The following is a 278,322-nucleotide window of genomic DNA, read 5'->3' on the forward strand; positions in this document are numbered from 1 at the left end:
TGGGGTGGTACTGTACGGTCTTATAATTTGATTCCTAAGCCTTATTTTTTGTTCAATTCGGGGGCAAAAACGACAGATAATCCATCACTAGGTTTCGACTAATTAAATGTTGGTTGACAATACTATATAATGAAATGATCGAAAGAAGCCACTAGGTTGGAAAAGAATTCGAAAATAATTTGCTATTAAAAGAGCAGGCATCTGAAGTGGAACACACGGAATGGAGCGTGTAATCTTGAAGGAGTAGCTAGCATAGAAATACGTATAGTATATAGTTTCTACTTTCTTCTCATGATCATTGCAGTTAAAACATTTCAGTTTAATTTTACATTTTAAGCATTTGCTGGAACTTACGAAACCGCTCTCTGTGTCTTGCAAGTCTAGACTTAAAACAATAGTTATTCATTCTGATTGCTTTTCGCGTATATAGTTTGCATGTGAAAGAAATCCTTTAAGGAGACAAGATTAACGATCCAACGCACTAAGTATCAGCCCTTTTTATGTGAACTGAATGATGATTTGTAACAATGGTTTGGTATTCAGACGGTGATGGTAAAAGGCGTTGGAATGAATTTGCAAAATAGCACATGCATGCAAAAGCTTGCCTCGCTTTTCTGCACTAACTTTACAAAAGCAGCCGTTTTTTGAATAAAGCTCGAGTTTCGCAAACGTCTTCTACGTTGATGAGAAATGGCTTAAATACAACAATTCTTGTTCAGAGTGAAACCAGTGAGGGTAAAAGGAGGAATGAGTTTGCGGAATGGCATGTGGCATGACTTGCGGAATGGCAAAATTATGCGGAACGTCTTCTGTTTACGAAATGGTAAATTCAATAGTACAAAAGAAAAAGGTGATCCATTGTTACACAGTCCGTGCTGGTTAACATACCAGAGTGTCCAGAACTGAGCAACTCAAACTAAATCATAAACACTTAAAAAACATAAATGCCAGTATTAAAAAACTACTGACCAGGTCGGTACTTGCCTGTTGGGTCGAACACGATAACGTTAATTGCTTGGTTTAGCTGGATAAAGCCAAACAATAGTTGTTTACGAAAAGTAATCAAATCTATCTGGAATCAAAGGATTAGGGCCTGGATTAGGGCCTGGAATTTTCCAACGAAAAACCTTTTCCAGCTTGAAAAACAAAATGTAAATTGGTGTAAGAACGTGTGTATAAATTCGTCGCAGGTTCTGGCACGTGTGCGTTGCATAGTAACGATCTGGTATGGATAAACAATACGTCAGATGTACAGATCACGTTTTTGGTACTTAAAAATTATCATAAATCTCTTGAAATGTAAGGAATCAAATAAGATTGGGTGCTTTCCATTTTCAAAGCACGACCGGTGGGTCAACAAGAACTGATCGTTGTAAAATAGAACGACATTTTTCCGATTAATCCGGGCCAACCGAGTGGAACGGTCCTTTCCATTTTGCATTCCTTTCCCCAGTGTCCCGCGACTGTAAGAAGCGACTGAACTAAAGTAAGACAACTGAAAAGTTTGTCAAAATGGAACGGTAAATTTTGGTCCGACCTTTCCGACCGGCCAAAGTGAACCACCTGCAGAGGTGGTCACGACCATTTCGGTCAGACCGAACCAAAATGGACCTTTCCATTTAATTTGACTTCCGACCAAAATCTCCGAAATATTTGGCTTAATGGGAAGCACCTATTGTTTGTATCGATTAAACACGCGAAACCGCTAAAAACTTGAATCGACTAGAATTCTAAAATGTTGCGAATAATTCCGAGCTAAAACGATGATTAGAGCGGATAAGAATATATAAATTTGAATTAAAAAAAAATGTACAACAACTTTTAGTTTGTAACAAGACATGTTTCGTTCAACGATCATCGTTAGTTGTGAGTTCGTTAACAATTGCGGTTGAATTTTTACAAGCAATGGCGTAACATTTCAAACGTGATACATTTTAAAGTTAACGTACAGCATTTAAATGCGCAAGACATGGAACAATGCGCGCGAGTCTAAATACACGGCACAGAATTAACCAGTATAATTAACAAAGTAAATTACAATTATTACTCAAAATGACGGAAATAAATTAAATTAAATTTCAAGATTCTTATGTTAAGAAAATAACATAATATTAAAACGAAAGAGTTAACATGCTGACTTAACTCTTTCGTTTTAATATTATGTTATTTTCTTATACATAAGAATCTTGTAATTTAAGCTAATTTAATTTATTTTCATCATCTTGGTGATTTAAAGCGCGCGAGGGCACTTCTAAGAGTTTTCGACTCGTGTACAAAATACAAATATTTACACAAGGCATGCAACTTCGACATTGAAGAATCGGGTACCGCCTCTGGAATGTAGCCGGAAAAACATTTTTTCTTAACTCGCTTTTATCGGAGATCTCTGCCCTCGAAAGAAAAGTCTTCGAACTATAGTCTGGCCTAATTTGAGTGCAATCAGTTCGCACCGTTGTTATTTTAAACTAGCTGGAATATCAAATTAGGTCGTGAATTTGCCAATTTACGATGATCTGTTACACCTACTTGGACAATTTATGCAATATTTTCTACAATTGGACAAACTTACTGTCTATGCCCTCCCCAGAAATCAAAACGTAGTGGGGCCATCCTATGGAATGCTGTTTCGTCGTATAATACAGGATCCCAATTTTCGGTTTTCTATCGAAAAGTGAAAAATGACAATTATATTAAGGAGCTTAATTTCAATGCTCAGTCGGTTCAGTCGCTCCCTAGGCATTACAATGACTTTAAATGTTACTGATTGTTATGTAATTAATTATTTTTATAGTAGATACGATCCAATTTAGTATATAAGCATTTAGTTGTAATTTAGAAATCTATTAGTTTATTAGTATTTTGTAATATTAAGTATAATACACGACCCCACAAGCATTGTGCTTTAAACCCTATCGTGTGTAAATAAAGGTTTTGATGATGATGATGATGATGATGATGACGTGTTTCACTTCAAAACGTCTTCTGGGGTACCCCAAGTACTGTTCGGAAATCAAGACGGCGAGGCCATAGACAACGTAAACTGGAAATTTAAATTGCGTCTCCACTCCCAGTGTTTATCGACAAAACTTTTATGGCTCGCTTGCTTGCAGCCAACCATGGTCAAAACTCTTTATCTTTTTCTTAGCTCTCACTTGCTCGGAACCGTACTGGAAAATACGGACCCTTGGTCTTTTTTTTACGGACCTCGCAGTCCTCTGTCACGACCTCAGACCAATATTGCCCAGCACGCCCCTCGCGCTTGGTTAGTTATTGGTTAAAACAGGCAAAACTTGGCGATTTTCACTCTATGTTGCTAATATTCTCAGAACAAAATTAATATTAAAACACATATATGTAAATAAACCACTGAATGCAATGGTCACACGACACATCTCCACGGTCTGCCCAGGACCTGTACGCATGCGCACAGCTTATTAACTGTGGAATGGCAGCCATGGACAGCTGTTTCGTTCTTGTTAGGGTTAGGGCCTGGCTATGCCATGCTGATGAGTCCTAGCAAGGACGAAACAGCTGTCCATTGCATTCTCGTCCCCAGAGGCTGCGATCATTCTGGTTAGCATCGTCAGCATCAGGGATTCCCCCGTGTGCTGACCAGAAGGATCGCGGCCTCTGGGGACGAGAATGTTGTCCATGGCTGCCACTCCACGGGTAATAGACTGTGCGCATGGGTACAGGTCCTGGCCATACCGTGGAGATGTGTCGTGTGAGCATTGCATTCAGTGGTTTATATGTATGTAAATGTAAAGGACATTGCTTTTTTTCTTTTTGTAACAAAAGTAAAATTTTGACCTTCAGTTCCAAAGGTGATGATCACCTAATTGTTTCTTCAGACAGGGAGGCAGGAGGGCTGCTCCTCTACGTGCTTTGCGCGCCTAATATTCTGCCTGAACTGAACTATATTCGCGCTTGGAACTGTTTTGCCAGGGAAAAAATGTTTACTTCTTTTTCGGAGTCTTCCATGATGCAATTAAATAAACCTTAATATGAAATATTTTTTTCACGATGCCACTGAATTGGCCTATACGGGGAGGCTCCGCCCGAAAGGGGTACCTTTTTCAGGCTTCAGGTAAATTTCACAAGTTTAGGTATACGAAAGGGTATAGAAATCTGTTTTAGGTTTTTGAAAGGGCCTCTAATTAAAATATTTCGAACAGATGCAATTTATGGCTGTATTATTTCAATTTATTAAGCGCTACTTGAAAATGACAAGAAAACGTCATGTTTTAAGTCTATACCATGACTTTCAGGTATATGAAAGGGGTACGTTTTTTCATTAAAAGTATATGAAAGAGGTACAATTTCTGGCAAAATGGTATATAAAAGGGTAAGGGGTTAGAGCTCGGGGCGGAGCCTCCCCGTAAAAAACTTTTTTGAGTACCCCACCCCCCCCCCCCCCACATTTGAATACACCCACATTTCGAACCAATAGCAGTGGCGTAAAGTTATGTGGGTTATGTTCCGCGCGCCATATTTAATCATCCGTTACATTCGGATACTTCTTTACAGAGACCCGACAGAGAGCATAACGATTTCAGATTTAGTAACGTGGAGACACGGACCCTGCAACCTAAGGGGACACAAAAAAGCGGTTGTCCCACGATTTTCAACGTTAGAACTCAATCCAGCACAGAGGTGCAGTCTTATGGAATTTTGTGTCAAGCTACTTTAATAACGCTACCAACCACAAGCAGTTTTGCAAAAAGCAAGAATGGACCCCATATTTAAAAAACTTAATTTTGGCAGTTTGTCGATCCAGACAACTCCGAAACACATGTGTGATTTTCATTTTTAAATCTTAATTCTTATTAAAATACACTATCGTTTATTTTAGTTTACTACAATGTAATATTAATTTTTCTTAGGTAGGTAGTTAGTCACACGTACACACGACCCCTCAAGCATGTATTTGCTTAAAACATATCGTGGTGAAAAAAAAGGTTCTATTATTATTATCATCATCATCAGCATCATCATCATCATCATTATTATTATTATTATTATTATTATTATTATTATTATTATTATTATTATTATTCTAAGAGCTAAGAATTAGGTAAACTGGAACACTTTTCATTCCAACCGAGGTGCAAGCCTCAGTCATCGCGCTTGCAGTCTGTTAATGTTAGTGCGAACCGGAAATTGTGTTCCCTTGCACGCAATCCATCCATGAATATGCTTGTAATGATGTCGTGACAAAGATCCAGTAACGCAAGTAACCTTATTTACGACCGGATATTGTAAAGAAACCTAATATCTTGTGGTCGAGGTCTCGCCAAGCACACAAATACGGTGGTATTTAAATGATCGAGCACGATGTGCGAGTTATTTGGTCTAAAAAGTTGGGTTTTTCTCTTGTTGTTAGCGTTCTGCTTTGACCTCTCTGCAGGTAGGTACGATGGGTTATGTATGATCTTTGTTTTATGAGGATAAGCTGTTGTTTAGATGTATTCTCGAGCGGCAGGAGAGAAACAGTTTTTCGGACGTGAAGTTTTAATACACAAAGAATAATCAGCCTTTCACGTTTTGAAGGCTAATGACAGAAATATATCTTGTCTGTCGAAAGTTCGAGATAGTGGAGTATACGCAATGGTACGAGAAATATGACATTTATCAGACTGGCGAATTAGATCTAAGATTGTTTACTAGCTGCCCGGCGGATTCGTGTATTGTATAGATTGTAGCGACTGAAAGTGTAATCTCTTTAACTTCTCGTGTTTCTCTCATTGAGACTACTTATGCTCTTATGAATGATAAAACAGTAAGCGCATTCTTGAACTATTAGTTCATTGATAGATAGCTGGCGAAACATAGACAATACATTTCAACGCTAAATGAACCTAAATGAACTGAATATTCAGTTCATTTAGCGTTTACGATTCCGAACGGCCAGGCAAACTGCTACTAAAAAAACCTTAATTCTAAATTTTTTCTTGTATCAAGACTAATCAATATAGTAACGTCTATTATGAAATTGTTTCACTTAAGTTTTCAGCGATGTCAATGAACATTTGTTATTCTAATAAGCTAGCCAGACGCAATAACCGGATAAGTATGCATAGCCACATTAACTGACCCCCCAATGGAATTTATTTTCGCTAGGAATGACAAATCCCCTCTGTCGCATTTTAAAGAGCTCCACGGATCCATTATGCTTGGTGATAAAAGGTCCTGCTCTCATATTTAATTAACAAAAACAAACGGAGACTGAAGCGAATACGCGAATCGGTCGAGAACAACTGACCACCAACGATTGTCACGGAAGAATCGTGCTAGAGTCTAGGCTTTCTTGGGGAATTCCAGACGAAATTTTTGTGCGCGCTTATTTTTCACAGATCGTCCTTTGCACTTGAATCAAAATGGTCCAGGTTTAGCTGAATCCTTTCTTATATTTTGGACATTTCTGTTACCTGTTTATTAGAGCTCCACTCACTGGAATCGTCGTTGCAAAGTGGAACCTCGATAAAACAAAGTACAAGAAGGACTGAGAAAATCAGTTTGTTGTATATTGTATGAGTATTAGAATTTTGCTCCATACTTTTTATATACCAGAGACTAACAGAAATCTTCGTCGGCGTCAAATTCTCTGAACTATCTAGAAACCTCGGAGTTGACCCGTATTTTTAAAATAATTACAAGTATTTGATCCAGTGATGTCACTGATGTCATGCGATGACTTTTTTTAAAGCTGTCATGAGATATAAATAAAAACAAGGGATTATATGAAGATGCATGTAAGCGCTGATTTTGAACAAAATCGTCACATTGGTAAACAGAATTAATGAAAATTCGAAAATCTCCAGAATGGCGATGTTCCTTTAATAAATCTAGCATCAAATTCTCAGAATTTGTACAGCGAACAGTATTCGATATTGGGATTTTTAAAAGGGTTGAGAATTCGACGCGTCTCCAACAAACAAGACATCTATTATGGGGTGGGGTGAGGGTAATTTTTGTTTTTTCAAGTTCCTGATTCATTTTAATAATAGATTTGAAATTTAAAGTGCACCTGACTGGGTGGTAAAGTTCTCTGAACTCTTTCGCAAGCTGATCTCGACGAGTTACACACCAGTGTTGCGGTTACCAGCCACAGAGGAACCGAAAAGGGAACTTGGTATTAATTTTTTCCGAACCTGACCTTTTGAATGACTTTGAACTCTTGATTCACAATAACGTTGATAAATTGAAGACAATTGGCACGTGTTGCCACAGTCTGTACCGTGCAGCAGTTAAGCAACTGGTCACACACGACTCCTTAATCTTAGCAACTTTTCCAGGAGTTTTGTTTTCCATGCTTGATGCTTTCCATTGTTTTTTTTGTTTTGTTTTGTAGATTTGAGCGGGCAAAAGGGACTGTTTTTCATTCATGTCATAATTTATTATCTAGTCTGTCAATAATAAGTCATTTAACCCCTCGCTTGTAAGAGTAAAGTTGGCATTAAACGGTCTAAACTTGACTTTTCAAACAAATGTTGAATGCTGTTGTGAACTTCTTTTTTTAGTTTTCTAATGAAAGCCTAAAGTAGTTTAAAACTGTCTAATACTAGATTGGTCTGGTATTCGAAGCGTGTTTGTATATATTTAATTGAAAGGAATAATGGTCTAGTCGTACATGCTGTCTTAACCATTTCGTTAAAACCTTGTGAAGGAAGACATGGGGGCGGAAGTCCTGGAGAAAAGGACTGGATCTTGGAAGGCGGGAGAAAAGAGGGCGGGAAGCGAAATTCCTAAGGTGGCGGGAACTTGGGGAAAACGAGTACAATTTCGCAACATTTCGTTAAATTTCACAATAGATGTGGGATAAAGAGGAGGGAACCACTACCGAAAGGGGCGGGAAGCGGGAGTAAAAAGTACGGGAGGCGAGAGGTTAAGACCCCCCTGTACCCATCAACCTTGAAAGCATGTACCAAGTATTTGTTTCGACGAGATCAGAATTTTAATCAGGCGGTCATATTTGAGTTGTTAGGAACAGGTTGAAGATGTTACGCACTGAATGTCGAAACTTGGGAGTGTGTAAAATGACGGCCCCATATTTAGTTAGCTCAAAGCAAAGGGTCAAAGAAATTGAAAAACAGATGAAGATGCCAGTGCGAGGAAAGTATTACGATCATGTCACTTACAGTAGCGATGCCTGTGTAATGATACTTTTCTACTGATGCCGTCTTAATGTCTTATATAGCACTGTTATCAAAAGGCGTTTACGATTCTGTCACCGATTTACCAATAGCTGAGATTCGCTTTATCTCAATGATTTTCAGTTAAAAATAGAATGCACTGTGCCCATCAAGTAGTCGATAGAACGATATAATCTATATTGCAAAGAATGTTCCAGCAGGGTGCATTTGCCAAAAGCATTCATTGTTCCAGCGGTTAAGAATGGGTTGTTTGTTCCATGTGCACTCGAGTTCGCATCGCATTCTAATTGGCTATTTGGTTAGCTAGATGAATGTTTTTCACGATATTAGCTTTTATCGACTTTGTTAGCTGGCAATAATCAAGTGATATATAAGGACACCGCATGCTTCTGGAGACTGCAGTATCATAGTTCTACGGTCTTGCCTGCAATTACATTTACTGCTGTCATGTGTCATAATATATAGATTTAGGCACGCCTAAAAGCGGAGCTCCCCATTTATTTAATTTTCACTGGAGCTTACAATGTTTTCATTCTAGTGAATAAGCGGCCAAAGTACTAATGTTTAGCTCACGGTTATACTGAATGTCAGCAGTACAACAAAAATAATAATCTAAAAGCGGGGCAAAATCATTACTCATGGCACGAAAAATTACTTTAGAGTACAGTAAATTATCTAGCAATAGAAAATAGTTTCGCGATCCTGTTATAGTTTCGCAGCAGTTTAGTAAACTCCACAATATCTATTTCATTGATATAGGATATATTCAACGTGCATTACAGAATCTGTCGGATTAGCTCAATCGGTAAGGTGCCAGTCTGCGGATCCGGAGGTCGTGAGTTCAAATCCCAGCGGGTCAAGATTTTTTTTTCTTTTTTCCTTCTTTTTTTTTTTTTTTACCCCGTAGCAATAAAATGGTTTGTTTATTCTATCAACCCGATTTAGCTTTCGAATGCTGCTGGCTTTACAGATAGACACGAAAGTCATCGATCGATTATGGCTCTCAATGTCTACTTTTTTGGCGGTCGATTACTTTCTACACGTAATTTTCAGCCACATTTTGTTTCATTGCTTCTTGTTTTTCTTTTCAAACCTCTTTACATTTTAAAGGCCGCCTTTATACGGCCGCCTTTATAAGGCCTTCTTGCTTCACTATGGCCGCCATGTTGCGCGACCCCGTACGTATGTACGCCGTACGTACGCGCCCGCGAACCATACCGCTCTCCATGTTGACCATGAAAACTCATTTCGATAGTGTTCCTTCTTTCATGGTTATGGTGCTACGCTTAGGAGCTCCGCTATTAATTAACGGCACGCAATGCATGCAAAAGCGATGGCGTTTGAGAACGGGATCTTTAACATATGCGTTTCAATAAAACTATCAAAAATACTACGCATTCCATTATAGTTAGAGGGAAAGTCAGCGTTTGGAAGAAATAATGGCCTAAGACTGCTAAGACAAAAGTTTAATGTATAAATTAGCTTCTAATACATGTCAATAATAATACGTTCAACTTATTCGTAGGTAACAGGGTGAAGACTGCTCGCCGCCTCAGAAGACAAGTTGTTAAGGAGGGTCGATGCCCATCTTGGAACCTTATCAGGAACTGTTCGTCGCTTGAACAATGCAGTTGGGACGGGGACTGCTCCGGTACTCAGAAGTGCTGTAAGAGCACCTGTGAAACACGATCCTGTCATGAGCCCATTTTGGCAATAGGACCCGGTGAAGGTATTATTTTTAACAAAATATAAAGATTGCTGGACTTCAACACTGACGCAAGAAAAATATATATATTTTTAACTGCTACAGTGGCTATCTGATGGTCGGCATCGAGAGCACGGACTTTGGCTAAGTTCGATGTTTTAATCAAACGCAGAGTGTTCGTTATCGATGATCAGCCAATCAAGCTTTGAGCAGAATAAACTCTGAGTCTGCGTACATTGACCGGAAGTCCGTGCGTAGCGGACTTTCAGGGCGTTCTTAGTGCTGACCAAACGAAAAGCGGAGTTTGGGGACGAAATGTTATAATGACAATTAGTTTGAACGGGTGGGTTTATTTAAGTAAGTTACTTGCAGGGTTGAGGTTAATTTGTGCAATTAATTCCAAAATAAATACACAATTAGCAAGATATCATCAATTACTTCCTGTTTTGGTCGTTAATTTCCTTTCGTCTTTTGCGAAGGTTTTCTAAGTACTATAGTTATTGTTGTTTGTTTCAGATGCCTGCCCAAAAGACGAAGCCGCAATAACGTCAAATAAAGATGATTCTAATTGTCTTCCTGGAAGGACTAGATTTTGCTTTAAAAGCAACTGCAAAAGGTAGTTTTTGCTTTTTAATGTTCGTCAGACCAGTAACACATGATAAATAATATTTGTTTGTTCTGTTGTTTTAGATGCTGCCACCACTATAGCACATGTAACCCTAATCCGGAACTTCTTATGTCCAGAGACGAATGTCAAAAAGGTATCCTTTCTTTAAAGCATGGTGGCTTTGACACCATGGTATCCTTGTTTGTAGGATAAAGATTTTTTATTCTTAAGGTTTAATGTTGTGTAGTACTCAAATATTTCTATTTGCTTGAATGGAATACTTCCATGGCCATTTTTGCACCACGTTTTTAAAGTTCCAAGTTCCTGTTAGTTTTACACTGTTTTAAAAACATAGTGTATGGGATGGCAGTCCATCTACCTACATAGACAGGAAAACGTGTTAGGAGCATCTAAAATGGGTGGACCGGAATTAAGGAAAACGAAACGCTACTTTTTTTTTATGGGTAAGGCGTATTTTTAGCACTTGCTTAGAATAGAGTACTTCTTTTGCAGTTCTTTGTTCTCCGAGGGTATGTAAGTTTCCAGGGGAAGTTTGTGCCTTGGACAAATATAACTCTCCTAGATGCTCCTGCTTGTCAAAATGCCCCAAGCCACGGCCAGAAGAAAAAGTTTGCGGAACTGATGGCATTCCCTACAAGAGTGTGTGTGAGTTGAACAGAACAGCTTGTATTTTGGGAGTAACTGATATCAAGATTCATAACCATGGAGGATGCAATCAAAGTAAGTAAATCATAGTATTTGTTTTCAATAAATGGTCAGCGACGGTTATTGCATTTTGTTGGTTCCACACGTCTGTTATCAGTGTTTACAATTTTGTTATTCTCGAAAAAACTTTGAAAAATTTATAAATACAAAAACCATTTGCCTATTAACATACAAACGACAGAATACACCACAAAATATTTTTCTTAAACATCCGAAAAATAACACATTTTGTGCTTGTTCTTATTAACTGTTTATTGTATGTAAGCTGATGTTATGACAGCTATTGTTACTCCGATTACGTCATCATTTTGCATTTTTTGTAAGGCCCTTATTTGGTATTTAACCGGCGTTGGAAAACGCACATGTTCTGGTTTTCACTAGGCTCGATTTCCAGCGGCTTTTTCGGGAAAATGAGCCCGCGGTCATCCCCCCGAAAGCTCGGAGAGGAACAAAAACCGGACCCGAGAAGGCGGCGAAAATCGAGCCTAGGTGAACATAGTTATTTTGTTTTTGCCAATTAACGTTTCCTTTTGTTAAAATTGATTTTATTCAGATGGAGGAAAGATTGAAGTAAGTGGAGCTCATAAGAGCAAACAAATTCTCCCAGCTTACAAACAAGGTGAACTCACGTGCCGTTTTGAGGGAGATCCTGTGAGTATCACGTGGAGGAAAGTTGGACTTCGTGCTCTGCCAAACCGAATGATACCACGTATGGACAAGTTAGATATCCTAGATGTAGACATGCGCGACAGTGGAATGTACAAATGTATGGCGTACGACGGTTTTTCCACAGCGGAGGCGGAAATAAATGTCATTGTTAACGGTAAGATTTAAAGATGACAAATTTTGGTTTTTGTTTCGTTTTATAGTTAGTTCCTTGATTTGGTATTTTTGTACTAAAGTATACCAGTATTTTAGGTTTACTCTATTTGAAGGTAATACTTTTTTAACACACCCATAAATACGATAAAAAAAGAAACAAGAAACGAAAAACGAAAGAAACAAAAAACGATTTTTAACTTCGTAGTTCTCCTAAAGTTGTTTTATTATTAATATTATTTCTGGGTCAGGATCAATGATCCAAGATCACTCGGATCATGGTACATCAAAGGAATCGACGAAACCGCTCTGGACATGGATTAATCGGTACCTATGATGCACCCCGATCCTAGTGATCTTGGATCATTGATCTTGATCCAATTCACCCCAAGAAACGCACTATAAATGAAACAGAGTGGCACACCGCTCTTTTATGCTTGTTTTTCATCTAAACCATCGATCGAATAACACCACTGAGCACTTAGCCACTCAATGAGGGAATATAAGGGTTTAGGTTTGCTAATTATTTACAGATGCTGCCCAAACGGCAGCTGAGGACAGGCGCTTCCAGTAAGAGAAATATGTACGAATTTGTTAACCTAGTTTAACTGGGAACATCAAATTATTATTAAACTTTTATGTTTGCTTTGACTTCCAGGGCCATCTCCTCCAAGTAAAGGAAATAACATGTCTCGCGCAGATTGTTTACAACCTCGAAATACTGGGTACTGTAAAAAATACGCCGTTCGCTGGTACTTTGATGGTAAAGATGGAGTCTGCAGACCATTTGCTTACAGCGGTTGTGGGGGAAACAAAAATAATTTTCATTCGCAAGCGGCGTGTAGCTCGTCTTGCAGTCATGCAGGTATTTTTCAACCTCGTTTATATCGATGCAAGTTCCTAGGATAAAAGGCCCCTTGACGCGTTCTTTGCTTGAATACGAAACTCCGATGGATTGAAAAGACTTACTTTCTTGAGCTCTCGACGCTTGAATGGCGAGGAAAAAAAATCTTATTGGTTTAGCTTTGTACCTGGAACGAAACCTCCAACGGATTATCAAATGAACATGCCTCGACATAAAAACATTATGTCTAGACATAATGCTTGGATTTTTAGAATGAGTCAGGCGTCACACCAAGGAAAGAGCCCCCTTTTCCTCAATGTTTCCGCCATCTTGGAAGTTGGTACTTTTCATAAAAAAACTTAAAGCCAATTAAAAAACTTCGAACTCTAGATTGCTATTGCTATTTATCTTGCAGCTGGTGACATCTGTACTTTACCAATGATCGAGGGTCCTTGTAGAGCCTTTATACCACAATGGTTTTACAACTCGAAGAAAGGACGATGCGAGCAGTTCATATATGGCGGCTGCAGTGGTAACGCCAACAGATTTAACACCAAAAAGGAATGTCAGCTTCGGTGCATTGGTAAGTGAACAGAAAATACAAGCAATCCTGGCAAGATAGAAAGAAAATTAGAATAGGATACCTTCATCAAAATAGTATTACAGGACAAAGTATGTAATAATGCAGTGTTAAATACCATTAATGATAACTGAAATCGATGATGTTTGTTTCAGTGGATCCTTCGGCGAACACTCCTTGTTTACGTCGACAGTTTGAAGCCAGGCGCAATAAACGTCTTGGCGTGTTTGTACCAAGATGTCTTCCCGATGGAGGATATGATAAGGTTCAGTGCCATGGAGCCATGTGCTTTTGTATGGACCAAGAAGGAGAAGAAGTTCCTGGGACGAGAGCTTATCGGAATCAACCTCTCAACTGCACGGGCACACCTCCTCCCCCTGGTAATGCGTGCTGCTATACTTATAATAGTAAAGTAAAAGAATGTTAAAGGAGAAGTTCATTCCAAAATGACACTTTTTTCTTCACGTAAACGAAAAAGTTATTCTAAGATAATTATGTTAGTCACCAAAATTTCAGCTTCTAAGGAGCATTCAAACCCTATGAAATCTTCGTCGAAAGAAGTCTGCTTGGAGTAACTTAGCAGCCTGGCTATGTATGTGTGACGTGAAAGAGCTCTATGTGTAAATAGAACTTTGTATTCCGATTAAGAACTGAAAGTAAAAATGGGATGTTGGACTGGAAGAGAGGCAAAGCAGTGTCAATGTTTTCCAATCTGGCAATTAAAAGCTCTGCAAAGGTCTTCAACTCACTCACCCACACTCATCTCCTAAAGGGCAGCAACTTGCCCAATTCCTGTACGGCTTTTTCCCAGGCCCTTATGGCCCTGCTCGTTTTGGTGACGTATCCGGGGCGAACGGCCGGGGAAAGCTCTCACTTTTTCGCTCGTTCCACGTGACCCGAAACGGATTGACCGCGACGAAAATAGTGGCCTAGGAACTAGGCAAGGCGGCAAGGTTTTTCCTTTCCAACCGGTATTTTTCGGTCCTCTCGATTGAGCTCCAACACAGACGATGCCGTTAGAGCTCTTTAAAAGTCTTCAAGTAGCAGTAAAATTGTTATATTTTTTTAACTGACCAGCAACAAAGTCAAAATTGTTATTTCGTCTTTTGCAGTTGATGGTTTGTCTCCGTGTCAAAGAGCTCAACAAAATGCTAGCAGTGTACCTTTTGGTTCTTCTTACCTGATTCAATGTAAGCAGGACGGTAGCTATGAAGAGGTTCAGTGTGATGGATCAACGGGTTACTGCTGGTGTGTAGACAAAAATGGCACTGAACTCGCAGGATCGAGGTCTAGAGGACCTTTACAATGTCCTGTTTTGGGTAGGTATGCGAACGTTATTGATTTCTAGTTTGATTTTAATACTGCACTTATTATTTACCTTATTGCTACTTATTTTCGCGGGACTTAATTTTCGCGATTTTCAAAAAATCGCGAAATTTAAGGCCCGCGAAAAAAGGTTCTCGCGAAAAATAACGACGCGAAATTTAATACCTTCCATATAACTCGTTATGAATATTGAACGTTGCCGTCAGTTTACTACTTAATTACCTTGGTGCAGTCGTCAAACTAGCTATACTTTATTGCAAAGGAACATGTCAAACTGTTTTTAAAACATTATGTTTTTTTTTTGTTCAGTGTCATTGGAAACTGTTGGACCAATTTTGAGACTTACTGTAGACCAGTATTTTGACAATTTTTGCGAAATTTAGTTCCTGTTATCGTACTTTTTTTGGCCAAATCGCGAAATTTAAGTCCCGCGAAATATGGCCGTTCCATTTTCGCGAAATTAACTGCCCGCGAAAATAAGTAACAATAAGGTAGCTAGAGATTAGTTTGAATACCAATAAACGCACTAGATAAATTAGAATAGTTGCGAAAATCTTGAGTAACTTAAAAATTCACTTTTTAGTCGACGTTGTCGTCAGTGTCGCCGTCATGGTTTTGTAAGGTCCCTATTTGTGAAGTGGGAGACGTACGTACGGACGTACGCGCCTGCGAGCCATTCCGCTACCTGTGATGAACATGAAAACTCGAGCTTGTGTTTTTTTTCTGTCGATTTTATATGGTTATACACCGAATGCAAATATGGCGGACCACTCGGTCGGTGCCTGGGACAAGCTACATGAAAGCGAGGCTAGTCAGGCTTCGGTGTTGTGACAATGCTCTCGTACAGAAGTCTGGCTTATTCATCAATCTGGTGTGTTTCTTTTCGCTGCTCCTACGAGTTGCTGTGTTTCTGAATGCAACGAGAAGTGATAGAAGTGTTCACTGTTTGCCTCTAAGGGAAAAGGTGGATCAATGCAATTCGTTGAGACGAAAGAAAGGAAGTCGCGATCGCCGCGGGAACTACCGGTATTGAGGTTTGTTCGCTACATTTCAGGTTCGAAGATCTTAGGAAATTCGTTTCAATGACGAGCTTATGTGGTGTCTGGTGGTGTTCCAGCACGAGTTACATGGCCAGTACCTTTCCCAAGGTAAAGAAAAGCTCCACTTCCAAAACATCCTCTGTCTCAAAAGAAAATGTTCATGTCCGGCTTTGTTCGCGTCCGATCCACTCGCATGGAATCGCACGATCAAATACTAACTAAGTGAATGAAATTCAACTGCCCCGATAGTTAAAGCTAGTGAAAGCATTGAGCCAAATAAGAACGACTTGGAGCTAAATGTGATCGCTTACACATTTTCTAAGATCTTCCAACCTGAAATGTAGCGAACAAACGTTATTAAAAGTTCCAGTGACGATCGTGAACTCCTTTGTACTCCTTTCACTCGTCTCAGCGAATTGCATTGGTCCAATTTTTGCCTAAGAGGCAAACAGTGAACACTTCTATCACTTCTCGTGGCATTCAGAAACACAGCAACTCATAGGAGTAGCGAAAAGAAACACACCAGATCGACGAATAAGAAAAACTTCTGTACGAAAGCTTTGCCAAAACAAACACCAAAGCCTGACTAGCCTCGCTTTCATGCAGCTCGTCCCAGGCACCGACCGAGTGATCCGCCATATTTGCATTCGGTGTATGGGGCTCCGCTCTGCGGCCCTTTGGGCCGCTGTGGAGCTCCGCTATTATGATAATACGAAACATTTCTAGATACATTTTACGAGGGTGAAATCAACTACCACTTTTAATTTATTAGTCCTTAGACCAGTGGTAAAGGGTCTTTATACTTTAAGAACAGAACATTACGAAAAATTAATGCTGAAGCGTGAAATAGGATGACGAATTATTTGCCCTATAAACCTGCACTACGCTCAGTGCACTTAAAAAGGAAGGCTGCAGCAGGATTGTCATCATTCTTGCTGCTTGCAGGTATTCGTTTGACGCTCTGTCAGCGTCAGTACCTAGAAAATTCCAGAAGTCCGCGACAAGACCAGGAAATACCGAGATGTCGGCCCGATGGAAGCTTCGAGGAGGTTCAGTGCCTGGGAGTGACGTGCTTTTGTGTCGATCCAGAAAATGGAAGGGCGGTGAAGGATACCAACATCAACACTTTATTTGGAGAACCGAGTTGTGGCGATTCAGGTAGAGATAGAAACACGAGTGAATCGTTAAAGCAAAGCGGGAATTTTTTTAGAAAATTGCCGCGTTACGCAACCTTACAAATCGTGAACTGAAGTGTTAAAATAAATTTTCTGGTAACATGCGTCATTTGTAGCGTCTTAAATTGTAAGTAAGGCTAAGTAATTAGTATTTTAATTTGAAGGTGAGCTGTATGCAAGATATTATTGTATAAAAGTCGCTTTAATTATAAACTGTTTAATATGCAAGAATTGTGATAGAAAAAAAACTCGTTAAAAATATCAGCACCGACAGCTGACATCCCATCTACCCTTTCCTACCTCGATTAGAAGAATCGTCAACAACCAGCTTCCTAAAATAAACACAGGGTTTGTTTAGGCCATAAATTAGCAAACAAGATGTCACCCTCTCCCCTTCTATTAATTGTTTACTTTTTTCCATTTCACCCTTTTTTACTTGTAAAGTGTTTTATATAACGTTTTATCGTGTTGTTCTATAATTGTAATGTAATTGATATGCATTTTTTATTCAAATGAATAAAGAAACTAATGTTATTATTATTAGTACTAACATCAACTTGTTTTCCATGGCACTTGTTTTGTCTCCACGTAGAATGAATGACCCTTCCTTCATAAAGCTATTATCCTCTCTTTATAGGTCACGGTCTGACGCTTTGTCAAGGAATGCACCAAGCAGCCCTTAGCTCATCTGAGCAGGACACTTATGTTCCACAGTGCAATTTAGATGGGGGCTTCGAGGAGGTTCAGTGTTACGGAGCCAGCAATGAGTGTTGGTGCGTGGATCAAGAAGGAAGTGAACTAAAGGGAACAAGACGTGAAGGGCCTTTGAAGTGCGCAGGCTTAGGTCTGTTTAACGTTTGTTGTTGATACAGTTGCAATTTTGTGCTTTACATGTTCGCAGCTGCAATGAACCTACATAAACTTGAAGCCTAAATCCTTGTGCAGCGTTCTCTTGCTGGAAAGATTTGAATTATATTTGTTTTGCAGAAAAGAAATCTTTCACATTTGGCGACTAAAAGTAGCTGAGGAAATGAAACGGTCTTCAACTTTCGCGTCCTAATTGAAAGGCGTTGTAATTGAGGCTTGCCAGGTATTTTCAGGGGGAAAACAAAAACTTCGCACGAAACATCGCACAATAAACCCGATTACCTTAAGAAACTTAAAATGTTGATTTATTCATGCCTAACAGCGGAGGTCCACGTAATTTCTTGAGGGCGGTGCCGAATTGTAATCGAATAGGCGTGTTTACACAAAATTGTACGGACCCGACAGAAAATCGGTCCGGACTTGATCACTTTTGCAAAGAAACAGTAAGCAATAAATGCTGTTTTGGCGCCGTTCCATAGGACAGCCCCTAACTGCTTGTCAGAAGGAATACCAGAAGAACTTAAGGCACGGGGAGCAGTCCTTGAGTCGATATGTGCCACGGTGTAGCCCGGATGGTAGTTATGAAGAGGTACAATGCACAGGAGGAGTTTGCTATTGTGTCACTCCACAAGGACAGGAGATTCCTGGAACAAGGATAGTTAATTCAGCCAGGCAACCGAAGTGCACACACCCAGGTAATCTTTTATGTCACTTAAGTCAAAGAGAACGAATCTAAAAGTATTTGCAAAACCATTATCGAAAGAATTTTTTACGTTTGTTATTTTTTTCTTATTGCGTGTTTGTTTTTTAGATGCCAACATCACGCCTTGCGAGAAAAAACGTCGAGACTCTATTTTCTATTCCAAGCAGTTTATTCCTTTCTGTAACCCTGATGGGAGCTGGACTGAGATTCAATGTAATCGTTCCTCGAGAGATTGTTGGCGCGTGGACAACGATGGGAATGAAGTTTCTGATACTAGGAGTACTGATCTGGAAAAATGTCCTGACTTCGGTTTGTATTCGTCCCTAAACATATTTCCTTTATCGCAAGCGTATTGTTCTCATTGCCCCCCTCCCTTCTCCGCCCTCTTTTCGCCTGTTCTACATGTTTGACTATATAGTTATTGTTGTGGTGACCATTTTAAAATGGTGACTCAGTTTTATCGTGATTTATACGAGGGCTTCTTTTATCCATTGTCTGTACAACACTATAACGGAAATGAAGCATATTGCATATTTTGGCAAAGAGCAGTTGCATTAATTCTTAACTCTCAAGAAAATTAGACGAAAATGTCATGCTTACCACAAAAGTGAGCACCTCTCTCTTACACATAGACGCGGTAAGCTGGACGTGCTTATTTTTAAAGTGATACTCGAGTAGGCGCGAACCCTTCGACTCACTCTGTCATTTGCTAATTTCCTTTTGCTTTGTTTCCAATTTAGTTAAATTAAGCTCTTGTAGAGAGAGATTGTTAAACTGGATGGAAAGCACCCATCGAGCTAAAAAATTTCCATGGTGCCGAGCTGATGGTTCATTCAACCCGATGCAGTGCTATGGATCATACTGCTACTGTGTTGATGAAAAGGGAAATGAAATGCCTGGAACAAAGATAAGAGTGTCGGTTGGAAGACCAGCCTGCACTTTTACTAGTAAGCCCTATCAATGTTTGTAGAATACATTCCTTTAACATTTTTAAGGCGATGACGTCAATCTATCGCCTTATGTCATGGGCCGTCGACCGCTATTCCGATCGACGGACCGAATAGGACTGGGAACTAACTACAGGAATATAGAAAAATATATAAAAGTAAGACGTGAACAGAGATTAAGTTTAGCACAACCAGAGATCGCCGTGAAGAACACAAAGCAAAGTACTCCTGGAAAGTTTAAAAGGACTAATACAAATTATAAACGAATGAGTAGTTCTTTTAGATTCATTAAACAGGCATCTTCTACAATTGGCCTGTGTAAAACAACGTTATTACGAGACCGCTTTTGTCCTTGGTCGCTCGTGGAAGTATTGTATATATATCGATTATGAGGCTTATCGTATATCAGGCTTATAGCAGATCACACGCTACAAGATAATGCAACTGTTGTTTCGATTTTGCTGAACAGTCATTCAGTATAGAAGTTGCAGCTACTTTGACAAACTTCCGGAAAATTATTTAAGACCCCCTTGGAAAACGTCATCGCCTCTGCATGCACTGCATTCCGTTTATCTTTTCGATAGTTAGAAAAAAACTGGTAGACATTTTAGGCTTAACTTCTTAAATTTGTCTTTCCAGGTGGTACGGTAACTTCCTGTCAACGTAAGTTTCGCGAGGCATCTTTGAAGTACTTCCAGGGTGTATCGGTTTCTCAATGTAAACTTGACGGACAGTACGAAGAGGTGCAATGTCAAGGATCCACTGGAGAATGCTGGTGTGTGGACAGTGACGGAAATGAACTTCCAGAGACGAGATCAACTGAGCCAGTTAAATGTCCCATATTAGGTAGGTGTTTGAGTGGTGTCTTTTTTCGTAGGACTTACAGTTCACTCCCCCTTTGTTAAACTAGTCCAAAGATCGAAACCTTGCTTCAGTTGCTTGCCTTTTTTCTAAGATCTCTTGAGTCTCTTCTCAGATATCCTGGCACTTATTAAACGTTGGTTTTTGCAAGAAAGCAGAAACCAGAGCCTTATTACCAATGTTTAAGACGATTACAAATGGATTAAAACCAGCCGGTTTGCTACAATGGAAAATGCTCCTTACATAATATTTTGATTTGTTGAGTTCATGCAGTGCTTGTTTGGTTTGTTTTATCTGCCAACAGGAGCTCGTTTGTCCACCTGCCAACAGCTGTACATAAATTATGCCAAGAATACGCTTCCTGGAGAAATGATTCCTAGGTGTAAGGAGGATGGGTCTTTTGAGCGCGTGCAGTGCCAGAGCCTCGCTTGCTTTTGCGTCGACGAGGATGGAAATCAGATAAACGGTACCTCTGTGCCTGTTAGACTTGGAAAACCTAAATGTGACCTTTCAGGTATGTTTGTTTAGTTTGTTTAGGCCAGTCTGTGTACATTGTATACAGAGCGAAGCGCTTCTATGTGTCAGTTTAAACAATTTTGTGTTTGGTCATAACTCGCCTTATGTACCAATATTTTATAGTCTACCACTTAAAATAATTTTTCTGCGTCTGTTTCTTTTTGGACACGTGAAGATCCGCTGTCCACTTGCCAGAAAAATTACAAGGAAGCTTTGCAACTCCCAGCCACACCGTTACGATTTATTCCTACGTGCAAACGTGATGGCAGGTTTGAAGAGATTCAGTGCCTTCGAGCCACACGTGAATGTTGGTGTGTAGACGAGTCAGGAAAAGAAATCACAGGAACGAGGACTACTGATTACTTGAGCTGTCCATCTGCAGGTTTGGATTTTTGTGTACATTTTTTTACACTTTTTATTAAGAGGGACTGTGTTACCTCAACAAATTTTGATCTAAAGCGTTTCGTGTGACGAATAACTATGAGGTGTAGAAGAACCAATGAGAGAGATATTTAAACATTATTATTTTCACTTAAAATTTAAATTGTTATGTTGTTTAAAATGGGCAAAAAAATTAGATTTAAAAATATCAAGTACTTTCCGTTGGTGTATACCAGACGTAGAGTAAATCTCTTTAGTGCCTCTTTCCATTTTCAATGGTGGTTTATATTGGTATGTATAAAATGTTCATTTGCAGCTGGTGCCTTAACTCCGTGCCAAGGAGAGTATCAAGACCGACTCAGAAGCTGGCTTTTACCAGGCTCATATATTCCTCAGTGTACATACGAGGGAAAATACGAGCCTGTTCAGTGCCAGGGATTTTACTGCTACTGTGTCAACGAATATGGTGTGGAATTGGTAGGCAGCCGAGTGGATATAACTGAAGGACAACCGAAATGCAGTGCTGGAGGTAAAACAAGACAGAGGCATTTCATTAGAACGATTCACAGAGGACATATTTTGGTTTTGCCTTACTAGGCTTAGTGATTGTTTTTAGTTCTTTTTTTTAAAAAAAAAAGAAAAAGAAAAATTCTCGCCACTTTCTCAACTAATCAGAAGTAAAACCAAAACCAATCTTGATCCGCTAAAATAAGTTTTCCCTTGTTTCGAGAAAAAGAAATAGTAAATGAATGGCGAGGAAGCCTCTAAGAATAAATATAATGGCAAAACTTTTCGACTTCCACCGACGGCGTTAGAGGCTTAGCAGTGATGAGGGCTATCAATTTTACAGGTTACAAGTTGACTTTGTGTCAGAAGCAATTTCAGGACTATCTTAGACATCCCTTGCTGGGTCGTTTGGAGCCTCGCTGCAGTAAGAACGGAGCCTTCCAGGATATTCAATGTCATGGATCATCTTGCTTTTGTGTCAACCGTGAGGGAATTGAGATACCGGACACGAGACAAAAACTGGCGATGGGTAAGCCAGTCTGCTCCAGGCCAGGTAATTCTTCGGACTAACTTTTTGCCAAGGTCTAAATCCTGAAGTTAGGTTTCGAACGTTTGGCAGAAAAGTCTATATTTTAGTTACGCGAGTTAAGTGCCGTAAGTAGCGGCTCGCTGCTCGCTGGCATATACAGTCATTCATGCAAAACTCAGAGTTTTCCATCTCTCTCATTTTTTGTTCATAACCTTTACATTTACGCATAAATATTGTCTATATTTTTGACACGAGATCTTTTTTTATCCAGTTATCTCACTGACACAGTGTCAAAAGCAGTTACAGGAGGCAATAAACCTTCCATCGGACCCGGGAAGGTTTGTGCCACGTTGTAAATTTGATGGAAGTTACGAGGAAGTACAGTGCCAAAACTCAACTGGACTGTGTTGGTGTGTGGATCGAGACGGGAACAAACTGCCCCTTACAGCCACAAATCAGACCGTCTCATGTCCTACCATTGGTAAGATTTTTTTCACGTTGCTACTTTCTTTTATTGATCAGATAATACATTTATTTTAAAATTCACCAGATTGTTGAATAGTCCTCTCGCTACTTGATATCTAAAACGCCATGTGATCGCCTGTGTACTCGCCCTAAAAAGGTTTTCATGAGCCAAGTGGCCGATAGATGGGAAGCTTTTTGCCGGTTTCAAAAGTATGAAGCAATGAAACGAATGGTATGCCGGTTTATCACAGATTGCTTCCCACCATTTTGCCCGATTACTCTGACAATTCGCCAATACTCTTAAATAGCACTTGGTGGGGAGGGCAAGGCCATTTAAGGTGACTCGAGCGAAATAAATGGTGCACTGTGTGCCGGGTTAAAAGCTCTAATAACTTTTCATTTTATACTCAATTTATTGAGGAATAACATGCATGTCAATATGTCGATACAATGGTCACGTCATGGTCACGTTGAACACCACTTTTTGAATAAAATTGCATTTTATACTTCTGTATTTAGCTCATAATAACATCTTACCATGACTCTTCAAGTTTCTGCAGAATCTTCGGAATAGAAATCCGGTACGATTTGAACATTGAAATTTTAACTCCGGGCGAACTTCTAGGCTTGAAACGCTCCAGCGCTTTTGCACTTCACCTAAAAACACAATAACCAACGAAAAAATATAAAATTATAAAATTATAGACTTTAATAACCATAATATAATTTTGAGATGTTGTTATGAGCTATATACATAACTTTAATTAAAATCTTAGCGCAGGGTTGTTTGTGAGTGTATAATAACGTGTTACTTTGTTTTGTATAGACGATCAATCATCCTGCTGGACTCGCTATCAAAAAAGCAGCCGAATCACTTCAACTGGCTCTCATGTTCCATGGTGCAGACTTGATGGAAGCTTCTCTCCTTTACAAGTGCAGGCGTCCCAATTTTTCTGTATAAATGATAGAGGTGATGAAATACCAGGCACTAGTGTGGACGTTAGCCTTGGAAAACCAGACTGTAGAGCTGCCAGTAAGTGTCATAATTGTTAAAAATAACCATAACCACGTATTAAAAGAAGCAAACAAAAGGAGTCCCAATTTGTAGAAGGTATATTCAGTTATATTAGAACTTGTATTCAGCATTGTCATTTTTGATTTTTATTCTTTCAAGCTTACTTGGCTGCTTGTTTCAGTCATTAACTATGCGATCAACTGCCCCTCTTTTTATGTCAAGGGGGTAGGGGGGCTGGAGGATGGGGGGGGGGGGGGCTGGGACTTCCAGTGAGATCTTTAATTATTTTGGTCCACTAAAGAACCTGAAAATAGCTTTTGCTAGCTGAATGACTGACTAGCCCATTGTAGTATGCATGCCAGCAAATGCTAAACAAGAATATTTTTGAGTGACCCCGAATAAGTCTAGTCTGCAGCCAACTGATTGGTCTTATATGGGTTTCACAACCGCTGAGTTGACATTTTCTTGAATTACGTTTCATAGCAACTTGAAGAATCGGTGAATAAAGCATTTCCTTTTTTAACCGTTACTATCAAAATCACAAAAAATGTTTTTATTTTGGTAGCCTCTCGTGGATTCATACTCACACCCTGCCAACGCGAACGCAGCCGTCGGTTGCATCTTCCATTAATGGCGGGAAAATATGTCCCCCGTTGCCGAGTTGACGGAACCTATGATGAAGTACAGTGTGACGTCACGACAGGGCAATGTTGGTGTGTGGATTTAGATGGCAGAGAGATAAGAGGGACTAGGAGCGAAGGCATTATTCAGTGCCCAGGTGAAGGTACGCATATAAGGACTATAATAATGGTATTTTAAATTAAGTTAATTTTACCTGATACCCTTCAACGTAGAAATTACTGACTCTCTAAGTTAGAGTTGCGAAACAGTAGAATGACACGTTTGTGTTGAATGCTAACGGGTTTTTGTAAAGAAATTGTATCCTTTTGTAGACCTTAGTTATAGTTGGCTCGATGCAGCATTGATGACACGTAAAGCCGGTATCTCTTTAAGCTCATTTTTTTAAGTTTTGCAGAACTTATCTGTAGATTGATCAGTCGTTATGTGCAGACGCTAAGGATAACTGGACACACAGTGTTCCTCGTTCCTTCAGTTAGCATTATTGCAAAGTTAAAGATGTATTGTTAATTTTGCTGTCGTTCATTGTTTCACTAAATAGGAAATCTTACATCTTGTCAAAAACGCCAAAAGATAGCCATAGAATTATCTTCAAGTGGGCCTAATCCCTGGAACTTTGTACCGAGGTGTCGAGAGGATGGCGGCTATTTTGAAGTTCAGTGTCACGTCGGTACAGGACAGTGCTGGTGCGTGGACATAAACGGGAATGAACGCTGGGGCACAGCAGCTCGGGGATTGCCTGACTGCTCAGGTAGGTTGACCAACTGCTGCCTTAATATTGTCAGGAAAGTAAAGATATATCTAAACAAAATTTCCTTAAGGCAATTCATTTCTCGCAGTGATACTTGTGCAAATTGGTAGTATATCGAGATAGAGTCCCTCATGGAAAGGATTTCACACTAACAACATATCTGCCTCAGGGTCTGAAAATATTGTTTGAATAAATAATGAATGCGTCGATGAATCTTAGAAAACTTAGCAGCTCTGCTGTACCATAGTGTTTATAAAAGGAGAAAGAAAGCCCGAGCTGTAAGTGCTTTCTTTTGTAAGGGCAGTTTCGCCGACTGCGCGTTTTCTATAGACCAAACACGTGCGTGGTTTTTTTACTCATCATCATCATTGTTCCTTACCGCCCTCGTGGGAGCATAGGGCGTTTACCAGTTTCATCCAGCGCACACATTTCTTTACTAATGCTTTGGCTCTTTCCCAGGAGTAGCCTACTTTTTCTAACTCCTGCAGCATGGATCGCTTCCAATTGTTCCTAGACCGTCCAACTTTCCTCTCTCCTTGTGGGTGGTAGTGCAAGGCTTGTCTCGCCACATTGTTACTTTCCTTCTGAGAGTGTGGCCAATCCAGCGGCATATCCTGCGCTTAACTGATGTCCCTATGGATTCCATTTCCTTTTTTTCAGTTAATATAACAGCTTGCCAACGCCACAGAACACGAGCTCTTGGTCTGGCTGGAAATCCACCTCCAGGTACATACGTCCCGCACTGCAAACCTGACGGAAGTTACGATGACGTGCAGTGTCATGGATACACGGGCCTTTGTTGGTGTGTGGACGAGAAAGGCAATGAAATACTGGGAACCAGGAAGTGGGAACGACCTCATTGCGCTAGACTACCACCAGGTGAATGGAATATTGTCATACGAAAAATTACAACAACAACATCAACGACGACGACAAAGGACACTTGTTTATGAAGTCTACTCCGAATACTTGTGCTTTGGCGGCTTTGGTTCTAGAATTCGGTCACACCCTTAACGAAAATGTTTACATATGAACGATAAAGGCCATCCGTAAAATGCCGTACTGCATACCGTAAACTGTTTGGCAATGAATTGATAGGAAACGACTTTTAGACTCCCATAAGCGATAAATTGCAATAAAACCACTCATAGTAAACGTTTGCTCCGCAATTTACCTGAAGAACGTAATATTATGGCGTAATTCTATTTGGAAAACTGTCTTGTCAGAATACTAGTTCAATTTTACATTGAAAAGCTGTACTTGGGTGGGCTTTTATCTGTGGATGCTTATAATCGGGACGTTATCTTCGTTAGCAGACAGATTAGCCTATAACTCAGGGGATGGGGAGCTCGAGGGAGCTTAGCTTATAACCGGCATTTTACGTTATGGTATATATCTGATGTTATATTTGTTGGGCATCTATAACAAAAGGTGGAAACACTGATTCTGTGTTTTCTTGCCTTTTGCAGACCATGAAACTCCAATAGATCTTGGTATCTTGATCGATGGTTCAGACTCTGTAACAAAGAAAAACTGGCCGAACATGTTGGAGTTCGTTTCCTCAGTTGTGGAGTCTTTTGACATCTCACCCAGCGGAACTCACATTGGACTAATTGTGTTCAGTCGTGATGCAGAAGTACCACTGTATTTTAACAATTTACAAGGAAAAAATCTCACTGCTGAGAACGTGACTAAAGTTGTAAACAATCTTCGTTACAAGGAGGGGTGGAGTCGGTTTGACTTAGCTATGTTACTTGCTGAAGAAGAACTGTTTAACGAGGCGACAGGAATGAGAAGTGAGATACCTAAGGTACAGCAATTGTTACTTTTTAAGATCGAAATACCTAGCGGGGGGAGGGGGGGGGGGGGGAGGCACGTTATGTTTGCTTTGAAGCAAGAATTGGTATTGAGAAATATTGATGGCCTTCTGGTAATTCAAAACTCAGGTTGACCATCTTATCGGCAAGGCGTGTGGCTTGCGCAGTCTACAGAACAGTCAAGAAACGTGATTTTTTCATGCGTTGTTTCCGGTTTTCGGTCTAGTCTTTGTGATCCGCGCGAAATGGCTTCGCCCCTTGTGGTGACGGTCCTCGGCTGCCAAAGAGAAATCTTCCGCAGCGCAGTAGAAAAATCCTTTGGTGCCCAGGGTAGAATTGCGCAGTAGTGTTCCGCGATCCGAATTCCATAGTATTCAATTTTACAAGAACATATCTTTTTTTCTTAGCGCACCGTATTGAAAGTCGGTGTAGGTAAATAATGTATTCATTTTTAATCTATCGTAAGCAAGGAGCTATAGTCTCAAGTGCTGTTACTAAAGTAAATATGTATATTGTGTGTGATAAGTAACATCTCACTGTTTTTTTTTATTTTACCGAAGACCCTACTTATTCTGACAAGTAGCAAACAGGAAAAAAAGCAAGGACCTTACACCCCTTTGTCAGCTGCAGCTCAGGGACTGAGGGATAGAGGAGTATCTATATACGTTATTGGTATTGGAGAAAAAGTGAAAGTACCTGAGCTCATGGATTTAACGTCAGACTACAGAAATATGTTAACTGCTGATGATTTCAGTAGTCTTCGTGACAGGGGTATAGTGGTGATGGAAATAATCAAAAATGAAACTAAGGATGCATCTAGAGGTAAGTTGAATATCAACTCAAAGAAATTCTGATAAATGTCTTGCTTTGCAAGAAGTTCAGACACACACGCAAGGCTGAAATAATATTTGTAGTAAATATTTTCTTCTATCCGGGCCTCTGTCCGGGCAAGAACGCAGAGATGTGTTGTGGTTGTGTTGTGGAGATGTGTTGTGGCTCCTGGTTTATCTTGACATTTTTATGTCCTAAGACTGCATCCATATTTAGTGGATCCACATCTCCATACGCATTGCCGAGACTGTTCTACAGTCCCAGCCACAATTCTTATAGGGATTGTGTGGGAGTGGGGATTAAAGCAACCTATGTCCTTCGAGTTAGGCTCTTGAGTTAACGGCGAGGTCGTTAATTTTATACGAGACCCTTTCGCCTGGCTTTGCCATACTGATGAGTCCTAACAAGGATGAAACAGCTGTCCATGACAGCCACTCCACCACGTGTTATAGGCTGTCCGCATGCGTACAGGTCCTGGCCAGACTGCGGCGATGAGTTGTGTGACCATTTGCATTGAGATGGTTAATCTTATGTAATTGCAGTTCAGACTAATAGACTAGACATGACAAAGATGCTATGCATTGTAACACAGCTACCCACAGTAACAAAATGGACTTTGAAAGCATTGGAAAACTTTTCTATAGATTGTAAAGGTTGTCAGACGCCAACTTTTGTGCGTTTTTTTTATGCTAAATTTCATTTCTTATCGGAGGCAATTGATGACCCTCTACTAGACTAACAAACGTTTTTTTTTTTCGAGACAAGGTACTACACATTTTTTTCTCCTTCACCAATTCTTTATTTTTTTAGACTGGATATGTAACCTCGCTCCCGAACCTGGTCAGCTTGGTTGCTTGGCATCAATATCTGCGCACTACTTCGAGGCAAGCTCTGGAGAATGTCATACTTTTATATACAGTGGGTGCGGAGGAAACGCCAACAACTTTCCATCCTATGAAAAATGCATGAACAAATGTAAAGGTGAGAAAACAAGTAAAATTTAAGATATCGTTGCACTAGACAAACGTTTGCAACTTTTTTAGGAACGCTGAAGGCGTCGCACCGTTATAAGACGAGAAAAAAGACAGAAAGCAGTGGTTACAAGGCAGTTGAGTTCGTCGTAATATATTTGCAAGATAAACTACATACAAATTTGACTGGTGTTAAATCGGTTCAAAACCCTCCTTTTAGGTTATACGGCAAACGGCAAACGCGAGCTCGCCTTTCATTTTGTTACCTTAATATCGAATTTTAAAATTAATCCCTCATAGAAATAGGGAAAAATCCCGCATTCACAACAAACAAAAAACTACTCATTTCCGCGCACGAACGCCAAACGGCAGATAGCAGAAGTTGAATTTTTGCCGTTATTTCGCGGGAAAAATAAACGTCATGCTTAATCTCTCTAATATTGCCACTTTATTTCGTGTGGAAATGGTGGGAAAAAATTAATCAAAATAAATAATGAAAGAGATAACAATAAGGCAGAAAATAACTAAGTAACAGAAAATAACCAGGCTGACATGAGCACCACCTTTCCCTCAGTATTGTTTTAAATACCTCAAACAGGAGTTCTCCCATCCTGTCTCGCCGAGCAGAAACGTGTGTCTAGTTTACGACTGGGTCACTTTGTTCCGAAGTGCAGATCAAGTGGACGGTATGAAGACGTACAGTGTTACAGAAAAACAGACTACTGTTGGTGCGTTGATGAATACGGCAAAGAAGTAATGGGTACTAGGGTTACAGGAATCCCCATTTGTAGCCTAGCAGCAGGTACGTCATTCAGGAAAAATATAATATACGCTTTTGTTGTCCAAATAAACGAAATGGCGTTGGTATTGTAACTGGGTGGTCGCAGGTCCACTTGACATGACAGTGAAACTTAACTTTTTTCTGACCCTGTTTATTGTTTTCCAAGGGTCCGGTGAGCTAACTCCCTGTCTTGAAGAAAGACGAAACGCTTTGGGCTTCAACGGCGTACCCTCAGTTGGAAAATTTGTCCCAGAGTGTAAACCAGATGGAGGATATGAAGAGATACAGTGCTTTGGAAACACAAACTTCTGCTGGTGTTCGGATGAGCTTGGTTACGAGATTGCTGGCACACATCGTTGGGGCACACCAAAATGTCCTGCTCAAAGTAAGTGATTGTGATCGAATAACAGTGGCCCTTCACTACTCGGTCCACTGTTAAGTTTTGATAATGAAATATCCACCGTTTTGCCCGTTGTCTGAAAGGACTGCTTACAAAATGTTTTCCAAGTTCTGTTATTTGCTCAAAAACGTCGTGCAACCTGATCAATCAATAAAAACATTTAAGATGCAAAACCAAAATTAGGTTCTAGATCTTTCTCACCGATTGCAAGGATTACTGCGGAGCAGATTGGTCCATTGCAGTTTTCATGCGCATTGTAATCAGATACATAATTACATTGGCTTAAAAAAAAAAAAAACGTAGGAAGATCACACTATGCTGGAAACCACTTTTCTTGAAATATGCCAACTGTTCTTAGTTCGTCCAGGGGTGTGCCCGTATGTATCGGACCCAGACCGATGCCCAGAAGAAATGACTCAGCAGTCATGTTCACAGGACAGTGATTGTCCCGAATCTTCCAAATGCTGTGACTGTGGATGTGTTAGGCGCTGTACGCGTGTTTCGTCAAATAAACCAGGTATAAACAATCAATTTGCAAGCTTTATAAAAGCTGCATGCTTCTGCAAAAATAGTGGAGATCCTTTTATTCCTACATTCATTGTTATCACCGGGACAATGACGAGCCCCCTCCCAGGGGGGGAGGGGGAGGTACATGTTCCCATGATCTCTTAATCTTTTTGGATTTCATTCCTTGTTCCCCATTAATAAAACCCCTTGTTCCCAAAAATGTTTTAGTCCATGTTCCCTTGACCCCGAACGTTTTTGCTTTGTTCCCTTGTTCCCCAAAAAATGTTTATCATAGTTCCCCATATTTGTTTGCTTGTTTTACAATGATGTTTTAAAAAACTGACTGGCCAAATACGACTCCTATTGGTCAAGATAATAAAACGTTGTCACCTTCAAAATTTTGCTCTAACGAGTGTTTCCTTTAAAGACCTCCCCTTCTCAATTTTTTGAAACATAATTACAAACATTCCCAAGATACCTTGTGCAGCTCGTAATAATAATCATCTCGCAATTATCTCGCCTGACACTCAAGTACGTAATATATTTTATATTTTAGTAGCTCAAGAGTTGCTTTGTTCCCTGAAAATAATTTTAAAATATCCCCTGATCCCTGAAAATAAATGATCCAGTTCCCTTGTTCCCTAAAATCCCTAGGAGGGTTTCAATGACAGCTGAAAAGGGGTCGTTGAATAAGGGGCTTATTTCGTGTGTCGGAAGTGTTCTGGGACAATTTATTATAGGTTTAGGTACGGAAACAATATAAAAAGTGAGTAAAAATTAAGTAATTCGTCATGAACTGAGGTGTTTGCTTCTATAGGTTTTTCTTGTGTTGTGTTTTTTTAACGCGAGGTACATTTCATGGTAACAAGATAACAGCTGATATCTTGTCTTCATGAAAAATAGCTTTTGGTTAACTAAATTTGTCCAACAACACCAATTGCTCTTTTATCGAGTTCCCAATACCTGTCATTTAATTTATGTCCGTTAGATGCAGCTTGTTTCAGTGAGCATGTCAAGTCGTTGTCATCGTCGTGCCCTCACGTCCGTATTAGTGACCGTTCGTTTCCAAGTTGTAAACTTGACGGTGGCTACGGGGAAGTGCAATGTGCTGAGAGTTATGGTGTCTGCTGGTGTGTCGACAAAGATGGAAATGAGATTCCTGGGACTAGACAAGCTGGAACACCCAACTGCACAATGCAAGGTATGAAAAGATAATTGCCAAAATTGGCTAATAATTTGATGGTCTACTTCGAACAGTGTAGGATAGGAGGATAAAAAAGGATAGGAGGGTAGACGAAAGGAGGAAATTTAATTAAAGTTGCTGAAAATTTCACAATTTTTCTTATTTGAAGTTGCCATGAGACCGTGTCAGAGGGAGAACAAGAGAGCTACGACCATGCGCAGTAGGACGCCAATTGGTTTATTTGTCGCAAGCTGTCAGCCAGATGGGTCATTTGAGACGGTTCAGTGTCATGATATGACAGGCAAATGTTGGTGTGTGGACAAGCATGGAAACGAACTGGCAGGAACTCACCTTTGGGGGAAACCCAACTGTACTGATATCGGTATGTAAGAGACAACTAAATCGAGCGGATAACACCTCGTGCATTTACTGCCATTAACCCGCATCCCTGTTTCGAGATGGTCAAAAAGGTGTTGCCTTGCGCATGAGTAGGGTTGTATTTTCTTTGGGTCCTTGTCATATACTTTTGCTTGTTTAACATAACAGTAAAAAAAAATTACCACCTTACGAAAGTCTTTCTTCTGGGTCCCTGTATAACATTTCCACAGCCTTTCCAAAGCCTCCTGGTATTCTTTTGACATCTCAATCTTTTCCATATTGATGGACAACGACTTTTTTGATCTACTTCCTCCTTTTTGAAAAGTTAAAACAGTCTTCACCCCACAGGGTTGAAGAGAGGTAAATTATTAGTAAAGTACACTGTGAGACAAATTTCTTTGTTCATTTATGAAACAGATAAAAACATGACTGTTTGTCAAGCCCGTCGTGAAGAGTGCCTTGAAAATGCTCCACCCGGACACTTTGTTCCACGCTGTAAGGCTGACGGTTCATACGAAGATACGCAGTGTCTCCAAACCACAGGGGAGTGCTGGTGCGTTGATAGAAACGGAAATGAAATACCGAGGACGAGGTCCAGAGGAAAGCAAGATTGTTCCTTTCTTGGTTAGTACAGGCCGCTGTGTGAGATCAGGAATTTATAGAAAGCTGACTTGTCAACTGTTACCTTTAAGGCTGTCGCCTTTCCTTTTAATCTTAGGCAAGGCTGTTCTTGTTATTTGAAGTGATATGCTTTCTATTTTCCTACATGTACTTATTCCCGAAACTAGTGACTACCCAAACGCGGCGATGTAAGATTTAGGTTGTTAATAATGCTATGATCCGCTGAAAGTAACTTTTCTTCGATAACAATGCTTGGAGCGATTTAGTGTGTCCACAATGGGCAGGAAAGTTATTACAAATATTTTACGAAACAAGCATTCCTTACTCTAACGGAAAGAGTATGAAAGAGAAGATACCTGATTATTTAAATAAAATTGTGCGTGTTTCACATGTTGACTTGACCTAATACTCCGGCCACACCTCAGTAGCATCCTGAAATTACCGACCTCGTGAAAGAAGAAACTACATTTGCAAGCCAAGGACTTTTCAAAAACCAAATTAAACCAAATTAACGGCAATCGTGTCTTTTCGACTTTGAACTTTATTTTGATTTGTCTTTTTCCAGCCTGGCTCAGCCCGTGTCAAATCGAGCGACATCGAGCCCTGGGCAAAAGAGGCGTTCCTGTTGTTGGGATACACGTACCGGAATGTAAGGCAGATGGAGGCTACAACCCAGTCCAGTGTCACGCGATATCGGGGTACTGCTGGTGTGTGGATGAGTATGGCTTCGAAGTGAAGGGAAGTCGCATCAAAGGAAGGCCCATCTGTGGTAAGGAATTTTATGTTACCATTAGCACTATTATGTATTACCGTACCCAAATTCGCAAGTAGCCAATCAGAAGCGCGATCTACTGTCCTGATATCCTACGGTATCAGTCACTGACCTGATATGCCACCATATCACGGTCACTTTGATGTAAAGTAGTGTTATTGTACGATGAATGAAAAGAGGTTTTACCAAGAAAATAGAACTCCGTAATTTAAATTTAGCGGTGTTTAGCAGTCGTAAAAAGAGAAAAACTTTCCCGCCAAAACTAAACTTGAGCGCGCTCGCCAATTTCGCGATGTTTGCCGACGAGACATTCAGACTGAAAAAATGGAGTTAGAATTTCCAAAATTTTCGCTTTATTTTGATTTTGAAAACTAGAGAATGAAACTCTAAACAATCGAGTGGAAAAAAGGCAGAAGAACTTGGTAAAAGTGTTGAAGACCAAGTCAACACAATTGAGACAATTTGCAGCAGGTACCTTGCAAGCATGGCTTCAACAGAGCGATATATATAACCGGATTTTGGGCGAATTTGGGTACGGTAAATCCTAATCGTCTGGTACGCTTCGGCTGCATATCAGTCCGTTTGGTCTCGCCTGGGTATTTTGGCTCGACTGCGTCTCGCCAAAATACGAACCATGGCTCGACCAAACTCGCCTGATATGCTACCGAAGCGTACCAAAAAGGTACGATTAGGTATAAGTATCTCACCTATCGGCGTATGATTTTCATGTTGTGGGTTTTGGCATGAAAGCTATGCAAATTAAAATACGAACGTTTTATTTGCGTTGGACTAATTTTCCGTGTGCTTTATAACAGATTAACAGTTGATCTATATCCACCTATTTACTTATTTATTTAAGAAAGGGCGAAGGTGAGGAGTGTATTTTGACCTGACTTTAAGTTTTCTCAGTATATTGTTAACAATTTACTAACATGCTTATTGGAGGACTTTCAGTAATTTGCGGAAGTCGGGGCTTACTAGAAGGCTTACAACAGCGTTGTTTATTGATAATGATATTTGTGTTAAACACGTAAAAAGACAAACTGTGAATACTTTCTTTCAAAAACTGAGTTTTTTTCATTGTACTGAAACGACTGTGTGTTAAATAGGTTTCTTCTACCTTTGTTTGCTCGCACAGGAAAAGAACCGCCGTGCAAGAAGGAATATGGCGAGATTTTAGCTTCCTTTCCACAGCCCCCTCCGGGGATGTATGTTCCGCAGTGCCGCGAGGACGGTGGGTACCAGACTACTCAGTGCCACGGCTCTACTGGATTCTGTTGGTGCGTAGATGAGTATGGGAACGAGTTAACGGATACACGAGTTCGTGGACGGCTTAACTGTTCAGGTAATATATTTTTTAAATTCTATTTTGATTAAAGCTAGATTCAATTTCAATTCAATAAATTCAATTCTTTTATTTGCCACTCATCTATTTCAACATTGTGATATTAAATAAATAACATTTTAGAGTAGCAGGAGATCCCGGCAAGCCCATACAAGCTTTTCAAGGGAGATCCCCCTAATTAAATAACATAACTCAACAATAACATTTTATAATATATGGTGGCCATATAAATCTGTGTCCACAAAACAGCAATAATAAAGTTAACGAGTTTAAATTTATCTAATAATCAATATTTTGATTAAGCACGAAAGTTTACAATTTCTTTCTAAACATCTGCAAGGACCTTATATTCTTTAAAACATCATTCCAAATCATAGGACCTTTATATTTTATTGAGAATCTTCCATAATCTGTTCTTTTGAATTTCATATGAAATTTTCCAGAAGACCGGCCTGGTATAATGTTGATGAAAAGTATTATTCAGTGTGAAATACATTAGAGTGCTTGTCGATGAAAGTTAGCTTTCAAATTCATATTGGGTGATAGCTCGACTGAACAATGCAAACTACTGAATCGAAAAACAAGCAAAATAAACATGGGGGATTGAGCGAAAAAGGTCTTCTATTGCTTAAGTGGGTGAGCTAACTAGCCAACGCTTGAAATCAGTGATATATAGTTGAATTTAGGCCCTAGCTAGGAGATTTAACCACAAATGACAACAAAAAGTTTAATTCGTGACATTCGGTATTTTTTGTCATCAAATTTTGTTTTTTGATTAACTCGGCTAGAAAATGGGCTAAAATGAACGTGTTTACATTTTCTAGCTTTAACAGATCGCAGGCTGTCGTTATGTCACAGTCGCTACAACGAGGCTTCTGAAGTTAACGAACGCGGCCACTATGTTCCATTGTGCGAAAGTGATGGATCATATAAAGAAATTCAATGCAACTCAGGAACCGACGAGTGCTGGTGCGTTGACAGTGGAGGAAGAGAAAAGCCAGAAACCAGAAAAATTGGAAAGCCAATTTGTGATTCCAAAGGTATGTTTTCTGGTAATTTCTCCTTAAACAAAACCCCTTTTAAATAAAGTAAAATTTGAAGATACTTCTTTGTGGCTTTGGAGAGTACTTGAGGTACATCCTTATGATAGTTTGACTTGGGTTTGAGGTTTACTCAAAGTATTCCTTGAAATATTCTGTTAGTTTTAGTATGCTATAAAGTATTGTTTTAGTATGCTATGAATTATAGTTTTGGGGTGAGTTTCTTCGGATACTTCGCTCCCAAATAAGAAGAATCCAAACATGTCTTCTTTGCCATCACAACCCTGAAAACACTTCGCACAGCAAATAAACTAACAGTACAAATTTATTTTTCGTCGACTGTATCCTAGTCAAAATAATTTTTCAGGATACAGAGACCTTCGCAAAAATCACACTTCGGAGCAGTTTTTCTTTACCCTGAAGAATACTGTGGCGAGGAAGCATCTGAGAGCGAAGAATTCTATGAAAAATGAACAATGCAAACTTCCCTCGCCGGCGTGACAATAAAAAGAATACAACTTTCAAAGGCACACGGTGGGTGTTTTAGAAAACCTGCATCTAGTTTAAAATACAGCACTTCATACTGATCAAGCTAACGTTACCTTTAATAGTGAATTATTTCTGTATTGTGATCGAAATAAGCGCTTGAAAACTTCAATACCGTAAAGAAATAGCGAAACTACATTTTTAGAGCGTAGTACTCTGGGATAATGACTTTTTTCGAATCTTTCCCCGAACAAACGAACGGATCACGAATCCAAGAATCCGTATTCAGATTTGATCTGATGCATCCACTCGGAGGGTGGATTCTTCAGATCACCAATACCAGATTAATTATTTTTTTAATTTTTTCGGATTCTGGAAACAAAATCCGGATTTGCATTTTTCCAAAGAAACGCCCCTTAGAAAATGTTTTAAATATAGTTTTAGTATTCTCTATACTTTTAACATAAGTAAAATTTAGTATAATTTAAAGTTTCTTAATATTTATAATTGCAGAGGAAGTGAAAAACTGCACATTAGCGCCAGATCCTGGACCGTGTAAAGCATTCGTGCCTTCTTGGTTCTTTAACAGCACAGCTGGAGCATGCTCAGTGTTTATTTATGGAGGGTGTGATGGAAACAACAACAGATTTGCTAGTTATTATGATTGTCAATCGAATTGTGATGGTGAGTTGGAATTTTCAGTTAATAGACGGAAAACTACACAAATCGTGTACAAGTCAAAGATATCAAGATTTGTTTAACGCATGCTATAGTTTTTCTTAGTTCTGAAAGTGTGATCGGCCGGGCGCGGGTAGTTCTGATAACAGCTGTTGTTGGTTACTGACATTTTGAGAACCTAAGCGGAAGTCATCTTCTGAGTCAAGTGAAAAGTTGTTGTCAGTCGATGGCGTTTTAAGTCTGGTCCTTTGAAGCTAACTGTTCAGTTAAGCCGCGATGTTTTTGCATGTAAACCAATACAACCACGGTTAAACTGATTGCAAACTAGGTTTAAACCTTTTACAGTGTTCAAGCAATTTAAAGTGTAGGACTGGTTATGTTTGACGCTCCATGAATATGTTACAGAAGACTTTTGATTTTGATTTTTTGATTTTTTTAAACTAATTAACAGTACCTTTTGTTGGCTTCAGGTCGAAATTTAACCTTCTGCGAGCTGCAACGTGAGATAAACACCGGGCGTTCCGATGAGTTTATTCCTCGCTGCAAAGCGAACGGCGAATTTGAACCAGTGCAATGTCACCGTATATCTGGCGTGTGCTGGTGTGTAGATGAAATCGGCATAGAAATTCCTGGTTCAAGAACAACAAGTGGCTTGCCAGAATGTAACGGTTTGAACGGTAAGCTTGATCATGTGTTTCAGTTCTTCTTTATTTGTTTGTGCTTTTAACTCTTACAATACTAGCACCAATCAGCGTAACATTTACTCACCAAGGGAACATTACCGAATTCACGCGTCTTGATATGAATCGGGATCTTGTTGAGGCCGGGGAGAGAAGAAGGTCTTCGCTCGGGAGTCACCTGATCGCTCACTAGAATGCAATTACATTTAAAGGAGTACGTCACGGACGGTGCATTTTGAGAAAAGAACTGGCAATTTTTTTTCAAGTTTATCTTGGTTTTTATTTATGCATTGGAGTTTTTCTACATTGCAAAACTATTATTTTAAGGTTTCCTTAAATTTGAGAGTAATCAGAAAAATGATTTGATCGTGACAATATTGCTCCTTGAAAAATGTGATTCCTTTCTTAGTTCTAGCTGTAGGTGGGCCTTTTCAACTCAAACACAATTTTGTCTTATTTTTCCAGGAGAAATTGGAGGCCGACGACACAGATGAACTATATACCTGAGACTTCACAAGTGATGCAGCAAGGGATTTATGCTTTAACATAAAATATTTTAGCATTTTCTGTTCTTAAAAAAACTCCACAAGCACTACTTTACTTTCTTAAGCCACAGTTAAGCTAATTTTATTAAATGGAACGCTGTGTTAAGTTGTAGAAAGAAATTGATGTTTCTCAATCCGCTGATCAATTGTCCGGAAACTTTTCAAAGCGGAACAAGTGACAAGAACGGAGGTGTCTAAAAGATGCAGGCAGTATCTGTAAAAAAAATGTCAAATATTTTTTCTTATGAAGGGAAGCAACGAAAGAAACATTGATGCATTAAAGAAGCTATGTCACGAAAGTCGCATTTGTGGAAAAAATAACCTTCATTTTTAAGTTTGTCGTTTGTAATCCGCCGCGATCGTAATAATCCTTGTTATGACTATCTCTTTAGCGTTGTTCTTTATACCAAAGTACTCTTTTCTTTTCAATATTCAGTTGAAGGCCATTAAAAATATGAATGAAGATGCGCTTGCAGCTTGAAAGGGACCTCTCCTCTCCTCTCCTCTCCTCTCCTCTCCTCTCCTCTCCTCTCCTCTCCAGAGTGTTGTTAGTTTAGGGGGATGATAGTAAGGGGCCCTCGCGTTTTACAATTTTCTCATAAAAAACTGGAGATGAGTGAAAATCAGTGTTTCTTTTACGTGGCCAACATGCGGGGCTCCAATTTCCTTGGTTCTTATCCGAGCCGCGAGCAAACGTCGTACATTTTGGTCTCGCATGGAATCCTCCCACTACTTTGCGCTCTTACCATGGCTATTAACTGATCTTGTCAGGCCTCAGTCATCTACTAGTACCTTTAAAATTGCGTTGGAAAAATTTCATCAAAATGATCATATTTTTTCTTCCATGATCTGTTGTGACGTGTCAAAAAAATGCAACATGGTAGACAATCGTAAAATGGAAAATAACGATGTTAAGTTTATACGTGTGGCTTTTCAGCATCATTTGAAAAGATAAATCAAGTTTATACTCTTATAGTAGAGATAGATTGAAGTACCCATTAGACTTCTTTTTAGCGTGGGTTGCAACATGTCTTCGTGTCTACCGCTCACTTGTGTCAACTACCGTTGGCATCCTTGCTCACTTGCTCCATTAATTTTCTGTGTGTCAGCTTCTCTTGGCATCCTTCGAACTTGTTGAACCTGCAGCGCCAGCGGGGATATCTGTGTCCGAAACATATTCTTTAAAATTCTTCTAAACTCAGGTATTCGGGCGTAATACACTATGGGATTTATAAATGAATTGGCCAGCTGAAGACATCTTCCGGTGTAATGAAGTGATTTTTTAAGTCGGTCCGACACCACGTAGGATATAATGTAACCAACTGTTAAAGGCAGCCATGTTAGCACTGACAAAAAACTCACAATAAACAAAGTCATGGCAAGTTTCTTGTTTTGTTCGCGTCTGTCAATTGGTACCCTCGTATCCTCGTTTGTTTTGGATATCCATATCGCCAAGTATGAGCAGGCTATAATAATCAAACAGAGCATCATAAAAGATGTGGCAATTAGTGTGGCGATTGTCATGCTGATGATTTCGAATGCAAAACCGCACAAGTAAATGACAGTTATTACGCCCGGCAAACTCCATGCAACTACAATGGAGTAAATACAGACCTGCGTTGTCGTTGCTCTGTGCCGATAAGGCCAGGCAATGGCGTATAATCTTTCCATGGCGATTAGCGCTAAAAATGCCAAAGAAGCCAAACTAGAAAAGACGTCAAAAACTGCAAAGTTACCCCAGAATCCTGGTTTTGAATGTACAAGATACCAAACGTTACTAACTAAGTTTTCGATTTCTCCAATACCAACCAAGAAATCAGCAACTGACAGGTTAATCAAGAGGTAACAATTGCAAGTTCGTTTGAGAGTTGATCTTTGTTTCTAGAAGACAGCAATGGCGATAGCATTTCCAATGAAAACTGCTAACATCTCCAAAGTTAATACCACAGAGAATGCTAATCTTGACTTGTCAATGGCCATTGAACTTGTGAGTTGTTGAAAACCAAATGAAAGCTGTCAAAACGAGTATATACCCTTATTCAGTAACAAGCCCGATAATACGTGAATTATAATACAGATAAACTCTATTTGGTAACTAACAGCCGGCTGCTTTCAATTTCTGACTTTTTTTCATGTTTTTTTTTTAAGGTTCAGCTACGGTGGTAAAACAGTATATTAATTGAAAATAATACTAAAGCTGTCTTACCTTCTATCTTTAGCTCTCAAAGTGCGTTACTTTTCCTCGCGGGAAGAACGTAAGTTTTTTTGTTATAGATTTTCAGGTGCTTTATAGTTTGCCGGCAGCTTTGTTCCCGCCTCCCTCTAGAATAATGATATTCAAAATTTTATTCCGTCTTATTGAAACGTTAGTCAAATGTTTGTGTTTCATTGAAAAGCCAAACTCATATAATTAATTTCCATTACTTTGAAATTATATAGAATCCTGTGAGAGCACCTATTCATTGTTTTTATTTCTTTTTTTAAAAGATAAAATTTGATTTTTTTTTGGTTCTGAAATGCAAGGATCAAAACTGATAAATTTACTTTAAAGTTCCCATGGATCGGAAATAAAATACCCATCGCGTCGCTGTAAAACTGGGGTAAATATGTTTTACGCAGCTCGTTGAAAATCCCAATAAAACTGATGGACAACTTTTCGGCTCGATCTAAGTAAACACTCTCGCTTTAAAATACAGTAATTAATTAATTCTGTTTTTAAAACTACACCTTCTCTTTAATTTCTAGAACAATCAGTTTCAGTTATCACAAGAGATAAGGAGTCTACCTTGCCTTGAGTCTTTAATTCTTCGTGCCTTTTTTGCCTCTCGTGTGTGGTAAAATACTTACATATTCTCCCCCCTTCTGCGCAAAAACAGGAAAGCGCAAAGGTGTGCTTTATAGTTTGCCTCCAGAAATGATATTTTATTTCATTTAATTTCATTGAAACGTTCGGCAAATGCTTATGGTCATGTGAAAAAAACTTGTAATTATTAGTTTTCATAACCCGGAAATTATAGCATTCATGTGAGACCTCAAGCGCATTGTTTTCATAATAACACCAATTTTTTTATTTTTTATTTTAATTTTTTACGAAAATCAAGCAACCAAGTAAAATAGCTATAGCATTTGTAATAGCCTATTTTCTAGGAAAATACACGAAAGCTTGCTATTAAAAAGCTAGAGTGAACATAACTGGTGCGTGGCTTTTCAGACAAAACCTACTAAAATGAATCACCTAGTAGTATAAAGAGTGATCATAGTAAAAAAAAATGATGTTTCTAATAAAGCACGATAAAATTGCAAATCGTGCGCATCATATTATTACTTCCTCCATGCACTTTATCAAGGGTTATTAATTTTAGAGCATTAATTTTACTAAATTGACCAAAAAACGGTAAAGGCCTGTAAATTGTGCGTATCTTATTATTACCTCCTACATATACTACTTTGAAATTATTACTTTTTAAGAGCATTCATTTTAAATTGAACAAATAATGGTAAAAGCCTGAGAATCGCAGACTAAAATTAGAGACCCAATTATTACAAGAAACAAAATTAAGTTTGTTTAGGACAATCCTGGAGTCAAATTGTCAGTAGCCGGTTGATAGTAATGGAGAACAACCACATATGTATAATAATAATAATAATAATAATAATAATAATTTAAAAAAAAAAATTTTTTTTTTCGAATAGTCAAATCATTGTAATTCTTAATAATAATAATAATAATAATAATAATAATAATAATAATAATAATAATAATAATAATAATAATAATAATAATAATAATAATGACTTTATTGTAGCATATCCACAGTCAAGTGGCTCTTCATCTACAATACATTAAGAAATTAAAAAAAACGGTAAAGGCCTGTAAATTGTGCGTATCTTATTATTACCTCCTACATATACTACTTTGAAATTATTACTTTTTAAGAGCATTCATTTTAAATTGAACAAATAATGGTAAAAGCCTGAGAATCGCAGACTAAAATTAGAGACCCAATTATTACAAGAAACAAAATTAAGTTTGTTTAGGACAATCCTGGAGTCAAATTGTCAGTAGCCGGTTGATAGTAATGGAGAACAACCACATATGTATAATAATAATAATAATAATAATAATAATAATAATAATAATAATAATAATAATAATTTAAAAAAAAAATTTTTTTTTCGAATAGTCAAATCATTGTAATTCTTTATAATAATAATAATAATAATAATAATAATAATAATAATAATAATAATAATAATAATAATAATGACTTTATTGTAGCATATCCACAGTCAAGTGGCTCTTCATCTACAATACATTAAGAAATTAAAAAAAAAAATTAAAGAATACAATATATACATTATACAATAACTAATCAATACTGTAATTTATATATACAAGTGGTAGCACATAATTATGCGCAAGTTTTTCACACAGTTGACGCTTAACTCAAGTTATTGTAGTGACAAGCGACCAAGTAACCCTAAATGTTATTGCTTCATCAATTTGGCGGTGACCCATAACTAAAACTGTAAATGTACCTTCTTTGAATCCCTAAGTCGTATTTTTAATTCTGAATTATTCAGCAACAGTCAAGATATCGTTTTTAAATAGGGAAACACATCCTCTGAGACCCAGGGGCAGTCAGTGGGGGTAAGAGAAACGCAAAACTTCTAGAAAAAATAATCGGCATAGAAAAGTTGGAGCGATTGAAAGGTGCCCCTGGGGAAAGAGTCTTATGTCCGTCGGCGGATCCTAAGGCATTATGAACAACAGGCTCTGAGACACATGATTTGATTGGCTGGATTTTAAATAAAGAAAATTTATAATCTAGCCAATAAAATAAACTATTTTAAAACTCCTTCACACAAAGAGATTTTAAAACGGTCGATTTGTTTGGCTAGATAATAAATGGTGGTCAACATTAATACGGGGCTGCTATTTTTTTGGGTGCTTATCCGAGCCACGAGCAGGCGTCGTGTGTATTAATTTTGGTTCCTACATTTTTGGAATTCGCTCTGAGTCCTCAGTGACCCCAAATTGATCTAATCAGGCTCCGGTCACTTACTAGTATTCATTCATCGGCTTTAAAATCCCTTAACCTTAAACCCTTAAGTTCCTGTGGAACATAGGTCGTCCACCAGAGATCTCCATCTTCCCCTGTGCTTGGCCACTTTTTCCAGTTGGTTCCAACTCATCCCAGTCTGTTGTACTTCAGCCTCAGTTGATCTTCTACATGTTGTTTTAGGCCTTCCTCGGTTCCTTTTACCCTGAGGTGTCCATCGAAGGGCATGCCTCGTGACATTGGCAGAGGGCTTCCTCAGCGTATGGCCTAGCCAGCGCCATTTCCTTTTCCTGTCTTGCAGGTGGAGAGGTTGTTGTTCTGCTCTAGATCTCGGCTCTCGGCTTTAAAATCGCTTCGGGAAAATTTTGTTATAAGCCAAGACGTGTTTACTGAAACGAGTAGTATCTTTGTTCTTACGATCTGTGAATAACTTATAAAATGCCAAAGTAGATGCAAATAATCGAAAGTTGGAAGAGAACGATGCTGAATTAATACGTTTGGCATTTTAGTGTCTCTCGAACAGATCTTGCGATGGATTTACTCAGAATTTAAACAGAAGAAACGCGGTGAAGTACAAAGTCTATGAACCATCTCGGTCTCGATTTCGAAGTGAGTTAGAACATCCCTTCCTGTCTTGTTCTGATAGTCTATGTCAGCTCCTGTTGGCACCCGCGAACTTGTTGAACCTGCAGCTCTGCCGGAGATATTTGTCTCAGAAACATGTTCTTTAAACTTCTTTTAAACTCAGGCATTCGGGTATAATATACTATGGGATTTACAAATGAATTGGCCAGCTGAAAACACTGTTCGATAAAGTGAAGAAACTTCTTAAGACTGTCCTCTCCATGCACAGTGTAGGATATTGTGTAACTCACTGTTAAAGACAGCCATGTTAGCACTGACACAAAGCTTACAATAAACAAAGTCATGGCAAGCTTCTTGTTTTGTTCGCGTCTGTCTATTGGTATCCTTGGATCCATGTTTCGTTTAAATTTCCATATTGCCAAATATGAGCTGAGGATGAAATAGAAACCAAACAGAGCGCCAAAAATGCTCCGATTAGGGCGGCGATTTTTGCGCTGATCATCTCGACTGCAACACCGCAAATGGCAGTTATCACGGCTGGCAAGCTCCATGCGACAACTATGAAGCAGATGTAAACTCGTGCGGTCGTTGCTCTGTGCTGGAAAGGCCAAGCAATAGCGTATAACTGTTCCATGGAAATGAGAGTTAAGAACGCCAAAGAAGCCAGACCAGAATAGACGTCTAAAACGAAATATTTGCTCCCGATTACAGGTTTGGAAAGGTTAAAGTACAAAATGTTATTTACCAGGGTTCTAATTTCTCCAATGCCAACCAAGAAATCAGCAACTGATAGGTTAATCAAGAGGTAACAAGTTCGTTTGAGAGCTGACCGTTGTCTCCAGAACACAGCAATGGCGATAGCATTTCCAATAAAAACTGCTAGCATTTCCACAGCTAAAACCACAGTCAATGCTAATCTTGCCCTGTCAATGGCCATTTTTATTTTGAGAGCTAATGGTTAAAGGTACGTCTAGGCTTCGAGAACGGGTAAATACGGTATTCAGTATCTTTCAGGTGACGAAAAATGGAAATAAGTTTCTTTTCAGGTGCCCTCATACCTTTTTGAACAGTAGCAATTCTTCCCTTTCTGTAAGAAAAGTCTCCGTAATTAATAACCAACACGCTAGTGTACCTTTAAAGATAGTATGATCGGGATTTTTTAAGAGTTTTCCACATTATATTCGGTCTACAATAAGCCACGTAGGTCATGTTAACTCTAGTTTTACAATCGCTTAATTTCGTTTATTTTCTTACTCCCGGAAAATCGTTATAATTTCGGCCCTATGGCTGCACTCCGTAACAAAAGAAAGAGAAAAGAACAAAAAAAAAAACAATCCAATTTAATTTTTACATTTTTAATTTGGGTAGTTGACAAAAAATAATTTGGTCCCCACATGTGTGCCATAATTGCCAAGTTTCGAAGCAAATGATACGAAAAGCATTCGACGAACATTTCAATGGGGTAGAAAAAAAAAAAGGAATATTATCATTTCTAAATGAAGGCCAAGGCAAAGTCGCTAAATCTATGCAGTAGTCACGATACGTTTATTACTTCTTTAGTATGTAATTGGAAAACAGTATTAATAGTAATAATAAAGCTCTTTCCTCTCCGCATAATATAATGGCATGGATGTACATGCTGTTTGCCGGAAGCCTTGCCTTAACCCCCCTCACCTCCTTTGAAAACGTGGTATTTATTGTATTTGTCCTTATCGAGACATTCTTCAAATGCTTTTTAGTCGGTAAAAAGCTTTATAAACCTTGTTTTATTAGTTTCCACAACTTCGAAATTGTAGCAATCCTGTGGGACCTCGGGCGAGTTCTTTTTTCCACTAATTAAAAAAATATCAAGATGTGATTGTTTTGTTTAATTTGTTTTGTTACCAAGTGCAATTCATGAAAGATATATAGAAGATAGCTATTATAAAGCTATGAAAAAACACGATGACAGCGAAAATCACGTTTTAATGAAGGGTGATACATTTCTAATCGAGCGTACTACGTTAATTTTTTAGTCTAGATACATACCTCGCCTTGGAGTTGCTAAATTTAGAACATTTATTTTTTCGAACAAATACATGATGGTAATATGGATCATATTTTTAAGGCTTTAAGCCGTATAATGCTCTTACTGCTGTTTTTAAGTTGTTTATTTGAGTTATCTTTCAGATATATCAGGATAAATGAAGTTCTCAAAGCAAGCAAGTAAATGTAATGTACATAAAGTGACTTAAAAAACTAGAATAAATAACAGCAACCTTTTGCCTATCGTATAAAGTTACGGATAACAAACTTATAGTAAATTACAATGTAATTATATTGTGTAACTTTTGATCAATATAATTCTGAACTCTCAACTAAAATGGTCCCTTGATCATCATATACCCAAAACACTTGAACTTTTTTATAATCTACTCGGAAAATGTAAAACTAGGGGTGGTAAAATTTAGCACACAACATGTAAATATATGTAAATAACAGCTTTACGTAATGAATACAAAATGGTAGCCCTTTAGAACTTTGGACTAACTTTTTTAATTTTTGTTTTGTTTTAAAAAATTTTCCGTTCTCGGTATTTTTCCGAGGTTTAAATTTATTTTCAAATCGATGTTTCCAAGAGTTTTATTGGTCTTCTTCAGGCTTGATGTAAATTTAAAATTTAAAAGTTCAATATGGCAGATCTCCTTTAGGAAATGAGAGGTAAAAGTTCCGGTCATACGTATTTCCTTTTTTTTTTTTCTTCCTACGGGGCCACCATCAGCAATAAAGAAACCACTGGGAGTTTGTTCGTTGCCAGACCTTCTGTTCTCTTATTGGTTTTAATCAAGAGCCACGTGCTCTTTTTCTCTCCGTTAACACGGTAACGTAATTTGCACCAATTTGAACCAAATTGTACGGATAAAAAGTTCGAGGAATGAGATAATTCAAATGCCCTCGAGTTCAACTGGTTTAAAGGTGCTATGTCACGGTATTTAAGGTAATTTTATTTATTTTCGTTAATTAAGAGCTCTAACCTTCCAATTGGCAGAGCAAAAGTCTTGTATTGGCTAAATCATGGCCACATAACAAACAAATATGATTTTCGAGCATTGTCAATGACACTTTCATACAAATTGAGATAAACTTGAAAAAAGTAGGCCAACGTTTTTCAAGTTTACCCGAACGCAATCCGATTTAATCGTTGCGAATTTTGCTCATCCATGCCTCTTTTTGGCCTTTCTGTGTTTCTTTTGAGTTCTTCTACAGTTTTAAGCCGTTATTGTGATATTTCAGTTAATTCTATTACTAGCTGGTCATCGCCTAAAATTGCATGACATAGCCCCTTTAAAGTGCCGTGATTAAAGACGTAGCTGATTTGAGCGATATCACCGCCAAGCTATCTGGCGGAATTATCGATTCACGTTTTTGTCTTCTGAATGTGCTTCTGAATCTGAATGTGCTTCTGAATGAGCTTCTGAATCGTGAAAGTTTCATGGAGTATATCACAGGGCTCACGAAAGAACAGAAAATTTTGAGAAATGCCATGAAAAATATTGCATTACATGGGAGAGCCCAAGTAAAATGCGATATTCCTTCGAGAATCTGAACTGGTAACCATATGGCAAGATAGGAAATGGCGCAAAAAGAAAACGCTTTTGGAAGTTCGAAGTTTGGTTTGTTAACCCTCCAAATAGGTGAGTTTCCTCTACATCTGAGATCGTGCCAAATCAGAAGGTAATTGGTAAAAATAATAGTCAAATTAATAATCTGAACAAACCAAACTGCTACATCGGCAATAAGAAGTTGGTAAAAACCAGCCAAGGCAAAAGCGTAGGTCATTGTAATCACCATTGATACAATCCAAATGAGAATGTTGGTTGTCATGTAGCATCTTACACGAGTGAGCTTGTGTGTCAGGGGCCAGAATGTCCTGTAATACATGTCTAAAGAGATTGCTGCCAGAAAGCACAGTGAAAATACATCACAGAGCGTTTGTAAGGTGAGATGCAGTTCTTGATAGTCCACACGGCAGTTAAGTCCGTCTGACTGCAGCAAACCAAGCACGATCACTAAGGCAGCGAAACCTCTGATTATTTCCGTAAAGGCAAGACTGACAGTAAAGTATCTGACGTGATCAAAATGTCCTCTTATAAGAAAAACAATGGCGTAGATATTTCCAAAAATAACAAGAGCAGCCTCCACAGAGAATATTACCCACCAGGCGGTCAGTACGGTTGAACCAACGTTGCTTGCTTCTTCGGTTGATGTTTTTGTGGACGAGCTTGTCTTTGCGCCCAAATAGGTACTCATTCTTTGAAACTGAAAACTGAGCCAGAATAAATACAGTTAATGTAATATCGATAGAAAAAGGCTGTAACTGACTGTATTTGACGCACATCAAATCGCTGTGAAAGGTGACATCAGGGACTTGTTTACCTTTGACATCTGTGTCAATGTAAGTCATCCACCTTTCAAAATCAGTTGTGTGAAAGTTACATTTTTGTGCAGTGTTCAAAAAAACTAAACGCGAGGTTCGTTCACTTGCAAGAAAGACCTCTCCTAGTACCGTCCTAAACTAGTTAAAGTTAATAAATTGTATGGCTCTGTCTGTTACTCGCTTTCTGCCAGCAAATCGGGCACTACCATTGTTTATAATACTCGTGCGCATTACGGAAAAATTAGTAGTGACTGTAAGTTAATCTCAGCACACGTTTTATCTTAACAAGGTCTTGGCATCTAATAAATCGCACTTGTTGACTGTAGACAATAAAACAGAGGAAGTAAAAGTTATCTTTCCGTTTGTTCGGTGAGGATTCAATTTGATTCGAACTCTTGACTCTTTCGTCACAAGTGTAAAGCTCTACCTGCTGAGTTTTGAAGCAGTTCGTTGCAGGCCAACTGCGAGCTCTATTTATTAGACTTCGTTTCACGAATTTCTGCTGTTTCAACGTTGGATCTCCTTGGCTAAACACCGACGTATGCAGAATTAGGCAAGTCAGTTTTTAAGTGTAAAAAATGACCCAACACTTCAGTACTTAAAAGACGCAACTTTCTTCAAAATAAGCAAATTGTGTGGAAATCGCAGTGAATCAAAACTTTTAAAATATTCATGGCTTCATTCTTCTAACCTTGTAGCGAATTTAGTTATTGTTTAAAAGCACATTAACCCATCAGAACAAATTTTCTCGATACTTCTTACAAGATCAGCTATTTAGCTGTTTCATGCAGAAGTAATCGCCTTGATTTTCTATTGGAGTACTTTTCTAAAATGAACGGTAAATTTGAATTTTATTTTAAAATGCAGTAGAAATTGATGAATAAGTCGTCAATTGTTTTTACCCAAACCGAATGTTAACTAACAGTGAATCAGAAAACATTTTGGTTCTTTATTGCGCCACAGTTCCAAAACTTGATGTGAATTTTATTTGAAGTTTGGAGGAAAATGAGCGAAAATTTCCTTTGACATTGCAACAGAAAAATGCGAGGCATAGTTATCCTGCACAAGACCTGTTAAACAGATATCTTACCTTGAAAGATGTGTCTGCGAGAAGACGGCAATAAACCTTTAGGAAATCAAAAAAGTCTGTTGTGATCAATTTTGGTAATTTCGATCTGAGCACAAATTCGGAATCGTCTTGAAATTCGCTGCTGGTTTAAATGTTTTTAGTTTCGTTCTCGATCGACGCTCGCTCTAATCAAGAAAAACACGACAAACAGTCTGTGTGCCTTGGGCTAAATTTATCGAGCTCAACGTCTATTGGTCAAATATTCACCCGCTCCCCAGGTACAAATGATAGAGGCTATTGTTAGCAACTTGTTAATTATTTAAGCTAAAACTTGGGAAAGATCGATAACACGGTTAGCGTAAAGAATTTGCTGCAATTAAGAATGGAAACTATCGAAAAATGTTTTTTGTGCCAAATTGGTGGTATAAGAATTAGATGTGCGACTGTTCGCAATATATGTTTTTCAGTAACGTAGTAATAAGACATAACCCTGCAGGAAAATTTGAAGGAAAGCGAATGTACTGTGTTATTCATAACATACTAGACATGCAGAATAAAAGTTTTTCGACACACATTCACATTTCACTACTCTTTTCATCAAAGCTAAAAATATAACTTTTAATTGTTTTGCGTGGAACGCATAGAAATCATTTTCAATCTGCCTGGGCCAGTCTTTATGTGCAAATATCATTAAGACTGCATTTTTCTTAAGAAAGTCTGTTTTGGTGAATTCTGCCTGCTACAGTATATAAGTAGAATTCACTAAAACAAAATAGCTGCTTATGGTGAATATCCATGCAGTACAATACTTCTTGTCTTTGCAATAAAACATCTGTTCAACGTATGCTAAACAGGCCAAAGTTTGTGAAATTTATTTTGTTACTTACCTGCTGATTAATTAAAATTCAAAGGACACCGAGCAAACAAGTCCATGCAAATATAGGTGAGACATGCCAAATATAGGCCTCTCAATTATCACTAAAATAACTATTGACAGTACCGTTAATTTTCTGCTTACGGGAACAAAAAATACGGGACCAGTGGAAAGAAGAATAAAATATAGCCTTGTAACAGTTCAGTTGAAATGATTTTTCACAGATGTGACAGATGCATAATAAGTACAGTGGTATCGCGTTCAATTCGTCTTATCTTTAAAAACCTTTCTAAAAAAAAGGTGAAGATCAAACTGGTTAAAATCTAGGAGGGTAGAGACTATTAATTTTTTTTTTTATAAAAGAGAATAAGAGGGCGTTGCTGTTTTGGGGCATTTTGTAATAACTTCGCATTTTGTAATACCTTATGCACTATTTATAAAAGGTTTCAGCACTTTGTAATAATCAACGGCTTACGCAATTTGAAATAACGTGGTGACGCATAACGTTTGTGTTATCATTTTGTACAAATGTAAAAGGGCGTTTAGGCAATCGAAACCAGGAATTTGCGACAAAATTTTATTTTTGGTTTATCTTCTTTGGCGTTCTTAACTCTATCTTCGTGGAAATGTAAAACAACCGCAAAACAAGTTTATATTTCTTTTCTTGCATGACCGTGTCTCAAAAAGACTGGGAACCACCTAGTTTACGCATTTGTTTGACAAAGATCTATATTGACCGCGGTCTAGATTTTCGATCATTAAAAAAAGAGACTCGCTGCTTTAAGTTCGGTCTGTACTAAACGACCTCGGACAAGAGTCTTCCATACACACCTCCTGTTCAGAGATATATTTTAGTCTTTAAAGTGACCATTCGTACCCCTGTGTTAAAGAGTGGGCATTGTGATTTATGTATGTCGAGTCTCATTAAATGAGACTAATAGCTTCTGGCGGGTGGTACTGGTGACTGGTGCATTCTAGTAACTACCTCGAATAAGCCGGATGGCATAATACAGCATTTATTCACTGTTTCAAGCCAGAACCTTTTAGTTTTTAAATGTTTGACGTTCCGTGAGTTGGCTTATAAATGGAGATTTTAATTTTAAGAAATTATAAGCCGTCTTATAAACACCTTTTCCTTCTTCTCATTTTTTAATTACACCCGGAAAGCAGTAGCAGTGAATTTTAAACGAAGAAGGAGGCAGATGCCTTGGTGCATGTTTTAGAATCACTAAGATCAGTTGATTTTTTCATTTATGATGACAATAAAAAAATCGATGACAAAGAGCTATAAAGCGACTTCTAAACAAACGCTAACAAGTGACTCTAAGTTTTTTAACTAACTCCATGAAATGAAAAATAATAATGAGTTTGATCTCTTAATCACAAGCTTCATGTTATACTTATGTTATAACAAATATTAACACAGAGTTCTAGAAAAACAAAGCCTCATATGATTTAAGACTGCATGTATTTACAATGTCATGAACAAAAGAACAAACGGAAATAAAGGAAACGTTTTTTGTTTTTTTGTTTTTCTGATTAAGAATAAGGTACGACTAGATTAATATTTACACTACATGAAAACCAATTCACGCTTTATTAAGTTTTTACCGTTGGTCGATATTTATTCATGACGAAAGGGCAAGGTGTCATGTCTCCAGGTAAGTGTTTAGGTACAATTCACAAACAATAACAAGAAAATATATGGCAAATAGACATGTAAAAAAAGACCAGTAGCTTTAAGAAGTTGCAAACGCAAACCAAACAGTGCCTGTGATAAATAATGAATAATCAAGTTTAATTTTTTTTTAGTTTTGTTTTTACTGTTAGGGGAACCATAAAAATAACTTTTGAGATATTTGATCTCTTCAAATTTTTCTTCAGTAGAAGTTTTTTTTCCTAACGCGGGGATGATAGCTGATGGGGTCGTAGTCACAATTGGTTCAGTGTTACAATCGACTTTGTTTTGTTCCACTCGACATAAATGTGAACTTTTCAAACCACCTAGACATTTTGGCTTATGTGTTTGAGTTGACATGAGCGTAGCCTGTAAATATTAAAACGTTTAGACCTGCTTCGTAATTCGAACCTTTTTCCTTATTCTTTATAAAATACACTCTAAAAATCAAATATTTAAATAACAATGACTTTGAAACCAACAATGACAAAGGTGCTTGACTTCATTGGTATTACTATCTTTGAATTTAATAAAGTTCTTCTTGCGATGACAATAAAAATTTCGATGACTTTGCGACCTCAAAATGATCGCAAACAGAGTGACTCTTCAATCATTTATGCTCCAATAAACTTAAAGTTAAAGACACTATTTCTCTTGCCAGGAGTAGAAAAGCTGTCAAAGGGTAGGTCTACTGGTAAAATAACGCAAAAACAGAAAAATAACTCATACCTTTTTACCGATTGTTCTGAATTTGTATGTTTCATTGCTCTAGGCAATGATTTAGTTGAAATATTTAAGTGAATGTGAACCCTTTACCCATTTCTGCAGGTTAAAAAAAAAATTCCCTCCTTCGCTTGAATAGAAAGCAACCATCACATGTTCCTGCTAAGATGGGAATTGACAAGGAAAAACTTATATGGACAGTATTATTTGCTGTAGAAATGCTTATTGTCATCATTGGAAATAGTTTAGCCATTGCTGTTTTCTGGAAACAGAGATCGACTCTCAAACGAACTTGTTACCTCCTGATAAACCTTTCAGTTGCTGATTTTTTGGTTGGTATTGGAGAAATAGGAAACCTGGCTCATAACATTACGTCTCTTATAAAGTCGAAACCAGGAAGCTGGGACAACATTGTAGTGTTGGATATCATTTCTGCGTTAGCTTCTTTGGCGTTCCTAACACTCATCTCCATGGAAAGGTTATACGCTGTTGCTCGGCCTTTCCAGCACAGAGCAACAACCATGCGGGTTTACATTTATTTTATTGCAGTCGCGTGGAGTGTACCAGGTTTGGAAGCCATCATTTATATGTGCAGTTTTGGATTCGAAATCATCAGCAAAAAAATTGCCACCTTAATCGGAGCATCTTATGTGGCACTTTGTTTGGTTATTATCTCATGTTCATACTTGACAATATGGAAATACAAACGAAACGTGGATCCAAGAATACCAATAGACAGACGGGAACAGAACAAGAAGCTTGCCATGACTTTGTTCATTGTAAGCTTTGTGTCAGTGCTATCATGGCTACCTATATCAGTGAGCTATATGATTTCCTTCGTGGTCGATGGAGCAGACCGACTTAAGAAATCACTTCATCACACCGGTAGATTTCTTATGCTGACCAATTCAATTGTTAATCCCGTGGTGTATTACGCCCGAATGCCTGAGTTTAGAAGGCACTTGAGGAACATAATTGGGAGGCAAAAAACTCCTAAAGAGCAACAAGATCGACAGATTCAGAATATTTTAAAAGGAGAAGTTTCCATTCCTGTTCTTCTATCTGTTTCATCATTGAATACGGCTTTTTAATGAGAGCTTAAAGCGCCTAACTTGTTTTAATCTCTGAACTGACCCAATCTGCCTAAATCTGAAAGAAAATATAGCCAGTTAAAGTGCACTAAGAAAGAAAATCACATTTTTTTTAAAGATGATTTCAAGATGATTAGACTATGTAAAAGCACAAGAGTGATGCATCCCTGGTCATCTTGGGAACACAGTCACCCCAAAACAGGGTCAAAAGATGAAGCACTTTTGCCCCTTGTGCTATGTAGGAGAATGCGCGCTAGACTATTTCTAACGGACAGTAGTTACTTTATCACTATTACCGGTAAGTAACTCTTGTCGTATTGAAAGATTGCCACAGCAAGAAAATAGGATATGCTAAATCGGAAGTAACACTTACGTAGCTATGATGTTGACTTTTGAGAAGTTTTAGACCGCCTCTGCAATTTTACAGCTTTTCCTTCTTCTCTTTTTATTAATTGCGCTCTGGGTAAGAGCAAAGAAAGGATGTACTTGAGTTGGCATGAACGTATAACTTGCCCTATTCTTTACAAAATACCCTCAAAGAAGCAAATATTTGAAAAACAATGTGTTTCAAACCAACAACTACAAAGGTGCTTGACTTATGTTTGAATATAATAAAGCCAGTCTTCTTGTGTTGACAATAAAAATTTCGATTACTTCGCGACATCAAAACGAACACGAATAGAGTGATTCTTTAATTTTTGTGCAGGAATAAACTAGAGTTAAGGTGCTATTTCATTGCCAAAAGTAGAAAATCTCTAAAGGTTAAATTTCACAGAAAATAGAAAATCGTTAAAAAAGAGTGGAAATTGATTGTTCGGACTTTAAATATTTCATTGCCCTGTGCGGTAATTTAGTTAAAATAATTTAGTGAATGTACAAAGGCCAAAAAAAGGGACATGCTAAAATGGAAATTGACAAGGAAACGCTTACGTGGACAGTAATATTTGCTGTGGAAATGGTGGTTATCGTCTTTGGAAATAGTTTAGCCATTGCTGTTTTCTGGGAACAAAGATCGACTCTCAAACGAACTTGTTACCTTCTGGACCTTTCAGTTGCTGATTTCCTGGTTGGTATTCAAAAAAATAGAAAACCTGGCTCATAACATTTCGTGTCCTATACAGTCGAAACCAGAAAAGTAGGATAACATTGTGGTGTTGGATGTCATATCTGCCTTAGCTTCTTTGGCGTTCCTAACACTCATCTCCCTTGAAAGGTTATACGCTGTCGCTTGGCCTTTCCAGCACAGAGCAACAACATTGTGGGTTTACATTTATTTTATCGCAGTCGCGTGGAGTTTGCCAAGCTTGGCAGGCATCTTTTACATGTGCAGTTTTGGATTTGAAATCATCAGCAAAAAAATTGCCACCTTACAGAGGGTTTCACAAAACTTTTGACGCACGGTTCCGAAGTTTGTTCGGAACTTCCGAAGTTGGCGACGAACTTGGCAATTTGATCACGTAGTTGCAACTCAAGTTTCGAACTTCGCCACGAAGTTGGGAACTACGTTGCGAACTTCGCAACGTAGTTCGGAAACTTAGTTTGCTGAAGCGGAGGTATAATTCTGAATCCTTTCACCCGGCAAAGTAAACCTTTACCAAATAATGTGAGGGAAAAATTGTAGATGACTGGTTACAAGGTAAAGAGCCAACAGAAATCGGAAAAGAGCTGAAACTCGACAAACAGACCATTTCTAGTATTGTTGACAACTTCGTTCGCAAAGGACATGTCGAGCCGAGAAAGGCAGGAAACAAAATACGCTCCGCTCGAACTGATGATGTTAACTACTACGTAGAGTACTGCAAGCAAATACAACCCGTATTTATCGTAGCGAGATTCAAAGGATTGGTGGAAAATAACGTCTGTTTACCGCAAAATGTTCCGTCACGTTCAGCAATTAGTGACCACGTGCAAACTTGTACATGTCCAACTTACTTTGCGTGTTTCTGTAGCCGACAAAGTTTCGTTTCCCTGTACTTCCTTCCTTCGTTCTTTGGTTCTCGTTGGTGACGGCGATTCATTCTTCAATAAATCGACATGATATATAAGAAGAGCTTTCGCTCCCAGCGCGAGAACTTTCGAAAACATGTAGTCGATTTGATTTGATGTCGGCAACATTAGTTGAAGCCTTGAGGTGAACTGGTTGGCTACTAGAGTTTGAAAAATGTAATCGTAGGTTTTGTGGTGTAGTTTGTCCCTAAATAGCGACATCCAATTTTCTAAATCGGCCATAACTTTGGATAATCGTAGCAAAGTTCGCAACTTCGTGGCGAAGTTCGAAACTTGAGTTGCAACTACGTGATCAAATTGCCAAGGTCGTCGCCAACTTCAAAAGTTTTGTGAAACCCTCTGTAATAGGAGCATCTTTTTTGGTGTTCTGTTTGGTTATTATCTCATGCTCATACTTGACAATATGGAAATCTAAACGAAAAGTGGATCCGAGGGTACCAATAGACAGACGGGAACAGAACAAGAAGCTTGCCATGACTTTGTTCATTGTAAGCTTTGTGTCAGTGCTATCATGGCTACCCATATCACTGAGCTACATGATTTCCTTCGTGGTCGATGGAGCGGACTGACTTAAGAAATCACTTTATCACACCGGTAGATTTCTTATGCTGACCAATTCAATTGTTAATCCCGTGGTGTATTACGCCCGAATGCCTGATCAGTTTTAAAAGACAGTTGAGGAACAAAATTGGGAGGCAAAAAACTCCTAAAGAGCAACAAGTTCGACAGCTTCAGAACATGTCAAAAAGAGAAGGTTCCATTCCAGTCCTTCTTTCTTTTTCACCATTAAAAATGGCGTTTCGTTGTGACAACTATACTAAAAGCGTCTAACCTATATTTAAACTCTAAACTGCTCCACCAGTTGTCTTCCATTTGACAGCAAATTACAGTCAGTATTGCGACTAAGGAATGGCATCATTTTTTAAGCGAAGAGTGTTCCTGGATGATTAAACCAATAAAAGCACGAGAGCGATGCATTCCTTTTCGATCAACTTAGGAACACAGCCACCCTTAAAGAGGGCTGGAAGATGAAGCCCTTTTGCCCATGTGCCAAGAAGGAGACCATGCGCGCCAAGCTTTCCCTATCTCGCACAGTCAGTAGTTGCTTTGTCATTATAAGAAGAACCCTTGTCGCTTTTAATAATAGGTTGCCACCGTGCACGAAAAATTGGCAGACGCTTGAGCGGAAGCTGCCTTGCAACGTGACTTTAATCCAATTCCAGAACACGCTTTTATCTTTTTCAAGGTAATCAATCGGTGTTTCTGCGACTCATATGTAAACCGGGGTTACAAGAAGGCCCTATCAGAGGTAAAATCTCGCTACACAAAAGTAATAGGTGACGAGGTTGTACTAACAAATGATGCAATGTGCTATAACTAAATGACTTGTATACAATACACTCAGCTTTTTATGGTTTCTTACAGCATTTATGCAAACTTATTTAATGAAACATTCAAAAACATTTTGGCTTTTAATATAAGTATCTGCGTGCTGTTTGAGCTGGGATGATGGATATGCTTCATTTTGAGAAGGTTTCGACCGTCTTCGCAATTTTACAGAATTTCCTTTTTCTCCTTTATTAATTAAGCACAGAATGAGTGATTACAGCGGTTAATTTTAACTAAAAAAAAGGTAGATGTCGAAAAAAATATCACCAACTTTAATTGCTTTCTTTTCCCTGTGGTAACAATAAAAAAACTTGATGACATAGCGGCTTTTTAACAAAATAATGTGAACAACTAGTACTGTGAATTTTCTATTAATAAACTAGAAAATTAAAACTAATTCATAGTTTGATCACTTGTGGCCTCATATTATTTTACTTTGGGGTTGTAATCAAAATTAGTGCTGTATGCTTCCGTACAGCCGACTTTGTATTGTTTCATTCAACATTAATGTGAAATTTTGAACCACCCAGACACTGACTTTGATGTGTTTGAGTTTATATGAACCTATCCTGTAAACATTAAAAAGCTTTTTCATTATTAATACGAATAGATTGCTGTAAGTTTATTATTTCCTTTTTTTTCATCAATACACAGGTTTTTCTTTGACAATGAAAACCTTTTGTCATCGCTATAAATGTTCCCAAGCAAACAGCTGGGTAAAAGATAAATTATGTATATTGTAAACGTTGAAAAAGCCTTCTATACCTTTTATGAGGCGCTGCTTTTTTAAGAATAGAACAATAAATAAAACTTAAAAAAAAAAACGTTTGATGGTATGTCAAAGTCATAAGAAGAATTGACGCTTTCCGCTTCATAAGTTATTAAGCAAATGACATTGAAAACTATCCCATACGATCAAATTAAAGCTTCTTTTTATTTCCATTTTTCGATGGGGAGCCGCTGAAGAAGGTAAGCTTTCCGTTTTGTCTTCTCACATCGTTAAGCTTCTCGTACTAAAATTGAGTTTTAAATAGTTTACTTCATTTGATAAAATAAATCAAAAAATAGTTTGGTGTTCTTAGAAGTGATTAACTGTCCTAAAAGAGACCTTGTCACCAACGCTCCGGGCATCTAATTTGAACTTTTATATTCTCAGTGATAATGCCAGGACATAAATTCCTTTTGGCCCTCTGGTTAAAACATATCAGCATCCAAGCCGAAGAAGAAAACACCAGAATATCTCAACACAGAAATAAAAATCGAAGAGTTTTACATTTTTTGGCATCTTTTTGATTGCTTCCTCAAGGGTTCATCGCTCGGTGGTGTATTCATCAAAATTCTAAAATCATTTTATGATCATAACAAGCACCTAAAATTGCAAAGCAACGTGGTTTTGAGGTGAATTGTGGTTCATAAATGGGAAGAAATTTGCAAGTTGTGAGATTCTCTTGTTTAATTCTTGAAACTGAAAAAAGCCAAAACGACAGAAAGGACCAATTTAATAGCTCGCAGGAGTACCAAATAACGAGTGTAATTTCAGATGAATTTCTGTTCACAAACCAAGCACAAATCAATGCGAACAAGTAGCTATTTCTAAAAAAAAGATTTTTGTTTCCGGATCGCAGAAAGTTAAGCATAGTAATAATATAAATGATAAGTGGAGAAAGATTGAGAAGAGATAAGTTTGTGAAATTTTTAAGAAGATCCTCGGGCTAGAATGAGTATTACGAAAGATTACGAAACACTGCAGATTTTTGCATGCATTCAATTTCCTTTGCCATTCGCTTTGCTTTTGCTGGGGATGGGGGTGAATGGGTTTGCGCGTCGACGTATTTGGTTTTAAAACGCAGCCGGATTGTGTATTTTTTTCGCTAGACCTTGAGCGGACTCGCAGACGTTTAACTTAGGAGCGGTTGCGGATAAGCTGAGTATTTTTGCGCGGAATCCGGACTTGTCATGTCAGAAAGCTCTGATCGTGGGTTCCAAAACGAAGTTCGGATCACTTTGGTCCGTCTTCGTTGTTGTGTTTGGCGTAATTGTCACAAAAAAAAAACAATAAAACAAAACGTCGTAGAAACTTGGCATTAAAAACAACATCTACTGGCCGCTGCAGTGGAACTATACAACCCAACGTTTTCAAGTTATATGGATTCGGATTTTTGCCGAAAAAATAGCACGGATCGGCGGATTTGCGTACCCCTATTCACCCCCTCATTTTAATTTGTCCTTGAGCGGGAATTAATACTTCTGTGAGAGCAAACCCGAGACAAATTTAAAATGTCAACAATAAGGCATAAAGTTTACATAACATTAAAAACACAGAAAGTGCTCACTTAACATTTTTCACCAATACATCGCTTTAATAGAACTTAAAAGCATTGCAGTCGTCAGAAACTTTTCTTTTTAGTTAGTCTCAACCGCTTTTCGTCTTCCTGCTGATATTTTTTTCGATATTTGAAGAACATCATTTAACCAGGTTGTTTGCCTTGACTGTTGTCATTGTGGTTACAAGCGTTTTTCTGATTGGATAGTAGCCCCCGCCAGGAGCCCATGAGTGTGAATAGTTGATATCGAATCGAAAACAATACCGTTTCGTTTCTGAGGAAACGAAACAAAAAGGCAAACTGCTTATCAATGCACTTTATCAAGAGGGACGAAAATCACCAAAATCTTTATTATTACATGCCGTAAAAATGTTTTGCAATAATCAGATAACTAAGGTTAAAAGCATTGCAGTCGTCAGAAACTTAAGTCTCAATCGCTCAATGTAGTCCCGACTTATAATAAGTATAAGTAGTTTTTTAATTTTTCAATTGTATTTTTATTAATTTTACTGCGAATTTCAATTTTATATATTTTTAGTCGTATCGTTCTTAGCTTTTAGGGGTTTTTAATCAACTTTGTAATAATTTCGATTTTTAATTCATTTTTTTATGCCATTATTTTTTATCTCAGGACCTCCCTGAAAACCACACTGGTGAGTGGAGCCTCCTGTTAAAAGATCATCATTATTATTATTATTATAATGGCTTTTTTTCCTTTCGAGTCGATGCAGATAGCAGATAATACGACAAGTAACATCAAAGCACAATATTAAAGGTTTAGAATTTGCGAGAACGAGAAAAAAACCGTTTAAGTTAATCGTACATCAAATAAGAACTGAAGACCTTCAAACCAATGCAAAGTTGATGTTATTTTAGTTTAACTACAACCAAATACGTGGTTGTTTAGTTCATTTAACGACCCAAAGCTGATCTTACGTTAAGTATGTTTTTTGGAAAAGTCAGTGGTTGTCTTGAGCTTCCTTGTTGGTAGACTCATCAAACCAAAAAAAAAATTGGTTTTTCACGGAAAAGGACTAGGACCACTTTCCCTTGATTGTGGTTCCTACGAGTCCTACCGGAGAAATTACGTAAAAACAGTTTCGTTTCGTCGAGGGTTACTTGTCGTTGAAGTTTTTAAAAACACTGCATTACTTCAGATTTTTTTTTCTGTTGAAAAAAAGACCTGGGCATTTCATTTCGACCTAATCGAGGCGATTGTATAAAAAGGCGGGAAAAATCATTGACGTGCTATTGAAAGCCTGATAAAAGGCGTAAAGAAAGCGAACCGGAAAAAAACATGTTTTCGTTAATATTTCACGCTTTATCTCATCTACATCATGCAAATTCAGGACAAATGATTTAAGTTAAGGTCATTCTCCAGTATTGCTTTACGCATCCCGTACTACGCATTATTTAACACGTGATTAGCGCGCGCATATTAAGAAAATGGCGGCTTTTTCTATACGGCTTGGCTCGAAAGAGAGATAAATCGTGGTTTTCTCGTTAACGTGTACCAAGACCTAGCATTTTCCCCTCTTTTCCTGAGTCTAGTAATCACCTTCTTTCTATAAAATAAAATGAATATAAAAAATTCTATTGTAGCAAAATAAAAAAAAATCGACGGAAATGTGAACTAAGCCAGTACTCGTAATAATATAATTGTGACCTCGAGAGCACTGCATGCTCGGAATAAGTTAAATCAGTGGCGATTGAGACTGTGTGCCTTTATCACTCAACTTTATTGAATTTTTCCTTAAAGTCGATGCGGTACATCTATAGTTATATTTTGCGTTTCGCTTTCTCCCTACTTTATTCTGCTCTCACGAAACGTGAAGAGAACGATTCAAATATAATGTTTCAAAAAGCTGATGTTGTAAGGAATTTTAAGTTATATTGAAGATCTTCCTGCTCCTAAACGAATACCGGGACCCCTCTTTTTATTTTAAAAGTATTAACAACCATTAGGAAGAGTTTGAAAGGAAATCTATTGTCAGTTCTATTTCCATGAAATGACCTCAACTGGAAGATCTTAAATAATTTCTGAGCCGAACATGATATATTGTACACAAGTCAAAAAGAGCGAGTCAGAGTAAAACAGGCGTTGAGGTGTACCGTTCGTGCTGCTGACCAAGAATAGAAAATAAATACACCTGCGAGTTGTATAGTATTTGCGTAGTAAAATACGAGCAATAAGCAGAATATCCCCACGTTTTGTATGTTCGACCATCGAATTAAAATAATTATTGCGCTATTTCTCCCATTGAGTTTCTGTCGATTAGTCCATCCTTTTTTTTTTGCTCCGCTTCCCGTCAGCATTTTTGCCTTGTTCTAAGGTGAAATAACGTACGTGCCATATTTTGCACGTTCTTTGACCTAATATGGTAAAATACATATGGCACAATCATCATCATTGGTCCTTTTCGCGCCATTGGACGCATAAGGCCTCACAGTGGTGGAATAATATTTGAACTATTAAAAATGGCTGTGAGCTCACATGAACAGCTGATCAAGTTCACTGAAGCAAAAGATAAAGGAAAGTGTCAAAAGACCGATATGTAGTTGGATAGAAAGAATTATAACTTCGCCATACTGAACTAGGGAAGCTAAGCTCCGGATCGATTATACTTTTAAGTTTGCTGAGAGTAAAGGGCAAGACTCAATATATAAAGGTAACAAACTTTACTGAATTGCTGCTAAAACCTAATTTTATAACGAAAAATTAATATGTTTTTACTTTCAGAGTGAAATCGCTTAGCTTCCTGTAAGTTCTTTGTTTTTTTTTTGTCGAATTTTTCCCTACATTTAATCGCAATTATTGTATATGTGCATGAATTGGTTTTCTTTATTGCATAAGTTGATTTCTTTTGAAAAGGCAAAATGGTAGAATGGCATAAATTTAAAACCCAGCTTTCATGCGGTTAGCTTTTAACCACCAACAAATTAAAGCAAACCGCAAGCAAACCGGTGTGAAGCATGTAAGCCGTAAGCATGCAAACTAGTGCCATAACGTCATTCCGAAATTCCGCCGAATTGGGTCACCCCTTTTGACGGTTGATTATTGTTTGCCGTGGGTTGTTTTTTTTTTGGCCGTGAGTTGATATTGTTTTAATATCAAAGTTTATTTTATATTGTAGTGATTTTTCCGACTTTAAGCCGTAAACTTTTTCTCAGAAACTAAAAACAATAAATACAGTGTTTCTATGTGAAGTTTTTCGAAGGGCTGAGCGACAACAAAACAGAAAGCCTGACCAAAATTTATTTTGTTAAAACTAAGTTGTTCCGAAAATTAATATTACGTGCGTTCGGTGCTTTAAACAAACACCTGAACAAGCCGTCACTCTTTTTTAGGGCCTATTTACATGGAAGGCGGGTGCCCCGGCTAACCGAGTTACCCGGCTAACCGAGCTACCCTGGGCGAGCCAACTTTTCATACGTTTCTTAAGAAAACGTATTGAAGCCTTTACATGCTAGAAGGGTAACCCGCCTTGCCGGGGCACTCGGTCTACTTGCCCGGCGCACCCTTCTAGGCGGGACAGCTTTTTGCCATGTAAACGGTTATGACCGAGCTATCCCGGCTTGCCGGGATAAGGTTTCGCGCGTGTTTTTGAACTAAATTTGAAGTAAATGGCATAAAATGTATAAATTCTGGACCCAAACAGTGCTATTTGATCAAAATTAGTTTTATGACTTTTATCGGTTGGCTGGAAAATATTTCTTTGAGCAATAGCTAATTAATTCGAAATTTTCGTGGGAATGATTATCCTAATTCACGACACAACAAATTTAATTTCAATTTGACAGCCAAATACTGTTGAATTTCGATTGAAATTCGCCAAAAATGAACGCAGTAAATTTCTGAGAACTTGCACATCAAATTAAAATAGGTTTGAAGACGAAAAGCCTTGATTATTCAGTAAAAAGTCATATTTTTCTTCAATCATTTGGAGCTACAATGTCTTCTCACGCCGTGACACGCTTCAATGACGCTGTCTCATCTCGGGTAGAAGGGCTGTGAATTCTGCATGTAAAGGCGGGCTATGTTTCATCCCTTCTAGCCGGGTAACTCGGTTAGCCGGGGCACCCTCCCTCCATGTAAACAGGCCCTTAAACAAATTGATCCCCCTTCATTAAGCTCTCAACTGTCTCAACTACACTGAATCTCTTGTAGAGATGAACTTGGATACAGGCGTTGATCGAGCTGTGCACACGACAAGAGAGATTAAATATTAATAAAACCATCGATTAATCGCAGAAAAGTTAAATACGTATTCGGCCTGAAACGTGAGACAGCAATACTGCGATTGTCGCTTCCTTCGTAAGCAAAAGCATAAACTATTCAACATTGCCGTGATTTTAGTTTTTTCTGCCTCAAGATATAGTTTCTTCAATCTGCCGTGTCCATCTTTTGTTGTACCGTAAGATATTCAGTCTAACAGTGATTGATTTCCATAGGGTATTTCCTAGTACCCTTTGCCTATGTTTCAAAACGAGTCTACGTCCGAAACCATTCACAAGAAGATGAGTTTCACGAAAAGGGTCTATTTTCATGCAAATCAAACTCGTTTTTATTTGAATTGTTTCGCACGTAGACTCGTTTTAAAACAGAGGCAAAGGGTATTTCGGAAATGGTCTATTTATCTCTCATACATGAGCCACTGAATTTTTAATAGAGTGACCGCTAATTTACCAGAATGGAAACATTACTGCTCTCCAGTGAAAAAAGTAAATAAATAAGGAACTCCGCTTTTAGGCCTTGTTAAATCGATATATAAACGATATTTTGGTACGATGAAATATTTTTTTAAATAAACAATAATTAATAATGAGAAAACTAACTGCTGCAAAAATAGATATATTTATAAAAGTGACGAACTAGTTTATCAAAGATCAATATAATAAAAGCAAATTGAATTGTACCATATATTGAACAACGAGTCTTATGTAAAATTATTTTGTATGACGTATTTTGCGCAGTTCGGTGACACATTACTGTACTTCGAGTATACAGTCGTATTAAATGTAGAGCACATTTTTGGGGGGGATTTCGCACTTGCTATTGTCCAAGATAAAGAGTTGCAGGGGAAAGTTAAAGAGTTGCAAGCGAAAGTTAGTAGACTGGTCTTGTTTAAAATATACTCGCTTAGCGCGAAAATTTTTTTCTATTATTGCAACAGCCACGACAATATCGAAGGAGGAACTTTTGAAAGTCAGATTGAAAAGGTGGAGGAACTTATGATAGTGAATATTATTCGAACGAAATACTCATGCAAAAGAAAACGTCCACACGAAACTTTTATTTAGAAATATTTGGATTAAATAAATAAAACGCTTTGCCTTGCGTCTCACGTGGCAACCTACGAAGCATTTTAGCCATCTCTATTTTTTTACAACAAGTGACTTTTATAACAATTCTTAGAGCAATTCATAGCTGCAATAACTCATTAATACTAACCAAAAAGCATCAGCAGCGACTTGTTATCCTTTTTTTAAAAAAAAATTGTTTAGCGAGAAGCAAAATACGAGACAGAAACGGTTAGAGCTATGGCTAGATATATTTTTCCTGGTTTTCTCTTTGGATTTACGACAGCTAGATATAAAACAACACATGGTTTTTTCAAATATTTCAGTTATTCAAACAATACAACAGAATCCTTTATCAAATGATTTTTAAAACATGATTCTTAGTGTTTACGGATATGTATATTGTTAATGTAATAAAGATTAAGAAAATGAAAACTTCCATAAAGAGAAACCATTATTTTTTTTCCGTTCTCCTCTATTTAATATCGATAATATTATTATTATTGATTTGAAGCAGAGTTTCTTAAGGCATATACCCACACATGCAATGATAAAAATAGAGTGAAGGGTAGTAATAGTGTTTTATCAAATGAAGCTTTCAAAGCAGAAAGCCCGGCCTTATGTTAATTATTTCTTATCGAACTGATGGCCCTGGGGCGGAATATACCAAGATTAACAGAGATAATAATAGGCAGTCTTTTTTCAGCAGTGATTTGTATGAACGTCTCTCTTAAAAAGCTTTCTCCATCGTTGATCGGTTTCTATGCTGTAAGAACACCGATAACAATCCACACCACCAGAAGACAAGCCTCCAAATATAAGACAGAAAATCGTCCGATAACAAGAAATTAAGTAATGTTTAATAAACGAGCAGGAGTGCTTTATTAAATTTAAACACGTCGCGCAGCCGAGTACTGTTTTAGACTTGAAAAAGCACGAACTGTGAGTTTATTGAACGGCTTCATAAACCTTCGACGACGTAGATCCTTTCACTCTTGCACTGACATTTTGATTTTGGGTTATTTTGGCCACGAAAATTGGACATAAAATTTAGCCATGTTTTTATCAGATCAAAAGACACTAATTAAACAATAGTTCCTTTGCATTAGTAAATGAGTTTTTGAAATTTTGGAGAACTGTCTTCAAAACGTTGCGTCTCAGTCATCTTAAAGTTTTTGCAAATAGCCTTCCATTAATGTGGTGAAACTTGATGATTCAGTCTGCATTATGCATTCTTACATGGTATATAGCAAGGTGACGTTCACATATCTTTACTCTATTTCATTAAAAAATAGCCATTCCTGAATTTTGATTGGTCTATTGTGTCTCAGTGATGAGAACAAAAAACATCAGCCTAAACATATTGCATTGGTTCTCCCGTGGCTAGTTTGAAACTTTTCTCCATTCCAACACGGCTTTAACATGTGATAGAAACAACTTGGTTTCTTGACATAAATTATATTCAAGTTCATTACATGAAATTTTCCTTAGGGAAAATTCGGTCAAATTTCAGTCTGTTCACTCTGTTAGCTGCCAGCAAAAACTGGAGAAAAAGTACCTGGGGAAAAAATTCCGTCACATTCTTAATTTCAGTTTCACTCGGTAAACTGCCAGCAAGTCACTGGATTGAAGGGGTAACCAGAAATTTCAAAACTGATAGCCAATAGATGCTCTTCGGTGATCGGTGAATCAAATGCAATGATGACAGATCCGGGATTACCTCGATGTGTAGAAATAACGTCAGCTGGACAAAGACCAATCCTATACCTGTAGATATAAAAACACAAGTTTACTGATGTTAGTGTGAATAGGCTGTATGCTCTTAGCCAATCAGAATAGGGATAGTCAGCACAATACATATAAACGTCATTTTAGCAAGCCTCGATAAACTTGAAGAAGAATTTCCCCACCGACGTGGCTACTTCCCATACAATCAGAGACTGATGTTTCTCTATTAATTGTTGTTTGTTTTCAGTGTTGTAAAAACCCACAGAAACAAAGAAAGTTCATCTGAAAGATAACAAGAATGTGTACAACACTTGATGGAAATAACTTATCTTGGATCGTTATATTAGGAGTGGAAACCCTGATCATCGTTCTTGGAAACACCGTCACAATTATTGTGTTTTGGAAATATAGATCTCAGTTGAAGCGGACCTCTTATCTCTTGATAAATCTATCAGTTGCTGATTTGATGGTTGGTGTTGGTAACATTGAAACCCTAGTCAATAAAATTTGGAAGTTTGCGAAGTCAAGTTGTAACACATCTATAACTTGGGGTGAATATGTTGTCTTGGAGGAATTCTTTGGCGTTGCTTCTATTACCTTCCTCGTTCTCATTTCGCTAGAGAGACTACACGCCATAGTGTCGCCTTTTCGCATGAGGGCCATGTCAACGCGAAAATACATGTGGGCCATTGTGGTCGTGTGGATTCTATCGGGAATAATAGCCGCTCTCCAGTTGTTGCAAGCATCTTCGATATTGATAACTCAAGTCGTCTTTGCTTTGTTCACATCAGGGTATGCGCTAGTTTGTTTAATAACAATCTGCTGTGCCTATACAGCAATTTGGTACTTTTCCAAAAAGGAAAATCCAGCACTGCCACTAGACAGACAAAAACGGAACAAGGACCTGGCAAAGACCCTGTTTATTGTAACCTTGTTATCTCTAATAACATGGCTTCCTTTCATAGTGATTAACACTGTGCGCCACACCTTCGACATTCACGCTGATACTAGGTCGGTCCTTGTCGATGTTACTCGATTCCTTCAGTTGGCAAATTCCTTTATCAATCCAATAGTTTATTGCTTTAGAATGCCAATGTTTAGAAATACAATAAAAACTATGTTTGCTAGGCCAAAACCAAAAGGGTTTCAGATTCGTGGACACAAAAGGTGTTCGGAAGCAAATGCCGTAGTTCTGCTCTGTGTTTATAACTTACATGAAACTGCGTTTTGAATCAGATAACAACAGACTTTTAAACTTTATAGTTTTACCTTTGGCCAAAGGGAAGCCTTTTATAACCTGAGGGAAACTCTTTAACCCTGGGGCAACCCGTTGGCTGCGGGAAGGCCGGGATCTGTTACAGCAGACAAAATCTATGGAGACGACTAGAACAGTAGACAGAACTTGGGTCCAACATTTTTTCATTTTTTACAACATTAATTACTTCCAAAGTAGAACAGGTGGATAACAGTTAAACAAATGGCTAGTGCAGGTTACAGTTACACTTCAACACCACTTACACTTATGATCCGACACAACAACGGGTAGTGGTTATGGCTTACTACACTGAAAACTAAAGACATATTTTCTACGTTGGCTTTTATATTTTTTCTTTTCTTCATGTATTTTCTTCCCTCACATTTAAAGAAATATTTTCTTCGTTGACTTTTATATTTTTTCTTTTCTTCCTGTATTTTCTTCCCTCACACCGCGAGGCTTGGTGGAACATAAGACGTAATCATGCATTAGGGCTTTTAAAAAAAGCAATGTAGTAATTCCCCTTGATCTATTTTAATGTTAAAAAAGTCGACATAATAAAAAAAACATTATATCTAGTCCAACAATCTTGGATAAACGAATCCAGGCAAACAAATGTCTCACACAAATATCAATTTTATTAAAAAAAAAAAAAAACACTTCTATCTGACAAGATGGTGAAGATACCCACTTTTACCTCTGTCCAATTTTGATTCAGGGGAAAGCAAGATATTCATCTTGCATTGTCTTTAGGCGTTGCAAGCACTTTATTTTAAGTGATTATGTAAGAAACGCATATTTCTGTTAAAAGCAGAACTGGAAAATATGCAAAAAAGAAAGCAAGTAACATAAAAAAGCTTGATGTAACGCTGTAGCTTTCTTTCAGTGAGATCTAGGCCTATCGTATTTAAGATTACCATTATGTATATTTATCTAAAAAGAAGCCATGCGCTTCTTTTGTACAAAAAAGTAATTCATCTGTAAATCCAATCCTGAAGATTTTTTTCTTGTAAGTCTTGTTTCACATTAAGCTAGTCTTGTAAAATAATGTTGTACGTATTTAATTTAATTCATTATTTTGATCTATTTAATTAGGCTTATTGTTGTAAATGGACAGTGTTGTTAATAAAGTGCTTGGTTATTAAAACAAATAGTGGATGTGGTTGCACGAATAAGCTGCTAGTATTTTTACTGTAGTCTCAACAGTTTTCTCCAGGTTGAGGATATTGGTAAAAGGGGCTGCACTGTTTACCTTACAGTGCTTAACAAAGTCATCGAAAATAAAACTGGATTTTGAGGGGGGGGCAAGTAAAAATTTTCCATGAAGAAGGGGGGGGCCATTATATGTAACAGTGACTATCTATCAAATCCCACCAGCCCTCCCCCCCCTTCCCCATCAAAAATGAATGGTCCCTAATGGGAGTACACACATATATGGGGAGGGTTCTGGCACAAATTCATTATTTTCAATCCTATCCCATTTTTGCCCCATTTTTAGCAAAGTCGAGTTCTGATTTTTCCCATTTAAACCGTTTTTTAGCTAACTTAGTTATTTTTTATGTTTTTTTCTTTTTTGCTGTGCTTTTTTGCTGTGCTTTTTTAACCTTGAGCTCTCTCAAATCTCAAGCTGACTTGCTGTGCCAGAATAAAATCCTATTGAACAAATGTTTCTCATTGGTATAAACGCCAAGATGTCTGCTGCAAGTTATTCGCAAGAAGTTTTGCAAGCACTTATGAAGGAAATTCGTGAATTTCAAAAAAATTCACAAATGAACGAAACGTTTTTATTGGCCCAATCCGATTACAATGAATGGCTACGCGTGTGGAAAATGACCATACCAGAAGGAAGCCCAATCAGCAAAGACCTTTTTGCATTTGAAAAGAAAAAAAAAGTAATGTTTGTTGATTTGGTAGAGAATGAAATAAGAGATTTGGAAAGCGTTAAAATAAGCTTTGAGTTGCAAATAAAGTTTACAAAAGAAAATTTTAAGACTGGTGTAACACAAGAGATGGATCATTATTTTAAAGAAAAAGAACCGAACTTTTTTAACGAACATAATAAACAACAGATAAAACAAGAGTTTGATAGATTTATTGATAGAGTAAAGGGGCAAATTGAGGCTTGGTCAGAGCGTGGCTCAGGGTGGGTTCTTGAAAGAATAATGGCTGCCTACTTAAATGTTGCAAGATATCAGCCATTGCGGGGAGGAACTTACTTATCTCTCCCAGCCAAATTGGCAAAAAAGAAAGCAATCATTAACGTAATAAACAGGGATAATGAATGTTTGAAGTGGGCTCTTAGAGCTGCTTTATTTCCGCCAAGTGATGGGAAAAATCCACAAAGAACAAGCAAATATCCGGTTAACGACGGAATTAACTATGAAGGAATTGTCTTTCCTACACCTGTAAACCAGATTGACAAGCTTGAGGCGCAAAACAGCAACCTTGCGATAAATGTGTTCGGCTGGAGATACAATCGTGTGATTGTGCACAGAATGAGCGAAAAAGAAAAAACCATTCCTCGTATTAACCTTATGTTAATTGAGTCAGGATTAATTCACTGTTGGGAAGTGTTTTTGAAGCATCTTTTAAATGAAGAGAAAAGAATACGAAGTAGTTTGAAAATACAAAAGCCACTTAAGATGACGGCCAAAGATTGGAAAGAACACAAAAACGCAACAAGTTGCCACATTTGCAATAAAAGTTTGATAAGAGATTCCTTTTTTGACTCATTTCCTGTTTGGGACCATGACAAAGGTATTTATTGCGGCCAAAGCCACAAATGTTGTTATTACGAGGCACTCAAAAAAATAAATTTTGTTGGGCCAAAAAGAGAAAGAAAAGAAAAAAACAAAATAGACCAATGGATTGCAAACAATCAGGAAAAATGTTTGTTTTGCGCAGAACCTTTTACGAAGCAAAATTTCAAAGATTCTGTCAAAGATCATTGCCACATAACAGGTAAGTTTCGAGGATCTGCGCACAACGCATGTAATCTGAAATTGCGAATAAACCCAAAGACGGACCACATACCAGTTGTTTTTCACAACCTGAGGGGCTATGATGCACACCATTTAATGCAGGCGATGTCAAAGCTGCCGTTTGCATCAAAGAAAGAGGTGAAATGTGGTGCCAACAACATGGAGGTAAAATGTGTTGCCAACAACATGGAAAAATACATTACATTTTCATTAGGTGGTTTGCGTTTTATTGACAGCTTAAACTTTCTTCAAGGAAGCCTTGATTCACTTGTAAGTGCGGCACCAAAGGAGTCATTAAAAATAACAAAATCTCGTTTCTTCACAAAATTTTGAACTTCTTTTCAAAAAGGGGATCTATCCTTACGAATACATGGACTCATGGGAAAGATTTAATGAGACAAGTTTGCCTGAAAAAGAAAAGTTTTATAGCAAGCTTAACGATGAACACATAACTGACGAAGAATACGAGCATGCAAATAGTGTGTGGAAAACTTTTGGGTGTAAAACGCTTGGAGATTACCATGACCTTTATATTGAAACGGATGTAACTCTTTTAGCTGATGTTTTTGAGAACTTTCGCAATATATGTAAAGAAAAGTATGAGCTCGATCCAGCAAACTATTTTACTTCTCCTGGACTTTCTTGGGACGCACTATTGAAAAAGACAGGAGTACAGCTTGAGCTACTGACAGACTACGACATGCATCTTTTTGTGGAAAGGGGAATAAGAGGAGGCATTTCCATGGTAAGCAAGAGATACGCAGAGGCAAACAATCCTTACGTTAAAGGCTACGACCCAAGCAAGCCAAAAAAACACATAATGTACCTTGATGCGAACAACCTTTATGGGTGGGCAATGAGCAAGCCACTGCCAAAAAGTGGTTTTAGATGGAAAAGAGTTATGCCAACAGAAAAAGAAATTATGATAAAAAAGGAGTTTGAAAAACCGGCTGGATTCTGGAGGTAGACCTCGAATACCCTGCAGAACTTCATGAAGAGCACAACAGCTACCCATTAGCACCTGAGAAAAAGAAAATAAATAAGGACTTGTTTTCACCCTACCAAAAAAAATTAATAAAAGACCTTGATCTGGATCCGCCTGACTGTGAAAAGCTAGTGTTAACTCTTGAGGACAAAACTAATTATGTTGTGCATTATCGAAACTTGCAGTTTTATCTGAAACAAGGAATGAAGCTGAAAAAGGTGCACAGGGTGTTAGAGTTCGAACAAGAATGTTGGATGGAGCCGTACATCAGGATGAACACAGAATTCAGGAAAAAAGCGAAAAACGACTTTGAAAAGAACTTTTACAAACTCATGAATAACTCAGTTTTCGGAAAAACAATGGAAAACCTGCGTAACCGTGTTGACATAAAAATAGTGCGAAGCGACGAAAAGAACAAAATAAGAAAACTAGTTGCTAGTCCATTATACTCAAGACACTTTCTGTTTTCAAACGATCTGGTCGGAATTGAAATGCGAAAAAGCTTGCTTTTTCTTAACAAGCCTGTCTACACTGGCATGACTATCCTTGACAACAGCAAGATACTGATGTATGACTTCTTTTACAACCACCTGAAAAAAAAATACGGTTCACGTTGTGAGCTGTTGTACACAGACACAGACAGCCTTTTGGTAGAGATAGAAACAGAAGACGTTTACGAAGACATGAGTGTTGACAAAGAAAAATACGACACAAGCGACTATCCAAAAGATCATCCACTCTTTTGTGATAAAAACAAAAAGGTCTTGGGAAAAATGAAAGACGAATGAGCAGGAACCCCCATTGCAGAGTGTGTTTGTCTAAGACCGAAAATGTATTCAATACTGACAGAAGACCAAAAAAAATAAAGAAAGCTAAAGGAGTAAAAAAGTGTGTGGTAAAAAAGAAAATCTTGCACGAAAATTATTTAGAAACGCTTTTTGGAACAAAGCAGTTATGGCATGGAATGAACATACTTAGAAGCGAGGGCCATGAGATTTACGGAATGCATCTCAACAAAGTTTCGCTGTCGCCTTTTGACTCAAAGCGATGGATAGAGGACGATGGGATACATACAAATGCTTACGGGTATAAGTTTTGCGAAACAAAGCCGACATAAACAGAACGTTTATAGCTTTTCTGGTGGTAACTGTGTATTTGGAGGAATAACAAGCAATTCTTCACGCACGAAGCCGCGCTTTGGACCATCGTGCAAGTAATAAAGCACTGGCTGATCAGGTTTAGTAACAGACCTTTCGATGCTGTAGACTTTTAATGACCAAATCGGATCTGTTGCCCTTTTTACGCCGCCTTCTAGCTCACAAGTTTGGTAGAGATAGCGCACATTAACGAGAGAGGGTATTTTTTTTCTTTCTTTCCAACAGGCCTTGTATATTTTGAGGACGGTTTGGACGAAACAGCCTTTTCTTTGATTGCGGCAGCAGGTTTTTTTCCAGTAAGACTGGTAACTTCGTTGTTCAGAGCGGTAACAACTTCGGGAAGCCTTTTTACCCACGCTGTCGACCGCTGGCCAGATGGCAGGTTCATCTCGACACCGTACTGATAACCAAACAGGCGCCCTGCCAGTGTTTGATTAAAACGTTCAACAATAACTTGATCTCTGTGAATGTTAAAACGCCCGCGTCTAATATAGGTTTTGTGATTTTCCATTTCTTTGGTAACAGCTCCCATAAATTCGCGCCCGGGGTCAACTTGAAGCATCTGTGGCCATTTTAGTGCACTTCGCCTGTAAATTGTCTGAAAACCTTTTGCAACCTCAGTTGAATCTTTGGAGGTCAAAGGCTCGGCCTCTTTGTAACGGCTGGCAACGTCAACAACAGTCAGCGCGTATTTGTAAACTTTTCGCCCTCGCGGCAGTTTGTCGTGTGGCAGAAAAAGAAGGTCCGCCTGGTGGACCGCGTTTGGAGTAGAAACATCGAATTTTGGGCGAGGAACGTATCGTGGTGCTGGAAGGTAGATTTGCCAAAGGGCCTGCTTAACTAGCCACTTTTTTGCGGCATCTTCGGAAACCTTGGCAGCCTCGGCTAATTTTTTTATCGCTGCAATTCCCTTCCAGTAGCCCTGGGGGCTATAGTAGACTTTCGAGATCTTTGCGTCCATGTGTGTATACAAGAAAAAAAGAAAAGTTTAAAGAAACCGAAAGGCAGCGTACCCAAGTGCAAGCGCGCCAGCGCCAACAAACATCAGTTCACCTTGTTTCTGCTGCTCACTTGGCTGATAAAAGTCAGAGAACTTGGGTTCTTTCGGAGGAATCATTTGTTTGTCAGGATGTGCCTGGTTGTAGAGTTTGAAAGCGTAGTCAGTGTTCGTGAAGTTTTGTTTCGCTTGCTGTTTGATCTCATTGTTGGTTTCGATCCAGTCGAGAAGCTTCGTGCGGTCGCGAGAGTACTTCGCGTAAGCTGCCTGGTAAGCCTCAAGAGCTTTGTCGTGTCTTTCTTTTTCTTTCAAAGCGGCGTCATCTCCGCCACCCAAAGCTCGAGCAAGGTAGTTGCCGCCAATGAAAGCAGCAGCGTTCAAGATAGCTCCGCCAGCCATAATCGCGATGCTTGCCATAGTAGAACTTTGTTATTATATTATGCGAATTTTTTTTAATTGGTGGGGAGAATTTTCTGGTCCTCGAGATACTGTTTAAGTGCAACGCTGCCAGCCATGACGGCCGTGAACTTTGCATAGTTCATAAAACTGCTGCTTGGGTCGGATGTAAAGTTTTCTTTTACAACTTTTTTGGCAACCCAGCCAATTCCGGCGACGAGACCGGTAAGAGTGGCGGCATCCATGAGTGTTTTCACGAGCTTGTTGTCGGACATGACGGTTCAGTATAAAATAATAAAAAAGTATTCAATTGAAAATTTATTAATCCATCGGACGAATACCTCTTTTTGGACGCGGAATTCTTGATGATAGCTCTGCTGCTTGAAGCTTTGGAGCACTCGATGGATCCGCAAGCGGCAACGCTGAAAGCGCACCCGGTGTCTCAGATTCTTGCACAAAGTTGCTCTCTCTATTTTTTTGCACTTCACGGCTCTTCTTGAAAAAGCTTTTGATGTCTTCGCGTTTGACATAAGTTGTTATAATTGCAACGCCAACACTTAGCAAAGAGATCCATTGATTAGTGGTGAAACCGCTGGATTCCGGCGGAGCTTGTGCCGAGCTCTCAGGAGCGGGCGAGCCTTTTGGGCTCGGAGTTACACTACGTTTAGCAGATGCAGATTTCTTTTCCTTTTCTTTTGCAATTATTGCAGCAGCCTCGACAGCAGCTTTTTTTTGTGCTTCACGAGCCTGTCTTGTTTTTTCAGCTGCAAGCTTACCAGCAGCTACTCGCTTTGGATTTTTGGCAGGCTTCGTTGCAGGAGTTGTTGAAGTAACTTGGTTTTGAACTTCAGTACGAATTGCTGGCTCACTTGGGGTTTGTGATTGACTTTGTTGTTCGAGCTCGGCCATTTATAATAATAAAAAAAAATATTTAAATAGAAAATTGCTCAGCAAGATTTTTTGCTGAGCAATTGCTAAGCATTGTTCAGTAATTACTTAGCATTTTCTTAGCATTGCTCAGAAAAATCTTCAGTAGTTGGTGTTTCTTTGGTTTGCAACTTTGTCGCTTCGTTTAAATCAATGTGCTTTGTTGTGATAAGCACAGCATTGGCAAGGGCAAGAAAGCGGCCGCATTTCAAAGCCAGACCGCCTGCCACAGTGGACAGCTCTTTGCTGATGATGTAGTCGTTTTTGAGTTCCTTCTGATAATCATTGACGTCCTTGATATTTACGGCCATACCAACGACTTTGGTTACAAGAAAAATAAAGCTGTCAATCAAGCTGTCGGTTGTTTTGGATCCAACGTATGCCTCATATCTCTTGAAGTACTTTTCAACTTCTTTATCTGTCAAGCGCTTCACCTGCTCGTATGTCAGCTGCACACCGATTGCTTCTTTGGCTTTTCCTGTTGAAACAAGGATTGCAAGCCGTTCACGCAAAGCAGGAATGTCAGGGCCTTGAATGGATGCCATAGCGCTTTCTGTACTTTCTGGTTCAGCTCCTAGCAGTTCCATTACGGAAGCTAATTCTTGTTCACTTGCAGCGCCCTTGACGCTCTCGGGAGGAGAAGTTGCGAAAGGGTCAGCCATTTATTACTATAAAAAATATGTTCAATAAAAAAAATTTGTTCCGTAAGGGTGGCGATGAGAAATAACAAGATGCGAAAACTTATTTTTTTTCAGCCTTGAAATGAGTTCTTTGTTATCCTCATTGGCAAGTTCGCCAGCGTAATCCTCAAAAATTGCCTTCGTTGTCTTGGCAGAGGGGGTGTAAAAGAAAACGATTGCCGCTACATTTTCGCGGAATGAGGCGGTTATGCTTGTCATTTTTTGAGTCAGCACCCAAACGCTCAAGCCTGCATGGCGAGCAGAAAAAGCAAGATTTACCAACTCCCCTGTTCGACCTTTCACATCTTTTGATGCAGCACAGTCGTCGAGGATGATAAGCGTGTTCGTACCCTCAAAAAGAAATCTTGAAATCCTTAACCAAGATTCAACCTCGTGCTGCTCGCAAATGAAAACATAAAAGTGAGGATCTTCCTCAGCAAAGCGATAATAAGTCTTGTTGTGCGCGAAAGTCGGGCAGATGAGCACGATGTAGTCAAACTTACCTCGGAAAGGGCCACAAAGCTTATTAACCAAGTACCTTGTTTTTCCTGAGTTAGTTGGTCCCACAATGAGAGCGTTGAAGGGTATATTGCCTGGGTCCATGCTTCGCTTTGCGAAAGCTATATCAATACTCAACACTTACTAATTCTTTATTTACAATAGAAAATTGTGCATCAGCGATAGCGAAAATGCAGCATTTGACATTCCCTGATCCTGAGGCTGTTCTCTGTATCTCTAAATTAACGCCATCCTTTGTGTTCACCAAGCGGAGCCCGCTGCCGTGCATGTTGTTGTCGCTCATGGAGCGAAGGTCAATGAAAAGCCCGAACTTTTCTTCTGCATAAAACTTGTGGGTTATTAAAATTTTTGGTCTGCGTTTTTGCCAAAGAACCTGAGAACTTCCTCCCACATGTCTCTTCCTTCAACGCCCTGACTGTACACCTTATTTGGAACGCCGTTCACGCTGATTTTTACATTTGTTATGTCAGGGTTAAAGAAAGATTCTGTATCTCTTGCACCTGCGGCGTGGGGTTCAGGAAAAAGAAGTAGAAGTCCCTTCAAGGAGCGCTTTGGGACGTTAATGCTTTCGTTTATTATCGTGTCAGTAGCTTTTTTTACTGTGATCGTTTTGTAATTATGCACATGCTCGTAAAAGAAACTTTTGCCGTTAATGTAAGTGCTTTCTACTTCTCTTGAAAGTTCTTTGTGATAAATAGCCTCGTATTCGAGTTGGATGTCAGTTAGCTCATAGCCAAGTTTTGATGGATCTGTTCCTCTTACAACCACATCTGGACTGTTCAGTTTTATCTCGAAGACAAGCTCGTCTGCGAGTGCGCGCGGATAGAACACGCCATGGTCTCTCAAAATCTCGTGATCAAGCGGGATACGATACTTGTTTCCATAAACTTCTGCCAGCTTCTTTTCCGCGTCAACTCCTGAGGTTTTTTTGTCACCAGCGTTTGAACGGATTTTGCATAAATCCTCGGACTGGATACCTTCAAGAAACATGTTGCTGCGCTTTTCTTCTGGCAGAAAAAGGTCCTCGAAAAGTTTGTATACGTCGTAAGCGTTCGTATCCTGCAGCGTTTCTCCAGCAAACCTGACAACTATCCTTGAGACAAGCGCCCGGGTGACGTTGTTAACGAGAAAGTTGTTGGCATGGCCGCTCACCGTCAAGTTGAACACAAGAGCCAGGGAGCCTGGCACGAGAACGACGCCTTCTTCAAGCTTAGGCACAGCAACTCTCAGAATTTCTTCTGGAGACGCTTTATTCGGGTTAAATGTAACGCGATGTCGCACTCTGTCTGCCTTGAGCGCGTTTGGTGTTTTCTCTTCGAACGTTGGTCTGTGTCTTTCGCTCACGACAGCCATTGTATATTTAAATTAAAAAATGTATTTATTTAATATAACATGGCGGCAGAAGGTGGCTTTGGTGACAGAGATCCTCTTTTGGAAAATACAGACGACCGTAACGACCGTAATGACAACGATGACGGCGATACAACAGCCCCATTCCAACCTGGAGGGGCATCAACGCCCGGATCAAGCGAACAAATACCATTACAAACGATAACTACCACGATGAATAGGCCGCCCGAGCGAGGCTCACGAACTGCGGAAACCTCTTTTATCGAGGGTGATGTTTCTGGAAGACAGGTTCACACCGAGGGTGGCACATACGATGCTGCGCAAAATGCGTTAAAAGAAAAGTATCCAGATGCACCTTTAACAGAAATAGAAGCGAGTTTAAGCAAAACATGAAGACTACAAGTAAGTCTGCATGAAAGTATAACAGGGAAAACAGAGAAACCTTACTATTTAACAACCAAAGACAAAAAAACCGGAGAAGAAAGATTAAATCCTTTACTTCCAAACAAAATAAAAGAGCTTCTAAATTGCACAAAAAGAAAAAGAAGAGCAAGAAGTTATTGAAAGAATCCAACAAAATGAAGAAATCGCTAATGACGAAAATGAAGATCTATCTGTCAGAGAACGAGCTCATACAAAAACCCGTGAAAACAGACTGACGCTAAATCAAATACAAAGGGAAAAAGATGAACTCGAGGAAGGTCTTTCTTTACGAGAAAAAGTGAAAAGGATCTTCAAAAAATATGGCTTCACAGTCACAGCAGTTTTGCTTGCCGTTGGCACGACTATTGGCGTAATTCTGAGTTCTCTCTCAAACGGTTTAAAAGATGTAGCAAAAGGTGTTGGTAACGGTCTTCAGACACTTGGCAAAAAAATTGCAGGTATTCTGCCGGGCCTCCTTGGCGCGATTGTCAGTTTTGTGTTTCGAACGGCCGGCCAAGTGATCAGCTTTCTCGGCAAGAATGCTTGGCTTTTGATTGTCGGTGTTGCTATCTTTCTTATCGAGCGAGTTACAAAACGAAGCGAGCGCTAAGCTCTCGAGCTCAAAGAGCTCGGCTGACTGCAAACGCAAAAATAACGGCACCAGCAATAAGGTAGGCCCTGTTTCTTTCGTGTGCTGTATCTTCAGTGTCTGGCTTCTGCGATTCATCTGTTTTTGACACAGTACCCACTGAAGACGTTTGTGGTGCCGGCTCTTTTTTTGCAGCTTTGTTAATCGGGTTTGACGGATGACTTGTTGGTCTATTAACTTTTGATGGCCCACCGCTCATACTTGTTGCGCCCACTTTTATTGTGGAGGCATTAACATCATTATTTACTCCAACTTTCATTCCTCCTACAGCCTGCTTAAGCTGGTTGTTGTAACCAACAACGCTTTCTGTATTTATTACCATACTGGCTGGCATAAGCCAGGCACCCGGGCAGACGGCGAGGTTAAGCCGAACCTTGGCCTCATCAATGGCAAGTTGGTATCTTTGAACTGACTTTGCCAGATCAGGTTGCCTTATAGCGTCTTCAACCAACACGAGAAACTCACTTTGCGCTTCCTTTGCACGGCCGCCTGTGCCAAGTATGCTACTTCGAACGTTCACCTGCGAACCGAGAATACAGTAAACAAAAGCCTCTATCGACTGGTTTACTCTCGACAAACCTGCTTGGGTCAACCCTTCCGTGCCGTTAGGACAAAACCAGTCTGCCTGTGCATATGCAGCGTCGTCTGGCTCGATGTATTGAATCAAGTTACCTTTGCTTGCCGTTCCGCCTTCATCTGAAAATTTATCGTAATCGGGGTATTTTGCTCCTGAATTTTTTGGACCAATATTTGTGATCCAGATATAAACGTCACCAAGTCCGTGGTTTGCACCTCTTGTGAAACGAAAATCGCTTGACGGGTCGACACCAAACTCAGCGCATATTCTTTTGTACGAAGCCACGTCGTACTTGTTGTCGAACTGGCTAAACGTTGGGTCGCCAGGCAAGGCGCTTACGCTCTGAATTCCACCCATCTGAAACAATATTCGCCTTATTGTAAAATAAACGTGAAAAACGTAAAAATTACGCACGACCGGCGGCAAGCTGAGAGCTGAGTGCTCTTCATCGAAAATCTCTCGACTGATCCCACTGCCTGTTGTCGCGCACCAGACAGCAAAGTTAAGTTGCTGAGGCCAGTAGCTCATATTAGGGCCAGCAAGCCACCTTTTTGAGTCTTTTCCTGATGTATGCTTTAGTTTTGTTTTTTGAAAAATCTCTCTTAATTTCGTTGTGAAATATTGGTCTGGTGTGACGAAGATGTTAATTTTGCTGTTAAATATTTTTTTCAAACTTGGTGCGGCTTCGTGAAATCCAACCGCGGGAATTGGCAAAGATGAGCCTTTTGCGCCGCTTGGTGACAGCTGTTGTGGAAAACCGCCTGAAATTTTATTTACCCCCAGTGCTTTTTTCATATCCTGGCTCCAATATTTGCTGTCAGAGCCAAAAACATTTATCAAATGGCCTTGCCCTAGGCCTTTCTCGATTATGCTAGCATTTTTTTCGGCATTTTTTGGGAAAACGAGCATTTTTTTCGTTTTTTCTTCAAAAAAGAATTGCTAGCATTTTCTGTCACTTTTCATGACTGTGATCCAGATTTTCAGCACTCAGAACTCAGAAGGATAAATAATCCTAAAGATTTACAATTTTGATTACATAATTTGATTGTTTTCTGTCTGTTTCGACTGTTTGTGCGTTGTGTTACTTGTGTTGTGTTACTTGTGTGTGTGTGTGTTTATTTATTTATTTATTTTTAAAAAAAATAAATAATTTATTTATTTATTTTTTTATTTATTTTTTATAAACAAACAATTCAGGGGCGTAGCTAGCCTATAGGCCCGTAGGCCCGGGCCTACAAATTTTTCAACTTACTCGTATTTTTTAAATGTACAGTAGAAAAACTTCAAGGTGATGCACTTTTAAAATGAAATAGAGAGCAATTTTTAACATATCTTAGCATGATATGTCTCGCAACTCCCCTTTCCTGATGAGATCAAGGCTCATCTAGAAAGTGCAAACTGTAAAACCTTCTGGGTTAGCCATGTGGCTGGCAAACGCACAACTCCATGTGCTGTTGAAGAAAAGAGCGTTTATTTACGAACGAGCGAAATTAGGTGCAATTAATATTCCTTGTCATGTCATGTTAGAACTATAAGCTGTCAAAATACACGCAGAATCACCAAAAAGTCGGAAGGAGAAAGTATATGGTCTTTATCTCAAAAACCTCCCCGGTGGACCCCCCCCCCCCCCAATAAAAAAAAAAAACCTAGCGATCGACCAGGCCTACAATTCTTTAAAAGCTGGCTACGCCCCTGCAATTGTTAAGTATCACCTGTTGTTGATATGAGCATATAATGTGAGAGTTTGTACGTTTTGTTTGAAATAAAACAAAGCATTTTTTGGAATTCAAGTGGCATTTTTTAAGGAAATCAGGCATTATTTTAGCATTTTTTTGGCTTTATGCGAGAATTTCTAGTAGCATTAAATGCCAGTTTTACTAACATAATCGAGAAAGGCCTACCTTGCCCTGCCTTGTAATAAATGTCTGCCGTTGCTGTGTTGTTGTAAGCGAATTCAACCTGTGCAACAAATTTGTTCTTTCAGCGTTTGGATATTTTGCAAGAAAAGGTTTCCATGCGTTATCTTTAGCTGCTTCAGAAATTTTAGTTGCTTCTGGGGTTTTCATCCACTTCATAAAATCTCTTTCTTTGGAATCAAGAAAAATTGATTTAGAAATGTCATCAGCTCTCGGAATGGGCGGGGCAATTTTTATATTAAAGATTTATTTTTCAAAAGAAAATTATAAAGATGGTTGTGCTCACTGTCACCACAACAAAAAATCCGAACACTGTTTATTTTGACCAGCCTATTCCAAAACCAAGCTATATCCGGCTTTTAAGTTGTTCTCTTTACAACAGCTGGAATAGTTTGGAAAAGGATGGAATAGTTTTTTATAAACAAGTGAACAAGGAAGAGAAGGCGCGTTATATACGGCAAGGAAACTACTCACTCGATGACATTGGGAGTATTTTTGAAAAAGGATTTCCAGAGAAAAACATGTTTTCTGTAACAAAAGGCATTGCAGGTCGTTCATTGATAATAAAAGCAAAAGAGCCCAATTTAAAAACTTTTGGACTGAATGGAAGTCTTATTAAGTTCTTTAATTTGCCTGGGTTTGAGAATTACGCAAGTATTGAAAAGGAATATTTTGAAACAATTGAGGTAAATAATGTTTCAAATCCTAAAAATTACTTCATCAACTGTGACCTTATCGACAAGCAACAAAGCTTGCTAAATGGTAAGCCATCCAGCCTTTTAGCGTTTTTTGACATACGTGGAAAACCGTATGAAAAAGTTTATTACCAAAATACACATCTTAACGTCTTGTGCGACGTTTCTGCTGAAGAAAATGTATCATCTCTGACTCTTTCGATTAGAGATGAGAATGGAAATCCATTCGATTTTAACGGCTCAAATCTTACATATGAGCTGGAATTGAATTAAATTAAATACAAAAATAACTTTTATGTATATGACCATGTCATCTGCTAATGTGCTACCGAGTGCCCCTGCTTATGGTGTTCACGAAGAAGACAGCGTAAAACACGCGGAAAGTCAAGCTTTATATCCCGCTTTACCGCAACAGAATGACTTCCGTTTGCAAAAAGCGAATGAAGTTTTGAAATATTTAAGCGAAGAAGTTGACCACTATCGGCTGGTTGCAAAAAAATACAAGCGAACAAAGACAATTATCAACTACGCTTGCTTCATTGCTGGTGGCGTTTCTGGTGCCCTTTCAGCAGGGGGGGGGGGGGTGCTGCAATGACAGGGATTGGCATACCTGCGTCTCTTCCGATTGGCATCGTCGCTGCTACGTTCGGTGCCAGCGCTGCAGTGTTAACCGGTTTTTACAAAAAACTCGAGCCCAAACTTATTAAGCACTGCAAAATCATGGCCCTTGCCATGTCAAAGTTTGATACCGTCAACCGAATTCTTTCCAAATCTCTTGTTGACGGCAAAATAACAGATGCTGAGTTTCAGAGCGTTCTTAATGAGAAAGAGGGTTATAGATTTCAAAAAGAAATCTTTCGAAAAGGCACACTTCCAAAAGAAAGTAAAAAGCAAAGAAGTCCTGACATTGAACGGCTGAGACAGGAGATAAAAAAACAAGAACTGCAAAAATTAAAAAAACGTCTTGCAGCCGAGTCGAAATCAGATTTAAGAAAATAAACACTGGATTTCATCTGAGTGTGCAAAAAAATAAAATTAACGCATGACACAAATCGTGACATTGTGTTACACACAGCGTGACATTGTGTGACACAGAGCGTGACAGTCACGCGTGACGTTGCGTGACGTGACATAAAAAGGGACAAAACCCTAGTCGTGGGTGCTCGTTGGCTGTTTCTTTGCCTAGCCCCGGCTAGGACTTTTTCCCCGCCGCTGACAAGGCGGCTGTCCCGCATTTTTACCTCTGCCGAGGTTTTGAATCCCCGAGGGAACTCTGAGCACCCACTGTGACCAGTTAGGGCCGGAGCGGGTTCACCCGGAGGTACCGTCCAACTGGCGGACATCCCCCACGACTCCGTAATTCACCATCCGCACAACCCCTAAAACAAGGTTCAGATAGCGGCCAACTATCACCCCTCTCAGGATTCACCGGAATTTGTGAACTAACAATAAGTTACGGCCGCATTTACTTATATATAGTTCACTTTGTCACGTTTTTCACTTGTGGTACCCTTTCACCTATTTTAGCAAGTACGCATGCGCTTTTGGGCATCAGGATGATGTCATCATTAATTAGACACTTGGTAAAGTTTGGTAAATAGGCTAAAATGTTGGTGCTTTTCCACGCGATTTGCTTTATTTTAACCGAACTTTCTACACCATTTTGGCAGAATGAGGTCAGACAGATAACATATCAAGTCGTGGAAGCGATGCAAGAAGCAGAAAAAAAACAAACAGTCTCTCTTGAGTCAGTTGTTCAAGAAACTTCGCTCGATCGATCGATAAACTTCTGTGATCAAATCCTGTTATTTCTCGATTTATTCTCTTCGCTTCACTTCGCCAGCTTCTGTGGGGGCACAAAAAATTACAGCGCGTTAACTGAGCGTATTTTTTTTGTAATATCTGTTCTGTTTCGTTTTTATCGGCTCAAATACTAAATCCTGATGCCGACCGCCATGTTTTTTCTTTCTGCTAGTCCAAGGGCCTGAGAACTAGAAATATGGTTTCCAGACTCTCTCTGAAAATGTCACGCAACTCACGTAAGTAGCTCGCGATTTTTGCGTGCCGCTCGCGGGGCAACCATTTTTCAGTCAAAAAAAAAGTTTTTGCACTTTGTCAGACAATGTTTTGCATGTTTTTAACACGTGTTGTTGGTCAAAAAGTTTGCAAGACGCTTTTTGTCAACTGATTTTAACAATTCGATGGTTTCTTCTCTTATAAAAAAAAATCTCATTTTTTTTTGTATTTTTCTGGTAATTATAAAGCATGATGTATTGTTCTTTTTTGTAATTTGGAACTTTTTTTGCGCATATTGTTAAGATTGATTTCCTTCCTTTTCCCATTTTATCTTTATTGTGCATTTGTTCAATAGGATTTTATTCTGGCACAGCAAGTCAGCTTGAGATTTGAGAGAGCTCAAGGTTAAAAAAGCACAGCAAAAAAGCACAGCAAAAAAGAAAAAAACATAAAAAATAACTAAGTTAGCTAAAAAACGGTTTAAATAGGCAAAATCAGAACTCGACTTTGCTAAAAATGGGGCAAAAATGGGATAGGATTGAAAATAATGAATTTGTGCCAGAACCCTCCCCATATATGTGTGTGGAGTTAAAATTTATGTCAAGCAACCGTTGCTAATCTGTGATAATTACTACAAGTGCCAGATTCAGCTGTATTTGAACTGAAAGACTCGATGAACAAGAACGTTTTGATGCGTACGCGAAGAAGAACCCAACTAAAATACACAAGGGCTGTCCGCGTTAACTGGGAGCTCCGCTTTAAGGTTGCTTAAATCTATTGATGTGAAATTATAAAAGTGAAAACTGAATTATCGAAAAGCAATAAACTAGCATAATTTTATTTAACTCTACTCGCATATATTAACTAGCTTTTTTTTTTTTTAAAAAATTCAATTAACAATAATATCATGACAATATCATATCAAAACGTGCGTTTTAACACGCTTTATTTTGAAAAGACCAACGTAATGAACTATTCTTGCGTATATTAACTAGATATTTGTTTTATTTTTCTTTTGACAATGATATCATGACGAAATCGAAACGTGCGTTTTAACAAGTTTTATTTTTAAAAAGCAAATTGAATATTTTTAAGTATTGACGTAGCTTTATCTAAGTTTGTTTTGCATGACTCATTTTGCGCAGTTAGGTGATAGATTACTTCGAGTACAGTCGTTAGAGCTTTAAGAAAGAATTCCTTTCCATCGTAAGAAGGAGATGTAGACGATTTTCACTCGTACTTGTAGAAGTGAAAGAAAAAGAAAAAGATTCGCAGCTGAAGGTGGGTAGACTGTCCATTTCTTTAATTTTACAACCTTAGGGCCGAATCGCACTAGCGGACAAGTTTTAAATGTCATGACATTTTTGACAAAAACAAATTGTCGCGACAAGTCAGAGACATCTTGAAGAGAACAAAAGGTGAAATTATTAGTACAATAGCTTTGCACGTGCTTCTGGCATCCCTGTACATTTCTCAGCACGGCCGTCTTGGGCAAACATTTAATATGCAGTACCACGCGGTAAAAAAATTCTAAAAAAATTTGCATTTAGAGCACGCGTGTTCTCATGCAGTGGAATAATGAGTCGTCTCAAGATAACTTTTTCTTTTCTCATTCTTACATTGGGCAAATACTTCGCTTATAAACATGCCTTGCCTATCGCAGAATTTTGCGGCTGAATTATGATAGTGAGAGCCACATCACGGTGCATACTATCGCAAACATTTTGGTGTGCGTGTTGTTATTAGGTCCAGTTTGGGCCAAACACAATAGCCAATCAACAACGTATTGTTATCTGGCATTACGAGGACATGGGAATGCGACTTGTCATGAAATGTCCTGCCTCGAGGCAGGACTTCGGCCCCTTTGATGATTTGTCCGTTTTGACAAAATTTGCCCTTGTCCAACAAGTCGTACGCACTTGTTTTTGCAATTGTTTGACAAAATGTATCGCGCGTGCAACGCGGACCAATCATAAGACAGCTGCTTCTTTGTTTTCCTAAAATGTTGGACAAGTTGTAGGTCTCGAAAAACGTAATCGCACTTGTGTTCTGCAACAAGTGACTCATTAATGATGAAATCTACCATTTGTTACAAAATTTGTCCGCTAGTGCGATTCGGCCCTTATTCTTACAAATTTTCGCGCGTACTTAATTTCGCGAAAGTTCGGGAGTGGAATTTCGCGAGTATTAATTTTCGCGATTGCAAGAAAAATTAGAGCAAAAGTGTATTAAATTTCGCGATCATGTCAGTGTTTTATTTATCAGGCGTCAACGATAAAGGAATTAGTAGAAATATACAAAGGTCTGGCTCAATGTAAATACAAGGAGCCTGCAATCGTAAACTTTGGTGCTTTTACTAAAGAGGTTTTGGGGAAATTACGAACTGCATGAAGAACTGAAAACAGTAATCAGCTGAGAAAGGGCGCTAGTCAAAAACAAGACTGAAAGATATTTTCAAGGGTAGATAGTTGCAGCTACAAACATTTAACATTTTTCTTTTGATAAAATATATTATGGTTCTAATTTTCGAGTGTTTAAATTTCGCGATTATTTTGAAATCGCGAAAATTAGTACTCGCAAAAATTAATAAGAATCAGGTAATAATACTAGGTAAGGACGAACATTTCTGAATAGAAAAAGGTGAATGAAGGGACTGATACTGATATGATAACCATACGAAAGAAAACTTTCACTCAGAGATGGCGACCTACTAAGTATTTGAACAAGCTCTTTGCGACGATTCTAACAATTCCTATAGCAGTATATTATAATTCTGCAAAACCGCAACATCACTTCAAGGCTAAACCAAAGCGTCACTTGCGACTCTCCTGCTCTTTTTTCTAATTGTTTAAGCGTGAAGTGAATTACAAGAAAGAAAGATTTACGATAGCTATATGTAATTATTTTCTTAGCTTATTTTGGCTATTCAAGCAACATACGATCAAGACAATACAATGCGTTATCGAACGATTTTAAAAACATAGTTCAAAAATGTTAATCGATATGTATATTGCAGTGAAAAAACTTCGTGATAATAAAGATTAAAAGTAATCATTTTTCCAGTTTTCCTATAATTAATATTTATTAACAGTCGGACAGCAGTCGTGCTAAACAAAGCGTGCCCCTCTAGAGTCCTCTAGGATCCGTTAGACTACGTTAGTCAATTCCAAGAATACATAGCGCCGATCGATTTTTGAATAAAATTTTCTTTCCGTTCACAGACCGAACGTTTTTACGCTTATTAGATGAAACAAAAAGAAAGACAAATTCATATTCGCAACTTCTCTTTGTTTTAATATCGGGCGGCTGTGTTCGTAAACTAAATTTTGATTTAAACATTGATCGGCAGTTTGCTTGGAACTAATCGGGCCGAAAAATCGTAACGCGTAAACCGGCCTTAAAGGGATTCTGTCACGGCTGAGTTAAGTTTATTTTATTAAGTTTTGCCAAAAACTCCCTATGAAACTTAATGTTTGCAAAGAAATTACTTCTATGGATCTAAATGACAAAACCATAGCTTCATTGCAATCAAATGTGTCTCCTGGGCGTTATAATCTAAAGCTACCATCCCAACAACATTTCAAAAACCCATATCGCAATTCGTTTTAATCTTCGTCGCTTTTGGCCATCGGTACCTTCTTTTGTATCTGTTGTGTTCCTTCGCCAGCTGTTTTAAGAAGTCATTTTTATATTTCAACAAATTTGATAGTCATTTCCCTAAATTTAGCTAAAATCCGTGGCACAGTCCCTTTACGTACGGATTCAAATATCAGATTGTCTTCTTTTGGGCATGCCCGTGCTCAACGGCACCTCTCCTACTAGTATCGGGTTCACTTTCTTCATGTTTCACTTATGTTAGTCGCACATTAGTGACGCGTGTTTTGAGGAGCCTGTTGGGGAATCAATCAATTCCGCTTTAAACTAAATTAGTACTAAATACATGTGTACAATGAAAAAAAAGGTGTATTAAATAAAAAAGCTTTCAAAGCCTAAAAGCAGGTAGACTGCCGTCATACCTGACCCAATGCCTTTCTTTACCAATCTGGTGGACCTGAATCGGCTTAAAATCGTTATGGTATTTGGAATATACCAAGATTGAGATATACCAAGAAACGGAACGTCGGCAACTATCTTACCATTTGAACGGTTTCGAGGTTCCATTTTTCCTTCAACGGAAAACAATAATAAGAAACCAAAATTATTACATCCCCGCCGATCATTACTTTGCTTATTTCGGAAAAAAAACTTACCGTTATGCAATATTTTGTCATCCCAACCGGTTTCCTCCGACGCATGGTAAGCTCATTGATAAACTTGAAAGAGCATTTTCCCAGAGCTATGCATATGGGTACTTTCCATACAATCAGAACCTGATGTTTCTTTTTAAATTTTTGTTTATTTTCAGTGTTGTAAGAACTCATAAGGATAAAAGTTTACCTGAACTGATAACAAGAATGTATACAACAAATAATGCAATCAAGCTATCATGGATCGTAATATTTGGAATGGAATCACTGGTCATCATTCTTGGAAACACCGTCACAATTATTGTGTTTTCGAAAAATAGATCCAAGTTAAAGCGGACCTCTTATCTCTTGATTAATCTATCAATTGCCGATTTGATGGTTGGTGTTGGTAACATTGAAAGTGTGGCCAATAGAATATGGGGGCTGGTGACGTCGAGTTGTGATGCGTGTACAAGTTGGGGAGAATATGTTGTCCTGGAAGAGTTCTTTGGTGTTGCTTCCATTACTTTTCTTGTTCTCATTTCTTTAGAGAGTGTAGTAGGATGAATAGTTGTTGTTTTGTTTTTTTTTTTTTTTTTTTTTTACTGTACGCCATTGTGTGGCCATTTCGCATGAGGGCCATGTCAACGCGAAAATACATGTACGGTATTGTGGTTGTGTGGATTCTATCGGGAATAGTAGCTGCTCTTCAGTTATTGAAAGCATTCTCGATATTGATAACTCTAGAGGGCTTCGCCTGGTTCGGATCAATGTATGTGCTAGTTTGCTTAATAGCAATCTGCTGTGACTATTCATTAATTTGGTTCTATTCCAAAAAGGAAAATCCAGGAATTCCACTAGGCAGAAAAAAAAGAAACATGGAACTGGCGAAGACCCTGTCTATTGTGACTTTGTTATCTCTTATAACCTGGCTTCCTTTCACAGTGATAAGCACTATGCATTACGCCTTGGACGTCTATGGTGACGCTGGGGCAGTCATTGCTGATGTGACCCGATCTATTCAATTGGCAAATTCCTTTATTAATCCAATAGTTTATTGCTTCAGGATGCCACTGTTTAGAAGTACATTAAAAAATATGTTTCTTAGGCAAAAACCAAGAGGGCTTCAGTTTCGTGGACACGGAACCTTTACAGAAGCAAATGGCGTAGTTCTGCTCTGTGTTTCTAATTTGAATGTAACTGCAAACAACGTGAATAGCACTACACACCCACGTATGCTGTAACTTTGAATCAGATAACAGCATCCCAGGCCATTTACAGTTAAATTTATACTTTTACAATTGTATGGGGCTTCAAAATAGATCAATTTCTCAAAGGAAATGGTTCACCTCATATATTTATTTATATGTATAAAACACTGCATTTTCTCCAAGGAAATGATTCACTGGCTTATATATTTCTCTATATGTATAAAACACTGCAAACATAATATATATTTTTTTCTTTTGTTTCTACTGCAGCAGCAGCGTGATATGTTGAGCATGTGTCATATGCAATACCCAAGTCTTTGTTGCCGTTGGACTAGTCATTTTTCATGAAACGGGGCTGTAGTATAGAACACCGAAGTTTATATTCGTCAAAGCGATAAAGGGGGATATAGTAGTTTTCATAGTTTCTGTCTGCTTCTGAGATGATTGATTATCAAAGCTTTTAATAAACGTCCGTTGAAATAAAGTAAACTACTTCGGCAATTTTTGACAAATTTATTGTGTCAAACGAATATTACGCAAATATATCGCACTTTCTCAAAAACAGTAACTGACTTTATTTCAACACGGTAAAAACATCAGGACTTAAATTACATAAAACATTATTTAAAATTACTTTATACCTATTTTTCTAAATAATAAATAAATTTAAATTGCATTAGTCGTCTACAGTGATTAATTATAATAAATTATAATAAAAGAAATGCCTGCTTTCCATGAATGCCGTGTGTTGTTAATATTTACATTGATTCTAGCCAAAAACGAAACTGCTGCAGCCGGATTTAAAGCTAGTGAGAGTTTGTGCTTGCCGTAGGTCGACAGGTAAACAAAAAACACTAATGAAGATGCTAAATATCCTCGGCCCTTCTACCCCGTTCTAGTGTCGATTCAGTGGCCTGCTTATTGATTTTGCTGTGGTTTTAAACCACAGGAGTTTTGCATAGGGGACGGGGTTGTATTGAATAAGCCGCTCAGGCACGCAGTACTGAGTCGCAACTGTTTTGCCCAGAAGTGGAAGTTATTGCGGTTTTCAGTGATATGCGAACTCTGAAATTCAATTCTCGACGAACGGCTTACGCTTTTTACTGCGGTCAGTCATCTTAGCGGACATCTCGGGAAACAGAAGTTGACTCAACCGTGTCATAGGTCACGTCCGTCAGTTGTGATTGGTAGATTTCCATCCATTTTGTTTGTTTCTGTTTTTCATGGTTCGTTGGCTGTCGCCATAATCATGATTGAGGGGAAACGTCAGTTGGACTTTGAATTTCAGAGTTCGCATTTCACTAAAAACTGCAATAAAAGAACATCAAATGCAAAACTTGAGGAAAACGTAAGTCAGCGATTTTGTTGAAAGGAGTTAAGCCATCTGCAAATTTAAGAAAAAAGTCAGAAAGAGGAAACCGTGCAATGTTTAGCACAGTCACTGTTATTATTGTAATAGCAAGTAGTCTACTTATAAGCCAAAGGCTATGCACAAATACCCACTTTTCATAGCTTTCTTTAAAAACAACATCCTTTTAGCTTGATAAAAGGAATAGATTGGTATAAACCTATAACAGTGGAACCCCGATATAACAATCTTCGATATAACGATATTCCCGATATAACGATGAATATGTTATGTCCCCGGCAATAGTAAAATGTATGGGACGAAACCCCGATATAACGATTCCTCGATATAACGATATAATTTTACTGCCCCCTTGGCATATCGTTATATCGGGGGTACACTGAATTTACTTTTTTATCAACTTGCACGTTTTTCTTCGGCAATGAAAACCTTTTGTCATCGCTTTAACGTCCCTCACGCTTCCCCAAGCAGCTGGTTAAGGGATTAATTACATATATTTAGGTTTAAGAAATCTTTAAGCCTGTGACTAGGCACACGTTAGAACAACAAAACAATGAAACTCGCTTTTTGATGAGATGACGGTTCGGAATATTTTCCGCTTTCACTTCCATACAAATTATTAACAAAGAGAGCGTTTTTTAATAGTCAAGTTATGTTGACATAATCAGATCTAAGGGAAAAATCTCATTAAATGAAGTTCTTTTTTAAACGTTAATATACGGCTGCTAGACAATACATATATATAAAGGCTTTGTAGGATTAAAGGCTTTGTTGGATTAAAGATCTAAATCTAATAGTGCAGGAGAAGGGTTACAGCAAAGGTAAGTTTTTTTAAATTAAAAGGCAAAGGTTCAGCTAGCTGTTAGTAACGGGAGAAGTAGTTAGGAATAGCAACAAATAAATATTCTTAGGAACGCCTGTCGTTGGTATAAACAGCACCTTGCTGGGAATACTATTGTGAAGTCTACATCTAGAACACCCGGGCAAACGAAGTCACACATGTACACATCATCATCAACTTCAATGTGTTTTTTTTTTGGGGAAAAAAAAGGGGAAAAATTTTTCAAAAAAAAGAAAATATGAAACAAAATACCATGAAAATAGAAGTTAAGAGGCCGTAGATAAATTTCTAAATTAAGAATAGACCAAGTGTTTCCTGTATGATAGTTGAGTATCGCAATAGTTGATGAGTATTAGAAATTTCTCTTTCGATAGGAGTATGATGTGCAACACCGCGGAATTATTTTCCTGGACGGTTATCTTCGCTGTAGAATCCTTGGTTATCATTGCAGGAAATATTATCACTATCTTTGTATTCTGGAAATTGAGATCTGTCCTCAAGAAAACTTATTACCTTTTGATAAACCTAACGATAGCTGACTTAACTGTCGGTTTTGGAGCTATAGAAATTTTGACCATAAACATTTACAAACTTAAAACCTCTGAAGAATTGAAGTGGAGAAAGTTTATATCTCTGGATGTTTTTTCTGGGTGCGCCTCGCTTATCACTTTGCTGCTCATCGCCGTGGAAAGATGGTACGCTGTTGTCTGTCCCTTTCGTCACAGAGCATTAACCAGACGCATCTACATTAATGGTATTGCCTGGGTGTGGCTTATGGCTGTACTAGCAACAATTACTAGCTTGGTTTCGAAATTTTTCTCCAATTCAGTCATTACCGTCGCCTCTCCTTGGATTTTTACATCTGTGGCTGCGATGGTTATCATCACTTTTTGCTGTGTGTACACAAAAATCTGGATCTCATCCAGGAAGGATGATCCAAGAATACCACGAGTTAAACGCGAGCAAAACAAGAGACTTGCTAAAACCTTGTTTATTGTGACAGCGTCTTCTGTCGTAGCGTGGCTTCCTTTTGCTGTAACTTTCGTTTTACCACATTATGTTAAAAGTCATAAAAACTGCTCCTTACGCAGTTTATTTGATGCTGCACGTTTTATGCAGCTTGCTAACTCCTTCCTTAATCCAGTAATTTATTGTTATCGCATGCCGGAATTCAGCAGGATTCTTAAAGAAGGTTTGCTCAGAAGTAAAAACGCAAAAGTGAATATTCGGTCTGCTCAAATAACTGTATAAAGGAATATAAAAATCCCTGCTCCTAATTTAAATGAGCATTATTCACTACAACTATTAGAACGATAGATTGCGACTGCTTCAGCTTGTATGCAGTCATTTTTTTTTCTAATTTCTTAAACAGAATATTGAGTAAAAAGCACCGAAAGTTTTGGTAGTTTGTGTTAAATTGACTTGTACTAAAAATGCATAAGAGTTTGGTTCGATCGAAGTTTAGTGCTTTCAAAATATGTTGTTAGAGAAATAATATGTATGCAAAAACAAAATAAAACAATATATGAGCGATTGAAAACTTTATTTACCTTCGGTATTATGACTCGTGTAAGGCCTCCAGCCTCTTGCATGAAAATAGATTTATAAGTCCTCAAGTAATTTTAAAATAAAATAACTGACTTAAAATGTAATAAAAAATGAGAATTCTATAAATAATTTAGTCGTTTATAAGTCGATTCTCCTTACTGCTTTTTAAATAAGGTTGTCTGGCAAAGAGTTCTATGCCTTAGCGGCTACACAAGAAGTTGCTTTAAACAATTCCAGGTTGACCTAACTCTAAGATTCTTCTAATAATCCTTTAGCGTGAACAAAGATTAAAATTATATGAAAGTAATCTATTACTGAGGGCCTTAAAAATGATAATAAGCATATCCTGAATGCGTCTGCAGGGTGAGTGTCTGTAGGCGCGGGCGGGCGGTCGGGCGGGCGGGCGTACGCTCACTCGATTAACAAATCTTTTTCGGCTTCATGGGTTCAGCCATTGTGCTCCGTTGGCGCGCATCTCGCGCTAGAGCTCCGCTAAAACGATTTTTAATGGTTTCAGGTCAATTAACCCTTTTTGAGCCAGCTCAAACTAGATCGAAATGGCAACCTCGTTGAATTTGTCACAGAAGAACGTGTTTTCAAACGGCCTTTTCCGGTTAAAACGTTTGATCAATATGCGACAATTATTTCACCGATATCAACGAAAAAAGGTTTTATTTTACGATGAAAACTTCTCCAAGGCAACCAACCCTTCGAAAATGGTACGTTAGTCTCACGAGAGCTTATATTTAAAATCTTTGGCTCGAACAATTAGTTTTTTTTTTAAATCAGGAGCTCAGCTGATTAATCAAATAATTTATTCTTTAAAAATGAATGTTGAAGTTTAGAAGAACATCAATAACTTCGTTTGTTTGAAAATGAAATGAAATCCAGGACTGCAGATTTGTTTGCACTCAAGCTGCCAGGGTTCTGCTCCGTGTAAGTTATTTGACTTTACATTTGCAGTAATAATATTTTCGACAATTACCATCTTGTTATTTATTTTCTTGAAATGAAAGTGGTCGTATCCACAATTTTTACTTTAAGAAAACTTAAGCAAAGAATGTGATGAAAGAGTTCATATGTTTAATATTATATGGTCCCTGAAACTTTTGTTTTGTTTTGTTTGTTTTTTATAAAAGCAATCTTCAGAGTTAACAACTGCAAGTTTTTAATTAATTTTTGGCTCGATGAAGACAACTTCCTGATGAGCGTTGACATTGCCTAATAGAGGATTGGTATAATTTGTTGAGTGCTGTTATTAAGCAGTTCATAAGAGCGGGAAATAATGGTCTTTAAAAGCTTTGTCACCTGAAAGCTTTTATAGAAAAGCCGGAAAGACAAAAATATTGAAGGAGTAACGATGACGCGTTTTTTATTAATTTTGGAACGTTTTTGGCACCTTTCGATGAGGAAGTCGACATTGCTATTTTCCATTTGTATTTTTTTTTGTTATAAATAAATTGCTGTCTGTTCTAAGAACTTAGAGAACATTTAAAGTAGTGTAATAAAAGGGCTCAAAAGTGCCGGTACTGGAAATTTTGAAGCCTTTAAAATGCATTTATGCCAGACGCAAGGTTTTGGAAAGAGTACTCTAGGGTTAATAGTGAGGCGTTTTTAAAATTTTATTGACATTATTGGCAACCTTCCGGTGGTTTCAAGTTCATGTAAAGAGAAACGCACTTTTTTCATTGTTTCTGTAAATGTTTTTGCCAATGTTTTAATTCTTTGCAAAATTGTCATTCAAGAAACAATAACTTTGCTATTGCAAGGAAACAAAACCAGAATAATAAAGAAAACATATTTGATGGCTCGCAAGAATAAAATATTATATGTCGACCATTTTACTTTTAAATGATTTTCGGTTCGCACTAGTCTTCAAGAAGCAAAACACGTAGATATAGATCAATAAATGCCCGCCGCTACTGCTGCTAAATTTACGATTATCCTTAATCACACACTTCCGCGCATACACTCTATTTAACAAATCGGCAGTTTAATATTCTTGAAGTCTTCCTTGGCTTCATCCAGAACAACAACATCAAGTAGATTTTTCAAGACTGGAAATTAGCCAGTAATGAGTACATAAGAACCCGTGAGATCTAAAAAGTGAAGCTGCTGAGGTAACTAATTTATATAATTGTACAGATACTGTTGTTCAGTTGCCTTAAAAAGCAGAGACACAACCTTAAAAAGGTTAAAATAATATTAGGATTTCAAAGTTCACAAATGAATATTCCTTATAAAACCATGGTGCTATTTTGAGGTTTTTTTTTAAAGAAACATGTTAGCAAACAGGCACGAGCAAAATTAAATTATCCTATCTGCATATACACTCAAAATGTATAGTAACATAACAAAGGTTGAATGCACGAAAATATATGGATGTTAAAGCACTTGTAACAATAGATTTAACACAACATATATTTCTTGTAGAAAATATCAGCAAAACTACGATGTGCAATGCTGCTGAATCACTTTCCTGGGCCGTTGTATTTGCCATAGAGTTCCTGGTTATTATAGCAGGAAACATCATTACCATCGTTATATTCTGGAAATTAAGAGCTCTTTTAAAAAGAACTTATTACCTCTTGTTAAACCTAACAATTGCTGATTTAATTGTTGGGTTTGGTGCCACAGAACTTGTGACCAGTAGTATTTTTCAACTTAAAACCACTGCAGATTTAAAGTGGACCAGATATATTCCTTTGGATGTTTTCGCAGGAACCGCTTCAGTGACAACCTTACTTCTCATCGCTGTAGAAAGGTTCTTGGCCATCGTTTTCCCATTTCGTCACAGAGTTTTGAGAAAACTTACATACTTTAGATGCATTGCTGGAGTGTGGGCAACGTCTGTACTCATAACAGCCATAACTGTGGTGCCCCGGATTTCTGAAAATTTGTTTTTTGTCAGTTTTTCTCACTGGAGTCTTGCCTGTTTCACAACTATTTGTTTGGTCGCTATTTGTTGTTTTTACATAACGGTATTTGTTTTCTCTAGGAAAGACAATCCTAACATTCCTCGAGACAAACGCGAGCAGAACAAGAGGCTTGCTAAAACATTATTTTTTATAACAGTGCTGACGTTAATTACTTGGATTCCCCTTGCAGTTGCAACCCTCTATCCTCCAAGAAATGAAAAGTGCGTTATGCCAAGCTTTCGTTTCGTTGCGTTATTCCTCCAGCTGGCCAATTCTGCTCTCAATCCATTAGTTTACTGTTACCGAATGCCTGAATTTAGGACAACTCTTAAGCGTATTGTCCAAAAGTGTAGTTACAGAAAGGCGGATTCTCGATCGATTCAGAGACGTTTATCAACAGATTTTGTGGAGCTTTACATTGTTTCAAACTTAAAATAAGGTTATGTTTTAAAATAATCACAGTCTAAAGGTTTTTCGCCATTGCATGCAGTAAAGTTGCAACTAGGTTTCTAGCCGAAATGTATTTAGGACTGATAAAATACTGCTTGGAAGGGATGTGGACATAATATAAGTATAAGCAGATAAAGGGGACTTTATTTATACGAGCTTGATTCATGACAGTAAAAAAATATAATAATAAACTTCCTGTCCTAAAAAAGAAACAAATAAAAAGATGCCAAAAATTTCGGCAGTCAAATAACCATGCTATTCCGAACCTTTCGTATTCGATCATTGAGCAAAATGTTCGCTTAAACCATCAAATATGGAATTTATTATTCCATTATTTTTCCATTAAGTTTGGGTCCGTATTCCGTAAGTTTGTCTGTCCGTATTTTTGCCCTGTTCTACAGGTAATAACGTGTTTGCGCAATCTTTTTGGCTAAAATGGCGCAATAGTGGAATAATAAAATGTTCTATATTGTTAATTTCTAGTTACAGTCAACTTTCGTTACAGAGGACACGCTCGGGGCGTCCTTTAGTGTCCGTCATGATAGGGAGATTCCGTAATAGCCGAAGTCATTTCCAGTCAAACATCTTTCACCAGGTATCTGGATTTTGTCCGTACTGATCATGAATAGCGAGTGTCAGCAATAGCGGGATGTCCGCAAGGCGAGTTTTGACTGTACACAGTGACTGCTTTATTGCAACATTAGTAAAATTAATTCCAAATTTTTGTTTCCTTTCTCAATGTTTGCTAAGGGTGTGTATTTTCAATTTCCGCTGATTATTCAAGAGCAATATACCGACCTGTCAATCTTATTTTGCTTTATAATTGCACTATGAGGAGTACGCCGTGAAAGCAGACAGGTTTTCTTTAATGGTCTATGCACTTTTCTTAAAACATCTACGTTATCGATGGTTGCAACAACGTATTAATACAGAGCTATCTTGGTCTAAATGGGCTAACATAGCGAAAATCAAGTTACGTCCGGCAAGATTAAAAGATAGAAATTGAGATTAAATGGTTGCGATTAATTGGGGGGTTAATAGCAACATTGCCATACTGTGGCAAATGCGAGGAGAGAATGATGAAATTAAACAACATATTTGCCCTAAAAAAGCTCAAACTTCATATTTTTGTATGGCTGCGTGTTTTTACCCATATCCTATTGAGCTTGAGATGATCAGGAAATTGAAAATAGATTTTCAGTTATTCAGTTGTCTGATTTTTACAGAATAAAGCATGATGTTTTTATTGTTAGGGCTGAGTGTTTTTTGCTAGTCTGCAAATGAAGTAAAAGTGCTCAAACTATTTGCAGTAATAAAAAATTTCTTAAGAAAAAAATAAATATTGATGCTAGAAAGCATATAACGTTATTAGTTTTTAGGTAAACACATGATTTCGAGTGCACAGTCACGAGCAAAATTTTTCAAAGGCTGGGGGGGAGAAAAATTTTGTAGGTGTTAAATCCAGGGAGGGGGGAAGAAACGAGGTCGGGGACCGAGTAGCGATCACAACTTGCAACGCGATCAATTCACGATGTAGTCAGCGGTTTTTGGACGATGATGCAACAGGCAATATTTTCCCGCGAAATGGAAGCTTTGGCAATCTACCATGCCGTGGAATCACTTATTATAAAGGGGTTCAATTCTCTTAACTAAAATTTTAAAAGCAGTGTGTTTATCCGAAAATTTCGTCATCGTCGTGTAGTTTTAAGAACGAAGAATTTTGTGATGCCGTGCTTCTTTTCAGCGCTGCTGAAATGCAAGTTGTGAGAGCATCGCTTAGATTTCATATAAGAGAATGTATGGGAAGTTGCTTCCCCCCCCCCCCCCCCCCTGGTTAAATCATTTAAAATTGTTCGAGAAAAATCATGTGATTGCTTGTTAATAACACATTTGAAAAATAGATATTTTCACGGCCTCAAGCTATTCTTCAATCGGTCAATAAGGCAGTGAGAAGTGCCAAACTTTCTCCAAATATCTTTGGAGAATATACGAAAGTAGTCTTTGGAAATCGTCGGACTTTCTATAAGATCTTCGGCTATCTTCGAAAGGCTGTAGTGTAACAGAACAACGTGTGTACATGTTTTTTTTTTCAGATTTTTATTATTATTTCACACTATTTACAACAATTAAACAATATTAACACTATTTACAGAAAATGCATTAATTAAAATAAGGAAAGTATACAATACAAACAAAACCAAAATAAAATAAAATGTGCTCAGTGACCAAAGAAGCATATGCTATCGTGTTGGACACTGACACGTTCAAACATTTACGTTATCGATGGTTCCATATTTTTGTACATTACGTAGGTCATAACGTAAGTCGCTTCTATTAGTAAATGCAGTTTGGCAAAATGTTGGTAATTTTTATATGCGTTATTTGTTTGAGACAACCCAGCCACCTAATGAATAATTAATGCTCGGGTATTAAAAATCAAGAAACAAAGCATAAAAAGAATTGCGAAGAAATGAATATGTTTAAAACAAATATACAAATATAATAAAAATAACATTTAATTGGACTGCTTGTCAAACTTCCCACAGATGTTAATCCGCACAAATTTTTATAAAAAAAAAGTACCAGGGAAAGTCTTAAAAACGCCTGTAAAGGGTAAGTTTAGATCAATATCGAGTTATGTTTAGCTCTAAATTGGCGAGAGTGGGGGACGCGGTGGCTGAACAGTTAGTGCGCTGTACTCTTGATGAAGCGATCTGGCTTCTACCGCCAGGGTTTGCTGGGTTGTGGTTGGACAAGCATCCAATTCAGGGGGAGAAGCAATCAACTGTTGGCTTTTTTGAAGCTTCAACCTTATTTTTTTACCAAAATCACAGGTATCCCAAGCATGATATATTAGTTTCTGTTGTATGTTATTACGTAACACTCGAAAAATAAGGATTTGTATGGTTAAACGGTTAAACTTAAAAAATAGAAAACATAAACAAGTTTAAAACAAAAATGTATATATCTTACCTCGCCTCAGTCGTTTTTCGTTATGTTTCCAGTGAGGATGGTGTCCATAAACGGTTTTCAGTCCCTTTGCTTTGCCCTCTATATATAAGGGCAAAGCAAGGAAACTGAAGACCATCTAAGGCCATCTAAGGCCACACTGGAAAAAAAAAAAAAAAAACAAGGTAAGATAATTTTTTATTTCAAGCTCGTTGATATTTTTTCTATTTTCTAACTTTTAACCGCCCCCACCCGTCCAAAAAAAGAAAAAAACCTTTAATTTTTAAGTGTTGCGTGATAACATAAAACATAATTTATACAATTCAAGCTCGGACTTCCTGTCCTAAATTGGTTTGAGTTACAATTTTTTTGGCCAAAGCTATAACTTTTTCGCATTCACGCAGTAATTCCAATAAAAATATCGGGTATAATTATTTTCTGTTTGCAGAAAGCTCACGTCGAACATAAAAAGATGTGCAGCAGAACCTCAATACCATGGATCGTAATATTTGGAGTGGAATCACTTGTCATCACTCTTGGAAATATCATCACCATTATCGTGTTTTCGAAAAATAGATCTCAGTTAAAACGAACCTGTTATCTCTTGATAAATCTATCAGTTGCTGATTTGATGGTTGGCGTTGGTACCATTGAAGAAATGGTCAGTGAAATATCGGTCGGTATAAAACGCAGACCATGCAGACTGCAGACTGCAGACTGCAGACCGTGCAGACCGTGCAGACCGTGCAGACTGAGTATTTTTTTCTTCTTTTTTTACATTGTGTTTCACAAAACTTTTCACGAACGGTTTCCGAAGTTTTAAATCGCGTTCCTACGAACTTTAGGGGAATTTCATTAAGTAGTTGCAGAAGTACAGAATTACTTTGGTAGTTTCAATAATACAAACTTCGAAAGAAATTGTGAATTTCACGTGCAGCGAAGTTGAAAGGTTGAGAGTCGCAAGTTGAGAAGAAGTTGTCAGTTATTGAATGAATCCGTTCACGGTAAAGGAAAGGCAATTTCAAGTCCAGGAAGGCAGGAAATCATCTAAGTTGGCTCAAGGTCAAGGATTTTTTTTTAGCTTCCAGCTTGTTGAGTTTTCTTCTACTGTCAAAGAGCGCGTTACATTAAAATTGGAAATTTTAAGTTATAGGTAAAGAACTGGTCGGAAAGAGTTTTTTTTAAGTTCAGGTTTTAGTTCAATTTTATAACGTAAACAAATGCTTCGGTTGGTAGTTATGCTTTGGGAATACAGGGTTTTCTTGAGAAATCCCCCAAATTTTTTTACACTTCCTTAATATAAATTAATTAATAATCACATTTCAATTTCCAAAGCAAGTGATTTTATTAGTAAAATTTTTTTACCAAAGCTTATTTTTTGCAAATTAATTATTTCAGAGGAAAGATTTATCACGAACAGACAGATGCGGATGTTTGTGTAAAACAGAAGTATAACAACACGGGAAAGTTGTTTTCCGCAGATTTTCCAAACTGATTGTATTCAAGAAGGAAAACGTTTTTCTCTTAGAAGATTTTACGGCACACACAAACAGTATTTTTATATGTAAACCGGTTCATCTGTTGAAATTTTTCCTTCGAAACTGCACACGGCAGAATTGTAATCTATTTTTAGTCGGGTGTCGGGTGAAATTGGGAAAACTCAGTTGTAACATTCACAAACCATTTTCAGGGCAGCCTTGCTTTTTAGTCCGTTGATGTCCTGCCTTACTGGACTTGGGATTGCTTTTTGCTGTACTGGGAACGGATTCATTTCACCAAATTAAACAAACTGGACGAACTTCTTCTCAACTTGCGAACTCCTCAACCTTTCAGCTGCACGTGAAATTCACAATTTCGTTTCGAAGTTCGTATTTGATTGACAACTACTTAATGAAATTCCCCCTAAAGTTCGTAGAGAATTTCGCGATTTCGCGAATTTTACGCTTCGGAAACCGTTCGTGAAATGTTTTGAGAAACACAATGTAAAAAAAGAAGAAGAAAAAATTACTGAGTCTGCACGGTCTGCACCGTCTGCACGGTCTGCAGTCTGCAGTCTGCAGTCTGCATGGTCTGCGTTTTATACCGACCGGTGAAATATGGAAGCTGACGTATTCGAGTTGTAGTACAAGTTGGGCAGACTACATCGCGCTAAACGAGTTTTTTGGTTGTGCTTCAATAAGTTTTCTTGCTCTCATATCTTTAGAGAGACTTTATGCTATAGTGTGGCCATTTCGCATCTGGGCCACATCCACACGGAATTATATTTGCAGCATTGGAGTAGCGTGGATTTTTTCGGGAATATTCGCCGCTGTTCGGGTAATATTGAATGCTACTGCGAGCTCGACATCGATATCTAAAAGCTTTTTCACTTGGTTTCCACCAATGTACATGTTAGTGTGCTTAATAACGATCTCGTGTGCGTATTCAGTAATTTGGTTCTGTTCCAAAAAGGAAGATCCAAGACTTCCACTGGACAGACAAAAACGAAACAAGGAACTGGCAAAGACGCTGTTTATTGTAACTTTGCTATCTGTGATAACTTGGCTGCCTTTCACCGTAGCATACACTTTGCGGTACACCTCAAAAGGCTATATTTTTAATGTCGCTCGATTTCTTCAGTTAGCAAATTCCTTTATCAATCCGATAGTTTATTGCTTAAGGATGCCACTGTTTAGAACAACCTTAAGAACAATGTTTGCGAAGAAGAGGACAACAGCGCTACAAGTACACATACGTGAGCACCCAGCGTGCTCAGAAAATAATGCCGCTGTTCTCCTCTCAATCTCAACTTTAAACGTTGCTACGAATACTTACAATACTAAGCACAATTTAAGCCATCCAGTTATTTCGTCTTTTTAAATAAGGAATCCAAAAAAGGCCTTTAAACGAACGACTATGGTGACAAGTATTTAAAATCTAAGAAGCGAAAAATTATCAAGAGCTCGAGGTTTATTATAAAGTTCTATTTATCTCCGTATTTTTAGTTTGCATAAGAATAGCTTTAGTTGTTTTGTTGTGACATCCCATCATGTGGGCTAGTATAGTTTAAATTAACCCTTGGTGTTTAGTTTGTGTTCAAGTGTCGATGTTGTTAAATTTTCTCTGCCCTGAATTTCTTTTGTTTTGTTTTTACCAGCTTATAAGAAAGCACGGGGGAAGTTAGCCCAAAGAGTTTTAGCGACTTATTTCTTTGCAAAACATCCTCATATTCTTCGTTTTGTATTAAAGCAGGAAAATAATCAACATGAAAAAATTTAATTAACTTGATTTCTTGCACCGTATGTGAAAATTGCAAATCAGTTTTGAAACAGCTGGAATATACCAATAGATAGAGCTCTTTTCCTCATCCTTTTATGACTATTTCATTTCTATTTCTAATTAAAATGCACACAGAGAGCCCAATTGATGTTTTTGTGCGCTGTTCATTGTCCAACTTATGTTGGTGTTTGCAGGATATTCGTTAAATAAAAAACTTATTGTTAATTAAAATTTTGTATGGAGCATAATTTTATATATTCATCATATCTGCCCTCCGTAGAGGTTATTTTGCCCGGGTTATTATAATATGAATGTTATGAATATGGACAGTATGAATTATATAAATGCATAAAAACAAAAACAAAAATCAAATTTGTAAAGGAAAGTTCTTATTCGAACCAATAAACTCTGCGATTACGTTCCAGCCTTTATAATTTTCAAGCTTACTTTCTGTTGTCGTGTACGTAATTGCGATGTTTTCACGTCTAATTCTTTAACCTATAGTTCTGAAGCCATCTAAAAAGCTGTAAAGCGACCCAGAGGCGTCACGGTAAACATAAAAAAACGAATGAAGCGAGGTAAGATGTACGTTTTGTTTTATTTCAAGCTCAATGATATTTTCTATTTTTAACTTCACCCTTCCCCACCCCCCCCCCCCCCGTTTTAAAAAACCCTTATATTTTTAATGTTGCATGATAACATGCAACATATACTAATTCTATCTTGCACTACCTGTGCCTAAATTGGTGAGAGTTACGAACACCGGGTATATTTTCTGTTTGCAGAAAGCTCACGTCGAAGATAAAAAATGTGCAGCAGCACCTCAATACCATGGATCGTAATATTTGGAGTGGAATCACTGGTCATCATTCTTGGAAATATCATCACCATTTTTGTGTTTTCAAAAAATAGATCCCAGTTAAAGCGAACCTGTTATCTCTTGATAAATCTTTCAGTTGCCGATTTGATGGTTGGCGTTGGTACCATTGAAGAAATGGTCAGTGAAATATGGAAGCTGACGTATTCGAGTTGTAGTACAAGTTGGGCAGACTACATCGCGCTAAACGAGTTTTTTGGTTGTGCTTCAATTACTTTTCTTGTTTTCATTTCTTTAGAGAGACTTTATGCTATAGTGTGGCCATTTCGCATCAGGGCCACATCCACACGGAATTATATTTGCAGTATTGGAGTAGCGTGGATTTTTTCGGGAATATTCGCCGCTGTTCGGGTGATATTGAATGCTACTGCGACATCGACATTGCTAAGTGAAAACATTTTCAAATGGTTTACATCAGTGTACATGTTAGTGTGCTTAATAACGATCTCTGGTGCGTATTCAGTAATTTGGTTCTGTTCCAAAAAGGAAGATCCAAGACTTCCACTGGACAGACAAAAAAGAAACAAGGAACTGGCAAAGACCCTGTTTATTGTAACTTTGCTATCTCTGTTAACTTGGCTGCCTTTTACCGCAGCATACACTTTGCGGTACACCTCAAAAGACTATATTTTCGATGCTGCTCGATCTCTTCAGTTAGCAAATTCGTTTATCAATCCAATAGTTTATTGCTTCAGGATGCCACTGTTTAGAACAACCTTAAGAACAATGTTTGCGAAGAAAAGGACAACAGCGCTACAAGTACAAGTACGTGAGCACCCAACGTGCCCAGAAAATAATGCCGCTGTTCTCCTCTCATTCTCAGCTTTGAACGTCGCTACGAATTCTTACAGTATTGAGCACAGTTAAAGCGATCCAGTTGTTTCGTCTTTTTAAATAAGAAATCCAAAAAAGGCGTTTTTGTCAGGCCTTTGAACGAACGACTATTAAAGACATTTAAAATCTAAGAAGAGAAAAATTTTCAAGAGGTTTTGTTATGTAGTTCTATTAATTTCCTTATTTTGAGTTTACATAAGACTAGCTTTTGTTGTTTTGTTTTGACATCCCATCATGTGGGCTAGTATATTTTAAATTAACCCTTGGTGCTCAGTTTGAAGTGTTGATGTTGTTTAATTTTATCTGTCGTGAATTTGGTTTGTTTTTATCAGCTTATAAGAAAGCTCAAGGGAAGTTAGTCCGAAAGAGTTTTAGTGATTTATTCCTTTGCAAAATAATTTCATTTTCATCGTTTTACATTTAGACAGGAAAATAATCAACATGAAAATTTCTCATTAACTTGATTTCTTGCACCCTATGTGAAAATTGGAAGTCAGTTTTGATAAAGTTGGAATATACCAATAGGTAGGGCTCTTTTACTCATCCTTTAATGACTATTTCATTTCTCTTTTTAATTAAAATGCACACTGAGAACCCAATTGATGTTTTTGTACGCTGTTCATTGTCAAACGTATGTTGGTGTTTGCAGGATAATCATTTTATTAAAAATTCACGGTTAATTAAAATTCTGGTTAGCGCATAATTATATATTCATAATATATCCGTCCTCCGCTGAGGTTCTGTTGGCAGAGTTATTATGGCTTTTAAAGGGAAGGGGCAGAGGTATAACCACTGTTTATTTTCTTTTTTTTTATTAATTTTTGGCATATATGTTATGTTGTACATCAAAAGGTAAAAGATAAAGTTATATATATTAATCACTGTTGCCTGTAATAACTGCACGCCATAAGCGTTTTCTTGGAAACAATAAAAAAAATACACTAGATTATATGAATGATATGTATTATATAAATTTTCAATAACAAAATAAATTCAAATTTGCAAAGGAAAGTTCTTATTTGAACCAATAAACTCTGCGATTACGTTCCAGCTTTTATAATGTTTTAGCTTTCTTTGTGCTTAGGTCGTGTACGTATGAATTGCGATGTTTTAGCGTCTAATTCTTTAAGTTATAGTTCTAAAGCCATCTAAAAAGCTTTATAACATAGATAGGAGTCTACGCGCGCTCTGATTGGCTAAAAACCTATGTTTTATCAGAGTGTAAAACATAGAAAAATAATGTTTTATTGTTATTGGTCGGCTTTCCTCGAGTGTTTCGCGCGTCGTTGACTGTTCGTTGGCTATAACCACTCGTATCCAACAAGGGCGAATGGAATAATTGTTTTATTAAATTCCTTTTTTAAGTATAAATCCACTGGACATTTCATTTTGATGTAAACGAAGTGAGGCGGGAAAAAATTGTGGCGCGGTGTTCACTGCTTGAGTTGAATGAAACCCGCAAGGAAAGCGAACGAGAGAATTTTCTTTCGAAAATTTTCTTCGACAATCTCCTCTTAAATCGTCTATTGATCTTGGAACTTGATTGTGACAGCAATGAAGGTTTACGGAAAGATCGGAAGCAATAGCTTTTCTGGAAATTATACGCGTTGTTCAAGTCGAACGAAGCAAGGAAGGGATGTCATCGAGACTACTATAATATGCTGAGACGAAATTGCACTCAGAGTCGGTCAAGTTTATTGAAGTTCAAAAAGACAAGATCAAGATTGAAAGGTAACAAACTTACCTGAAATGCTTAGTCTTATTTTACGTCGAACACTGAATGAAATTGTGTCAGTTTTCTGGTTTTCCCGTAAATTATTTTCTGCTTTTCGTCTTCGTTTACTCGCTCTAGTTGTACATATTTTTAATTAAACTTTTCACTCGCGGTGTCTAAAATCTATATCATAAAGCAAATAAAGAGAGAATTTGAGAAGACTCGAGAAATGTAGAAAACATTCGCCTGCGGCTCATGTTTTCTACATTTCCCTCGTGTTCTCAAATGCCCGTCGTGTTTTATGACAGTATAAAACATGGCTTAGGCTTCTTCATTTGTTAAATAAATCGACCCAGAGGCCTCACCGTAAACATAAAAACAAATGAAGCGAGGTAAAATTATTTTTTTATATTTCAAGCTCAATGATATTTTCTATTTCTAACTTCACCCTTCTCCCCCCCCCCCCTCCCACCCGTTTAAAAAAAAAACGTTTATTTTTAGTGTTGCGTGATAAAATATAACATATACTTATTCTATCTTGGACTTCCTGTACCTAAATTGATGAGATTTACGAATGCCGGGTATATTTTCTATTTGCAGAAAGCTCACCTCAAACATAAAAAATGTGCAGTAGCACCTCAGTACCATGGATCGTAATATTTGGAGTGGAATCACTGGTCATCATTCTTGGAAATATCATCACCATTATTGTGTTTTCGAAAAGTAGATCCCAGTTAAAGCGAACCTGTTATCTCTTGATAAATCTTTCAGTTGCCGATTTGATGGTTGGTATTGGCAATATTAAAAATGTGGTCAAGGATATATTGAAACTGACGTATTCGAGTTGCAAGACAAGTTGGTTAGATTACATCGCGCTAAAGGAGTTTTTTGGTTGTGCTTCAATTACTTTTCTTGCTCTCATTTCTTTAGAGAGACTGTTTGCTATAGTGTGGCCATTTCGCATCAGGACCATATCCACACGGAATTATATTTGCAGCATTGGAGTAGCGTGGGTTTTTTCGGGAATATTCGCCGCTTCTCGGGTAATACTGAAAGCTACTAGTGCGACATCGACATTGACTGAAAATTTGTTTTCTTGGTTTCCGTCAGCGTACATGTTAGTGTGCTTAATAACGATTTCGTGTGCGTATTCTGTAATTTGGTTCTGTTCCAAAAAGGAAGATCCAAGACTTCCAGTAGACAGACAAAAACGAAACAAGGAACTGGCAAAGACGCTGTTTATTGTAACTTTGCTATCTGTGATAACTTGGCTGCCTTTTACCGTGACATTCACATTACGGTACAACTTGAAAGGCTATATTTTTAATGTCGCTCGATTTCTTCAGTTAGCAAATTCCTTTATCAATCCAATAGTTTATTGCTTAAGGATGCCAATGTTTAGAACAACCTTAAGAACAATGTTTGCGAAGAAGAGGACAACAGCGCTACATGAACACGTTTGTGAGCACCAAACATGCTCAGAAAATAATGCCGCTGTTCTTCTCTCATTCTCAACTTTAAACGTTGCTACGAATTCTTACAATATTAAGCAATATTAAAGCAATCGAATTATTTCGTCTTTTAAATAAGGAATCCAAAAAGGTCGTTTTATAGGCCTTTAAACAAACGACTATGAAAAATATTAAAAATGTAAGTAGAGAAAAAATTGCAAGAGGTTTTATTATGTAGCTATACTTATTTCCTTACTTTTAGTTTACATAAGACTAGCTTTTGTTGTTTTGTTGAAACATCCAATCATATGGGCTAGTACAGTTTAAATTAACCTTTCGTGCTCAGTTTGAAGTGTCGATGTTGTTCAGTTTCCTCTGCCTCAATAATTTTCTTTTGTTCTGCTCAGGGGAAGTTAGTCCAAAGAGGTTTAGAGATTTATTTCTTTTCAAAACATTCTCATTTTATTAGTTTTGCACTCAAGCAGGAAAATACCTATCAACATGACACGTTTTCATTAATTTGATGTCATGCACCGTATGTGAAAATTATAAATCAGTTTTGAAATAACTGAAATATACCAATAAGTACGGCTCTTTGGCTCATATTTTAATGACTAATTCATTTCCTTTTTTAAAAATAAATTCACTTTGAGAGCCCAGTTGATGTTTTTGTACGCTGTTTATTTTCAAACGTATGTTGTTTGCATAAGTTAATTAAAATTTTAGTTAGGGAATAACTAATTATATTTATTTTTAATATATCTGCCCTCCGCTTAGGATATTCCGGTAGAGTCATTCTGACAGTTAAATCTTAAATTTAACTTTTTTATTTTCGGCATGTATTTTGTTTTACAGCAGTAGGAAAAGGACATTGTACATGAGGTCATTTTTTTTCTATTGATCACTGAACCCTGTAAAAACTGAACGCCTTTAGTGTTTTCATGGAAAGGCTAATAAATAAAATCACTAAATAATATAATATAAACTATATGAATACTGAACAAAAATGTAAAATTGTAAAGGGAGGTTCTGATTTGAAACAATAAACTCTGCGATAACGTTCCAATCTTTTAAATAATTTCTACACTTCCACCTTTCTGCTTAAGTCGTGGTGGTTTTCATCAAATCCTTTGACCAATAGCTACAATATATGATAAATCATATATTGACTTATTACTTAGTTTTTCATTTTTATTGCAAATACAATGTGCATTTGTCATTGTTATGCGTCAGAATCATTCAAGCAGAGGCAAATACTTCATGGTTATATGCTTCTATCTGCGTGCATTCTTTTAGCTATAATTTTTTACGTTTGCTAACTCGACACATTTAGCCGTGAGAATTGCAAGAGAACTGACAGCTTCTAATTTTTAGCGTCAATTTTCATAATAAGTAAATGGATTTTGAGAAACAGTTTGCTTGATAATATTCAGCAGTAGTGTACGCTTCGAGAGCTTTTTAGTTTACCTATAATAGGTACTTAACCCTCGGACGTACAATGCAAGATGCCACCCCCCATAAGGTTTTTTCCAAATTTTGAAAAAAAAAAATTACTCTACAATGTTGAAACTTTCAGAAGCTATTCATTCATCCTTGCGGAAATTTTAATATGTCAACCATGTATCCATGATATTTGACGTTGCCACGGCAACGTCATAAATACAATCAGGTCTTGTCAACATTTTTCTTTTTTTTTCCAGTTTTTTGAAACATAATTGCACGATTTGTTTATTTTAACACTCCATAAGCATTCTGGCTTGACTTTGCATCAATTTCCCTTATTTTGTGACTTTCTAAGAAAATATAATAAAAAACTGCAATATCACAGCGACAAACCGATTAGTGGTGCCGGATCTATTGAAGACCTGGATCAGTAACTTAGTTAAAACGGAAAATATAGACGGCAAACTGATCCGACGGGTAAAGCGGTCAAAAATAAACAAAGTGGATAAAAAAATGCATTTGAAATCCAAGCCGGCGGAACCAAGCTGGCGGCTCTATTAACGTCACGTGACGTGAGAGGTTCCACCCCCCCCCCCCCCCCACACGATGGTGGGTGTATGAATTTGCTTGCCCATCCGAGGGTTAATAAGTAGCAAATCAGACCGCGAGTTTACAAATTCATGGTCGGTCACTGTGTTAAGTTGCGCGAGTAATTGTTCCATTCCATGGTTAAAAGAAACCCGCAGAACTTAACGTATAAAGCTAAACGTTGAATCTTGTTTTCAGCATACTCATACTTTCCCTTTCGAGTTCGTCAGAGCAACACTTTCAATTTACCCGGCTCAGCATTTGTGCTTAGCGTTTTGCCTTTCCGTAAATGACTTGTGAAGCAAACTATCCAGCTTATAAAAGAGAAGAACATAACTTTCGTTATGAAGTTACAAACACGAAAACCTGTAAAATTGAGGTAAATGTACTGAAAAGTATCCCCTAACCTAGTAACATTCAAGTTAGGATACACGTTGGTTATGTATCAATTCGAATGCGACTTAAAACGTTTATTTGGCCCAAGAACTTTTATTCAGTAGATATTAAGGGTGGATTTATTTGCAACATACGCGTAAAGGCGTCACAGTTGCCCGTTGGAATTTTTTATTGTTTTTTAGCTCGAAACCAATACAAAATTCCAACGGGCAAATGCGACGCCTTTACGCGTATGTTGCAAATAAATACGCCCTAGAAATCATGAAAACTTGTCATTAAGCACTTTTCACTTAATTTAAGTCCACAATGGTAAGAAAACTAATGACAAAATAATGCTAACTTTATTACTAAAAAAAATAGACTTCATACGAAACTAGCATGCAAATTCACAAATGTTGGTAAAAACATCTGCATGTATATTTTAAGAAATTATGAATTGCAAGGAAAAGCTATGTAAGTGAAAATAACTGGGTAAGGTAATTTAAAGGAAACATCTCAAGGAACTGCAAATTATATCATATTGTTCACAGGGTTCACAGAGCTTATCCCACAATTATTCATTGCTATGGAGGTAAGTTATATTAATTTTGTTAGAGTAACAAAGTCAATTGATTAGGGTGTTGCTTTTGTTGACAACGGCTTGAATTTATCTTTGTGAAGTATTCATTTGCCCAGACTGTTTTACCGTTTGGTTAACCCTTTTAACAAAGGGTGAAGTCCTAAAAGCTGGTGAAATGCAGAACAGAGATGATTGATTTATTAAAAATGAAAAAGTAAGTGTATTCCTGACACAGGGGTCGATTTCTTCTAAAAATTAATAAACGACATGACTTCATCAATCGAGTTACCTAACTGGTATCGGCAGAGATTAGAAAATAGTGATCAAAATCGACAGAGGAGTTCTTTACATTTTTAGGACGAACAATATTGCTGACTCGTGTCCGACATTTATTTGGACCATGGACAGATTTAGCCAATTGTGGTCCCATAGACAGCTGTACGTTCGGTCTGCGTGAGTGTATTAGTTGATTGCCTCTGGGGGCAGCTTACTTCAATCCCCTTTTGCATAGGGAACAACACATTTTTTAGACTTGAAAATAGCAGAGAAAATACACGAAACAGTAGAATTAAAGCAAAAGTATTGGCGAATATATCCTACAAAAACTGATAATCAGTGAAATGAAATAAATTCTGATTATATTAATTTTTTTTAAAACAAAAAATGCACTTGTCTCTAAAGCCTTTAGCAAACTCGCAAGAAAGTTTGGGAGAATTCTATGTACTTATATAAACCGGAGCAGAAGGTACGGATTCACAAAAACACTTGTTTGCAGAAGGTTTTGAGAGCAAGAAGCTAACATAATGCAACGATACGTCATAATGGTGTACAAATAGTGAGCCTCAAGCGAAAGACTACAGAGCGCTTTTAATGATCAATTTTTTTTTAAATAAACATTGTAAAAACAATATCTTTCAGGCCTAGATTTTGATGTCTAAAATCTAAAATTTAATTTAATACATATTCAAGGTATTTGAACTACCGGCTTCAGGCTTAATACATTGGATAACTTTGAAACCTGTCAGCAATTCCTGAGGCAATTGCAAATGCAAATCATATGGTTCTTTTCAAGCAATTAAACGGTAAACATTTAAATACCGTATCAAGCTAGCATGTTAATTTCTGAATGTTACAAAAATCTCTTTTATGCATATTTAATAAGTCAATTTTGAATTGCGAAGAGACGGTCAATAGTAAGCGTAAAAACCTGAAAGGAATACATCTTTGGGTGTATACATTGTGCTGTCCAAATCCGTTAGGTCTTAACTGGCTTCCCTTGGGGTGTAAGCCAAGTAAACCACTAAGGTGAGTTTGTTGTGTTGGAATAATATGATCAACGAGTTCAGTGGAAGTAAGTAATATGTTGAGGACTGGCTAAATTAATTTTGGCGAAGAAATCATTTGCTCGGACCCTCTGGCCGCCGTATCATAACATTTAAAAAACCTCGACAAGGTATAATATCTAAGAACTCAAGAAATGCGGATTGCAGAGATATATTCTTTTGAATTCTTGAAATTAGTGTATTATTCCCAACACAGCCGTCGACCTGCAAAAAGACATCTTTGTGAACAAATTAAAAACCTTGACTTCAAAAACACATTAGAAACCACACAATGAGAAGCGCTATCAGGAGTAAGTGATCCTGCTGTCTCAGCAGAAACATGAAACAGCCAGTTATAGTCTGACATATTAATCTATGTTCTTCTTGTGGGAGCCAGGGTCTTAAAGCTACCGAGAATATTGTGAAAATTGTTCCATTTTGGACGATAAGTTAGGTGTGTATTGATTGCTTGCGGGGGTGGTTCACTTTGTAATCCCCTGCTATCTTAGAAATAAATACACCAACAACCACAGTCCAGCTTAAAATAAAAATTTAGTTCATCAGAACTGGACATGCATTTAGATACTCAGAACATGCACTGAAAACTTCATGTAAGCCTTAGCGCGCCGAGAGCTTTGTCAAAATCCGTTTATTTCCATGTTAAATATATTCAAACCTTGTAATTCGGGGTCCTTTGCTTACAATATGTTGTGTTACCAGTTGCTACGATCAGGAAGCTACCCTTGTTCTGGATAATTGGAACCTTTTCCTTAAAAATAAACGTGTTAATTCATTTTATGCAATTTTGCAACATCGCCTTGATCGTGCAGTATTGCTAAAATTCAGATTTATTTTTCAGTTCACTGAGTAAGCAGTTTGATAAAGTTTCCACCAAGATCAAATAACTGCCATTTATCTCAGTTTGCCTAGGTTAGTTTACATAAAAATCGATCGAAACTTTTATGATTTGTATATATTTAATATTGTAAAGTCTTTTTGTCATCAACTGCATGTTTCGCTCATATTTTCGTTGGCAAGGATACAAGCGTGCAATTTCACTCCAAAATAATATATCCGCGGATCCGATGGACCGCATCCCAAGGAAACCTCCTGTTAGTACTGCATATTTATTATTATGCTCTAACCAAGATGGTCCTAGCACTTTTCGGCTAAGTGAGGTGACTTATTCTTGTTCCTTGGCAACAAAATCAAAATATGATAGCTCTTTTTGAAAGCTAGTACGTAATTTACTGAGGGGCTGGTCGGGGTTACTGGGGTTTAACTCATAGCTAAGAATTGGTAAAAATTCCATTTGTCAGCTGAAAAATGACGCGTTTTTAAAATGATAGCTGAAATCGAGATCAGCAAAATTTACTAATAGCTGAAAAATGGGCTAACATTTTAACTGATAGCTGAGAAATCGGCAAAACTTTAGTTGATAATTGCGGTTACCACCATCCAGACTCTCTTGCCATCGCTGACAGAGCTCCTGTAAACCTGTAAACAAAAGATGAAGTCACCTTGATGAAACATTAAAATGGAGAACCGTTTTAAGGAGCATAAATACACGAGTGATTTTTTAACTCGGAAAAGAGTTGTAGTGGGCGAAGTGAATTCACTCCTTCACTCCTTCACTCCATCACTCCTTCACTCGTTTCCTGTTAGACATATGCACGCAATGCGTGCAAGTGTTTTAAGGCCTCTAGAGAATTAGACCTTTTCTCTGATACCTATATTTCTTGTTAAATTACATAAAATTAACATGCTTAGTCACCAACCAAAATATTGTATTAATGTCAGTTTTCTTGAAATAATATTATAATATTTATTCAGCTATAAGCCGAGACCGTAAACCTTTGGTTTTTTAGAACCAGTTAGAAAAAAACTAACCCAAAACACTCAGCTAAAGATGAATTTATTTCAGTACGATTTGGTGAAAAAAAAAAATCGCTCGACTTATAGCCAATGACATTATTATTATTATTATTATTATTTTTCGTTACCTTCAAATAACAAAAAGGAAAACTAAAAAGAAAGAAATCAATTTGCAACAGATGGGAACTCTATCTCTTGGCTTTTCGGTCTGCTCTCGATCAGTATTTGATGACGATCAAAGTGAAGTAAACAGAAGTCTGGAAAGTATAACATCATTTGTATTAGCAAACCTTTATTTGTCAGTTTGTTGTTTTCGATTCTTGTTTCATTATAACTTTTCCGAGTTTAGTGGCTTATAGCCACTCTTAGTTATTTAGAATTTTTATCAGTTTCTGACTAAGAAGCTATGGTTAATATTATATTGTAATTAATTTCAATTCGACCCCCGCAGTGTATTTGACATTAGGCAGTTTAAGATAGGCTACGGCGATGCGCTACTACGGCTGCCGGAAGTAATTTTCTCCAAATATAAGATACTGCGCATGTCAGTCAGTCACGTCCAGCCGTAGAGTGAAATCTGACTACGCGAGTCGGAGGTTTTGCCGTAGTGGTAGTACGTCGGATTTTATTCGCTTCTCTGTCCTTTTTCGACGGGTTTCTCAGTATTTTAAGAGTTCCAACGAATATTGTATCCTTTGAATTTAATTGTAGTCGAACAATTGTCGCGTTTGTCGCTCATAAGCTTTAAAAGTCTTATCCTGAATTTGACGAATTCGTTCGGTCCAAGTATCGGTATGGACAAGAAAAGTACTCGTGTTGAGCGTGCGATTTTTTTGCCTTAACAGTTTAGTGGAGATGTACTATAGCTGTATAAGTAACCGCTACCATTTTGCTTCGGTGAGTACTCGTATATTTCAGTTCATAACTCGGTATTCTTTGCGATATTCGTATTTTTAAAATTAAACATTTTATCGATTTTAATTGTTGTTGTGTTGTTGTGTATTGCTGCTGTAGAAAGAATCTCTCTCTCAGAACTATTCTGTTAGTCCTAGCAAAGCAAACAACAACTATATATTTTTTGAGCGAAGCCATTCGGCTGTGGAAAACTAAATAAAAGTGTTATTCAACTCCTTAGCCTATGTTTCTTTGTATTTCGCCTTGCTTTTACACTAAATTTGGCGGACTGCCGAGACGTACTCTCCCCAGACCTTTTCGGTTACGGTAGCCGTAGTAGCACCTCGCCGTAGCGTATCTTAAACTGCCTATTAATTTCCTCGCCCTGTTAACGTTTGCTACTACTGACATTAAATACGGCACTACAGGATACAAATTAATTAAAAAACTAATATAGATAGATTCTTTTTTATCTAAACCGATTTCACCTGGATCTACAATCTTTCTTTTTCTGTCTTTTTTCCGGCCCAGGCTGAATATTCTTATATTCGTATTTTTCTGTCGATTTTAGGTTGAAAATATTGTTGTGAATATTGTTAGATTGTATTGTTTTTACAAATTTTCGACACAGGAAATTATATTATTTTATAAAATCTCAGCCTCTGGTTTATTTTTTAAGGTCATTGACCCGTATTGCATTGCGCATCCTTACTGCGCAGAATTTTACGCGTAATTAGCGCGCGCGCACACACATCAACAAAATGGGGGCTTTTTTCTATGCAGCTTAGTCCGCGAGAGAAGTTAATTGTCACTTTCTCCTAAACGAGCCTGGTGACCTATCAATTTTTTCTCATATTTTAGGTGTAGCGATCAAAATCTTTCTGTAAAATGAAAACAGATCAATTCATGTGTTTGAAAAATAAATTATCGTTAAAAACGTGTACTTTCTTAGTATTCGCAGAGGAATTTTAAAGGAATTAATATATGGAATATACAAGGTCTTCCTGCTCCTAAACGAATCTGGTGACCCCCCTTTTTTATTTCAAAATTTAAGTTCCCTTAAAGTAATAAACCAGTAGGCGAAGTTTGGTTAAAAAATTGTGTTCAATTCTATTTCAGGGCAATGACCTTAAATATTCCTAAAATTTCGCAAATTTCAGACTCGATATTCTTATAAAGAACATTCTTATAGAAAAATGAGTGTATCACACAAAACAATTTTCAGTTTTAAAGCCTATTTTGACAAGGTAAAACAATGGCATCAATTGTTACACGAAAAATCTGTCATGTAAATGGGCAAGGAAACTGCACAAATGATGTTTCAAAATTTTGAACACGAAATATAGAAAGGAAGTAATTTTATGAATGTGCTTATCTAATGTTCAAAATTGCAGAAGAAACTGATGAACTCATCTGAGATGGCAAGTAAGGCAGTCATTTAGCAGAAGCATCACGTCATCTTCTGAGAAAATTTGGGATTACATGATTTAGACCGATTTAGATGACCATGAAGGTAAGTGCATTGGTTTTAATTGAATTCGTGTTGGTATAGATTTGTTGTAAATGTTGACGACTCATTTAACGGTTTTACTTTCAAGACAGGATATTAAGGTTATTATTATTGAAAATGGACCTGTGCGGTGTATTTCTCTGCGTTTTACCCATTTTCCAACTGGCGGAATTTACCCTAAACTGATTTGGTTTACTCCGATTCGGAAATCTTAAGTTCATCCAATATACATGCATCTATCAAGGCGGTTTTTCATTAGGTAGAATATATTCTTCTTTGAAAGAACATCAGCGATTTCCAGTAAATAACTCCACTTTAAACGCTTCCTAATCGCTATGTGAAGCAGCTCTATTTGCAGTATAGATGATAATCAAAAAGGATAGAGGGTACTAAAGGGGAGTTTTTATGGGCACTAAATAGATCTAAAAAAGACAGCTCTCATATGGGTAAGAAGGATCGTCTATTTGGTGTATCGTAGGAGAGGGATGGAACAGGTGGATACTAGAACATACCATGGCCAAAAGAAGCTACACCATGCATACTATATATACCTTACAATGACTGACTCTGCTTATATACACAATATTATCGCGTCAACTAATTTCTTGAATTACACTCATGTCATTTGTATTACCCTAGGCCAGAGTTGACTGAAATGAACAGCTCAAGCAACCATTCGCTTCCCACCTGGGAAATGTGGATTTGGAGCACTTCATTTGTGGTGGAGAGCATAGCGATTGTGTTTGCCAATTCGCTCACGTTTCATATCTTCTTGAATCAAAGGAAAAATTTGAGGCAGACAAGCTTCTTGATAATTAATTTGGCTTTGGCTGATCTATTCGTCGGTTTGTCGACAGGGTGTTTTGCTGTGGAGAACCTCATCTTAAGTTATACAGGAGAAAGGCCTACTGCAACAGGATGTCTAACTGTAGATGTTCTCTCCGAATGTGCTTCTATGTCGTTCCTAGTTGTTGTTTCTCTGGAGAGAATGCACGCAGTGTTTTGGCCCTTGCGTCATCGCATAACAGGAACACGCAGTTACATTTATGTTATTTGCACAGCCTGGATTTTTTCTGTTATATCGACAATAATGTTTATAATATCGCACATTGGAATTCTTGACAAAAGCATTTCAACAAGTATATTTGTTTTCTTGATGGCTGTACTTCCACTCACCGTTTGTGTTGTATACTGTAGGATTTGGTTTCGCATCAAACGCCTACGGAAAGAAAGCATACGAAAGCATCGGAATATGGCAAACAACAAGCTTACCAAAACTTTGTTCATTGCCTCTATTCTATCAGTGGTAACATGGCTTCCTCTTTGCGCTACACTGCTGGCTCGTATCTTCTGCAAGAACTGCTTGTCATCAAAGAACTCAAACCGTATCATTTACGTGGCAAGAATCTTTCAGTATAGAAACTCTTTGTTGAACCCAATCGTCTACAGTTTAAGATTACCAGAGTTTAGGGGGAAATTGCTCGAACTACTTTGCAGGCACCAAACTGGGACGTCGGTAAAGCCAGCTTCCTTGATATCAGAAACCTCCACAAATTTTGCTTTACAATCTACAACTCCAATACTGCTGTCGTTAACACCCCTAACCTCTTCAACTGGTCAAATCAACAACAGCAATCATGAACATGAAAAGTAGAAATGAAATGCTAACTTCATATTTATTTATGTTTTAATATTACACTGTTTGGATCGAGCATTTTTACGCGAGTATCACGCAGATTGTTCAACCATGCACTAATCTCGCGGGTGGACGAGCCGGAAGGCGAGTTCTGGTCAAGTAAGAAAATTCTATTGTTTTGATTGGCTGTTTCGGATTTAACCAGATTTCGCCTTCCGGCTCGTCTTCCGTTGAGAACTGGGAACGAGAATAGGAAACCACTCTCCATCGACCTAAAAATAAAGTATGAATTGCATTGCACTGTGCTGTACTGTATGTGAAACAGCGAAGTAAAGTTCAAATGGATAATGACGAAGTCAAAAAATGAAACAAACAGATATGAAACTGAAGAACAAACAAATAATCGAACCAAGTGGAAAAAAGAATGGACAAGTTTAAATTAGCCTAAACAAGAACACTTATAAGTGACAGTGTAATATATTTAGATAGTTGTTTATTTTCATCAGACTTAAATCGAATTAAATTTTTTAAAGCACCTATAAATAATGTATTGTTGTATTGTATTGTATTGTATTGTATTGTATTGTATTGTATTGTATTAGATGCAGATATCTATAACTACGGATATTTATTGTATTATATATTGTATTGGATTTTTTTTTAAGGTAACAGTGTCCCCGATTAGTGGGCCTTTTGAGGCACGCTAGAAGTTTAGACACTGAATCATATTTTTCGAAGCTCAAAGGGAAACGAAAATTGGTTTGAGAAATCGGAAGTTTATGAATTTGGGTTTAAAATGCAATGTTTGACTGTCTTAAGCAAATTCAAGGGGATTGAATTTTGGTTCTTATTATCGGGACTTCGACAAATCGAGAATTCGAGAAATATTACCTTCGTTATCTCAGTAGTAGAATGATTTACTATGTCCTTACAAGCCAAACAAGTCGAGGTTTTATCGTTAAAGTAAACTAAAGCCTGGTTTTCACTAGCGATGCAAACACAAGCGCAAGGATAACAGCTCTTATTTCTCCGGGAAAACGGCTTCGACTCTGGCAAAAACTATAAGCGCATTGCATTTGGATGCTTGTGCTTGTTGTCCTTTTTGCGTGATCGCGCTTGTGCTTGCGTCGCTATAGTGAAAACCAGGCTTAAAAATGTGCTGCTTATAACTAAAGGGGGCTTACCCGAACCTCCTGTAGTCGTCTTTCTTTTTTCTTTTTTACTTACCCTATTGGCAAAGAGGGAGGGGGAAACTGGAAATGAACTTATGAACTTGGCTCAATTCAAAAATTTTTTCAAAGGGATCAGCTGCATGGCTTTTCAGTTTATGAACGATTTATCTATATACAGCGCAATAATTCCTGCATATTGTTTTTTTTATTCGTTCTTTCGGGTTAAGTTAATAAATATTTAGCTTCGAAGCCCCCCTCCCCCCGGTCTGAGAAGGTCTAAAAAAGCCCGGTCTGAATAGGGTTAATGTTGGTTCTCATATAATCGCCCCGATCGTTTCAATCACATCGATCGTTTGTAAATACTGTGACGATCGTAGGCAATCGAAGCGACTAAAAGCGATCAGGGGGTTCTCATATGATCGCGCCGATCGTCCGGTATATGTAAAGTGCCCGGTCAAAGCCTTGATCCAAACAGTTATTTTGGCGCCAAACTCAACATAATGAAACAAGTTACAAAATACTCTTGCATGCGTCTGAATAACTTTCAATGGTTATGTTCATGCAAGTGAAAAATGTAGAGTTTATCAAACAGTATCACGATGATAATTCATAATCTTTTCTTTGTTCCCGCATATGAATATTCGATTTTATTCCGATCGACGCACGTGTGTTTTTCAAAACTCCGATATTGCTTATGGCAGCCTTCGATGCAAGAGCAAACCTCGTGGCCTCCTTTATTGCTGTTTTACGGCGAAAGAGAAAGAGGGAGGCCAAACAGAAACGTAGTTCTGGGTATTATTGATGCACCATGCTTCGATCGTCTCCCTCTGTGAAAGTAGTTCCCATATAATCGTTCGCGATCGCCGCGGTCTGCGATCGATCGCTCGGATAGAACACGGGCGGTCGAAGCGATCATGATCCCCCCGATCGTCGCAGCCGTTAGCGATCGTCTCTGTTATGTTCTCATATAATCGCCTCGATCGCAAGCAAACTTTTTGAGGCGACAGAGACAAAAGAAACGATCGGGGCGATCATATGAGAACCAGCCTTTAATTCTTAATGAAAGTCATCAAAATAAAAGAGGAAACAAGCGTACTCTCAATGATGCAAGTAAAACGTAATCAGTTTATTCACCTGTTTAAATAATTGAAGCTTTCATCTTCGAGATATTGACATGTCAATCCTTTTAACGCGCATTTGACAGAAGTGAAAAAAAGAAGTCAGTTGGCCGCCATGAATGAATTTCGTCGCGAGCTCACAAAGTGTCTAGTTGATGCAAGTTCTCTAGTGGAAGTAATCATCTGTTTCCTGAGATTGAGATTTCTGCATTTTGTTTCAAGCTATCGCCTGGTTTCCATTCTTTTGTTATTAAATAACTCTGGAAACCTAAGTCAAAGTCCGAAGCGACGTACAACCGAGCGCTGTGTTTGAAAATTCTGCTCAAAATCCCGCCGTCAAAAAGCCATGCAAGTGCAGCGCACTCGGCCAATTAGAAACGAGAATTTTTTCTGTTCATCCAATCAGGATCAAGTAATTTTTCCCTGCGCAATTATTAAATTAAGAAAAAATGCTTTCTGTCTCAGCCAATCAGAATTCAGTAATTTTATCCCTCTATGTTATAAACTTACATGGAAAACCTACATGGAATACAGGGTTACCCCAGTAACAATAGTCTATATATCATTGTGTGTCAATGTTTACAACGGTTTTTAGAACCTTCAAATGTTGTTTAGATTACGATAGCAATAATTATATGGATATTCATTATGACTTTGGTCATAACCTTCATAAACCCATCTTGTGTGTCGATGTCGACCTGTCTTGAGCTCCAAACAAAAATTACCGCTTTGCTTTACGTTATCTATTAAACCCAGAACGTGGTCATTCTTGCTTTGTGGGGGAAACTGAGAAACTTACCAAGATGCACTACTCATTAATCTCTAGAGATTTAACGACTTCTCGTTGTCGTTTTTGTGGTAGTTTGCTAAGTGGAAGCAAATTAAGTGGGAGGAGATATTTCGCAAGCCGGAAGCCTTCAGGAAAATAGTCACACCTGTTCATTAGTGCAGAGGCGGAATAAATGATATTATGATATTATGGATTCCTTTTCTTTTCTGTTATATTTGCTGATTTTCTTTTATTGAAATGATCTTTAATACACAATAGAGGCACATCGAAAGAGCAGAAAAGTTCAATTTAGAGAAAGAGATCAATTCTTCTTTGAATAGCATAAATTTTAATAACATTATTTCTCGTGCATGTTTACCTTGTATCGGCAACAGTTTATTTTTTTTTGGATTCCTCCAATAAACAATGGTAAACGATATTACTACACACTGTAGTGGGCTGCAAATAAGATAAACATAGTTATTATTCTCAACATGCAAAGCAGCATCTTCAATAAAGCCACAATTAAGAATCTTTGCTAAGATAAAACAAATAGAGACGCCGAAGGCACGCGAAAGCCCTCACGAAGGAGATCACGAGTGAAACGCTGTCGTCCTTCTTATCAGCCAAAAGATAACCGAGCCAATACCCGTGTGAAAAAGTGTGTTCAAACTTTTTTTTCATGAAAATGAATACAAATTTCGCATGTTATAGGTGAATTCGTAAAACAAAAACCTTTTATGGCGCTCGCTGCGTGGGCCCTGGTATAATGTATTTATCACATATCAGCCGATATTCCGATGGTAAGGGTGAACGCAAACATTAAGATTTGCATATAGAAGTGGATCAAGTTTTAGTTACGAAGTTGTTTTTAAACAGTTTGCTGTACTAAAACTAACCACACGACTGACAGAAAAAGGTAAAAAATATGAACTATTTGTTGTTATTCCATTTTTTTTTTATGTCTGTTATATTATGATTGGCTTTTTAAATTGAAGAGGATCTGCTTTTGTCATTTAGTGCATCATCCGATCAGTTAATTTCGGGAAAATATAGCACTTATTTTGATGTCAATTTCGCAATGTTGTTGTAGCACTAATTAAGTAAAACAATCATTTGTCATGGTGGAGTTGAATGCAGGGAAAATAATGCCCGAGCCGGAAAAGAGCAAGGTAAATATCCTTGGTTTTTCACCCACATTGGGCGCATTATAGCTCTTATTGCGAAATCAGCAAAGGCTTAAAACAATTATTTGTGCTGGTTACTAAATGCAATGTTAAAAGCGGGATGTTTTTGCTAAAAGGCTTCCTACATGATGGCTTTATCATTTACAAGGAAACAAAGAAAGGTTTAACCGTCCTGCCGTTAGTTTATGAAATATAATCTAATTTTGTTAAGAATCAAGAAATACCTTGCTGTTATTTTGCGACAATATGAACTTTTAGCAAGTTGTGCTTTCTAGTGGTTGCAACATTGTGCCCTGTTAATTATATTCCCTGCCAAAGCACATTCGACCACATTCGAATTCAATAGACCAAAATACATGCAAACAAAGCCAGTATTCGCAGCCATATGAATAATGCACACAATTACTAGAGCTGTGTCAAATGTGAAGCTCTTTTTTCGAGTGCATCTTCGGTCCTGTTCGATCTTGTTTAAAGAAAAATATGTTTTCAGAGTGAATGCATATTAATGTTATGAAAGCGAATTGAAATTTCGAAAAAAGAAACAGTCTGCTTTCTAATGAAGCTTTTGCGGGCGCGACTATAATTTCTTTATGATTTTTCCGGCATGTTTCAGCCTGACAAGAAAAACGCAATTAATTTAGTTCCCGATAGACTCAAAAATTGATTGAAGCTTTTATATTAATGAGTCTTGTGCCAGAAGACAAAACTGAAGGGAAGGCAAGTTCACGGACGGATAATATGGTTATCAATAAGATTAATTGTGAAGTCGTCTCCTATTGGTCACGAAAAGCTGCTGCTTTTGAATTATACAATCAAGTTTTTCGCGAAGTCCAATAAAACATAATATAATTTAAGTTTAATTGAAAAAGTGAACCACGGCGTTATTTTACGTTCTCGGTAAGTGCCATAAAATGATAAAATCCGTGCCAAACCGTTAGAAAAGGGTGGTTGCTATAGTGCATCAAAACCGGCGGGTTGCACCTGCTTGGGACTGTTGTATTTAATTTTATTGTTACTCGCCTCCGCGTCCTCTCCAGCGCTAACGCACTAACGAAAACTTAGCGACGCTGGCAGCTTGAATGTGGTTACAACAGTGAGGTCTCTATCTGCGGTTTTATCCAGTTTCTTTTGACTACACTTAAGCACTAATTGAGTCAAAAAAGAGTAAAAACTTGAGGTAAGTATACACAAAGCCTTTCTTAAGACTTACAAATAGTATGTTGCAAAAATTTGCTATTGATATACTGTCAATATTTATACAACATTTATGGGAATGTCATGGAGTATCATTTAAAAGAAATAAGATTTTGATCTCTTTGCTTGGATTGGACGTTTTTATTACTTTTAGATGAATCACAGTATATAGAAAACAAATAGCATATTTTTTCAGTTAGCGAGGTCAAGCCACCGTTCATTCGCAATGTGAAATCTTCGCGTCACCATAAATTCGGGTTTAATTATATCTTTGCCTGTTCTATCCCTAGTTGCCATTTGGCAAGACTTTTCAGGAAAATGGAGCAAGTTTTTTTTTTTTAATTGATTATTTTTTTAAGATAATAATTTACTTTAAGATTTTTTCTTATAAGCATGTTTGGCCCCAAGCTGAAGTAAAAATTGTCCAATGCAACGTACAGTTAATTCAATCAAGCGACATTATTCCACAGACAAAACAATCAGACATGTTTTGCAAAAAAAAATTTAAATTTGAATTTGAATATACGACTATTAACTGTTCAATCAGATCACTATTCTTGAAGGTTCAGACAGTCTATTGAATCAGTTATGCTCTTCGCAGTTCAGCTTTACTGGAAAACATAACTGCGTTGTCGGTGTGAACTTGTGCCGTTATTTTTCTTTAAATCAGTTTTAATTCAATCGTTATTTCGAATTTAGGCCAAGATTGTAGCCTATCGAATGCCGACAAGCACTTATAAAGAAAAGGTTTAATTCTTTTTTTCGTGAACATTTTCAAAAAAAATGTTGAAAATGTTGGTAAATCTTTATCAGGACAGAAGCAAAGAAGAAGCCACAACTCCTTGTAAAGAACATGCACGCGGGATAGTTTATTACCGGTATCTTACTTTATCTATTCTTGTGTTGAAGTAAATTTTTTCATTAAGACTTACAACACACACTAGAAACTATAATAAAAATAATTGCATATTACAGTAATAGCTGGAAAAGATAGCTTGCCTTTGACCTATATTCAGTTTGGTTTGTTGTGCCAAAAACCAAGTGATCTTTTTAAAATTTTATTAATAAAATAAAGAAAAATCTACAAAGAACATTAAAAAAAATATAAAACATGACATACGTATAAGAAGAATTTGGTTTTATTATATAAACAACAGGAATTTTAGACAATAAACGACGCAAATTTGCTATACATATGTGAAAAAACGATACGTCTAATCATCTTCGCGTATAGTTTTCTTGTAAAAAAATAACAAATCACGTATTTAGTAAATCTGCCCAACCAACCAGAGTGCGAGAATTAGAACATTCAAGCTCTCTCGGGAACACCATGGTAAAGAAATGACTGTTTAATTATTTCGACTCCTAGTGCTATCGCAAGTTTCTTTAAAATTCGCCAGAGTTTCTTAGTTGATTCGCCTGTGGCGACGTATCGTCGATGCGATACCAAATGCTTTGCTTTAAAAAGCGACCCTTTGTGTTTATTTGAATAAAGATTTTGTCTTGGAGAATTTGTCACAATTTCCCTTTTTTATTAATAGCGATTTCGCTTGGAAAGCGATGTTACATTGAATTTTGAAGCTTTGCTTTTCCCCACGCTGCGTTTAAGATTTCACTCTAATTATGTCAAAGCCGAGTAAAACACGTAAAAATCGCACCAAGAGTTTACAATGGTTTAATTCTCGTTGTATGTATATGAATAAAAAAAATAACAGCAGGAAAATGCTAAGGATTTGTAACGCCCGTTGCGTTTTTATCGCAACTCGTGAATAAAAACCCGTACGTCGAACTTTGTTTAAAGTGTTCTATATATTTCCTTTATATTTTTCGAAAACTTCACTTCATCTTTTTTCGTATTTCATGTTAGTTCGTGTAAATGAAGTTCGACATGCATTAACCTTTTGTTACCAGGAGGTAAATAACACGAAATATTGAGGACCTCGGCAACGATTAACATTTCCATAAAAGACTCAATTGCGACAGCTGGCTTAGGAAATAAAAGCGTTAGTTTCCCGTGGACCTTGTATTTACATCAATGTCATTTTCACAGTTTGCAAACCATACATAAAACATAAATACAGCTATTCAAAAAATAGTATTATTAGTCGTTATATTTGTTCCCTTTATTTATTTTGGATGTCATTGAAAAGACTTTACTTGCCACTGGCAGTGTTTCAGTTTGTTTAAAACTACAATAAAAGAATATTTATGTTCACTTTAATAATTTAAGATAAGATAAAGGTAACTAGGATACAGAACATAATCACTTGAATTTCTAAAATTAATGACATTTTTTGTTTTCCTTGTTATATTTGCATTTAAACTCAATTCAGAGCTTTAATCGCCTGCCAACGATTTTTGACGATTTTTAAGTCCTTCAGTTATTCAAGTGAGCTGCAGTTTGTGACACGTAGAACGTTGTTTTCGTTTATACATAAAGACATCAAACGCTTGATTATTCATAACGTTTTTTTGCAGATATCGACATATTAGCCAGAATAAAGAGAATGGACAATACCAGCAATGAAAATGCGACGCAGAAGACTCCAGAATCGACAAACACTGTCAAAATGGGGTTTTCATCCTTTCTGATGTGGTGTTTCGCCTTTGGAGTTGTTGACATCATCGTCGTCATAGCGAACGTCATCACCTTACTGGTGTTTTTTTCGAGCAAGTACCTGCTACGTAAACGACATAACCATTTCTTGATCTTATTAGCAATCTCGGATATCATGGTTGGACTCGTTGTGATGCCGTTGTATATTTATCAGCTGATATCCTGGTGGAATAACGAGCACAACGTGCTGCGAAACGCTTTGTTTGATACGTTCACAGCAATGGACATCTTGTCTGGCTTCGCCTCTATCTTCACTTTGGTTGTCATTGCAGCCGATAGAGTCTACGCAATAGTGTTTCCTTTTTACCATAAAGTCCCGCCAAAGGGAGTTTAGTTATCCTTCTATGATAGCCTCAGTTTGGGTATTATCCGGATTATTAGTGCTATATTACTTTTTGTCTCGGGTTAACATTATGCCCAAAGAAGCTTTTATTTATCTATTATTGATTAGCATATCGATTTCCCTTCTTGTTATTTGTATTTCATATTTGCTAGTGTGGGCTCGAGTAAAGTGCTTTGCAATCAGTCACGGATTGAGGGGAGCGTCATTCAGGGAGAGACGCTTAGCAGAACTGTTATTTTTGATCACTGTCATTTTTGTTTTCACCTGGCTACCATTTCATGTCTTAAACTTCATCTTCTATTTTTGTAAATCGCCGAATTGTCAGCCTTCATCCAAACTTGTTTACTTCAGCAAACTGTTACACTATAGCAACTCGTTTCTAAATCCTGTTGTTTATTCCTACAGAAATATTGAGTTTCGAAAATGTCTGAAAAGACTCTTAAAGAATTTTACATCAGAGTCAAAGCCATTATTAACGGATAGAAAAAAGGGAAATCCAAGAGGTTTAGTGAGGGAGAGAAGATTGCTGCTGGAACGACAAGAAGCGTTTCGTCGCATTGTGGTTAAAGAAAGCAGGGTGTAAAAAATTCTCCCACAATCCAGTTTAATTCGGGTCTGACTAAAGTAAGGATTATAGTCCTCATTAGGTTTTTCGAAATTTAAGATTTGCCGGCTTATTCGAAGGCCGAGATCAGGGATTTTAGATACAAAAGGGAGCGAGATTCAGGGTTGATATTATGGACGGGAGACACGAATTTGCGTTTTAAGAAGCGGGATTCGAGAGATGTCACTTGTGTACTTGTGTAAAGAAAATTTATCCACTATTGTTTTTTATTTATTTATTCATACTTACAGTATGTACTTCAAATGTGCCAATTCACCGAATTCACTTTGGAGGCTAGGTGATGGATTTGTCTGTTTGCAGTCTGTTTTAAAGACGCATTTGTCTGTTTGTTTAATGATAAATAAATTTTAAATCCTCTTGACGCCTCTAATTGTCATTTTCTCAGCAGGTGCAACGTACTCAGGCCCGTTTTCACAACCGTGCATAATATGTGTTTTAATGACCTTTTCAAAGCCGCGAAGAGCCTTATGGATCAAAACGCGGTTTAGCGGCTCAGCCTAAATGTAGAATGCAACATCCCGTTAAATTTATTTAATACGTTTCCAGGGCTTAACCTGGATGGCAAACCTCGAGGTATTGCAAAATAAGGAACTGGGCATTATTTTGAAGCTTGCAGAGTATTGTTTTACAGGCAGTTATTATTGAAATAGAATTAAGAAATTTGAAGACTACCTTTCGTTCGTTAGATTGGTGCACGACGCTACAAATACACCAAGATTTAAGTTGCGAAATAACGACCCTGGTACACTTGTATTTAGCATTCTTCTTGTGTCTCTACTTTCGGGTGGTCACTCTTTCGAGGGGAGGGGGGGGGGGGGGGTCACTCCTCATGCTTCGGTGAATAAAAAACTTCTTGAATAATGCAAGGACCATTTGAAAAAACAGCAATGAAGTGAAGCCGGATCTTCAATAATAAACAAAACGTAAAACCAAATGCAAGGCTGATTGGACAGCAAAAAGGGTGATTTTATTGCCAATATCGCCAATATATAAAGGCGAAACAAACCATTCGACAAAAGTCATCTTCAAGGTTTAAGGAGGGCTAAGCTTTTTTGTAACACTCATGCAGTTTGGAATGAATTGTCTGCCGGCTCGCAGACTGAAAGAACTGATAAAAGCGGAATAATTAGGTTTGTTCCTCATGTTTTGCTAACGCTAGTCAATATGTCGATCAAAAACTGCACTCGGGGGCAATTTTCGTTTTGAGATTTTTGCAAATACTCACTATCAACCTGCTCCGTTCCCGAACTACATTACATTTCCTGACTTTCCTGTTGTGTCATATCGTCAGTTGTCTTCTTTATGTGCGTTTAAATTCTCGGCTACTTAGGAACCAGGCACGTTCAATACTCTTTGAACTTTCCTTTTTTGTTGCTCTGAACGCGAACTTTCAACGACTGCTACCAGTGCCCTATTATTCTACTTGAGAAGTATCGCCTTCCCCCGATGAAAACATCAACAAACGGCCGCAATGCACACTGGTTGCGGCAGACCCTTCAATAAATTTGACTTGGCATGGCCTGATTGCACTGGGGTGTTCAAAAGCATTTAAGGAGATTCCTGAGACTTTGGCGATAATTTTCACTGAAAAGAAAACAGATGCAAGGGTTTATAGCACAATATGCTTGAGCCATATAAGAGGCAGCAAACGTGAAGTATTGTAAGGCATGAGACCGTCCGATACAAGGAGGATCCTGAGGACCAAGTAGATTTTCATGGGCAGCCAGCATACTGCAAAGCCTAACACAATAGCAATGGCCACCTTTAGCACATTTCGTTCCCTTTTATGGCGTTGCTGTCTCACGTTGGCCGATCGCTCTCCTGGAATCGTCTGTGTCTTCAGCTTTAACTAATTGATGAAGTAAAGTATGGCTATCAACACCAATGGAATATGAATAAATGCAACAAATATTGCTAAAATATAATTTTCAAAAGAAGAGGACTGCAATACACACTCTAACCCGCTTGGATATTCAACAACGACCCAAGCGGCGACCCAAGTGGCGAGAATGAAGAACGGGCACAGCTTCAAATTGATGAGTGGCTGCCTCCTCCACAGGCTTTTCCAAGGCCGCGCGGGTTTTGGAGAGAGGCAGGGATTTTGAGCGAGCGCGAAGCGCGAGTAGGGGGATTAGGAGCGAGCGCGAAGCGCGAGCGGTGGGTGATGGGAAGGGGAAAAATTCTCCCAACGATCGCGAGCGACTGGGGACGAGGCAGGATGAGTGGCAAACGAAGAGGAAATACTACAACTCCAAATCGATCGACTGTTATCAGAACCAGGCTTTGAACAGACATGAGGGAGATATGTTGTAAAAAGAAAACCAACTTACATAAGGCCTGGCCAAGAGGACTACTGATCAGCCAGGAGTCGACGTATAACGGCCCTGCAGCTGATTGGTTCTCGGTTCATCATCCGATTAACTTTAACCAATCAGCGTCGCTGACACGAGAAAACCATTCAGGTGCGTACGCGTACAGCAAGAGTCTCGCACAGTTTTTCGCCAAGCGAATTGTGTTCGGTAGGAAAAATCGAAGTCTATGTGTTGTAAATGGGACAAAATACAGCAAAAAAATCGGATTTAGAAGCAAATGCACAAGGCGAAGAGACAAAGAGAGCAACTCCTTGTTGTCTTGCAAGAAACGAAACATCGTTCACTTGAATTGTGTATTTCCGGTCGAGTTAATTTAGCTAAAGCAGTGGCAGGAATTTTACGCCGAAGTTCAATCGGAAAATGTAAGTTTGTAAAGTATTATTATCCATGAATCAACCCATTGCTTAATTATTATTTTCAGAGACACTGCAACTAGCTCTTTTATACTATAACTACACAATAAGACATAGGCTTAGTAGTATCGTGTATAATTTTCATTGCGACGAAGTACTTGTGTTATTTGAATTGAAAATCATGATGTTAACTTCATTAAATGAATGTGTTACCTATCTGGATGTTATTTGGCCTTGTCTATTGATAATAATGATAATAAAATGACTTTTTCGGGAATATTGTTTATTTGCTCCCTTGTAGTGTCATTTGTGGCCCGAGCGCAAAGTGCAAGGGCCACAAATGACACTACGCGGGCGCAAATAAACAATATTCCCTCAAAAAGTCATTTTATTCCCTTATTAAAGTTTGTTACCGAGCTATTTTTAAGAATTACACAGCTTATTTTTTCACTTGGTTTCTTGACGAGCTAACGCTGCTTTATTTATTTTGCAAAATGGAAGTGGAGTCATGCGAAGTCAATGTGATTATTTTTGGACTACTTTCATCGATTATTGACCGCTGGCGAGGACACTGTTCAAAGGAAAACTAATAGCTATTTGTCGTGTTCAGGCCCAAAGGGTAACTTTTAATTAATATAGGCCACTTCGACCAAGATTGAAGGTTTTCCTCCTAAAAGTGAGGTCTCCTTTTTGTCAATGGAGATTAGAAACACTTAATTACAAGAACTTCATGGTGGTCGGACAATCTGCACTTGTATAATTGGTGCTATCTCACTTGTATTGATTCAATAGGAGTATCTTCTCGTCTGTGATTATTCAAGGTGTTTTGTAGCTTTAAGTTGTCAAAGAGATTCAATAAGGTGTTCAGCTGCGTTGTGCGTTATTTGTCCTTTCCGAACACTAACTAATTCGCGAGGCAGAGTTCTAGCTACAAGAACTGTCATGAAGAAAAAATACTGGTTTTGTTATTTGATTTTCAACTTTTTAACTGGGCAAAGAATACCTCAAGTAATTTGCTAAATCCAACACGTTTTGCACAAAAATGCGCTCATTTAATTTAGCAATGTTTTAGTATAAATATTTCAGCTGTTAGTTTAAGTAAAAACGAAAATTTGCATTTAAGGATAAGGTGCGGTTATATATTTTTGGCGCACTTCCTCCTCACTAACTATAATTGTTTTTCATGACACTTATTTGAGACGTTTTTTTTAGATAAAACCGCTGGCAAGAGTGTTTTTTCGAATAACATCTATTCGGTCTTATGACTAGCATCTCCTTGTCTTCTACTGGAGGCGTAATCATGCTACTGACGATGTCTTCAGTAAAGCTGCTAAATGGGTTGCTAGGCTGTTACTCATTCCTTTCATGCTACATTTTTCTCTGGATCCAGGATCCGAGATCACGGCCCTAGAGCAATGTTCTAGACAACTAGGTAATTGGTTGTAAAGTTCAAAGAGTATTTACTATATAAAAAGCGTCTCCGTTGCGGTATCCTGAGCAAATGATAGATGTCATTTATAATTTCTATGCCATCTAGCCGTATATTTTACAGAACGTCTAGACCGTCTACCCTCGTCATCTACCCCAATACCACAGATTTTCCATTGTTCTTAAAAACTCCCGAAAGGTAGCCTCGCATTATGATGAGTGATGCGATTTAGCGAACTGTAAGGTGGATTTAGACTTTCTTCGATTTCCATTGATAAAAAATAATCAGATCTGTTGAAGACAACAGCGAGCACCCGATGCTGACAAGGGACATAACATGGGTGCTTATTGCAGCGGTCTTTACCAAATTTACATTCCTACAATCTATGAAATAACGCAAGTCCACACAAGCAAATGAAGCAATAAATGAATTATTTTTCTGACCTATACGGAAAATTCACAAGAATGATCGCTACACTGCTTTTTTTATTTTTGTTTATTTTAATTTTTTTAAGCGTACGTTGAACAATATCATGCAATATATTGGGTATGTACAAGTTTGGTCGCAGATAAATAGACATATTCAGTTTCTGGTGAACTATACAATGAACTGCTTATCTTATGCAAATATCTTGCACATTTTCAACTGTATAACCGGCCTTAAATATAATATATAATTCAATAAGCAAAATTATCCATCAATTACTTTCCTAAAAGTAAAATTGTGCTAATAAATAAAGTATGATAAATAAAAGTGTTTATTTATTTTCAGCGAGAGCCATAGTTGACTTAAGTTAGCTAAGCGGTTTCTTTACCATGTAGCGAATATTTCCGAGCACCGATAAATTATATTAGTACTTTTAAATATTAAGATAACGATAAAAATTGTTTAAGTTATTTCTTTAATTCGTGGGCCCCTACAATTGCCCTTTTTCAAAGCATAATGCAATTTTCTTTTATTTTCTTGGTGTGGCTGATGGTGCGATAACCAAATGACATAAAACAAAGGATTCAAAAGACAATTAACAATACCCAACCCACAATACAATACCTTAACCAATAACTGTCTCTGCAACGTCCAAGATACACCCAGTTTTTTTTTTTTGTAATATTTATTTATTTTTGATTATTCTTACTAATTGAATAAATTTTACTCCCTTGTATTCAATAATTATATAGTTAGATATATTTTCTGATTGCCCTAGTCTAGTGGCATAGTGTGTTCTGTGTTTTAGCACTGCTGATTTTATTTTGTCAAATTATGTCCACCTACTTAAATTACGCTTTTTAGTGCTTAGCTCAAAACTATTTTAATCGCTACTTTGTACGTCGTGTTAGCAACCAACTCGAAAGTTTATTAGCTACTTTGGTCACTGATCACATTTTCATCTTTTTTTTTCTTGTATATTTTCTTTCTTTTATTTATGAATTTTCTCCTCTAATGTATAATTTAATTGTTATATAAATTGTTGTAAATAGTGCAAATAATAAAAGCCTGAAGTCTGAAGTCTACTGTAATTTTTTTCGCCATCATGTCTTCCTCTGTTGTTACTATTACGCCTAAACGTCGCTGCAACTGTCCCACTAACTCTAACAGACTACCTCCCCTTTCGATCAAAATGTTGATCCTGCCAATGTCTGCCTGTCTGTGTATATTTGTCTGTCTGTCCGTTTGTCTGTGTCTGTCTGTCTGTCTTTCTGTTGTTTTCGACCTATACTTTACAGTTCCTCAGGTTCTCCAATGTTGTCTAAAGGTATTTCCTCGATCTTTGGTGTTTCTTCAACCACACCATAGGATTCTTTGCACAATTTTCTTCCCAGAGCTATTCTAAAATCAGGCATTTGAAACGAATAAATAATTGGATTCAAGAATGAGTTGGCATAATGCAGTAATTTGCAGAAAAACAAGGCATTATGTGGTAGCTTGGAGACTAAACAAAAGCTACAAAAATAGTTTATTATGTTTAACAGGTGGAAGGGTAACCACGTGACCACAAAGGTAAGCGTGATGGTCAAAAGCATTTTAGCTACTTGTTTGTCATTTCCCGAAGCGCGATTCTGTGAGCCGAAATAAAATTTAACTCTGACCCAAATGCCTAGATACGACACACACATGAAAAACAAGCATGCACTTAATGATGACATCATGACATAAAAGAATACGTCAAAGGAAATCACGTGGTACTTAAACAATAGGTGAAGAATGGTGATGATAAAAGAAAGGATCCAAACTATTCCTATTATCAGAAGGCATTTCGCGTCGGTCAGGACGTGGCGGTGACGAAGTGGCCTGCAAAACGCGTAGAGGCGTTCTAACGCAATCGCTGTCAACGTGAAAACAGATGCAAAGCCGGAAGCTATGTCCACCGCAGTGTAAATGCTTTGATATGTGACATTGTCCAAGTGGTGACTTAGAAGAACTATGTACATAGGGACTGTGATTGCGCCCACAAGTAAGTCAGCGGCTGCCAGGTTGAGAAGGAAGTAGCTTGCACGCATCTGCAGCATCTTTTTGCAACCAAAAAAGGCGACCATCGTAAGAATGTTCCCGGATATTATGGCGAGGGCAACTAGGCCGAACCCTATACTCCATCCAATTGTTTGCAAGGAATCCATCCGTACAGATGACGAAAGTATTAAATCTACAATAAGATAACCGAAAAAAAATAAGGGTATAAAAATCATTGTAAATTTGGTTCATAATATTTTGAAGTGCGACTAAGGCGTTAAGATTACCTTTAAGCATACCAGATGGGAGGCGCGGTGGCCAAATGGTTAGTGAGCCTGGACACCGGATCGAGCGGTTCGGGTTCAAGCCCTGGCCAGGGCATTGTGTTGTGTTCTTGGGCAAGACACTTTACTTGCATAGTGCCTTTCTCCACCCAGGTGTATAAATGGGTACTGGCAAATTTACTGCTTGGGGTTACCCTGCAATGAACTAGTATCCCATCCAGGGTGGAGTAGAAATACTCCTAGCCGCTTAATGCTACAGAAACCGGGATAAGCTCCGGCCTGATGAGCAGGCTTTACCTTACCTTTACCTTAAGCATATCAGAAACGCTCTTTGATGTGAACGAAAAAGTTGGAGGAAAGAAAGTACACGAGAGAGAGAAAAGATTGACAAACGAAATCAGATTTCCTCATCTCCCAACACTTTGCTTAAAATGACGTCAAAACATGCTTAATGTCTTTCTTAATTTTATAATCATGTAAATGTTGACCTCGCGATGAAACTGACAATGAATTTACGCCAAATTCACTTTATCGCATGGTGTAATTAATACAAGCTTTCACTATTTATTTCAGACCCAGGGCGAGTTCTAATGAATATAAATGATACAAGCCGGAGGTACCTTTTTTGTCATTCATGTTAAATCCCAAAATTTAATTCCGGTTTAAGATGAATTATTTTTAAGGGAAACATACTTCCCTTGTAGTCAGCTGCTATAAAACCGGAATATATATCATATTTTTCTGAGATGTAAATTGCAATAACAGTCTGTAAAAAATGTACTAAAAATAACATGAGGAAAAATGAGAACCACTTTAATCGCTTTGCTTTGGTCTAAAATTGTGTCTTCGCATTTTTCATGGAAAATATTTATTAAAAAAAGTTTGAATAAAAAGACAAGCTAAGAGTGGATGAAGAATAAACGAAATAAAAACACACTAGGTTTCTTTGAGAAAGTCACTGTGCTATGTGACCTTGATGGATAACAGAATCACCATGGGACCATTGACATACGGAAACCGAGCAAGAAATAATTTAAAATTGTAGTATTACGGAAGTTTAAAATTAGTTCGCCCTTCATGCTTCCTAACCTGCCAAAACGCAACTTTTGAGCCAAATCTCTAAGCTTACAATAAATAATGTAGAGGCCAAAACAGGTGCCATATTCTAAGCAAATCAGTTACAAAATTACAATTCCTTTCAAACACGTTCTTTATGTACGAAATATTTTGTGATGATGACTAATTCATATTTTAAAACCACATAACATTTTTTTTCGTAGTATCGCAGTAGCAGCTAACAAATCACTCGAATGTGCGAGAAACCCCTTTGATGTCATTTCCAGCGGACATGACACTTCAGTTCCCTTTGTGAACACGAAAATAAAAGCAATTTATCTCCTAAAGATCTCCACATTAACACTATTTTTATGGGTATGAATACTATTTTTCCTTCAATGGATGATAAATATTGGTTTTTAAGTGCGAGCGGGTGTAAAAGACTATACATCACCTTGTGGTTCGCTATCACTGACAGGAACTTCTTCCCTAAAACTTGTCCTTTTTCCCAGTGAAAAAAACTCGATCTACGAGGAATGAATTCGCGAGTTTATCGGTAAAGAGTGACCTCCAAGCAACACCTTGCCGTACGTTTGTGATTACACTGATGTGTTTCCAGTGTTTGGTGCCTCAAGGGTAGCACCCCACCGGGACAAGAAAAGTCATTTAATCGTTCCAGGTTTTTCTAAGGTTGGCGATATTTGATTTAACATTTTGATATTTTGTAATTTTATCAGTCTATCTTCGTTATTCAACCCCATCGTTACTACCCTTCAAATACACATTTGCAAACTTGGGGTAAATATGAAACCGTGAACAGGTAAGCAGAGATCTTAAGTTAAATTCTCACTTAAAAACAACGGATAAAGCTACATCCATTCCCGCTGTTTAAATTAACGGGAAACGTTCAATCACCGACTTAGGGAAGATTATTCAAATCCAGCCGGTGTTTGTCAATGATGAGTTTGTTTTTCACAGACTCGTACACAAGACCAAACGTCAATTGGGATCAAGTTTGAGTTTTCTGCTTAAATTTCTTTTATAATTGTATACAGATGGAGAACGCATAAAAGAAAATCCCGGTAGCAGCTGCCTTTTTTCATTTAATAGAGGCAATATATTATAAAAATAAAAACCAATTTGTTTGAAACATTGTTAAAAATGACAATGTGTTGAACTAATCACAACCAACAGCAGGCTTTGAGGAAGGATAATAATTTGATTAAAAAGGGCGGCATGAGGAGTCCCCGCTGGCCCTATAACTTAGCCCTTAAGAAGCCAAATAGTATGACCAATTTCAACATTCTCCTTTGCGACTTTCTAAGATTGTAGGCAATTTTCCGGGTAATTTTCTTTGGGGCAAATAAGTATATTCAGTCAATGTGTTTGTTTAAAGAAAATCAAACACGAAAAGAAGTCAGACAATGCATTAACCTAAAAATCCAAACTGACATTGAACGTAATCTACTTTCCCCACAAACTCTGGTGTAATCGAGTAGAGAGAGATTGATGAGCAATCGAAAATAAATTAATCAGATCTTTGTTAAAAGGTATAAATGCTAATATAGAATACAGTTGCAATAGGATTTTTAAAACTCAAAGTGTTAGAAAACTTAATTGATCGCTTGAAATTCTCGGGCATTTCTCGTGAGTAGTCACAAGGTTGGCATTTGCTTTATCAAAGAAAAAAAGGATCATAAGCTGACAAGCGGCACACTTCAAATCTCCCGACGTCGAACTCATTTAAGCATTTAAAGTGTGGCTGACTTCGGCATGAAGTTTGAAAGCCATTTTTATTGGGTTTAGAAATAATTGGCCATTGCGTTATAGAAACTCGTTTTAAACGCGACAACGATACCACTGCCGCCATTTTAGTCATGCTTTACTGAAGTCTATAAAGACAATTTAAATATTAGGGAGAAAGAAAAGAGTACAGAGAAAGAGGTATCCCTGGCAAGTAAGGCGTACATGATGGCTATACTTTACAAGTTAATTATCCTGCTTCTTCTTAAACAAATATGAGTTTTCCAAATTGTTGCACTGGATGGTAAAAAAATTTACAGTTTTCTAGCTCTATCATACCACGTGGGTACACAGTACAATGAATATTCATTTTATATATAGATTTAGCAAAGCCTAAAAGCGGAGCTCCACACTTATTTTTTGTTTTGTTTTTTTTAAATTTTCTGAAAATACTCTCGTTGAGAATACTTTTATGCTACTCAAGAAAGAATCATAGCCTAAATAAATCTTCAACTCCAATCGCAGAAATTGCACTTACAAAATCCTAAAAATAAACCTTAACAAAAAAAGCTAGATTTGAGCCCGCGATACAATGGAAAACAATAACCTGGGCTGAGCTTAAATAAAAATCAAATGATCTCGATGATCTGTACATTTGAGCCCGAGTTATGGTCATGTGATACTGATCAGCGGAAACCTTCTTTTGACAGCTGTCAATTGACCATAACATGGATGTCCAATATAAAAGATACAAGCGTTAAATGTTTGTTGAAAAATAAGATGGCATTCCACCACCCCCGCTCGGGTTGCCTTGTGACTTCCCTCCCCCTCGCCGAGAGTCTGTAGGCGGGGGCGCGTACGCTCACTCGATAAACAATTTTTTCGGCTTTATGGTTTTTACCAAATTTCTTTACTCACTGTGCTACGCCGCGCGCTCGCGGAGCTCCGCGATTATTTTGCGCTGTTATATGAACGGGATAAATTTATTAAGAAAGTACTGTAAAGTTCAGACACTTTTTTAATGTGGTTTTCTTCGAGTAGGGGTTTTGGAATAAATGTTCCGTTTTAAATGATGTTTTGCAATATATTTAGAACGGATTTTGCCTTCGAAATTAAAATATTCAGCTGTCTTTAAAGCCTTTTACTGCACTGTTCAAGCACGACGTTATGAATCACATAACAAGGTCTAAGTTCGTTGAATAAACATCAGAAGTCTTCGAGCATACTTGATCATCGAAAGAGGTTAAATCTTTCTTTAAGAGCTATATCTAAATATAAGGTGATGGGCTGATATTCGGCGGTGGGGGCCGGGTTCTTTTGAAAGGTTTGGGGGTACTTTCCGTAAGGTTTTAAGAGTTTTGTTCGGGCCGGCAAGAGGTGGTCATAATATTGGCGTAAGGTAAGTTTTCACCGTAGAGTGGCGAGGCCGCTTAGATACGTTTGATATGTACTTACTCTTGTTTTGACTCTTAGTCAAATAAATTTGAGCGGAAGTCCGCAAATCGCGGACTTTTAAATTAAAACCGGCTAGAGTCTGCGATCTTGATGCTGACCAAAAGAAAAGCACACTTTGGGTACGAGATCGGTAAATGTATGTTGTATTCGTATTAACTCTGCGTTTAAGCCTAGGGGCCCATCAGGCCGGAGCTTATCCTGGTTTCCGTAGTATGAAGAGACTAGGAATATTTCTACCCTCTCGGGATGGGATGCTAGTCCATCGCAGGGCTACCCGGGCCCCATACAGCATTAAGTCCGCCGGTACACATTAATACACCTGGGTGAAAGAGAGGCACTCTGGGAGTAAGGTGTCTTGCCCAAGAACACAACGCAGTGCCCTGGCCAGGGCTCGAACCCAGACCGCTCGACTCGGAGCTCTGCGCACTAACCATATGGGTGGTTAAATTGGCAAACATGACGACAAAATTATTGACAAAATGCAATAAGCTGCGTCTCAATAGTTAGTTATTAAGTTTTTAACGGGGACAGGTGTTGGCTTATGTATAATTACGGCGTAGCCATTATTCATAACTATATGTCGATACATGAGATGGAAATCTTAGTTATCAATTTTATGAAAGGAAAGCCACGGGCCATACGGCCCACACTGTCGAGCTTATCCCGGTTTCCGTAGCATTTAGGGGCTAGAAATATTTCTACCCCCCCCCCCCCCTGAATTGGATGCCAGTCCATTGCAGGGTACCCCCCAGCATTATGTCGTCTGGTACCCATTTGTACACCATGGCAAAACGAAAATGGGTAATGTATCACTGAGACAGTTTTGTCTGAGACAGTTTTGTCTTAGTTAGAAGGTTGCTGTTTTTATTCTGACAGCTCTTTTTAAAAACAAGGTACAATGAAGAATGGAAATGAAAAACAACCTGACGGGAACAAGAGACAAATTGTACGAAGATTTTTCACTTGCAAACATATGAACAAAAAATATGAAAATATTCAGCTTGGCCGGATGAAGCGAAGTTTTCCTATTATCAAAGTTTTACCAGACAATACTGTGTTACGGCCGCAACGACGAAAACATTAAAACCTCAATTCAACAGCGAAACTAAAAGCCATATTCTGAAACAGGTAAACAAAACAATCGGTGCATTTTGTAGATAGCATATACCTGTAGAATATATTAAAATAGAAATCTATTAACTGAGAAATTGGTATTTTTCCTAAAAGGTCTTCTGTGTTGCAGTACTGATATTCCCAATATGGCATGGTAACTTTTACTGACGTTTTCTCGTTTCCCTCAAACAAATCGTGTATCAAAATCCTCGACGTAGGGGTAATATGGAAGGCTCTTATTGGTTTTATTGGAAGTCCAAATCATTGTCAAAAACCTTGACGTGGGAGTAATGTGGGAAGTTCTGATTGGTTTTATTGGGGATCAAAATCATAATCTTCCTGCGGAAGTTTTCAACACGTTGTAAGACTCAACCAATCGAACGTGGGAAATTTCAATATTTTGCCACTCATAAGCGTGGAATTAATTTCCCCATGTCAAAAAATAAACAAATTAAGATTGCCGTCCACAAATTCACCACAGGCACGTCATGCGTGCAGTCACAACTCACAAAATATTTTAGATCCAGCTTTTTATGAAACCTTATTGACAAAGCAATCACCAAGGGATTCCCCGTTGGGTAATTTTATGTCTCAAACATTTACTTTTTTGTGCGTGCGTTTTTGTGTAAATTAATAAAAAGTTACATTAGAGTTCCACTGTCAAGGCTAAATGTGTTTTTGTGCAAATAGAAAGGCGTGCAATCTGTCATCTCCAGTCATGAGTGACGTTTTAATTTCAAATGTGAAAATTGAACGTCAATAACGCTTCCAACCGCAATAGTTATACACAAGGCCGTCGGTACGTTTGCACGCTTAAGCGTTGATACCCTAATGTATATTTACCTTCATAAAACATAAGTTGGTCCTGATCTGTCTGAGACGCATTCTATGAGTGAAAAAAATATCGCAGGATTACTCCCGGTAAACACTTCAGCTTGATATAATTCGTTAGCTTCTGAACCATGGCAACGAAACTTGAAAGTGATTGACGGCATTTCCCGCGGCTTCAATTTAGCATTCGCGGCCACGTACCGCACTATTAGATTTTGGTTGTTTCCTATTAGAGTATCAGTGTTTGTAAATTGTTCGAAGTCCAAAAAAAGAGTGACATTTTCGCAGTGTAATAAAACACTTAATTTGAACAGGAGACTGCTTTTTTGTTTTGGGGAGTATTTATTCGCTTGCGTAGGATTCCATTCAAAAACAGGTGACGGTATTTTAGCCAGACAGCCGATAGGAGCTCAATGCTGAATCAAATGAGCCAATATTCAGCAAATTTTACAATTAGCATATCCTTATTGTAAACATCCTGACATGAGATATGAAACATTGAAACCTCAAGCTGCGGACTTCATTATAATTTCTCTCTAGCAGCGACCTCGAAGAATTGAATTTCATTGAGGTGAGTTTGTTAGAAACATTTTAAAAAATGTAGTCAATCTGTTAGGTTCATAATGTTATGGTGTGAAAATTATGAAAATCATTGTATTTAAAACCGGGAACTTCGAAAGGATCAGAAGCTCGGTCGGCATAAGGTATTTTCAATACAATATCTTCATATCTTCCTATAATTTCTTATTCATATATTTTTCGAACTAATGGTTATAAAATATATATATCTTAAGCGAACATAGGATATATTGAATAGATTTTGCATTGAAAATCCTAATCTGCATTGCTTGGCATTTGTAGACAATTGTCTAACTCAGACTGCTTGTATATTGTATTTCTTTTATAATTTATTTCTTTTGAAACTACGAGTGTCAAGTTTTAATTAGGATCCAAAGCTTCTAGTAAAAGCATTGGTTACGTTTTTTTGTAAAAGCTATTTTACTTGCTCGGCCGACATGAAAGCAAGGCGAATCATTTGTTAAATCAGTAAAAGAAGCACGTCCACTTTGTTAACACTTCAATATTTAAAAAAATGCACAAAAGCATATTATTAAATGAATTTTACAATAAAAGAAAAATTCTAATTAGCAGTGCTTTTTCACAAAGCCATACCAAGTGGCAAAAAAATCATTATGAGTTTCAACTGTGAAATTGTTTTATTTGATTTTAAGGCCTATTGAAACATCAGTCAATGTAACATTTCTTTACATATCTAGACTATAGCGACTGGGTTGCTTTTTCATTTGTCTTCACTTATTCCATTTTATAATCAACCATTTTTATTTTATTTTATGACAGTACAGTTGTTGAATTCCGTCACCTCAATTATGTGTTCATAATTATTACCTGTCAATTTAAGGATAAGTGAAAATTCTGACATGAAACAAAGATGGTGCATTTACTGTTGCTCTCATACACAGAACAGAGTAGTATTTGCCGCAATATACAATGTTTAATATTTAACAGATGATTACAAACGGCAAAACGTGCAAATTAACTGCTAGTCTGTTCCTTGTACTCGGCCACTTTATAATGAGTAGAGGCCTGGAACGAATTTCTGCAATTCATTAATTGATCGGTTACAATTGTGTATATTTCCTGTCAAAGTTCTTCAAACGTGGTAACCCTGCTAAGTGCAAAACAAATCAGCTACATAGAACGGGAATATATGGCTGTTAATAAATCGAAACATTATAAAGATGTTTTGAGTGTCAATAAAAATCAGAAATTGTGGAATTGAGAAATTGCGGCTACGATCAAACCCACACTTTGACAGTTTGTAGGGCTAGAAAAGTGACTAAAGGATATGGGGCTAGGTTTTAAAATATTGGATACAATTTTGAACTTTTCGGCAATCTCGCTACACAGACCTAGCCTTAGCATCACTATGAATCTCTATCAACTTTAATTACATAAAATGACCATGCTTTAGTAAAGGCATGATTATTTTTTTATCGTGGTTACATGTCAAGAGGCCAAAGGAATAATTAAAAAATAATAATTAATAAATGACTGGAGGAAGGAAGATAGAAGGGAAGGAAGGAAGGAAGGAAGGAAGGAAGGAAGAAAGGAAGGAAGGAAGGAAGGAAGGAAGGAAGGAAGGAAGGAAGGAAGGAAAGAGGGAAGGTAAAAGTCAGACAGCTTCATTACTGTTTGCTTATTACTGTTTGCATTACAACTGCATTTAATTGATATAGATGCAACTTTGTTCGGAATAATGATATACACTTCGCTTGGAAAGGAAATGTTTCTGGTATTATTGCTAAATAATCAAGCCAGTGAATTAATTTTTTGTCCCGCCGCCTTATTGCTCACATTTGGTTTTCTTAATTTACAAAAAAGCAACTCCATAAACGCTTTCTGAGATTTTTCCTTATTAGACATATGGCTATGGGCAGAGTTCCAGCGTGTTAGAGGGTCAACTAATGGACAGTTGCTGGAAATGACAATGAAATTAAGTTTGAGCTCTCGAAATGTTTGAGTTATTTAGGCTCAAATTGTCGGGGTATGATGTTAACCAAGGAAAACGGTCTTGGGATGCTACTTTAATGCGCTAAGAAATGCAACACATTAAATGTGCTGCTAGCTTTGAAAGAAGCACAACAAGAAAAACATATCCCACCGAAAGCCTATGCTAAATATGCGTCTGCCTGTTCTGTTCTGTCCCTTGCCAATAATAATAATAAAGAAAAACACTGGACTGGCTGAACTTCGTGCACATCACAATACAAGAAAAAGCAAAAAGTGCAGATGAGCTTAGGGATTGTCTTCAAAGATAATGATGGTATGGACGTTTTCATCTAAAAGTCAGATTTCGATGCAAATATCAAATGCTAAAAATTAACATAACCGAAAGCCCATGCTAAACACGAAATTTTCGATCAGTTATAATGCATTACCTAAATGTGAATATGGTTCTGGAATGATCAATTTGAATGATATTAGGCAAGACAAACCATGCGTTTAATTTTATGCCACTCAGGGATCAGAAAAAAAATCTCCCTCGAAGTATTTTGAATAGCATAAACAAATTTCCTTTTGCTTCAAAACAGATTTTTTTATACGAGCGGCGAGCGAAAGACATCAAAAGGAAATGTCATCTTTGTAATTAACACGACGAAATAACTGAGAAAAATCTAGCTAAGAGAGTGATCGCGTTTATTGATTTTTCATTGTTTGAAATCAACTACTGTAGTGCGAACTGGACCATAGGTTACACTAAAACGGAACAATGAAAGAACCATTCAGCAAGTTCTATAAAGGGAATGGCATAGAACGGCGAGTGGAAACATTTATTTCGTTAACCGTTCACGTAGAGTTGTATCCGCAAAAAATTAAACGACGTTTCCGGAGACCATCACGCGTTTTATGGCAATCTTTAATTTTCTTTGTTATGACAGTCTTCAGGTCAATATTAAATGTGCTAGATTAGCTCTACGTTTATTTTTGGCTTTTACGCCCTAAAATGCCGTACCTCCGACCTTCCTATTAAATTTTACGGATAAAACGGACCGAACGTGAACGAAATGTAAAGCATTAACGAATAATTTGTTGATTCTTATGCAGGGAACTGGCTAATTATGCAAGCAAAAGTGGGGCAGTGCCAGGTACTCTAGGAAACACTTGCTTCACTTTTAGGATTTTTTTATACAACGTGGTTAATTAAACACGTTTCGGATTTTTTTTTTCGTTCATATTCATATTCATTTCCACCCGCTGCTTTCTCTTCATGCATTTTAAATGTACAAGAGAAGATATATAGACTCCCTTGAAGGGTATCAATAACCAATATATTTTACGAAGCTCGTCTCTTTAAATAATCATGTCAAACAAATAAAATCATTAGGATTGACTTGTCGTTTTAGTTTAAATTCAGTAAACCACAAGTTTGAAATTATTCTCATAGAGGTCAGCATATAGCACGTACATTACTCTCGAGTTCCATTTCCATTAATATTGACTAAATAGGTACACTATTTCAACATGAAGCGTAATGGAATAATTGCTGCACATCAGAAAATATTTCCGCTTTCAAGGAAACTACCCATGCCATGTTATTGATGAAAACATCTTGAAAAACTTCGCGTGGTTAGTATTGTTATCTTAGTAACGCTGGGAATATTTTTCTTCCATTTCCTTACTAAAAAAAAATCGCTGTGAGGCAGAAAAATCTTCCTCGGGATTTTCCACATTCAGTACGGGCAGGTGGTCTTTTCCCGATTGAAGACCTCATTTGCCAAAAAATTGATAACAAAAATCCATAGCGGATAAAAATAATAAATATTTAATGAGTACCTTGACTTAAAGGTGTATAATTATGGCAAATATTAATCACACATTTTCCTTTTTTGCGTATCTACTTATCACAAATCTTTGACAAAAGGTTATCCCATGCAGACAAAATTAATTGAAGTTGAACTCTATTTACTCAATATTTAATTTACTTCAACCATCTCCTCGAGCTCTTATTAATAGTTTTTAGCACCGCTGTGTTTCCGTGAATGTTGTGAATAAAATTTAAAATTATTCCGTTTTTCCCAGCAGGAAAAACCTTACTTAGCGACGTGCAATTTGTAAATTGTGTCTTTGAACCCCTCGGGGGAAAGCACTGAAAGATAAAATGTGGTTCCGTTTTGAACAATGGTGTTTACAAAAAGGCTTTTTACCTTTTTTCTTTTTGAATCCAAAGCAATTTTATGTAAAGACTGACACCTATTGTTGACAATACACGAAGAGAACTGCAGCCATCAACAGAAGGTTGGATCAGACGACGTTTTACAGTAAAAGCCTTCATCTTCATGAAATCCTGAGAGATTGAAAGAACAGCGTCACATTAACGTTTCTGAGAACGTTACGTTTTGCCTGGTGGCCAAAGTTGATCTCAGTAATTTTTTGGTGAGTGTTTTATCATGCAATTTGTTCGTCGTAGTATAAATTAAACTAACAGTCTTCATGGGGCAAGACCTTACTTGTAAAAGGAAATTTTCTGTCGATATTAACCTGTAAACAGTGTTTCCAAATTTCTCAAAATATCTGTTTTTAATTTTTTACCGTAATACAAATTCTGCAAATTTCAAAATAACAACCTGTTTCAAATGGATCGAGAACAAAAATTACATTAGAACTAACCAGTTTGGATTGTGTTTTGATTTGAGCTTTTAGTTTCACGGATGGAGTTTTGAAGCCAGCGACTCAGGCAGTTAAGTTTTTTATGCATACTAGTTTCACAGAGTTTCTTATATGAATCTCAGTGTAAGTTACATTTTAGGAATTTGTTTGAAAGCCACTATTAAAGACAATAAGTTACTATCATTTTTTTATGTTCATGCATATCGAGCACATCGAAAAAAAATTAAAATACACTAGAACTTATTTATTGCAAAAAGATCATGACATCATTTCTGTAACATTAATAATAAAAATAACGTCTTTATTTATAACATGGAGAGATATCATCTGATAAACGTTATTCACCCAATATAATAATACTCATGAATCTGAAGTTTCTTCCTATTATACTCATGCGTATATATATTTGGATATAACGATAACATTGTCATACCATTGTTGTTTCCTGTACGTATCAGACATTGCTAAATTGCGTTTTTTTCTGACATGTACGAACATTTCATATAACATTTTAGTAAGTTTGTTTAGGATGATTAGATTATGACACATGTTTTTTACAAAATCAATAGAAACCTTCGACCATTTCTTCCTCGTTTCAAACAAGCAAGCTGGTTTTGGACCTTTTCCTTTAGAAACTGCTAATCCTTGGTCTTGAAGATCTCTGCGGCCAGAAGACGATTAATAATTTTTGCGTTCTTTTTTAGTTTTTCGTAGTTTTAGTACCGCGGATGCAGTCTTTAATGTCTCAGTTGCTTTCATCTCTTCCGCTATACGGTTACCGGCCTATTGCAGCCCTAACTTAAGCTAGTACCTATTTTGGTGGACTTTTTCGCGTTTTTGCTACATCACTAAACTGCTATTTAGAGTTATAAAGGCTGCAGTGTACATAATGATATGTTGTGTGCATAAACATTGTTTTCTATTCGGAGTTGAGGGGAAATGGGAATTTACAAAAGCATCTTCCACATAGTGGCTCTTCTTGATTCCACTGACCGGAATTAGATCTTAAATCCGATTGAATCTTGCATTTGCTGGAGATGTCCATTGTCAAAATCCAGAAAATTCCAGTTCTACATGTTGACAGGTACATCTGCCAATTGGGACGAAATCGCGCCTTCCGAGAACTGAGTGAGCCCTTGGGTTCGTCACCAAGGATACTAAGGAGACATAGCCCGTTCCAGGATCTCGGAACCCGCCTCATTTTTTCCTCGTTCACCTGCGTGCGTTATTCGCTGTCCCGTGACTACCGAGAGCCTGGAACAGTCTAAAGGAAACATGACAGAGCGTCATAGCACACATGCGCAGAAAACTGCCATTAAAGTGGCACCTGTTTCTCCGAATGACCAAAGAAACAATCCCTTATGTTTTTTACGACATGGGTAATTTCGATAGTCGTAGCCATCACACTTCTTAAGCAAACCCAGGAATGCTCAATCATTCAAATTTTAGTTCCCGTACCTATATTGTAAAGTATGAGATCAAATATCGTATTTGTCTTACAGTAGATAGATGAGACTTTGAATGCGCATCTCTGATGGACAAATAGTATACAAGAACGTATTTAGCTACTACAAAATTGTTTTAAAAAATACTCTAATAGCGACTAGGGTAAGTCATAGTTTATTAATAGAATTGATCACGAAGCCTGACAGACATCTTTATTATGCTCTTTGGTCACTACATGAAACACAAAATAGGTTTTTGAAGTTTGCCTTCGTTACTGAATTTTCATTCTCTTCGTATCTAGTTTTAATTATGTATCACCGGCATGTTATTTTTGATATCAATTGTAATAAAGACAGTTTTTGGTTTTTCCTTTTTTTAAACTAATGAAAGGAAGTGCTATGTGCACGTTCGTTGGTGCACTTCGAAAATCGCGGCGCCTTTGCCGTTTTCCATGACCTGCGCCTAGACTAAATATAAGTTAATGAAGTACTGAGATGTATAAACTATCGCATAAGCCTATAGAATGATACGTAAACAAGTATAAAGGTTTACTATAAAGACCCTACTATAGTTTCTTTTTCAAGTTAAGACCCTTGATTATTCTAAAGACCCTTCTAATTGTCCTGTATTTTGAAATGTTAATATATATATTTTCAGTTCAAACTCAGGAGAAATCTATCTTTTGCGAAGAATACAACTTTTACAGATGAATTTTACATTTTTTGCTCTAATTAATGTATCGAGACAGCTAAACGAATGTGATCTTGTATGTGGTGTTTTGATCAACAGAATGAATGATTGGAACAAATAAAGGTTGTTGTAGCGTAGACCTTCTCCGCTTCCTGTATAAAATTATTTAGCGACTAAAATTTGCATCCAGGTTTCGGCGCCGGGCGTTGGATGGAACTGAATCGATCTTTAAACTTAACTTCTAACAACCGAATCATGTTACCTTAGTTTTGCTTCTTTCTGAAAGCTGATATTTTAAGTCGGTGGGTTAACATACGAAGAAAAAGGAAAACCGTTGTTTCTTCAGTACTTGGTCGAAAATTGTATTTCCTTTATTCATAAATGGTAAGTGTGATAAATGTATTGTTTACAGTGTGTATATATTCAATCCAAGAAACTCTTGACTTAACTCACTTTTAAGCAGTTAAAAACAACCGAATCCTTACTAAATAATTTTATTTATACCAAAAATTGGCTTTTGTTCTGCTATTTTTGAAGGGTTTCTTGGTTTATGCTGTTATTAATAATTTTTTTCCTTTATTGCTTAAGTTTTCCGGTAGGTGCGATAAAATTGTTCTCATGAGGATTTATGTCGAAACAAAATACAAAAATTCCCTATGATCTTACTCTCCAGAACAAAAAAAAAAATTCTGCCCTTTTATAAATTGAAGCTAAATTTTGTTGACCGATATCCGTGGATATATTATGCGGAATCAAAATACCTCAAATGAAATAAGTATAATGTCAATGCGAAGTGTGAATACGGCTATTTCAAAGAAATTGCATTCTGTGACAAATTTCAAGCTTCTGATAACAAGTGAGAAAAAAGAAGAAAAAAATTAAACGAAAAAAGAGCAATATTACATTGCAGAGCTCGGGGTTTAGCTTTTAACGTATTTCACACTGTCTTTGACTTACCTATATACGCCTTTCGCTGCCAACCTTTTAGTTGTGAAGGAGATTAACGACTGGAATTGAATCTCTGAAATTTTAAGCTCTTAACTCTGGTTTATCCACTCGTTAAACTCTAAATATCGCATTCTATACCCAGCTGTTCTATTTATTGGCCAGTAAGCTGATATATTATTTCAAGAATACTAAATCTAACTCGGTTTTAATCTAAGCCTGTTTTTTGTTTGAACAAATTAGCTTCCGAGACGGATGCTTGAATTTAGGTTGATCAAACAACTGAAATTAGTATCCTTGACTAAGGCATTTTTACTCTCTTCATTTCCAATAAGGTTGTCAATTTTAAACCATATTTGATTTCCTTTCTGTGAAAATCTTGAGAGATCTCTTAAACACAGCTTTTCAAGTGCTAATTAAGTTAAGTCCGTTCCTTTTGAAATAAGAACGACTTGCTGTAATGAACACTGATTCAAAAATATTGTACAAACAGTATTTTTGAAGCGTAATACTTAATGGTCAGTGTGAGTTTCATTATGCTAAAACCAAGAGGTATAATGGCGCAAAAATTGAGCAGAATAGAAATTTCATTTTAAAATGACCCATTGTAATGCCAGAGCGGTAGTCTTAAGATCTTTTGATCGCAAGTTGTGTATGTGACAGGTCATACATAGATGAATACATTCTCGCTTTCTCTTTACGTATGTTTTGGTTTTCTGTTTTAAAAACTGTGAAACGGTTTAATTAAATTTGTTTTTCAATAACAAAACAAATTCCTCATGGGACTAATCAGTCACTGAAATGTCATGACTTATGAGTATAAATAACTTATTGTGATCAGTGAGGACTTACATTAGCTAACACTTTCATTCCAAGTAATACTGATTAAAAGTAATACTTATTTAAAACCAATCAAATACAAGTAAAACAAGTGGGCATGAAAGCAATTTGTGTTAAATTCTTTATAACTTACTTTTTGTTTCTATGTTACCAACACGGCATCTTTATTGTCTTTCTTAGAAATTAAAAAATTACACTTTCCAAGCTGTTTTTCATTTCCAGCTGTTAGTTGTATACTGGAAGTGTATGGAGAAATTAAAAGGTGAAAAATACATGGCATATTTACTAGCCGCATTACAATGTCGAGCGAAAAGAACTGACACGAGACAGCGAATGAACAAGGCCTTTTATTTTTCTCAAGGGCTTTTTATTTTCCACTTACGATCCGCGAAAACCTAAGATGACAGCTGTCAAAAATAGATATAAAAATAATAATAAGTTAAATAATAAATAATACAAATTGGATTGCAAGAGCATAATAATAATAATAATAACAATAATAATAATAATAATAATAATAATAATAATAATAATAATAATAATAATAATAATAATAATAATAATAAACATAGCCCATTTAACACCATAAGTGACCTCGCCTTTTTGGCATTAGTGAATCACGTCCACCCATTACGACAACTCACACATCACTGAATAAATACTCGATAGATAATGTATTACAAAACTTCTTAGAGCGGTTTTCACTTGTGTCGAAAGTAAATTGCGTTTGCTTTGGTTTTGCATTACTACTCTTAGTGATTGGCTTAAAAATTTCGCGCCACTTTCTTAGCCAATCAGAACTAAAACCAATCGTGACTCACTCGCGCACGTTTTCCCGCGCTTCATGCCAGCTACATGTATTTGCTTCGAGTTTTGATTGGTTCACTGGATTGTCAGTGTTCTTTGTGATTGGCTAGAGTAATTACTTTGGTTTTGGTTTTACGACACTCAATTGAAAACTGCTCTATGCACCGCTGTGAATTGAAGGGAATGGTTTTCAAACAGTCTTGTTTAGGATAGGGTATCAGGGCCGTAACTAGCAAGAAGCAAGACGAGGCACTTGCCTCGTCTAAATTTTTACCCAAAATAAAAAAACAAAATATATTTTGTTGGGGAAATAATCCCCAGTTGAACAAGATTGATTTCTCGCAAAAAGTACCTCAAATATGTACCAAAAATGTCTCTGAAAGAGATTCATAGCTACTAGATTTCAAAATTTTCTGGAGGCATGCCCCCAGAACCCACTAGCAAGATCTTGCTTCGTCTATGACAAAGGTATGGTTACGGCCCTGGGTATAGAATTCAGAGCGTTTTGATTTACAGTAGGGTGTCATTTACCGGAAAACTGCTCTCTGGCACGAATAGTTTAGTCTAGTCTAGAAATTGACCTAAGAACACAACTGAAAATACAATTTATTGTGATAAAAACCCGGGATTGTTTTTTACGGTTGTGTAGCCGAGTAGTTTCTCGCCAATGCACGTATCTGACAAAATTTTGGTATATTTCACTTTTTTCACTTTTGTTTAAAACAACATCGTTAAGTCTATGCAGCTATATGGGAAACTTAGAGTTTAAAGGTTCACAAACATCAATGTTCACCGGCTATGAGATGGATTTAATTAAAATAAGTAAAATGGGCGAAATATAATTGTATAATTACATTGTTATAAATTTTGTTTTGTCTTCGGTAAATCGAATAAATTTCCAGAACCTTGATCGTTGCCAAGGTGGACAAATAACCAGTTTACAACTTTAATTTTTAACCCTCCCATCCTCTTCCCTCTACCCCTCATTCTGCACCGGTTTTTGGTTTAGGAGTTTGAAATTTTAAGGTTCTGTGAAGCAATGGTGATTTGGCCGCTTTTGGCTAGGTTACTAAGATACGATAATTACACAAATTCAGTCGTACCCATGATTTTGAGGCTTTGCATTCAAATGAATGGGCTATGGTTTGCTAGATTAAAACTTATCTTATTCATTACTGTACCAATGTTTATTGGAAACGTTTTACAAAGTAAATGTGTTATGAGTGAGTTTTGGTACAGAATCTTTTTAACAAAAGATATAGTTGACATTTACATATGCGTGCTAACTCTCATTTCACGCCAATAATGCCACGACTAATTATATTTCAAAGTATTAAAGCGCTTTTAGCCTGTGTCATTTTTGCCGTCAACAGACAATGGAGAAGGCTACGCCAGTGTAAACAGTCAACCAATTAAGGTATTCTCGTGTCTGACTTAACGTCTGCGAAAGACAAACTTTAAAATTTTACGATGGTAAAGTTGTTTACCTAACTCTTCTTTGTAATAAGGTTTCGGCCCTGTCCTGTCAAGTTATATGTTTTGCATACCTGACATGTAGTGATATAGTTGTAGAATATTAAGAAAATCGAGCCTTCATTATTCAAAGCATGATAAGTAATTTTACTGGACTCTCGATGTAAACCCGTCGCTATGTGACTGAAGGCTGGGGAATACCTTGTACTGAAAGTCATGGTGAGTCCACATTCGTGATTAACATTTGAATGGAAAGTAGTAACATTATAAGAATTGAAACAGAGCAACATTCTACTTCAATCGCAGTTAATTGTAAATAATTTCACCCTTCTTCATAGGAAATAATACATAAATTTAAATAATGTGTTCCTCGCGTGCGCCGTGGCAAAATTGATTCAGATCAATCTGAGCAATTGGCGCTTTTTGAAAGAGGGGAATGAGTAGCAACCTTCAAGAAGACCGAATTCAGTGAGTCAAGCATAAATGTTCTTTTAGGCTTTATACATTGGCAATGTATTTGAAATTGAATGACTGAGGTAGAATAGGCAGACAACTGGAAGCCACTGTTTACGTTTCTCGTAAGTTTCTTCGAAAGATATTCTTTAATCGCATCGTAGGTTTGTCTTAATGTACACATACTACAGGACTGAAATCCTCCTGTCATCTTTAGAACATAGTCACACACACACAAACAGAGATAAAATTTAATTCTTATGACGAGAGATAAATCTACGAAATCTGGTTACTGATTATTTGTAAAAAAACAACTGTAATAAAATAAACCGAAGAGTCTTCGACTCGAATGTCACCAGAAAGCAATTAAAGTTAGTATGGCGTCTTGGCAACACAACTCCAATTTTATTTCTTTGACACTTTGTAATAGCATGCTTTCTTTGAATGGTAAGCCACAGAATATTAAATTACATTTGCATCAGGGATACTTTCTCATTAAATTTAATTGAGCCGGGGGACATTTGATTGAAAACTAAATTCTAATAGACATCTTGAAATCACTTGGAAAAGAAAAAGACTTGAAAATTCAAAATGGACGCACTCTGTTTTTTTCCCCACTTTAAGATACAATCATGTTTATTATTTTGTTCCTAGCCCTCGTCGTCGCCAAGCCCTCAAACAGCAAGGCGCCCATGTCAACGTATTACTCTATTTATGGTAATACAACGTCCCATTAAGTCAGAAAACATAAATTTTTCGTCATGTGTGCCAAAGCAATTAACGCTAACAGTTTGAAATCCATTTACGTGGTTTTACTAAAACCAGCATGTATAATTGCAACTCGCAAACGTTGCTTTTTTATTCACACCAATTTGTTTCCGCTTGCAATTGTGCCAAGGAGTCGTTGAGGTAAAAGGTAAGAAAAATAAGAAAATAATTCACACAGCGATGTTTTTGTTTCCTTGCGTTCGCTTTATAATATTATTACGCTTAGGTAATACTTAGTTGAAGGTTTTTCTTCTAATCTTTATTATCTGTGAAAAGAAAGTAATTATCTATCTTGTGACAAAGGTATTTTTTCTCTTAACTGTGCTGAAATATATTTCTTTTGTGGTTAACAATTTTAAACTTCGCAACTGGAAGACAGCTCTAATCTAGTCGTTTAATAAAACTGTTTCAAGGAAATCCACGGGCGGCGAAGAGAGATAAAAATTGAATTTGTAGAAAGAAAAAGTATGTGTACAATAATTATGGCTTCGCAGTTTGGTAGATTGGAATAAGAATTGGAACTCTGTAAACGGCATATAAACCAAATTATTTAAATAGAATTTAGAACTGTTTGAAAAAAATGTGACACGGATCATGGAATAAGTGATATAAACTGCACAAGACCTATAGAAACAGGTGCTTGCTTCCTAGGACTTTTTTTATGTTAGTAGAGAGTCACTTATCGAAACCACGTAAATTGAAAAAGTAACTTATCGTTTACATTAAAGTTCGGCTATCTTATCTTTTTATTTTTCATCCACAGTTTTTCTCCAAAATAAATTGGTCACGATGAACAACTCTACCTCGCAACATCAAGGAAGTCAAAAAGCGAAATCCATGCAGTTTGCAGAATTAATAGCATGGAGTTCGGCGCTTGGGTTTGTCGATGTCGTCATTCTTGTTGGAAATGTCCTCACGCTCATCGTCTTCTCCACAAACAAGAAGCTACTACGCATGCGTGCTAACTACTTCCTCATAAACTTAGCACTGGCTGATATGTTGGTTGGAACATTTGCCATTCCCATGTATGTCTACCACTTGATCGCAGCTTGGTATGAAGGCCACAGCGTCTGGCAGCGGTACAGTTACAAGATATACACAGTGGTTGATGTTTTCGTCGGTTGTGCTTCAATATTTACACTCACTGTTATCGCCCTAGAGCGAGCCTTCTCGGTTTGTTTGCCTCATGTTCACCGTCACGTCAGGAACAAAGTGTACTACATGCTTCTGGGGTTAATTTGGTTGCTGTCCATTCTGGTGTCGTGTCTACGATTTCTTTTTGAGCAGAAGCTCCTTTCATTGCAGTTTTTCTTCTACTTTCTGTTGGTTTTCTTTGCCATAGCGTTGTCAATCATCTGCGTTTCGTACGTGGTGATATGGTTCAGAATGAAGTTTCGCTTTGCCAGGAGAGACAGCAACAAGCGCTCAGGAGAGCAAGACAAACGACTCGCTGTGATGCTGTTCACAGTCACTGTAGTCTTCGTGTTCACGTGGATGCCTTTCCAGATTATAAACATCGTGAGTTTTTTCTGCGAACCTTGCAGGAGCATGCCCAATGAGATCGCCTATTTTGCAAAATTCTTGCATTACGGCAACTCTTGTGTGAACCCTATCATTTACTCGTTTTTGGTACCCGAATTCAGAAAGACAGTAATCAAGATTTTAAGAAAATTACGTGCCTGAAGTGTCTAGTATGGAAGATGTGAGATATTCAACTTATGGATTGAAACCAGTCCGATAGCACGGAGAAGAAGGGAGGGTTATATTTTGGAGAAAATTGGGGGGGTAGATAGATCAGCTAAGCATTAAACGTCTTATAGGGACGAAACTAATCAGACGAACCATAGTGGGTACCCGAAAATAAATGCATTGACAAACAGATTCCATTTAACAATTTATGCCTTATGCCGTGAACTTGATCATTTTTTTATAGACCTCTCGAGTATCCCCTTTATGGCGGCTCTAGATGTCATGGACAGGTGTTTTCTTTTTCTTTTTTTAAGTTTGTTTCTGCCTGGGTTTTATATACTGTACATATGGACATTTGTCCAATTCGGTAATAACTGTTAACTTCCTTGATGTTAATCGCTAAATATTTAAACATTAGCTATTGTTAGTGCTTATTATAAAAGGAGCTGTGTCAGGCTGAGCTTAGTCTATTTCATTAAGGTTTACCAAATACTCGCTAAGAAACTTGACGTTAGCGAAGAAATTACTTCTAAATTACAAACTTTTACAGCTTCATTACACACAAATTTCCGCCTGGGCGTTTTAATTATAAAAGTTACAAACAAACGAGATTAATTTGAAAACTGTCCAGCTAACAGTTTTTCAAAAACCCATGTCGGAACCCGTTTTAATCTTCTTCAATTTTTGTTCATCCGTGTCTTCTTTTGTATTTGCTGCGTTAGTATCTTTCTGCACTGTTATAATTATAAGTAGTTTCTTTTATGTTTCACTCAATTTGATGATCAACTTCTCATGTCTTATTTTGGCTTAAATTCATGACACAGTTCCTTTTTACTCTTTGGGCACTTATTTTTGTCAAGTCCCGGTAGTATAGCTTTTAAATGGAATAGTTTTAGCAATCCTGAAGGTAGCGAGACTTCTTAAAGTAACGACGCTCCGAAAGCAGTAAGATAATTTGAATGTTTGTAAAAACAACAACAACAACAACCACTTTCTGACAGTGCACAACCTCTTATACCGTAACAATGTGGAAAACAATTTAAATAAACACTCTGTGCATGTTTCTATGTAATTTCGGCAACATTTTCATTAGGTTGTATATTCTCTATCCTATACACGTTTATGCTACCCTAACGTAGCGACCCACCGAAAGTAGGTGATAGGAAAAGGCTGCTCAATACAGAGGCTTTCTGCACTGTCAAAAGTTCACGATATTTTGTAGCAATTGACCTTATTTGCGATAGCTGCCATGTTTGTTTCACGTTATAATGGGAATTAAACACGTGATTTGTGAGGACGTAAACAAGCTTAATTCGATAAATTTCTTCTGGTTTCTCACTATGACTAACATTTTTTTCATAGCCATTATTTGGTTACAGTATTGCAGCGAAAATATTCTAAGTTTTACACAACTCCGGTGCTCTTATAAAAAGGAAACGGCTTGCGTAAGGGGTTGTTTATTTTTGAGGCACATACTCACTGTATTAGAATAAGGGCCCGTATTATGAACGCTTATAATAGGGTGCTTGGCCACTAGGTTTAGTTATTGGAATAGGTAGAATTATGGCCTCTCTAGGTGTATACAAATAAAATAACTCACCTGTGAGCATTGGCTTTAGTGCACTTTTTACACTTTTATATTTGATAAGCTGCTGGCATTGCCTGGTCATTGACACTGTTAGGCCCGGTTCAGACGCCGATATCTTCATGAGCCGAACCTAATTCCTTGAATTAAGTACATGAAAACGGGCATCTGAATCAAATTAGAACGGCTATTTCAATTTGGAACGGCTCACCCGTTCTTCCCGCCTGGCTTGGCCGAGAATTTCGCCTGTGGAACGCCTTTGGAACGGCTTTGATTGAGACGCCGTACTTTTCATATGCCGATCCTAATTCAATCATCATTATTATGTATTTTGAAAACTTTGATTGGTTTTATTTGAACTGTATTAGGAAAGACCTCGGAACGGCCAAAAAGTACGGCGTCTGAATCAAGAGGCGTACTTTTGTCAATTTGGGTCGGTCCAAATTCGAATTGAGTTCGGCTCATGAAAAGTACGGCGTCTGAACCGGGCCTTACTGGCATTATACCTAATGTTAAAACTACCTAAACACCTACAGATGTACAAAAAATAAAATACAAAAATAACTAAAACACACAAATATGAACATTACGGGGACTACAGAGTTCGGACTGGACGACGAAGAACAAACTATTTGCTAACTGCCACTCCTCCCTATCAACATCCTGGACCTAAAATAATACCATCACTAAACAAAATATATGCTTACAGTGACTCCCTTTCTAAATCTCTAAAACTACAGGGGGGGGGGGGGGGGTTGATTCTTAAATTTATCGAAGTACGTAGTGCGTAGTCTGTAGTCTATAGTTACCTTATCTTTAGTTTACTAGTCTACAGTAATCCTTATTTTCCAATACAGTCAACTCTCTCTTAACGGACACCTCTATAAGATGGACACCTCCTTAAAGGTACCAAGCGAATAAATCTTTTAAAAAGCTGGGGGAGTAGAATATAATGGACTAGCATCTCATCAGGAAATACTAGAAAAGAAGTAATACTTGTACGTTTCTACTCCGAAACCGGAGTAGAGCTCCGCCATATATTGATAAGCTCTCAGGTTATCCCGATGCCGTTCCCTTACAACAGAGCTGACACATTTTCAATCTAGGGTACCAGGATACCTGGCAGATACTGCACGCGAAATACTCTGGAAAGTGAAGAGCAGTTGCACGACAGTGACCAAAAGACTTTGTGCATGATTTAAGCTTATAATGTTTTCTGTCTGAAGGTTCATGTTCAAACAAAAGAAAAGCTTAACAACTATACCAGAAAAAAGTATGAATCATCCGAATCATCTTATTAGCAATGTAATGCAGTAAAAAAAATCTCGATGTATTTTTGTCATAAAATGTTGTTTCGAGAAGGTACTGTTAGAATGTAATCGGCCAACTTATATTAATAGATCAGCTTGTTATACACTGCTAAATACGTCAAATACGAGAATCCATGCTGTTTTATTGTTCATTTAAAGACTTCTCGCATAGTTATTGTTTAAATGGAAGAATGATCTAAATGCCAAAATGTTAACAAACAATTTAAACAATTGACGCGGATGTTATTTCAAAATGCGTTTAATATCTTGCAAATGTTACATGTAGAAGCTGATTTCACGACCGGTTCAATGTTTGGTGAAATAAAGGTAAGGGCGCAATAATACTTGAATACAGAAGCTGGATATTATCGCCTTTGTGCCGGATTATTTATGTTGTTCGTCAGAGTATATTTGAATTGCACTGCAAATACAAGCTTGTACACAAACTGGACATTTTTTACGTAGTGTTTTTGTTACATAAAGAAATCTTGTTCTTAGTGACATTGCTTGTTATGTTCTCGACCTGCTAAGTTGAATATAATGTACCAGCGTTTAAGGTGCGAGAGAATTCGTGCAGTGGATGAATTCAGGCTAAACAATACGCGTGAGAAAATTCGAACATGCCACACGTAGCGAGTGGCTTTCTGTTTGCTTGGCATTCAATTTGGCAGTTCTATCACGTTCTTGTCACTAGTCACAACTTATAAGTGCAACTAACAGTTAACTTTATTCCATAGTTGCGTTTACTTATGGTCGAGACTAATTGACAAAATAAGGTCCGAAAATAGCAATAAACTAGCTGTGCTGGCTGGTCCTTGTTGCGTAGTAAATTTCGTAAGCATAATATGCCTTATCAGGTAGATTTCTATTACTACAGTGTAAAACAAACCTCGAACAAAAGAGCTTTGGATTAGTTAAATCAAACAATCCGTGATCATTTATCTATTCAACAAAAAAAATTTCCTTCGTCCAAAATTGTTTTCGTCGGACCGCGGGAGTGGGGTGGGGGTGGCGATATGGATGTTAAGGAGCGGTGACTGGTAGAATTCTGTCAGGTATGACGAGGCCGAACACAGCAATCCACTATTGACTAGTATTCCCTTTCAACGTCTCCCTTTACCCTGTGGCACTAAGAATGCACTCCGGAAAATGTGTACTGCTTGCTACACTATCAACTCTAACTAATAGTTGATAGTTTATTGCCTTAGTCGCACACGACACTTTCTTGGATTTCTATAAGCATTGGCACTGAGGTGGGCAGTCCGTACTTCATATAACTTCTGTTGTGAGTCTTAATGACTCACAACATTACGGAAATATATATTTGTAGTGTTCTCGATTTATCACTGACTTTGTTCATTGCTTTTGAGACGCTCTTGCCTTAATTGGTTTAATATCAATTTTATTTGTACATCTTGCTCCATCAGGTGTTCTCCAAACCAACTCCATTTTGAAAATGAACAACTCTTCCTCTCAAATTCAAGAAAACCAGGGAGCGCCATTGATGTTATGGAGCTTCGCGTTTGGAATCGTCGATGTCGTCATTCTCATTGGAAATGTTCTCACGCTCATCGTCTTCTCCACAAACAAGAAACTACTACGCATGCGTGCTAACTACTTCCTGATAAACTTAGCACTGGCAGATATGTTGGTTGGGACCTTCGCCATTCCTATGTATCTCTACCACTTGATTGCCGCAGAGTATAAGGGTGACATTGTCTGGCAGCAATACAGTTATAAGATTTACAAAGTTGTCGATGTTTTCGTTGGTTGTGCCTCAATATTCACACTCACTGTTATCGCTCTAGAGCGAGCCTTCTCGGTTTGTTTGCCTCATGTTCATCTTTACCTTAGGAACAAGGCGTACTACATGTTACTTGGGTTAACATGGTTGCTGTCTATCGTGGTTTCTTGCCTACGATTTCTTTTTGAGGAGAACCTTCTTTCATTGCAGTTTTTCTTCTACTTTTTGTTGGTTTCCTTTGCCATCGCGCTGTCAATCATCTGCGTTTCGTACGTGGTGATATGGTTTAGAATGAAGTTCCGCTTTGCCAGGAGAGACGGTAACAAGCGCTCAACAGAACATGACAGACGACTCGCTGTGATGCTGTTTACAGTGACAGTAGTGTTCGGCTTCACGTGGATGCCGTTCCAGATTATAAATATCGTCACGTTTTTCTGCGAACCTTGCAGGAACATGCCCAATGAGGTCGCATATTTTGCAAAATTCTTGCATTATGGCAACTCTTGTGTTAATCCTATTATTTACTCATTTTTGGTACCCGATTTTAGAAAAACGGTGATCAGAATTGGCAGGAAACTAAGGGCTTGAAACTTTTGAAGTTTTACATTTGACTGAAAAGCAGGTGGTTGGTGTTGTTCGGTTGACTAGTCCCCAGTCGTCTATTTTGCGGAAATTCTCAGCCGCGTCTTACAGCTTTCTCATAAGACAGGACTGTTTATGAGTAATTAAGGTCTGCAGTTTTGCTTCTCTCAAATTAATATTTTTTTTTTTCTGTTTTATGTTGATATTCCCTCATGACAGGCTGGCGATCACCCTTTATAAGGAGTTAGTTTTTTTTCGAAATAAGCTGGATTGCCATTGAATAAAAGTATTTTTGTCTTCATTAACAAAGGTTTAATTTATTGCTCTTCATGAACAGTGAATCATAGTTTCAACAACAAGGCTGAAGTCTCCACCTCATAAGGTATTTTGTTAAGTCGCATTAGTTTTGTTTCTTGTTTTCATTATGTGTTAGCACCTCTCTGTTATACATGGTGTGGTCGCGTGACAAGAGATTTTTCCTTCCACATAACTGAAGTGATCCCATGATCTGGGACCCATCATCAATAACAATTTGGCAACAAGCTCTTCACCAAGTAGTTATTTGATAATGAACATCAGACAAATAGTCGCGTGTTAGTTCGCGAAAAGACAAAGAAGGGAAGACATTGCAGGTCCATTTTGACATTATCTCTCGCAATTAAACAACATTAAATTGATTCTTATCTGTTCGATTGTGATGTTGATCGTTGAAAGACTATTTTAAGCAACAAAAATATCTTTGTGTTCTCAATGTCACGTGTCATCATGAATATGAACAAATCTGACATGTCGTTGGTTTTAAAAAAAGTAGTCTGACGGATGGGGCATTGGAACATTCGTCCAAAGTTTGGCCTCTAGGCCAAATTTCCAGAAATAACAACATTTCGGTTCATTTGAAAAGGTGCCATATTTCTGAAGAGCATAAAGAAAAATTGAGGGTCATTGATCATTCTTTGTTGAACATAATTAGTCAAACAGAAAACGTCTGGTTAGGTCTGACCTGAAATGAAACATCTGAATCAACACTGATGGGAAATTGCACGCAGGGTCAAATATAATATTTGCTGGCTGATGGCGAAAACAGCTGAAAAAGGTTCGATATTAAAGAGTCCGATAATCTTATCTTATGTGACAAAATCATGTTCAAATTAACGCCCAACACAGTGCAAATATTGATAATTCAAAAGTTAATATTATGAAGTCATCCATATCTGAATGTAAATATGTTAATTAAATCGGCTTATTTCTAAATTGCAAACACGAGATTCCCTGCTGGTTTAGTGTTTCATTTCAGTCGACTTTGCGCGTCAGTGGATCAGTGTTGTCATGAGAGCAAGATCCATGACACACGACTGTTTGATCTCCTCAGTTGTAAATGGGACAAAACTTCTTTGGAATTAAGCTAGGTCTCAATGGGAAGATCGTTGCCAAGAACACTTTCATGTTGTCATCAAAATAAAGGTAAGAACTTCTTTGTTAAAATGGACGCAAGCTGGCTTACCCGCGGTGCCTATTTGGATTATTTCCTGATGATATTAGATTTGTATGTCTAATAGACTCACATTAATATCAGTAATTCACACAAAACACATTAAATTATACCAGTGACTTGTTGGTTGACATTAACCATTTTGCTTAAAATACAAAGCGAGCTCGATCGAGCCAGCTGTACGCCACAGAATGATCGGCGCGCTGCTTTTGAAGGAGGAGTGATGAAATGTGTGCGTGCCACGCAGTGTATTAATTCAGTTTTATGTTCTTCTCTTTCCCTTCTGTAAATAAGTATAGTTTTTATAACTTGACAGTCTTTCTGTTAATGTTGTTCTTACACTTATGAGCCGTAATTCGATTATATGTTTTGTTCATTTGATAAGTCTGGAGTGAACATGATTAATACATAATTAAGTCTTTCCGCATCAGGTGATTCCCTAGAAAGGAAGAGCGTATGTAAACACTTGTTGGTGATCCAAATATAAATACCATCATGAAGCCGGCCGCTGCCTGACAAATTTGTTAAGCTAAGGACTGATACTGGGAAATACGTATAAGCGGTTCTTTTAATATAAGCTTCAATCGATTGCGTGTCCCTGAATTTAAATCAAAGACATGAATAAGAAATTCTAGACAGATCAGCTTTCGACGTTATGTGACACTAATACTCCCAAAAATTATACATGTACATTGCTTCCAAGCCCACATTAGTAGATCACAACTTTCAAAGCTAATTGTAGACGAAGTTTGAACTATAGGGAATGATGGCGAAGAGGTACTAAGTGTTTTAGAAGTAAAACCTGTAGGATGTTTGGTCTTTGTTCAATCTTTCTCCATTGGAATACAACAAACAAATTATATCATATACAATGTAAGCAATGTTTGCAATTGAAGCAAAACATATAAGAAATACTGGCAACCAATAAACTTGACAGCCCGGATATCAAGAACAGCAATTTGATTTATCTTCTAAGGAGTATTTAATTTGTTTCGGATAGACAAGATTGGCGTTATTTACAATGTATATTGTTGGCAAAACAGCGGTGGTATAGTTCTAATGCTAATTTAATTTAATTGATATATCTAATTGCAACAACACACGTTTCTTTAATTCCCTAGTTTACATGAAATCTAATACAAAATTACACAGCCGTAACTGGTAAAATTTCACCCAGAATAATATAGAAGCTTATCTTACTAGGTGGTGCACTGATGTGACAAATCGAAGAGAAAAGGTCGATATATATACACAAACTAGCAAAGATACAGAAAAAAAAAATAATAATAATTGATATCTTAGGTGACAATTTTCACACCTTATTAAAATGTGAGTTTGAGCTTCATGTAGTCATCAAATCAACGGATGTTGCGCTATGCAGTCATGTAGTGAATTGATCATCCACTTTTTTTTTTTTTTTTTTTTTTTTTTGTGGAATTAAATACTGCTATTCTATGTTCATTTTATACTTTACCGACAAGCAAATTGAAGCAATACGGTAAGTTGTAGAACTAACAAGACTAATTAAAAAACCATTACAAAATAAGGGTTTAAGATAATCTTGTTAAGATTAATTATTACTGGTGTCGGGGTAAGGGTGCAAATGCGACATGTAGGCTAGGCCGGTTAACGCATACAAAAATGATTAGAAGTTGTAAAGAAATAATTAATCTATAATCTCACTTAATCAGGAGGAAGTCAAATTTCCTCCGTTCTTTTAACCCTAAAGCCGCACCCAAAATGTAACAAGTCACATGAATTCCTAATTTTTATCTGATTGTGCATCAGCAAGAACTGGCGGCCGGTCATCGTTTAAAGTCGCTATTTTCGGAGTATTGGCAAACACTATCTATAAATGTCTTCACTTTGAGAACTAAACGGTAATTTGAAGATGAATTGTCCTCTGCCCCAGTTAACAACGTTTTTTATTGTTTTTAGAATGAACAGATCAAGCACAAGCAGCGAGGAAGGTGAATGGAGACCCGTTACATCCGATCATGAAATCATCTTGTGGTGCACCATATATATTCTTACAGCCATTGCCATACTCTGCGCAAACATATTCGCTATTTACGTTTTCACTACGAAGAGGCTACTGCGTAAACGCAGCAACATCCTTCTTATGAATCTGGCCACGGCTGACTTAATGATTGGAGGCATTGCAGTCCCTATGTTTGTTTGCATTTTCTACAAGACGCTAAGAGACTATCAATGGCAAGGCAAGATTGTGAATGAAGTATACATTGCTGTGGATATTTTTGCTGGATTGTCCTCGATGACGATTTTGGCAGTGATAGCTTTGGAAAGAGCATATTCTGTCTTCCTTCCTCTTAAGCACAGATGCACGTCCAGAAGATCTAGATTTTATTGGCTATCAGCTGCCTTTGCATGGACCATGGCTGGTATTCTGACCTCTCTGAAAATTCTCACAGTAAGAGGAACAATTCCGCTTTCATATGACAATCACATCATTTTTGCATTCGTTTCCATTGCCTTAACCACCATTATGGTCGCATATGTGTCTATTTGGACAAGAATCAGGTCTCGTAAAAAGAACACCAGTTATGTTATCAGAGAGAAATCAGTTGTGCACGCAATGCTGACAGTAACTATTTTCTTTATAGTGATGTGGCTACCTTTCTTTTTGATAAACGTAATTGGTAGTTTTAATGATCAATTACTACTGGCTGTCCCTCCAAATGTTATCTACGCTGCGAAACTAATGCATTATGGAAACTCGATCGTGAATCCTATCATATATTCCTTTAAGCTTCCGCATTTCCGTAAGGCCTTGCGTAAAGTAAGTTACAGAAGTTCTGTGAGAACAGACTTAAACGTTTAGCATGAGCGCCAGTTATAATAAATCGCCTAAAGAAATCCAAATAAGCGAATGTTATCACAATGAAGACAGGTTGAAAAAATTAACCATTACATGCGAAATGTGTTTCCTTTGTCTAATCATTTTTGTAGACATGTACGTAATCTTCAGAGCCTATTGGAAAATTGTAGATTTTAACATTGTTATCTTGCTTGATGCCATAACTCTTCATTCTTGTTTTCCTACTTTACAGAAAAATTTGTAAAGAGTGAAAAGGAAGTTATTATTTCGATATCGTTTTGCTAGGAAACTTTTACTGATATACACTCAATTTCGAAACGTCGTGGCTTATTTTCGCTTATTTTTATCCTCAATTGTATATATGCAAGCGAAAATAGAAGCCACTCGTAACATTTACACGAAACTACATCCGGAACCCTAGTGGCGCATTTTCCACATCCTCACTAATAAGAATACCTATGACGCGTTATTTCCGGCCTTTGCACGGTCGTTTGTTGTGTAGCAAGATTCATTCAGTGAGAAATGGCGGAAGATAGAATCGTTCACTGAGGAGCAGGAAACTGCTAACATGAAGACGGAATTTTGAGAAGTTTTCTTGCAAAGTGAAGACGTCGAAGGAGAGTGCAACAAATTCTAGCCACCATGCAAGAGTTCACATTAAGATTGTGCTTTCGATTTACTTCCGCTTTTGTCATATAATAAAAAAAAGAAAATGACACGGCGGCTTGGCAATGTGAATTTTGTTTTTTGTGTAAAAACGATATTTTATTCATTCGCTACGCCCATTTGTAAAAGGATGTTCTACTCGAAAGTAAATTTTGCATCTTCGCGCCGCCGTGTAATGTATGTTATATCCTCTATATACTTATATACAATTTAAGGTTTCAGCAGAAATTTAATTCATGGCATAAAGGACACTCGTCGTTAAACGCATTTGACCTTCGCGCTTGTTTAACAGGCATTAAAGAATTATTTATATTCATTTATATAACATATTGTAGGGCATATTTACGCAATATTGTTTTATGTTTGGACGCTTAAAAAGAGGGTTCCTAAAATAAAGGGCATGGATCTTAAAGTATTATATCTTGTTCAGTGTTATTTTATTTTCCCTATCTCATATTGTTGATCATCGTAAGCTCCCACTTTTGTTCTATGTTCTTCAATAAAATAGTCAAAAATGTCATAGAAATGGAAAAAAAGGCTTTCATTCGCTCAAGTATACTAGGGTTCATAATTGGATTGTGAGAGGCCAGGTGCAGTGACCGAACGTTGGACTCCAGATCTAGAGGTTTAGTTTCAGCACCGTCGGTGTCTGTAGCTTGTGTTCTTGGTCAAGATACTTTACTCTCACAGTGCCTCTCTTAACTCAGGAGCATAAATGGATACAAGCGATTGTTGAGCAAACCTAACAAAAAAAATGCTGAAGGTGTAACGTGTGATGAACTTGCATCCCATTCAAGGGAATACATGAATATGTCGTTTATAAAAACTAGAAACGAGAAAGCTGGTACACAAACTTTATAGAACAAACGCCTCCCAGAGGATGTTAACAACTATAAGCGCCTAACAAACGAATTATTCACGACGTAAACAAAACCGACGAACAATAGACGGATCGAAACTGACCAATTACTGTTGACAAACGTTACACGAGTCTTACATCACAGCCAATTGGGCTAAACAGACCAGTCATCGATCAGCTTCAACGGATCATACTTCAAGTCTTTATAACAAGTTCACTTTCAACTTTTTTTTACTTATATTCCAACATAATCAAAATAAAAATTGCAACTTTATAAAACATTATAGCCTACTCGATTTCGAGTACTCGTCTGCAGTATTCACAATTCGAAAAAGTTACTTGTAATGCAATGCATCAAAAAAGTAACCTAAATAAACTCCAATTTACCATTAAAGCCGCAAAACGAGGATTTTAGTAAGGGTTGTTTCCATATATACAAAAAAAACATTAAATATAACTTATCACAAAACGTTTATCTTACGATATGAACAAATTTAATAAAGCTAGTAGAGATGTCTTCCATTCTGCCCTGTCTAGCTAATCAGGTGGAAAGAAATGATAACATCTTGCCACTCACATCTTGAATTTGATCGATGGCTAGCTGCACGCGAACATAATTCTTTTTTGGGGGCTGATTTTAGGTTTTTTATTTTCTTCTTTTTAACGTCGGCTTTGTTCATTTGCTCTGGCCTTAGGTGGCAGAAAATTTCTTTTGATTCATTTTGTAACAAGAAAGGTGCTCTACATAGTTCCCAATCAGACGGTAGGTTCTCTTTAATTTAAGTTGCATTAAGCTAATATTTCTTAAAAAGATTTATCTTTTATATGAATAGCAAGTATTACAAACTGCCCGAGGAAATTAGTGCTAGACGTGAGGGCGACGAAGAAACTGCTATAGCTTTGTGAACAGAATGTAGTTTAACTTAAATTAACGTGGGTGGACCCAACAGGAAGTCAAAAATGCAGGCCGCTACTTTTGCGGCAGTAGAATTGCGCATCGACTTGTTTTCAACAGTCAGCTCAGCCAGAACCTTTCAGAGAGGAAAGAGAGGATCCCCACAAAAAGGTCTCTTATTTTCTGCCCTTGTGTGTGTAACTAGATCATAAGATGTTTCATTTAACTCATTTGAATATATCAAAAACGATTATCTTCTTTTACAATAACTGAGAACAGTCGGCAAAAGGTATTGGAAATAACTTTTTCACAGTAACATCACGAATTTTAGATTGAATGTGGGCTGTATTTTACGTGAAGTAAGGAATTGGGGTACGATTTCACAAAAACCGCTTGAATTAACTTACACCTTTAATCTGAAATCGTTTGCCACCGACAATGATCATTCGCATGTTTTTTTCCTTCTTTTTTGATAAAATGTGAAAATAAAATAAAATGTGCAGACTTACTTTGGGCGAGTGACGTGCTCAAATACAGCGCCTTCCTAGGAGGTTACAGCTGAGGTTACAGGTGACCGGACCTAACTCAGGTCACGCATAATGACCGACGCCGAATGTCCAGAAATATCGACTAAACAACTCAATACATCTGTACAGGTGCATTGAATCTTAAAAGTTTTCCTAAAATCAGATATGGTAGTTACTAGCCCTAAGGCCAAGCTTTGGTACCAATAGATCTTAAATCCTCTTATAAAGTGGTGGAGCAAGTTGTATCTGTGAACTATAATTCAACTCCTCGTAAGGTTTCAGCAGCCGACTGGATTGAGGGTAAGTCCTTCAGTTTTCAATTTTTACATAAACAGTATCCATGCAAACAATGCGTCCATGATGTCCCAGGTCGTCTGCTACGTAGGTAATAATGCAAACAAGACTTGGAATCTTTATTCTTTATACGATTTCTGTTTGTTTCGCATATCAGTTAACGTGCTAAAGAGTTTAATGCACAAACCTTCAGTTAAAAAACTTAGAAGACAAGTGAACTTATTAGAAACGGATATTTCTTTTCTCTTATTTGTCTTGGAAACGTTCAGTTTATCACGAATCAACACAACAACACGCTGCTTGTTGCACTGAAACTGGAGGAGAACGTTGCCCTTGCACTACTTCGATCTTGCCGCAAAGTCCCATGTCATTTTATTATTTTACTGATGGTAGTTGTACGTATTGCTTGAAAAAGACAATTTGTCTACGTCTTTAATTGAAAAAAAAGTCGTGTCCGATGCGGAATCGAAAATGACATATACACTGGCTGTAGGCAGAAAGCTGATTAAAGAAGATCTGGTTGGATTATAAAATACTATCGGCCTAAAGTTCAGTCTTCGATTAAATTTGAAGAACGTTATTGCATCATGGCTAGGAGATGATCAGATTGTGCTAGCAAGTCATACAGTTGAGCGCCTTAATTAATATATATATAGCAGTACCGTGACGACAATAATGCGAATGTTTAGGAGCAGTGTCTTTGTCGTCTGATATTGTCGTAATAATCTTGGGAGCTAGTGTATATGCCCGGCGGTACAAATGTATTACTTCTTTCCCTTTGTAACAGACTGATAGAACTGAGATATAAACTGAGCCGGCCGATAAGCGAATAATCAGTAAGCCACTACCAACTGTGCTATCTATTCTTTTTCTTTTATATATATATTTTTTTCTTTTTTTTTTTTTAATTTGATGTAGCAGGTATATGTTAACAAGAATCATTTCCCATTCAAGTTCTAGGGATACCGATATGAAATTATATTTTCACTTTCTCACAGTTTTGTTTTCAAAGTGTTCGTGCGTGAAGCGAGGTTAGAATCGATAAATACGTTATATAAGCGGCATCAATTGGACCTAAGATGACAACAAAAGACATCAACGATCGAATCATGAAAAAAAAAATCAAACAAATGCAAAACATCTGTTGACCTGCCTATTGTTTTAAGTGAAAAATAAGTTGCAATTTATTTTATTTTACTTTGGTTTTTGCCTGCCGTGACTGACAATGCGAAAAGAAAGATTCAGTTTCGCCGTGTAAATATAGCCAAATTAAAAATGGTCGGCATGAAGTTCTGAAGACAAACAATTGGGTTAAAGTTACGATTGGCAATTAGTTGAAAAATCGTGCAGATCGATCAGCTTGACGTTTAAAAGGAAAAACAATAACAACGACCGTGATTGTTTTCTTCAGTTGATTGCCTGAGCCTGATTGGTTTCTAAAAAAAGGCATTATTAACGACACTGACTGACTGTTCTACTAATTGTCGCAATTTTTCATCTTATATATCTCTTGTTTGTCCGATAACCTAAGGACACATTAATAAAGATTACTGTCGAAAACATATATTTCGCGCGCTGAATGTTTGTGATCTAATTAACCAATGCATCGTAAAGATAACAAAGTTTTGACTGGCTGCGGGAGCTGCGTCTTGGTTTGACAAAAACGAATATTATTCATCGCTATCGAGGAAATTTTGCCATCGTTAAAGTAAACAGAGTGATATTAAATTTATTAGTTTATCACAATACGCTCTTCTGATACGAGAGTCGTGTCGATTTGACGCCGGAATAGAAGTCTTCTCACTTATCTCAGCGCAGCACCTGCGAATCTAATTGAGAAAAATATTGCTTTTAGCCGTAAGTTGAAGAGGTGACGCACTCTAGTGGTCTTTCAAATAGCGCATTTACGGCGTGTTTTTTGGAGGTGTTTTGATCTACAGCTACCATACAATAACTGGGTTTTTAGTTTGTGTTAATGTAAGCACACCGCTGAGCTGAAAAGAACACCTGAAGTTGCTTTAGACAACAGAGATGCGACGACCAGAACACCAACGAACCGGGACGAAGAATTCACATTTGTCAGGTTACAGTTTTATCATTTAGCGAGGTATGCGAATAAGATTATACATTTTAAACTTTCGTAGCAAACGCCAAACGCTCATGACCTTGATAAATTCTCTATTAGCTTCTATTTTCGGTACCCACAATCCCCTGCTGTTACGGATAATAAAGAAATATTTAAAGAATACGGTTGGCGCGGTTTTGCTTAGTTCGATCGAGGTTACCGCTTGAGTCAAACAACACAGCGCAAACTAAGCTGCAGCTGTTCCAGTAATGTACATCAGCAAACTCTGGCTAACGGATTGATCGCTTCTGTTCCCTTCTAGGTCGACATTCGATGCTGAATCAAAGTATTGGCCTTGAAGAGCGAAAGTTTGTCCTATTCCACTCTAATACGGTTGGTGTTTGTTTTTGTCATTTACACTTTTTCGAGACTAACCTTAGACAGTGAACGGCGAACTTTGATAAAAACAGAGATTTATTGTTCAGTTACTATCTAAGTGTTAGCACAGTTGGTGAGAAAATCGAACACACGAAAAAACAAAACCGACAAACAATGCGCTTAACGAAACATACGTTCGGAGAGGGAGACCAAAATACGAATGGAAAGCTTATCTCAGTTGGTTCCGGTTCTTGAAATGCGACGAGCTCACAATATTATTGAGACAATTGTTGTTTATGCAAAATGTTTGTTAACGTCTCAAAATAACACTCATTTGCTCTAGTGAATACCGCTAATCTATATTTCACAGAAATTTGTCTCGCCTTAATTCTGTTTTGATTTCGGTCAGCTGCTCTCAAGAAGACTTTTAGCTTAGTTAAAAAAAAAATGAACCGTAAATTTGGCAAATAGCACGAACTCGTGTAAAAGCTATACGGTGTACGATAAGCTTATTACCGAGTCTCAAACGCTATCAAACGCGCGATCATTGCTGTCGTTTCTTTTAATTTTTCACTAAACTGTAAGCGTTTTCATTGGTTTGTTACGTGGGTCAAATTAAAATAAGACGAATGAGACTCCAAAATGGCGTTGGTTAAGCTTCCCAGCTGGAAACCACTTCGCTGCGATAGCAAATAGCATAAGCTGATATTAGTGTCGGAAAACATTTTGAAAACGCTTCTGAACTGCGTGACTAAATTTTTTGCTACCCATCGCCTTTTTTTTTTCGATCTTTTTTTTTAATTACTATTAACCATTTTCATATTTTACCAATAAACGGAGCCACTAATTTTTGCCTGGGAAATCACGTAATTTGCTCCACCTCATAAATCATGCATTGTTTAGCTTTCCATAACAACTCGTCTTGGATTTACGAAGTAATTCACAGCAAATTTGCATATATCTTTCTTCTGTTAAAAATCGATTAAGACCGAAAAAAGGATGAACCTTAGATTCATTTGCGTCATAAGTAAACGCTTGGTATAATGAAGCCAAACTATCACGAAAATCAGTTGAACTGCGACTATTACGCAGATAAAAATTAAACTCTCATTATAAATTTATCACACGCGACCTTATCACTGTCCATTGGTCAAAAAAATATCAAAATGGCTCAAAACATAAAAGGCTTCATCGGTGGGACTTGTAACAAATGTTTGTCGCGGTAGGACGGATCCTGTAACCAACCGATTTCTCCGAAACGTGTACTTGAATATCTGGCTTTAACAGCCTTGATGACAGAAACATGTCTAGACTAGACACAGAAAGAAAAATCTATATGCATGAGTGGTATTTTTTTAAAAAGAAGAAGAAGAAGAAACACGATATTCATATTTCAGGATTAAAGTGAAGCTATCCGTCGTAGGAAAGAAATCTTTTCACATGCAAATGACATGAAGTTTCGAGAAGTTAGTTTCAATGACACACAGCTGTTTCGAGGAAGGTTGTCCTTTAGAAGCGTAGAAGCGTACGCGACAATACTGCAAGGTATTATGGGTAGTGGTAGTTCATTCACCGTTGCTTGTTCGAAGTAAGTTCACTGTTTTTCAGCGAGATAGCAGGAGAAACAAGAAAAGTAATCGTATAAAAGCGCAATTTCCAAGCTTACGTGCAGTGATTAGTGTTGCGTGGTAGTGTGGAAAAGAGCTTTAATTTGCATATCAGTGGATAAGAAATCTACAAGTGTTTATTTTGCACGTGATGCATTTGCTTTCATGCTTTGGAAAAATCTTATAAATTTATATTTACAATCATGTTTCGAAAAATTATTCTAAAACGTATTTGGAAACGTAAAAAAATGCTTTTCACGTTGTTATGACATATAAGTTTTCCGTGCGTGTTGTGGTTTTCTGCTTTCACCCATTCTACGTTTCGGCATTGAAGTGTACGCTTTGATGCGCTTGTTTTGCACAACCTTTCTCGAAACAGCTGCATGTATTTCTATTTTTCTCGCTTGAGCAGTCATCGCGCCACACGTTTCGCCCAATTTAACCCAAGGTATACCGTAACCAAAAACAAGCAAACGAACGACAGAAAAAACAACAAAGAAATGAAACCGCCAGGGAAAAATGATATACCAAAAAACGATTCAAAAAAATACGAAGTCGATTATTTGTTTGCATTTTTTTCATCATGACTGCTATAGGAAACTGCATTGCAATGGCCTTCATGCAATAAATAAAATAGAGAAAATAAACAACTTTAACACTTGGCCTATGGAACTTGTTTTAACAATCGGTATCGGTAATTTTTTTTTTTTTGTAAATTTACCTTGTCTGAACGAAATTGTATTTTGTCCAAATGAAGCCTCGCCTGCCTTTCTTCAACTCAAGGCAGCCTAACATGACAAATTTGTTGTTGTTCAAATTGCCGAAACTAAAAAGAAGAGATTAATTGGTACAAAAGACGTTACATAATGCAAGCCACTTTTAAAATGAACGGCTACAGCAATTTAACAAAAAATTAAAATTAAAATTATTTTTCTTGACGCAATAAATAACAGTAACTCCTAAATCGAAAAAAAAAATAAGGTTGAAATGCTTGTTGCAGATGGAAAATAGGTTCGTGAAAGCTTATAGGAAAGGAAGACTTGACTTAAATGCAAAATAAGGCATTGATAGTTGCATGTGTATAATTTTTTCCATTAAAAAATCTCTTTCGATAGAAGTGGCACTATTACCGATCTAATTGTTTTTTCCTAGAGATAGAATGATAGTCTGAATATTCAAGTGATTTTGCACATCAGTCGAAAAGAAACTGCGACAAAGTTATATTTAACGCGTAAAATATTTGTTTTGACACATAAGATATCTCTTGTTTTTGTAGATTTTTTTTTTACTTCTGCAGGGCTTGGGGTTTTGGCAAAATTCTGTTAGACGTTTGGCTGAAGATAAAGGGTTGGTTTAAAAAAAGAAAGGAATCGATTTTTCGCTAGCAGAAATTTCTGTCCAACCTAATTGGGTTTTGGCGCTCGTAGGTGAAGAAAGGGTTAAATACACAAGCCTATAAATTTTCTTGTAGACTGATTCATCATTCCCTAGTTTCGGAAAAGGTAAATGATCCGAGTTCCACCAACGCGTTGTGGAAATTGGTAGTAATAAAGTTCATTTTGTTTGAACTATTTTTGGAAACGTAAATTAACTTATCATTAATTCTGTTTTCTTCACAGGAGGTTATATTACAGTGCAATTTCTCCAAGATGAACAACACATCCGGACTTGGCAATTTTACTTCAAACCAAATGGACAACAAAGTCATCACGTGGTGTGTGGCATACGCAATCGTGACAGTGGCAATCATTGTGAACAATGTGGCAGCCATAGCTGCATTTGCTAAATCTCGCCTTTTAAGAAAATTTGGAAATTATTTTCTTGTTAATCTGGCGGTAGCAGATCTGATGGTCGGAACAATCGCATTACCGATGTATATTCATTTGATTTACATATCACCCTATGTCGGTTCTTCAGTTACACAACCCATGACGCTTCCTTTTCAGATAGTTCACACTGGTTTTGATGTGTTTTCGGGGATGGCGTCTGTATTCACACTAACTGTCATTGCTCTGGAGAGAGTGTACGCGATTTTGTGCCCTTTGCGATATCGCAGCCTTTCCAGAACGACGTACTTCGTTATTTTGGCCGTGGTGTGGATTCTTGCCGGTGCACTCACAGGAACTTGGCTTTTGACATTGTTCAAAGTTATCCATCAGAAGATATTTGCGTTTGCGTTGGCTATCCTGTCTTTCACTTCTCTAATGGTAATGATTTTGAGTTACGTCGCCTTATGGCTGAAAATCAAACTCTGGAGCAGAAATAAACAGCGAACTGCTGGAGAGAAAGAACGCAACATAGCGGTAGCCATTGGTATCATAACGGTTGTATTCTTGTTTACCTGGACGCCGTTTCATATCATGAACATCTTGGTGAATTTCAAGGCTTCTCTGCTCGATGGAATTCCTTATGAAGTTATCTACTTGGCGAAGTTCTTGCATTACAGCAACTCGATCGTCAATCCAGTGATTTATTGTTATAAAATCTCTGAATTCCGAAGAGCTCTAAAGAACTTGGTCGCAAGAAAAAAGAAAAGTAGAGAAACAAGAGTTTAAACACTGTGACGGTTTGTTAAATTATTGGATCCATACGGTATATTTAAAAATGTATATAAACAATATATTTATTCGGATGTATGTGAGAATCTTAAAGGGAATAAACGAAGAATAAAATTTAAAGAAAGGCAGGAGTTGTGTCATCCATGCATGCTTTTCAGTTCCTCAGAAAGCACTAACATGAACAGTCTCCTTGTGTCCTTACGAATGTCTTTCGTGCATTTTGTGGCTCATTTCTCTTCAATGTATGATGTCACAAATGAAGCATCTTGAAACATTTAGCCTAACTTTTTTCTAAATTTATAGTCTCAGTTTATCCCGTTTTGGTTCTTGTAACGTTTATCAAGATAATTTCTTGGCATTTTTCTACGTTATAGTTCTATAATCATGATCTCACAGCTTCCACCAAATTAAAGCTGAGGCATTTTTTTCGTCATCAGTTCCTTCTTTCCGTTTGGAGAAAAGGGCCGGAAAGGCATTTTTTAAAACGCAAAAAAAAAAATTAAATATATCTTGACGTAGCTCCTTAGAAATCATTTTATTATTATCAAGCATTATTATTACTTGCAAAGTTTTCAGTATGTATTACTATGATTAGGTGAAGACAAGGTTGGAAAATTTGACATTAATTTATGGTTGATTCCATTGTTTTCTTTACTTTTCTCTGTTTACAAGGAGCTGATTTATTTGATGATTACCGGCCGACTGACTGGTATACAACGATAGTACCTTGCTTTTTACAAATAGGGCCAAAAGATCTGAAAAAAGGATTAACCTGCTTTCACGAGGAATAAGCGTCCGGTTTTGTAAGACCACCACTTAAGTGCTACTTAAGTGATACACTTATGAGCCTGTTATTACGTGCACAATTGGTGTTGTATAAAACTACTGATGTCGCGTTTTCGTGGTATCCGACTCACGAGCAAGTAACCTACGGATCTCTTAGCCGGCCCAGTGATTCACTCAGTCAAGTAGGGTTCGTGTCAAATATGTGAACAGGGAATAGGAATAATGACAGTAAGCATTTTTTTCGAAAATGAAAGACAGCAATAACAACAAGCAGTATTCAGTTGTAAGCTGAAATTCAGTGCATGTAGGGATTAAACTCCTTAAACCGACTTGGCACTGCATGCTTTTAAATTTAAATAATCCATCTTTAGGTCAGGGGGCTTTCCTTTATTTTCATGTGGAGTTCTTTAATTAAATGTTCGCTATTAATAAATCTCCTCGACTAACCTTGTTTTGTCTCATCTCGTGGTTTTTGTTGCTCCTCTTTCCTTTTACGATACTTTTCTCCGTCGTAATTACCATTGGCTTCATGTCACCTTTAGTTAAAATTGCCGAAGGTTCCACTTGTCACCCAATGACTTTCACTCAGTGAAAGCGAAGAAAGATTGGACGGCCTTTCGACAGCTCTACAGGACGAGGCAGCTCAAGTATACCAGTATACGTGCGTGTACAGAGGACCACAGGGGAATCCCAATTTCTGGAACCTTCCAGGGAAACAAAAATTGGTTTGAGAAATCGGGAGTAAAATTGTTGTATTTAGCTAAGGGAAAGGAAACGACTTTTGGTTCGAGTTATCGGGAGGCTCGAGAAGTCAGGATTCTACTGTAGGTATATTATACGAGCGTTAAACAGTTCCTGGCCACCTACGGCAAACGCGGCAAGCGTCAGGTCTTTGTTGATTCTGTTTGCTTTTCCTCGAATTATTTAATAAATCTATCGGAACAATAAAATAAATAATTCACGGTTCAAAGCAAACGTGAAATTACTCACTTTCACATACAAACGGCAGACGGCCAAAGTTGGTTCTTTGCAGTTCGCGGGAAAACAAACATGATGTTTAATCCCTTTTCATAACTGGAAAAACAGTAGACGGAGCCCACTGGTCAACGCCCATGCGGCTAAAATGATAAGATGTGCTATATTTCGATTAATGCGCTCTTTGGCAGTGAGGTCATGTATAAAGCGCGTCCGACTCAATTCTTTATTCTGGCACCGCTTTAAATGTCTGGAAGGTAATCCCTATAATGGACTGTACGGGGAGGCTCCATCTTTCTCAGGCTGTAGGTATATATAAAGGTAGGGATTTTATGAATTGGAGTATACAAAAGGGTTGGGAAAACTGTTTAAAAGGACCTTTCAAAATATCTCGAACAGACCCCCCGAGCGGTCGATATCCCTTCTGTAGGTATGTGAAAGGGGTAACATTTTTCTATCGAAAGTATTCCAAAGGGTTACCCTTTTCCTTCGAAAATGGTATATGAAGGGGAAAGGTGTTTGACATCGGGACAGAGCCTCCCCGTGTACACATTTTCTAGTAGTCCCCCTCTACCTTCTTGTTTGAACGAATATGCTTCGTGGCTTACGAAAGTAATCGCGCACCAAATTTCGATGATGTTCCACGAGATGTCAGCATTGGCCGTTCCGAAATTGCGCATGAAACTGGGGCGAGTTTCAAATTTCAAGTAATCGATGATCTGACACCACCAAATGAACGAGCATGGTGAGATTGGTCATTAATTTGACAAAGTTTGATCCTTTCAGGATGAGCAGGGACGAAGTCATGGACCTTGAAACATGGTTCAAAATCCCATGGCCAGAAAATCCGGACACGCCGACGGCGCACGCGCGAGTTTCACTGGAAATATGGCCGCCAAACATCTAAAGCCTTTGTATGGGATAAAAACAATAACGTGAAATAGAATGACTTCTGGTTTACCTGGAACAAGTGCCGAGAAACAGTCGAGTTCCTGAACGTTCCTTCAGCTGATTCTTACAGTTGTATTTCACAAACAAATGTTCCTGGCTTTGCTTTTTATTTCCGAAGCTTGGTGTGGCTTGGCTCATACAACGCTCATATTCAAGAAGCCTGAATCCTTAAAACAGCGATTTTGATGCATCGTAGTAGGTGAAATAATCTTGATATCCCAGTTGCCGTGATCACTTGAGAAAAAGCATCATATGAAGTACCATTTGCCTAATTTTCACTCCTTGGGGTGACTTCTTCGCTTTGTAAATTGCTTTCAAAAACCATAAAAATCGCATAATGAACATCAGGCGGTAGTCCACATTGAAATCCAAAACCCGCTGCCTTTGAACTGCGATATTTCAGCCGTCTTTGCTCCAATTTTGCTGCAAAAGCCATCGTTTGAAAGCTCTTTTGCTTCCACTTTTATAATCGTGCAATATTTTTGACCAGTGGTTTCCCTACTACACAAAATATGTAAGCCTGATTCTTGTGTATCATGGTCGATGTATATGAGCCCAAAGTCAGGCTTTCGAATCAGCGGCTATTACCAACTTTCGTGACCGCTAAATGTACGATGCATCAAAATTCGCTGACTCCAATGTCCGCGATTTCTGGCCATGATACCGTCAAACGTCTCTAATTGAAAGCCAGCAGCGTCCCCCAAAACCATTTAAACTCTTAAAATTTTTATCCATTTTGTGATAGCTGTAAAATCCTGCCAAAAACCCATTATTTGAAAGAAACTAAGATGAAATCACTATGTTTGCCCATTTTAAAGAGTATCACAAAAATCATAAAAAAATTTAAAAGTTGATATGGTTTTGGGGGACGCTGTCTCAAAATAAGAGACGTTTGTATGGTAGACTGCAAAACAGTCGTATCTTTTGCGAACGCTCTCGGCGAGAGGTCTAGAGCCAATGTCAAAACTGCGAGGCAGCGCTTTTTTCAACGACTTTAGAGAAAAAACGACTGTTTTGCAGTCTATTTGTATGAATTTTGAACCATGTTTCAAGGTCCATAACTTCATCTCTGTTCATCCCTTTATTCGTTATGTAATTTTTACACCTTTTTATCATTGCCATGCGTTTTATTACTCAGTGAGCCTCTTGCCCGGATGTACAGGGCAACCTCGAGCTCATTCCGCGTATGACACAAATAAATTGATCGATTTGATTTGAACATAAACACTACTTTGTCGGAAAACAAAGGGATAACTAATTACAGACCTACAGTTTTCATCTAATAAACCTGAGAACAAAGGTTTTGCACTTCTACTATAACATCATGTATACACATGTTCGCAGTTATAGTTATTTGGCACTGAGAAAACAATTGCTTAACCCGATTATTTTACTCGCCATAACTTTTCCATACTACCAAAGTCATAAGGCGAAAATTATCTAGTAACCAGCGAAATGATTTTAAAACTCTGTGCTCCTTTGTCTATTTAAGTCATCTTACCTTCACGTTAAACAATGCATATAGTTTGTTACCTAAACAATTAACACCCATAAACAGCCTTATTATTACTAGGTAATAAGCTTGAAAACAAAGACTTCCGTTTTTAAATTAATTTTTCTTAAACTAATTGAAGTTATGTAAGCAATTCGTTAATGAAAAATACACACCACCATGGACTCGGTGTATTACAACCTGATTGTTTACAGGTGAATAACAAACGTGTTGTCAGTGACCCGAATGAAACCGTCACAACAGAAGAAAAAATATTATGGCTGATAATTTTAATATTGTTGTTCACAGAAAATCTCGTAAAGCTTATTGAATACTTTACAAATTAAGTACCTTAGAGATAAGTAAAAGTTGATTTTATAATACTTATTATATGAAAACAACCCATGTGTCTTGGACCCACTCCATAATTGTAAAAGCTGGTCTTCATTACCAATTCTTTACTTGAACTGAGGACGCTTGTTTAGTCTACATATGCTAATTAACAAGTTATTGGGCGGCATCATTAATACATAATCGTAATAACTTGTGAACACAGGTCAATAGATATTTACAATACAAACAGAAAAGCTGGCGGATCGAATGCAGGTGCGTTCTGGTGGAGCATACCACTTGTAAGTTCAGTGGTATTCAGTTACATTTCAATCGAAACATTGGCAACATCGCGGATTTAAAATTGTTGGTTGAAATTCAACACGAAGTGCACACTCGCATTTGCAGCATTTAGAAAAACCTTTTGTGGCCCTGTACATGTTGACAGCAGGGAGCCAATTGCCCTAATTTAACAACCGTGCTCTGTTGCTTATTGGACGTCAAAATAGTCTCGACACAGACAGCTCAACGCTAAAGAGAGAAGTGGTATTTTCATTATCACAGTAATATCGCACATGCTGAGATGTTATTACAGTGAATGATAACCCTCGGCACCGTAAAGCTCCTAGACTGACTTCATACATGTATCTCTTGCTCATATCTGTGTTATCTGTTTAAATTACCCAATTGGCAGAAGAAGGCAACTAAGAAGAAGGAAGATAATCGTGGAGGAATTTATGTCATTCTCCCAAGATTCCATAACCTAAGGTAAGTTCGGCTTAAAGGCTTAGCTTAGTCAGTTGTTTTGATGCACAGTAAAGAGCTTAATGCACAATGCTACATGTATGCTTGTGCGATACTTCAGTAATGGCGCAGTGATCTCGTTTTAGAAACTTTACGAACCGGAGATGGCTGTTAAAGTTATTAGCCATAACCTTGCTTTTCGTGTCTGATACCCAGTGTCAGGATGTGCTGCATGCAAGGGCACACATTGAACCTGAAGATTTTCCCTGAAGACATGAATGGGGTGGCCGCGCCATCTTCACTGGTTTATATACAACGAAAGAATGTAAATTAAAGTAAATTCTCAGAGAATACTGAATCGAGTTTCACGACCCGGGGTAAATTCTAGAAGACGAACTGTACACGAAAGCATTCGTGTAGTCCTTGGATGTGATGAATTGACACAACATATACCGTATTAAAGAGTATATTGTTAAGTTGGCAACATCATTTAAATTAATAAAAGTTTACCATTTTTGAATAATCCATAATTTAAGTGGTCATATGTATGTATCTTTCACAGCTGCTGGGGACCACACTTGTTCGTGACTAAATGCTGTAGTTTAATTTATAGTGGAAGCAGATACAGCTCCACTGTACTTCCAAGTGATGATTGATTATTTTTTTTCTTAGAATGTAAACAATCCATTTCACTCGTGAAAGACACTGTTTTAATTTGTTTCATTTTTTTAAACCGGCCTAAACGCTTGAACAATAAGAGATATGTTACAATTTGAAAATGCGGGGATCACTCGACGCTCCGATAGTTTCGTGGTAACTTTTTTTAGGATCTTCCGAAGGGATGCGTGTATTAGAAAAAAGCCTGCCAATCTTCATTTCCGACGTACTAGCCTTGCAATAAGCTGAGCACCCAGCTATAATGAGATAAATGTTTTTCCTGAAGATTGAAAGAAAATAACAACATGATTGAGATTGGTCTCACGAGTCTGACGTCTGGGAGAGGCACTAAAAGGACATTTCAGTAGGCTGAGCGAAGGGAGGGTACACTGCCTTTTCTCCCGAATTTATAATGACGCCCCATTCACTGCACACCGAAGCTAATGCGCGTTTAAAAGCTGTTTAGGTTTAAATATGTTTTCTTTATGGAGTTTGTAACTGATATTTGTTGACTTTAAATTAAACACAACGTAAGCACAAATTAAAGCTTACTAGAACTCCACATAAAATTAAGTGTTTTAGCTTTCTGTTGCTGATTTTTGCTTTTTGTGAATGGGGTCTAAGACACCTTGTTTTGCGATCCTATCTCAGTATAATACGCTTACAATTTTTTCAGCGTCATGTCCCTTCTTAACCAAGAGCTTCACCGTACCCTAACTTAACTGTTCGTTAATTTTATCCTTAACCCTCCCCCCTTAACTTCTGCCCCGAAGGGAGCACAAGGGAACTGGTCATAACAAGTGTACTCAGCGAGGACTCACTTTGTAAGGGGGTAGGGGGATTATGCAAGATACCAACTGTCTGATTAGCCAAATGGACAAAATTTATTGACTTCAAAAATTGAGTTAAGACTTTCATATTTGGTGTGCACGAAGCTTGCCTTGCTGGAGAAATGGCACAAAAAGGTTTGAATCTTTTTCTTAATCTCTACTCCTGATAGAGTGGGGGTTATACAAACAAGAAACCATCTTTTTAGGTGGGGTAGGGGTGGTGGGTCCTGTCTGAATACAATAGTCTTGACCATTGCCCTAAGTGACAGGGCCCCTGTTGATTCCAGCCAAGTGCTGATTGGGCCACCCTGCCTAAATAAAGTTGACTTGACTTGACTTGACAGCGAAAAGTACATGTGAAATACCCAGACGCACTGATGTGAATACGTTAGGGTCAGACGGATTGAAACATAATGCTAGTACACCGAAAAATCTAGTGAGCATTCTTCCCATTGCTGCAGCAAACAAATTAGCCACTTTGATGATCAATTACTTGGCTATAAGTTATCGAACATCAAACAAATAAATCCCTCTTGGTATTAATTCCTCGGCCGAGAAATAACCAATTCAATATGGAAAACACGATGTTTTGAGGAAACAAGTGATTCTGTATAAAAAGATCTGTACACTTTTTTCTTTTTATAAGAATATTGTTTTTTCTGGCCCAGGCTGAATGTTCTTATTTTTCTGTCGATTTTGGGCTAAAGTTATTAGAAATATTAGAAATATTCTTAGATTATAGCGTTGACATTTCTGTTTTAAAATGCATTGGAATAACAATTACAAGTAAATAACCTCTTGCCGAAATGTTATTAGCGTCGACAAACATACGGCTCGTGCTGTTTTGTTGTTTTTTAGCCAGTTTTGTCATTTAGAGAAGAGAAGAATGTTAACGGTTTAGTTGAAAATATATAATTGTATTGTATTTACACATTTTCAAAACGCAAAACTGATTGTTTTCTTTTCAACATCTCAGCCTCGGGTTCATTCTTTAAATGTTCTTAAAATTTCCCAAGTTTCAGCCTTGATATGCTTATAAAATAAATCCTTATAGAATAAAAAGAGTGCATTTGATCCTATATTTGCATTAACTCTTTGATACTACTAACGGTCCAAACATTAACATTAACATTAATTTTGGAAACTTGGCAAACCTATAAATAATGGAGCAATAACTTTATGTCCAAATATAGCTACAACATTGCTGTAAACTTGACCTCTAGAATAGACCCCCCAGAATAGAATGCTCTAACTTTTCTTACTGTTTATGGTTAAGTGATCGCAACGTAACCTTAGAAACTGACTGCGAGAGCTCTGTGAGTGCTATAAATCTTATTGTTTTAACCTCCAGTAATTAAATTCATTAAATTCGACCTTGGCCAGTTGCTGTGACAAAGTCCCAAGCGAACTATGAGAACTAAAAACTCACTGTCTGATTGAGAAAGATCTATGCGGTGAATTTCTTTTGTTTTCATAACCAGTGCGGCGCGTAACCAGAACTGGATATATGATTTCCTGTAATCTGATTGGCTCACTCACTGACCAAAACATTGTTCTGACCGCGAAAGGACTAAGCTCTACTGGGTTTGTAAGCAAATATGGCGTCGGCCCTCGAGTCTTCCATGAAAGAATATAATAACAAAAGAATAAAGAATCCCGATTTAACCCACGTTGTATTGAACCTTCGTAGAACTCAAGCCAGTGGTTGGTTTCCTTGGATTCACGTTACGTATTTAAACGCTTCAATTTAACGCACGCTTTCTTGAATCAATTTTCCTTTCCTTTTGAGTTCGATAAATCACGATTCCACCGCCGCACTGTACTTATCAATAGTACAAAGGATTTTTTTGAACGAGATTTCTTTCTTAATTTCGCCACAAACAAAGATACTTCAGCCTTAAAAATGAGGCTGTTCAAGTGAAGTCTAATGCAAGTGAATATATTTTTTCATCAGGCTTTTATGACAGTTGAAGTATTGACCAGTATTGTAGTACACTCTGATCTCGTTTTCATTTCCGATCATTATAAATCTTCCTCCTGTTTTAACGTGTACTACATGTAGCAGGAATTAAATCAAACTCGGCTCTTAGTGGATACAATCTAGACCGTTTAGATCTTTTCTGTGTCATGTGCAATGTTCTAATAAAATAAAAACATCTAGTCTTTAAAAATGTTCCAGGTGCGTGTATGTACTAAATTTCTAATACTTTGTTCAGGATTATCCTGATTACAATTGTATATTGGGAAAAGTTCACACTGAGGTGATAAATGTAAACATAAGTATCAATCGGTTTCAAAAATTTTCTGCCACTACAGCTTTCAATCTTGGCACAAAATCCAGTATCCAGTATTATTTTGATTTTAACAGCCCCACATAATTAGGGTCTTTCTTTGCTGCTGTCCCAGAAACTTCAATCACTTTTCTGTTTATACTCAATATTTCGCAGCGTTTGTATTTTGTGTGAAAGCAGGATTGAAACAAGCATTTACGGTAACTTGAAAATAACATTCAACACCACTTATTCAAAAGTTATTTTATTATGTTCCTTGATCATATCATAACTTCCTTTTTTTCTCTTTTAAAGCTTTCTTGCCATGACCTGGAAAAAATAGTATAATATTAGCAAATGCAACGAGAAGAGCAGCTCAACTTATATAATTATTTATTTCCTTTTACACATATTAGCTATCACTGAGAAGTGAAAATGATTCTGTCAGCATTTGCATACTGCCAAGTCTGTTGATTACAGCTAGTTTAATACTCCCAAACAAACTCAAGCAATATTCTGCCATATATTTCTCCCACATATTATCTCCACAACCACTAAGATTTCAGGATATGAGTTCAAGGTCTGAATTGAAAAGGTGATAGCCCCATTTGTTGAATCTAGCTTTCACTCTTTTTTATAGTGCTAAATACTATGTGCAGCCCCCCCCCCCCCCCCCATATTTTGGACAGCAAGAGACAGCAAGAGATAATAAGATTTTGTGAAAAAAATTTATTGGCATATATACCATGGGTATATACAAGGGGAAAAAGATTTTGTAACAGCAGCACATGTAACAGGCCAGCCCAGTTTCTACCTACAAGTTTCACTTTTTATCTTTTTTCATCAATAATAAAAAATCTGTTCTTCTCAGCATTCAAAAGATAAATTAAAAACCATATGGTTGATAGCTAAGCAGTTAAATTAGGGGAGAACAGCTTTGGAAATAAGGTTATAATTACCATAGATGCTCTCAAATTTTAAATTCTTAATTTTAGTGAAAGAAATGCTAACATGAATTTAAAATTTAGTCAGTCACCCTCAACTTAAAAAGCAAGATATATCCATGAGCAATAAGGTAAATACTACAAAAATAACAGAAATGAAAATAAATATTATATGAGTCTTGTAAGTCAGTGAGTCATGAGTGCATGATTCAAAATAAAGTCTGCGTCCAAGCCTTGTGGCCCATACAGCCAGAGCTTATTCCGGTCTTTGTAGCATTAAGCGACTAGGAGTATTTTACTCCCCATGGATGGGATGCTAGTCCATCACAAGGTTTCCCCTGACACTGTAAATTCACCAGTACCCATTTATACATCTGGGCGGAAGAGGCACGTTTCTTGCCGAAGAACAAAATGCAGTGCCCTGGCTGGGCCCCGAACCTGGACTGCTTAATCTAGAGTCCAGCTTAATGGGCCACTGCACCTCCCACAAATAATTAATTATACAACAGATGTTAATTTGAAAAAAGCCAGTGCAACCATTACTAACAAATAAAAACTAACCACATGCAAATGATTTTGAGTGCTTCTAAAGTAATTTGTACTCGGGCAAAAAATATTGTGGTTCTGACAATAGGTTATAACTAACTTTGTGTGAAAATCACTTTTTTCCTGATTGACTCATTAACTCAGACTCATGTGACTCATAAAATAGGGGACCACAGTTTTATATGCTACAGCCTGACTGCAATGTCCAGACCCATGCAACACAGACAAAATAACGAGTTAGGATAATATGTAAGCCAGCGAGCCATGCGAGCCAGAAATCCCAGATCCTAATAAAAGACTAACCGCAAGCTACCTAAATTAACTGTAGGCTACCCAGAGTACTATTTAGGCTAACCAGAGTGATATGTAGGCTAACCGATGGCTAACCTGAATGGCTCGCATGACTCGCATGCCTAGCGAGTCATGCGAGCCAGGAATCCCTAATCCCAATAAATGGCTAACCGCAAGCTACCAAAGCTAACTGTAGGCTAACCAAAGTGCTGTTTAGGCTAACCGAAATGGCTCGCTGATTATCCAGACCCCAAAATAACTTGCAAACTGGTTTAACAAAAAAAACAAAACAGCAATAACAGGAGTTTCTTAATTTGTATGCAGAGTTGTTTTATTTGCTGCTTTGATTTATATATGTGATAAAGACATATATGTTATTTGCCGGCCGGGAGGTCCGTATTGGGAAAAACTGTACCCGAGGTCTTGAGTACGGCCCGAGGCCGCAGGCCGAGGGCCGTGCTCAAGACCGAGGGTACAGTTTTTCCCAATACGGACCGACCTAGGCCGGCAAATAACGTTTTTATTTTTTTCTACTTTAATTTGTTTGGAAAAGAAACCAAGGAAAAATGTGTCGCAAAATCTTTGTTTTTACGCGCGGATTTGATTTGATTTGATTTGAGTCCGACTTGATCGACGAGCAAGAATGAAGAATGCTGTTTGCTATTTAATTCCGAATGAAATAGCTTTACTTAAAATGAACCGTACTCAAAAAAGGTTCAGCGTATTTAATTTACATTGCAGAGAATCAAGAAAAGCAAATGAAGTCATAAATAAAGCACAAATATGCCGTAAAACTTAACACATTTAAATTGATTTCAGTCGGCTTCCCAAACAATTCTCGATAAATTCTCTTGAAAGAATTTTTGCTCACAGGGTGTTAAGGCTATTTCTCTGACTCAAAAATACTCTTTGACTGGAAAGCAGTATTTTAATCTATTCACACTTGTATTTAACAAATTAATAATCTCTGGACTTTTCCCAGCAGAATTTTATTCTGATAAACAGTGTCATACTGAATGAAATGCGTAGTGTCTACGTACGGCACAATATTGTGATAATTAATTTGTCCGTTTTTAATCAAAGAATCTCATTTCCTTGAATGATGGCAAATAGTGTTCTGCTTTAGCAAACTTGACAGATAAACAAGGCAGTTAAACTCATAGATAGAGCCTAAAAACCGCGGTGAAGGTTACCGCAATGGCGTGAAAATCATTGCAAAATGCACAAACAACGCGACGGAAAACTACAACTCGATTTTGTTGAGAAAGAAATAAATACTCGCCTTTTGAAGAACTTTGAGGCCTTTAATTCCACTGCTTTTTAGTCCTTTCAAATTTACAACGGTTGGTAAACTCGAGTAAACAGCTATTTCAATTTTGGAGAGCAAAACTCAGAAAACTTTCATGTGTTCGTTCGTCTCGCTGCACACTGATTTCGCGCGGAACTGAATCCCGTTCCGTTGATTCCCTGCGGCCCGCGTACCGTTGACCGCGGTCAAGATCGGAAAATTCCGCCCGCTCCCGGAACCAATCAGATTGCAGGATTTGGTTCATCTTGCCCGCTCACGCGCTGAGAAAAAAATAAAATTAATTATTTGCATTGCTTTCAGCCAGGTATAAGCTTACTATTGTTTTTACCTGGGTCTGATACATGTACAAATAAAAACCTACCTTATTTCTTTCCACCAGTAAAATTTGAAATTTATGCATCTGACCATAGTTAGTAGAGGAACTTGACTTCTACTAATAGTTGTTATGTTGAGCAGGTTTTAATAAGCTCAAATCCGGATCGTCTGCTGGCTGAATACACTTTCTCCGGGTGAACATCTTTGGTGTCTTACTCACTCAACATCGATGTCAAAAAACTCCAAAATTTCGTTTCGAACCGCTGTTTTAAAGCAGTTCTGGGCCATTTTTCACTTTGACAAGGTGTTCTTTCACAACCGGCACCTTTTCTTTACGAAAGCGATGTGCTTTTCCATCAGACTGCAAAAGAACATTACGCGAACATGGCATAAGCAGTCCAGTTGATGTATCACTTTACAAATAACGCACATGGCGCGACACAAAGTTGTATCTTCAAAACCACAGCACTATGTGAATAACTCTTGCACTACAACGAAAATAGTACGAAATCAAAGAACATTTTATGCAGATTCTTAGAATAATTTTTCCAAAGATGGAAAAAATTGCTACGCACCTTTTATGTTTAGATGTTTGATGCTTGGTCAAGCAGCTTCATGCTATCGAATGCTCCAAAAATCAGTATTTTTTCGTCTAGAACTCAAAGAATACGTGAAAAGACGCCATTTTCTCACACTCGTCTGTTACCTTGTTGTTCAAAGGCTAAGTTCCCAAAGTACTGTGGGACATGGGCACTTCAGCGCGTATACAGGACCTAAAAACTCTACCACTATACTGTCCCTTGAAGCCGGCGCCATTTTGAAAAAAATATGACGTCATCGGATATCCAGTTCTGGTTACGCGCCGCACTGAGAACTGTGGTAAGAAAATATATTTGGCCTCAGTATTACTGTGATTTTTGACTACTTCGTACGCCATTCTGTGAGCCAAACTACTTTGCTTGCTGCTGTTTTTTTTTAACTTCCTCTTAATTTCCTTCTTTGTGTCAGTCCGGTTCAGTGCTCATTTATTCTCAAATAGTTACAAGGTGAAAATCTCCCGGTTCCCCACTAAATTACGATTCACCACAGAAAGGATTGTTGTTTAAATATTACATTTCTTTAACACATCTTTTCTGTTTATTTTCAGCAAAGTTTCCCGCTTCAGTGCAGAAAAACTGGCATGAATAATTCAACATCCGGGACATCTTTGCCGAACAATGATCTTCGAGTCATTATCTGGTGCGTGACATACGGGCTCGTGGCAGCGGTTACTGTCACGGGTAACGCCCTAACTATTGCAGTGTTCTCAAAAAAGAAACTTCCGCGTAAATTCGGCGGCTATTTTCTAATAAATCTGGCAGTAGCTGACTTGATGGTGGGAGCTCTGGCTTTGCCGATGTACATCTACATTGTGTACGCCTTCAGTTCTTCGCCAACTAACAAAAATCTTGTGATTTTTCAACAAGTTTACACGGTGGTAGATGTCTTCACTGGTCTAGCGTCAGTGTTTACATTGGCTTCTATCGCACTCGAGAGGCTTTATGGTGTACTCTACCCCATAAGATATCGCTGGAAAAGTAAAAGAAATTATTTTGTAGCTATTGCTGCGGTTTGGGTCATTTCCGCCACTGCGTCCATTGCGTACATCTTAAGCACACGGAGCCTTCTTTTCTTGTTGCCTGAAGCAACCTTCACATATTACCTGACCGTTATCTCCGTGTTATCTGTTCTTGTCATATGCGCCGCCTACGTTGTTTTTTGGCTGCGTGTTCACTTTTGGAATAAACGTAAAATGGAAATGGTCGCCTCAAAGCAGGAGAAACGGCTGGCCACCGCCTTGTTTATAGTCACAGTCGTGTTTGTACTGATGTGGACTCCGTTTCATGTCATGAACATTCTTGTTAACTTTACAAAGTCTTTTCTGTACACGATGCCAGTGGACCTTGTTTTTTTTGGAAAGTTACTTCACTACAGTAATTCTCTTGCTAATCCTGCCATTTACTCCCTTAAAATGCCCGAGTTCAGATTAGCTATAAGACGGATGTTTTGCAAGAACTGGGTCAGAGAGACCAGAGTATGATCTCTCAAGTGACATTTGCAGAACCCATGCTATTGATGACCGAAGGATCTAAAGAACGTTAGACGTCTAAAGGCAACTAAGACTTTGGGACGGAATGCGTTTCTGTTAATTTTAATCTCCCGCCTGCTAGCCTGTGAACACGCTCTCCGGTCGAGGATGGGCGAAGAAAAGAAGTGGGAAGAGAAAGGAGGGAGAGGGAGAAGGGGGTGGCGTTTCTTTCTCTCCGAGGCCCTTTTCGGCTCGCTTCGCAAGCAGATCTTTTTCGCACTGCCCCACTTGGGAACCTGCTCGCAGGCTACCCTACCTGCATATGTGAAAAGGAGCAGCATGGATGAAGTCTACTTTTCCGTTATGTGAGGTAACCTCTTTAAAGATAAGGGAGCTCGAGGAATCAAGATCGTGAAATAGAATGGTTTGTGAGAGTTGTTTGCATCACAAAAGGAAGTCCATGCATTGACGACTTCTGTTAAGATATTCTGACCGAGCAAAGCAAACATCGTTAGCAGTAGTCTACCGGGCGTAACGTGGTCACGTACGTGGGAGTATAGCAAGTCTTACGTGCGTGGCGTGGTAAGCAGCGAAGCGTGAACGCTATGCGATTAGCACGCGCCACGAACCCGGGAAGAATATACTTGAGGGTAAAGAAACGTTGACTCGTGAAAAGCATAATCCACGAACGATAAGACCAAATGGGCTTCTAGGTAGACAGCATTGGTAAGCTTAGTAATATTCGATTTATTTATAATCAAGACATTTTCTTTCTTTGAGAGCTTAAATAGCATGATTTATGCAACCTGTCTTATTATTATGTTCATTCTGTCACAGTGGACGATTACTTTTTTCCGATTTCCCAGTAAACAACTGGGTCGCATCGTGTGTGGTTAATGCTTTTGTGGATCAACGTTTCTTCAATCAGGTTTATACCGCGCCCGTGTACCCCGTGTATTTGCAGGCAGCAAAGAATATAAAGACCTCATATCAAACAGAATGACAGGTCGCAGTTGCCCGTTGGCAAATGGAAAATGAAAATCAAGAGCACGAAAGGACAGTCAAACCTCGTTAATACGGAGGCCGAAGGGACAGCCAGGAACAAGCCAAAGAGAGACGAAGATTTGGCTCTTGCACCGCCCTTACTAAACTCACTGCATTAGTGAAATCAAGCTTGTTAAACGTTATAACTGATCGAGTTGTAATACCGCAATATGTCGACGATTCTTTTAATAAAAGAAGAACCGCATCTGCAATTAACTTTCATTCGAATTGTATGTACACGTGCAGGTATCAGGGTCGTAACCAGGTATATGGGATCAGGGATCACAGCCTTGGGATCGGGATCACAGCCTCGGGATCGGGATCATGGACCCGGGATCCCGGGTCACAAGTCATGGGATCCGGATCGGCCAATCAGATGGGATCAGAATGGAATCAGGGATCAAATGTTGCCACATTTTGGGGATCAGGAATCAAAATTTAGAGCTAAAATTTGGGATCAGCAATAAAAAAATATACCTGGTTACGACCCTGAGGTATTTATAGAATTAACCACTGTAAAAATACCAACCTTAAAGACACAAAAGAGATTCTACAATGTTCCCTCGCACCTAAAATTTGCATAAAGTTTTCCTTTGGATAAGAGTACAATTATTATCAATTAACAAAGATCTTTAACACGCCAAAAGTTCGCTCTTTGTGTTATTCTTTGTTTAAGCCTTAGTTTTTGACAGGCGCTTTCATGGTAGCAGGTCAATATTCCCTATTCGCTACAAAAAAATCGATGTTAATTAGACCGCAATCATTTGGTGATTGTAAATAACATATTGGACTGAATGGAAGCTCGGGGCTCTTGCTGTTAAATGTTTGTTAAAGTGGTCAGTTTTGCATATTCAATTGGTTTTCCGGTCTCGTGTGGAACTCACAATATCAGTAAAGAAATGGCCATTTTAAACAACTGATAATGATAAGTATATACATCTTGCATTTGCTAGAAAATACCACGGTTAATGAGACTCGATCCTTCACTGGCTAATTCTTAAAATGTTTTACGATTATCGGGAAAGAATACGAACCAAAGTTGAACGAGATACGTATTTGTTGCAAGCTGGGGTTTATGGACCACTGGTTCGACCAGTAACTAAAACGTTTATTGTGTTTACTATTAAATTCAGTCGGGTGCTCTCTATGAGAAAAAAAAAATGCTGCATGAATCATTAGTTTTGAAAAATTAAAGATGACCGGCGGACGATTAAGTGAGATTGTTAATCTGCTTATGCAAAGAAGGCGAACGCAACGCTCCGTCAATTTTCGCTCTGGAATCTTACAGAAAGGAGTAAAAACACGATGGAAGATCTTGGGACATAGCACCGACAAAAATTGTGTCTTTCTCTTGCTGACGATAAAGGATGGCTATCATTCCAACCCAAACAGGTGTATACCGCGGTGAACCGCAGTCCGAGAAATTAAAATATTAAATGCAGCCATAATCGGCTCGAGTCAGGAGTGAAGGCGGTGCTACACGGCTTTTTCAAGTATTCAATTAGCCTATTGTTCGCGCGGGTGGACTATCGCAAAATGACATCAAAATATTATGAGCCGCACGGCGATTTGCATATTTGTCACGACGCGGTCGCGAGCCCATTTCAGCACAAAGTGACAACGTACGGAAAATGCACTTGAAGTATTCGATATTTACAATTAAGAAGATCACAAAACCCAAGTGCAAGAGGTCTCAACCCCCCGTTGGATTAACTTCGCAGGTAAACCACTCTTGACCGCCTCGCTTTTTTTAAATACGTATTCCCTGTAGGCTGTGCTTAGATCTTAGCGATCTCTAATGGAGCCCGCCTAGTGTTGCACCGTTGCTTTGTCGTAATCACAACTATTCTCCACAGCTGTCTTGTTTTAGTTGGTTGGTTGGTGATCCGTCTAATGTACTCCGCTCTCTGATTTATTTTCAACTGAACAGATCGAGCGGAGCGACCGGTTGCGTTCGCCGTTTTCTATTTGTTTTACTATATTAGTGACTATAATCGGGAGGTTGTTATCGATCAAAGGAAATAGCTTCGACGCCCAAGAGTTGCCATAGAAATACTATTGGTTATAATCTTCTAAGGCCGATTTGTACCGTATGATCCGCAGTAAACTTCATAAACTCGATTTAGGCTTGTTTGCTTTCATTCGCGCTGCGTTTATTTGTTCAATTTAGGTTCCTGTGTCTTCAACATATGCGCTTTTTATTCTAAAGAAATCGCTTTAAAATGCATCAAAGCGATCAACGCCTTATCATCTCATTGCCATAACACTCGGATCGCTACTGTGGCCAAGAAGGCAAGTAATATTTTGGAAAAACATGGCGGACATGCAGGCGGGTACATTTTGAATGACACGGTAAGACTCCACCGCAAAACAACGATCACGACTTGTACAAATACATGCTATAATACACGACACAGTCGGTTGTTATATGCATAAGTTCCGCTTGTTTCCAAAATAGAACATCTCATTGATTGCCATATTTTGTCTACAACAAAACCCTGAGACACGACGTTCAAAAGTGATTCACGAATATAGTTCTGTCAATATATATTTGAAAAGGGATAAATTCGACAAATGTGGCAAATTAGTCCACGAGATTTTTTAATCCAAAGCTCGAAGTGATCGCGTAAATTAACCTTTAGAATATAAGCATTGTTCGATGGATGTTTTGTCAGCATGACTGTTCCTGAAAAAGGAAGCTGCACATTCAGGACTGCAACATAAGGCGCGAGCTTGTTGACCAAAATGAAACTGAGCGTGTGTACCGTAACAGCTGTTTTCGTATACCAGTTAGTTCGCTTGCCGGGATGGGCTGTTAGTTTTAATCAAGTTTGCAGTATTGTGGCCATTACCGAAATAAACCAAGCATGTTAGTGGCTTTCAAAATTGGTGGAGTATGCGAAATAAACGACGTTAAACGCACAAACAAACATTATTTCTCTGTACTGTTCCGTTCGTAATTCATTTTCAGACAAGACAGGTCGCCTTATTCTCCTCTGTTCCGAGCTAGAACAGACTAAACTCTTTAATACTTGTTACTTCGAATTCAACCAACACTTCACATCGTCGTGTGTATTGTTTACTAATAGCAGGATACGAATGATATTTTTCACTATATCATCTCGCATATTGATTGCGGCACAGAAGACTAACTGAGTCTTTATACGCTTGTGAAAAGCCCCTACCGGTTAACTACAAAAAAACGTTGATGATAAAGTCACATGGCCGATTTTATGAACCATCATGGTTTGGGAAGGAGACTTCGTAAAATTTAATATTCATTGTTGATGTTTCGCCGGTTTACGTCTATCATTCCATTCGAGTTTTTAATTTCGCTTGGCCACTCTATTGTTCAATTACGAACAAAAAATGTTATTATAGATTGACGTCCGCACGCGTGTGTATTCAGTGGCTTCAACTGTCGCCGGTTTTGAGTATAAGTGCATATCGAAAGTTTGCATAAGGCGAGTTACAATGGCATTAGCTTTGTTGTGAAGCTATAAGATTTTTTGTTCTGCTTGGAAATCAACTGTGTCAATAGCTTATTTGGCGGGAAAATAGAATGTGTTTTTTATACAATTCTTTCACTAGCACTAAAAAAATAACTGACTAACTTTAGTAAGGGGCGTCGCGACTGCAAGGATTAAGTTAAAATTGTACCCTTGTATACTTTACGAACATAAATGGTTAGGAAGAAGTCATTGAAAAGGTCATTATAACAGTAAACAAAGAAATCTTTAGTTGAAAGAAAATTTGCATTTTGCATGTTTTTTGGGAAGCCACAAAAATAGCGAACTAGCTACAGGGAAAAAGGCCCCATGGGAGCATTAGCCTAAATATTTTTTTTGGTGTAGCTCCTGTATCTATTCAAGGATACAAACGATTTGCAATTGATTCTGGCCTTACTTCCCATGATTAATTTATATTTTGAGGGATATGTTATGACAAAGTTCAACAATCAATGTATTTTCTTTGTTTGTTTCTTCCGGAATAGGAAAAAAGCCAAATGTTCGTGTATTTTTAATAAGACACAAGTTTTCAATTGCTGAATTCTTCGTCACCGAGTCAGTCCCGTTCCGTTCGTTAAGAAGATCCGACAACCTGAGAACCGAGTAGCTTTCAAATTAAACAAGACAGATATTGCTCACGCCCTAAAAAGGTGAGTGGTATAGGCTTCGTATTTCAGTAAAGTGAAATTTAATCATAACTCGAAATGAGCTTTATCAATGTTATTTAATCCCCTTGGACTGAAATTCAGGTTTAGCAAACGTGTAATTTTTCTTTAAAAGGTCATAAACTATAGTGGGCAGTCTTCGTGGTAAGCCAAACCAAATAGATAACAAAGCCGGATAAACAGCTCATCTTGAGCCGCGCGGTTTACGCTAAGACTGCGATTGACTGGGAAGGGCAGCCTGCCAGGCTTAGCCTTGGACGCCTTCCATGTTGTTATAGATTGCAGAAGAACCCATGTATACATATGTGATAGGCTTATGGTGTTATATGAAACAAAATTCGCACTGTATGATTTTCATTTGAACAATGTTAACTGCTTTTAATGCAACGAAGCCAGTTTTTAGTGGTTTGCGATTTGAATCAGATGTAAACGATAAGAAGTTCGGCCGTGAAGAAATTTCTCATCATTTTCACCATACATACCTATTTACATACAACACGAGCCAATTTTAAGCAATTCTTATTCAATTTAAGTTTCGTTAATCAGTATGTAAGGCGATAATGTATAATTTTAAGGGAAAAGAAACAACTTTTTTTCAATATCATGGTGTAGAAAAAGCAGAAATTGTTCGATCAGTTCAAAGGTACAGTTTAAATCGGAGTAGCATAGATGAAGCCACAAATCTTTTAGAATTAAAAAAATATGTATACATCAAAAGAAATTTTTATGAACGTGCTTGTCAAAAGGAAAGTTTTATAACTAAACAACAACATATTTCACTTCATAGGCAGTTTAATTAGCAACTCCAAAACTAAAAATAATACCCTGAAATAAAATTAAAAATAAAATACAGGAAACGTAATTCTAGATGGCGTGGCAAATGATCCTTAACGGTAAACCGCAAGGGCGGCCACAGAAATTCAAATTTCTAAGAAAAATAAAACTTTTGACTATACAAAGAGGGAAAAAATGGAGGCAAGTCTGCGTGCACGGCTCATGCAGGTAGTTTTTTTGTCCAATTTCCCTTTAAAGTTTTGAAATCAATCAGTTCCGTTTTAAGTTGTAGTGCTGACGACAATTTCAACTGCAAGGAAAAAACACTTGAGTTATTAATGGTCGTTCTGACCGCAGCGACAGTCTTGAATCTTCTTCATTTTTTCCTTGTTATTGTTTATACGATCATTTTTTTAAAAATTGAACGTCTACTACAAAACAACACCCTGGCATTTTCGCCCCCATAGTCCCACACATCAAATTAAAATGCACTGTACATAATCTCTGCTTGATATTAAAGTCTGAATAGATAGTTTCAGTCGTGCTTTTTTGCAGATGGAAAATAAATGAAGAACAGATAAAGAGGACTGCTGTTAATTTCACATGTGGGGGGCAATTATATTCTGCCGATTTTAGCCTGAAGCTGTTTTTATCCAAATCTTAATTAATAAAACTCGGCACTCCTCAATTTTTACGCACTTTTGTGAAGTTTCCTTTTCGATAATGTCATAGGAAAAGGGCAGGTGTTGATGATACATCATGAAACTGTCTTTAAAAGAATCTTACGGTTCTTAGCTTCCGGGGTTTTAATCAAACACCCAACACGCAATTGCTCTCAGGAGCTATTTCCATCGCAACCATATGAACATCCTTTCGCCATAAGATCGACCGCAAAACAAGGTTTCGTTCGTCCAATTGAACAGTCCAAGAATCAATAGAGTGAATCCCAGGGAGTATTCGGTAAGTTTGGTTGGGTTTTTCACTCGATTTACAGTGACAAAACGTTTTTCAAACCCACCGGTTGACACCGGCAACGACTGACAGTTTTACATGTCAACGCTACAAAGTCACCTCCGTAAATATTTGAGTGATCTATAGCTCTGCTTATGACTCTGCTTGTCGATGAAGTCCTGAAATGCTTCAGGGATACGTTGTTGCCTAAATATATGCACGGGCCTACGTAGCAATTTGGACATATTCTCATGTTAAAAAGAAGAAAAAATATTTTCTACTAAGACACGATTTAATCAACAAAAATGAAACAAAATGTCGCTTAGATTGGAAAGTTAAAGCGCTACTCTTCAAAAGATCAACAAAGCAAGTCTCAAAACAACGCAAGGTTAAACTTTAAGAGAGCAACAGGGAGAATTTTTCTGTTCATCTGATCAATGAGCCGTATCCGTCACGTAATCGCTGAATACCTTCTTGTTTACTGCATAGCCAGTGTTTAGTACTGCTTTCAGTCCTGCACAATCTAGACTTTAAAGAACGGTGGTAAGATGTTCTGGTAAGTTAAAGACTTCTCCGTTTTACAATATTTTCTTTTAACTACACGATCAACAACCCCATAATTTACCAGCTCGTGTTGGATGACAAAATGCAGCTGTTTATGTGTTTATATGTTACTGTTCAAAACACAAACTTACCGCGCCACGCGGACAATCAATCCAGAAAGAAATGGCATTTTTCTTTATTGAAAGTAGTTTTAATGGAACTTCTAAATCTCCTGTAGCGTTTTTGCCAATTTAAGAATCTCCTATTGCGCTTGAATGCTGTTATACCAGATTGCGTTCGAGAATTTCGTATCATTTGCTTTCGAGTGAAACTCGAGAAGTATTAAGCAAAGCACGGTCGCGTATTGATGATATAGCTGCTCGTGTTGTTACACGTTGCTCATAACATTCAATCTTGGACCAGTTTTGCCGCGTTATTTGTTTGGAGAGATAGTTCAGCTTTTGATTTCAATGTTTGTTGTGGCAAAGATCTCCGAAGCTCCTGTATCCTTCATCAAACTTGAAGACTTTGTATGCATGAGTTCTTCGTAGTCTGATACAAGAGAAACGTAAATATATGGAATGCCACTCACCTTTGCCCTCGATACCAACTGTTGGGTTTCTTTTCTACCGTAAGCGTTGAAGGTATTCATGAGAATTTACCCATTCAGTCTACTATCCATCTCCGTGAGAGAGGTTCCTGTACGGGCGGTATTAACATTATAATTATGGATGGGCGAATTTATGGCAGTGCGGGTTGATCCGTGCCCAGAAGGGTAGCACACTGTGGCTGCTGTCTATCAAAGGCTCGCAATATACGTAAACACTACGTTTACACCTAGCTTTGTACGCACTGGAACGGCTTTCAAATTTATTTAATTCGTAAATTATGTGGCAGAAGTTTGGTTTTTTTTTTGTGTAGTAACATGAGATAATTCACATAGGTTAGTTGAAAATAATCAATCGACGTTTGGAGTTGAATTTCACTCTAGTCGCGGGCCTCTCCACACGTCAGCGACTTATAAATTTGCATTATTTTTTTTTAGCAGAAAGTTTGACAGCGCTTGGGGTCAGAAGTATTAATTTTAACATCGCGGGCCTTGTTTAGCAGAAAATTGAACAGCCGCGCTTGGGCTCACCAGTATTAATTTTAATATCGCGGGACTGTTTTACAAGTAATAACAGAAAACAAAGTCATCTCGATACAGACCTCGTAGTGGGCGAGTCGACAAAATCTGGAGAATTGATGTCATTACAGGCAAATCGGATCAAAAATGTAAATCATAGTTCGGAATTTTTTAATCAACTCTTCCACAGTGTTGTTCGCGATCCTTTTCCAGCGTAATATTCGATTACATACTTGTGGTTGTAACCTTTCATCGATTCGGCTACCATACGAACCTACAGGTATTATGTAAATCTAGCCTGTAGCTAGGCTTTTTTTTTTGAAAGTTGATTAAAAGTGTAGGGCAGAGGCAGAACATTCGCTAATTCCATCGCTGTATGTACTTGTGAAGAAATGTATATAGGTTTAATTACATGTCAAACCGTTAAAAATACACACAGAAAAAGACAAACAAACAAACCAAAAATAAAAGCAATAAGAACTACAGAAAGAATCCAGCAAGTTGACCCACTACGTCCTCAGAAACGATATTAACCTCTCTTTTGTCACCCTTCTTCTGCAGTGTTTTCGTCTCGACCTTTTTGTTACGCGGTTTGTGATAAATATGAAAACGTGATCATTATGTTGTTTTGACAAGTATTAGCAGCTTATCAAACCACTTATATGCGCCTTACCATATTTCATTTGCGGACGACGGAAATGATTTCGTTTTTTAATCGTTTTAAACTATAAACAAGAGCTATATGCACTCTGTACGAACTGTAATTGTGCCATTCCATTATCTAAAATAATTTCATTTAGAAACAGACAATAGAAAGCGATATAAACTGACCATTTTAATCTTGAAGATTGCATGGATAAGTTTATCTTTAAACAATGAAAAGTTACGTCATATACGCCAAACATAGTGTCAGCGTTCTTGGCATCTTTCCGGCGCCCTGAGTGCAAAATATGTTATGCATTTTTAAAATTGTCACGACAGCGTCACAACATCAGGAAATGATATCACCTAAAAGACTCCCGACTTATGTTTACAATTGCGAAGTAGCAAAGCCTTATCGCCGGTCGTTTTCCCAATTTACACAATCAAGAAAACTGTCGAAGGTAAAAAAAGTACTTGAAAATGAAAATGCAAAGGTGAGTCGTGAATGACAGTTTTTTGTTTATTTGACATCTTCGATAGAACTGTGATTGATATGTCACGTTTTTTCCTTGAGGAATGAGGCGATCCAATCGAACCAAAACCTATTTTCCGCGTAGTTTCTCATCTTTGCTTTTAACGCTTCGACAGGCAGCTTTCTAATTGTTTCCTCCTTTGGAGCTGTATTCCGCAAAGAGCTGCTGTAATATTGATATTGTTCAGCAAAGAGTTTGTCACATAAGGCATTAGTTACGTCTTTTAATTTTTATGTACACTGTTGAGCAACAATATCCGGCATTGCTGGATCGAACTTCGCCATTGTGATAGCGAGTAGTTGAAAAGCCTTCTAACGATCGAGAGTCAGTTTCCTCTTTATTGTTACTACTTTTTGTGACAGACAGAATGACATACTAATCGTTATAGCTTTTACGCTCATTAAGTAAGTTGTTCAATACGGAAAAATTAGTCATCGCCTTGTTCGCATTAATTTGGACACACTTCATACTAACTTGACCTCCTTTTCCGCATGCATAGCTCTGTATAAACATCATGGTTTTCAACTTTTAAATGCATAGCTCGTTAGGATGTTGTCGGGTTTTAAAACAATGTATTTATATCAAGGAGAACCTGAATCGGACATAAATTAGACACCAACCATTTTCGTGATATTATGATATCGCTGTATGATTTAAATAGTTGTTTTGGTACGTATATGAGAGCTTTAAACTGTTCTCTAATTTGTGAGGGATATTTATTCGGAGAATAAAAATGGTGTTCCAAAGTGGAGAACTTGAGCCAAAGCAATAATTTGAAGCGTTATTTCATTCTCCCAAAACTAGCCGAGGAAGAAGTATAAAAGTGGAACTGAACGCAATATATATGCAATAAAAATAAATAAATTCATTTATAAAATGTTAGCAATACAACAAGCAAAGCAGACTCGTTATATCGAAGAAACGCTTTTTCGTGCGAATTTTCGAAACCTGCGGACATAAAGCATGTCGAGATTTTTTCACAAATTATTAAATTATTATTATTATTAACATCATTATCATTATCATTATGTTTCAATTGTAACCATCCATACGTACATCTTAAAGGCTTTCTAGATTTTTAGTTTTTGTTTTCAGTTAGAGCGGCTTTCAATTGGGCATCGAAAGTAATCCAGAATTGCTTTGCTTTTGCTAAATAAGCTTTGTGATTGGTTTAAAAAAACTCGCACTATTAATCAAATGCAAGACCAAAAACCAATCGCAGCTTAGTCACGTGATTTTCCAGCGCCTGCCGCTGGTTACCTGTTTTTGCTTGAGATTTACTCTGGTTCATTGAATGTTTAGATTTGCTGTGATTGGCCACTGCTTTGGATTTAGCGTTTTAACGGCATTTCATTGAAAACCGCTTGAATAAAATATGTTTGTATTTGACAGAAAGACCAGCGATAGTGTACCTAGTGTCTTTGTACCGTATTTATTCGATTAAGCGCCCACCCTGTAGGTAGGAAAAGTTAATAAGCGCCCAGCCTCGAATAAGCGCCCACCCCAACCCCCTAAAAAAATTGACATGCACGAGAGGAGTAAAATGAGAGGTGTGAATCTGACTAAGTACTACCAAGAGACTACCCCGGAGACCAAGGCTTTCTCAATAATTACAGAAACTTTCAAGGATCAGTAAAAATTCGGCTTTTGGACATCTTCACGTTCTGTTGTTATTTACTTTTTTCTTGTAAAATAAGCGTACTACTTGCCAAAAATGGTGAAAATTTAATTAGCACCCAGCCTCGAATAAGCGCCCACCTCGAATAAGCGCCCACTCTCAAGGTCCAAAAATTTAATAAGCGCCCAGGGCGCTTAAACGAATAAATACGGTAAGTTTAAATTTGTTGACCGATGTCACACATATTGGCAGTGCAGAACAAAATAGATGGGGCAATGCGCCAATAATTTCCAGTATTTAAACAACGATTCTCTACTATGAAGGAAATCTTTTTTATTTGAACCTGGTTGAACTCCTATAAAGTCTATCTTTGCGACACTTTAGGACATGTATTTTAGTTTAGTTTATTCTACAGGCAACATCCCCCCCCCCCCCCCCCTCACCCCCATATAACACTGCTATGCGCGTAAATATATTTATATTTAACTCGCTTAAAGAACAGTAAAATACCTTCTAGATGTAGCAAAGTAGAGCTCGATTTCCAGTTGTATCGTTTCAGTGTTTTCAGAGACTTGATATTCATTTACAGTGAAAATCATAAAACCGTGAACACTTTTATTGATCTTGGATGTGAAATTTGTTGCAGAATACCATCGAATGATAAATAAAAATGGCGTGAAATGTTAAAACATGGACATTGATGGAGTCAAAAGTCTTTTTTTTTTGGAACAGTTTGACAACTAGTTTCTCTATTTTTTTCTTTCTAACTATAATTTAAGTGTTCACGGTTTTCGTATTTTCACTGTAATAGCTTGCTGTAGAATCGTGTTTAGAGAATTTTACGATGTGGTATTCTTAAATGTACCTACATTTTTTTCTTATCCTTTCCTGATATAATCCAACTATTTCAGAACTGGAGAAAATGAATTTTAATTAACAAATTGACATCAGTTTTTTATGTGTCTGTCCTGTTACTCGAATTGTTCAACTAACCTTTAATCCACTGAAAAGTGTTCACAAAACAATCCGCTAAAACGCGGTTCAGCTTCCTAATTTCACTGATAGCACATATTCCCGCTCACCGCCGATTTTCGGTCTGAATCCTCAATAAATAAAAATTTTAGCTTTTTTTATTTTTTAATTGTATTGTAATGCGCACTTGAAAATTTTTAAATTGATAATTGTGCAATATAAGTTAATAATTTATTATTATTATTATTATTATTATTATTATTATTATTATTATTATTATTATTATTATTATTATAATTAAACATCCTCATCTTTTCGCTCTCAGGTTGCAATGGTTTCTAAAGTTTTAACCGATAAATTTTAGATGATTTCCTCATTGAAGACTTCTAGTTTCGTGGTATAATTCTCGCCTCATCAAGAATAGAGCGCTAAATCAGTGCTGAAAAGTTTGACAAAACCTTCGCTGATTGCGTCAGCAACGAGATTCATGCGTCTGTCCTCTTATTGACAATGAAAATTAGCCAATCAGCGAACGAGAATTCGCTCAGTTATTGTAAAAGTATGTTGCACACTGCAAAAGATACTTGGAAAAGGGGAAATGACAAATCAGAATAACAATGAAGTTTAAACGGACATTTAATTTATTTAAAGTTGTTTCCTTTGTTTTTCCTTAGTGATTAACTGCCAGCATGGTAAATAACTCGTCAGTCTCTGGTACGAACAACACCCAGATGAGTACAAACTATTTCAACTCTGAAGAGTTGGTAGCCTGGTGTTTTGGATTCGGTGTCATAGACGTCGTTATCATTGTTAGCAACACCATCGCTATCGTCGTGTTTACAAGGAGCAAGTTGCTACGAAAGCGTACGAACTACTTTTTGTTATGTCTAGCCATTGCAGACATGATGGTTGGTGCAATTTCATTGCCACTGTTTATTCACACTCTTGTCGTGTTTGCTCGTGGTGACGTATTGGAAAACAATAACTTGGACATGATATCGACGTCGCTGGACATTTACTCAGGATTTGCGTCTGTGTTTACACTGACAACTATCGCCTTGGAACGTTTGTACTCGGTAGCTCTTCCAAACTGGCACCGAACCACGCCCGCTTACGTTTATTGTATTTTAATATCCGGCATTTGGACGTTGGCTGGTGTGCCTGTCTGTATAAGATTACTTGCTTATAAAGAAAAGGTCACAACTGGTGTCTTTAATATCACTACGTCTGTGTTTTTCTTGATTTGTTTGATGGTAATTTGCTTGGCTTACATTGGCATTTGGATCAAGGTTATCCAAAGAATGCATGAGAAGACAAAGAAAACGCTTGAAAAAGACAAGAGACTAGCAACGACTCTCTTCCTTGTGACTGCAATTTTTGTCATAACTTGGCTTCCATTCCAAGCTATAAACATCGTTGCCCCTAAATGGTGCGAAGAAAACAATGGCTGCCCCAAAATGGTTTTCATCTTCGCGTATCTCACCAAATTCCTACAGTATACGAACTCGTTCATCAATCCGATAATCTACACCTTTAAGATGCCTGACTTTCGACGAGTATTTTTGGGTTTATTTGGAAGGAGATCCTACGGAGCGTCTACCAGAGCCACCTCAAGAATGATAACGGAAAGACGCAAGAGAGCGAGTACGGTGAGATCCAGTGAATCTGCGGAGGCAAATGGCAACTGCGAGCATGCCCTATGACAGTTTCAACAAGTAATATTAATACATATGTTGCAGCGGCATGTGAACGCCCCTAAGTGCAGCTGAAGAAAAAGGAACAATGTTTCTACCTTCGCTGAGAGATACGTCTAATGGAGTAAGTTGTAAAATTCATCTGTAGTTGCATTACTTAAGAAACATTTTTTTGTCTTTCTATCGAATTATAGAAACACGAGTGGAAGAACTAGAAACGTTCTTGCCACGAGCCGCAAGCGAGTGTTTTCACAGCTTTCGAGTCGACTTCTCCCAAACTTTAACAAGAGTTGTTACTTGCCAAATAGAAGATTGTTTTCCATGTTCCATAAGACAAAAATGTACGCTTGGGGTGTAGAAAAGCTGCTAGTGGATGCACTAGCCGTCAAGCGAGGGCATTCAGATGCCCGTCTAGACCTCAAAAGTAAATTTTTGAATATGACAGAAAAAAAGCTTTTTCTATTTGTTTTAGATTGTTGCATTAAAAAATATCTATCCAATAGCACTAAAACTTACGACAAGACTCGCCGCCGCTAAAGGCAGTCACGCATGCACGTTATATCGGTAAAGTGAAGTTTTAGCAGGCTTTTTCAATAAGAAAAAATAATAGCCCACTAGAATTCCGTCGCGCATGTATAGCGGCTATGTTCTAAAACTCGATAGAAACACGTAGAAAAATAAACACTGCGAAAAAAAGAAAGAAAAAAAATTTATTTCGATTTTAAAAAAATTCTGGTCGCTTGCGCCATCGTTACGTCAACAGCTTGTGCTAGTTCTGTGTTTCTGTCGAGTTTGATGGCGGGTGTTTTCTTAGTATTTGTACGGTTATGTGCATATGTGTGCTCACATTAGGCTTTGAAAGAACCAGCTTCTCGTCATGGGTAGTCATTAGTTTCTAAATTGAGACCTCTTCAGAGAGAGCTGATGAGTAAGGGCCTGTTAACATGATTCCGGAATGACTTTTATTCCGGAACGAGTTCATTCCATCACCATATATTTCTCTGTATCTGTTAACATGATACCGAGACGAAAGTCAAGTTATTCCGGAATGAGTTCATTCCATCACCATATATTTCTCTGTATCTGTTTACATGATACCGTGACGAAAGTCAAGTCATTCCGGAACGAGTTCATTCCATCACCATATATTTCTCTGTATCTGTTTACATGATACCGAGACGAAAGTCAAGCATCCGGAACGAGTTCATTCCATCACCATATATTTCCTGTATCTGTTTACATGATACCGAGACGAAGTCAAGTCATTCCGAAATGAGTTCATTCCGGTTTTCATTCCGGATGAAAGTTTCTCTGGTGACATTCCTGTATCATGTAACACAGAACGAATCGTTCTGAGATGAAACCGCATCTCATGAAACCGCATACATATACGGAGGCCACAGTTTGAATTCAGAGCGGTAAAACGTAACACCATTACTGTTTAGCCCAAAGAAGCAGCTCTATGGTCGAAATGCTCGTTAAAATTGCATATATGGCCATTAATGGGCACAATAACATGATTGCGCGAAACATGTGCCAACTTTGTTTTCAACTCGCGCGAAACATGCGCCACCTTGTTTTGATCTCGCGCGAAACATGCGCCATCTTGTTTTGATCTCGCACAGACGTAGTGATGCCTTTGGTTGAGTCGGTCGACTCTGTCATGTGAATGCAGAACGAACTTCATTCCGGAACGAGTTTTGTTCCGGAATGAAAGTCATTCCGGAATCATGTAAGCAGGCCCTAAAAGTGTTTATGATTTGATCGATTTCATGTTACAGTAAACACCCGCATAAAGACCTGATTTTGGGTTCAGGCTGATCAAGTTTTTATTTACTGAGTGCTTAGTGCGAAATCAGCCTGAAAATGTTCTTAAAATGTTCTTCAAATTCGTTGCAGAAATACTATACATTATACATTACATACAGTGTTTTATAACTTACACTTAAATATTAATTTCAAAGAAACACATGTAAATACTATTACTAATATAAGTATACACACCATAGTACTTTAATACGAGTTACTATCTTATTCTGGCATCCTGTTTGTTTTAGTGAGCAGGCTGAATTAGTTCTTATATATATGGTGCTTTATTAGCTAACTTTTAGCCTAATGTTCTTAATCCACTTGTTGTTATATGCCGGTGTTTACTGTACTCGAAAGTCAATTCTATTTACCCAAGGGTATAAACGGAAGTTACTTTGACTTAGTGCAATAGCCAAATTGTATTCAAACTGTTAGTAATTTTATGTCTAAGACTATATTTTACAAGAATTGCATCTTTCGGCTTCGTCGCCCGAAAACATCTTTGATATATATTGCTTGTTTCCCTCCTCAGTATTATGCGAGGGTTGAATGTTCGCCCTGATTCGCCTTCTTTCGAAGGGCAGGAGTTAATGTTCTATACTCTGCAAGTAACTCTGTTTAAAGAGCTACAAATGTTGATATCTTAATGATACCTGCATGATGTCTGCATAACCTTAAAGGTTATAGTACAGGGAGCAGAAGAGTTCGGTTAAATTGATCAATAAAATCGCTTACCTCTTTGAAATGCACTCTTCGTATATTTTATCCTTAATCAGCCAATTATGCGACCCAAAACGCACTCATTTGCGACGTTCCATGCTTCTAATCTCAACAAAACAGACGATCGTTGACCGCCATAGTTTGAAATGTATCGACCGCTGACGGAATTGATTGTGGTCTCTAAACAATGGAACGCAGCAATCAAATCAGTCAGCGGTCGATACATTTCAAACTAATGGCGGTCAAAACGATCGTGCGGGTTTTGTTGAGATTCGAAGCATTGGAACGTCGCAAATGAGTGCATTTTCATATAATAATGGGCTGATTACGGATAAAATATACGCAAGAGTGTATCTCAAAGAGGCAAGACGTATTTTATTGATCAATTCTAACCGAACTCCTCTGCTTCCTGTGGTGCAATTATTTTTTTATCATAACAATCAATAAGATTACAGAATGACAGTTTTTAGGGTGAGAACCACAGTTAACTTTGATGTGCAATTCAGGTCTTCTGTGGTCTTTGGAGTGTTGTAGTGCGCGTTTTTCAACCCGGTTTTCCCCGGTTTAGTTAGTATAGCTGTGTAGGTAACAAGGGTTTTGGCTCTAAGAGTAATAACCCGGAAAGATTCCGTTCCAGTATTTTACTCCCTGAAGCTACGGATAAATGAAATCATAGCCACGTGATATCCAGGAAAGAAAATTAAGAAAAATATATCAACAAATAAATATAGCTGTAGTTTGCGGCAAGAATGTCCTCCATGTAAAGAGTAAATGGGAGGGAGGGTGGCTTCTCTCGCAGATTGTTCCAGGTTCCATATTTTGACCAGGAAATAAATGAGAACCATCAGGTTTCTCTCTCTCTTTATATTCGGAACGCGTTTTTCTTTTTCTTTTTTTTTCTTTTTTTACAAGGCGGAAAGCCTTTGCTGCACAATCTGATAGTACTGATTAATATTACTCGTTTGTATATAAAATAGAATGTTATAATAACCTGGCGTAGATAACAGCAACAAAATCTTAGTAAGGATTAATAGAAGGTCTGTGAACAGACAAACTTAAATTTTAATGCGATTTATCTTCGTATCAGTGTGTCCATATTTTACCAGTATGTTTTACTTCAAATGATGTAAATATGTTTTAAATTTGTAAATATGAAATCATCCTATTATAATTTTATTTTTGATGGCAAAAATGACCAATATAATGTGTGCCATTCCGCATCATTAGTAATATGAAGCCTTATTACTACATGACTAGTAGGGTATGATTTTACTCCGAATATGTAAGATCAATGCGTGTTTATCTTGATTAAACAGTATGCACACAAAATTACTTTTAAGGTTGTCAATGTTTTATTGGCTTATGTTACAGGATGGGAGGAGGAGGGGAGGGGGGGGGTGGGGGGAAGGGGGGGGGGCTTAGTGGTTAGGTAACTGGGCTCGAGTGCAAGTCTTCCTCCAAGGCACTAGCTGTATTTGAGTTCGGTGGTCCTGAATCCAAATGGTCAGCCATCTGCCAGTTAGGGGTTCTTAACTATGTTGGCTTTGTTTGAAATTCGCTTCATATACCCAGCCCCAAGCTTCTACAAGCTTTAAACACAAGCCGTCTGTAAATACAGCGCAACCTTGATACAACGAAGGGCCAAGGACTGGCAAAAATGTTCCCTGTTACGAGGTTTCTTTATATTGGGGTTCTTTTCCATATACTTTACTATAACTGGGGCGAAGAATATCGTTCGTTATGGACTTTGTCTTAAATTATAGAGGTTCGTTAAGTCGAGGTTCCACTGTAGCTGTTTTGCCTTTTGCCTATTGTATAATTTCCAAGACTCACGCACGTACTAGAAGTTCGAGTTTAAGTTACAGCGTCAAGATAGCCATTTTTGATACAGTTTAATTTCTAAGAAAAATAGTAATCGTCAGTTTAACTCGACATTGTTACTCGGACGCCAACTAATAAAATGGATAATAAGCCTCCCCCTCCCCCCCCCTACCCCTTTTTGTTACAAACGTTCTTTAATTCAGTCTCTCGCAAGACTTTTTAGTGTTATAGGGTACGGGGTACTAGGTGTAAGCTAGACTGTAGCATTCCATGTAGGGGGATAGCAATACTACTGGTCGCTTTATAAGACAAAACCAGGCTAGGCATACTGTATTCTGCCTTCTAGAATGGGTACATACTGACGTTTTGTCATGAGAAAGGTTTAAGATTAGAAATACTTTCCTTCATTTCTTGTAGCCATTCTTTCAGGCGTCTCTTAACGCTATGTCTGTCTCAAGGGCGAGGAGAGTTGGGGCAAATAAAACAAACAGTCGAGTCCCGCTGAAGGAGAACCTCGTTCAACAACTTTGCTTGGAATATAAATGTAAGCTTCGATTAAGTGTCAAGAGTTTTATCAGGAGGTGCATAGGAAGATTATGGTTCAAACTTGCTTGAGAACAAGTGTTTTGGTATTTTCCATGGTACTGACTACTATGACACTTCCCTAGAGACCAAGTTTTCTTAGTATTACAGAAACTTTATGCTTTAGTACATCTTCACGCAGTGTTGTTATTTAATGTTTGCAGTAAAATAAACTGAATATTTGTTAAAAATGGTGAAAATTTATTAAGCGCCCAGCTTCGAATAAGCTCACACCTCGAATAAGCGCCCACTCTCAAGGTCCGAACATTTAATAAGCGCCCAGGGCGCTAAACTGAAAAAATACGGTATATCAAATGAAGTGGACGAATAAATTTTGCGTGAATAAATAAATTCAGTATAGTTAATAGATGGAAATGGTTATGAAGCCCGACTAAGTTCTTTGTTATAGGTTTTTGTTCGCTATTTTGGGGGTTGACAGTGCACAAAACCTGACAAAATACAATAGGTGGTTACGTGTGCTCCCGGGGGGGGGGGGTACTCCCTATAATGGCCTATACGGGGAGGCTCCGCCCGAAAGGGGTACCTTTTTCAGGCTTCAGGTATATAAAAGGGTAGGGATTTCACGAGTTTAAGTATATGAAAGGGTATGGAAATCTGTCATTTGGCTATTTAAAAGGGCCTTTAATTAAAATATTTCGAACAGACGCAATTTATGGCTGTATTATTTTAATTTATTAAGCGCTACATAAAAATGACAAGAAAACGTCCTATTTTAAGTCCACGCCATGTCTCTTAGGTATATGAAAGGGGTACCTTTTTTCAGTTAAAGGTATACGAAAGGGGTACATTTTCTGTCAAAAATGGTATATAAAAGGGTAAGGGGTTAGAACTTGGGGCGGAGCCTCCCCGTATAAAACTTTTTTGAGTACCCCCCCCCCCCCCCCGGGCGTGTGCTCATGCAGACACCACCAGACAGTTGACCCCCACGCAAGAGCCCTCATGGCTGTCAGGGGGACTGTCTATAGTGTCCATCTATATGCTACCATTTTTTAACTTCAAATTCTAATTTAAAAATAACATTAAATCTCCAGTGTTTCTATTTCTCTAAATTTGACTTATATCCTTTGAGAAAAAAATATATCCTCCTAAACATCCTCAAAAATCACTCAAAAATTTACAAAACATGGCAAAACATAGATTCATGTTTTAAACATAGAATTTTTGGATTGCCTAAAACGCAAACAAGATATTCGCATAAAACCCAAGTTAAGCGGTGGATAAACGGCCTTTCAGTGTACTTTTACCTTAACCCCAGGTCCTGGTGGCTTGTGATCAAGCAATTGCCTAAATTAAATCCATGACACGAGATACACCAAACACAGCGTGCGCCGATCCCCGATGTTGAATAATTTATGTCAGATATGAACTCTGCATTATTTGTAAAATCGAGAAAAACTTAATAATATACTTTACAAAGAAATTACTGATTAAATTTAGGTTTGTTTCAGTTTTCCATACGTCAGTGTCTTATTGTCCCTGTGGAATGAACACCCAAATGGATGCAAAACTTGAAAATACTGGCTCAGTAAAAGAAATGTGTCACATTTGCCCCAAAAGGAAATGATGTGCCGAGGAGCGAGGGGGGAGGTGTAATGGATGGGTTTGAATGGAAATGAAAATATAGCAAAGCTCTCCGACTCCCCTCCAACCCCCCTTGACGATAAATTATGAGCGGTCTGCTGTTGTGAAACTAAAAAGAAAACAATGTACACCAGTAATGTAAAATTCACGAAAAAAATTAGTAAAACCTTCTGGAACAAATTTGTGGTTCTGGTGGCAAGCCTACGCACACTTTCTCGACTGAAGTTGACAATTTGTGGTAGCACGAGAACTATTTTCGAAATACGTAACTGCTGTATTGGAAAGTGCAAGACTATATCTTGATCTTGGACATTCCGTTTCACTCGAATTTAAAAATGGGAACAGTACAAGAAGTATAAAGAGAATGACTTAAATATAATCAAAAACATTGCGTTAAGTAATTTTGTCGGCTTTTCAATCCTAATTGTAATTCAGATATGATTACTTCAAGGTGACCAACCACACCGCTTGAGATCCAAAAGACAAAGGTTCTAGTAAATATTGCGGGGTCGAAAACAAAAGTCAAGGTTTTGCCTCAGTAGTATGCAAATAAACATCAGAGGCGTCAATGTAAATTAGCTGCACAATTTAATCCTTTGGAGTTCATCAGCTGCAGAGTGGCACATCAAACTGTGTGGACTAAACCTTCGATTCTTCGAAGGCCGGAGGAGAAAGACAACGCTGGAAGCTCTTCATAGGAAATCTAATCTGACCCATTCAGAATTCAAGTAGGTACTACAATCTCACTAGAGATCTAATTGAATCATTTATAGCGGACGCATGCAGAATGGTAAAATTGCGGGACTCACCGAGACACCGAGGCACTCAAGTAGTTATTTAGGCGCGAGGCCAGTGCTTCTCCGAAAATGTTGTGCTTTAAGTTTCTCCAAACTGATTCCGAGATCTTTGTTTCTTATAAGTTCCGAGATTCAGTAACCTAGGATAGTTTTCGCCGCCAAACAGCCAAATCCCGTAGTATAACCATCCTTTACGTGCCTCTATTTATTGTGGACATCTCGAATACCGTCGCGAAAAATATAATACCTATGTTGCATTGCTCGATCAAAGAACTTTAGACATTCCTCTGTAGACAGGTTCTGCCATATCGAATTTGCGTCTTTATGCCTTTTGGATCGGGTATTTCTAAGTTTCAAGGAATTTTCCAGATAAATGTCTACACTAATATATAAAATATATTCTCGACTCATCTGTATTTGTCAAATTTCTTTGATCTGGGAGCAAACAAATTTTGATAACCTGTCTAATTAATTCTTTATTATATGGGCTTTACAGAATAAAAATTGTTTGGCTCAAATCGCAGTAAACGATCTATGAAACTTTAATTGTTTGATTCCTGAGATAAATTTTGAGTTCACTTGATTTTATATCTGATTGCTGATTTCTTGCAGAAAGCATAACAAGGTTTTGACTTGGTATTCCCGGCGCTCACCGAGAATTTAAATGCAGACCCACATTGATTGTATATTGACTTCAGTAATCAGTCAGGGTTTGAAATACAATAAATTTTTCATCAGTCGCATGAAAGGTTATTTGCAAAGTCGTGAATCATGCTGTTGGCTTTAGTCAGAGGTGAATAATTTCAAGTCGTTATGGAATTCTGTCGGGTTCCAAGCATATTTTGAAAATAAATAAAGCGATGTTTATTTTTTAAAATATAACAAGATACAAAATCGGGCGATATATTTGATTAATGTTTTCTGAAAATATGACTTTAAAAATAGCCTTAATTTTACGATCCAAAAATTAATTAAGCTTCTAAAGTCGTCTAGCAATAAAATCAATGAAAGCGACTGTACTTTAAAACTATAACAATAGAACTATACACAGGTTTGCGTATTTTTGACAAAGAGCTCTTGAAATTGGCTTATCCTCTTCAAACATAACCAAAAATATATAATCTGTCTATAAAATTTAGATGATGAAGTTCGTGTGGTCGCCGCAAGCGAGTAGTCTGACAAAATCAAAATAACTCATTTTGTTTTCTATTTGAAACAGGAAGTTTTCCGTGTTTTTTTATTATAAAGCGTATTCCCAAAAACATTTTCTACCAAACAAACTGCCAACCTTTTGATGTATCCTTTAAAATATTTAAAACAATCAGTTTGTTATTGACAGCATGGCTCAATACTACTCTTTTATTTTTCTCGTGAACGTTCGAAAACGTTTGTCTAAACCAAGCTTTAAATTAATATTGCTGTAGAAAAAACCAGAGCTTTATTTTAGATACAAGTATTATTTAGCATTTTTATGATATAACACAATGCTGGGTTCGTTTGAGTACCCAAGAACAATTTCGCAGCACTTAGTTTATAATGATACATGTATTTTACGTCAGTGAAATTTATCTCCGTAGTTACCGCCAAAAATTAAATTAAGCAGTCGCTCAAAAAGTGCTCGATGCGAGGCTTTAACGGCGGTCCGTGTGCCATTCCATGCCCAATGGTACATTACTAACTAAACAATAAAAGATCGAGTCAGTACAGTAACAAATTATATCACAGAAAATTTTAATTAAATTTAGCTCATCTTCTCTATCGTTCTCCTTCTCAACATTTGTCATCGTTATCATAAATTATAGAAAACAAATTTTGTATTCGCACTTGAGCTAACGATAATAGCTGTACGAAAAACACTGAAATGCACATGGCTCGCTGCTAAATTGACATACCAAATCCGACTTTGAGACGTGTTCACTCAGTTTATTGAAGTGTTGCTTACATTACAGTTTTGTCATGGTTGAATATTAAAAGACAACAATACAAAACAAAAGCTGCGGAAAAGGTTAAAATAGCTTCACGAACGTATAATGATTAAGTCTATTCAGAAAAAAAGACACACACCTAGCATGTTTTTTTTATAAAAAACGTTGCTTGTTTGTAGTTAAAACATTTCAATTTTAGCAATTTTTATTTGTTTATTTTGGGCACAAATCTTCAACAGCGAGCCCACGTAAAAAAAAAAAAAAAAAAAAAAAAAAAAATAACATTTAACATGGAGTTGTTAGTTTTGTTTGCTGACATTTACCTGGATAGCAACCGATTTAAATTCCCCAATCCTGGCTCATAAATATAAGAAAAAGCGCCGCAACTAATGTTCTCGTTGGTCCCTGAAAGCTTATAATGGACAATCTCAAACTTCAAACATTCCGATGTAGGGACGGACCACTATTTTTTTGGGGGGGGGGGGGGGAAAAAAAAAAAAAAAAATTTTTTTTGGGGGGAAAAAAAAAAAAAAATATTTTTTTTAAAAAAAATATATAAAAAAAAAAAAAAAAAAAATTTTAAAAAAATATTTTTTTTGGTGGATATAAAAAAAAAAAAAATTTTTTTAAAAAATTTTTTTTTTTTTTTTCCCCCTCAAAAAAAAATTTTTTTTTTTTTTTTTTTTTTTTTTTTTTTTTTTTTTTTTTCTTTTTCTTTTTTTCTTTTTTTTTCTGATGTTAATTGAAGAGGTTATAAAACCAAAACTAAACATTTGTGGAAGATCAAGTCGGATTACGAATGACAAATTTGATAATTATTTACCGATGTTTAAGAGAGATGCGCTGAGGCGTAGCTAATGAACTGCCTCGTCCCCAGGCGCCGATCGGCCGGTCGGTTAAGGTGATAAGGCAGGAAAATAGGGAGCGCTAGGGTTGATGGTTAGGGTGCCAAGCAAACCATGCAGGTCCAAGGAGGCGAATGCCCGGGAAAACTTAGGCAAGGACTCATTTTAAACTTTGTAAGGGCCAATAGAGCAGGGAAGGCGCAGTAGTGGTGAGAGCACATTTGCCTCACCACCAATGTAGGCCTGGTTCAATTTCCGGACCCGACGTCATATGTGGGTCGAGTTTGTTGTTTGTTCTTGTCCTTGCTTTATATTTTTTTCCTTGTTCTCCGGTTCTCCTCCCTCCACAAAAACCAATACAGCTAAATTCCAATTTGATCTGGAAACAGTGGTTCAAGAACCACTGCAAGGATATGCCACTGTAAATTCCTGTTCATTCATTCATTCATTCATTCATTCATTCATTCATTCATTCATTCATTCATTCATTCATTCATTCATTCATTCGTTCGCTCGTTCGCTCGTTCGTTCGTTCGTTCGTTCGTTCGTTTGTTTATTTATTTATTCATTTTTTTCAAGAATTTATTTATTTATTTATTGATTTATTTATTTATTTATTTAATACTATGTAATCCCTTGGAGGGACTTACCGTGATTTCGATTGTCCTCATTATTTTAGCTAGATCATTGAAAGAAATCAGCTGATTTGAAATATATTCTTGCTTAGTTTCAGTATGAATTCTACAGCGGTCAGCACAACTCATGGTCCTTCCACGAGCGCCTTTAACCAAGATCCAGGCATGGAAATGTACGAGGTGATAATACTATTAGTCTTTTACTCCATCGTGTGTCTCGCCATTCTCAGTGTGAACTATCTGATCGTGCGAGCCTTCTGGACAACAAGGTCATCTACTTCCTCGTCAACGCTACTTCCTAGGCTACCTGGGCTTTGCAGACCTTACGGTGGGACTGGTGTCTATACCAACCTTCCTATACAACATGTATCACTGGCCCAGTATTGGCTTTTATATTTATGAAGCATCTGACTGCGCCTCTGGATTTGGGTCAGCCTGCATTCTCGTGGGCCTATCAATACAAGGGTTGCGTTCAACGTTCAGGCCCCCGACACGATACGCGGGTCATCCCAGAAGCCGCAATTTCTACCTGGTCATCGCGGGCTCAACGTTTATGGCTGGATGCGCGGCAGCGTTAAACGTGGCATGCCTCATGGAATACATTCCCTTTTTCGTTTACTTTTACTTAGCAGCTGGCTTTCTTGTTGTTTCTGTGCTTGTCATGGCTGCCGGGTGTATTGTCGTCGTGGTTTCGCAACTGTGTGGCAAGACGCGAGAGAGTGATCGAGAGGAAGATAAGAAAGTCAAACATTCGCTAATGAAAGCATGTACTGTTTACATTTTAGTATGGGCCTTACCTTATACATTTTTCACTTATAATAAGTTCTGTGGATTTTGTATGCCTGCTTCCGCAATGGTTTTTTACATTATCAGACTGTTTTTGTATCTCAAATCATTTATCCAGCCTATATTGTATTTTTATAACATTTATTCGTTTCAAAAAGCAGTCAAGAGAATCCTTACTCAAGACTGTCTTGGAGCACGAAGAAAGTATTAACTGCGATTGTGTATAAAATAGATTATTATAAAGCATGTATCCCATAATTAACCAATGACAGATCTGACCTAAGCAGACAGTGTTTTACAAATAAGGACGTCAAAATAGTAATGCCGGGTCCTGCCGACAGCTAGAGCGGCCTTTTTTTTTTGGGGGGGGGGGGGGGGGAGGGGGTAGAAGCAGGCTATGGGCAAAACTGCGAAAGAAAGTTAGTTACTTCCCTGAAATTTACGAAATGAATACTCTATACAAAATGTAAAGCTTCTTGAATATTGAACCAAAAATGCAACAAATTACATGTGTACTTTTAGCTGCTCAGAATTGACCCTCTAGAAGGTTGTTTATCCTCTTAGCTTTTTTGGTGTTTCTAAAAAAAAATTCTTCACAAAGTCAAATCGTCGTTACTAAAACTATGGATGTCCTTTACCAGAACCTATTTCAAAGGAACAAGCGCAATTAAAATCTCATCCGTGGATCATTCAGAAAATTACTTTTTCTTGGGTCTTCTTATTGTGAGATGCCAAAAGAAACTGCACAACTGTATATTATAAGGGATACTTGATATGTATGCGCCAAAACTACTAAAGACTAAAAAAGGTTTTCGCATCTAAGAGTTTACAGAACATATAAAATATGTAATTATGCTGACGCATGACTGCACTTTCCTTTCGCGAGCACCTAAAACTAAGTAGATTAGTAATAGGTTTTATCCCTTGTATCTTGTTACTGAGTACATTTTGAAGCAGCTATACCTTACAGACTAATAATATTTAATAATATTCTTAATAATGTTCTAATAAAAATGACTTAACAGACTCAAGCTACATGCAGTCAATTATTGAAGATAATGAATAGCTTAAGCTTTTATTCGCGTTTTGAAAAACATGCTCATTACAAATATATGCATGTGTATTTAACATCGTTATCGTCATCGGAGGTGCAGACTTGATCTCATGTTTCGATGTTTCGTTTTTTTGTTGTTTTATGCTAGACAAGCTTCTACATTTTCGTATTGAGCGATTAGATGTCACTTTTTCGTGGTGTGTGCATTAAACACAATCTTTAGAATTTTAAGCAATTGTTACCTGGTTACAAAAACAGCTGTGTTTGTTAAATGGCCAGACCAACGGCACACCAAACGGATATAAGTTTGTTTAGAAAATTTTGTTAAAATAAAATGATCTTGATTTATTGGTTCGCAATTATCAAAAACAGGAAAGGCTGAATACACAAGGTAACAAGAGAGCTAAAAAATGGTCGCTTTTAGCCACACTGTTGCCTCAACTCTTGCTCGAGACCAGCGTAATAAATAGATAAAACAGGGCAAAAACAAGTGAAAAAGAGTTAGTCGTGGTGTCAGTGTGCAGTGATAATTATTCCATTGTGTCGGTAACTTGGGATCAAACCGGCAAAAATCATTAGTAAGCTAATGATGGCAGAACACCTTACACATGCAGAATTAATTATTTGGACGTTGGCTTTCGCTCTAGAGTGCTTTGTGATCATTGTTGGAAACGCTGTCGCCATTTATGTGTTTTGGAAGCAAAGATCAACGCTCAAAAGAACTCGCTATCTCTTGATAAACCTTTCGGTTGCTGATTTCATGGTTGGCATTTGTGCAATTGACAATATTGTATGTTTTCCAATGAAGAACCAAGGATGCAAGATAGTTCAGAAAGCAACTTTAGTCGACGCAAGTTTTGGCATGGCTTCCCTATTATTTCTAGTTCTCGTTTCCTTAGAAAGACTCTATGCGGTCGTTTCGCCTCTGCGACAACGAGCGTCGAAAACTTCAATGTACTTCTACTTCATTTTAGCAAGCTGGATTTCATCAGCAATGCTGTTCCTGGTGATATATCCGATCTTTAATCACTATTCCATCAGCATTACAGTGAAGCCTGTAATTTTCTCAGTATTACAAATGTTAGGTTTAATAATTATTTGTGTTGCTTACTCAATAATATTAGTCTATTCCAAGAAAGAAGATCCAAGGCTACAAGAACATCAACGTCAACAAAGCAAGAACCTTGCTAAAACTATTTTTATTGTTGCTTTCCTGTCGGTGCTGACTTGGCTGCCGCATGCAGTTATCAACATTCTACGTTACGTCGCTGGTATACAGGAAGGAGAGATGTATCGTGCCGGGCAGGTTTTTCGCATGGCTAACTCGTTTATTAACCCGATTGTTTACTGTTACCGAATGCCCGAGTTTAGAAATACACTGAGGAAACGTTTTGTTAAGAAACCACAAGTTCGAGTTATCCCATTAGAAAATTTCCACTCCATTGCTGTTTCTCCCACTGTAATGCACTAGTGAGGGACATGTACAGTTTGGTGTGAATTATAGTGTGTGAAATAGCAAAATATCACAGTATTATTTTAATACACCAAGTACATGCACAGTTTAGATGGGCAATGGTACCATATTTCTTCCAAGCGTATACTGTAATTATATTTGTTTCTTCCTCTTATAAGGTCTCTGGTGGCCATAATAGATCATAATGTTAATATTGTTCAGACGTGTTCTTGTAATAGCAAAATTTTTGAAATTGTCATATTATTTGAACGCTGGATCTTGCAAAACTCGTTTTCTGCAAATTCATTTGTGTTCACGCTTTCGGAAATTTAGTTGTTTATTTTTTCCAAGAGGGCATGCACGGTAACGAATCTTGCGATCTGATTGGCCCCTCGGCGCGAGCAAGATTTTCCTATCTCTGTCCACGGGCAACGGTGGGTAATTGATTTGGCGGCGAAACGAACAAAACCCTGGAATGATTTGCTCTTCAAAATCGAGGTAGTTGTTCACTAAGAGCTATAAATGTAAAAGAAAAAATTAGCAGTGGAATTAAAGGCGTCAAATCTCTCCAAAAGGCGACTAGTCATTCTCTTTATTGGCAAAATAAATGTATAGTTTTTATAGCCGTAGTTTGTCGATTGTTGTTTGTGCATTCGCACTGTTTTTCACGCGGCCATTGCATTTAACTGCAAGTCACCGGTTTATAGATTCGAGTTATCCTTTCAAACACCTTTCTTCTCTGCAACTTTTCTGAAAAGTCGAATACTGCTTATCACCATTTAAGAAAATGAGATGCTTTAATAAAAAGCAGTCAAATTATTCCTTGCAATATCGTGTGCAGGAGACCAAAATACACACTTTCGTTTCATTCAGTCTTTCAGTTCATTTTCAGTTTTATCAAAACAAAATACTATGGGAAAAAAGGGAAATCAACACAGCAGTTATTGACTCGTTAAATAGAAATGTGAATAGCTAGAAATTGTGTTGTGAGTGCTTTTCAGTCCGAGAAGTAGGCCCTTGTAGGTTTAATTAACTAAAAGAACTCGCAAGCAGAAATTCAGTTAAAAAAGTTTCGTGACTCGCTGATTTTTCACTCTCTTTTGGTGCTACATGGTGCTTTTTTGTTATATCCGCAGATGCTTTCTTCTGACGAACTTTTCCTTGAGTACTGTTCATTTTAGCGAATTTAATTTTTTTGGAATAAGCTCTTATAGCAAACAGGTCATTCTTCACTCTTGCCGTAGCTAAGCGACCGACTCAACATTGGATGCGCGCGTACACAAACACATTTTGCAAGACGATCTTTGTAAGTTTTTTTTTTTAAACATTAAAGTAGGAAAAAATAAGTTATTTACCGGCTTAGGGTTGGTCCGTATAGTGAAAAGCTGTGACCGAGGTCTTGAAAATCGGCCGAGGGCAGCATTTTTGAGACTTCGGTCACAGCTTTTCACTATATGGACCTCCCAGCCGTCAAATATCATGTAAACATTCAGCGCCTTCTTTAGACCCTAAAGCTGATTCATCATCCTAACAAGTGTCTTGGAATATCTTATTAGCTTATAGCCGAGTAGGAATAATAACAGTTGGCCACTTAAGGCCATTGCCCTGTATTGCATTGCGCATCCTTACTGAGCAGAATTTTACGCGTAACTTGTAGCGCGGGCACATAAACAAAATGGAAGCTTTTTTCTATGACTTAGTCCGCGAGAAAAAAAATCGTCTTTTCTCGTTAACGAGTATGGTGACCTTTCAATATTTTCTCATATTTTGGGTGTAGCGATCAAGTTCCTTCTGTAAAACAAAAATAGATCAACTTCTATGTTGGAAAAATAAATTATTACTGGAAACGTCTACTTTGCCAGTGTTCGCTAGGGAATTATTAAGGAATTATGTGGTACATACAAGGTCTTCCTGCTCTTAAACAAATATGGAGTCCCCACTTTTTTATTTCAAAATTTAAGTCCCCTTAAGGTAGAAAAAAAGTGTGCAAAGTTTGGTTGAAAATGTATGTTCAGTTCTATTTCGGGCCAATGAAAAAGGTCATGTGACCACTTTGGCTGATGTGCAGGTAATAAGTTGAAAACACGAATAGCATATATGTAAAATATATATTTATGTATATTTTGTACAATAAGGTCACTTTGTTGAGCACAATCGATGTCTTTCCTGAACTCCTTAGATGGGATGCTAGTCCATCGCAGGTTTACCCCCAGCAGTAAAATTCGTCTGCAGCTGGGTGGTGAGAGGCACTATGGGAGTAAAGTGTCTTGCCCTAGAACGCAATCATGATGAAGGTACCCCGGCCAGGGCTTGAGCCCGGACCGCTCGGTCTGGAGTCCTGGGCCAAGTTGTTCAAAGGGTGGAAACGCTATCCACTGGATAAATCGCTATCCAGTGGATAAGTGTTAACAAAACATACCACGCTATCCACTGGATAGTGATTTATCCGGTGGATAGCGTTATCCATCTTTTGAACAACTCGACCCAGCGCGATAACCAATAAGCCATTGTGCCTCCCATGATCAATGTATGTCATGATACACGGTAGTCCAAACAATTGCACTGAAAGACGTCGTATATATCCAGCTACCGGACATGACAACGCAAACAAACTGACGTTACGTCCTGCCTACGACATCACTGACACGAAAACCCGCCCCGCGCCCGCATACTCGATAATAATGACGCACTTAAGGTAATTTTAAGTGTTATTAATGTTCCTTTGCGAGGAATAACCTTTCAGTGAAGTTTCACTTGTTCAAACAAGCTTGTGTTACAGCATCCTCCTAGAGCTTTTGCCACCTGCGCTTTATTGTGACATACACATGGCTTAGCTGAAAATTAATTTCAATGAACACCCAATTTGCAAGAAACTTTATCTGACTAAAACTCTGCCTGATAGGACAATTTGGCCGGCTTGTAAACTCATGACATATTGCAGTCACTTCTGTCACTGCCAACACGATGTTGAATTAATAATTTTGAATTAAGAATTTTGAAAATTGGTGAAAAAAAACTATTTTATAACTGAGGGCATCATCTGATGTCGACAAAGGACAACTGTTCAAAAAAAACAACTGTTTGTATCTTTCAAAAGCATTGAAAATTGTGTTCTACACGTTACTTGCAATTTTTAAAACAAATCCTTACTACTTTTTATTTTATTAATTAAGTTCTTGTTCTGACCGAAAGCATCTTCATTACGACCAAGATAAATAAAGTAGATAACTTAATAAAGACAGAAGCAATGTTTACAAAGAAGAGGCAAATGTCACTTAAAGATGAAAACAAAATTGACCCACTGAATCCCAAATGAAAATGCACCCTTTGCTATGCTCTAAATATACCTCTTCTATTCATAATAAAGTTAAGAGACTTTAAGGCTGTTTGTCTCAATTGCTTTATTCGTTAGAATTTTAACACGGCCAGTTTGTAAAACCAAGACAGCTGTGTTTGTAAACTTTATGGCAAATGGAAATAACGTCGATGTAAACTTCTCTTTAAAAATGTTTCTAAATTACTATCGGTGCGGACCTTGCATTAATTTAACCCACAAAAAAAGCCTGATAATTACCTTGTCATAACAAACTGACGCTTAATTACGGCCGCATCGGGGAAAACGCAGATGTCAAAACAATACAAGTCAAACAAAGTTAATAGCAGATTGCCTTACTTGCAAGTAGTGCACTTTTTTTACAAAAAAAAAAAACTGTTTATTCACCAATTTACGGGAACGAAAATGGCAGAGAACTTTACAAGAACAGAAATAATTCTCTGGACGATAGCTTTTTCAGTGGAAAGCTTGGCAATTATTGTGGGAAATGCTGTCACCATCGCCGTATTCTGGAAACAAAAATCAACGCTGAAACGAACCCGCTATCTTTTGATAAACCTCTCCGTTGCTGATCTGATGGTTGGTGTTGGTGTCATTGAGGATACCGCGTGTCTATCTCTTAAGAACGAAGCATGCAAGATATCCCAAGAGACAAACTTAGCTGATGCAACTTTTGGTATAGCATCGTTGTCGTTTTTAGTTCTTATTGCTTTAGAAAGGCTTTACGCCATCGTTTGTCCTTTACGACACCGAACGACGAAAACATCAACTTACTTCTATTTCATTGCAGCAAGCTGGGCTGTTTCAACAATACTTATCATAACAACATATCCCATTTTCGATCACTTTAAGGTTAAAATTTTATTTCAATCTGTAGTTTCATCAACGTTTACAGCGACTTGCTTGATTATTATTTGTGTTGCATACCTAACAATATTAATTTATTCCAAGAAAGAAGATCCAAGATTATCTGCAAATTGCCGGCAACACAGCAAGAAGCTTGCTAAAACTCTTTTCATTGTCACATTATTGTCGGTGATAACCTGGCTTCCGCATGGAATAACTAATATTCTACGTTTCATCACAGATAAAGAGGAAGGGAACGTGTATATGGTCGGACATTTTTTTCGGTTGGCAAACTCTTTGGTAAACCCAATAGTTTACTGTTATCGAATGCCAGAGTTCAGAAAGACACTGAGGAAACTTTTTGTTCAGTGGAAAAGAAACAATCGAGAAACACAAGCTCAACTGTCTCAGCTAGAGCTGACTAGCTGGAATCAAGATCCTCCCGTGTTACTGTCTTTTTCACATTTAAATGCATGAAGCTCAGTCGCCAGATTATAGACTCGATTAATCCTCAAACACCTTTCTTTTCTGCAACTTTCCTCCAAAACCGAATACTGCTTATCACTATTTAAGAAAATGAGATGTTTTAATGAAAAACAGTCAAATTAATTCGCGCAATATCGTATGCGAAAGAAAGTTAGTTACTTCCCTGAAATTTACGAAATGAATACTCTATACAAAATGTAAAGCTTCTTGAATATTGAACCAAAAATGCAACAAATTACATGTGTACTTTTAGCTGCTCAGAATTGACCCTCTAGAAGGTTGTTTATCCTCTTAGCTTTTTTGTTGTTTCTAAAAAAAATTCTTCACAAAGTCAAATCTCGTTACTAAAACTATGGATGTCCTTTACCAGAACCTATTTCAAAGGAACAAGCGCAATTAAAATCTCATCCGTGGATCATCAGAAAATTACTTTTTCTTGGGTCTTCTTATTGTGAGATGCCAAAAGAGACTGCACAACTGTATATTATAAGGGATATGATATGTATGCGCCAAAACTACTAAAGACTAAAAAAGGTTTCGCATCTAAGAGTTTACAGAACATATAAATATTAATATGCTGACGCATGACTGCACTTTCCTTTCGCGAGCACCTAAAACTAAGTAGATTAGTAATAGGTTTTATCCCTTGTATCTTTTGAGTACATTTGACGCTATACCTTAAGACTATAATATTTATATTTCTTTATGTTCTAATAAAAATGACTTAAAGGACTGTGTCACGGCTGATTGAAGTTTATTTTTTTAGTTTTGCCAAATACTTGCTATGAATCCTAATGTTTGCAAAGGAATACTTCTAGTATCTAAATGACAAAACCATAGCTTCATTGTATCCAACTTTGTCTCCCGGGCGATAAAATTTAAAGTTACAAGCAAACGAGATTAACTTTGAAAACTGGTCCGCCGGACCATTTTTCAAAAACCCATATCGCAATCCGTTTCAATCTTCGTCATTTCTGGCCATCCGTACCTTCTTTTGTATTTACTGTGCTATCGAAATGTCCCTTCACTTTTTAGGAGGTTATTTTTATATTTCACTAAACTTGAAGGTCATTTTCCCATGCCTTATTTCTAAAATCGTGACACAGTCCCTTTACAGACTCAAGCTATGCAGTCAATTATTGAGATAATGAATAGCTTAGCTTTTATTCGCGTTTTGAAAAACATGCTCATTACAAATATATGCATTGTTTTAACATCATTATCGTCATCGGAGGTGCAGATTGATCTCACGTTTCGTTTTTTTTTTTTTTGCTAGACAAGCTCTACATGTGAGCGTTCATGGTTTGCATTAAACTTAGTTGTGTTACCTGTTCGCTGTGTTTGTTAAATGGCCAGACCAACGGCACACCAAACGGATATAGTTTTTTAGAAAATTTGTTAAAATAAAATGATCTTGATTTATTGGTTCGCAATTATCAAAAACAGGAAAGGCTGAATACACAAGGTAACAAGAGAGCTAAAAAATGGTCGCTTTTAGCCACACTGTTGCCTCACTGACTCTTGCTCGAGACCAGCGTAATAAATAGATAAAACAGGGCAAAAACAAGTGAAAAAGAGTTAGTCGTGGTGTCAGTGTGCAGTGATAATTATTTCATTGTGTAGGTAACTTGGGATCAAACCGGCAAAAATCATTAGTAAGCTAATGATGGCAGAACACCTTACACATGCAGAATTAATTATTTGGACGTTGGCTTTCGCTCTAGAGTGCTTTGTGATCATTGTTGGAAACGCTGTCGCCATTTATGTGTTTTGGAAGCAAAGATCAACGCTCAAAAGAACTCGCTATCTCTTGATAAACCTTTCGGTTGCTGATTTCATGGTTGGCATTTGTGCAATTGACAATATTGTATGTTTTCCAATGAAGAACCAAGGATGCAAGATAGTTCAGAAAGCAACTTTTATCGACGCAAGTTTTGGCATGCTTCCCTATTTTTTAGTTCTCGTTTCCTTAGAAAGACTCTACGCGGTCGTTTCGCCTCTGCGAACGGGCGCATCAAGTACTTCTACTTCATTTTAGCAAGTGGATTATCAGCAATGCTGTTCCTGTGATTATCCGATCTTAATCACTATCCATCAGTATTACAGTGAAGCCTGTATTTCTCAGATTACAAATGTTAGGTTTAATAATTATTGTGTTGCTTACTCAATAATAAGTCTATCCAAGAAAGAAGATCAAGGCTACAAGAACATCAACGTCAACAAAGCAAGAACCTTGCTAAAACTATTTTTATTTTGCTTTCCTGTGGTCTGATGCTGCCGCATGCAGTTATCAACATTTAGTTACGTCGTGGTATAGGAAGGAGAGATGTATCGTGCCGGGCAGTTTTTTGCATGGCTAACTCGTTTATTAACCCGATTTTTACTGTTACCGAATGCCCGAGTTTAAAATCATGAGGAAACGTTTTGTTAAGAAACCACTAGTTATCCCATAGAAAATTTCCACTCATGCTTTTCTCCCACTGCAATGCATAGTGAGGGAAGTACAGTTTGTGTGAAAAATTGAAAGATTAAGTAAGTTAGAGGGAGTTTCAAGCGTTTTTTTTTTTTCTTCTTAAAGGTCTTGGTGGATAATGGATATAATTAAATATTCAGATTATTTAGTGATAGCAAAATAGACGGACGAAAATTCTCGATATGTGCTCTTGTTCGGAAATTATTTTTCCAAGAGGGTTGTAGGTGAACGTGCCCCGGCGCGAGATTCTATCTCTGTCACGGGCAACGGTAGCGTGGGTATGAGGCGGCGAAAGAACAAAACCCTGGAATATTGCTCTTCAAAATCGAGGTAGTTTTCATAGGCGGTAAATGTAAAAGAAAATACAGTAAGTTTAAAAGGCGACAATTTATGATTAGCTTTGATTTTTTGTGTTCACGCATGACTACAAGTCGAGTTTTAGATTGATTTCCTTTCAAAACCTTCTTTCACTTTTTGAAAAAGTAACAAAGAAAAGAGATGTTAATAAAAAGCATCAAATTATCCTTGCAATATCGTGTGCAGGCGACAAAATACACACTTTCGTTTCATTCAGTTTTATTTATTTATCAAAACAAAATACTATGGGAAAAAAGGTAAATCAACACAGCAGTTATTGACTCGTTAAATAGAAATGTGAATAGCTAGAAATTGTGATGTGAGTGCTTTTCAGTCCGAGAAGTAGGCCCTTGTAGGTTTAATTAACTTAAAGAACTCGCAAGCAGAAATTCAGTTACAAAAGTTTCGTGACTCGCTTTTCACTTTTTTGGTGCTACATGGTGCTTTTTTGTTATATCCGCAGATGCTTTCTTCTGACGAACTTTTCCTTGAGTACTTTCATTTTAGCGAATTTAATTTTTTTGGAATAAGCTCTTATACCAAACAGGTCTTCTTCACTCTTGCCGTAGCTAAGCGATTGACTCAACATTGGATGCGCGCGTACACAAACACATTTTGCAAGACGATATTTGTAAGTTTTTTTTTAAACATTAAAGTAGGGAAAAAATAAGTTATTTACCGGCTTAGGGTTGGTCCGTATAGTGAAAAGCTGTGACCGAGGTCTTGAAAATCGGCCGAGGGCAGCATTTTGAGACTTCGGTCACAGCTTTTCACTATATGGACCTCCCAGCCGTCAAATATCATGTACACATCAGCGCCTTCTTTAGACCCTAAAGCTGATTCATCATCCTAACAAGTGTCTTGGAATATTTATTAGCTTATTCCCGAGTAGGAATAATAACAGTTGGCCACTTAAGGCCATTGCCTTTATTGCATGCGCATCCTACTGAGAGAATTTTCGCGTAACTTGTAGCGCGGGCACATAAACAAAATGGAAGCTTTTTTCTATGACTTAGTCCGCGAGAAAAAAAAATCGTCTTTTCTCGTTAACGAGTATGGTGACTTCAATATTTTCTCATATTTTGGGTGTAGCGATCAAGTTCCTTCTGTAAAACAAAAATAGATCAACTTCTATTTGGAAAAATAAATTATACTGAAATGTCTACTTTGCCAGTGTTCGCTAGGGAATTATTAAGGAATTAGTGGTACATACAAGTCTTCCTGCTCTAAATATGGGTCCCCCTTTTTTTTCAAAATTTAAGTCCCCTTAAGGTAGAAAAAAAGTTAATTTGTTAAAATTATTATTTTTTCGGGCCAATGAAAAAGGTCAGTGATTTGGTGATGTGCAGGTAATAAGTTGAAAACACGAATAGCATATATTAAAATATATTTATTATATTTTTACAATAAGGTCACTTTGTTGAGCACAATCGATGTCTTTCCTGAACTCCTTAGATGGGATGCTAGTCCATCGCAGGTTTACCCCAGCATAAATTCGTCTGCAGCTGGGTGGTGAGAGGCACTATGGGAGTAAAGTGTCTTGCCCAAGAACGCAATCATGATGAAGGTACCCCGGCCAGGGCTTGAGCCCGGACCGCTCGGTCTGGAGTCCTGGGCCAAGTTGTTCAAAGTGTGGAAACGCTATCCACTGGATAAATCGCTATCCAGTGGATAAGTGTTAACAAAACATACCACGCTATCCACTGGATAGTGATTTATCCGGTGGATAGCGTTATCCATCTTTTGAACAACTCGACCCAGCGCGATAACCAATAAGCCATTGTGCCTCCCATGATCAATGTATGTCATGATACACGGTAGTCCAAACATGCACTGAAAGACGTCGTATATATCCAGCTACCGGACATGACAACGCAAACAAACTGACGTTACGTCCTGCCTACGACATCACTGACACGAAAACCCGCCCCGCGCCCGCATACTCGATAATAATGACGCACTTAAGGTAATTTTAAGTGTTATTAATGTTCCTTTGCGAGGAATAACCTTTCAGTGAAGTTTCACTTGTTCAAACAAGCTTGTGTTACAGCATCCTCCTAGAGCTTTTGCCACCTGCGCTTTATTGTGACATAAATGCTTAGCTGAAAATTTCAATAACCCAATGCAAGAAACTTTATCTGACTAAAACTCTGCCTGATAGGACAATTTGGCCGGCTTGTAAACTCATGAATATTGCAGTCACTTCTTCACTGCCAACACGATGTTGAATATATTTTGAATTAAATTTAATTGTGAAAAAAAAATATTTTATAACTGAGGGCCACTAGTCGACAAAGGACACTGTTCAAAAAAAACAACTGTTTTATCTTTCAAAAGCATTAAAATTTGTTCTACACGTTACTTGCAATTTTTAAAACAAATCCTTACTACTTTTTATTTTATTAATTAATTCTTTTCTGACCGAAAGCACTTCATTACGACCAAGATAAATAAAGTAGATAACTTAATAAAGACAGAAGCAATGTTTACAAAGAAGAGGCAAATGTCACTTAAAGATGAAAACAAAATTGACCCACTGAATCCCAAATGAAAATGCACCCTTTGCTATCTCTAAATATACCTCTTCTATTCATAATAAAGAAGAATTTAAGTTTTCCATGCTTATTCGTTAGAATTTTAACACGGCCTGTTTGTAAAACCAAGACAGCTGTGTTTGTAAACTTTACGGCAAATGGAAATAACGTCGATGTAAACTTCTCTTTAAAAATTTTCTAAATTACTATTGTGCGGACCTTGCATTAATTTAACCCACAAAAAAGCCTGTAATACCTTCAAACAAACTGACCTTAGGAGCTCGATGTAGTTTTTTAGCCAAAGGGTGGTTTTTTGAAAATTAATTTCAACCAATGCCAACATCGATATTTTCGTAAGCCATGACGTTTTTTGTTCTCAAAAAGCTTGAAAATTAATTGACTCTTTTTTTTTTTTTATTTCAGTTTATAGATATTGAAAATAAATTAGGAGCGTTCAAGTAAATCAAGAATGAATTTTAGAAAAACCCCGTTTTAATCTAAAATAGGCGCTTTAAATTTTTCGTATTATTTGAGCGCAGTACTCTCACTGAAATATGAATACTACACCACAAAGACCATACTAAAAGTGAAAGAGTTTTTGCTTTAATTTGTTAAAATATATCGACTGCCAATTGTAGGAAATATGAGGAATTAACATAAACTTTATTCTTGATTTACTTGAAAACGCCTTACAGATTTTCCTAAAATTGTGTACAGTTAGTCAATCTACTATACTTGAACATATCAAAAAATGAATACCAAGGTCAATCTAGATCGAGAAAACAAGCTTTTGAGAACAAAAGAAAACGTCAGTGGTTGCTATGGTAACCTTTGTGATTAAGTGACGGGTAAAAAATAAAAATTTGGTCAATGATCATTATGTGTATTTTGGCAAAAATCGAGCATTGGCTTCCTTGATAATTTTAATTTTCAATACAACCACCCTTCGGCTAAAAAAACTACATCGAGCCTCCTTAATTACGGCCGCATCGGGGAAAACGCAGATGTCAAAACAATACAAGTCAAACAAAGTTAATAGCAGATTGCCTTACTTGCAAGTAGTGCACTTTTTTACAAAAAAAAACTGTTTATTCACCAATTTACGGGAACGAAAATGGCAGAGAACTTTACAAGAACAGAAATAATTCTCTGGACGATAGCTTTTTCAGTGGAAAGCTTGGCAATTATTGTGGGAAATACTGTCACCATCGCCGTATTCTACAAACAAAAATCAACGCTAAAACGAACCCGCTATCTTTTGATAAACCTCTCCGTTGCTGATCTGATGGTTGGTGTTGGTGTCATTGAGGATACCGCGTGTCTATCTCTTAAGAACGAAGCATGCAAGATATCCCAAGAGACAAACTTAGCTGATGCAACTTTTGGTATAGCATCGTTGTCGTTTTTAGTTCTTATTGCTTTAGAAAGGCTTCACGCCATCGTTTGTCCTTTACGACACCGAACGACGAAAACATCAACTTACTTCTATTTCATTGCAGCAAGCTGGGCTGTTTCAACAATACTTATCATAACAACATATCCCATTTTCGATCACTTTAAGGTTAAAATTTTATTTCAATCTGTAGTTTCATCAACGTTTACAGCGACTTGCTTGATTATTATTTGTGTTGCATACCTAACAATATTAATTTATTCCAAGAAAGAAGATCCAAGATTAGCTGTAAATTGCCGGCAACACAGCAAGAAGCTTGCTAAAACTCTTTTCATTGTCACATTATTGTCGGTGATAACCTGGCTTCCGCATGGAATAACTAATATTCTACGTTTCATCACAGATAAAGAGGAAGGGAACGTGTATATGGTCGGACATTTTTTTCGGTTGGCAAACTCTTTGGTAAACCCAATAGTTTACTGTTATCGAATGCCAGAGTTCAGAAAGACACTGAGGAAACTTTTTGTTCAGTGGAAAAGAAACAATCGAGAAACACAAGCTCAACTGTCTCAGCTAGAGCTGACTAGCTGGAATCAAGATCCTCCCGTGTTACTGTCTTTTTCACATTTAAATGCATGAAGCTCAGTCGCCAGATTATAGACTCGATTAATCCTCAAACACCTTTCTTCTCTGCAACTTTCCTCCAAAACCGAATACTGCTTATCACTATTTAAGAAAATGAGATGTTTTAATGAAAAACAGTCAAATTAATTCGCGCAATATCGTATGCATGCGACCAAACTGCACACTTCAGTTGCATTCAGTCTTTCAGTTCATTTTCAGTCTTATCAAAATAAAATACTATGGGAATCAAGGTAAAGCAACACAGCGGTTATTGACTTGTTAAAGGTAAGCGGTTATTGACTCATATGCTTTTTCTGACAAGTTTTTCCTTGAGTACTGTTCACTTTAGCGAATTTAATTTTTTGGCGGTAAGCTCTCAAGCAAACAGATCATCCTTCACTCTTGCCGTAGCTAAACGATCGACTCAACATTGGAAGCGCGCGTAACGGCCGAGGCCGATCGGCCAAGGGCGGCATTTTCCAGAACTCAGTTGGTCACAGTTTTTCACCATATGGACCTCCCATCCGTCAAATACAATTTATACCATAACCGAGAAAGACCATGAAAGTGACGTCAGATTACGCCACGCACACGCGCGGGCTAGAAATGTTAATTCATCTAAAAAAGCAAATTTCATCTTGTTTTGTTTGAATCATGCCGAGTACGCATTTGTTTTCGGAATTCAGGATTGGATTTTACCAGGCTTTTTAATTTTTTGTCTTACTGAGAAGAACAGTTTAGACTAGTTGGAACGAAGGAACTAGAAAAAAAAACGCAGAGACAAACATATGAGAAGGAACACAGTAAACAGGTCGGCTTTTACCGGACTGGAAAAATATTAAAAACATGGATATCGTTCCATTTAACATTAACTTTTCAAATGCTATTTGAAAGGAATTAAAACTGCATCAAACTGGTCGCGATGAAAGACTTTAATATTGAGGCAGAAACACGCAGTCCCGTACGCGCTGATTTTATTTTATTTTATTTCTTGAGTGCTTTCGCCAAGTCTTATCGGCAAAAACGAAAAAATACGGATAATGAATTCATAACTTCTAAAGCAGTGTTTGTGGCCTCATTAATTTTAAACTTGCAAAGTTCGTGCAGTCCTTAGCGAGAATGACCGCCACAATAGACCATGCAACGAAAGACTTGAGTTTAGAGGTCGCGGAGTCGTCACAAGCCCGCAGCCGAAGAAAATCGTGATGGAAGTAAAGAAAATACCCACCGGGCCCCGGGCTCATAAGGGACCCCAGTATAAAACAAGTCAGAAAAAAGTATATTGTGTTGCTTGAGTACTCAGTCGAGTTCAGTAGCGTGTCCATCGGACGAACCATAAGGGAGACAGAAAACGTACACTAAAAATTGAGGCCCGAGGCAGTCGCACAAAAGAGCCCGGCCCCGCGGCCGAACATTGACAGGACGAAAAATACAATTTAGTAAAGATAAAAAAATGAATTCTCAACTCAGGAATACCAAGAGAAGCAGGACCCTGTAAAAAATTAATGACCGTCCCGCCGAGTAACGGTATCTGCAGTGAGACACCTGCGACATGAAGCGCGTAACTGAAAAAGGAGAACAAAGGTGTTTGCTCTTCTGATTCACACATTAGTTTTCCTCGACCGCGCCTGTTTCAGTGCGGAAGGGAACGAGGAAGTGTCGGCCGCGAGATGAAGCACTCCGCCACCCGAGTTCTCGCCAAGCATCACCGCGACAGGTACGAAAAATACATGTATAACTGAAGGAGGGTACGCGCCCCAGACAAAATAAAAGTCTGGAGGCCACCTCACGCTTGGCACCCTAGCCAACAAAGCAGAAATGTGTTCCCGCGAACCAACACAACTACCGAAGTGCGCTTTTACGTCATAATGCAAATGGTCTATTTGCTAGATTTCCACGTCAAAGAACTTTAAAATCGTTGAGTACATCTTGTACCGTGACAGTTTGCCATTTTTCCTTTCCTTTCTTATGAATTTAAAGCTTTAAGAAAACTTTAAAACGTTTTTTCGCGTCGATCCGTGAATTTTGTTTGTGGAGCTAAACCAGTGTTAGCTTGTGTTTTATTCCTTCAGCCGCTGTGATTGGTTTACCGCGTCATCCGATGAACTTGTTGAGAATAAGACATTTGATCACGAAAAATAAAATAGATTCCTATTTCTTTGACGAACGTTTTCTATAGCAGTTTCATAAAAGCAATAAACCGAACTTTCTAGAGCTTTACTGGCGTAATAAAACCACTTGTCATGTTGGGAAAACAATCGAAAAGCTTGTAAATCACGGGCCGTCAGGCGAGTGATTTACAAGCTTTTCTTGTGTTCTCCCAACATCCCGCGTGGCTTTATTACGCCAGTAAAGCCCTAGAAAGCGAGGTCTATTGCTTAAATAAACTTTGCAGTGAAACCACTCGCCTAACGGCTTGTGGTTCCACAACTTTGGTACCCCGGCCAGGACTTGAACCCGGACCAAGCCACTGTGCCTTCCATGATCAATGCATGTCACGATACACGGTAGTCCAAACAATCGCCCTGAAAGACGTCGTGTATATCCAGCTACCGGACATGACAAGGCAAACAAACGGACGTTTTGTCCTGCCTCCGACATCACTGATACGAAAACCCGCCCCGCATAGTTACTCGATAATAATGACGCACTTAAGGCAATTTAAATTGCTCATGTTCCTTTGCGAGGAATAAACTTTCAGTAGAGTTTCACTTGTTCAAACAAGCTTGTGTTACAGCAGCCCCCTACAGCTTTTGCCACCTGCGCATTTTTGTGACATACACATGGCTTAGCTGAAAATTAATTTCAATGAACACCCAATTTGCAAGAAACTTTATCTGACTAAAACTCCGCCTGACAGGACAACTTGGCCGGCTCGTAAACTCACGACTAATTACGGGCACTTCTGTCGGCTGCCAACATAAAGTAAGTTGAATGAAGAATTTTGAAAACTGGTGAAATACAACTAATTTAAGGGCATCACCTGATGTCAACAAAGTAATTACTCAAGAAACAAGTGTATGTATCTCCCAACAGCATTGAAACTTGTGTTCTACACATAACGTGCAATTTCTAAACCAAATCTTAACTAGTTTTTTTTTAGTTCTTGTTCTGGCAAAAGCATCTTTATTACGACCGAGATAAAGAAAGTAGATAACTTAATTAAGACAGAAGCAATGTTTACAAAGAAGCAGGCAAATGTCACTTTAAGATGAAAACAAAATTGACCCACAATCCAAAATGAAAATGGGCCCTTTGCTTTGCACTAAATATTCCTCATCTAGGCAAAATAAAGAACAGATTTTAATGCTGTTTGGATCAATTGCTTTATTCTTAGATTTTTAACACGGCCATTTTGTAAAACGAAGACAGCTGTGTTTGTAAACTTTACGGCAAATGGAAATAACGTCGATGTAAACTTCTCTTTAAAAATGTTTCTAGATTACTATTGGTGCGGACCTTGCATTAATTTCACCCACAAAATGCCTGGTAATTACCTTGTCATAACAAACTGACGCTTAATTACGGCCGCATCGGGGAAAGCGCAAATGTCAAAACAATACAAGTCAAACAAAGTTAATAGCAAATTGCCTCAACTTGCAAGTGGTGAAACCCGTATACCAATTTACGGGAACGACAATGGCAGAGAACTTTACAAGAACAGAAATAGTTCTCTGGACGATAAGTTTTTCAGTGGAAAGCTTGGCAATTATTGTGGGAAATGCTGTCACCATCGCCGTATTCTGGAAACAAAAATCAACGCTAAAACGAACCCGCTATCTCTTTGATAAACCTCTCCGTTGCTGATCTGATGGTTGGTGTTGGTGTCATTGAGGATACCGCGTGTCTATCTCTTAAGAACGAAGCATGCAAGATATCCCAAGAGACAAACTTAGCTGATGCAACTTTTGGTATAGCATCGTTGTCGTTTTTAGTTCTCATTGCTTTAGAAAGGCTTTACGCCATCGTTTGTCCTTTACGACACCGAACGACGAAAACATCAACTTACTTCTATCTCATTGCAGCAGCTGGGGTCACAACTTATCACACATATCCTTTCGATCACTTTAAGGTTAAAAGTTTATTTATTGTAGTTTCATCAACGTTCGCAGCTACTTGTTTGATAATTATTTGTGTAGCATACTTAACAATATTAGTTTATTCCAAAAAAGAAGATCCAAGATTAGCTGTAAATTGCCGGCAACACAGCAAGAAACTTGCTAAAACTCTTTTCATTGTCACATTGTTGTCGGTGATGACTTGGCTTCCGCATGGAATAACTAAAATTCTACGCTTCATCACAGGTAAAGAGGAAGGAAAGGTGTATATGGTCGGACAATTTTTTCGGTTGGCAAACTCTTTGGTAAACCCAATAGTTTACTGTTATCGAATGCCAGAGTTCAGAAAGACACTGAGGAAATGTTTTGTTCAGTGGAAAAGAAACAATCGAGAAACACAAGCTCAGCTATCCCAGCTAGAACTCACTAGCTGGAATCAAGATTCCCCAGTGTTACTGTCTTTTTCACGTTTAGATCCATGAAGCTCAGGAATCTCAACTCGCCATGAACGTGGATTTCACAGGAACCAGCTTTCAGAGCTTGCAGTTGTGCAATTTCCATTCCAAAGAACAAGTTACGTTATTATGTATTATATCATTTTTTTAAATTTCTTATTTACAAATACAGTATCTACAGATAAGCCTTAATGGCAATGCAAATTATGAAAACGTTACTTGTGGCCATTTTTCTGATCACTCAAACGAACCCTCTAACTAACATGAAAATGGTAACCATTGAGTAGCAGTGATAAGGATGAAAGCCATGACAGGCACATGTCCAGCAACAATAAAGCAAACTGTCCCATAAAAAAATAAAGTTTAAAGTTGGAGTTGGAACCTAGTAACACAAGCGGGTTTCGCTTATAAACTCCTTTTTTGTGACAATAACCGACTAAGAGTATTTCTACTCCGGATCTCCCCAAGATAGATGGGATGCTATTCCATCGCATGGTTACCACAAAATGGGTCCGTTCAATGGATGGTCATGGTGCATAGCACTGTGATAACTGACTATAGTCGGTGCGCCTTTTGAAGAGGCGGCTGTCAAAATATCGAAAAGCTTTCTTAATCTGTCTCAAAATCGTGGCCTGAACATATTGCTTAAAAAAAAAACATTAACTTATTGGCAAATTTAAAATTTTATATACAATTTACATACGATATTGTTTCAAACATGAACGATGAGTTCTCACTCAGGGGGTAGTAAACGGTATGACTGCCGATTTTTTTTTTCTATTTTATGACATTTCTTTGAAGGGAAAGCCGTGTCTTGGTTCGCATACACCTAACTCTACTTTTTTTAAATTATTATTTTTCCAATCTTCCGTATCATCTTGATAGTAGATTTCCAACCAGACTGTCAATTAAATAAAATAAAATACTATTAAATAAATGGAAATCCACAGAGTGGCTCTTTGTCCACTGTTCCAGATCAAAGTGTAATTTAGTGTAATTTGCTCGGAGCAAGGAAAAGAACCAACAACAAACTCAACCCACATATGACGCTAGGCCCGGGAATCAAGCCCTAGTCAAATTGGTGGGAGGCGTGGGTTTTCACCACTGTGCCAACCCTGCGCCACTTCAGAAAAAGGCCGAAACTCTGAATGGCTAAAATTGCAACTGACGAATTGCCAAACATTTAAAACGGAAATCATGTTTTTACCAAGCTCCTGACGTATGCTTAAAATGCCCAAATTTGCACAGAACCTGACAACAGGCAAATATTGACAAAACAAGTTATTACTGGTGAGGCTGTCATTTTCATCCCCGGCAACACCAAAGAAAATGAAGTTATATTGCATGTTCTTCCCTCCCTTTCGTTGTCGACAGTAGATACATGTTCTTCAGTCTCACTCTTTTACCTCAATTTCTGATACACTCCCCATCTCAGTTTCAATTGTGACTTGTCTTGGCCTTATCCGTCGCCTTGGTTCAATAGCCGACGAACATGTCATTTCTTGAATCCTTGCTTTCAAACTAACTTTGAACGAAGGCAGTCGCAGGCAGTAAATAACTGGATTGACCAATGATTGCAGTGCAATTACGAGCAGCATACATTTGAGGATTATGGCTGATGGTCGGTAGCAATGCTTGCACACGCGAGAAATGGACAACAAAAAAATCGGTATGCCCCACGTGACTATAAAAGCTCCTGCCACCAGTAACAGAGTGAAAGCTAAGGCTTTATCCCGTTTGGTAGAGGCAGCAAATTCGCGTCGTTGTGTGAGTCGTATTGATATCCAAATGCACACGTAACATGCAACTGTTGTAATAATTATTCCAGCGACAGCGATTGGTAATAAGAGGGAAGCAAATATGGATATCTTCAATTGAACAGCTGCTGTCGCAAGAGCCGATAGAATCCAAATAATCACAAGGGCTGTTTTATAAACCCTGTTGCTCATCACTTTGTGGCGTATAGGCCAAACGACTGCATGCATCCGTTCCACAGCGATTACACCAAGAGTAAAGAGGGAGGTTGTTTTTACAAACGTATGTAAAATTTGGAACACGTGGTAAGAAATGATTGTTGGTTTGAATAGAAAGATCATAGTTGCTGGAACTCCTGCAGCTCCATACAGGAGGTCAGCGATGGCAAGGTTGATAACCAGTACGTGCTTTCTATTTCTGAACGACGAGGTTTTGATGAAGGTGTACAACGTCAAAGAGTTTAAGACAACGACGATGGTCCCCGCTACGGCATAAACCGCACTCCAAGCTAACCAAGCAGTTGATTTTGATTCTATGGGGTTGAAAAACTGTGAATACTCCATCGGTAATGATTAAGGAAACTGTAGAGAGATGAAGAGGAAGGATACCTTCAGTTAAATCGACAAGCGGACCTTTTTAAAAACTAATACGGCTATCTGGTGATTGAAAATAAAATACTACTTTTAGCAACTTTCAGTAAATATCGAGCAATGAGTGAGAAGCATAAGTTGACTTATCGACTTGTTTTCCATTCTTGGCAAATGGATGATGATGATAATAATAATAATAATAATAATAATAATAATAATAATAATAATAATTATATATAATAATAATAATAATAATAATAATAATAATAATAATAATAATAATAATAATAATAAATTAAAATATTTATATAGCGCTATTTCTATCGCTGTCCAATAGAGCTTTATAACTTATTTACAATGTTAAAATTAAAAATCTAGATAAAAACATTACAATATGTGTGTAATAAAAGATAAAAGATCAATAAAAGAACTGAAAAGAACAAAACGACTAGCTAGTTCGCCTAAATTAAAGGTAAAAAAACTACTGTAAATTTTAAAAATACCTAACTAAAAAATAACTAACTAAAAGCTTTCCTAAAAAGATATGTCTTTACAAGGATTAATATAAGACAGAAATGAGCTAATTTATTCTGTCTCTCCAAAAGCTCGGTAATCAGTAATCGGAAGCGACAACAAAACTCTTTTTATGTTGACTGGAAGAAAATTTCAACGCTGCCTCGAATTTTACCAAACTAAAACAATTGAAAACTGAGCGAGAGATTTTCCCGATAACAGAAACTCTTATTCTGAATCATTTACTGTGACTAGTTATTAAAAGTAGACACTGTAATTCAGCATGTGGTATATCACAAAATTTCATTTCAATCCCCATTTAAAAACAAATTTAGCACTTGATCTAAATAAGTGGTGATTTGCTATATAACGTACTGATAAGACTTTTGCTTTTGAGAAAACTGAGAAGCAGAAACCTTGCAGGGATGATTTCTTTTGCCAGTGAGACATTAAATTTTAATGCAGGTATTAAAATGCAGATTTTTCTTACAGAAATCGTATAATATTGCAGTATTATCTCCCACTGATTGGCCAAAGTAAACATCCCTTTTAAACAGAAATTTTTCCTTCAAAATAAAACGTTCTCTCCCCGGGCGTTTCGATTTTGATATGTTTTCGAACATATGATGTTTGCAACCATTTCCTAAAAATTGATGAAATGACACATTTTAAGCTTGGTAGTGAAATGACAAAGATGTCAAGCAAAAAAAAGTACTATCTGTATTAAAGAATTATATCTACATCTTTTGATCTGTTTTTTTTTCAAGACAACTTATACAATTCAATTTCGCTTGCAATACTTAAATATTAAACAAGTAACGACAGGAGCTTCACCGCAAGCCCACCAGCTCAAGCAATAGAAAAAAAGAGGCCTGAAATTCAGGACTTTGACGGGATTACAAGATATTGTAAGAATAATACAGATTTTGGTCGTTGTAAGAAACTGAACAGTAAAAGCGGACTTGTCTTTAACTGGTTCTTTTAGATTGATTAATGATAAACAACCGTAAAAACAATGAACAAGAAAAGCTTCGATTCTCTCGGTAAACTACACCTAGCAAGTCATGAAAACTACCATGGTTGTTTAAATAAATATAAAAACTGCAGCCAAATGTAGAAAACATAAAAACGACTGTTGTAATAAAATTGATAACAATAGATGGTGACAACCTTGTTGACGTCCCATTATTTAACTTATTGCAATCTTGAAATGCAACTAAATGTCATTCAAGATCCAATGTATAAGTTTCTTAAACCTAAAATCCTACCTTAAGGGCAATAAAATTTTCAATTTTTTAATTTGAAATGTACGAATTTTTCATGGGAGTTTTTGTAATAAATACGTACCAAGTGGTCTGACGCAGTATCGGTGCTTTGTACACGACTCTGATTCATGGACGTCTATCTGAATTGGAGTGGCGCCGAATTGTTGACTGTTTACTGAAGTAACTAAACCTTGTATTCTAGCCTATTTTTTGACATACAGCGAAGGATCCCACGAAACGTGCCTAACCCTTCCTTCAAGCTAAAGTTAGTCAGTTAGATTTTCCTGAAGAATATTTTTATCAGCTGGTGGTTGCGTCGGTGCAGAGTAAGGTATTGGGATTAATTACTAATTGTTGAGATTCATGTCGGCGACAAACATCAACAAAAGAGTAATTAAAATTTTAGGCGGATTGTAATAATTACTTTAACGATCGATTCAAAAACAAGATTAATTCAAGAACGATTTTTAGCTTTTAAATCTTTATTTTTAATGTTAGTAATGCTTTAAACCCTCAAATCGATCTAAAATTTGCTGATAAAGACACTTAAAAATCCTTAATATGGAATACAGTTGAACTATATATTTACATTTAGCAACAAACAAAGCCATATGACTTCACATAAAGATTACACAACTGTAGCTGATTTCGATTCCGATAAATCATTTTTTGACATGTGATGTAATTTTTACTGACAAGCTGATTTTATTTTACTGGCATAATTCAAAACCTAAAATTAAAAGGCTAAAATTAAATCGTTTGGAGGATAAAAAAAACTCATAAACATTAAGGTGTTGTACCATCCTTTATTCTAAAACAGTCCAAAAAACCGTTTGATACATTTTGACAAGGTGCTGAAAAAATAACCCGATGAGCATCATCTTGATTAAAAATATATAATAGCATAATAACTGACTTTTAAAATTTTAATTTTGCAACTGCTATGGCCTATTTATATTTAGCATCTTTCCTTGCACGAACAAATAATGCTTTTTAGTAGGCTAAGACGTCGGTTTAATGAACGCATCACTCCTTTCGAATGAAAGTCGAGAGATTCACGTAGGAACTTGATTTATTAATTTTATTTTAATTATTTTATTTGGCGGCTTCAATTGTAATCAGGGTTTACTTGCAGTACATGGTATTAAACACTGAAGTACACCTGTATAAGGTATCTTTGCAAATGAAATATATATAGGGATTTCCTTTATTTTGGTAGATTACTTTACGTACATCAAGTGGAAGTTTAAAATTCTCATCCCCAAGTTTATTTTGATCCATAAGACAAATCTGTCAGTTTCTTGGTCTCGTCGCCCTTTTTGTGTCTTCCCAACAAACTTAAAGCCTGAAACAGGTTATCACCTAACAATATTGATTTTAAGCATGTCAATACCATGTCCGATTAGAGAGCGATTTAACAAACAAGTAGAGCTTATCTGTAAAGCGGATTACAAAGTTCACTGGTTAAACGTCAAATCTTGAGACACTGACCAATTCAATGCCACTTGATTTTTGTCCTTGTCGTGGACGTTGATGAACATGTCTTGAACCGAAGTCCGCCGAATATTTTAAATCTTGTAAATCTTGTACCCTCGCTTTCAAACTAAGTTTAAACGCAGGCAGTCTGAGGCAGTAAATAACTGGGTTGATCATTGACTGTACTGCAAATAGGAGCTGTACGCATCTGAAAACTGTAGTAGTTGCCTGGTAGCAATTTCGGCATATATTCAGTCGAGAGATAAAGATATAAAATATGGGAATGGCCCAGCAGACGAGAAAGGCCCCTGCCACCAACAACAGAGTTACTGCTAAAGCTTTCTCCTGTTTGGCAGCAGTACCGAGTTTACGGTGTTTCCTGCGTCGAAATGATATCCAAATAGAGACATAACAAGCCACTATTGTGAGAGTAGTTACAGTGATCACCACTGGTACTAAAAGGTTATATAATGAAGACAGCTTCGTTAATCCACTCTGAAAAAACACTGTTACTGTTGTCATGATGGCTGACAGAACCCAAATACCCACAAGGGCTATTTTGTAAGTCCTGTTGGTCACAACTAGGTGACGTAAAGGCCAAATAGTTGCGTGCATTCGTTCCACAGCAATTACACCAAGGGTAAAGAGAGATGCCGTTTTGGAAAACGCATTTATAGCTTGGTTCACGTAATTAAAAACAACTGTTGGTTTAAGCAGGTAGACCACCGAAAATGGCAATCCTAAAGCTCCAAACAAAAGATCTGCAACAGCAAGGTTGATAACCATCACGTGCCTTCGAGTTCTGAGCGGCTTGGTTCTGGTAAAGATGGACAACGTCAAAACGTTTATGACAATGGCCATAGTCCCCACCACAGCATAAATTGCACTCCAGGCAATTATTTCAGAACCTATGTGTTGATCTGAAGCATGGTAATCCTCCATTGATGTTTAAAAATTCTTTCTGTTTAGGAAAACAAGATATATACAGTGTAAGATAGGAAGATGAGGAAACAACCACTCATAAATACGCTCCAAAAAGGAACAATTCTGCAAACATTTTGTCTGTTTAGAATAACATGTATTCAAGCCATCGTAATCTGCATAATGAATTAATACTGTAGTATTTACAAGTAGCTGAAAAAGTAAACAAACGTCAGTGTTCACAAATCAATAATATTACCAAATATTCCTTTCGCGATACATCAAACAAAAAATATATCACCAATGCAAGTTCGAAATATTAATTTTCCTTTCATCGATTTTCTGCACATAGTTTGAAAATCAGCGCTTTATCGCTGATGGTATTAGAGGTGTTCTTTGCTGCTGATTTGTAAGTGATGCTTTAAGCGAACCGCAACGACTGGTTCTAGCAGGAAAATTGTACGATTTCTTTAATTTTTATGTTAATTTTTGTAGTTAATCTTTTTGTTAATGTTAAAGTCATGCATAACAGTAATCAAAATTTTGCCTCTTGATCTGCTGATTGGACGAAGTTAGGAAAACATATGATAATTTACATCCTTCATTAACTGCCTTCTTTTGTGGCCATTCAAATGTGATAAGACTGATCATAAATGTGTTATCCCCCCTGCGAGTCAATTAACTTATACAACACTGTATTTGCAAAATATCACATAATAATATATTTTTGATCCAGTAGTGGATCGCTGATTTTCAAAGAAACTTGTACTGGGCAGGCTTTTAGCAATACGAAGAAAGAATGGTGATTACGAAGTGATTTTGCTTTGAAATGAACTTAAAAAAACAGTTATATATATGTTATTTGCCGGCTGGGAGGTCCGTATAGTGAAAAACTGTGACCGAGGTCGAGGTCTTGAAAATGCTGCCCTAGGCCGCAGGCCGCGGGCAGCATTTTCAAGGCCGAGGTCACAGTTTTTCACTATACGGACCGACCCTAAGCCGGTAAATAACTTATTTATTTTTTTCCTACTTTAATGTGTTTGATTAAAAAACACCTAAAAAATCTACAAAGACTTTCTTGCCAAATGTGTTTGTATTTATATACGCGCGCATCCAATGTTGAGTCGATCGCCATAAGCTACGGCAAGAGTAAATAATGATCTGTTTGCTATAAGAGCTTACTGCCAAACAAAATAAATTCACTAAAACGAACAGTACTCAAGGAAAATTTCATCTGAAAAAAAAAAAGAAAAAAAGCATCTGAAATAATAGAAAAGCACAATGTAGAACAGAGCAATCAGCGAGTTGCGAAACACTTTTAACTCCATTTCGGCTTGTGAGTTCTTTAGTTAATTAAACTTACTTTTCGGACTGGAAAGCACTTAGCTATTTACATTTGTATTTAACGAGTCAAAAACCTCTGTGTTGATTCCCACAGTATTCTGTTTTGACAAAAAGTTTGCGAAAGTGAAACTGAATGAAGCTGAAATGTGTAGTTTGGTCGCCTGCACAGTGACGGCACAATATTGCGAGAATTAATTTGACTGTTTTTTAATAAAGCATCTCATTTTCTTGAATGGCGATAAGCAGTATTCGGTTTTGGAGAAAAGTAGCAGAGAAGCAAGGTGTTTGAAAGGATAAATCGAGTCTGTAAACCGGCGACTTGCAGTTAACCGCAATTAATGGCGTGAAAATCAGTGCGAATGCACAAACAACGATCGGCAAACCACGGCCATAAAACTATAACTTCATTTTGTCACTAAAGAGAATAAATACTCGCCTTTTGGAGAACTTCAAGGCCTTTAATTCCACTGCTAATTTTCCCTTTCAAATTTACAATGGTTGGTGAGCAACTACATCGATTTAAATCATTTTGGAAAGCAAAACTGTCATGGGTTCGTTCGTCTCGCCGCGAAATGAAACTCACGAAAGCGTTACCGTGGCCCGTGGGCAGAGATAGGAGAATCTTGCCCGCGCTAATAACCAATCAGATTGCAGGATTCGTTACCGTGCCCTCTTGGAAAAAAATAAAAATCCATTATGTAACCATTATTTTAAGTAGACAGCGACAAACTTCGACTTTAAATCTCACAGAAAAGTAGCCACACAAGTTTCCTTCTTTGAGCCAAGAGAACCAGATACACCATACAATATAGCTTTATAAAAGCTTGGGACTTCCAACATGTTTTTATCGACAGCAGCTGTTTTTGTTTGTTAATGTGCGTTTTTTATTTATGCCTAACACGACATGTAATTCACCAAGTGGTGAACGTTATGTGATATTTTCAACCGAAAATAGTATATATATGATATTGTGTTTCCAAAGGGCCTTGCTAACACCAGGCTTAACTTGCGATATTTTTAAGAAAATTTTTGAAAAAAACTACAACAATTTCAAAACATCTGTCACCTTTCCTTATATTTTTGAATATGTTTCTAATTTTAAAGATTTGTGACAATACTTGTTGCTTATACACTAGAATAACGTGCAACCAAAATTATAATATCGGTTACATCAGGCAGAAAAAAGTTACAAAGGAAAAGAGAGCCAGACAGATAACATGGTTTTGTTGTTGATTTTCACTAGGCTTCCAATTGATATGATTGATTCTTTTTGGCGGCTGAGTCCGGATGGTAAAAGACTCGGGTTGCATGTTTACCATTTATTCGGAAAAACCGGATGGTTCAAAGTTTGGGTAATGGAAAGCAAAACTGCGTCTCGCCAAAATACACCATGGCTCGACCATACTCGCCTGTTATGCCGCCGAAGCGTACAAAAAATTAAACGTGCGATTAGGTATAAACACCAGTCAATTAACGTTCTCAACACTACATTTGCAAATTAGGTTATCGCAGTTGCTTGTACTGAATAAACCTTACATAAACAAGTGGGGGGAGGCGGGGAGCGGGGGGTGGGGAGGGGGAGGGAGGAGAGGGGGGGGGGGGGGGGGGGGGGGGCGGGGGGGGCGGGGGGGGGGGGGGGGGGGGGGGGGGGGGGGGGGGGGGGGGGGGGGGGTAAACCCTCACTAAAGTAAACCCAACAAAACAAAACCTTAAACAAACACTTAAGATGGTTTCCGCTCAACATTCGAGCAATACAGGCAAAAATAAAGTTACCAAAAAGACCTCTTAGCATGGTAACAGTAAAGTACAGCTAACAAAAACCTGCCAAAAATTTAGCACTCAAGCTGACCCCGCGAGAGAAAAATAGATTTGAAATTGTCAATGTTTCAGTTAAAACGGACGTTTCGCGCCAGTTCAAAACAAAATGGCGCGCGTTATAAACATTTTTACGAGGTTTGACTTTACTTTTCTGGAGAATGCCTTAGAATTTTATTACGGGGTCACTAAGACAAATGAATTTCGATAAGATCTTTTAAACAGTATACAAAATGTTGCTGTACTATGAGTAGATTTTTGGTACTTAATTTTCGCACTCGTTGCTCGAACTTTCAGCGGAATCCGTCTTAAATAAACCTAACAACAAAAAAGAACCCTTTATGTAACGTTTGTCTTTTGTAAACGGCGACAAGCTTCAATTCGAAATCTAAGCCCAAAACGACATTAAGGTTGTGTTATAACAGTTTTCTTCGTTGCCCCAACCAAAACAGATAGTTATCATCTCACAACCATGCATGTTCAAATGATTTATCTCAAAAAGAAGAGAAATTATAGTATGATCGGCAGCGACGGTTTTTGATTGCACACAACCTGGCTAATTGAACGCAGTTTCTTGAAAATATCAAGTTGATTTTTATCTTGTTCCTTTTCCTCGGTGATTTGCTATATAGCGTACTGATTAGACTTTTGCTTCCGAAATAACTGAGAAGCAGAAACCTTGCAGGGATGATTTATTTTGCCTGCGAGATATTAAATTTTAATGCCGGTATTAAAATGCAAATTTTGTTTACAGAAATCGTATTATATTGCAATATTATCTCCCACTGATTGGCCAAAGTAAACATCCTTTTTAAACAGAAATTTTTCCATCAAAATAAAACGTTCTCTCCCTGGGCGTTTCGATTTTGATATGTTTTCGAACATATGATGTTTGCAACCATTTCCTAAAAATTGATGAAATGACACATTTTAATCTCGGTAGTGGAATGGCAAAGTTGCCAAGCAAAAAAGTACTATCTGTATTAAATAATTATATCTAAATCTTTTGATCTGTTTTTTTCAAGACAACTTATACAATTCAATTTCGCTTGACAATACTTAAATATTAAACAAGCAATGACAGGAGCTTCACCGTAAGCCCACCAGCTTAAGCAATAGAAAAAAAAGAGGCCTGAAATTCAGGACTTTGACGGGATTACAAGATATTGTAAGAATAATACAGATTTTGATCATTGTTAGAAACTGAACAGTAAAAGCGGACTTGTTCAACTTATCCTTTTAGGTTAATAAAAAAAAAACAACGGCAAAAACAATTAACAGGAATAGCTTTGATTCTCTCTGTAAACTTCACCTAGGAGGTCATGAACACTGCCATGGTTATATATGATAAATGCAAATGCGGCCTTACACTACTGAAGACCTGAAAAAAATTTTCAGGCTCTGAGCTGCAACTAAATGTAGAAAACATAAAATCCAAATTGTAATAAAATTGATAACAATAGATGGTGGCGACCTCGATTACGACTGACCCATTATTTAACTTATACCAATCATGAAATGCAACTAAAATTAAAATGTCATTCAAGATCCAATGTGTAAGCTTCTTAAACCGAATATCCCACCTTCAGGCAATATACATTTCAACTGATAAGTTGAAATGTACGAATTTTTCTTGGGATATTTTTATAAATACGTACCAAGTGGTCTGACACAGTATCGGTGCTTTCGGTGCAGCTCTGATTCATCGACGTCTATCTGAATTGGAGTTGTTGACTGTTTAATGAAGTAAGCTAAACCTTGTATTCTAGCCTCCTTTCTATTGACGTACAGCGAAGGATCCCACGAAACTAGTTAGTTGAATTTTCCTGATGAATATTTTTTTCAGCTGGTGTTTGCGCGGTGCAGAGCACTCTATTGGGATTAATTACTAATGGTCGAGATTCATCTCGGCGACAAACATCAATAAAAGAGTAATTTAAATTTTAGGGATTGTAATAATAACTTTAACGATCGATTCAAAAACAAGATCAATTCAAGAACGATTTTTAGCTTTTAAATCTTTATTTTTAATGTTAGTGATGCTTTAAACCCTCAAATTGATCTAAAATTTACTGATTATGTCACTTTAAAACCCTTAATAGGGAATGCAGTTGAACTATATATTTACATTTAGCAACAAACAAAGCCATATGACTTCACATAAAGATTACACAACTGTAGCTGACTTCGATTCCGATAAATCATTTATTGACATGTGATGTAATTTTTACCGACAAGCTGATTTTATTTTTCTGGCATAATTCAAAACCTTAAATTAAAACGCTAAAATTAAATCGTTTGGAGGATAAAAAAAACTCATAAACATTAAGGTGTTGTACCATCCTTTATTCTAAAGCAGTCCAAAAAAACTTTTTGATACATTTTGACAAAGTACTAAAAAATAACCTGATGAGCACCATCCTGATTAAAAATATATAATCATCATAATAACTGACTTTTAAAATTTTAATTTTGCAACCGCTATGGCTTATTTATGTTTAGCATCTTTCCTTGCACGAACAAATAATGCTTTTCAGTAGGCTAAGATGTCGGTTTAATGAACGCATCACTCCTTTCAAATGAAAGTCGAGAGATTCACGCAGGAACTTGATTTATCAATTTTATTTCAATTATTTTATTCGACGGCTTCAATTGTAATCAGGGTTTACTTGCAGTACATGATATTAAACAAGTACACCTGTATAGAGTATCTTTGCAAATGAAATATATATAGGGATTTGCTCTATTTTGGTAGATTACTTTACGTACATCAAGTGGAAGGTTAAAATTCTCATCTTTATTTTGTTCCATAAGATCAATCTGTCAGTTCCTTGGTCTCGTCGCCTTTTTTGTGTTTCTCCAACAAACTTAAAGCCTGAAACAGGTTATCACCCAACAATATTTATTTTAAGAATGTCAATACCATGTTCTCAGTCGCTGATCAGTACGATTAGAGAGTGATTCGACAAACAAGAAGAGCTTATCTGTAAAGCGGATTACAAAGTCTACTGGTTAATAGTCAATTCTTCAGACATTGACCAACTCAATGCCACTCGATTGTTGACCTTGTAGTGGACGTTGATGTCTTGACCTGAAGTCCGCCGAACATTTTAAATCTTGTAAATCTTGTACCCTCGCTTTTAAACTTACTTTAAACGCAGGCAGTCTGAAGCAGTAAATAACTGGGTTGATCATTGACTGTACTGCAAATAGGAGCCGAGCGCATCTGAAAACTGTAGTAGTTGCCTGGTAGCAATTTCGGCATATCTCTAACCGAGAAATAGAGATATAAAATAGAGGAATACCCCAGCAGAAGAGGAAGACCCCTGCTACCAACAACAAAGTAACTGCTAAAGCTTTATCCTGTTTGACGGCAGTACCGAGTTTATGGTGTTTTCTGCGTCGAAATGAGATCCAAATGGATACATAGCAAGCCACTATTGTGAAGGTAATTACAGTGATCACAACTGGTACTAAAAGGTTATAGAGTGAAGACAGCTTCATTAATCCACTCTGAAAAAGCATCGTTACTGTTGTCATGATGGCTGACAGAACCCAAATAACCACAAGGGCTATTTTATAAGTCCTGTTGGTCACAACTAGGTGACGTAAAGGCCAAATAGTTGCGTGCATTCGTTCCACAGCAATTACACCAAGGGTAAAGAGGGATGCCGTTTTGGAAAACGCATTTATAGCTTGGTGCACGTAATAATAAACAACTGTTGGTTTAAGTAGGTAGACCACCGAAAATGGCAACCCTAAAGCTCCAAACAAAAGATCTGCAACAGCAAGGTTGATAACCATCACGTGCCTTCGAGTTCTGAGGGACTTGGTTCTGGTGAAGATGGACAGCGTCAAAGCGTTTATGACAATGGCCATAGTCCCCAGCACAGCATAAATTGCACTCCAGGCAATTATTTCAGAATTTATGTGTTGATCTGAAGCATGGAAATCCTCCATTGATGTTTCAAAATTTTTTCTGCTTAGGAAAACAAGATATATATAGTATAAAATAGGAAGATGAGGAAACAACCACTCATAAATACGGTCCAAAAAGGAACAATTCTGCAAACATTTTTTCTGTTTAGAATAACATGTTTTCAAGCCATCGTAATCTGCATAATGAATTAATACTGAAGTAATTACTAGTAGCTGAAAAAGTAAACAAACGTCACTTTTAACAAATCAATAATATTGCCAAATATTCCTTTCGCGATACATCAAACGGAAAAATCACCAAGTTAAAATTTGCCATTCTTGGATAACATAGTTTGAAAATCAGCGCTTTTTTGTTGATGACAGATGTAAGAGGTGTCCTTTGTTGCTGATTTGTAAATGATGTTTCAAGTGGATCGCAACGACTGGTTCTAGCAGGATGGTAGATTATAAAAGTAAAATTGTACGATTTCTTTATTATGGTAATTTTTTGAAGTTTATCTATTTCATAATGTTGCAGTCTTACATAACAGTATGAATCAAAATATTTCCTCTAGATCTGCTGATTGGATTAAGATAGGAGTACATATGATAATATACATCCTTCATTATCTATCTTCTTTTTTGGTCATTCATGCATATGTGATAACGACTAGATCATAAGTGTGTTATTTCCCCCGCGAGTCAATTACTTATCCAACACTATACTTGCAAAATATTACATCATAATGTATTTTCGATCCAGTAGTGGTTCACTGATTTTCAAAGAAACTTGTACTAGCTTTCAGCAATACGAAGAAAGAATAGTGATTTTAATCTTAAAAGAAGTGATTTTGTCTTGAAATGAACTTAGCAAAACAGTAATAAATCCATTATGTAACCTTTATCTTTGTAAACAGCGACAAACTTCGATTTAGTGGAGAAGTAACCGTACTAGTACTAGAATGCCAGTTTCCGTTTTTGCTTGAACCAAGAGAATCAGGTATACCATATACTAAAGCTTACTGAAAGCTTGGGACTTCCAACAATTTTTTATCGACGCAGCTGTTTTTGTTTGTTAATGTGCGTTTTTATTTATGCTAAACACGACATGTAATGCACCAAGTACATGTATGCAAATTTTCAACCGAAAATACTGCTTCTTCTTTTTCTTTTTTTTTTTTAAAAAAAAGAGCATGATGTGAATTCAGGTTAGTCCAGCGACGACTATAATTTTTAGCAATCTTTGGACTGAATATAGATACACTTGTGAGCATTGTTGCTGTTTATATAGGCGCTCTTTAGAATTCTAGATCTTTTATCTCCCTAAAGTAATACTTCTTTTGTGACTGTTTTTGTTTTTAAATTTTGACATAACAGGCTTTCTTCTTAAGTTTTTCTTTCTATTGAGAGTGGATGACAGCACGAACCTCGCTAGAATGCTGTTCCCCTTAAAATGTTATTCCCAACTGCTTGCTACATCCAAAGAAAACGCAGATAATCAGTGAAATTTCAATATTAAAAATTGTGTTGGTGACAGATAGAGAGAAAAGAATAAATTATCGAATACAACAGTAACTAACGATCAATCTTTATTATCTCTTAGTTACAAGATAGATGTTTTCTCATGGAAAACACCAGTCATTATGAAACCTTCTTCGAATGCTCGCGTAAATTTTGACAATCCTTGAATATGAAAGTCAAAATTTCGCTGATGGCAAGTCCTTCAAATAATCCAAATTGAAATATAGCTAGATGGGTATATTTACACAGAGCAACAAACACAGAAATGCGGTGTCATCTAAAATACAATCACAAGTGATCTTCTTGACATGGCAAATTGTAAAATTGACGACCGTAATTACCTCGTCACTTCTCGGTTTTCACAAAGGGATTTCAAACCGGAAACTTAAGTTTATGGTCGTAAAAACCATTTTTTGATGGTATAGAGTCGAGTATAAGTCACATTAATGGTATCTTCTTTTTTGATGCTAAATCTCATCTTGTAATCAAAACTAGTTTTCAAACAGCGTTAATCAAAAGTTTGTTCAATCACCGATAATTTTTATAAGGTTAACCAATAGATGAAAGCTGGATAAAGTACCGCACTTTGAATATAAACAAATCCAAACTTATTGAAAACAAATTAATGATGCCATTAGCACAGCAATAGTCACGTAATTTTATAACATTCGTAACTGTAATATCCTTCAGCAGACTGAATTAAGGAACTTGAAATTTCAGGTAAACCTTCAAACAGCAAATTCCTAACAGTCAAACGACTAGCACCAGGCATTTTTCTTTGAGATTGTGAGTCGTCTACTGCAGCAGGGCTCTGACGCGGTACATTTTATGTTCGTTACCGTTTTACAAATAGTACAGGTCGGCAAAAGAAGCCTTAAGCAACTAATTGAAATGAACGAACGCAGTGCTTGTCGTAAAAGAGGTTGTTGTTTATCGTGGTTAAGTACAATAATAATAAAGTATTATCGTTGTCTCGCGTTGTAGTCACTGGTGATCTGAATCGCTACGTTTCCACTGCATAATGCTTGTCGTCTTCAGGAGATAAAGCCGACTTGTTAAGCGTACCTTTTTAAGTAGTGCATTGCGCATCCTTACTCAGGGACCGCGGAGCCGATGGGGCTGGGGGATAAGCCCCCCAATATTCCTGAAAAATAAAGACTTTCTAAAAAAGAGTCTCTACAGCCCCCCACTTCAAGTCACTAGTCAGCCCCCACCCCCACCCCCCACCCCCCTTGTTTTGACAGCTGTCAATTGACCATGACATGGATGTCCAATAACAAAGATGTAAGCTGGCGTTAACCATAACCTTAAACCGATTTCTGGAGTATGGCCGCCATGTTGGGGCAACTTCGTCGTCGTCGTCGCACGCGCCCGCGAGCCATGCCGCTAGCCATGATGACCATGAAAAACCAAAAGCATGGGTCTGTTAATTTTATATGGGTATGGGGCTCTGCTCTGCGGCCCTTCGGGCCGCTTGGAGCTCCGCTATTAACTTTTTTCTATTTTATTGTACTCAATATGAAGAAAATTCCAAGTAGAAAATTCCATTTATGTCTTCCCCTTTTTTTCTAAAATAAATAAAAGGGTGCTGCATATCTCGTTTTCTGTAAACCCTAGAGAGAAGTGCATTATATAATTGCACGGACCCAGAATCATGAAAATATGTCACACAGTACTGTATAGCGCGCATGGAAGGTAATCACTTATAACTCTAAATTGACAGATAAACCTTAGCTCGGGTTGAAGCCATAACTTTCTGTTTTGCTGACAAGTATTCCTTTGTGGAACGCTCCACAAAGAACTCAGACAACGACTAATTTTTTCGATCTATTACAAATTTCGTGCTTAACATAAGGTTATTCAATGGGCTTTTTAATTGGTATGCTACTAAAAGGAATAGGTGACGTTTCTGTAAAATTCCCTTGAAACATATAAGGAATTGGTCCTACAAATGGCGTATTAACATTCAACCTCTTTTCTAACACGAGCAAATACACTGTAAAACAATAGAAATGCAAGCAAGATAGAAATTCTCTCTAGATACTTATTAGTGTGTTCAATTGAGTAAAAAGTACTTTTAATGTTAATAGTTAGGTGTTGGATCATTAAAAATATAATATTAAAATATTTTAGGAATAAGGGACATAACAACTGTGCGACTTGCTTTCCTTAGTTAACTGATCAATTATTATATACAAACAGGTGTAATGTTTCCAAGGAACCAGATCACCTACGAAATATGTGTGAATTGCTTAAAATAGTATTGCATAGGCAAACGAACACTTTTACTTACTTGTTTTTAATTGTAGACCTTAAACTGGAAAACTTATAAACTACCGTAAAATTCCGGTTATAAGCCCCCCCGCTTATAACCCCCCCCCCCCCCAGTTATAGGCCCATCAATCTGGAAACAAAAAATACATCCAGTTATAAGCCCCCCCCCCCCCCCCCGGATATAAGCCCTCCTCTACCGGATGACAGTACTGAACAGGGCTGTTGCTTTTTTGTGCGTTTTTAACTTAAAAACGTATTTCGATCAACACTCCCGAGGCTCGTTTCGAAACGTTTTTTTCCTTCCGCTTATAAGCCCTCCCGAATATGGCCACTCCGCTTATAAACCCACCCAAAAACCCTTACGAAGTTGTATAAGCCAAGGGCTTATAACCGGAATTCTACGGTATATGTTTTTTATTTTAATTGGGCTCAAACATATTTCTCGGGCATCATTGCGGGTTTTAATTTATTCTATTTTCCAGCTGTGTTACCCACAAAACGTCATTATGTACACACGGATGTCGAAAGGAACAATAAGATAAAATTGAGGCTCTTTTTGGGAATAGTTGCGCTGGATTCTACTAAACACTATTAAATTTCTGTCCGATTTTTATACCAACCTTTACTTGTTTTACTGACTTTTTACGATGTTTTAGTTGCAATGTTTAATTACTTTCGTAATACGTTCACACTTCGCACAAAGGTGTAAAGACCTTAAGATGCCGAAATATCATGTTTGTGCCCAACTCACGTTCCGTTAATGATATGGATAATTTCTAGGGTAAACCCCTCCTACGAAACTGTATTTCGCAAGCATATTCTTGTAACACCTAAGCCCTTCCTAGCATTTCGACAATAACAATTATTGTAGATCTTAACATTACTCTTAACTTTTATCTGGTAAACATCTTTCCTGTAAACTTTATAATGCTCGCGCGATCTTGTTTGGACCAAACTTGCCTGTCATGATACTAAAATTCTAGGAAAGAAAGATCATTTAGAGAGAAACTTTTAAGAAGGTACATGCCCAAGGTGGCGTACGACGCAGTCACAGTTGAACGTAGAACGAGCTGCGCATGAATCTACGTAAGAATAAATTTGCGAATTTGACATACATGATGATTGATTGACAGTTCAAGTTTGCCCCCCTGAGCGCGCGTGCAAGAAGTATCATACAGAGTTGTAATAGAGTTGTAAACGTTGAAGACCAGAGTGGTTATGTCGCTGTTAACTAAATAAATTGGCAAGTTGGACAGAAACCGTGTGCGTTTTTAAGGCTGGTTCTCATATGATCGCCCCGATCGTCTCTGTCGCTTCTGTCGCTTCAAAAAGTTTGCTTGCGATCGGGGCGATCATATGAGAACATCACAGAGACGTCTGCGATGATCGTGGCGATCGCGATCGCTTCGATCGCCCGTGTTCTATCCGGGCGATCGGTCGCAGACGGTCGCAGACTGCGGCGATCGCGAACGATTATATGACAACTACTGCCACAGAGAGAGACGATCGAGGCGATCCAAACTGTCCCATGGTGCATCAGTATTACCCAGAACTACGTTTCCGTTTGGCCTCCCTTTTGCTTCTTCGCCGAAAAACGGCAATAATGAAAAGATAGGAGGCCACGAATTTTGCCTTTCCATCGAAGGCTGCCATAAGCGATATCGGCGTTTTGAAAAAAACACACGTGCGTCGATCGGAATAAAATCGAATACTCATATGCGGGAACAAAGAAAAGATCATGAATTATTATCTTGGTTAATTAACCCTATTTTGCATATACCAGACGATCGGGGCGATCATATGAGAACCCCCTGATCGCTTCCAATCGCTTCGATCGCCTACGATCGCCTCAAAAATTGCAAACGACAGAAGCGACAGAGACGATCGGGGCGATCATATGAGAACCAGCCTTTAGAGTGTTGGAGTAGAGTCGATAATCCCCCATAAACTCGCTTCAACGACACTTCCTCGATAGTCTACGAACGCCTTTACAATGTATCAAGCACTAGAGAGAGTGTTTCGTCCCATTTACAAACACCGAACGCGTCGTATTTTAAATGAACTTCGAGATGTTTGGAGAAGTGCTGTAATACACTGCCTCCAGTGCTTGACATATTACAAGAAATCCGACAGGTTCACATGTATTTAAATTGATTACACGGTATCTTTGCTTTGAAACATGACAATTTGCTTTAATTTGGCAGGGTTAAAATCAAGTGGATGGTTGAAAATCCCTTAGCTTGTTCCCCTTTTTGTTAGGCTCGCCAGTCTATTTGCGTTTTTTTTTTTTAACATACTAGCAGTTCGGAACGGGCCAGTCTTTTCTTTATCCTCAGGTTCCACTTCATCCAGTTGTTTTACAGGATCTCGATACCATGCTCTCGGTCGTTGAATTGTGCAAGTATTGACTCAAGTAGAACTTGCCTGTAGACAGATCACAAAGTTAACTCGTTAACTTTATTTCTTGAAGCATTAACCATTTCAATTTCTCTTGATGTTTGCCTTTCTCGAGTTGTTCGTCTTGATCCGAAACTCTCCGAACGCGAACATTTTAAATCCTGTACCCTCACTTTCAAACTAGCTTTAAAAGCAGGCATCCCGAAGCAGTAAATAACTGGGTTGATCATTGACTGTGCTGCAAATAGGAAACGAACGTATTTGAAAAATGTAACATTTGGCTGGTAACAATTCTTGCATATGTTCAGTCGAGAGATAGAGATATAAAACATGGGAATGGCCCAACAGACTAGGAACGCCCCTGTCACCAAGGAGAGAGTGACTGCTAAGGCTTTATCCCGTTTGGCTGCAGAACCAAGGTTTCTTTGCTTTCTACGTCGAAATGATATCCAAATTGATACGTAACAGGTCACTATTGTAAACGTAACTTAAGTGATCACCATTGGTGTAATAGCGTTATATATTAAAGTCATCTCCAGTAATTCACTTCGATGAAATATCATAAATGCTGCCATGATGGCCGACAGAACCCAGATAACCGCAAGGGCTAGTTTGTAAACCCAGTTGTTCATAACTTGGTGACGTATAGGCCAAACAGTAGCGTGCATTCGTTCCACAGCAATTACACCAAGAGTAAAGAAAGATGCCGTTTTGGAAAACATATTCATAGCATAGTACAAAAAATAAAAAGCAACTGTTGGTTTGAGCAAGTAGACCACCGAAAATGGCAATCCTATAGCTCCAAAGAAAAGATCTGCGACAGCAAGGTTGATAACCATCACGTGCTTTCGAATTCTCAGTGACTTGGTTCTGATGAAGATCCACAACGTCAAAGCGTTTATGACAACGATCATAGTCCCCATCACAGCATAAACTATACCCCAAGCAATTATTTCAGAACCTAACTGTTCTTTTGCAGCATGGTAATCCTCCATTCTCTCTGCCTAGGAAGACAAGATATATACAGTGTAAGATAGGAAGACGACAAGAAAACAACCACTCATAAATACGATCCAAAAAAGGAGCAATTCTGCAAACGTAACATTTTGCCTGTTTTGAAATATTTTCATGCCATCGTAATCTGCATAATAAATTAATACTGTAGTAATTATATTTTATAGTTACAAGTAGCTGACAAAGTAAACAAACGTCAATGTTAACAAATCAATAATATTGCCAAATATTCCTTTCGCGATATACCAAACGGAAAATATATCACCAAGTTGCCATTCTTCGATTTTTTGAACATACCGGGTAGTTTAAAAATCCTTGAGTGCTTTATCGCTGGTGATGTAAGAGCTAGGTGTCTTTTGTCGAATACAGCAAGAAGTAAATATGAATAAAACGTTTAGTAAGGTTTCGCGTTCAACACGTCGGTTCGCGTCTTCACAAGTTTGAATAAAAAGTTTAGCAAGATTTCGAGTTTAAAGCGTCCGGTTCGCGTTTTCACAAGTGTGAATAAAAAGTTAAACAAGGTTTCATGTTGAAAGCGTTGGTTCGTGTCTTCACAAGTGCGAATAAAAAGTTTAGTTAAACGGCCATACTTTTTAAAATACTAAAAACGTACATGTTATTTTCTATATTTTATCCGATAAAGGACTACACTTTTCGGCTGTGTAAAGTAGAGTTATCAGCTAGGTCCCGAAATTGAAATATTCCCTTCGAAATCAAGGTCATTTTTCAATTTTCGTTCGATGCCGATCAGTAGTGATCATTATATCCGCGTTGATTTCGCGTTCCCAGATAAATCGAGGGAAAGACAGAAAACTAGAAATGTTTATGTTTTCTAATTTTCTAGACGTTGCAGAGGGCCCGAAGGGGCAAAATATTTAATGGCTCCTATCGCGGCCAGAAAATCATTTTCATTTTTTCACAGCAGTTTTTAAATCATTTTATTCTGTAATTTAGTTACACTTTTACTCTTTTTACCTTTTTAATATTTTATCTCGTATTTCTTGTATTTTTATTCGTAATATTTCATAGTTTATCCATAGTTTTAATATTCGTATTGTTCTGAGTATTTTTATATTTTATTGTAAATAATTATTGAGGGCCACTGGTTTGTTAGTGTTTTTATGCTATTTTAGTGCTACCCTCGTTAAATAAAGACTTTACCTTACCTATTTTAAATCAAACAAAATCTGTTTTAGTTCTAGCCTCGGTAAAGTCTTTCAGTTGCGAGAGTTTCAGGCAAAATCCTTTTTTTGACGGCCTCTGAACTGTCAGCACTAATTGCAAGCTGTTGTGCAGGGGTTCACCAGTTCTGTCAGTCGGATCGAGTAAACTGGGTTAAGTGTGGGTTTCTCATGATATGTAAGAAAAGCCCCGTGAATTGTCCATAAATTTAGCATGTAGTGGTTAAGCCTGTTTGAAGATAAAACCGAAGTTAATAAATCGTTGAGAATATTTTTCCTGGAACTTCTCTCTGAGAAGCGATCGAAAAACTCGAGCTATAGTGGTGTCAGTGTTGCGGTTCTTTGATCTTCTTTCGCTATTTCGAGGGTTTGTTATACTCTGGTGGCTTTAGCCAAGTTTGAGTGTCGGTTTGCGGGTAAATTCCTATTTATCTGGTAAATTACGGTCAAGAAATTATGGAGGTTTCGGTCTTTGAGAGAAAACGAAAGCTTTTTGCGGTCTAGGAAGAACAAAATATGGCAATTTGCGGGATGTAAAGACCCCCTATACTAGACAAGATCCTCTATTTCGGCTGCTGTTTGAACTAGTCGACGCTGTTATTACATTCGGTAATTACAGGAAAATATAACGCTGAACGGGAAAGGTACTTAAATATATAGCACTTAGTAATTTGGAAGCGATAGCGTGACTGTGTTATTTAGAGTTATTGTTTTGAAAGTCCATTCCATCTGACGATAGAAATCGGTATCGGGAATCAATTGATACAATCGATATTCATGTCAGCTAATGATCGATAATAGGATGGACTTACCTTTTTACCACTATTCAAGCTGAAGCGAACTTATCAATTCACTGTCCGACTCACTGTATGCTGATTAGAAAAAAACTTAATGTTTGGAAAATATGTTTGGAAAATACAAACAATGCATGATTTACCAATCTGTGGAAAGACGTAATAAGATTGTTGTGTCTAGTTGAAAAAGCTTTTCTTTTCGACTTCTTTGTCAATGTCAACAGCCGTATTACAGTTGATTCCTTCTTTCTTCTTCTAAAGCGAAAAAGCCGCTAATTGAATGTTCGTCTGAGACGTACGCATACTTGGCTTCACACTAGAAGCTAACTTAGTTTCTAGCAAGCACTCGACTCACGTTTTACAAAATCAGGCTTCAGACTTGATGACAAAGTATATTACTTGAGGTACAAGCTGTTAAACATCGTGACAACGCTGCACGCCGCTTTCAGTTGGCTTTCATTTCCTATTTGTCAAGTACGTTCTCAAGTGTGGTGTAGACCATACTTGGCTGCGTACTTCGGCTTCTTTGAACTACGAAAGTTTCCATGGTCACCAAGTAAAGTTCAAGTAAGTACGTTTTACCCCTTCACACTCAAAGTAGGTTCCAAGTGCACTTAGATTATACTTACGAGCTCTAGTGTGAAGCCAATTAAAAATACCTCATTGTTGCATATTTTCGCGGGACTTATAAAAGAGCCGCAAAAACTTCTTTTTACGTTTTTTAAACGTATTTTTAAGGCTTTGAACGTATTTTTTGGCCAAATCTCGAAAATCATAGTTCTGCGAAATACATGTATGCCCGTTTCAGTTGAGCGATATTAAGTTCCCGCGAAAAGAAGTAACAATAAGGTACGTCTAGACACTCGCACAGTCCACAAAACATGCATTGTTCGCTGTTTTCGCCTTGTGAGAGGTAGGCGGGTCAGTTAACTTAACATGCTGACATATTGCTCAACTTCAACGTTGACTGGTTGTCGTCAGGGTCGATGAAAAATCAATCAAGAGGTTGTTAAATACTCCGCTTATTCATTGTTCGACAAAACTTATTCAACAAAAGGCAGGCATAAATACATTGTATTGGTCATACATTCATTTCAAAGTGCTTTTAAAGAATTCATTCATGGTAAGGATTATTAGGCCACCACTTCTACCATGAGTTGCGAATAAACTACTCAACCTCCTTTTTAACACGAGCAAATTCTCTTCCTCGGTAGTCTAAAACACCCGTTTATTTTCTATGTGATCTACGAACGCCTTAGATAATGTATCAAGCACTGGAGAGAGTGTTTCGTCCCAGTTCCAAACTCCGAACGTGTCGAAATCAACTTCAAAATGTTTGGAAAAGTACCGTCAAACTGACTCCATTTAGTGCTTGAAATGTTACAAGAAATCCAACATGTACGTACAGGTTCACATGTATTTAAATTGATTACACGGTTTCTTTGTTTTGAAACATTACTATTTGCTATAATTTGGCAGAATACAAATTTAAGTGGATGCTTAAAAATCCCTTAGCTTGTTCCCTCTTAAGCTTTTTGTTTGGCTCGCCCCTCCTTTTGCATTTTTCCAACAGACTGACAGTTCGGGAACAAGCCAGTCTTTTCTTTATCTTTATACCTAACGTCGATTAGTTTCACAGGATCTCGATACCATGCTGTTGGTCGTTGAGGAGTGCGATTATAGATTCAACAAACAAGTAGAACTTGTCTGTACAAAGATTACCAAGTTCACTCGTTAACGTTTTTTCTTGTAGAATCAACCAATTCAATTTCTCTTGATATCTTCCTTTGTTGTGAACTTCGTCTTGATCCGAAATTCTCCGAACGCGTCGACCATTTCAAATCTTGTACCTTCACTTTCAAACTAGCTTTAAAAGCAGGCAGTCTAAGGCAGTAAATAACTGGGTTGATCATTGACTGTACTGCAAATAGGAGCCGAGCGCATCTGAAAACTGTAGTAGTTGCCTGGTAGCAATTTCGGCATATATTCAGTCGAGAGATAAAGATATAAAATATGGGAATGGCCCAGCAGACGAGGAAGGCCCCTGCCACCAACAACAGAGTTACTGCTAAAGCGTTCTCCTGTTTGGCAGCAGTACCGAGTTTACGGTGTTTCCTGCGTCGAAATGATATCCAAATAGAGACATAACAAGCCACTATTGTGAGAGTAATTACCGTGATCACCACTGGTACTAAAAGGTTATATAATAAAGACAGCTTCGTTAATCCACTCTGAAAAAACACTGTTACTGTTGTCATGATGGCTGACAGAACCCAAATACCCACAAGGGCTATTTTGTAAGTCCTGTTGGTTACAACTAGGTGACGTAAAGGCCAAATAGTTGCGTGCATTCGTTCCACAGCAATTACACCAAGGGTAAAGAGAGATGCCGTTTTGGAAAACGCATTTATAGCTTGGTTCACGTAATTAACAACAACTGTTGGTTTAAGCAGGTAGACCACCGAAAATGGTAACCCTAAAGCTCCAAACAAAAGATCTGCAACAGCAAGGTTGATAACCATCACGTGCCTTCGAGTTCTGAGTGACTTGGTTCTGGTAAAGATGGACAACGTCAAAACGTTTATGACAATGACCATAGTCCCCACCACAGCATAAATTACACTCCAGGCAATTATTTCAGAACCTATGTGTTGATCTGAAGCATGGTAATCCTCCATTGATGTTTCAAAATTCTTTCTGTTTAGGAAAACAAGATATATACAGTGCAAGATAGGAAGATGAGGAAACAACCACTCATAAATACCCTCCAAAAAGGAACAATTCTGCAAACATTTTGTCTGTTTAGAATAACATGTATTCAAGCCATCGTAATCTGCATAATGAATTAATACTGTAGTAATTACAAGTAGCTGAAAAAGTAAACAAACGTCAATGTTAACAAATCAATAATATTGCCAAATATTCCTTTCGCGATACATCAAACGGAAAATATATCACCAAGTTACCATTCTCCGATTTTTTTAACATACCGGTAGTTAAAAACAGTCAGCGCTTTGTCGCTGGTGATGTCAGAGGTGTCCTTTGTTGCTGATTTAATTTGTAAATGATGTTTTAAGTGGACCGCAATGACTGATTCTATCAGGATGGTAGATTATAAAAGTAAAATTGTACGATTTCTTTATTATGGTTATTTTTTAAAGTTTATCTATTCCATAATGTTGTAATGTAGGAAAACATATAAAAATATCCATCCTTCGTTATCTGCCTTCTGTTGTGGCCATTCATATGTGATTACGACTAGATCATAAGTGTGTTATTTCCCCTGCGAGTCAATTAACTTATCCAACATAGTATTTGCAAAATATAATATATAATATAATATATAATATAATATATTTTCCATCCAGTAGTGGATCGCTGGTTATCAGTGAAACTTGTACTGGCTTTTAGAAATACGAAGAAAAAATAGTGATTAAGAAGTGATTTTGCCTTGAAATGAACTTAGCAAAACAGAAATAAATCCACTATGTTACCTTTATCTTTGTAAACAGCGACAAACTTCGATTTAGTGAGTGACTTATGGAAAAGTAACCGTACTAGTACTAGAACGCCAGTTTCTGTTTTTGCTTGAACCAAGAGAATCAGGTACACCATATACTATAGCTTTCTAAAAGCTTGGGACTTCCAACAACTTTTTTTATCGGCAGCAGCTGTTTTTGTTTGTTAATGTGCGTTTTTATTTATGCTAAACACGACATGTAATACACCAAGTACATGTATGCAAATTTTCAACCGAAAATACTGCTTCTTGTTTTTCTTATTTTTTTTAAAGAAAGGGCATGATGTGAATTAAGGTTAGTCCAGCGACGACTATAATTTTAATCATATCTTTGGACTGGATATGTAGATACACTTGTCTGGTATTGATGCTGTTTATATTCGCGCTCTTTAGAATTCTAGATCTTTTAACTCCCTAATGTAATACTTCTTTGGTGACTGTTTTTAAATTTTGACAGAACAAAGGCTTCCTTCCTAAGTTTTTCTTTCTGTTAACCCTTTTCGGACGAGTGGGGTCGAATTCGACCCCGTCATGCTAGATCAGAGTCAAAACATATTTCCCTCCCCTACACAGGTTATTTTTGCCTGTATGAAGCTGCAGTGACGGGGAAAACTATACAGCGGTTATCCAATTACATAAACATAGAGTCGGCCATTTTTCTTTCAAGAAAATTCCCAATTTCTCTTCGCCGTTTCGTCGTTCTACGTTTGTTTACATCTGTGGAAAGGCATGGCGTCAGATTATTTTAATACTGAACAAGCTTTAGAAATGTTTTTTGCGGGCTAGAAGTGATCTTGAGGACGACGAAAGCTTGGAAGACGATTTTGACGATCGTGGAAACTGTATCTGACTCGTTGTTCATTTATTTCGTGAGACGGACGTTTCTCTGAAGGATCGATTCAACCTTTGCCACCATGTCACAAGCCTTCGCTGCTAGAATAGGAGATAGAGCTAAGAATTCATTGTTTATTTTCTTTAATGTATTAGACGAAGTTTAAAAATGATTGTTTGAACATTTTGGCCACGTTAAATTGACATGTTCGATTCGAAGCTCACTGGAAGCTGTCCTAGGAGCTGCTACCACGTGTTTCTCCCTATGTTATACTAGAGTGAAAGTCACATTATTTTGTATATAGGAAATCGCTGTTGGCTAAATGATTGTGCTAAATGAATAACATATATAATAGCCTTTTTGATGATATATACATTTCCCAGAAAAAAATGTAAAACATCTTGAGAAAACTCGTTCAAACCTAAAAGTTTTTATTTTAATTTGCATATTTGCATAAATTATGTATGTTTATCGGTTACCATGGATACGGATATAAATTATTTGTTTATTTTTGGGTCAAAAAATGTTCAGAATTTTATAAGCTTTCTAACCATATATAACATGTGTATATTACTGCAAAGTGTACTTCTTGATAAAAGTATTTTGTTTTGTAGCCCTGAGAACCATTTCCTGTCTAAAAAAAATTCAGTCTGAAAAGGGTTAACAGTGGATGACAGCACGAACCTGAGTGGGATGCTGTTCCCTTTTAAATGTTATTCCCAGCTGCTCGCTACATCCAAAGAAAACGCAGATAATCAGTGCAATTTCAATATTAAAAATTGTGTTGGTGACAGATAGTGACAAAAAAAAAATTATCGAATACAACAACAACTAACGATAAATTTTAATTATCTAGCTCTTAGTTGCAAGATAGCTGTTTTCTCATGGAAAACACCAGTCATTTTGAAACCTTCTTCGAATGCTCGCGAGAATTTTGACAATCCTTGAAATGAAAGTCAAAATTTCGCTGATGGCAAGTCCTTCAAATAATCCAAATTGAAATATAGCTAGATGGGTATATTTACACAGAGCAACAAACACAGAAATGCGGTGTCATCTAAAATACAATCACAAGTGATCCTCTTGACATGGCAAATTGTAAAATTGACGACCGTAATTACCTCGTCACTTCTCGGTTTTCACAAAGGGATTTCAAACCGGAAACTTAAGTTTATGGTCGTAAAAACCATTTTTTGATGATATGGAGTCGAGTATAAATCACCTTAATGGAATCTTCTTTTTTGATGCTTAATCTTATCTTGTAATCATAACTAGTTTTTAAACAGCGTTAATTAAAAGTTTGTTCAATCACCGATAATTTTTATAAGGTTAGCAATAGATGAAAGCTGGATAAAATACCGCACTTTGAAATATAAACAAATCCAAACTTTTTGAAACAATAAATGATACCATTAGCACAGCAATAGTCGCGTAATTTTACAACATTCGTAACGGTAATATCCTTCCGCGGACTGAATTAAGGAACATGAAATTCCAGGTAAACCTTCAAACAGCAAATTCCTAACAGTCAAGCGACTAGCACCAGACATTTCCTTTGAGTTCGTGAGTCGTCTACTCCTGCACGGCTCTGACGCGGTACATTTTATGATTGTTACCGTTTTACAAATACGTGTAGTACAGGTCTGCAAAAGAAGCCTTTAGCAACTAATTGATATGAACGAATACAGTGCTTGTCGTAAAAGAGGTTGTTGTTTATCGTGGTAAAATACAATAATAATAAAGTGTTATCGTTGTCTCACGTTGTAGCTATAGTCACTTGTGATCTCAATCTCCACTGCAAAATGCTTGTCGTCTTTAGGAGATAAGGTCGACTAGTTAAGCACAACATTTTAAAGCATGATTTGTTAGTTTTACTTCTTCAGCCCGAAAAAGTTATCGATGTGGCGGCGCTAACACATTCGAAGCTTGATTTACCAAATGTGCTGCACTATTCTCATCTTCTTATGGTGATTCCTCAGTATTGCATTGTGCATCCTGACACAGGGACCGTGGAGCCGAGGGGGCTAGGGGGCTATATAAAGCTAAGTCCCCCAATATTTCCGAAAAAATTGAAGACTTACTAAATAAGAGTCTCTAAAGCCCCCTACTTCAAGTCACTAGTCAGCGACCCCACCCCATCCCCCTCCCACCCCCAATTAAAGAAATGCTCCGCGGTCCCTGAATAATACATATATGTTATTTGCCGGCTGGGAGGTCCGTATAGTGGAAAACTGTGACCAAGGTCATGAAAATGCAGGCCGAGGAAAGCATTTTCAAGGCCGAGGTCACAGTTTTTCACTGTATGGACAGACCCTAGGTCGGGTGTTTGATTAAAAAAAAAAACCTACAAAGATTTTCTTGCAAAATGTGTTTGTGAAAGTGGTAAATGATCATCACAATGAATTTCCAATTTAAGCAATAGCACATTTGCACGATGTCGTCATTTGACTACAAATACCAGAATTCATTTCGCCTTTCCTTTGTTATTCAAATTTTGAATTCCCAGTGGGGTTTGAAAAACAATTGCTCTAATTAGAATGACAAAAAGACAAAGCGGAGGATTCTGGTAGTTGTAGTCAAGTGACGCCATCATGCAAATCGCCTATTGGAATAAAGAAGCCTGAGGAAAATTGCAGAGGAAAATTTTTCATCCCCCCCTCCCCCCTCCAAGAAAATAATGGTCCGTCCCTAAGAGCTTACTGCCAAACAAAATAAAGTCGCTTAAATGAACAGTACTCAAGGAAAAGTTTATTAGAAAAAAAAGCATCTAAAATAAAAAAAGCACAATGTAAAACCAAAACAGAGCATAAAAAATCAGCGAGTCGCGAAACACTTTAATTTAACTCCAATTCGGCTTGAGAGTTCTTTAAGTTAATAAAACTTACTATTCAGACTGGAAAGCACTTGCAACACATATTTTCCAGTTATTTGCATTTGTATTTAACGAGTCAAAAACCTCTGTTGATTCCCACAGTATTTTGTTTTGATAAATAGTTTACGAAAGTAAAACTGAATGAATAGAAGCTTAAATGTGTAGTTCGGTCGCCTGCACACGGCACAATATTGCGATAATTCATTTGACTTTTTTTTAATAAAGCATCTCATTTTCTTGAATGGCCTTAAACTATAATTTCATTTTGTCAATAAAGAGAATAGATACTCGCCTTTTGGAGAACTTCAAGGCCTTTAATTACACTGCTTATTTTCCCTTTCAAATTTACAGCGGTTTGTGAGCAACAACATCGATTTTGGAAAGCAAAACTGTCATGGCTTTGTTCGTCTCGCCGCGAAATGAAACTCACGAAACATCTACATCTACATCTACATTTAATATGTTGGTAAAAAGTCCATACGGATATCACACCAACGTCTAAAAATAAGTAAAAATACAATATGTACATATATAATAACTGAAAAATTCTAAATTAATTCTAAAAATCTAAAAATTCTAAAGCGTTACCGTGGCCCGTGGGCAGAGATAGGAGAATCTTGCCCGCGCTAAGAACCAATCAGATTGCAGGATTCGTTACCGTGCTCAGAGAAAAAAATAATGTGCAGTACTTTACGCGTGATTAGCGCGCGCACATAAACAAAATGGTGGCTTTTTCTTTATAGCCCAATAAATTATGCCGGGAGTTCAACAGTTAAAAACAGCATGCCCTTGATTATTTTGCTTCATAACAGGCCAGGCTTCCCTCTGTCCTGTGATCAATATCCCATTTCACCCATGTTGTTTCATCATGTTATCAATACCATGCTCTCTTTCGTTAACAGTGCGATTGTAGATTTAACACTAACTAGCCTGCGTTGCAGGCGTCTGAGTGTGTAGTTTAATAAAACTGAGCGCGTTTTTAAAGAGTGCGCGATCGCGAGAAGGCCGCGCGATTTTTCCTCGCGTGGCCCCCTCGCGCCTTTTGCGTTTCCCATACAAGCGCTCGAAACTACGGCGCCTGCTACGCAGGCTAAACACTAATAAGCTTAAATAGAACTTGCATGTAGACGAATAACAAAGTTCACTCGTTAACTTTTTCTCTTGAAGCACTAGCCATTTCAAATTCTTTTGATGTTTGCCTTTGTCGTGGATTTCGTCTTGATCCAAAATTATCCGAACATTTCAAATCGTGTAACCACACTTTCAAACTAGCTTTAAACGCCGGAAGTCCAAAGCAGTAAATAACTGGGTTGATCATTGACTGTACTGCAGTTAGGAGCCTTGCGTATCTGAAAAAAGGAACAGTTGGATGGTAACAATTCTTGCACATATCCAGTGCAGAAATTGAGATATAAAACATGGGAATGGCCCAACAGACTAGGAACACTCCAGCCACCAACAAGAGGGTAACTGCTAAGGCTTTATCATGTTTGGCTGCAGAACCAAGGTTTCTTTGCTTTCTACGTTGAAATGATATCCAAATGGATACGTAACAGGCCACTATTGTCAAAGTACTTGCAGTAATCACCATCGGTACTAAAAGGTTATAAAATACAGTTGCCTCCGTTAATCCACTCTGATAAAATCCCATAGTTGTTGTCAGGAAGGCCGACAGAACCCAAATAACCACAAGGGCTATTTTATAAATCATGTTATTTATAACGTGGTGACGTAAAGGCCAAATAGTTGCGTGCATTCGTTCCACAGCAATTACACCGTGGGTAAAAAGAGATGCTGTTTTGGAAAATGCATTCAAAGCTTGATGCACGTAATAAAAAACAACTGTTGGTTTCAGCAAGTAGACCACCGAGAATGGCAATCCTAAAACTCCAAACAAAAGATCAGCTACAGCAAGGTTGATAACCATCACGTGCTTTCGAGTTCTGAGTGACTTGGTTCTGACGAAGATGGACAAAGTCAAAGCGTTTATGACAACGATCATAGTCCCTACCACAGCATAAGTTGCACTCCAAGCAATTACTTCAGAACGTTTGTTTGTAGCGTTAAAATTCTCCATTGACGTTTCAGAATTCTATCTGGGTGAAAAAGACAAATTAAATTATTAAAATGCGAAACTTATCAGTTATGTATTGAATGATCCAGAATGATCCATCGTACAATACAAATGTAGATCAACATATAGCCAAAACTATAATATCAGTTACTCGTACAAAAACGAAGAAACAAAACGAAGGAGAGGGACAGTTTAACCTGGTGTAGTTGATGATTTAAAACAGGCTTCCAATTGATATGCATCGCTTCTTGGCATACAGTTTAACTTGAAACTTGTGGGAGTGGAGTCCGGATGGTAAAAGACTCCGGTTGTTTACCATTGACACGTTAAAAATAGGTTGGTTTGCAGTTTGGGTAAACGATAAGCAAAAGCCCCTAACGCAGAGCGCCTGGAACCGAGCAGAACAGCTGCCTTAACGGGTCGAAAGTTGCGGAAGGCCTATTTTTGGTATATAGAAGCAAATGGTACTGTAAGCACATTTCCGTTCGATATGGTAGCAAAATCTAGGAACCTTCGCTTCAGATGCATGTCGAAATTTATGCTCTGAAACTCATTGTTGTCGCTTTCATGATTTGCAATTTTGTGACGGGGAAAATCATATTGGAAATTGAAAAAAAAAATGAAAATGAAAGTTTCATAATATTGGCGTCCATTATCCGTTAAGTTAACTAATCGAAACTAATGTTTTTACTTGACCGCTGCGGCGATTATTTTTGGCCGAAGGGGGTAAATAATTAGAAAGTGTACGATGACTTTAATTTTTTTTCATTATGTTATTTTTGCACCTTTTCTACCCTTACGTATCCAATATACTTTAAAACAATAGCCACGACATAGAATTAACATTTTAGTAATCAAAACGCTTCCGTTCATGGCAAAAGACCAGATAAGAAACCATAAATTTGTAAACATTCGTCTAGTTAACAAACTATATCTTTAGTGGCCATGTAAACGCGATAACGACTAGATCGTTAGTGTGTTTTACCCCACACCATTCAATTAACGTTTTGCATTTGCAAATTATTTCATCTTTATTACAAGCGGATCGCTGATCCCCGCAGAAATCTTCTTTTAGCGAAAAAGTTAGCAGAAACCTTCTACTAACTTCTACTTCTTTGAACTTTAAACCTCGCATGGAGTTAAACTTAACAGCAACAGCAAAAAAAAAAGAATAAATCCTTTATGAAACTTTTGTCTTGTTTAAACAGCGACAAGATTTGTGCAGTTTGAAATCCTGCCCCAAAGCTTATTTAAATCAAGGTTGTGTGATGACATTTTCCTTCGTTGCCCCAAACCAAAACAGACAGTCACCACCGCAAAAAACTTGTGTATCTCCAAATAATCTCAAAATTAGAAAAAGAAGTAAGATCGGCAGTGGTTGTTTTTGATTGCGTACCTTTATTATGCTAATCTAAAAATGTAATCCCACATCACCATGAAAAGTCTGGACTGAAAATCCTAACTCGTTAAAAAAAAGAAATGTTGAGCCGGCGTAAATCGAAGTGAGTTCAGGTTGTCTCAACGATGAATAAAGTTTTGTAGCACATCCGTATGGATGGAGTATCACGTACACTATGACATTATAATGTCGCTAAATAAACGGTCTTTAGAATTCTAGATCTTTTAACGACCTAAAGAAATACTTCTTTGGTGACCATTTTTTAAATGTTGACCTAAACAAAGACCACATCTAAGGTTTTTTGCATCAAATAGTGGGTAATAGCACAAACCTGACTAAAATGCTTGTCCTCCTTTTCAATATTACTCTCAACTGCAACTGCTTGCCAAATCTACGCCGGGAAAGCGTGAATAATAATATAATTAGAATATTAAGATTGTGTTTGCGGTAGATTGCGATAAAAGAATAAATTACGAAAAACAACAATGATAGCTAAACTTCAATTTGAGTCGTCTCTTGGCAAAACACCAGTCTTTTTAAATACTTCCTTTCAGTGCTACCCGGTGCATTTTAGTCTAAAATTGATCAGAACTAATGATAATTCATTCTTAAAATCCAATTTGAAATAAAGTTGAGTATGTTTTCACATATCAAGAACAAATATAATAATTGCAATTTCATAGTTTAAACAAAAAAAGTCATTTTGACATATCAAATGTTAAAATTGACGGCGAAATCAAAATATGTTAATTAATTTCCCAGAAAGGCGCTCCGTAAACGGACTAAGCGAAATTAACTTATAGCGGTAAAAACCGTGTTTTGGTGGATAATGAATTGAGTTGAGTGCATTAAAATTTGTAATTTGCGGCTTTACGAAGACATTAAAAGCAGCAATGTCGCAATATTGTTTAAGAAAATGATGAAGCAATGATGACCTTTGCAAGTTTAAAAACAAAGAAACTCAATAATATTGCAAGTCAAATGGACTGCGAACAGTCTCACTTTTTGTCTTGCCTGGATTTCAAACTGTTGCATACGGCAAAAATAGCATAAGCTATTTAGGTCCTGGAATTTGTTGCAAACATAGCCATTTTATGAGATCGTCTGAATACGTTGACATAATTTTTAAGAGGTGCATCAAATCAGTTGATCTCTAAAACTGATATGCAATACTTGTAAAGACTGTTTTCTATGTAACAGCTAATTGCCGATTTTATTGTGCAATTGGTTGTATTGTTTTATCTTTTAAATTTCAAATTTTGGCACTTGTTATTACATAATTCTAGTAAGGTGACCCCTAATCAGCATACATCGTATGTTAGCGAATTTTGACACGTCGCTATCTTTTCTTATCTTATCTCATCTCATCTCATCTCGTCTCGTCTCATCTCGTCTCGTCTCGTCTCATCTCATCTCATCTCATCTTATCTTATCTTATCTTATCTTATCTTATCTTATCTTATCTTATCTTATCTTATCTTATCTTATCTTATCTCGTCTCGTCTCGTCTCGTCTCGTCTCGTCTCGTCTCGTCTCGTCTCGTCTCGTCTCGTCTCATCCCTTCCCTTCCCTTCTCATCTCATCTCATCTCATCTCATTTCATTTCATCTCATCTCATCTCATCTCATCTCGTCTCGTCTCGTCTCATCTCGTCTCGTCTCATCTCATCTCATCTCATCTCATCTTATCTTATCTTATCTTATCTTATCTTATCTCATCTCATCTTATCTTATCTTATCTTATCTTATCTTATCTTATCTTATCTTATCTCGTCTCGTCTCGTCTCGTCTCGTCTCATCCCTTCCCTTCCCTTCCCTTCTCATCTCATCTCATCTCATCTCATCTCATCTCATCTCATCTCATCTCATTTCATCTCATCTCATCTCATCTCATCTCATCTCATCTTATCTTATCTTATCTTGATGATCATGATTATCGTGATAGTGGAAGCGGCCGCACTAATATAGTTGACTGGCTTATTTTTTAGAAACCCGACTAAAAATTTCAACAAAACAAAACTCGGTTAAAGGAGCAATGTCGCAATATTTGTCTTCATGATTACGGTATTTGTAAACGAGTAAAATGGCTGGCTATCTTGAACATGTTATCATATGCCCGATTCTTCTTCTGCTTTTTTGATTTATTTCAATTTCTTCTTCTTCAATTTTCCAGGGGGTTCTCTTCAGGCTTTTAGAAGTGCCTGTTGGACAGGTTGAACTTCCCAATTTATTTTAAAAAAATGTCCCATTAAATGTAGCACGACAATGCACACGTTATTTTACATCATGCGTAACTGCGATATCCTTCTACATACTGAATTAAGGTTACTCACAATTTTAAGTAAAATGCTTCAAATAGCACATCCCTAACATCCATGTGCCTAGCGAAAAGCGTCACTTTTGTACGTGTTTTTCCCTCGCGTTTTGAGCCACTGGCAGTAACCTGCACCACTTGCAAGCCGGCTCTTTAGTATTAGTCAAATAAAACAATAGACAGAGCAAAAGCAATAAAGCAATGACCTAGTCCTAATAACAATAGAGGCGCAGGATAACAAGACTGGATGAAAATCTTTAAAGTAGTGCAAGTCAAATAAGCGACTGGTTTGGGTATGTCCTCAGTACGGCACTGACTCAGTACATTTTACGTTCGTTACATACCGGTGTTTTTTTGTACCGTTTTACAAATGTGACGGTGCGACAAAAGAAAGACGCTTTTAGCAACTAATTGATATAAAAACGATAGGCTCCATTTGGCGTGAAAATATGCACTGATATTGTCTGTTCCGAGAAGCGAACAAAGGTTTTAAAACCGTAGTTATCTACCTTTGGATAACCAATTCGACTTAACACTTCAAAGCGACAACCACGTCATGAAATTAGCATAAGTAATCAAAACTCTTCTTGGTAGAATATCAGATAGGAAACCATGAAAATTGTAAACATTGGACAGATTAACTGTCTTTTTATAACCTCTAGCTCAAACGCCATGACGACTAAATCGTTAGTGTGTTTTACCCTACACCTGTCAATTAACGTTTTCAGCGCTCTTCACGCATTTGCAAATTACTACGCCGATATTATTAGGGATTCTTGATTGCTGGTTCACCCCAAAAAACTTAGGCTGCCAAAACAACATACTGCCTTTTCTATATAGCTAAGAAATAGATATTGAGTGTTCAGTGTGTTCAGATTTTCCAACGATGAATAGAGGTTTGAAGCACATCTCTGGATGAAATATCATGATCAGGTACACAGAGCCATTTATGTGGTCTTTAGAGTTCTGGATATAATACCTATAGGAATACTTTATTTTGTGACCAACAAAGACTTCATCTTATTTTAGATATTCTTTGTCAGTATTTAGCGCGAATGATAGCACAAACCTGACTGAAATGCTTGTCCTGACTGAAATGTTTGTCCTCTCTTCGAATATTACTCTTAACTGCCTGCCAAATCCACGAAAAACGTAAATTTCAATGCACTTTGAATAATTAGATTGTTTTTGTAGTAGTTTGTGATAAAAGAATAAATTATGGAGAATAATAAAAGCTGGCGGTCATTCAAGTACCCTCTTGATTGATGACTCACACTGCTGACTCACCCTCATACGTGTAGTCCGTATTGCAGATACGGCGGCCATGTTGATTCTGCCCCAGGGCATCCTATAATATTTAATAAAATGACTTATTGTTTTTATTATGGTAACTGCAGAATTTTCATAATAAAAGAATAAATCATATCAATAAGTATAAAAGGATGCCCTGGGGACAAAATCAATGTGGCCGCCGTATCTGCATACGCTGAAGCAGGCACAAAATCACAACATGTACACGCCTGAGATGATGGCTGTGGTCACAACAACGCCATAACTTTAGTTTAACCCTGGTTGGTATCAAGTTACATGACGTCATACTCAACTGTAAGCAGTGGCTCCGGTCGACTTTGTGGTCACACCAACGCAATTAACTACAGTAAATTTTGCATGATTAGCCTTTCGATGACGTCAGACTTAATCGTCATCCGTAAGAGCCCTATTAAATTGGTGATCCGTAAAACGTAGACATGGCTGACCGGCAAAAACGTTTTCTGGTCATTGTCCTTAGTTCTAACTGGATGGTAGATTATAAAAGTAAAATTGTACGATTTCTTCATTGTAGTAATTTTTGTATACCTTAATGTGGAAGTCATACATATACATAACAGTAACAAAAATATATGAAGAGAAGAATAAATCAAAGTCTCTTCGAGATGTCGACGTTTTTGCATGAAGTATGAGTCGAAGGTTTATCCTGTGCATTGTTCTTCGAACTTATCATTACAGTTGCTTTGTAGTTTAGTTTAACAATTTCCTATCTTCGCGGAGGAAATGCAGCCATATAATTTTGTCAAAAATGGCTCGTCCGCGCCGGGTATTTATACACATATTCCTTAACATTACACAAATAAACAGTGAAAATTTCACCGAGATCTGACAATTCTATACTTTAAAATTGCAAGGACCTTTCGAGGCAGTCGATTACGGCAGCGAAATTAGCAAATGAAACAGCAAAATATGCGTTCGACGCTTTGTTTTTGCGACGCCATATTTGAATTGTTATAGCCGGGTAGACCGCTGTTCAATGTGTTCAAGGCCGTATCGTTACGATTGCTCCACGAAAAAGCACGAAAAAAAATACGGATATTTCCGACTTCTGTCGGAGAAAACATTGCGCATATAATTGGGGCGTAAACAAATCGTTACACTCAAGCTGCGTTTTGTCTAGGCTTTGCGAGGGTCGGATATCAAGACCCAGGATTAATAAACAAAAGCCATATATACAGTGAATGCTTTCGAATTATATTTGAAGATGAAATACGAAAGAATTTTGCTGTATTTGACTGAAATTCCACTCGAACTGCGTAGATACGATCGCATGTTGTAAAGCCGATTCATGCAACATTGCTGTCATTCCCTGTCAACGCGAGGTCACGTCCCTATCGACCTAGGCTGATGACGAAATAGAGTTGCGCTTGCATGTAGCGACCAAATTTGGCCTAATTTTTAACCGCTCCTAAGCTAAAAGAAGCCCCCATCTCTTGCATTTGTTTTAACTTCAATAATATCTTTGAAAAGAGCGAGTTTTTTGGTATGGTTTATTTTTGACGTTTGTAATTTTTAAACGATGTAAGTGCTAGTGATTATTTATTCGTGTTTTAGTTACGCAATCCATTGTTTGTGCGACGCTTTTTATAGATCGCCTTTCAGACACACGTGCGTTGAGATAAGAAAGCTGACATGTCACTTTTAAAATTGTTATATAACGTTTGTAAATGTGACAAGTCACGTTTTTTTCACGAGATCGCAAGTGATCACCCACAGCGGAAAGTAATCCCTTGAGAAATTAAAACAGTCCCTTGACAAATTAAAAAAGTCCCTTGAGAGTTTACAAATATGTGGTTCCAACATAACCACATAACCCCTATTCTACGTTTTTAGCTTGTAAACAAGCAAAAACGTCGAAAAAATCATGCTTGGCGGGACTCGAATCCTGCCCTCTACGATACCGGTGCAGCGCTCCAACCAATTGAGCTAACAAGCCAACTGGGAGCTGGTCATTAAATTGGTTCGTAATATACCCGGGAATTTTATTCATTATTTCACCACAGATAATCACTGCAATTTCAATATTCAAGACTGTGTTGGTGAAAGATAGTGATAAAGAATAAATTATCGAAAACAGCAACAGCTAACGATCACTTTTAATTATCTCTTAGTTACAAGATGTTTTTTTTATGGGAAACAACAGTCGTTTTGAATTCTTCCTTCCAATGCTCGTGTATTTAGAAAATTCCATGAACATATAGTCAAATTGGCTGATGGCAAATCCTTCAAATAATCCAAATTAAAATATAGTTAGATGGGCATGTTTATACAGAGCAACAAACACAGAAATGTGGTTTCATCTAAAATGCAAACTTTTTTACATGGCAATTCAAAATTTGGGTACAGTAATTACTGCGTCACTTATTTTCAGAAAGGCGAAACTTTATTTTATGGGCGTAAAAACCATGTTTAGCGGATATATAGTCGAGTATATATCACCTTAATGGAATCTTCTTTTTATCTTGTAATGAAAAATAGTCTTAAATTTAAAACAGCGTTAATTGAAGGTTTTTCCAAGCACCGATAATTTTTATAAGGTTAAAAACTGATGAAAGCTGGATAATATAACGCACTTTGAAATATAAACGAATCCAAACTTATTAAAACAATAAATGACATCATTAGCACGACAATGCACACATCATTTTCCAACATTCGTATCCTTCTGCAGACTGAATTATGGAACATCACATTTCAGGTAATTATAAACCTTCAAACACCAAGTCCCTGACTGTCAAGTGTTTTTCCTCGCGGTTTGAGCGACTGGAGTGGTACTTACTCAGTGTGAGTCGTCTACCTCAGCACGGCTCTGACTAAGTACATTTTATGTTTGTCACCGTTTTACTATTTGATATGAATGAATATCGTGCTTGTCGTAAAAGAGGTTGTATTTCATCGTGGTACAGTACAAAAATAATAAAGTATTATCGTTTGTCTCACGATGTAGTCACTTGGGATGTGAATATCGCAACGTTTCGACTACCTACTGCCAGTCTTTGAGTGATAAGGTCGGCAGGTTAAGCGTCATCTTATTAAGCACGATGGTCCACTGTGATTGGTTGGTTGGTTAAGCGTCACCTTATTAAGCACGATGGTCCACTGTGATTGGTTGGTTGTTACCGTCGTTTGGGACATGACTGCTGCGCAGCCCAAAAATGTTATTCAATGTGGCGGCGCCAACACAATCGAAGCTTGATTTACTAAATGGGCTGCAATACTCTTAACTTCTTGTTAAGGTGATTCCACTGAAATAGAAGGAGTATTAAAAGTTTTCTGAAACTTGGTCCAGGAAACAATTATGTTATGAGCATTAAAAAAATGAAATAAAAAATGGGGGTCACCGCGCTAGTTTTTGTGCAAAATGGATGGGCATTATAGCAAATTTACGACCCGCGAGATATATACAGTCAACTCTCGCCTTGCGGACACCCCGCTATTACGGACGCTCGATATTACGGACAAAATTCAGATCCCCGGCGAAAGTTGTAGAGGTTTGACTGGAAATGAGGTTTGACTGGAAATGACTCCTCGCTATTACGGAATTACGGACACTTTCGTGGTACCAAAAGAACAATTTTATTGTTTTGACTCTCGATAAAGCGGACACCATGAACTTCTCACATAACATTATCACATAAAATTGCAGTGTGTTGAATACTATTTGTCGAAACACACTTCAGAAGTCTTCTGCAATAATTATTTTTGCATCAATTGCTTCAGTAGCTGTACACCAGACTTTGCTTTTTCACTTCAGCTTGCGCCCTTTTTTTCCAGACGACTCCTTTGGAGAAACCAAACCCTCAAACCCTCGACCATTGTCATTCTTCATACCTAACGACTACTGAGTTGTTTCACGACTGTTGATAAGCTCGTCATAACCCATTCTATTTAACCTATGTTAACGCCATTTTTTCCCTCACACCCCGCTATTACGGACTCTCGATATTACGGACACTAAACGAAGTCCCGAGCGTGTCCGCTATAACGAGAGTTGACTGTATTAGGAACCCTAGTAATCCAAATGGGGATCGCTATTGTTTCCAGAAAAAAACATTTTTGCATTAAAGAATTAGTCTAGTTCAACAAAATAGACTTTGATCTTATATTAAAAACTATTCTCATTGTACAGGAATTAAGATAAGGAAAGAAATTTAAGATTTGCTTCGTGCGCACGTTAACAGCACCACCTAAAAACGTGTTTTTTACGGCATTAAAATTAAAATATCTCAATGTAGAATTTTAAACTTTTTTTAAAATCGCGATATATTGTAGACAATAGTATGACATTTAAATTAATGCGTTAAAAAATGGGGGTCACCGTGCTCGTTTAAGAGAAAACGACCATTTATTTCCTTACCGAGCTTAGCCTGAAGGGAATCTCGTAGTGTTCTGTGTGCGCGAGCGCTTGTGCGCGCGCTAAATGACGCGAAAACTTATGCGCAGAAAGGATGCGTAATGCAATACCGTGGAATCACCTTAAGTTGATTCCTCAGTATTGTATTGCGCATCCATTGCGCAGAGTTTGAGGCGTGATAAGCGCGCGCACATACTGAACAAAATGGCTTCTTTTTCTATACGTCTTGGCCATGTTGTATCTTAATGCATCAACTGCTCGGTCGTTGAACAGTGCCATTGTAGATTCAACAAACAAGCTTACCTGGAGGTCTGTAGAAGGATAACAAAGTTTATTCGCTAACTTTATTTCTTGAAGCATTAATCATTTCAAATTCTTTTGAAATGATTGTCGTGGAGTTCGTCTTGATTCGAAATTCTCCGAACGCGAACATTTCAAATCGTGTAACCCCACTTTCAAACTAGCTTTAAACGCTGACATCCCGATGCAGTAAATAACTGGGTTGATCATTGACTGTACTGCAGTTAGGAGCCTTGTGCATCTGATAAATGTAACAGATGGCTGGTAGCAATTCTTGCATATGTCCAGTCGAGAAATTGAGATATAAAACATAGAAAAAGCCCAACAGACTAGAAACGCTCCTGTCACCAAGGTGAGAGTGACTGCTAAAGCTTTATCTTGTCCGTTTACAGAACCAATGTTTCTTTGCTTTCTACGTCGAAATGATATCCAAATGGATACGTAACAAGACACCGTTGTCAAAGTACCTGAATCACTATCGGTACTAAAAGGTTAAATACAGTTGTCTCTAGTAATCCACTCTGATAAAAAATCAATGTTGTTGTCAAGACGGCCGACAGAACCCAAATAACCACAAGGGCTATTTTGTAAACCCTGTTGTTCATAACTTGGTGACGTAATGGCCAAACGGTTGCATGCATACGTTCCACAGTAATTACACCAAGGGTTAAGAGCGATGCTGTTTTGGAAAACGCATTCAAAGCTTTGTACATGTAATAAAAAATAATCGTTGGTTTAAGTAGGTAGACCACCGAAAATGGCAATCCTATAGCTCCAAACAAAAGATCTGCGACAGCAAGGTTGATAACCATCACGTGCTTTCGAGTTTTCAGTGACTTGGTTCTGATGAAGATCCACAACGTCAAAGTGTTTATGACAACGATCATAGTCCCCATCACAGCATAAACTATACTCCAAGCAATTATTTCAGAACCTAACTGTTCTTTTGCAGCATGGTAATCCTCCATTGACGTTTCAAAATTCTTTCTGCCTAAGACCCGGGGTATCCAATCGAACGTTCGGTAATCGAACTCAATCGAACACCAATCGTTCGATTGGGTTCGGTAATCGAACATAATCGTACTCACAATAAAATTTGGTCAATCGAACGTTCGATTACCGAACAGTGAACAATCGAACTCAATCGAACGTTCGATTACCGAACAACCAACAATCGAACTCAATCGAACGTTCGATTACCGAACTCCTGTTTGTTTATACCGCGTTCATATTGTACGGTGCACCGTTCCCCTAATCCTTTTTTTGGCGATTCGCCATACCCCGGGATAGGACGATTGCCTGCACAATAGCCAAAGGGGCACACCAGTCTGCCACATGGTTAGGAGAAATTTTGCCAAATGTGTGTTCTTCACATATTGAACAGAACTGCCTGTGTTGCAGTGAATGAAATGGTGCAACTTCTGTTTGAGTGTAACGGTGAAAAGCAGGGCAGAAACCATATCCTTCCTTCTAATAAAGAAATGTAAACAATAGTGCATTTCAGTTATTTTACCGTCGTTTTGTTCTCTTCTACCAAATATATTTTACTAAACATTGACATTCAGTTCGATATTTGGACGTTTTTATATTTGTTCCATTCAATAAAAGTTGATTTTGATTAGTCCTGCGTGATTTACTTATCAAGAGAAAGATGCCGAACAAAATCGAACCCGATTGAGTTCGATTGTGTTCGATTGTGTTCGATTATGTTCGATTATGTTCGATCGGTTCGATTGGTTCGAAAATCGAACTCACAGCAAAATAGAAGTTCGATTTTGTTCGATTACCGAACCCAATCGAACGATTGGTGTTCGATTGGGTTCGATTGATTTTTGGTTCGATTTTGTTCGATTGGATACCCCGGGCTAAGAAGACAAGATATATACAGTGTAAGATAGGAAGCCGACAAGAAAACATGCCTACTCTGGGACCTAAAGTCGCCGTAAATTTGGGGGACTTGTTAGCCTTAACAACAACCTTTTCGGCCAACCTGAGAAAATGCTTGACAATAATATCTTGTAACGGATTAGCATTGCATCCAGGAGGTGTAGCAACTCTCCTAGTCACTTCATATGCTATAGAAAAGTGAGTAAAGCCGGGATTGTAGCAGACTTAAACTTTACTAAGACACATACCTGCTATAGCTCATAAAACAGAACAAGAGTTCTATTGTTTTTTACTTCCCATTGCATAGGATGCTAGTCCATTCCAGGGCCACTGGTACTCCTAGCTTTTAAACAAGCTTCCTGGTGGGTATAGAATGAAAAAAAAACGCAGAAAGACGAGCACACTTCGGCAAGGTCTTCATACCCAAACTACTCGGTTCACTCTGCAAATGATTATTTTTTTCTTTATACACTACCAGGGAGCCTGTTCACACGCTACGTTATTCCTTGACCAATAATATTTAATTCAGCCGTCTTTCCCAGGAACACAACCCAATTGCCCCAGTCAGGACATCAACCCAGACTGTTTGACCCAGTCTGAGTCCAGCAGGGTAACCATTAGGCACCACGCCTCCGCCAACCCATAGCACTGGTGTGGAGCTTACCTTTATATAAAAATTGTTAAGGTTAATCATTCTAGGACCATCTGAATGTGTCAAAGCCTTTACATTATTGCATAATTTAAGGCGATTTAAGGCGACTTAAGGCGACTTTAGATCCCAGAGTAGGCCTAAAAAACCACTCATAAATACGATCCAAAAAAGGAGCAATTCTGCAAACGTGACATTTTGCGGGTTGTACGACCCCCCTATAATAGATAAGACCCTCTATTTCGGCTGCTGTTTGAACTAGTCGACGCTGTTACTTGATTACATTCGGTAAACACAGGAAAATATAACGCTGAACTGGAAAGGTACTTAAATATATAGCACTCAGTACTTTGGAAGCGATAGCGTGTGTTATTTAGAGTTATTGTTTTGAAAGTCCATTCCATCTTACGATAGAAATCGGTATCGGGAATCAATTGATACAATCGATATTCATGTCAGCTAATGATCGATAATAGGATGGACTTACCTTTTTACCACTATTCAAGCTGAAGCGAACTTATCAATTCACTGTCCGACTTACTGTATGCTGATTAGAAAAAAAAACTTCGAATTATGTTTGGAAAATACCAACAATGCATGATTTACCAATCTGTCGAAAGACGTAATAAGATTGTTGTGTCTAGTTGAAAAAGCTTTTCTTTTCGACTTCTTTGTCAATGTCAACAGCCGTATTACAGTTGTTCCCTCTTTCTTCTTCTAAAGCGAAAAAGCCGCTAATTGAATGTTCGTCTGAGACGTACGCATACTTGGCTTCACACTAGAAGCTAACTTAGTTTCTAGCAAGCACTCGACTCACGTTTTACAAAATCAGGCTTCAGACTTGATGACAAAGTATATTACTTGAGGTACAAGCTGTTAAACATCGTGACAACGCTGCACGCCGCTTTCAGTTGGCTTTCATTTCCTATTTGTCAAGTACGTTCTCAAGTGTGGTGTAGACCATACTTGGCTGCGTACTTCGGCTTCTTTGAACTACGAAAGGTTCCATGGTCACCAAGTAAAGTTCAAGTAAGTACGTTTTACCCCTTCACACTCAAAGTAGGTTCCAAGTGCACTTAGATTATACTTACGAGCTCTAGTGTGAAGCCAAGTAAAAATACCTCATTGTTGCTTATTTTCGCGGAACTTGTTAAAGAGCCGTGAAAACTTCTTTTTACGTTTTCTTTACGTATTTTTAACACGAGAA

General features: G+C 37.5%; 21 protein-coding genes, 1 long non-coding RNA gene and 5 pseudogenes across 40 annotated transcripts; 19 read left to right on the forward strand and 8 right to left on the reverse strand.

Moving 5' to 3' along the window:
• Nucleotides 1-5,294: 5,294 nt before the first annotated feature.
• On the forward strand, nucleotides 5,295-38,644 carry LOC144650799 (uncharacterized). 2 transcript variants are annotated; one of them, XM_078510541.1, is made up of 40 exons: nucleotides 5,295-5,407; nucleotides 9,679-9,882; nucleotides 10,375-10,474; nucleotides 10,549-10,619; nucleotides 10,979-11,206; nucleotides 11,745-12,014; nucleotides 12,669-12,875; nucleotides 13,270-13,437; nucleotides 13,590-13,814; nucleotides 14,547-14,753; nucleotides 16,746-16,958; nucleotides 17,613-17,819; nucleotides 18,322-18,537; nucleotides 18,654-18,854; nucleotides 19,286-19,492; nucleotides 20,132-20,338; nucleotides 20,658-20,867; nucleotides 21,045-21,251; nucleotides 21,567-21,779; nucleotides 22,101-22,310; nucleotides 22,558-22,767; nucleotides 23,578-23,784; nucleotides 24,332-24,550; nucleotides 24,947-25,156; nucleotides 25,817-26,035; nucleotides 26,626-26,966; nucleotides 27,534-27,795; nucleotides 28,615-28,785; nucleotides 29,374-29,577; nucleotides 29,723-29,941; nucleotides 30,315-30,473; nucleotides 31,452-31,664; nucleotides 31,816-32,028; nucleotides 32,442-32,648; nucleotides 33,211-33,414; nucleotides 34,556-34,762; nucleotides 35,587-35,802; nucleotides 36,802-36,972; nucleotides 37,437-37,643; nucleotides 38,112-38,644. In XM_078510541.1, the coding sequence occupies exons 1-40, from the start codon at nucleotides 5,335-5,337 to the stop codon at nucleotides 38,138-38,140; spliced, it is 7,932 nt and encodes a 2,643-aa protein (XP_078366667.1). In that variant the 5' UTR covers nucleotides 5,295-5,334; the 3' UTR covers nucleotides 38,141-38,644. The 2 variants fall into 2 exon arrangements, with proteins under 2 accessions (XP_078366667.1, XP_078366666.1); XM_078510540.1 differs by having other exon boundaries at nucleotides 26,626-26,961; nucleotides 27,529-27,795.
• A 505-nt stretch (nucleotides 38,645-39,149) lies between these two features.
• LOC144648600 (uncharacterized) lies at nucleotides 39,150-40,171 on the reverse strand (annotated as a pseudogene).
• A 3,730-nt stretch (nucleotides 40,172-43,901) lies between these two features.
• LOC144648601 (putative G-protein coupled receptor 174) lies at nucleotides 43,902-44,776 on the reverse strand (annotated as a pseudogene).
• A 1,623-nt stretch (nucleotides 44,777-46,399) lies between these two features.
• LOC144650791 (uncharacterized) lies at nucleotides 46,400-49,502 on the reverse strand. Its single transcript, XM_078510529.1, has 2 exons — nucleotides 49,347-49,502; nucleotides 46,400-48,145 (listed from the first exon to the last, which is right to left on the reverse strand). Exon 2 carries the CDS (start codon nucleotides 48,127-48,129, stop codon nucleotides 47,164-47,166), a length of 966 nt encoding a protein of 321 aa, XP_078366655.1. The 5' UTR covers nucleotides 48,130-48,145; nucleotides 49,347-49,502; the 3' UTR covers nucleotides 46,400-47,163.
• Nucleotides 49,503-52,767: 3,265 nt separating this feature from the next.
• Nucleotides 52,768-53,691, forward strand: LOC144648602 (putative G-protein coupled receptor 174). The gene has a single exon (XM_078508114.1). It carries the CDS (start codon nucleotides 52,768-52,770, stop codon nucleotides 53,689-53,691), a length of 924 nt encoding a protein of 307 aa, XP_078364240.1.
• Nucleotides 53,692-66,738: 13,047 nt separating this feature from the next.
• LOC144648603 (adenosine receptor A3-like) lies at nucleotides 66,739-67,671 on the forward strand. Its single transcript, XM_078508115.1, has one exon. The coding sequence runs from the start codon at nucleotides 66,739-66,741 to the stop codon at nucleotides 67,669-67,671; it is 933 nt and encodes a 310-aa protein (XP_078364241.1).
• A 24,317-nt stretch (nucleotides 67,672-91,988) lies between these two features.
• Nucleotides 91,989-93,067, forward strand: LOC144648604 (beta-2 adrenergic receptor-like). The gene has a single exon (XM_078508116.1). The coding sequence runs from the start codon at nucleotides 91,989-91,991 to the stop codon at nucleotides 92,859-92,861; it is 873 nt and encodes a 290-aa protein (XP_078364242.1). The 3' UTR covers nucleotides 92,862-93,067.
• Nucleotides 93,068-99,172: 6,105 nt separating this feature from the next.
• On the forward strand, nucleotides 99,173-105,441 carry LOC144648871 (trace amine-associated receptor 5-like). 2 transcript variants are annotated; one of them, XM_078508318.1, is made up of 2 exons: nucleotides 99,173-99,360; nucleotides 103,519-105,441. In XM_078508318.1, the coding sequence occupies exon 2, from the start codon at nucleotides 103,542-103,544 to the stop codon at nucleotides 104,475-104,477; it is 936 nt and encodes a 311-aa protein (XP_078364444.1). In that variant the 5' UTR covers nucleotides 99,173-99,360; nucleotides 103,519-103,541; the 3' UTR covers nucleotides 104,478-105,441. The 2 variants fall into 2 exon arrangements, with proteins under 2 accessions (XP_078364444.1, XP_078364445.1); XM_078508319.1 differs by lacking the exon at nucleotides 99,173-99,360 and adding an exon at nucleotides 103,200-103,311.
• On the forward strand, nucleotides 99,349-103,026 carry LOC144648606 (trace amine-associated receptor 5-like). The gene is made up of 2 exons (XM_078508117.1): nucleotides 99,349-100,136; nucleotides 101,579-103,026. The coding sequence occupies exons 1-2, from the start codon at nucleotides 99,948-99,950 to the stop codon at nucleotides 102,332-102,334; spliced, it is 945 nt and encodes a 314-aa protein (XP_078364243.1). The 5' UTR covers nucleotides 99,349-99,947; the 3' UTR covers nucleotides 102,335-103,026.
• Nucleotides 105,442-116,851: 11,410 nt separating the features above from the next.
• On the forward strand, nucleotides 116,852-118,325 carry LOC144648607 (adenosine receptor A1-like). The gene has a single exon (XM_078508118.1). It carries the CDS (start codon nucleotides 116,852-116,854, stop codon nucleotides 117,848-117,850), a length of 999 nt encoding a protein of 332 aa, XP_078364244.1. The 3' UTR covers nucleotides 117,851-118,325.
• Nucleotides 118,326-124,587: 6,262 nt separating this feature from the next.
• On the forward strand, nucleotides 124,588-127,218 carry LOC144648873 (somatostatin receptor type 1-like; annotated as a pseudogene). Its single transcript, XR_013569793.1, has 2 exons — nucleotides 124,588-125,661; nucleotides 125,751-127,218. The product of XR_013569793.1 is annotated as a somatostatin receptor type 1-like (transcript).
• Nucleotides 127,219-131,505: 4,287 nt separating this feature from the next.
• On the reverse strand, nucleotides 131,506-148,278 carry LOC144650805 (adenosine receptor A1-like). 4 transcript variants are annotated; one of them, XM_078510553.1, is made up of 3 exons: nucleotides 148,225-148,271; nucleotides 139,954-139,996; nucleotides 131,506-133,652 (listed from the first exon to the last, which is right to left on the reverse strand). In XM_078510553.1, exons 2-3 carry the CDS (start codon nucleotides 139,964-139,966, stop codon nucleotides 132,730-132,732), a joined length of 936 nt encoding a protein of 311 aa, XP_078366679.1. In that variant the 5' UTR covers nucleotides 139,967-139,996; nucleotides 148,225-148,271; the 3' UTR covers nucleotides 131,506-132,729. The 4 variants fall into 4 exon arrangements, with proteins under 4 accessions (XP_078366679.1, XP_078366682.1, XP_078366678.1 ...); XM_078510556.1 differs by lacking the exon at nucleotides 139,954-139,996 and having other exon boundaries at nucleotides 148,225-148,278; XM_078510552.1 differs by lacking the exon at nucleotides 148,225-148,271 and having other exon boundaries at nucleotides 139,954-140,219.
• Nucleotides 140,508-154,307, forward strand: LOC144650807 (adenosine receptor A3-like). Of its 5 annotated transcripts, XM_078510559.1 has the most exons (3): nucleotides 140,508-140,645; nucleotides 144,692-144,897; nucleotides 153,317-154,307. In XM_078510559.1, exon 3 carries the CDS (start codon nucleotides 153,343-153,345, stop codon nucleotides 154,234-154,236), a length of 894 nt encoding a protein of 297 aa, XP_078366685.1. In that variant the 5' UTR covers nucleotides 140,508-140,645; nucleotides 144,692-144,897; nucleotides 153,317-153,342; the 3' UTR covers nucleotides 154,237-154,307. The 5 variants fall into 5 exon arrangements, with proteins under 5 accessions (XP_078366685.1, XP_078366684.1, XP_078366686.1 ...); XM_078510558.1 differs by lacking the exon at nucleotides 140,508-140,645 and having other exon boundaries at nucleotides 142,041-144,897; XM_078510560.1 differs by lacking the exons at nucleotides 140,508-140,645; nucleotides 144,692-144,897 and adding an exon at nucleotides 147,481-147,651.
• Nucleotides 154,308-157,269: 2,962 nt separating this feature from the next.
• Nucleotides 157,270-160,556, forward strand: LOC144650793 (somatostatin receptor type 1-like). Its single transcript, XM_078510531.1, has 2 exons — nucleotides 157,270-157,464; nucleotides 158,565-160,556. Exon 2 carries the CDS (start codon nucleotides 158,594-158,596, stop codon nucleotides 159,467-159,469), a length of 876 nt encoding a protein of 291 aa, XP_078366657.1. The 5' UTR covers nucleotides 157,270-157,464; nucleotides 158,565-158,593; the 3' UTR covers nucleotides 159,470-160,556.
• A 181-nt stretch (nucleotides 160,557-160,737) lies between these two features.
• LOC144650792 (adenosine receptor A3-like) lies at nucleotides 160,738-164,949 on the forward strand. Its single transcript, XM_078510530.1, has 2 exons — nucleotides 160,738-160,924; nucleotides 162,891-164,949. The coding sequence occupies exon 2, from the start codon at nucleotides 162,892-162,894 to the stop codon at nucleotides 163,792-163,794; it is 903 nt and encodes a 300-aa protein (XP_078366656.1). The 5' UTR covers nucleotides 160,738-160,924; nucleotide 162,891; the 3' UTR covers nucleotides 163,795-164,949.
• A 1,532-nt stretch (nucleotides 164,950-166,481) lies between these two features.
• On the forward strand, nucleotides 166,482-173,768 carry LOC144650794 (adenosine receptor A2b-like). 2 transcript variants are annotated; one of them, XM_078510533.1, is made up of 3 exons: nucleotides 166,482-166,500; nucleotides 169,420-169,490; nucleotides 172,702-173,768. In XM_078510533.1, the coding sequence occupies exons 2-3, from the start codon at nucleotides 169,431-169,433 to the stop codon at nucleotides 173,635-173,637; spliced, it is 996 nt and encodes a 331-aa protein (XP_078366659.1). In that variant the 5' UTR covers nucleotides 166,482-166,500; nucleotides 169,420-169,430; the 3' UTR covers nucleotides 173,638-173,768. The 2 variants fall into 2 exon arrangements, with proteins under 2 accessions (XP_078366659.1, XP_078366658.1); XM_078510532.1 differs by lacking the exon at nucleotides 166,482-166,500 and adding an exon at nucleotides 166,777-169,139.
• Nucleotides 173,769-178,433: 4,665 nt separating this feature from the next.
• LOC144650806 (somatostatin receptor type 5-like) lies at nucleotides 178,434-188,959 on the forward strand. The gene is made up of 2 exons (XM_078510557.1): nucleotides 178,434-178,942; nucleotides 187,228-188,959. Exon 2 carries the CDS (start codon nucleotides 187,261-187,263, stop codon nucleotides 188,158-188,160), a length of 900 nt encoding a protein of 299 aa, XP_078366683.1. The 5' UTR covers nucleotides 178,434-178,942; nucleotides 187,228-187,260; the 3' UTR covers nucleotides 188,161-188,959.
• Nucleotides 182,927-186,874, reverse strand: LOC144650810 (uncharacterized). Of its 2 annotated transcripts, none has more exons than XR_013570204.1 (3): nucleotides 186,656-186,874; nucleotides 186,127-186,441; nucleotides 182,927-183,005 (listed from the first exon to the last, which is right to left on the reverse strand). It is a non-coding gene; the product is annotated as an uncharacterized LOC144650810 (long non-coding RNA). The 2 variants fall into 2 exon arrangements; XR_013570203.1 differs by having other exon boundaries at nucleotides 182,974-183,005; nucleotides 186,123-186,441.
• Nucleotides 188,960-190,226: 1,267 nt separating the features above from the next.
• LOC144650795 (adenosine receptor A3-like) lies at nucleotides 190,227-203,425 on the forward strand. 4 transcript variants are annotated; one of them, XM_078510534.1, is made up of 3 exons: nucleotides 190,227-190,913; nucleotides 193,187-193,351; nucleotides 201,200-203,425. In XM_078510534.1, exon 3 carries the CDS (start codon nucleotides 201,215-201,217, stop codon nucleotides 202,226-202,228), a length of 1,014 nt encoding a protein of 337 aa, XP_078366660.1. In that variant the 5' UTR covers nucleotides 190,227-190,913; nucleotides 193,187-193,351; nucleotides 201,200-201,214; the 3' UTR covers nucleotides 202,229-203,425. The 4 variants fall into 4 exon arrangements, with proteins under 4 accessions (XP_078366660.1, XP_078366662.1, XP_078366661.1 ...); XM_078510536.1 differs by lacking the exon at nucleotides 193,187-193,351; XM_078510535.1 differs by lacking the exons at nucleotides 190,227-190,913; nucleotides 193,187-193,351 and adding an exon at nucleotides 195,563-195,647.
• A 5,896-nt stretch (nucleotides 203,426-209,321) lies between these two features.
• LOC144648874 (uncharacterized) lies at nucleotides 209,322-214,766 on the forward strand (annotated as a pseudogene). Its single transcript, XR_013569794.1, has 2 exons — nucleotides 209,322-209,481; nucleotides 213,048-214,766. The product of XR_013569794.1 is annotated as an uncharacterized LOC144648874 (transcript).
• A 428-nt stretch (nucleotides 214,767-215,194) lies between these two features.
• LOC144648875 (somatostatin receptor type 3-like) lies at nucleotides 215,195-216,354 on the forward strand. Its single transcript, XM_078508320.1, has one exon. The coding sequence runs from the start codon at nucleotides 215,382-215,384 to the stop codon at nucleotides 216,264-216,266; it is 885 nt and encodes a 294-aa protein (XP_078364446.1). The 5' UTR covers nucleotides 215,195-215,381; the 3' UTR covers nucleotides 216,267-216,354.
• Nucleotides 216,355-219,987: 3,633 nt separating this feature from the next.
• Nucleotides 219,988-220,906, forward strand: LOC144648953 (adenosine receptor A3-like). The gene has a single exon (XM_078508406.1). The coding sequence runs from the start codon at nucleotides 219,988-219,990 to the stop codon at nucleotides 220,903-220,905; it is 918 nt and encodes a 305-aa protein (XP_078364532.1). The 3' UTR covers nucleotide 220,906.
• Nucleotides 220,907-227,392: 6,486 nt separating this feature from the next.
• On the forward strand, nucleotides 227,393-228,311 carry LOC144648876 (adenosine receptor A3-like). Its single transcript, XM_078508322.1, has one exon. The coding sequence runs from the start codon at nucleotides 227,393-227,395 to the stop codon at nucleotides 228,308-228,310; it is 918 nt and encodes a 305-aa protein (XP_078364448.1). The 3' UTR covers nucleotide 228,311.
• Nucleotides 228,312-231,934: 3,623 nt separating this feature from the next.
• Nucleotides 231,935-232,981, forward strand: LOC144648877 (adenosine receptor A3-like; annotated as a pseudogene).
• An 834-nt stretch (nucleotides 232,982-233,815) lies between these two features.
• Nucleotides 233,816-243,129, reverse strand: LOC144648878 (uncharacterized). 2 transcript variants are annotated; one of them, XM_078508324.1, is made up of 2 exons: nucleotides 243,040-243,129; nucleotides 233,816-235,144 (listed from the first exon to the last, which is right to left on the reverse strand). In XM_078508324.1, the coding sequence occupies exon 2, from the start codon at nucleotides 235,124-235,126 to the stop codon at nucleotides 234,203-234,205; it is 924 nt and encodes a 307-aa protein (XP_078364450.1). In that variant the 5' UTR covers nucleotides 235,127-235,144; nucleotides 243,040-243,129; the 3' UTR covers nucleotides 233,816-234,202. The 2 variants fall into 2 exon arrangements, with proteins under 2 accessions (XP_078364450.1, XP_078364449.1); XM_078508323.1 differs by lacking the exon at nucleotides 243,040-243,129 and adding an exon at nucleotides 237,014-237,199.
• LOC144648608 (alpha-1A adrenergic receptor-like) lies at nucleotides 238,396-239,349 on the reverse strand. Its single transcript, XM_078508119.1, has one exon. The coding sequence runs from the start codon at nucleotides 239,347-239,349 to the stop codon at nucleotides 238,396-238,398; it is 954 nt and encodes a 317-aa protein (XP_078364245.1).
• A 20,265-nt stretch (nucleotides 243,130-263,394) lies between the features above and the next one.
• LOC144648879 (trace amine-associated receptor 13c-like) lies at nucleotides 263,395-269,787 on the reverse strand. 2 transcript variants are annotated; one of them, XM_078508326.1, is made up of 3 exons: nucleotides 269,666-269,787; nucleotides 266,615-266,674; nucleotides 263,395-264,902 (listed from the first exon to the last, which is right to left on the reverse strand). In XM_078508326.1, the coding sequence occupies exon 3, from the start codon at nucleotides 264,885-264,887 to the stop codon at nucleotides 263,952-263,954; it is 936 nt and encodes a 311-aa protein (XP_078364452.1). In that variant the 5' UTR covers nucleotides 264,888-264,902; nucleotides 266,615-266,674; nucleotides 269,666-269,787; the 3' UTR covers nucleotides 263,395-263,951. The 2 variants fall into 2 exon arrangements, with proteins under 2 accessions (XP_078364452.1, XP_078364451.1); XM_078508325.1 differs by having other exon boundaries at nucleotides 263,395-264,906.
• Nucleotides 269,788-278,322: the final 8,535 nt, after the last annotated feature.

The sequence above is a fragment of the Oculina patagonica genome, chromosome 4, assembly GCF_052425735.1.
Source record: "Oculina patagonica isolate OP01 chromosome 4, crgOcupat, whole genome shotgun sequence".
In the NCBI taxonomy this organism is placed as follows: Eukaryota; Metazoa; Cnidaria; class Anthozoa; order Scleractinia; family Oculinidae; genus Oculina; species Oculina patagonica.

Excerpts from the sequence above, each read along its gene's own strand:
- LOC144650799 (XM_078510541.1), top strand. The coding sequence starts at position 5,335 with ATGTGCGAGTTATTTGGTCTAAAAAGTTGGGTTTTTCTCTTGTTGTTA. Across the intron at positions 25,157-25,816 it reads GGGATTGCCTGACTGCTCAG|TTAATATAACAGCTTGCCAA; the intron begins GTAGGTTGACCA and ends CCTTTTTTTCAG. Across the intron at positions 31,665-31,815 it reads ACCCAACTGCACAATGCAAG|TTGCCATGAGACCGTGTCAG; the intron begins GTATGAAAAGAT and ends TCTTATTTGAAG.
- LOC144650791 (XM_078510529.1), bottom strand. The coding sequence starts at position 48,129 with ATGAGTACCTATTTGGGCGCAAAGACAAGCTCGTCCACAAAAACATCA.
- LOC144648602 (XM_078508114.1), top strand. The coding sequence starts at position 52,768 with ATGGGAATTGACAAGGAAAAACTTATATGGACAGTATTATTTGCTGTA.
- LOC144648603 (XM_078508115.1), top strand. The coding sequence starts at position 66,739 with ATGTGTACAACACTTGATGGAAATAACTTATCTTGGATCGTTATATTA.
- LOC144648604 (XM_078508116.1), top strand. The coding sequence starts at position 91,989 with ATGATGTGCAACACCGCGGAATTATTTTCCTGGACGGTTATCTTCGCT.
- LOC144648606 (XM_078508117.1), top strand. The coding sequence starts at position 99,948 with ATGTGCAGCAGAACCTCAATACCATGGATCGTAATATTTGGAGTGGAA. Across the intron at positions 100,137-101,578 it reads TTGGTACCATTGAAGAAATG|CTGACGTATTCGAGTTGTAG; the intron begins GTCAGTGAAATA and ends GAAATATGGAAG.
- LOC144648871 (XM_078508318.1), top strand. The coding sequence starts at position 103,542 with ATGTGCAGCAGCACCTCAATACCATGGATCGTAATATTTGGAGTGGAA.
- LOC144648607 (XM_078508118.1), top strand. The coding sequence starts at position 116,852 with ATGAACAGCTCAAGCAACCATTCGCTTCCCACCTGGGAAATGTGGATT.
- LOC144650807 (XM_078510559.1), top strand. The coding sequence starts at position 153,343 with ATGAACAACTCTACCTCGCAACATCAAGGAAGTCAAAAAGCGAAATCC.
- LOC144650793 (XM_078510531.1), top strand. The coding sequence starts at position 158,594 with ATGAACAACTCTTCCTCTCAAATTCAAGAAAACCAGGGAGCGCCATTG.
- LOC144650792 (XM_078510530.1), top strand. The coding sequence starts at position 162,892 with ATGAACAGATCAAGCACAAGCAGCGAGGAAGGTGAATGGAGACCCGTT.
- LOC144650794 (XM_078510533.1), top strand. The coding sequence starts at position 169,431 with ATGCTGAATCAAAGTATTGGCCTTGAAGAGCGAAAGTTTGTCCTATTC. Across the intron at positions 169,491-172,701 it reads TCCTATTCCACTCTAATACG|GAGGTTATATTACAGTGCAA; the intron begins GTTGGTGTTTGT and ends TTTTCTTCACAG.
- LOC144650806 (XM_078510557.1), top strand. The coding sequence starts at position 187,261 with ATGAATAATTCAACATCCGGGACATCTTTGCCGAACAATGATCTTCGA.
- LOC144650795 (XM_078510534.1), top strand. The coding sequence starts at position 201,215 with ATGGTAAATAACTCGTCAGTCTCTGGTACGAACAACACCCAGATGAGT.
- LOC144648875 (XM_078508320.1), top strand. The coding sequence starts at position 215,382 with ATGATGGCAGAACACCTTACACATGCAGAATTAATTATTTGGACGTTG.
- LOC144648953 (XM_078508406.1), top strand. The coding sequence starts at position 219,988 with ATGGCAGAGAACTTTACAAGAACAGAAATAATTCTCTGGACGATAGCT.
- LOC144648876 (XM_078508322.1), top strand. The coding sequence starts at position 227,393 with ATGGCAGAGAACTTTACAAGAACAGAAATAATTCTCTGGACGATAGCT.
- LOC144648878 (XM_078508324.1), bottom strand. The coding sequence starts at position 235,126 with ATGGAGTATTCACAGTTTTTCAACCCCATAGAATCAAAATCAACTGCT.
- LOC144648608 (XM_078508119.1), bottom strand. The coding sequence starts at position 239,349 with ATGGAGGATTACCATGCTTCAGATCAACACATAGGTTCTGAAATAATT.
- LOC144648879 (XM_078508326.1), bottom strand. The coding sequence starts at position 264,887 with ATGGAGAATTTTAACGCTACAAACAAACGTTCTGAAGTAATTGCTTGG.